At 38.5% G+C, this 288,358-nt stretch overlaps 4 protein-coding genes across 7 annotated transcripts in view; 2 read left to right on the top strand and 2 right to left on the bottom strand.

Moving 5' to 3' along the window:
* itga4 (integrin alpha 4) overlaps window positions 1-4,931 on the bottom strand; it is a 19,538-nt gene extending 14,607 nt beyond the window's left edge. The window contains exons 1-7 of one of the 2 annotated variants that reach the window (XM_056754510.1): window positions 4,633-4,931; window positions 4,352-4,464; window positions 3,398-3,495; window positions 2,799-2,928; window positions 2,630-2,697; window positions 2,423-2,552; window positions 849-934 (exon numbers count right to left, since the gene is read on the bottom strand). In XM_056754510.1, the coding sequence (XP_056610488.1) occupies window positions 849-934; window positions 2,423-2,552; window positions 2,630-2,697; window positions 2,799-2,928; window positions 3,398-3,495; window positions 4,352-4,464; window positions 4,633-4,817 (810 nt within the window). In that variant the 5' untranslated portion in view covers window positions 4,818-4,931. The remainder of the gene's footprint in view (window positions 1-848; window positions 935-2,422; window positions 2,553-2,629; window positions 2,698-2,798; window positions 2,929-3,397; window positions 3,496-4,351; window positions 4,465-4,632) is intronic. The other variant, XM_056754511.1, reaches the window with a different exon arrangement.
* A 57,389-nt stretch (window positions 4,932-62,320) lies between these two features.
* On the bottom strand, window positions 62,321-98,475 carry ube2e3 (ubiquitin-conjugating enzyme E2E 3 (UBC4/5 homolog, yeast)). Its single transcript, XM_056755238.1, has 5 exons — window positions 97,886-98,475; window positions 96,611-96,817; window positions 95,513-95,563; window positions 67,436-67,568; window positions 62,321-63,768 (listed from the first exon to the last, which is right to left on the bottom strand). The coding sequence occupies exons 2-5, from the start codon at window positions 96,808-96,810 to the stop codon at window positions 63,607-63,609; spliced, it is 546 nt and encodes a 181-aa protein (XP_056611216.1). The 5' UTR covers window positions 96,811-96,817; window positions 97,886-98,475; the 3' UTR covers window positions 62,321-63,606.
* A 42,699-nt stretch (window positions 98,476-141,174) lies between these two features.
* Window positions 141,175-165,909, top strand: cwc22 (CWC22 spliceosome associated protein homolog). Its single transcript, XM_056755141.1, has 21 exons — window positions 141,175-141,296; window positions 143,308-143,407; window positions 145,480-145,682; window positions 145,885-145,937; window positions 146,019-146,120; window positions 146,213-146,473; window positions 147,290-147,418; window positions 147,502-147,670; window positions 147,746-147,799; window positions 147,918-148,053; window positions 148,137-148,343; window positions 150,068-150,130; window positions 150,714-150,812; window positions 153,930-154,014; window positions 157,036-157,096; window positions 162,578-162,655; window positions 163,035-163,187; window positions 163,396-163,523; window positions 163,618-163,719; window positions 163,974-164,158; window positions 164,949-165,909. Exons 1-21 carry the CDS (start codon window positions 141,234-141,236, stop codon window positions 165,611-165,613), a joined length of 3,096 nt encoding a protein of 1,031 aa, XP_056611119.1. The 5' UTR covers window positions 141,175-141,233; the 3' UTR covers window positions 165,614-165,909.
* A 2,448-nt stretch (window positions 165,910-168,357) lies between these two features.
* On the top strand, window positions 168,358-287,995 carry znf385b (zinc finger protein 385B). Of its 3 annotated transcripts, XM_056754399.1 has the most exons (10): window positions 168,358-168,594; window positions 168,681-169,683; window positions 194,982-195,296; window positions 258,392-258,534; window positions 268,003-268,113; window positions 277,995-278,178; window positions 283,696-284,007; window positions 284,838-285,022; window positions 286,263-286,364; window positions 286,877-287,995. In XM_056754399.1, exons 3-10 carry the CDS (start codon window positions 194,984-194,986, stop codon window positions 287,087-287,089), a joined length of 1,563 nt encoding a protein of 520 aa, XP_056610377.1. In that variant the 5' UTR covers window positions 168,358-168,594; window positions 168,681-169,683; window positions 194,982-194,983; the 3' UTR covers window positions 287,090-287,995. The 3 variants fall into 3 exon arrangements, with proteins under 3 accessions (XP_056610377.1, XP_056610376.1, XP_056610375.1); XM_056754398.1 differs by having other exon boundaries at window positions 168,358-169,683; XM_056754397.1 differs by lacking the exons at window positions 168,358-168,594; window positions 168,681-169,683 and adding an exon at window positions 194,773-194,907.
* The last annotated feature ends 363 nt before the right edge of the window (window positions 287,996-288,358 follow it).

The raw sequence follows: 288,358 nt of genomic DNA, 5'->3' as shown, positions 1-288,358 counted from the left end.
AGAAAATAGAGGAATGGGAAATGTTAACAACATGGTATAACAATGGTCTGTCTACAGTGGTGAACGTTACATATCAAGAGAGGCTTATCCCAAGTATGAACTGCGGCTCACTGATAACTCTTCCAAACCGGTCCCTGTTTCTTTGGTAAAATCATCAGACATGAGCGTTTCTTTTCACTACGCTTAAACACAGCAAGCTCACCACATCTGCAGATATAAACCTGTTTCCTCTTTCCGCACAGATGGAAGAAAATTTCAGTTTAACTGATTTACCGTTCACAACTGCTTCAAAGAGCAAACGTTACAAGGATCTCGTTCCTTATCCCATCTGCTACTAACATCATTTTACTCACATCGGTATATAAACTACTGGTCTGATATCCCGGTAAAATTTTAAATAATGCTAAAGAATGTAACATAAGTATAAAGATGCATTAGTTAACAAAAACGGACAATAAACAATATATTTTGATTTGTTAATGGTAGTTAATACAATACAATTGCTTATGTTAATTCATTTAGCATTGTGGAAACAGACACATCTTTGATTTTAAATGTATTAGAAAATGTTGCAATAAAAATGAATGTTCATGTTTACAAATAGTTACCTATTGTAACCTCACTGAGTTACCAAAATCAATAACATTCGACATTATAACTAGTTCAAGTCATTATACAGAAAACATCCTAAAATGAAAGTTTAAACAAATAGCCTGTCATACACTTTTGGTGTGTTCCTATGTAAAACAAAACAGCAACATGGTGTTCCAACATAACTCATAAGTTAAGTGTGTTTCATTACGGCTTATTTATCGTTTAGGTGGGGAGATGAAGGTGTTAACCCTTACTTTACCAGTCTGTTCATGCTGAGGAGCTCCCCCAACTATCTCAGTGCTCTGGGGATGTAGAAAGTGTCCAGCAGCAACAGCATAACCTGATGGAGAGAAAACCACATGAGATGATAAAACATCAAAACTCCTCTACTTATGATATTAGTATTCTCACACTTTTGACCAATAAATGTATTTTCCATAACCCTTATTTTTGTAACAGGACACAATCTTTTTTTGCAACTTTCCATGTGTATTTAAGATTGCATTATTTTTTACGAAGTTCTCAGGCCTGGGAATCAATTTTTCCATCCATCCATTTTCTACCACTTATCCGAACTACCTCGGGGTCACGGGGAGCCTGCGCCTATCTCAGGAGTCATCGGGCATCAAGGCAGGATACACCCTGGATGGAGTGCCAACCCATCACAGGGCACACACACTCACTCATTCACTCACGCACTCACACCCTACGGACAATTTTTCCAGAGATGCCAATCAACCTACCATGCATGTCTTTGGACCAGGGGAGGAAACCGGAGTACCCGGAGGAAATCCCCGAGGCACGGGGAGAACATGCAAACTCCACACACACAAGTCGGAAGCGGGAATCGAACCCCCAACCCTGGAGGTGTGAGGCGAACGTGCTAACCACTAAGCCACCGTGCCCCCCGGAATCAATTTTTAATATTTTCACATTTTTCCTGGTTTCACTTGACTTTGGGAACCATGTATAAAACTGTTTAAAGCTGAGCCAGAGAAAATCACATGAAACGATAATGTAAATAATGTGTCATTATTATGTGTACACTACGCACATTGTGTACATTTGCTGCTGTGTGGTTATATGTAAATGATGTGTCATTCGTTACACTATGGTTAAACACTTTTAACTGTGTAAATGTACAGTAAAATTGCAAAGTTTTGTCATTCTTTGTTGCTTGCAATCTACAATTCTGTCTCTTTTCTGTCATACTGCCATTTTGGTCGGAACTGTTTTTACCTACTGTTGAGCTTGTGTATATGGTTGAGTGACGATACAGGGATTTGATTTGATTAATAACAAAGATCTATATTTTAAAAACAAAAGTTAATCTTGGTGACATTACAAAAATATTTTAGATCTAGCAGTAGACAGGCTGCTTAAAAACCGCAGTCTTAAAGTCTGTTATTTTAAGCAATGACTTTGATGTTTGTTCGATGTGCAACAGCGTGACCTGTCAGTCTGCTTCCTGTTCAGAATTTTCACAATAGAAAATATTAACAACATAAAGTCTACTTCCTGCTGTAAGTCTTAGGGCGATTCACATTTCGCCGCCTAAAATCGCACAGAGAACATGGTACGCGCAGGGGAACTCTTAAAAGTGCGCAAAAGACGCTAAATGTGAATTGCCCCTTAAAGAGCAAGGATTTTCATTGAACTATTTGTTTTTTTCAGAATATATGATTTGAAACATCAAAAAGATCAAAATTTCTGTTAAATTTCAAACACATCAACACTGTAAAACATGACATTGGGCGACTATGACTATTTAAATTGCCTTCATAGACAAGTTTCACAGAGTTAAGAATACTCATTTTGGTATGCTCACCTAAATAACTGCCATAAAGAACCTCACTGTCCTCATCCACATAAGCTGCCGAACTGTGGCTCGTGGTGTTATAAACAAGCACGGATCCGGTCCAGTATGAGGTTCCGGGAGCGCCCATGATCATCAGGTCCTACAAACACAACGTCTCATTAAAACCAACTGGAATCAGGCAATGGGAATTCTGGAAATGAGGAAAGCTGTCAATACCTCTGTGAATTGGTTCGCTATCCCAGCTTGGCATGACCCGTAACCGTCACCAAACTTCCTTTGATGATCTACAAAGACAAAAAAAGGTCAAAATATCTTTCAAATGATGCTCTGTGAAACTCCCTAGTAGTTTGCTTAAAGTCATACTGATAGTATTAGAAACCTGTACCTTTATAGCAGGGGATAATATGACTGGTCTGTTTCAAATCTGGGCTGAGTCTAAAGCAAACGCCATGTGGAAGCTTGTTCTGGCCATCCTTTTTAGAATAGTAGACGTTCTTCCACCGATGACCACAGGCCTAAAATCAGCACAGAGTCGAATAAACATTTGCATAAGAACTCAACATATTTCAATAGGGTCTTATCAAAAACTATCATATGTCGTTCATTTTAAAGACTCAATTTTTTGCAATGCCATTAAAAACTTCTGATTTGCAGCATTTCACTGCACAAATTTTGGTTTGGTCTGAGTTGACTGCCAGGTCAAATGGAGTTTGGACATGACGTCGAGACGGGATTACAAAACAATCTGTGCTGAAATGTGTCACAATTATTTAAGATATTTATCCAAATCATGTGTCGAACTAATGTTTCTAACAAAAGATCACAGAGCACCTGATTCAGATACGTTGAGTTATTCAGATGTTTAGGAATAATTATTGCTTCATCATGACTACATTCCTAAACACCAAAGGTGAGGTTGAGAATTTATTGTGAGCAGTCAAACAGTACGAACAACTTTTTCGAGTGAAAAACTGAAACGCATACCAAAACATAGCCTTTCGAGGGTTGCCTGGACAGACTCACACCCAGCCACTGGTTATCATTTTCCGCCAAACAATGTTTCCCGCACTCCCCCACACCTCCTGAAATCAATCAATAACATGTTACCATGGCAAGACGAATATAGTCAATGTGCTTTTTTATGAATGTGTTAATTATGGAGATGCAAATGTTTCTTCTTCTTTATCAAATTCACATCTGTGACTTTCACTATCCATGCTTTAACAGAAAGAGGCACGTGTGGTGAAATTTTGAAACACATTACGGCTACAAATATCATACACAAAGTCTCAATGATACTGTATTATAAATTGAAGCAAACTTCTCTCCAAGTCTCCCAAACACGCACATCAGTAGCAAAAACCCAGAGGGACTATGCTGATGTTTAGAGGTTTCGTTCAATACTAATAGCAAAACTTTCCTTAGCATACAAGAGTAATAACAAAATCACCACACACAATTCTGAACTGTTCACCCCAGGAGTTGGTGAGAAATATATATTTGTATTTATCCCTTGTGATTCAGATTTTTTATGCTATATCCTAAAGCTTGACCTACAAAGAAGACTAATTCCTTGTTTAGGGCGGGGATAATGATCATCCTCTTCCCTAACAAGAGGAAACCCTCCACAGTCTGACTGACCCCTACAGGGAATTCATTTACAGTGAGGGCTGTAAAAAGCACACACAAGCTTATTCAGAATAACAGCTCATTCATAAGTGTGAACTCTTGATGTGTGGTGAAACGAAACAGCCGAGAAACTTTCCATTTACTTTTTCATTTTAAAGAAGTGGGCAAAACTCTTATCATAAACGTTATCATTTTAAGTTATGTAAAATATTTAACACCAAAGCTGTGATATAAAAGACAACAGATAAAGAAACACTTGTTTTACATACCATATACAGAATGACTCACAAAAAAGAAGAGCAGACCTACCAACAGGCAGCTGCTCACATTGTGAACTCCTCATGTTGCATTTGTAGACAGCTCCGGGACTTTTGATATTAGGATAAAAGCTGGAGTTTGCCAAAGGCGCTCCTGCTATCAGCCTTCACAATAAACATGCCGTTAAATACAGTCTTGGGGAAACAGACAATATGATCTATTCAAACAGTGACTCGGATAGCTCACGTTCTCCTGGATGTTTCAAGAAACATGAAGTGTTGCTCACTTACCCATGGCATGTCAAAACTTTCAAGCGTGTTTAATGCACCTACCATGTGTTCTCAGCATGCTGGTGAAGCAGAACAGAGTATCCGAAAAAAGATCCACTAGTTCCATTGAAAATTAAAGGATGCTCCACATCCAGATTGTAACAGTCGCACAGAATCAACAGGTACCACGAAAAAATCCCAGCTGTGTATCTCCATTTCAAATCTCTTTTCACATGTAAGAAAGCCATAGCACCACACACACACACACACACACACACACACAAATACTGAAGAATCCAAAACAAAAGTGCAAATAGTTCCGATGAAGTTTTCGCAACGTCTCAGGAAGTTCTCATTGTAGTTTGTGCTTGAGATGTGCGCTCGCCTGTTGCGCTCTCCGCATCTCATCTACTCCGCCTCGTGACGTCACCGCGCGCTCAGTGGAGGCGAGCCTTTGAACCGGGAGAGGGACTCACTGCGCGGGTGTGGCGGACGGAGGACGCGCCGCAGGGGCGTGACCGTGCTGGGAGTGCCGGACAGCGCGCACTTTTGACGGGCTTTACGGTCTACACTGAAAACTACGAGGAAACTACTGCATCAACTGTTTATGGTCTGAGAAACCACAAAGCCAGATTTAATTACCGCATGTTTCCCTTTGGAAATGAACTGGACGAACGCTACAGCCGCCATTACTGTGTTAACTAAACTACGTAACGTAACGCTTTATGACTTTTGCCAATTATTTTGAGAATATTACGTAACTTTGCTACTTCGAAATACACGAAAAGTTATTTTTGGAGGTTCCTCCAAACTTTTCAGGTTCCAAATCTGTATACATTTCTTTGTTTTGATGAACATAGAGAAAGATATTTCGTAGAATGCTTGTAACCAAACAGTTCTTTGCCACCATTGACTACCGTAGTAGGAAAAAAGGCTTAATACAATGTTTTTGTGCTTGAACACAAAATAAGATATTTTGAAGAATGTAGGAAAGCTGGGGCACTTTTGAAAACCGTTGTCATTTCTCCTACAACGATAGTCAATGGTGGCCAAGAATTGTTTGGTTACAAGCGTTCTTCCAAATATCTGTGTTCAGCCATACAAAGTAATTTATAGAAATTTGGAACAACTTGAGGGTGAGTTAATGATGACAAGAGTTTACAATTTTGGGCAAACTGTCCCTTTGGGAGGAGATGTTTTATTGTGTTGATCTCAGAACGGGAAAATGCATCATTAATACTCAGGATAGGCCAACTGGATATTGTCTTTCTACTAGATCTTGTATCCCAACCCTGCACTCAGAATAAACTATTTATTTTGGTTTTACTCATATTAAACATACAGCATGCTGTCATCATGCAGTATTAGCCAATGCACTAAAATTAAGTTTTTGTTCTTGAAGAGTAATAGAGTATATATTTCATACATACAGAAAGTGAGTAGGCAAGTACACACGCTAACTGGAGTTCCTTTTCAGCGGTTATTTATTCATTATTTATTATGTAATGATTATGTTACAGTATAATTTCTTATTTATTTCATTTATTAATTCGCTGTGTATTTTCTTCACGGTTCTGCACAATTCTAACAAGATAGTCAACCACCCGGGTGCTCATTTTAACACACTACGATATGGGACATACTAATTCTATGCTCAAACAGTTTAGGATAAAGAGTACACAAATTAGGATGCAGAGAATATTTCTGTAAATACCAAACAATGAGCAAGTTCATTTCAACACAGCATGTGGCGTAACAATAAAACAAGTTTTTCTTCGCGACTTATGTGGTTGACTCCGGACAAAATTCTTACATTTGGTAATAAATTAAACTTAATAGGTTAAGGAAGTAATTATGGAGGAATGTTAAAGTAACGGTTTGTACAGACAATTTAATATTGTCTAACAGTCACAGTAACATGCAGTGTACACAAACTAATTGGTGGCTACCAAAATATCTGTGGTTAGTGTGAAAAAATAGACTGGTGAAAGACAATACAAAATTGATTTTTTATAAATCTGTCGGTCTCATGACAAACCCCTTTAAAAGCATTTCACTTTTACGATAGCCTTATGACCGTGACTAAACAGATTGTTATTCATACACAGACACTGCCTTATTAAATGTGTGACTGTCTCAGACACTATTCCCCTCTGAGTGATAATACAGAGAGCACATGTGCTGTGGATCGGGAGCACAGCGTGAGCTCTGGGATGTCATCATGTCTCTCACAGTCTCTGTACACACATTTGTGTCTCACTTGCTCGCCCTGAGACTCACAGTTTGTCTGCGTTTTCTTTCAACGCGTGTCAATGGTTGCAGTGACCCTCTTCTTCCTCTACTGCGATAAATCCACAGAGACCCTTTAGTAAGTGTGAAAGAGAGTCTTGTCTTTCACTCACTGCCTGTGTTTTTTCTACATTGATGAATGGCTGAATCACTTTCCAAAAGTGTTGAAAGTGTTTTTTTAAATGGAAAAACAAATAGAAATTGTCCCCATTATCCAACAGATATAACCTAGACACCATCAGATTGTTTATGTCGTCACTTTGAAGTGCTTTTCTGCCTGCATTGGGGACGAGAGCATAAGCCTGTTATGCAAGAACGATATCTTGCTTCAGTTAATCTTTAATGTTAAATAACTTCATAGGTGGATAGAACTAGAGCTGATGTTCAAGTCATTTTTTTCTCTCATGTGACACTGAGAAAATGCTGTCAATTTCTTCATCTCTCCTATTATCACTATACACTCTGTGAAACACTTAAAAACGCAGAAGTAAAATGGGTTACGAAAGAAATTTCGCCGTGAGTTCTCAATGTTATAATTTTGTTGTCAGGCAACTGTCAAATATTGAAACTGTTTGGGGAAAGAATCACAGTTTTTTCCAGGGAGGTGCCCCTCACGTTCTCACCCTGGTTGAAGTAGTTTGTGAAATCTGTTTTTGCATAAACATACAATCCTTACAGTGCATTAGGACATAAGGGTGACTGTCTGCAAACTTCTGGGAGGTCCTGCAAAAAATAGAAAGGGAAAAAATTACATTTTTGGAGAGGCAGAACCTGTTAAATTCACTAACATGTGCAAATGCAGAGAGCAGAGAAAAGGGCAAAGGTCAAAGGGGGAATGGGATGACTTAAGTCTTCATGGGTATTTTGCATGGTCAGAGGAACAGAGCTGTTGTTTGCACAAGACACCACGTGCAAACATGGTTAACACATGCACACATGCATGCAGTATACATACTGTATATGTATGTATATGCTTCTGACGTTGAACTACAAACATACTGTAAACCAACTTTCATATTTATGTTTCACTGAACATGACATTTTTGTACTGGCTGTAAGTGGAAAAAAAAGTGTTTACATATCCAGCTTAATATGCAGATACATCAACAACTACTCAAAATTTCCAAATCTTGGTTCCATTTGGGCCTGCTCATAAATCATGTTTTATAACATGCAACTAGTGAATAGTTTACGCTATACATAAAAAAAAGCATTGTCAGGAACTACTATATAGAGTCGTCCCTCTCATTCCCAAAACAGCCCAGCAAGTCATGACCAGGAGGATGTCCCACCAAGCACTGCCCATATATGGACAGCTGAATGCTATTTTTGCTTATTCAAACTATTCAATATATAGAAAAAACGAAACAGGTGACGTGTAAATAAAGCATAAAATTATTATTTTAAATCTGCTTATTAGGGCAGTGCAGAGAGCAGAGTTCACTTTAAATGTGACCCAAAATCTTAAATACACACAAAGGGAGTATTTAAGCTAAAAAGAGAATGAATCTGTGTTAAGGATTAGATCAAGCAAATCAGTACAGATAAAGAGACATAATGCAAAAGAGTTTTCTCTCTGTGCTCTGAGCTGTTGTTGCTTCTGGGAGTACAAGCATTGCTTAATGAATTGCCTTTAACATCAAAACTCGCTTATCTGAAACATGTTATGACTCGGGTTTAGTCTCTGGAGCTGTGATAGCAAAAGGAGTGTTTGTAATCAGCAGGTCCACACAGTCTCGGCCCCCACAGACATCCGCAGATTGCTGCAGAACTGCTAGGCTGGATGCTCTTTGCATTATGTGTTCAGTTATTTAGACAAAAACGAATAAGATGCTGTGCTATAGTGAGAATACAGTCATGGTTATAAGGCGGAGTTGGGGATTACTTAGGCTACGCCGACTGCACCTTCTGACTGAGGTTCAATCTGAACTGATCACTGACATTTAAAATTGGGTTTAGTTCACCCAAAAATAAAATTCTGTCATCATTTACTCACACTCATGTCATTTTAAACCTGTATGACTTTCTTCCACAGAACAAAGAAGATATTTTGAAGAATGTTCATAGCTGGCACCCATTCGCTTGCATTGGTTTTGTCTCCATACAACAGAAGTGAATTGGTGCTGGCACTGTTTAGTTACCAACTTTCTCCAAATATCTGTTCTGCATAAGGGGCGATTCGAAATTTCGCGTCTTAAACCACGCGAAAAACTCGAGCCATCCCGCTTTCTCATTTTTTGCCTAAGCGCCTGGGAGTTTGCTCTCTCCTGGCATCTTTCGTTGCTAAGCAACCATGGGCCACGCTAGCCGTTGAGACAAGGAGGTATAAACAAAGGACATATGGTTATATGCACTGAAAATACCTTGCAATTACTCTGCTACTAGATTTATTTAAGCTGTGATCATCTGCGTGTCCATCTTCACTGAGTTTGACTATATTGGTTGGCATGCTGCATTCGGAAAAGTCCATCTCGATGGTGTCGAAATGAGAGCCCTGCAGCGCATGCATGACGTGTCCAGAAAGAAAGTTTTGTACAGGTTTGAAATCATGATTTTTCGGTGAGAACTATCACTTAACGCATATATTTATTTAAAGTGACTCACAAAAAGAGAGCACATTAACGTTTGATCACTGAGCCAAAAATTAATGGTTTACAAAGTTATGTTTACAGTGTGCATTAAAGTTAAAGCTAAGACAAACATCATGGAACATATTTGAAAAGTTTATTTGCCAAAACATTCTGCATCAGAATTAAATGTGTTTTAAAAGAAATATTCTAATAATACTAACAGCTACCAATAAGTATTCCTACTTCAAGCTATATTTAACACATATTAGCCATATTTACATCAATTTTACAGAAGTCTATACATTTCCTTTCAAAATAAGTGAAGACATCAGATGTTCTGCAGGAGATATGTTCTTGACAGACTTTCCTATCAGCAGAAATGCAAATGGAATTCACTTCTCACTCATCCAGAGCAAAGAATGTGGCCTCACAGTGGCATAGAAACCTTCTCTCCATCCCCCAGATACTGATCTAAGAACTGGTCTGAAGATCGCCAACTTTATCACCTCCCAGCTACAGTCAGCTAAACTAAAACTAAAATATTTTTTTGCATGAAGAAAACCGTACATGTTTAAAAGGTTTTGCATAAACATAAAAATATGATTTAAATTTGTTTTGGTACACTCCTTACTATCATAAAGAAAACACAGATGTGTTCCTGATACTGTTAAATCAAATATTAAATCCAACTTTAAATTCAACATGTTTGTTTTTTATAACTTCGAATTATAAACAGTATTTAACCTCAATATTATAAGTAAGAAATTATGAGTAAAATGGAAAAGCCTAGGAAACAAAAATCACAAATCTCTCTTCAAGAAAGCAGTGAGATTAAATGGAGATCAAATTGAGACTTCTGACTAAATCTCCTGCTCTGATTTTTCTCCTGACAAAAACGATCCTGCGTCTCTTTTTTAAGACACCAGTCAAAGATTTCCATAACCAAATAAACCACCTAATTCTATCCACATATAGCTCTATACTCTCACTGCAGCTCGACGATTGCTTCATCTGCATTTCATTTGGGAACAAACACCGGAGGCCAATTTGATACTTAAATGAGACATAACTGAGAACTCCATAAAGTCTCCTGAGCTTTGAAAGAGCAACCTCTGAGCAATAAAATGTTCCTTTGGGAACTCCGGTTATGTTCTCACCGTCTGGGAGGTTCGTGGAGCTCAGGGGAGATATGATAAGAAACGGCTTTAGTGACAGTACCCAGAGTTATCACCAAAGATGAACCCCAGCTGTGGCGGAGGCATGCTATGTCCCAGAGGGCTTCAAATCTCTAAATCTTTCTTCCTCAACCCTGTGTTTGTGGAAGTGATTTAACAGACAAAGAACAACACTGTCCTAAAAGAGCCACCATTGCCCCCAAACACAGTAGTTCTCAAATGGACCCAGATTTAACAGTGGGTGATGTGCCAGGTTACACAGAACAAACATTTTATAGTAAGTGAAGACCAAACAGTACCAAAAATCATTGAATTTTTTGAACATACATGAAACGTATACCTACTTAACTTGACATCATTTTTATGCGAAAAAAGTTTGCAAATTCATGTGAGCTTTGATGATTCCAGCATTTAGCAATCCTGAAAATGCCAGTTACAGTGTAATCAAACAGAGCTTTTGAATTTCAATGAAAATAAAATCGGATGTTTGAAACCACAGCAACTCTAAAGCCCATGGGCAAACAAACGGTCACTTAATTGTCCGCAGGCGCTTATAGAGCCATGCTAATTAAATCCATCAGCAAATGAGCACAGCCGTGGAGAATGAGAACCACAGCCATGGGAATAAGTACTATTTATATTGCATGACGTTACGATGCCGGGGAGTCACGCAGATCTCTCACGTGGGGTCATAATTAGTCATCAGTTTTGGGGAAGATACTTTGCATCGCAAAACATGTGTTTTACATTAGTTGTGCTACAGATGTTTAAGAAGTAGTTAGTTGCACTACAAACTGCTAACCAAAAGAAAGTACAGTGGAGCCATTTAAGGTCGCATTACTTTTTTATTGTATTACAGATTTCATACACACGATACAATTTAAAAACATTTACAGCAAAAAACATTCGAAAAAAAAATGTGATACTTGACAAAAAGGTTGTATTTGTTAACATTACTAAATGCATTAACTTACAAGAACTCACAATGAGCAATATTGTTTCCCAGCATTAGTTAATCTTTGTAAATGTTTGTTCATGTCAACTTAATTATGTTACTTCATGGTGCATAAAATAATGTTAACAGTTACGCTGTACTCTAAAAAATGTATTAGTAAATGGTGAAATTAATGGGGTCATATGGCGCAAACATGTGTATTTCTGTGTCTTTTGGTGTGATATAAGTTGCCCATGTATGTCTTAGACACGTAATATTGCAAAAATAAAAGTGTTGGAACAAAAGATGCATTCTGATCACGAATGCTCATCCAGAATTGCCTGAAACGCCTCGTGTAACCACACTCCCACAAATCTACGTCAGTTCGTGACTAAGACCGCCCAAATGTATACGCAAGTAAGGTGGGCGTGCCTGTCAGTACAATTGCTTTGGATCCTGAAGTTCCAAATATGGTAAAAGCCGTTACATTTCCATCACATGCTTGCTGTATTCGACCAATCACTATGCACTGGTTAACTGGCCAATCATAGCACACCTCGTTTTTCAGAGTGATGAGCTTTGTAACAAATCTGCACGTTTCAGAGTGGCTGGCCAAAGACGAGAAACAAACATGCACGGAATGTGGAAAATACAGCGTTTTTGAACCTTAAATTGTGTATACAAATTGCATAACATCAAAAACAAAAGATACTGTTTTGCAGGCTACACTTAAAATTGTCTCGTTACTAAAAACTAAATTATTAGAAGAGACGGTGGTGGAAGAGTGGTTCACCGATTGCAATATACCCATCTGAACGCGTGCAGCAGGCTGCTTCATCATCCGCCCTACATCACAATCCTCTCATATCACCTCTAGACTGCAGAGACATTTGGCATGCGTTTCGGGCCCCGTTCCTGACATCTTCATCAGGGGGCCAAGCTGAAACTCCAAGCCGCCTCTCGTTTCAGCACAGGGTGTCGTTGCCGGGAGGCTCCTCGCCCTTTCAGGAAGGTTACCACGCCCCGTGTAAGCCCCGCCGAGGAGAGGGAGGCAGTTGCGGTGCTCGAGGTGTAGCCAGCCAGACAAGCTCAGCTGTGGCAGAACGTTGGCACCAACCACCACCATATACCTGCACCATCCTGTGAATCTAATTGGCATTCAGTGGCTTGATAAATGAATTGGTATAATGGGACAATATACTTGACATATGTGGGACTCTCTTGAGAAATAGAATTCATCTTTTGCACTTCACACGTTGACATGCTGCAGATACCGACACAGGCTCTTCAGAACAGCTGCGGCCCTCACACTAAAATCCCCACCACCCATCACCTCGGCAGCCAATAAGATTGCCGCCAGGTTTACGGCCCAATGCTTCCCACCATGGGGGATGAGATTAGACATGAGAGAAACCAGCGCTGCACACAGCCGCTTTACCTCTTACTTTTTCCTCTCTCTCGACCCACAGCTGCTGTGAGGCAACCCTGGAAAATCCAACGCGGTTGAGGCATCAGGCGAGCTGCTTTCTAACACACTCCTCTTCTTCTCAGCCTATATGCCGAGAGCAAACACACAAACAGCATCAAGCTCATTTGTCTCAGGGGCAGTGAATAACAATGAGCTTCGGATCAACACATTTGCATATCCGATGAATACAAACCGGTCACATCTGCGAGCGGGACGCATCAAGGCTCTCTCGCAGGTCGTCATGGTGATGAATAGCAGACGTGATATTACAATAAATGAGGCAGTTTGCGCTCTTTATTTTCCCCCTTCCGTTTTTATTTAGCTATTTATTTGTTTATTTTCCTGGAAATCAAACCTTCCAATTAATTAAAACCAGCCCAAACAGTGTGAACGCATCATAAACAGAGCTACTAAGGGGCAAGGACATTCTTCTCATTCAGCGGACCACCGGGAATAATCTTGTTTTAATGCTCCTCGGAGTATGCCTACTCCAAACAGTCACGCAGCGAACTCAAAACTCGACCTCTGATCGTGGGGTCAAAGTTCACAGCAGGTATTTGGTGGGTATTTCTTCTATGAGAACTATGGGCACTTTTGGCCTTGCAGACTTGCGCAAATCTAAGTCCCTTGAAACACTTTTTAAATTTAAGAGACTAAGATCAGAGAAATAAGATAAAGAGGTTCTGCATTTGTTTCACCTTGAATTTTTTTCTTTTATTAACATTAGTAACGCTTCGGTCCCATGACCTTCATCAGGTTTTTGATGAAGGTCATTGATCTGAATTGAAATGAGCAACAAAATTATTTAGAACTAAAAAAATTACTCTGTTATCTTGCTATGGCTTGCTTTATAATCTCTTTCTTACAAAAACAAAACATTTAATCTGTTAATCTTTTTTTAACCTCTAGGACAGAGTTGTCTGCAATTGAAGAATCACGGGGCTGATATGTCATCATGCTATCAGTTCAGTAAAAACAGTCTTCACAAAATCTCCAAGCACACATGCAGAAATACAGTATAAAAATGTGTGTGTGTGTCTGTGAAAATCAGATTCTAATTACTGTATAAAAACAACATATGGTATCTTCATTGTCCATTTCATTCTTCAGTGTGCACCATCAACTCATATATTTCTTGCTCAATCATCTTCAGTGGTGGGTGGGGCTTTCATGAGATGCCTGACAATTTTATTTACTGTGACCAGCACCGCACTTCATTAATTCAACATCATCTCCTACATGTTTACCCACTCGCACCCTATTTAAGTAAAATACATTCAAATTTAAATCTGTGGCCTAGTGGTTACAAGTTAAGCTTCATGGTAAGTATATATGGCACAATTTTCATTTTATTTCATTTAATTCAATTGTATTTTTATTCGCTTATTATTAAACTTTGCATTACTGAAAAGCAGCTTTAGAGAAAGAAAAATGGCTTTACAGTAAACCTGCAAACATTTGAAAACAAAATTCAGTGTTACAGTTACTCACTGAGTAGAAATGTGAAGTTTGCTTTTGTCAAAGCACATTTTCAGCTGTTTTAAATAAACAGTTCTATCATCATTTGTTCACCCTCATGCATTTCAAAACCTGAAGAAGACTCTTCCTTCTGTTGAACACAAATTAAGATATTTTGTGAAATGTGTCAGACAGTCTATTTCCATACAGTGGAAGTCAATGGGGGCCAGTGTTGTTTGGTTGGTTACCAAACTTTTTCTTAACATCCTCTTTTGTGTTCAGCAAAACGAAGGTTAGTCATACAGGTTTGGAATGGCATACGGGAGAGAAAATGATGATAGAATTTTCATTTCTGGATGAATTATCCTTTTCATAATATTCTTTGAGATGGGACTTCTTGATACGTTGAAAAGAGAATGTTTTGAATTAAAGTCTCACAGCTCAAATAGGTGTAATTTATGCCTGTGGTGATTAACAGATTGAAAAGTGTTAACGCACGCACGCACGCAGAACATCTCAGACAACATACACTCTCTAACATCCTTTATACAGTCCCTCTCTCCCATGTCCCCCCTCCACCACCATAACCTCCCCTCAAATATCCACCGTAAACCCCTCTGGCCACTGCAACAACGTCAGTTAATGAATCAGAAAAGAAGCTGGTTACCAGATGTCCCAGCATATTAACACGCACAATGTCTCCAGCGCAGAATGTAATGGCATTCATGATTTGGAGAGAAGAAAAAGACAAAGCAAGAAATCAAAACCTAGAGAGAATAAGGGCCAATGAATGAACAAAGTCTAAAAAAATTATTGCTACAACACACCTTTGTACAAAAATGAGGCCAGTGACGTACCCTCTTTCCTGGTCCTCATTAATTTACACTGTACCTCTCAACATATTACAGACTGTGAAACTATTTGAGTCTAGTAAGACCAGAGATGTTCTTTTGTGTTTAGAGGAATCAAAGTTCAAAGTCAAGAAGAACTAACCGGGGGGTACAAATGAAAGAAACTGCAAGAAAGTAATTGTGTTTGTGGTTGATGACTGTGTTTCCTCATTACAAGCTAAAAGACATGATATTACTCAATAGCATTGTGTCACTAAAATCCAGCTTCAAGTTTGCTGACATGATGTTACTCAATACTGTTCCATCACTAAGAAACTCAGGAATCCACTGTCGCCATTGGTCTAGTAGGTACAGATGTTATCAGAAATAAACTTACAGTAGACAATGTTCTCTTAACAGTTTACCTTAAGCTCTTGACTAAATAAACAGGACCGGAAACATGACCTTCCTTTGTTTTGCAGTGAATGGATTCAAGCACGCACTGAAATCGACAAGGAGTTTCTGAGTCTGTATACAAAGTCAAGGATGTGAGGGGAACACTAATTAGTGATATATCAATGACCTACTTGTGTCTCGTCTAAATAACCGGCAGTCAGCATGATCTAAATGCCGTTTAAACCCCCAAAAACTGTATTACCCAAAGATTCAAGCTTCTTTCCTGACCACCCCAGACCACAGCACTAGATATGATATTTCTAGCTTCCACACTTCTCTGAAAATCATCTAGACGGATGTGACGTTCGTATGACAGACTAAACATATAATTTTCTTGAAAGTTCATCCATCACGATCCCCCAGTAAAAAGAAACGAAAACAGCAATCATATGTGTTGTCATAATTCCGATATAACGCCACGCTGCAGGTTAATGAAAGTGCGCCGAGTTAATCTCCTAAAAGACTGTAATATGAATTCTGAAAGATTAAAGTCAAGTAAAAGCAAATTTAATCCCTCAACGTCTGTACAAAAGCAGAGGATTGTGGAATATCAAAATTCAATTTTAGAAATGATTCTTTGGGTAATTGTGTCAACAGCGGACAAAGCGCACAACATGATATTACAATCCAGACTCAACTGAAGTCAAAAGCTTTAGAACATATTTAATGTGGACTCATACTACATGCTGTGATTCAACAGCCATCACATTAATGTTGTGTGAATTGTACTTGATGAATTCATAAAGAGTTCTGTAATTTTACATTTCCATAACGGTATACCGGAAAACAGTCCTTCCTCTTTTTTGAAAGGTCATGTCATGGCCATTTGTCCTAATGCAGGACACTGACCTTGCAAAAAGTACAAACTGATGAATAGAAGTAACTTCTGCTATACAAGTAAAAATGTAGAATTTCTTGCATTGCAACATACAAATTTGAATGTTTAACGTTCAACCACAACAACAATATCTAAAAATAAATTACAGGCAGTAAATAATTCAGAATTATTAGATTTAAACCCCATAGACAGAATCATATAATCTTCCAGTTAGTTTTATATAATGCAGCATCAAATATGAATCAATTCAAGTTATGATAGAATCTGAAAAACAATAAAATTGAAAATTAAACAAGGCATCGTTGCAAACCTGAGCACAGTTTGAGACATAGTTGAGATCTCAAGTTTGAATCTCTAGGGGTGATGCATGTAATGGGTTTCTTTCTCGTGATCATCAATGCCCAAACAGCGTCTTTAAAGTGACCAACAAATGCACACTTCACTAATGGCCTTTTGGAAGGGCACTTGTGAGGGGATTCAGTGGCTCACCATCATTCCCCCAATGCTTTTCAAGGGCACAAAAACACCATTTCAACTCACCCTGGGACTAACCATTTCAAAGCCTGTTCAGTTGACTAAAAGCGGAAGAAAATCTTATGAGAGCGATTGCATGACCACGAACTGAGGATATCACCAAAGACTCCTAAAGGACCATCTATGTTGTTTGCCTATTATAATTAGCCATTATAACTTTCCCCATGACAACCAGCCGTTTTCATTACAATGTCAGGTACCCTACAGGGACCGTTAGGAATTTTCCTTAAAACATGATCGGATTGAGCACAATCAATTTGATATACAGTCATATCTAAGCATGCCAAAGTATTGCGCACTCAAGACCATAAATAAATATATCTCTCATGTTCCACTAATAAATCCAGCTTTCATTATATCTCTCATCTGCTTATTATTTCATGCAGTTCAGAAGGATTTTACACAATGGCCTGAGCCTGTCTTTTATAATTTATTTCTTGACAGCGCAGCACAAATTCGCCAACGCATTATTCATTTGAGTGTTCATTAATTATGCAAATGAGTTGCAATTAACTAATCTCTCCATAAGACGCCATTTGCATGTTAATGAACTGCACGGTTGTGACATTATTTAATTGGGTAGATAGATACATTGAATGCACAGTGTGAGTTTCCAACTGATATTGCTGTCAGAGAGCTCAAACAAGTTAAAATTAATAACTAAAACGTCAAATTTGATTGGGAAAACCCAAACGTTTATCTGCATCTTTGTGATCTTGGTGACCCTAAGCGAGACATTACTGTAGAAGAAGTGAACATGTTTATGTTTAGTGGACTAGGTAGGGTAAACCTTTGCCATCCATCCCTGGGTAGTGTCGGTCTGGGAGGAAGCTCATCCCACCAAATCTCTCTAGGTGGGTTGGAACATTAATCTTTATGAATGTTCTGGGTTAAATTCAGCTCTGTAAAAGATTTTTGTGACACAACTTTATTTTGTCTAACTAAAATAACCATAAGGAAAAAGTCAAAGGTATTTATATCATTATTAAAGTACCACACTGGTAATGGAAGTATTCTGGAGGGATTTATAGAAAGGACTGTTTTTTGATACATTAATTATTCAGAAAAATTATGGTCATAAGGTGTATTTCCAGTGTGAGCGCCTAGTCTTGACAATAATCTTTGCTTTTTTGTAAGAATGAAAGCGTCAACATTATTATCGATAAATTTAACTTGAACCTAAAATATTTCCTTTACAATCAAGTCTATTTTATTATATCCTTTTATGGGATTATCTAGAGATAAAAAGTCACACTTGCCCTAAAGAGAAACTGGAGTAGCAGACTAGCAGCAGATTACACATGGCAAGAGCCAGCCATCAATGTATCTGAATGAAGGGAGATATCTCTACTGTACTATCAGAGGTCTTTTAAAGAACATCTGGGTTTGGGGTGTCTGTGTGGATTTCAGCTATGCTACTATCTCTTCACCCTGAGCGGAGACGTTGGAGTCGCTCCCTTATTATCTTCAAAGACCTCCGCCCACTAACGGACATTTCCGTTAATCTTCTATGCAACCATCCATGAGGGAAAGCTTCCCCTTGTCCTGACCCATGCCTTATCCCCATACCTAGTGTTCCTGTCAGTTGGGAAGTGATGCGTTTCCAGAGGAAAATACGGAGACATCATAGATCTCCGGTGTGGGGGGGCATTTAGGTAAAAATAATAAGGAAAGAAGCCTCAAAAATTACACAGCCGCTTTTAAAGGTCTAGAGTGGGGTTTATAGCGGCCACTAGCTGTGAGTTTGAGAATTGCAACCGATCTCTCAGTCCAAACACGACGGTGGCCACCACAGTACAAAAAGATGTCATCGGCTGAGACTGTGTTTCTTGTCATGTTGACGCAGGAAAGAGATAACGTTAGAAAGACTTGATGATGTCTTATTCATGACATAAAATAAATGGTCTGTGGATTTTAAGTATAAAAAGATGGACACAAGTCAGGCAGGGGCTAGGACCAGCGTTAATATTATAAAGAATTTCACGCAGAGAATATTTCTGTCAATAGGTCCTCCTAAAAACCCCACATTGCTCCTTCAAATGTTTGTCAAAGGTTATACACTTTGCTGTTATGCAAGGCTTAACAACCAAAATTCCAACCCCTTAATGGAAGAATAAGGTTATATTTGTTTGTTGAACTGCATCATTGAACTTCTAATGCCCCTGACAAATATCCATTTCAGCTTCCTTTAGGCATACACGATTAACTGCATACATCCTCACATATAGAAAGCAAAAAACCTTTTCACCTTTTCAAACGTTTTGCAGGCAGCTAAAGCGTTCGGAACGACTTGGCTCGCCAAATGAACCCTCACCTCACTGGGGGTTTGGAAAACCTGGCTGAAATCTCTCTCTCCGCTCGGGGTCTGCGCGGTGACGTGTGGATGCATAATTATCAGCAGCATGAGAGCGAAGTGGTATTAATTATTACGATTAAAACATTAGCCATGCAGCTCATGCGTTCATTGAGATGAAATGGGCCTGCGTCCCCCTGACCTACAAACCTCCGCGCACAGGCACCAGAAGGAAGATGCGTAATTGTGTTTCCAGTTCTCCTTAAGACGCTGGCATAATTAGTGTGCTTCTCGCCCGAAAGAATAGAGGTGATTTGGAAAGTGTCCAAATTGCGAGGCTTAATGAAAATGCGCCGTCGGTGAAGGGTAGTCTGTCAAAGGAAGCAAACTTCTCTAGGGCTAATGCGTTCGTGTGACTTGGCCGTGTTTAAATGCGATCTAGCGGTCCCGTGAGACGTGGGAGACAGGGTGGTTTTTCAGGGGGAGGGGTGCGGGATTTGGGGATAAACTAAACAGATTTTGAGCCAGAAGGGTTCCGCAGTTAAAGTTTAATGAAACCGTACACACAATGAGGGACTAGAAAGTGCACAGATCTAAGTAAATGCCTCTTTACACCCCCTAAACAAAACCCAAATGCTCTTTTAGAACAAACGCCTTTTCATCTCCCCTGATGTCCCCCTTGATCAAATAGCCTCAGTAAAAATTTTTAGTTTCTTGAGGAAATCTTCTTGAGAGATCACTGTAGTGGACAACAGCAACAAATATGTTCAATAAAAGGTTGCATTCACTATAGACAATTTCAAAGCAACAACTTAAACAAACGGTAACTGTTGTAAGAAAATTAATGTTGTTATTTAGCTTAATTGTAAATGCTTGGAATGTTCGGCGGTCACAGGGCTTATCCAATCAAAACTTAGAAGCACAACCATCTGATTTATTTGACAACCAATCAGTATAAACAAGCGACCAAAGTCCCTTCAATGAAAGTCATCGCACTTGGCAGATACATCTGCAACACTTCGGAGCAGCTATTTCAGTCATACAACTGTCTACTTGATCATGGGAAGACTGATTACCTTACAATCACTTGCTAAGGTAAGTGACAAGCAAATGTGCGACAAAATATTAAATGTGACATTTACTACACCATGATAATTGTTTTTAGGCCTCAAATTGTGCAAAAAGGTTGGCAGGTAGGCCTACTTCACAATGCAGAGTAAAGTATCATCAGCCTTTAGCACTTGATGATTGGTCCTTTTTACTGGGAGGCGGGAATTCTGACACTGCACTTTCCTTTCATAGTAATGGAAACTGCAGCATCCTGTCAATTTATATCTTTTTACCAAACAGTGTTTCTCATCGGTTTCAATTTTTCCTTTAAATATTTGCATTAACATAATAAATAATGAACAAACAGCATTCATCTCATAGTGTCCTTATTTAAATGGACAATTGGCAAGGATTTTATTAGCAGAAACATTGTGTGAACGTAATCCTGTGTTGGCTGAAAATGAAGTAATCTGCTTTTGAAAATAACTGAATTAATGACCACAGAAATAAAAACGTGTCCTGAGCGCAGATGCGGCCAATGAAAGAATTTCAGTTAAATGCTAAAAAATGTACATAATTTATCTGCCAGTCCAAAAGGGCCCGGAGAACAGTTTGAAACAGAGCAGTGTCTTTGAAACACCAGAGAGCCGACGCTCGTACACATACAAGTGCACACGCGGTGACGAGTCTCACTTAAGGAGCCATGCGCTAATGAAGACGCTCTAAACATAACCCGCAACCCTCCAGCGCCGACACCTACCAATTAACACTCCCCAGTATGAAGCCTTCCATTACCCATAAACTGAACAGGCAAAACATTGCCGTGGCTCCCCTGTAATGGAAAATAATTGAAGAGTTAAGTGGGTCTTATTACTGATCCACAAGGCTCTGCGGCCTAACACACACTAGCTTATATCGGAGTTCATTGCCGAAAATGTCTTTGAAGATCATTTAATTGGCCCCCGACTGATGGTTATTCATTAGCTGGCTATTCGGAGGTCGAAATTCTACTTTGTTTCGAAAAATAACACAGAACTTAAGTAACGATTTGCTAGTTCGTTTTAAAACAAAAGACAATGCATCTGCCAAACAGGCCACTGACTGTCCAAAGCTGACGTGTTGTACATATGGAAACCAGTATTTTCACAAGTAGGTGTTATGACCAATATGAAATGATCTGGAGAAGCTCTATTTTGACACCAAACATAAGCACGCAAAGTCCAGCAAAAAGCTAAGGGTGATATAGACCATTGAAAGGCAAATTCATAAGCAGTCAGGTGGGGGTTTAAGAAAGCTATCTACCAATTCCCAAAATACATGCTTGTATACATACGGTACAGTATACGCTACTGTGGATCATCATTTTTTGTGTGTGAATACCACAGTTAAAACATGATCTGGTTGTTTCCCATACAGGGATTACCTTAAATCTGGATTTATTTAAATTAGGAAATTTAAGTGGCATGCAAAAACAGATCACTTGTGTCCATATTTAAGACAAAACAATGTCACAGATGTATTTTTAAGATATGTCAGTGCAAGTTGGTTTATGTTTAGACGGCTTTAACATTTACTTTAGTCTAGGACTTGTCTTAAACCCTGTATGGGAAACTACCCATAATACTACTATTTGTGTTCGGCTTTATGTGGCACTCTGTGTAGACCAATCAAAGAGCAAAGTGCTACGTACACTTTTAAATAACTTTTTCAGTATTAAATGTCATACACAGATCTGTCTGCACAGTGCGGAATGAAGTCAAACACACCTTAGGCCTGTATCACAAACCGAGGTGAACAAACACAGTTGCAGAGTAAGTTTTGAGTTAACAAAACCAGATAAATCTAACATGGTTTAGATCAGGTTCAGCTGAGCACATCGCTTGGTATCAACGTTCTCTGTCAAATCAGGTTTGATTTTATATGAATATAGTTATATTAATTTAAATGCTATATTTAATATGAATTGATAAATATGAATTGTCAACTCATATAATTATATTGAATTATTATATGAATATATAATAATATGATATATTATATTGAAAATTATATGAATGTGTTTCGAATTATAATCAATAATTGTAAATATACAATAAAAATAAACACTTAGCAGCAAAAGCTTTTCCTTTAATATCCTTGATTTTGCACGAGAGACATGGGGAGTGGCTTCATCTCATCAGATATACGCCACTTTTCTCATAGCTGATTGGTCCAGTTTTGGTTTGCGATCTCTTACCCCGAATAAAACCAGGGGCAGGTTGCTTAAACTGCTTAGACTAGTCTTAGAAGTTATTCACCTAATTTTTTCCTTCAAGACCGGTCGTAACTTCTTTAAATCACACAAAAAGGTAGATTGGGCTAACTTAAATATGAAAAGTAAGACTAATTAGTCCTAACTAACTGCTAGTCAGTGAGACTACGTTTATGCATCTGGGCCCATCTCTGGGAGCAGGTTAGCCGTGTAGCCTAAGTTACCATGGCGACGAAACCTGCTCAAAACCAATAGATATTCTTGAGAATGCGTTAAAACCGGGTACAAAACTAAACAGACTTTGTGATACAGGCCACTTGTGTGCTTGGCAAACCAAGTAACGTTATGTGCATACAATCAATAGTTCATATGTAGCGGTTAAATATAGCTTAATGTTTTATATGATTTTAGAGAACAGCTGTAATAAATAAACCAATTGTTTATTTTTTTTAATTGTTAACAGGTGCTGTGTTGTTGTTTCCCCACCAAAATGATGTCACTTCCTAGAGGAAGGATATCGGAGAGGCTGGCTTAGTTAAAAATATTACAAAAATGCCAGGCGCACCATGAAACTTTAAGTATAAAACAAAACGAACAAATCAATATCAATATTAAATCTATATTCAAGCAATGTTCCTATTATAATGACGGAACACTCATTACTTTTATTATATAACTTAATTTTCGTTATAGAAGTCATAGGATATAATATTGTTAAAGATAAAACTAAACCATAAAATGCTAAATCTATAATATTACATAAACGTTTGATAATACTACATACTAAACAAATGCATTATAGTAAACATCATACATTATAATAAAAGTGAGCCTAGGAACCAAACATGTGCAGTTTTTGGGGGGAATTAGCAATTAATAAATCAATTTGACAGGTCTTAATTTTCTGTCGCTTCAATTTTTTTTTTTATTAATTGTCGACGCTGATTTACATCTGTGTTTGGGAGGGTGCTCTTACCCTGACTCGGCCCTGTACGTTACTCCAGCAACGGATGGGTGCTGCGGATTCACGCGATTCCCGCTCTCCTCATCAAGCCCTCTGTCATGGCCCCTGTCGGGATTTAAACGGATAGAGAGAGGTTGATGCTGTCATGAGCACTGTTGATGGGCTGTCAGATTCATAACACAATACCTCCTACAATACCACACGCTGTCAAACACGACACATATTTCACACCTGCTGAGGATAATCCACAGCCACAGCCTTTCGGCAGGGATCAGCATTTGCAGTGTTTAGGGTTCTTATCAATCTTTGACAGTGCTGTTGTCTTGCTAATACTATTTTCATTTGTTTTTAGCACAAGTAAAGTGGCTGTTAGGCATGTTTACTCCAGCCAAAGAAACCTGTTTTTACCGCAGCGCATCATTTGTGCACGCTATCCCACAATCCACCGCGAGTCAGCGACGACGCTTGGCTTCTGTAGAAAACGCTTGCCCACTTTCGCTCAAAACGCGTACATTTCAACGTAAATGAAACTCCACGATGTCGATTTGGATTGTGGGAATGTTTTTTCTTAATGGAAACGTTTCGCTCATAATTATTCATAAAACGGTTCTGAAACACTTGTGTCAATGACGTCTCAATGGGAAATGATTGAAAATGCTTGCTTACCTTCACCTGTAGAAATAAATGCTTAAGCTTATATTGGCTATAGCAACCTTCTGCAAAATTCTCTTCATTTCTTGATTTATATCATCCTGTCAGAATTCACTGATCTCATTTCCGTTTTATGAGGCCTCTTAGACTGTTTCTCAATGCCCGCATAGTCTGGCTGTGTCCTCACCACTGCTAAGCTAAATAAAGTGGCTGAAGGTTGCTTTTTAGTATAACTAAAGGCATTTTTGGCCACGCATGGCGAGACACGCGACACTGTGGGTCTATCGAGCTGAGGGTGAACGAGACCTCTAGGGATGAATAGATCTGGAACACGCTTTAGAAAAAGCGCCTCTGTTTCTCTGGCCCGGTCCTGTCTGAGGGGGATTTGAGAGAACAATGACAGCCTTGAGTAGGCTTCCTCTCATTCTCTGCTTCTCTTTGCTGAAGCTGGCTGAGGGAAAAGCTGGCCTGACAAGCGAGCAGGTTCAGGGCGAGACCTACATTTGGCAGAAGTGAATTAGGCTCTGTGTTTGTGAATCTTTTGAGCCTGTGGCTGTTTATTTGAGGTAGAGGTTTGTTTTTCTAGTCCAAGTCCTAAATTTGGTGACCCATGATGTATAATATGCATTCAGTATTACATAAAATGTTTGAAAAAGTTTTTTGGGTTTGAAAATTATGAAAGCCAGAGCAAAAGGTGGATAGATTTGTGGATGGAGTGGATCTAGCATGGAAGTTCTCAGTGATTTAGGAAAAAAACAGACAGGAACGTTATGTTGAATGATCTATAAGCGCGTTTGTATTCTTCTTTAGAAACAAATTTCCCTTTGAAAATAAAAGTTTTGCATAAAGATCAACCGCTTACAAGATCGCCTGTAATGAGTCTTTTATAATACATGACCATTTCCATGTAAACAGACAAATTCATATATTATAGATTCATTTCTTGTGAGTTTTAGAGCGGATGGCAAACAAGAGTGCTGTTTATTCTGTTCCCTTTGGGACATGTGTGCTTTACTTTTCCTGCAACATACAAAAGTAACATCATGTTAAACTTCCACACAAACTGGTTGTGAGTTTACAGTATGTCACAGTCCAGTAAAACTCTTCTGATGTAATGAAAGACTCTGAAACGGGGTGGTCCACACGCCTGGTAATGAATTGGGTCATGTGACGGACGCAGCCAAATCTAACATGGAGATAATTACAGACTCACACACTCCATTACAAGACACACATCAAAGGATGAAGCACTTTGAGAGCTTGTTCTTATGAGGCTTACCCCCACCCCCTTTTAAACATTTCTCAAATCTTAAATGCCAATGGCTCAACAATTATCCAAATTATCTAAAATAGTCAAGCGTGTTCTGCACGCCTTAAAGGACCCAGTCATTATTGCTGAAAGTTGGCGGCGGGGCCGTGCCAGAAATAAATAAATGAATGAATAAGTAAATAAATGATTAATTTATTCAGGGGTTTCTCATCCCCATTCTTAGCTTAGTGTGTGTTTTTACCTTGATTTGTAAGAGTAATGTAAGATATCAAGTATTGATAGCATTAAAAATGTAAATAGTTACATATGTTCAAATGTTACATTCTTTGTGAGTATACTTGCTCCATCTGGGTGATATTAAAAGACAGTTTAGATGTATCCCTCGCTGCCATATCCAACAATCATCTTGTTAAGTCATGACGTAAGGAAAACTGTTTGCGAATCCAAACCTCCACTCGTTTAAAGAGAGGGAATTGTTTAAACAGCCATGAGCACGTTTTATTCATATCACAATTGGACGCATGTAACTTTTATAATCTCATGGTGTACACTATAGTCTCAGACAATCCCCAAGATCAATATTTTAATACAAATTAAAATATTGGAGAAATCACTGTAAAAAAATACTGTAGTTTTGCAGCTAGTTGCCAGTAACTTACTGTAGATTTATATTGATCAAATTTATTTGCAACAAATCGTTCAAAGATAAATGAACATAATGAAAGTTTTTATCTTAAAAAACATAAAATGACAGCCTCATGCAAAGCATTCTGGGAACCAGAAATCCTCATCAACCATTTTCATTTTTTTTCTATTTTTGGTTCCCAGGATGTTATATTATAGTTTTATTTCTGTAAAGATAAAGTCTTGTTATTGTTTAATGTTAATTTATCTTTTAACAAACTGTTGCTAGTAAATTACATACATGTAAATCTACAGTAAATTACTGGCAAACTGCTGCCAGTAATACTGTAATTTCTACAGATTTATTGATCATTAGAAATGATGTCACGGTTCTCTGTTTTTTTAAGGTGACTTCACATTAGAATTACTGTCATTGACTGACTGCACAGCGAGGTTGCGAGAAACGTGCTTTCAGGTGTGGACACAGCCTCATTTATCAAAAAATGATGTACAAACTTTGTCCAGGAAGGACTTTTATTTAATGTCAAATTATTTATAAATTATTTCCAGATAAGAGTAATAGACGAAGTGTTTGTGCGGTTGACACATTTTCCATGTAGAACAGTTTTCTCATTAATCTTAATAATTAATTATTTTTTTTCAGCAGTTTATGATTTAAGTCAAATATTTTTGGATAACATTATTTTTGTCCTGTGTAGTGTAAATGATATACTGTCGAAGCCAAAGATTTTTTTTTATATTTTGTTTAAGTTGCTATAATATAAGGAACATTTGAATATATACTGTATATTTTATATTTTATGTAGAATGGATACTTGATATTTGCTTATTAGAACTAGATATTATATAGGATGAGTATATTTTTAATATACTGTATATAAATTTTTGTGTGTGTTATTTCTTATATAATATCTCTTTCTAATAAATAAATAATCAACTACTCTAAAACCCCAAAAACATTCCAGAGGGTACAAGTAAAAAATGGTTAATGTGTTTCAGTTTTGAGGAGTCTAAATGAAACCTATAAACATAGCTTTAATATCTTAGTCCACCAGATGCAATGGAAACATTGTTTCATGGGTGTGGTGTGCCTGATTCTGCAGCTCAATAAGAAACAGACTCTCTCTCTCTCTCTCTCTCTTCCAGCTTGTTACATCTGATCAGTTGGCCTGCAATAGCCACACATTTTCTTTCTAAAGCGTTTCCCTTGACACCAGGCCTTGGCACTGTCATAACAATCTTTAACATAAGAACAACCGCAAAACTATGATACACCGTCAGCACATTTAGCAGCATCGCATGGGAGGAACTGATGGCTGTGAGGTCATCTGCAATAACCGGGTCTGCTGGATGTTGGCAGTGCTTGTTTTAACCATCAAAGATCAAGACCAGGGGGTTTAGGAAGGAAGAATACCAGATGTGGGTCATAAAGCTGTGATTATAGATCTGATCGCTTGGAACCCCACGGGCTCGACAAAGGGGAAGGGTCAGGAGAGAGACGAGTCCTGCAGAGCGACTACAAGAGGGTACTGACAGTTTAGAGGACAAACTCAAAGACAAACAGGAAGTTGGAGAGATGCACAGAGAGTGGCCATCTTTTTAGCTCTCAGACGTGGGCACAAAGCCACAGGGGCCAAAGACTCTAAATTAGAATCAGAGCTGATCTTGAAAGCTCTTTGATTTTGGGGTTAAGGGTGAAGTCACAAGGGTGACACGCAGACTTTCGTTGGGTGGATTCGGTTTGATAAATTGGGTTTGGGTTAGATAATTTAGATTAGTTGGAGTTTTCTGATTTTAGAAGTGATCTCGGGATGGTGTGTAGAAGTGTGAACACAGTGTACAACACATTTCTATTTGTGACCTTTGAAAACAGGCGAGAATTCAAAATGTCATTGTAAGAAAGCGAGCATGAATTCATTTCACTTTGATTTTAATCTTTGATTCCTAAACCGGTTAATATTTGAGATATCACGGTTATATTATCCAAGAATGTTCTTTATATAGGACGATTTTATTAAGTAAATCTGAAAGACAGGGTTTTCACACATATTAATACACATTTTAGAATAATAGTAAACATTGGAAGAGATAATTTGCAAAAACATCATGTTTTTGAATTATCTTATCATGTTTTTATTGCTTTATTGTGTTAGTTAGCAGTATTTTTTAGTTGTTATTACTTAATCAAAACAACCCGACTGCAGTTTGATTGATATTTATTGAAATTCACAATCCAAAACAGATTGTTTATTGTTGACTATGTTCAAACGTAACAATGGGAATTATGTTGTAGATATGAAAATACAAAATAAATTAACACCATTACAGTTAAGTATCGCCTCACACCTCCAAGGGTTGGGGGTTCAATTCCCGCTTCCGACTTGTGTGTGTGGAGTTTGCATGTTCTCCCCGTGCCTCGGGGGTTTCCTCCGGGTACTCCGGTTTCCTCCCCTGGTCCAAAGACATGCATGGTAGGTTGATTGGCATCTCTGGAAAAAATTGTCCGTAGGGTGTGAGTGCGTGAGTGAATGAGTGAGTGTGTGTGCCCTGCGATGGGTTGGCACTCCATCCAGGGTGTATCCTGCCTTGATGCCCGATGACTCCTGAGATAGGCGCAGGCTCCCCGTGACCCGAGGTAGTTCGGATAAGCGGTAGAAAATGGAATGGAATGGAACAGTTAAGTATCTTCAGTAAATATGCAGTCACCCTTTGCCTAGAACTTTTCCTGGCATTTTTAACAGCCAACATTTAGAGTTAAAGGAGTTCCCGTCTGTTCTGGTCTGTTATGGGCTTTATTCTTTATAGTTTAATAGCTTATATTTCAAAATAATTCTGTTTAACTTCCAATTTTTGTTAAAAAATTGTAACAAAATAAGTTCACATGTTTGAACAGTTTCGCTAGGTCAAGAGAAACATTTCACTCAAGTGACACTAAACTTTTGATAAGTGTATATGATGGAAAAATACTGTACGTGGCTTAAATGCACTAGGAGTTGCTTGGAATATAAATATTAGCCAAATACACATTAGATGGTGTAATTGTGAGTCATAACTGTTGAAGCACAAAAAGGAAACGTTCCACAAAGGCCTATAAATCAATGTTTTAGGTTAGTCATCAAACTATCTAATGCATGTACTTTAACAGACAAGGAGCCAGACAGATTTGTATAATTTACAGTGTTGTTTCAATAGCTATCAGACTCCTAATGTGGGATTCCTATCATTTTTAAGGAGTGTAGATTTAAAGCATCAAGCGAAAAAGCAATTTTAACATTTTTGTGATAAAGAATCCTACTCCCACTTCTCTATACGTCTGTTCTTCTATTTGTTGAGGTTATGAGAAATTAGATATGGTATGCCCGAGTAATCAGAAATAATGTAAACTAAATTGCATTTACATTAGATGGAGACCATCTGCCGGTTTAAGTGTTTGTAATTGGAGGTCAATACAGGTAATTTGGAAAAGAAATTGAGCTGTACATCTTCTCCTGGAATCCTGGATGGTCACAAAGTCTCGCTCTGATTTTTTGTTTTTATGAGAAATGAAAATGTTTGGCCTTTATTTCCCAGAATGCCTTGTATGCCTATGATGAACATGCTTTATGGTCAAACAAATGATGCAAAAATCTCAATGTAAACTCCTCAAACACACACTTCCGTACATAACTGTGTGTTTTCCTGTCCCGGTGTCACAAAAGAAACAATTTCCTTCATTCAAACTTTGCTTAATTCCCCTGTGTTATTCTATCTCCCAGGGTCTTTCCTGTAGTTTTATCTCTTAACATGGTCTCACGGGTCTCTTCCTGCTGTCCTGGTCCCTGTCCTGTCTCACACATGGCATAGACATCCGAACATCTGACACAGTGTCTGATGTCACGCTTTTATTCGGCAGGCCAGATATTTCACAAGTTTTTGTTCCCAAAAATCTTCACAGAAGTACATTTAAGCCAAAGACCCAAAATTCATGACCATATGTTGGAGGTATTTGATATTCAGTTTGTCTCTATCACACTGCTGCTTGACAGATGTGGACCAAACTACTGTGCAGTTTGAGGGGGTTCTCCGTGCATCGCCGAGTCATTGGAATTCAGTATACATTAAGAGGCATAATGAGATAACTTCAGGAACTGCATGGATGACTCTGCCCATCGGCGAGCTGGAGAGTTCTTTCGTCTCAAGGTTGTGAGCTGAGTAACAAAGATCCTGTAGCAGATCAAGAGGGTGTGTTTGTCTGCAACGTGCGGAAATTTGCTTTGTTCAAATGGAGATGTCATTTCTGACATGGTTGAGAGCAAGCAGTAAAGCAAGTGAGGGAGGTGACCGGCTATCTAATGCATAAACACAAAACCACAAAAATGTACATTTTAGAATATAGAATTATTAATGTAAACAACAAAAGCTCTAAAAACTTGATCATGGAGGACTTTATTAAAATGTTAGTTTCATATAAATCTCTGAACCCAGTTTGATGTATTGTTAAAGGGACAGTTGCCCCAAAAATGAAAATAATTGTTTCTTGTATTCTTTTATTTACCGTCATGTTGTTTAAAACCTGTAAGTGTCTTTCTTTTCTAGAACACAAATGAAGATATTATGAGAAATGTCTCTGTGGATTTGTGTCCAGAGAAGGGAAGTCACCAGGCGGCCAAAGTTGTTTGGTTACCAACATTATTCAAAATATCTTTATCATATTTGGAATGACATAAGGGTGGGCAAAAAATGAAAGAAAATACTCGATTAAATGCTTAGGAAAGAAGTCTTGTATAAACAAATGAGATTTTTAAGAGATCTCATTGTCCGCCTTGTCTTACATTAAAAATGTATACATCTTTCATTGAATTCCTCCAGGGTGGGTATTTCAGTCATTTAGATTAAAACTTTGAATCATCACCTTTAACAGTTTTTTGCTAACAGTCAGTTATTTGCAAACAGCGTTGATGTAAAGACGTGAGGAAAAAATCGCTGTTTAACATCATTAGGCTGTCGGACTGTTTCCACCAGGCTATGTTTCGGAAGCTGCTTTGCCTTTCTAATGAGAGAAAAATGCCCTACAGATTCTCAATGTGTGATCTATTAAACGTCATTAACCCCGATGTATTAAAAATGGAGGTTGTAGATGTTTCTACATTATGGATGTGGTATTCTTTAATCAAACTATCGTATAAGAAGTGGCCTTGTGATGAAGTTTGATCAGTTTTCCCTCTGTGTTTTCAGAAGCTGCGTGTAGAAAAGCAGCTGTGTTGAGGATGATCATGACTGGCAGCGGTGCCTCAGTCCTGTGTACCCAGAATCCTCAGTCCTACAACATCTGTTCCAGCCACAGGCAAAGAGAAGGAGACGGGACCGAAGAATCAAGGAGGGGCTGTTTCCACTCCTGGACGGAGAGAAAGAGAGAGAGAGAAAAAAAATTACTTCAATAGTGTGTTTGTGTGGTTTTATTGATAAAAAAAGAGTGTTTGTATTGTAAATGTATCTTGTGTGATACCACTTGTGAAGTGTTTCCTTCATGGGTTTGGGGATGATGTAATTGTCCATGTTTGCTAGTGAATTTTCAGTTTCATTGCATACACCCTTTGACATCATCAACTGAATATATGGAAACCACTTTTCCCACATTTAAAAGTTGAGAGTTACTTTTTCTGTTACCCACCCAAGTATTGATTAGTGAGTTTAACATTTCCTCTCCCCCTGTGGTCTTCAACCCAATCAGAACAGACCTGTGAGCCATTTTTGGACCGTTCGACAACCCCTGTAATCCACAGCCCTTTTATTGCTCTAGACTAACCTAAGCAAAATAAATAAACAACAGTAATTAATAAATAGACAGACGCGCCTATGCTGTCTATTTTTGCAGAAGATGTGAAAAATTATAAACACAACACATCCTGTGACTCTTGGTTACAACAGAATGGACTCAACCCTGGACTTTCTCAGAGAGTCTGAAATGAGATCTTGATGAAGTCATAGGGAGGGATCTTGCATGACATCAGCGTAAAGGCTTGATTCCTCTTTTTAAGCACACCATAATAGCTCCTTAATATATTTACCCACTTCTTGCCCTAACATATTTTCCCAGCTTACCAGTGGTCTCAAAACACTTCGGCTGTTTATTTTGTCCACCCACGTTGTGACCAAGTTAAACGGATCTCATTTGAAACAGTATTTGTTGATACAGCTGGATGGATGTTTGGATGTGTGCTTCAAACGCTCTGTGATACACCGTCATGAGTATCTTGCTATTTACTCTCCTTGTCAGACATGCTAGGGGTATTTGCGCCTAAAATTGTAAATTTTAGTCTGTTTCACGAATTACACTGTTCATTTTTACCCTTGGTTAGTAATTTATACAGGTTACCTTTTAACACCGTATACTCTGAGTTAACGTTCTTATTTGCATATTTACGAGGTCAATAACAGAGACTGACAGCTCGTGACAGGTGCTCAACTTGTTTTAATAACCATCTGTCCGTATGTGCGTAAGTCTGTTCTGGCTGTTTTATGTCATTTAAATCATATAAAAAATACAGTGTCTCTTTCGCTCATTTTGATCGTTTCTCTATCTCTCTCAGATGCTCAAAACTAAACACACAATGAAAAAGTTTCTGGGACTGTACAAATGCATGAAAAGTAAAGGACACATTTAGGCTTTTACTTTTTAAGTTTTTTATAGAAAAAAAATGTAATGACTTAATATTTGTGGTGAATTCTAATATAGAAATGTTTGAGAGTTACTCAGATTTACTTACATTTACTCGATTTAAACAGTATGTCTTAGCTTTGAAATTCCCTAAATCTTTTGTGTAAAGTGTGCTAGTGCATAATCAGTTACTCAGTGCATCAAATGTATTGGCTTTAATGATACCGACGGGCAAAAAAGTGTTATTAAATGTGCATATATCTTTTAACTGTGCGTAGTGTTTAATGCTGGTCATGTCCTTTATATCACCAAAAATACGCTTCAAATTGAGTCTTGGCTTGAGAATGGATTGCATTCAGTATTGAGTCATCAAAACTGGTGGCAGACAGAAATGGGTTTGGCGAGGTTTGAAGTTGGAAATATGCAGACACATATCTGATTTAACACACTCGTTTCTGTCCTCCACGCTTTAGTGAAGAATTAGGATATGCCCATGAATGTTGGACTGAGCGTGGGCAGTGCTCGGGCTTAAAGTCGGCCTAGTGCCAACTCATAAAAATGATTTAAAGCCATTATATCTGGTCTGTTGTCATCTCTGCAAACAATCTCACCACCATTACAAAAGATCTGAAAACCTCATACATCACAGCCTATCCATATTTTTTATATAAACAGAAGCTTTAATTGTATTCCAAAATATCTCTTCCTGTTCCGTTCCCATGCTTTTTATTTCACAACAATAGCATTAGACAGTAGATACTCCCACCAGTTATAAAAACTCTTTCTATTCTGAATGCTGTCTTATTTACCCTAAATATTCTCCAAGATGAAGTTGTATTTGGACAAAATTGAATTATATCTGGATCATCTCCAATGTGCTTCTAATGCGATGCTGCTTTATAATGTGGCAGTTTTATTTTGATTAACTGAAACCGGATCAGATTAGCTCAGAGGTAGACAGGCGTACTGTATATTTTCTCTCCCCCAGCGTTTACTGTCGCTCTCGATCATGGTGTGATTGACAGCCTATGCTCTCTCTTTAAACAGAGCTATAACAGGTGCTTATTGACACTGACACACATCTGTGTTTCAAGCGTTAATGTCATAGAATGGCTCCTGGGCCTCGTGCTATTGACTCTTTTGAGATGAATTTGTGTGGAAAGGACTGAAAAACTGTCTTGGATATTCATATTCAAATTCACATTCATGAATGGACGGATGGATGGGTGGATGTGTGGATGAATGAAGGCATTTATATACCGCATTATTGTGTATTGCTGTAAAACCAAAGCGCTTCTTTGGGTACATGGCCATAGGCATATATTTTCATACACCTCTGACCCTAATAGAATTGATAGTATATATTTGTATTGTATGTAATTCTGGATCTTTAAAATTAATCATGTATAAAATAATGTATAAATAAAAGAATACACTTCATATATATAGATATATAGATATATAATTACGGATCCTTTAAAAATAATATTGTTTAAAATAATTTATAAATGAAATAATACATTTAAAATACGTTTATATAAATAAAAAGTAATATAAAAATAAACTGCTGTGACACAAGATGTAAAAAAATGTAAACAATTCATACAATTTTCTTTCAACAGAATTTTTTTATTTATTTTTAAAATAAAAATATTTTAAGCATTAAAACAAAACTTACAAAAAATATTTGATCATTTCTAGTTAAGATTTTTAAATAAAAAGGGTTAACAGTCATAATCAAAGTCAGTGTTTCATATTTCTCTTGCGTTGAGTTTAACAACAAGGCCTCACATGCTAGTGAGTTTTTAAATAAATGTAATATTTTAAGTTACTACTTGTATGTTCAGTGTCAACATCATGATTTGATTAACCCAAAGTTTTCAAAGGTTTAATAAACATTTGACTTGACCCTAGATGGTTTTACACAACATAGATGTTTGGCTCATAACCTATCTACAAAATCATATGTTTCATGCATCTAACCTTAAATGAAGAGGCAGACATTGGAGATCTTTATGGGCGGTGTGCATTTGTGTGTGTTCGCGGGAGATGTGGTGCAGCTGTTCGCTGGCTGGCGCTGGAGGATCTGAGTTCTGGCCTCTGGAAAAGGGAAGTAGAGCATTAAAGTTGATGTGACATGCTCGCCTCTCTCAGGCAGGGTAGCTTCAGCGGGGGCTACCAGGTGGGAACAGGGCTGCTGACTTCATGAGAGCCGCTGTCTTCTGATGCCATCTCAACCAGCTGCAGTTGTGCTGAACGGTGCCAGCACCATAACCTCTGCTGCGGCACAATACACACACGTCAACCGAGCGTGAACACAAACACACATCAATGACTCTTTTAACACAATGGCAAATGAGTGAACCCCCCCTGCATTCCAAATACATGTGTGAAATCTATTGGAAGCACTGTATACTTCATAGTTCTGACTCTTGTTGTAAAATGTGCAAATTGTAATTATAAAGAATGGGTCAGTGTGTCTGAACGTTTGACGCAAATCACAAGAACTATTGCATTGCATCCGGCAAAGAGGTTCTTGAGAATCTGTTGAAATGTCTCAGTTTATATCTATTTCACACAACTCCCCCACCAATCACAATTCATTTCATATCAGCTTCACTGTGTAGAAAGCATGGAGCATTTGTGATAAGCTTTATGAAAGGGTGTGTTTTTTGCACATATATCAGTTTCCATGTGGTTACGGACAACTACTTTCTCTTCTTCTTTTCTAACTCTTCTTCCCCTCTTCTATATGCACTCGTGCTATGAAAATGTACTAGACCTCCTTATAAGGTGGGATTTTGAGTGAAAGACTATTTTATCCCTATAGCAAAGATAACAGTAAACAGACCCAGTAGTGGAAGCTAGACAACAAAAATCCTTAAATTAAATCTCTGAAAGTAATCAAGATGTGACATGTTCCACCCATTTTAAATGGAGCTCTGGTTGTAAACTGGGTGGTCATTTTTTTAGTCCTCTGCGTGGTACAGGTCACAATGTTGAATTTCCGTGAAATGAGTCTAGTACAAATTTCACAGCAATGGCGATTCGTGGAGGCTCTCGATAGTTCTCGGAAGTTAGTAACGCATGGAGCTTCGGTTGAACAGAGCGATTGTGACTAACTTTTAACCCATTTAAAGAAATAAGTTATTTAATTAATAACAAATGAAAGAAATAAAGCATTTAAAGAGAAAACATAACTTCCTGGAACTACCTGAAGGTTCCATGAACATTTTGAACTTTTGTTGTCTCTCTCTCTCTCTCTCTCTCTCTCTCGCTCTCTCTCTCTCTCTCTCTCTCTCTCTTTCTCTCTCTCTCTCTCTCTCTCGCTAGCCCACTTTATTTGGGAGTCTGACTGAAGAGCAGTGATAGATGGTATTGAAGGGAATTGAGGGGAATTGAAATCACAGGAGGTGTTTATGCATTACAAGGCTATTTATACTAGCAACTTGGCACATTTTTATACAATGTGTGACCAAAAGCTGAATTTTACAACAGATTTAAATCTAATTTATTCATCTGTTTTTTGATAGATGATGAAACACGACTAAGAAAAAGAAGTTTGCTAGTATACTTGTACTATTTAGTGCTAGTATTCTTGTCCTTGTACTATACTATACTTAAGTGAAAAAAGCGTGGTGCGCACCAGAGGTCGCTTGACATTCACATTAGCAATTTTTCATGCGAACCATGACCCGTACCGAACTAAACTACGAGCGCTCTTCCACCATCACGACGAATTGTTCTCGTTACTTAATCGTTCCACTCCGGGCCACCTGGTACGTAAATGGTTTCATTTTCCACCGCAAGGGCTGATAAATCTTTACAATATAAACACACCAGCGTCACGCGCTTGGTATGCAAGAGACTGCTATATAACGTCTATGGACCCATTCTATTAGCATGACAACCGTGCCAAAAATTCTGAGCCGCACTGCACTGCAACTTATCCAGACCATGCTTAGAAGAACGGCTAGAAGCGCTCTTTTTTAGACTCAAACAATGCTTTTTTACAAGATTATTAACAGCACACGTTTTTGTCTTTGACTTTTTTGTAAGGGATTGGATGGTTAGCATGTTTGTTAGGAAGTCAAAACAGTAATTTGGAGCGAGAGCCAGTGATGAAGACTTCAGGCTCAGTGTGTTATGTGTTTATGATGCACAGTGTGCAAATATAATATTTGCTATATATGAATATAATATTTTCTGCAACAAGCTAAAATATATCAAGAGGCTATGGAGCTAACTGTAGTTGTGTGGATGGAGTGTGAGCTTAATATTTTTACACCTACAGACTAGCAAACACCCACATGCTTGCACACTACACATGCATGTGTGCGCACGACTTTTCAAAAGTCCAGCAGAGGTGCGAAAATAAAATTATACAAAGAGATGACAAGAACAGTGTTCTAGTTTTGTCTTGAATCACATTTTATTTTTACACGTTTATTTCTGAGCACTTGCCTTGTGTGCTTTATTTAAACGAAAGTTAAATGCCCAAACACTTTTGGAAGTTTAGATTTTTACTGGCAAGCTCCGAAGAAGACATTAGAGTCCAGTTTGGTCCACATGTCTCATAGATAATTAATATTTAAGTGACAGCAAATGCAAAGAACAACTCAAAACCCACTCAAAAATAGCAGAAGATCTGAAATGTGGCACACAAGTCATATGGTATCATACAAATACTTGTAAGGACTTTTTTGGAACTTGGAGCTGTAAACCTCTATCTACTTTCCTTCTATGGAAGTCAGCGAATCAGGCATTCTGCTTAACATCCCATTTTGTGTTTCACAGAAGAAACGAAATGGGGTTGAAACGACATGACAAAGTAAACAAAAAGTATATTTTCTTTAAATGCACGACATTCCAATAAGGGACACTGACCGCAACCCCAAAAGAGCGATGCTTCTGCACATATCACTTTGTTTATTTTGAAGCCGAGTAGTAATTCACTCCCTAGTTCCGTTTGACACTGAGTTATAAATGCCCTTCTTGTGAAATGACAGCAATATCATCAACAAATGAGGGGTCCTCGGGCGAGCCACTGAGACATGGCAGCACAGTGCACACCCAGGTCGGCCCCAGCTGTTCTCAGGAGGAGCCGTAGGAGGAAAAAAGAGCAGGAGACAAGGAAAGGAGGAGGGGAGGATGAGGGAAGAACATATGGAACGTGCTGCTGACTGCTGTGTCCCTCGGAAAACCTGCGAGCCATCACTGTTCTGACAGCTGGAGGTTATTAGCCTGAGGGGGCCGGTGCTACTCGCAAACACACACTATCGGAAGACGCAAGGGGCAGATAAATGGATGATAAGTGAAGGAGGACACATATTTGTTCAGTCCACAAACAAATGATGGTATTGGATGATATATTGAATAATCATAATGATTGTTTTGCTGATTTAAAATGAAGTATCTTCATGAATAACATAATGACTAATGTGCTGTTAACTGTGTCCCTCAATGAAAACCTGCTCCAGAGCGCTCTGGACCTCAGGCTGGGGGAAAGGTTCATCTTCCAACAGGACAATGACCCTAAGCACACACCCAAGATAACAAGGAGAGATTGCAGTACAAATGTGAATTTCCCTAAATGGCCACGCCAGAGAACAGACTCGAACCCGATTGAACACCTCAGGAGAAATCTGAGAATGTCTGTGCACCGACGCTCCCCATCCCACCTGACGGACCTTGAGAGGTCCTGCAAAGAAGAAAATAGGTGTGAGAAGTTTGAAGCATCATACTCAAAAAGACTTGCAATTGGTGCCAAATGTGCTTCAACAAAGTATTGAGCAAAGGCTGTGAATACTTGTGTACATGTGCTTTTGCGTTTTTTATTTTTAATAAGTTTGCAAAGTTTTAAACATTTTTTCATGTTGGTATTATGGGGTATTTTTTGTAGAATTAAGGAAAATAATGAATTTAATCCATGTTGGAACAGGGCTGTAACCTAACAAAATGTGGAAAAAGTGAAGCGTTGTGAATACTTTCCAGATGCACTGTAGATAGATGGATTTTATTTCAGTTTTGGAACATAATTTACTACCATAGCAGAAAAAATATTGTATATTTTTGTTCTGTTAAACAAGATATTATGAAGAACTCGGGAAAGCAAACTGTTCGGGGGCACCTTTGACTACCATTGTAATGTTTCTTAGTCACTGAGGCCCCAGAACTGAAATTTGCTAACATTCTTCCAAATACCTTCATTTTTATTCATCGGAACGAAGTAATTTATACAGGTTTGCAATGACTTGAGGGTGAGTAAATGACTTTGAACTTTGCCTTGAAATATATTTGCCCGTATTTGCAGCCATTTTAACATTTTAATTCAGTTTAAAATAAAGCGACTCTGTGTCCTTTAAGCTTATTCAGTACCAATCATCAAATGCAGTAATACTTTAAAATGAAATGTTAGCACATGGCTAAATCGAGCCACAAGCTCATTGAGTTCACCTTTGCAGACTCAAAAACCTTACACATGCAAAGGATTCATACAGACGTAACAGGATATCATGCATGTTATGTCTCAAAGAAGGGACTTTTCCCTCCAAATTACTACTACTCCATGATGCACGATACGATTGTAGTAGAGTAGGCGGGGCGAGACCGTGGTTCGAGTCCGGTGAGTAATTGTGAATTAGCGCCAGCTGTGCGCACACCGGGCTCGAATCACGTAGGAGATGGGAGCATAAAAGGAACGAGCGACCGGACCGTCGAAGAGAGAGGACCGGGCCCGAACTTATGTTATGTTTGTATTTATATTATGTTTTGTTCGCCGGCGGTCGTCCGTGAGGGGCCGCCGGCTGTTGTATTACTTTATTAAATGTTTTAATGTCTGCCGGTTCCCGCCTCCTTCCTTCCCTTTTATTGAGATTTGTTACAGTGGTGCCGAAACCCGGGAGGAAGGAGAGACATGCTGTCGGAGAGTCCTCGCCGCCGAGTGGCCTCGCGGTGCCGGAGAGTTCGGGCAGCGCGGACGAAGGGCGTCCGCCAGTGGCTGCCCGAAGCGGTGGCTCTGGGGAAACGGAAGTGCACGGTGCGGCCACCGTCAAAACTTCGGTGGAACGGCGACCTTTGCTGCCGCGCCCCTGGGTCGAGGTGGGGTGGCTTTCGTCCAAGTGGGAGCGGGGGGGTTGCCGCCGTCCGCCAGAGGCCGGAGCCTGTGTCCGTCCCCCGAGGGGGAGGAGCAGGGGGCGGAAGTGCCGGCTGAGCCACCGCCTGCCAGAGGCCGGAGCCTGCGTCCGTCCGCCCAAGGGGGAGGAACAGGGGACGGGGAACCCGCCCCGACTCCCGGATAAAGGAGGAGCCACCGCCGGCCGCCAGGGGGCGGACGGTCGAGCCGTCCACCGAAGCCCCAGGGCCACCGCAAGGCACCGCGAAGGAGAGTACTCCGGCTGGTTGAGGAACGAGCGGCAGCATGTCGGGGAACCGGATTTTTTTTTTTCCTCTCTCCCCTCTCTCTTTCCGGTCGCTCCGAGGGCTCCCGTCTCCGTTGTCTCGTCTCGTCGCTGCATACCCCCCACCCCACCCCCCCCGAGGGAGGGGGAGGGAGCTTGCACAGTCGCGGGGGTACCCCCCGGCCTGTGAGGGGTGATGGGGGTATGTAGTAGAGTAGGCGGGGCGAGACCGTGGTTCGAGTCCGGTGAGTAATTGTGAATTAGCGCCAGCTGTGCGCACACCGGGCTCGAATCACGTAGGAGATGGGAGCATAAAAGGAACGAGCGACCGGACCGTCGAAGAGAGAGGACCGGGCCCGAACTTATGTTATGTTTGTATTTATATTATGTTTTGTTCGCCGGCGGTCGTCCGTGAGGGGCCGCCGGCTGTTGTATTACTTTATTAAATGTTTTAATGTCTGCCGGTTCCCGCCTCCTTCCTTCCCTTTTATTGAGATGTGTTACAACGATCAAACAGATCTGGGTCTGCTCCCTGTTTAGTGGCCTGTAGTGAATAGCCCTATAGCTTTAAAAGAGAGGAAACGCAAACCATGTCCATCTCCTCCCTCAGTGCCCATCGAGGTCACACAGCCGGGCTCAAGACAGCAGGGATCAGATCTCAAATGAAGCTGCTGCATGAACATCAACATTTGGTCTTAAAAACAACCAGAATCACTTCGTTTGACTTATTAAGCTGTTTTGCAGTTTTCATTCTGCTTCTCAGACATTTCTCCTGAGACATAAAAGAGCCATACATCTCACACATTTCTCCACAGTTTCAGAAGAGACTTCTCTCTCAAGTTATTATCTCCTATAATAAGCCGTTTAAAGAAAAAACATCTGATACGCAATTGAAACACAGAACTCCATCAAATCTCCTCCGCGCATGACTATTTCTCCTCTGGGTTTACAGTAACTCTGACATTATAGCGTATACAATGATGTGTGTCAACGGCTTTGGGGGTCCCAGTCTGATTCATTTTAAGAACTTCTTTGAGCAGCTTTAATGAGGTAGCAGACACTATAATTTCATGTCGTGATGACAGCAAGGCTTGGAGGCAAGCTTATCTCCATAGTGAAGTTGTTCCTTCTGAGCCCACGATGGCGTTCCAGAACCGAAACGGGGCATAATCTGACTCGGCGGGGAGCCTCAGCGGGATTGATTCACTTAACATTTACTTCCATTCAAATGAGGCCCATAGTCCCGCTCAGCAAGATGATGGCAAGAGTGCCACTAAAAGTGACTTTCCTTCTGTATATATAGAAAGTGTGCACAGTGTAATCTCGCAGGTGCAGAAAGCAGGATGAAAAGAGCCATAGTGACTTTGCTCTGACGCGCCCTGCGAATAAGGTCATCGGGTCTGACCCCCTCGTTCCTCGCTCAGCCTAGAATAATAATGGTAAAAAATAAAAAATGCAGCCAAAAGCAGCAGCCGTGACAATGACACTTTATTATCCTGTCTATTTGTTATACAAATGTTCCGCGGGGACGTAACAAAACAATGCTAACAGCGTTTCCCATTGTCAGCGACGCTAAAGTAAGAGTAATCTAAATGAAATACCCCTGTGTGGTTGAGAAGCAAGGACTCATTTATCACCGGGATCAAAAGGCAGGACGGTTGGCGCTGTCAGGGGCGCGCCGCCGTACTGCCTGCTCAGTAATGACGGCAATAATGTGTTTATTTTGTGAAGAGACCACGTGAGGGCAGAAGTTTATTAATGTGCGCTCAGGTGAGAGATAGTTGAGTAAGTGAAATACTAAAAGTAGCGCGGTCAGCCTGACGTGGAAATAAAAGAGAGCGTTTTTAAACAGTTGCGCGAGGAGCGGCGCGGTGCGTAATTCATCAAATGAGAAGATGAGTGGGCGGAAGAACAAGAGGAAGCCGTCGGGGTTCGGGCTGGAGGGGGGTTTGCACTGTTTGTGAGCGTGTGCTTGAGGAGAGGGTCTGTTTGAGTGTGTGCGCGCGCTCACGGTGGAGTTGAACTCTATGCGTAATTGGTCCGGCGAATACGCGCAGCTGGGGAACCTCTTCTGAAAACAATGCGCGTGTAAGTCATACTCACTGGTACAGCTGCTACAGCAGGACACACCAGCCGTTCCCAGAGACAATGCTAAATCTGAACACATATTATAGGAAGTGCACTTTTCTGTTCCTTTCTTGCTGCTTTTACATAAAAACGTCCACCCACAGTCTAATTTGAGACTCGTGATGTTTTGAATACACAACTAAATGGTTTTCCCACATCTCTTCCTAATGCTACTAAAACAGAACGAAAAGTACAGACATAGCTCGAAGAAAGCAAAGCCACTTTAATGTTTTGATGGGTTATCCGCCAAGCTCGAGCTTAAATGAGAAATGGACAAGAGGTTTTGTGGTTTCACACATTGATGCGCCTATTTGTTTTGTTTGCATGGAAATAATCCTTGCAGTGTTGCTAAAGTATTTATTTACCCAGCCAAACATGCCTTTAAGATGCAAAACACCTGCTGACGGATAGACTTGACCTTTAGATGCTCCTCCTGTTTAGCCGAGAATGTCAGGCATGCACTTTCAAACACGTTTCTAGAAATATGGTACGCTTTGAGTAAAAATCCTTTATCTTTACCTTTAATCCATTTTTCTCTAAGAATTTGCTATTTAAATGTGTAATATTTATCTTCAGGCAACACTAGGGTGACCACCCGTCCCGCGTAGCGCGTGCGCGCACAGCGTTTGAAGCCCAATTCATGCGTCCCGCAAATTGAGACCGTGTCACGCATAATCAATTCTTGCTCAAAAAAAAGTTGGTCGCTCTATATCCTCGAGCCCCAGACAACCAAACGAACATTACTTGACAGTTCAGCACGCTACTGTTGCCACACCCACACCTCTGTTGAACTGCTGACTAGGTTGTTCCGTTGTTGTCATGACAGCGCGCGCACTGAGTCAGGGGCGATTCTAGGTTTTCAATATTAGGGGGGCTCAGCCTCCAATGAGGATATATATAGAGAGAGAAAGCCACACTCTAATCACCACATATTGTATACGTTACTAAAATAAATCATTAAGAAAGAATATGCAGAAAAGCATAAAACAAGTTATTGTTATTCAAATGAATATCACATTAATCGGTCAATCTGCAACATTTATATTTCAAAGTGACAACAACAGTCACAAATCCATAAAATAAATGTCACAATCAACTGCTGAATCATTATTCAGTAAAAATAACTTAATATGTTTCCCTGCGACATAGAGCTTCTGTACACTTTTATTTCCTCTGAACTCAGAACAATGAATAACACTGCCGCACCGGGCTGATCTACAGTAACTCTTATCTGCCCGTCCTCTTTCTGGAGCTGTCAAAACTACCGTCACATCTCTATAGCACATCATCATTAATGACACTTTCTGTGCGCTACAATATCATCTTTATCGTGGAGGTATGCCGTCATTGGTGTTTAGTGATTTCATTTGGCTTGAGGTAAAGTTAACAAATAGTTAACAAGGGGTAAACGCACATAAAACTTTTAAACAGTGAATGGGAAAGGGTCTTGTATCGCTTCCACATCATATTAAGATGCATTTATAACAGAGAATGGCAAAAATGCAGACGTCATGTTAATGAACACACCTTGTAAAGTTACTCTGCTAATGACGTTAACTCCAATGTGCTACTGTGTGAACTGAAGAATGCGCTAAATAACGCAGCCTAACGCCGTTTTCATAATAAGAGTTTTAAAGGGGAATATAAAGCGATCTTGAATTCTTGTACAGATTACATTACACACAATATTTTAGGGGGGCTGAGCTAGAACTTTAGGGGGGCTTTAGCTCCCCTAAAAAGGGCCTAGCAACGCCACTGGTCTGAGCCATTAATTAAAAAGAGAAGGTGTGGGTACAAGAAAGACTGGGGAAATTAAATAGCTAAAGTAAATCGTAAGTGGAAGTGCATTTGTCAATTCATTGAATGTTCAAAATATTGTGAATCTTTATTTAAAAAAAAATATACATTGGCTGGCCTATTCATGAGCCTACATCAGCAATTACACATGTTTAGGGGAATAGGGCATTATTAATATACCATGTAAGGTGGTATGTGCTAGAAATGGGTAAACCACTATCTGTGAGTCTGTCCGGGGGTTTGGGGCACCGCCGCGCCAGGCAGTGTCCCACATTGTCCCTCAAAAACATACCCCTTGTCCCCCCTTGGGCTTATTAGCAGGTGGTCACCCTAGGCAACACACACACACTGTACTTATAAAACATATACCTTGCTATATATTGGAAAAAGCTTTGGCAAATGCATAAATGTAAACATTTACACTGTTATATAACATGTTTTCACGATAAAAACAGGTATTTTAAAAAAAATCATACATTTGAGGAGTTTAAGATCTTCCTATCCAATTTAATCGACCAATTGAAATGACCATAAATGTTATGTTTAGCTTGGGTCAACTGGTAAATGACAACATCTTGGGTTCAGTTTCCAGAAAATGCATGTATTGGGAAAAAGAATGCACTTTCTTTGGTTTAAAATATAGTTCATGTATAAATGTAATCCTGTTACCACATGATTTTTCCAGAATATCATTTTGACCATTCTAGCACAATGCAAACACATATTTGGTACATTTGACGATTTGAATTGCTGTTTTGTAGATACCTGAAAACATCCATGTAAGAGTGAACATAAGCAAGCTTACATTACTCAGAAGAGATTATCAGAGAAACATGACTCAGGGCAGATTTTGTTCCCAAAGGCACAAGACGTTCCTCCTCCTGCTGTGAATGTGGATGGGAATTAATCTGTGAGGATGAAAATGTGGATGTCCATGAATTGCAGATGCGCACATACACACTGCTTCTTATACAACAACAGAAAAACCAAATAACAAACATGAAGTGTGCATGGTTTGTTTGAATAATTCTTTGATTGTTTTCATTTCTAAATTTCTGTAATCTATTAACTCGTTTGAATGTTTTCTCATTATTGGGAGCATTTGTAGACATTTATGTAATGGTCACAGAAAGAGGGACCCTCACTTCCTGCCAATTTCCACCCACTTCCAGCTGAATGTTCTCACCCAACTCTCGCATGTAACATTCCTCAATGCTTTTCCTTCCCAGTTTCTGAAGAAGACGAAAGTCTACAGCTTTGGAAATTAGAAGTACTTTTAGAAAAATGTAGTTTGCACATTTCCATAAAATAAACAAAAATAATTATTTACAGAAAATAGTAGTTTGTTTATATAACACTATTCTCATTTTTCCTGTTAGCATAAATCAGTTTGTACTTTTAGAAGGAATAAAGAATGCTTTTAATAAAAGTCTCTGAGGGGTGTAACCCCGAATCCAATGAGTCGGTTTTCCCTTCTGTTCCACTATTTTGTGTAAAATGCCTGTGGAAACAGGCCACTGGAGCATTATTTATGTGACTGATGAAATATTCAATACCTCAGAGGCGGCAGTCTGTACAAACAGACTGAAATCAAATAATGTCTATATTTCTCAAGGAAAACAACACCAAATCCATTGTAATGTTGCTGACTGAAAGAAATCAATAGAAACTGTAAGCATGTCATCTTTGTTACACCTGCACAGTGAAAATGGTTCCTCTCAGCTGAATATGAATAAACAGACAACAATTTAAAATGGGACACAATGTAAACCAGGATTGGACAGATTATGAATAAAAAAAGAATTGGCGTTTGAATTGAATTGCATTTTATACTCTGGATTTTGCATTAGAATTGGAAAATGTAATATTGCACTTATTATTATATATTTTAAACATAGAAATAACATTAAACATAATTGAGCATAATTGATACTAGTAATGAAATGTATTTTTCTACTTACTATTTAAAATTAATATTACAAATACAAATTCAATTTAAATAAGAATTAAATGACACTTAATTCTAAATTTATGTGATGCAAGCCAACAGACCATTCATATTGCCAAGACACAGAACCATATCAGACCGAGAGAGAATATAGGGAGGGAACATGGAGAGAGAATTTTTTACATTAAGGCTATCTAAAAACAAATGTAGTTTCCATAGGGAGTGACCACATGTTTAAGTGAGAGTGGAAGGATATGGGCTGTGGACCATGAGGGTCAGCAAGCTTTCATGAACCTTGTCTCCTTGGTACTTCCTGTTTGGTGTGTTGCCATCGGTGGAGGAATGCAGGGCCGGAGAAAGGGCTTGATACATTCATCTCTGCAATAGGAGCATAAACATGGGACAACACAAAATTACAAAAGACACATTATGAAGTTTTCATTTATTTATAAATGACTATCAAGATTTCACTATAACTCTGCAGAGAACTGTGGCAGAGGTCTGAAACGATCAACATTGTTGCAACATTTCCAATAACTTTTGTCCTATTTTCTTGTATGGTTAAGTTCAGTATGATTGTAGTCTCGCATAGCCAGACTAAAGCCATTTAAAAGGAAACCATTAGGCAATGGCTAACGCCCTGGCATCAGCGAATGCAGGAAAGGAGACCGTATGTCTGTTTTTTGAATGGATGTCAATGGGTTTTGTTAGCCGTTGCGGGTTCTGCAATAAGAAGTATTACAGACCCTCGCATCTCTACAATAAGAGAATCTGGCCAGACCATCATACTGAAAGTCTGGAAGCTTTCGCCGCTTTCTTCGCCCAAGAGGTCATATGACTGACAGGTAAAGCAACCAATCACGTTTCGTGCTATACGTCATGTTTAGAGGAGTGGAAATGTCCCCACAGTATCACAACGGTCTACATTCACAAACGTGTCAAAAGCTAACAGCAGCAAGAGTGATTATTGAGTTTATGCCATGGATCTCGCATACTTTTAAGAATTAAGCGTCAATCGTGCTGAAATCTTATTGCAACTGTTGTAAACACGACAGCCTACTTCTTAGATCAGACGGCTTTGTGTTGTTTCCAGGCGGACCGTTTAAGAATGCGACACAGACGTTTCTCGGAAATCCTGTTAAATTCAACCAATTAGATGACGACCTCGAAAGTGCTGAAGTGTTTCCAGAAAAGTGTGCATTAGACGTTAGCCAATAAAATGAACATCACAGGGTAACTGACCATCATCACCATCATTACATAATGTATAAAAGTGTTTGGTATAGTGGTAAAAACCACTGTAAACGGCGTAGGAATCTGTGCAGTAAAACAAGAAAGAAGAACATTTAAATCTTGAGGTTTTAAATGTTCTGTGTGAAAAACACTTACATGTTTTGTGTCAGAAATGGGAACAATGAAAATCAGACGAATGGAAGCAATCAAAGAAGTTTGTGGAGATTCTGTCCCCTGCTGTGCCTGAATGTGAATCTACAGAGCATATCTGCAGGGCTTTTCAAAGTCTCTCAGTAGTCACTCGAAAGACCCTCTTTCCAACTCTGACAGCCTCTATAACACAAACATAATTATTTTCATTCACTAGAACAGGAAATAAACTTTACAAAATGGGAAAAACAATGCAAAACTGCGAACACAATTAAATTTTGTTTCACTTAGTTTATAAAGTAATAACGTTATAAACTATAATCTTTTTCTAGCTTCTTAATGTGCTTACGAATTTTTCGAAATTAAACTATTGAAATTTTAATACGTGAACTTGGACAACAAAACCAGTCTTAAGTAACACGGGAAAGTTTTAAGTAATCGCCAAAAAGACATTGTAGGGGTAAAAATTACAGATTTTTCTTTTTTTCCAAAAAACATTAGGATATTAGGTAAAGATCATGTTCCATGAAGATACTTTATAAATTTCGCACCATAAATGTAGAAAAACTTTATTTTTGCGAGTGGATGGCGCCTCAGAACAACAACTTCAGAGGTGATTTTCTCAATTTTTTGCACCCTCAGATTCCAGCTTTGTAAACAGTTGTTGTTCCGCCAGATATGACAAACCATGTATCCATAGAAAGCTTATTTCTTCAGCTTTCAGATGATGTAAAATCTCAATTTCTTAAAATTTACCATTAAGACTGGTTCAGTGTCAGATATAGGCTATAACATGGGTTATGGTTGGGTCAAAAAGAGTCAGAAAATGTTAATTGACGCAACCGTTGAGTTGTTTCAAGCCAAAGAAGCCCTTTTTCACCCATGGCTTTAAAATCAAGCATAATCAAACATTTCCTTTTTGTTTAGTCCATTGCAAACACTTAACTCAAACATTTTGCAGGTAAACATAAAATGAAATATGTAAAGAAAAAAAGTAGTTTTATGAAGTCAAATCAGACAGGTATGTTCAGATGACAGATGTTACATGTGTGAATTTAAATGATTTCTAAGACAGGTATCAATGTGCAGCATGACTGATATGAGGGGGGAGCGGATCCAGGACGAGTGGTACGGTGACAGATTCATGACAACATGTCTAGCCCCACAACTTCCACCCACCCACGCTCAAAAAGGTGCCAAGGTTTGCACCTCATCTCATCTCTCCTTGTTTTTTCATTCAGAGCGCTTTGGCACTTCTTCGCCGCAGACTCGGATTGAGGATCGCTCGCTGTTCTCGTCACTTTATTCTCACAGGAAGGTGTCATGGTTCCCACTGTCGCTTTAACAGACTTCGCTATTAGACGTGAGTGTGATCGGGGCGAGATCCAGTCAGAGGTGGTAATTAATGTACCAGTGCAAGTTATTTATACCGTAATGTGCGGAGCCGTTTCATCCGCCATTTACAGGACTCAACGGGCTCCAGACGAGGTTTCGAAAGGGAGAAACTGTGGAAATGGATTTCGTTTGCGGAGAGCGGTTTCTTGTTAATTTCACGCAGAATGTATTACTTTATCTTACTTAGTCATACGTTAGCTTTGAAAACAGCGAGATTTATTTTACTCAGTTTCTTTCTCACAAAGAGAAGTTTGGGTTTTACATTAGCATTGCGTTAACAGCGCAATCTCACGGCGGAAAACGTTAGTACTTTACGATGTGGTCAATTTTGGCTCATTTATGAATTCGTACAATACTCACACTAATAATTGTAAAATGTATAGCTTGAATGCACTGTGTGTCACTTTGTTAAAATAAATATATATATATGTGTAATAGTTTAATCACCACAGGCTGTTTGACGCCACATAAATATCCAAAAGTGAAATAGATTTTAAAGTCTATTTCATCTTATATACTTATTTCCCCACAAAATTTGGTTATGTTGGGGACAAAAGAAAAAAAAGTGCTTTTAATCCCAAAATTGGTGTAGTTACACCATCTGCCAGCAGGAGCGTCAGTATTGCTTTTTTCTAGTAACCGTACGTTTTGTACGATTTGCTACGTACGATGAACTACGAATAAGTCGCCTCGTAAAATAGTTCTGATTGATAGATCAGATTGGCTGTGCAAAGATCGGGCTTTTGATTCCGGGACACACAAATACTTGTAAAATGTATAGCTTGAAGGCACTGTATGTCACTGTGTTAAAATAAAAAATAAAAAATAAAATATATATATATATATATATATGTAATAGTTTTGACCACATGAAAAACAAGCAGGAAAATAACATCACCACCGGCTGTTTGACGCAACATAAATATCAAAAAGTGAAAGCGATTTTGAAGTCTATTTCACATTATATACTTATTTACCCCCCAAATTTGGTTTTGTTTAAAATTGTGGACAAAAGAGGAAAAAGAGCTTTCAATCCCAAAATTGGTGTAGTTACAGGATCTGCCAGCAGGGGCAGAGTGGTTTATGCTAACCAGGCAAACCCTAGTCTCATACTGAAGGGCTGGAATTTATAGCTGCTTTCTTTGGAAGGGCCCGCCTAATAGGCCATATGACTGACAGGTAAAGCAACCAATCATGTTTCATTTTGTGCTGCGTCATGTTTAGAGGCTTGGAAATGTCCCAGCAGTAACAGACCGATGTACCTTCACGAACGTGTCAAAAGTTAACAGAAACAACAATGATAATACATTTATGCCATGAATTTCGAAAACTTTTAAGAATTTGGCATTTAGTCGGTAGAATTCTTATAGCAACCGTTGTAAACACGACAGCTTACTTCTTAGATCAGAAGGATTTGTTGTTTCCAGAAATCCTGTGATATTCAACCAATCAGATGACGACTTCGACCGTGCTGAAGTGTTTCCAGAAAAGTGCGGCATATGCATCAGACGTTAGCCAACAGTTCGTGGGCGTGACGTCGAAAGCTGAGACTAGCCAAACCCTAAAACCAAAACGAACAGACAGTTCAGACCCTTTACAGGCATCACTATTGAAGCGCATCCAAACTAAACAGGGTAAAAGCTTTATGTGGGAGAAGTCTGTTGGAATGTGAACGCATAAACTCTTGCGTGTGTGCATCGTACCGCATTTGCTTCTGTTGAGTGTCTACCTGACATATCTCTCTTGCTTTGAGGCTGGACGTTACACATTTCCCTGTCACAGTAAATTACAGTGTTCAGAAAAAACCTTGGAGGAGTTTTACAAGGCCCTGCCCTTTTAAGCATGTCAAGATTAAAGCCGTGGCATATTAACCTAAGACTAACCTTTGATAGTCCACATTAATAATCCACAGACGTAATGATGTCAGCATCAAAGAGGACAACGGTGGAACAGTTGTTTATAAACTGAAATGTAGGTGGTGAGATATATTTAAAACCCTGAAATATCAGATAGGGTAATATGTGAACACAAAAGTTCAGGCAGGTTTGTGATAAAAAATAATTACATACAATAATTACAATATATTAAACTGCTCTGTACGATGTAAGACAGGGACTCAGAGGTTTCTTTCATAGCTCTTAAGTCTCAGTTGTGTTGTAGTTAAGTATCCCTAAAATTGCTTAGGAGAAATAAAAACAGAAACAACTGAGAAGATTGTTAAAATACCCAAAGTGTTTGGAGGTGTAAAAGTAATGTGGATTTTGGTCAATTTGATTAGAAATATGAGTTCATATTCTGATCTCCGATAACATTGACTAGATTGCAGACTTTACAAATCTCAGCGTAGTTTGTGACATGGTTGAGATCTCTTCTGTATCTCTTTTTTTTAACTCAAGAGAATCATCTGAGACGCAGACATTTCCATTTGCTCTCAATTTAATCTCATGTCTAGGAGAAGTAAAGAGATTATAGAAATCTCATCTGTGATTATAATTTCTTAAAGTAAAAATGTCCTTGTCATTTTATATTTCTGTGTACTTATATTTCTGTATGTTTTATCTGGTTTTAAATTACAGTTATAAAAAACAGTTCAGAATGAAAATGAATGGACTTTTATTTCGGCATATGGATTACACACTGTGTGTGTGTGAAAATCACTTCTAGGGGGCAAACGTTGCCCACAAAATGAACAAAGTTAATTTCTGAGACTGCTTAGGAATGTTTTTACTGTCTGTGCATTAATTCAATTACACCCTAATGTTCTCTGGGAATACCATCTTTTCATTGTAATGCTGTTGTTTACTAAACAGGCTGTTTTTCTTTATCTCCCCTGTGATTTGCATTAGCTGTAAGGCTCGTACCCTCTTCTGCCAGCCTGCCACCGATGGCATTTATTGCAAGTGTAGCCAGAGGACCCGCGTGCCGCATATAAAGATCCATAATCTACAGAAGTAATGTGAGGTTGGAACTCCAGGCTCCAGACTTCTGCCCTGCTGGATTCAATCGGCTGCTGAGATGGAAAGTGAAAAGTCTCTGCTAGACATCAGACTCTATTTTCTCTGATAGTTTTAATGTGTTCTCTTTGAAAATGAGCTTCCTTTTAATTGCTGCTGAATAGTGTGGGGTTAGGAGAAATCAATCTAGTCTGCAGAAGGGGTAAAAATATGATGGATTCGCCGCGTCTGCTGCGTTTCCTCCGAGCTGCGAGGTCTTCTCTGATGAGTCTCGTTTTTCTTGATGAATCGCTCTCAATGAATCATACGAGTTGATCTCGGGAAATACATGGTGTGAGGGGTGACAGGAAGATTCAAAACACTTTATCATCAATTCACAGACAACAACGCACACATTTTTAATGGATGAAATAGGAAAGAGACTTTGAGCTGAGTGAATTGTGCCTCGAAGGAGAAGTTCAGCCAAAAAGTCAAACTCATGTCATTCCTGCAAACACGAATGGGGACTGGATCTTTCAAGCTTCAACGGGGTTTAAAGTGACAGTTCACCCAAACATTTCCTCACCCTCCTGTCATTTCAAACCTGTATGGCTTTCTTTATTCTGCAGAACACAAAAGAAGATATTTTGAAGACCACTGTTAACCAAACAACGGCGGACACAAAAACAATGCAACTCAATGGGTTCCAGTCGACGACATTCTTCAAAATATCTTCTTTTGTGTTCTGCAGACTAATGAAAGTCATACATGTTTAAAATGACAAGAGTGGGAGTAAATAATGACAGCATTTTCATTTTTGGCAGAACAAACCCCTTAAAAATCTGCTCAGAAATGAACTGAAGACAGCATCTGGAAAGCCGGTATTGCTGATCCTGAGGTAATCCATGAAAACCTGTTCTCTCTAATTGGCAAGATAGTCCGTTTCCCTCAACGCTGAGCTGCGGCTTGCGGGTTTATTTATCTTCTCGTGATTATTTTTATAATCCCGTCCTATTCTGGGACAAGTGGCTCATCCTGAGTACGGCGTAAGTAACCTGGAAGCAGACCGTACTAATTTAAAACACAAACCCGAGGCGGTTGAAGACTGTGAAACGATCTCGAGGTGCAGTCAATGCTCCCTTTGAACTTTTAAGAGGTGAGGTCATGTAAAGGTCAGAGCACCTTTTCTGTTTATGCCACGTGGGTCTGCATCATACATGTGTAGCATCGGACGTATTTCAGTTGAAGCTGACACAACCTTTCCATGGAAAATGGGACAGTGGTGTCATTGCAAGTTTATGATGAGAACCATCTGTTTTACTCGGTTTGGTGAGGTTTCGGTGGTTTTGTGTGCTAATGGCGCTGATTTATTTGGCACTTAAAGAGGTTGGGGAAACCCCTTTTCAGAAGAACAAAAGCAGGCAGGACACAGCCGAATGGACACGGTTCTGTCCATATATGGACATGCAGACAATTCCTCTTCCTGTTGACCTGTGTCTGGATTTGAATCAAACAGGAACACACTAAAATTGAAGTCATTGTTCACCGACAAGCATCCTCTTTGCATCAAAACTTAAGGCCTCTGAACCGGCAACATTTTCCTTTTAAGTAGCTGTGTAAATATGAAATGAAAATTTGGTGAAAGGAATCAGAGTGAGCTATCACAGTCAACACCAAAGTCCCCCTGCGTGACACACGGCAACATTTTCCACTTTATATGATAAAAAGTAAACTGGCTTGGAAACTCACATCATATATCACACAAATAGAAAAGAGAGAGAATGAATGAGTGAGAGAAAGTGTTGTTGTCTTGTTTGAATGTTAATTAGGGGCTAAAATAATTAGGAGGAGACTGTCTGCCGACTGTCTTCCTCACCATCCGCAATCTGTGTGTTTGAAGTCCAGATGAGCCATGTTGCAAGCTCTCACAAAGATCCATTGTTTCAGACGCCACAGATAAATCTGCCCTGACTAATTTGAAACATATTCTTTAAGCAAGATATTCAGTTTATTCTTTGAGCTCACCAATGCAATTTGACATCCCTCGGTATCAGAAATATTTATAGGGTTGCTGTAGATTATTTGTCATGAGAAGACATTCATATATTGACAGATTGACTTTTTTCTTCGATATTTCTCAGAGCTTGAAGGCTTTAGTACGACCGATGAGTAAGTGGAGAAGTGAGAGGGGAAGGGTGGTAACTCGAAAATATGCTCTCTCTCACAATTTCACAATAAATACACCCTTACATATATCTAGCAAGGAGAGCATTTTTTTTAAGTCTAACCAAAAAACTGTAATGTTCCGACAGCTGCAGGAAAGTGTAAAGTAACATCACGTTTTTATATTATTTTACACCCGACAGGATAATTTGCAGTCTATTTCTGTGATTTACATTTTTTTGCATTTCAAAAACACGTGAAAATTATGTCAAAAACAATATATTTTTATAAGAATTAAATGTATGCTTTTTTAAATGAATAAAAATAAATAAATGGGCAAATGTTTTAAAAACTGCATAAAAATTGAGTTCAAGAGATTCTAAAAAAGTCATGACCTGATAAATAGAAATAACTCAAAATAAACAAACTATATGTCTAGATGCATTACGCTTATAAAAATGCATGTGGAAATGTGCTTAATTTTCTGCTTTTGGGTTAAAATGTGACCTGAATGTGTTCCTTAAAGCTTTTGTGAGATTCACCCATTCGCTGGATTAAAAAACAAACAGATTTATCTGATTCATCCACCAATACACAACAGTCAGGGCCTTCAATGCTAAAACCGTAGAATCTTCATCCTGCCAGGAGGCTGAAGGTGTCAGACCAATAGCTGCCGTGATGATTTTTTTCTGGTTGGCATCTCTCCCGCAGATGGAGAAGAGGGGATTGCAAGCACTTCTTAAATTTGACAGGTTAAGAGTGAAGTAATCCCAGCAGCAGATGTGTTGGGCGGAAGCATCTAGTGTTGGTGTGCGACTGCTAAAACTGCCATTACAATAACCTCCCTGAGGACCTACTTAGTAAGCTATCCGAACATCATCATGAAGACAAAGACTCACCAAATTATGGACCAGAAGCCTCTCGGGTGTGGAGTGTGCGCCATCTGTTGGCTGGGACAGATTTGTGCTCAAAGATCGCCCTTTTAGCCAGGAGTAAGATCCGAACCAAGACCCTTCTAGAACCAACCACTGGATGGGAATGTTTATGAGATCAAGACAATATCATGCATTTGTGTTGTATTATAAATAGCTGTAGTATAAATAGGGGTCTGTGATTAGGTTTCCATAAAATCCAATAGGAAAAGAAATACTTTAAAATAAAGCCAATTCAATTAAAAACAGACTAACTCTAAGCCAAAATGTCATTACCTTTAATTTATGGAGCCCATTTTATTTGAAAGATGCCATGAACAGATCAAATCTAAGAATATTTTCATCAATTTGGTGACACCAGTTTTAGAAGCGCACGCTCACTATATAATCTGCCGTCTCAGTACACACGGCTCATCTAAATATTATGATTCTGGAACATACTGGTTGGAGTGGGAGAGTTTCACACCTCTGGTGTCTAAAATGAGAACACTTATTAATGGAAGAATGTGGTGAGACCTAATTGGGGTCTATTGGGATCTTGTGGCTATGTTTCATCTGAAATGGCTTGAAATGTTTGTAGCCTGAATAAAAATAGAGTGAATGTAACTGATGGAACACAAAAGTTATATTTATTGTGGTAAGAAAGCATTTCATAAAAGAAAGTAATAAACTGTGTTTTACGAACGCGTGGTGTCAATTTGTTACAATTACACAAATTATAAAACAAAATCCTTCATGAAACAGCAACAAGGTCAAACTTTTGGTCAATAGAAAATGAAATAAATGAATAACCTGTGTAACTTTAAATCAAATACAACCCTTCTAAAACAACAGAAATGGTTCCAGTATTTAAAGGAATGGCTGCACCTTCAAAATGAAAATTCGATCCTCGTTCAAAATGAACGATTTTTTCATTTCAAAAAGTAAAAACAAGATATTTTGAAATATGTTGGTTACCAACCAAAAACCGACGTCACAGGCCCTTGAAAAACAAGAGAGGGCTGGAAAGTGGCAGTTGACCGCCCCCTGTCAGAGAGCTTCTATTGTCAGCCGCGATGAGGGCATTTACCAGCACCCATGCTAATCCACGGCTCACTTCATCTCAATTAAGTCTTTGTGTGTTCCACTTGTAGCAGCTCTAAAACAGCGGAGAAGAGGCCTGAGACACCCCCTATCCCTGCGGCTCGTGAACACAGACAGAACTACACGTACTTAAATTCACTCCACCCCTTCTTTTGTCTCACAGACATTGAGTAACATGGACAAGGAGGGGTTAATAGCCTGAACACGGTTTATGAGAATTTAATGATGAGAATTGAATGATGTCTTAAGAAAAAGGTTAAAGAATGTCAAGCTTTTAATTAAGTTGCCACTTTAAAGATTTAAAAGCTGTTGAATGTGAAATACATCCCTGTTGAGAAACAAAACAAGTTCTAATAGTTTCCATACAATACCAATAAGAACCATCGGCTGTTTACCATTAAAACCATTTTAAAATGTTTTTAACCTTATTCCAGTAGGATTAAATGTTTTATTTGTTCATATCCAGATAACAACCTACCAATAGAACTCAACACATTTACAGCACACTGTAAAAATGAAATCTGTGTCGTAGTAGATGAAATTCATGAAATTAATTGAGCAAACTTTACTTAATTCAATTGTGTTCCTTTTATTTTAACCAAAATTTAAATTAAAACGATATAAAAAGTCTGGAATTGTAAATGAACAAATTATTGAGTGAATTAAACTTAATTTTATCATGTTCAACTCACTTAAACTTGTATAAAGGATCTTTACGATTTTAAAGAGATTCTGTTTGTTGTTTTGAGTTTTGTGGTCGTTCAGAAGACTGGTGCTTGTGTTCAGGTTATGGGAGAGCTCATGATGTGTTTTATCACTCAGTGAACAATAACGCTGCTAATGCCAGTACTGAGACAACTCTCCGACTACTTGTAAATCTTATATGTTGTTTACGATAAAAAATGTTAAAGTGAAGTTATAAAAGATAAAGAAGTTAACTCCAATGCTCAAATAAGTATTTCTTCTTGATTTTTTGGGGTAATCATGTGACATGAAATGATTTAGGTAAATTTGCTTGATTTTTTTATGAAATATTGCGTAAAAAATATACGCTTTAAAGTAATTAATACGATTTTGTGTATATTGTTACCATAATTTTTTAAGTAAATATCTGGCAGACCCACAATGACACCATTCTTTAGAACCGATACAATTCCCTTTTAACCATCAAATGCATTCGAATTTCTTTACTGGTTTCTATTTTGAGGCAGAAATAGTGTAGATTGAACACAGCAATGCAACTTATTTGTTCTGTACAGCCCTTCTGGAACTTTACTTGATAAAGCTTTAAAATGCATCCGAGCCACTAGCAGAAAATAGATCTAGAGTCCACCCAGACAACAACTGACAAAAAGGCACTTAGAAAAATCCTTATCCGTTCGCTTTTAAAATCACATCAGGGCAAATACAACTTTGCCAAAACAAATTATACACATTGTAAAATAATAAAAAGTGAAATCTACAGGGTAGAAGCAAGGTTAGAGTGAGATTTGTTTTTAGTGTTTGGATGGATCAACATAAATCATGTCTGTCATAAGGGGGAAGAGGAGAATCCCCTATCATTATTCACTGAACATAAAAGGGGTGATTCATATGCCATTCACATTCTGCCACCTGTGTGTCATTTTCACAAGATGTGTGATTAGATCAATGAAATAAACATACATAAAATGTAAAGACAAAAAGAAGATACAAGCCATGAATGAAAAAAATCATCATTACTACAAAATTGTATTTAGAAGCTACCATATGTCAGAGGAAGGAACGTTATGCTTTGTCTCCCTCATGTGGCCATATGCCCTGAATGGATAGATCTGTCCTGACGGAACTCTTAGAACCCTCTCTCGAACAAGAGTGTCTGTTAGGATTATATTTTTCCTGAAAAAAAATCCTTTAGAACCTGAACAGATACATGAAAAATAAGAACACAGCTATTTCATTATTGTCACGTACCACATTTTAGACAACATATGGAGATATGGCGATTTTGTAGTACCTGAGGAAATTTTAACCGAACTAAAACTTTAAACTAGTGTTTCTAAACCAGGAGCCTCAGCAATCGTCAAATGGGGTGCTTAACATGACTTTAAATTATATAAAATAAAAAGACAACTCAAATCAATGTATATATGGTTAGGTTATATTTAAGGCCAAGCTCTAGAACATTGAATGGGGATAATTTAGGGGGGGCTTATATATTGTAGGGGGCTTTAAAGTGAAAAATGCGAGATCAACTGCTTAAACCATTGAGGCCATTTAGTGTTTCTGTAAAATATTTTTGCTGCCTTAAAGGGCCGCAAATCCAGGTGTTTTCTTCAATGTTAAAATAGTCAGTGGGATCCTCAGAATGTTTCAGCTCAAAATACACCACGTATCTTTCATTAACTACGTTCAACATTCCCATTTGTGGCTGCAATGGAAAGCGCCGTTTTTGTGTGTGTTTTTTTAAATGCAAATGTCCTCCTTCTCCCCTCCCCGTATGCAAAATATGACGTAGAGCACTTACACATGTGCTTTGGATGACATCAAGACAAGCAATATGTCGGAAAGCGCAATTACGTCTGTAACGATCGATCCAACGAAAACCATATACTAACTGTAATAAAAATCACCTTAATGCCTTGTTCATAAATCCGAATGACATGTAGAAGACAAAAACATAGATAAAACAACATATGGACATAGGCAAAAACATGCATTTAGAGTACTTGTATATGACAAACAGGTATGTAAAGATCAGCAACCAGGTTTCTATGCGATCTAAGTATTGTCGCACTTAAACATACGAGACAACACTGAACTCCCAGAGAAAAAATAAAAATAAAGATGCTTAAAAGCGTCTTCACAGTGATGCCATAGAAGAACCATTCAGTCAAAGGTTAATTACTTTTTTATAATCTGAAGACATCACCGCAGGAGAGTTTAACTCAGCAGTAGTCACTACACTAGATATTATTTTACCCTATGGAGGAGGGATGGATTACTGACGGGCCAATGGGGCTAGTGCCTAGGGACCCGTGACTACCATGAGCCAGCAGAGCCTCTGGGCTTCAAGGTTGCGCCATCCAGTTTGGCACACAGAACCCAACATCAATGATGTTTATCTATATTTATTATATGAATTTATATATGAAATGATCAACAAATCATGTCAACACATCTTTTTTATGTTACTTCACCTTATTAAATGAAATTGATCATATTCCATCCATCCATCCATCCATCCATTTTCTACCGCTTATCCGAACTACCTCGGGTCACGGGGAGCCTGCGCCTATCTCAGGAGTCATCGGGCATCAAGGCTGATCATATTCCAATTTAACTTATTTATTAAAAAACAGCAAATTTAAATTCCATTTTGCTGGATGATTTGATGTTTACAGACATTTGTCACAGGAGCATTTTATGGTGTAAAATCATGTTTTATGTGATGTATTAAATGTGTATATTTGACATTTAATTAAAGACGTGTGTTTCATATGCCTTCATTTTGTCCATTTTAGATTTTTCGCTGTGTAGCTAATATTAGACTTCTATAAACCCTGTACAGATTATTTTTAGGGTAGCGCAGGCATTCGTCTCAGAGCGAGAACAGTTTTAATATTCATTATCATCTTAACTTTCAATTTCTACCACAGCTGAGGGAAAGAACGGAAAAAATGTGTGAGGGGCGCCCTTGGAGGTAACTGGCCACGGGCCTTTGAAGTCATAATCCGTCCCTGCTATGGACATGGTTCATTTAAAAGGAGATTAAATCCGTCGAACCTGTGAGTGATGTTGCACAAGTATCCCAGAAAACCTTTCAGTATTCAGATAAATAAAATACTAAGTCTTGAAAATGGTAAAAGACTTGGTGTCGTTACCGTTTGCTTTTCAGTTACAACCACAACTGATCATTAAATGTAAAAAATTGACATGAAAAATGTATCCATGTTAATATGGTACGCTGCACCAAACAGATTTTTTTCAGTGTACCACCAACACACAGCTTGAAATACTGCATCTTACAATGTAATGCTCACTTTAAATTGATTCATTCCACTCAAAATAAACATTCTCGAAATTATAACTCCTATGCAAGGAAAAATAACAGTTAAACTAGTACTCCATTCTGAATGTAGCCTTTGAGATCCCTATGGGAGGCTTTACAAAAACAGAATGCACAGAGATCATAACAGAAATGAGCAATTGACAACTAACACAAGAATCAATCCCTACATGATGCTGCATCGATCACCATCATCCTCACATTTAAGTGCACTTAACACGGAGGCCACCAGAGGGCTGCAAACATTCAAGTTGTGTCAGACAGCCGTATACATTCCACTGGCCTCCAGGGTGTAAATCTGACACTATCAACACAGGTCAGAATTAATCTCACTTCACTCGCAGTAAACGGAAAAGCTACACCAGGCCTCGTGGCAAATTCTCGATTGGGGAGCGACACCCAAAAAATCCAGACTCATTCCCTCACATTGTGAAAACAGAGCCAACATGAATGTGAAATGTACACAGGAGACCGAGTGACCCTTGACGCAGGCCAAAAATGACATAACCGCTCTAATTAATGTCATAGCCACATGTTTGTGAAGTTAGCAAGTCCACAAGTCAGTGCTGTGACCCGATATGACACTAAAGGAACATGAGGTATTCTTTAAACGCAAGCTTTTGATCGACAGCTGTCCCTGTCAGTCATTCAGAAGCTGAAATGAAGAGGTCAGGGCTTGGCTGGATTTTTGGCTTTGTTTTATTGCCGTGTCGTCATTGGCGGCCATTCAAAAGTCGCTGTGCATTCTGACAGAATTGTATAAATTGCACTTTTCCGACAAACATATCAATTGCAAATATTCTATTACATGTCTTTGGTGCATGTTATGCCACAGCCCATTTAAGGTTTAGTTCCCACGAAAATGAAATGCATTATTTATTTACCCTCATGTCATTCTAAATCTGTATGACTGAATTTCTTCTGCTGAACACAAATTAAGTTATTTTGAAGAACGTTGGTAACCAAACAACACTTGTCCCCATTGACATGTTTCAAAATATCTTCTTTTGTGTTTAACATAACAATGTTATACAGGTTTTGAACGGGAAGTAAATGATGACAAAATTTATGATTAATAAATGATGAGGGAGAACTAGCCCTTTTAGTTTATCTATGACGCCTTTAACCAATCAGCATTGCCAGAAAGACATTTTCCTGGGGCTCAAGAGATATCTGTCACATGACAAATGTTTCCAGAACGGTTTGCCCGTAAGCAAAGAATGCTGAATCCATTTGTATCTGCCACATACCACAGCCGAGAAACCAGAAGCAGAAATTAACCAGACTCAAGACAAGAATGACACTAAGGCCCGGTTTCACAGATAAGGCTATAGGCGAGTGCCAGACTAAAATTAATGTGTGACCTCTTTTAACGGACTAAAACTTGCCCAGAAATATCTTCAAATATATCAGTGCAATTGTTTTGTCTCGAGTTGCACACCAGTCATGAATTTTATAAAAAAGATATAAATATCTTAAGTCAACTTAGACGTAGTCCTGGCTAAACTGTGTCTGTAAAACGGGGCCTAAAAGTGCCAGTGACACAAACATTTGGGGATATCCACCAAAGAGCCAACTATTCCTCTATTTAGACCTAATATGAATATAGGTATCTGACAAATTATAATATGCCTATAAAGCCATTTAAATGGCTAAAAATCTATGTTAACCATATTGACTGTTTAAAGTTTAGGCTTCCATGGATCAAAAGACATTTTTGTCTTTTTATGTTGGTTTTTGTTTCACTCTCATGTGGGCCACACACTATCACATTTTCGGTTTCATGCTGACTTTAAACCCTGTGTGGTGTTCGTATCTGAGGAACCTTTTTCCAGATTTACTTACAAAACTATTTTTTTTCATTTTAATTATTTAAAATAAACATAAAAGATTATTATAACAATTCGGATTATTATAAAGATGTTAGATTGCTGGTTTAAGTAACAAAAAGCTGGTTTGTTACAAAAAGCATTTATGTTTTTATAAATGTGGTTTAATGGAGATGAATATTAGTTAAATGTGATGCTATATGTAATATTTATGATGCTTGTAAATTAGAAAAAAATCAAACATCTGTAAGGTATAATTTTACATAAATTGTTATGTCTGTATTGGAAAAAATGAATAATGTGTTGGGCCCAACGAAAAAAACACCACAAGGGTAAATGTTTACAGACCTCTTCACATCTTACAGACCCCCTTGTTGAAAACAGCACACACACACCTTACCCCGGGGAACAGTTTTTTTTTTATTGTGTTTGAGGGGATGTTACAGTGATGGCTCATTTCAGCTGAGCTACAAAACGTTCAATGAGATCTCTTCAATACAAACTGACAAAGGTATAACAGATTCACAACAGCATGTACCACAGAACTGGAAATGAGTGTGGGTCTCATATAAATGACATCATTTCTAATAATCTACAGCTCTTTTTTCTTTTTTTTAGTCTTTTTTTCGCTTTTTTTTCGTCGACTTCATACAGATAATGAATTAGGCTAAAATGCACCATAATATTTGGTTGACTTTAGGAACATTTTCCTTATTACATCACAAAATACATTTTTATATCCCAAAGAAGCAAGACTTGCAAGAAGGCTTTTTAAACAGAACTAAATCTACAGCTACAAAATTCTACTCCGGCAGCCTTTACCGCGCTCGGTTCTGTCTGCGCTCCCAGTCCGTATTGGGTAAAAACACGGGGTAGAATCAGTATGACATATACACAGAAGTCCGTATTGTAAAGGCTATAAAGATTTGTTGCACGTTGTAAAGTTGCCTCTCCTGGATCTTTACACTCCTGCGGGTGATGGGGGTGCGGGAGGGGGGTCGCGGTGAGGGAGGAGTGGAGGAGGAGGGGAGGGGGGACACAAAGGGAAACCGGGGTGGAGGTGGGGTGGCTCGAGGTGCCGCCGGTCTCCGTCTATGTGGCGTATCTCTTGGTCCACTGTCGAGCTATCCTGTCATGTTCTGCTCTGTTGGTCAGGTACTGAGTAGCTATGCTCCCCACCAGAGGATCCGCTGAGATACGGAGAAGAGAAATGAATAAAAAGAAGAAAGTGAGACGTTTTTATACCCAAGAGTCACAGAGAACAGTATTCAGAGAGACATCGGACAGGGCAGAGAAAGCAGAAAGAAACGAGATAGCTTTCATAGAAAATAAAAGAGCTAACATTCAGTTTTGGTGATGCGGCTGACAGGACCTCATAGATGTTTTTGAAACAAACATCATGAGGACACCTTTTGTCTAAAAAGGCCTATTTATACTTGACTTGTGATAAAAACCCTTGACCGTAAAAAGCACAAAAATGAAGATGAATGTAATGAATCTGTAACGTGAACAAATGAAGCTATCAATTTTAATTAGCACTTTCAAAATTAAACTAAATTAAGAAATGTGATCAATCATTTCCAGATCCGGTCTGTATTATTTAAAATCATTTATGATGAAGTGGGACGTGTTCCTGGAAAAACATATTTTGCCATTACTAGAACATCAATTCAATCCATAACTTCCCTATGAAGTACTCACCGGATTACAGTCCGTCAACAGGGAACAGATGGAGAGCAGGACCTTCGAGATGGTCAGAGCCGGGCTCCAGTTATCCTTCAGGATGTCCAGACAAATCACACCCTGACTATTGATGTTGCAGTGATAGATCCTCGTACGGAACGTGACCTGTGCGGAAGATAACCAAAGAGATTGGCAAAACTCGATGATGTTGGATCACCTGTGCAGAACCTTAGTTTAATGCTATGGATGTGTCTTAACAGGCTTTCATTATATAGGGGGCTTTGGAGAGCTGGATAGCAGCTTTCAGTCTTATTAACAGAGAGGAATCCTGAAAGCTATCGATCCGATGAGACGAGAGAGCTACGAAAGCATAACCCGACCTCGCTTTCCAACTGTGTGTCTGTAGCCGGGGTATTGATGACTTATGGCCTTGGCTTAAAGAGCCAGCAAAAGACCACGGTATTGTGGGAGGAACGAGTCTCCCGGGTAAAGGTCAAGAAAGGGCAGTGACGGATCATGAGCGTTGGCATATACAGACTGCCCTTCTTGTGTTTGTTGACGTTGTTGTCTCACGCTGCCCCTGCAGCAGCTAGTGAGACGGCAGTCACATGACACAGTATAAACCAAATGACCAAAATAACCCTGCCCGCCTGCCTGGTACAATGCTGCTATTGTATGAACACGGTGGTCTTAGAGTTAGACTCAACACAGGCAGTATGCCACGGGTGGTCTGCGTGAGGCCTGGTGACCGACACTGAGAGACACAACAACAGAGATATAAATTCATGTCCCAATGGGAAGACAAAAAGCAGGACAAATAAAAGAGAGAGAGACAAGTTCTGCTTTAAGACTACAAAGCTGCCTATACACAGCAGTTTTTAAGAAGTTATACGGTAGATGAGATCAAATACAAAATCTGTCCCAAACAATCGAAAGCCACAAGATTGCACAAGAAGCGTTTAAAAATCGAAAAGAAGGACGGAAGTTAGGAAAGAAAGAAAAATAATGAAGGAAACAAAGAAAGAAAGTAAGAAAGAAAAAGAAAGAAAGATGATAGACAGACATAAATAAATAAATAAAAAATAAGAAAGAAAGATGATATATAGACATAAATAATGTAATGAAAAGAAAGACAAACAGAGAGAGAAAGAAAGAAAGAAAGTTTGACACAGCGTGAGAAAAGAAAAACAGACATAATGAAAGAAAGACAGTTAAAATAAGACAACGTAAAGTAACAAAGACAATGAAAGAAAATTGGAATGAAAATGGAAGAAAGACAATAGAAACAGAAAGAATAAAAAGAAAGAAAAACAGAGTGAATGAATGGCTGAAATACAATGAGAAAACCAAAACAGACAGAAAGATTTACAGACATAAACAATTTAAAATGAAAGAAAAAAGACAACTAAATAAATATAGAACGATAGAAAAGAAAGAAGAGAAGGGTAAATGATAAAGAAAGAACAAAATAAAAAAAGAAATGGAAAGAGACCAGACCCAAAATAAAAGACATCACAGAGTGATGAAACCCAACTGTTCTGTGATGAGAGCGGTGCATTTGAGCTTCTTACAGCATCACTTAATCAATACTCTTTATTTCTGGATACAGTTGTAGGATGAGACGCCTCTGTCTCTCTCTGTCCCTAACACACACACCAAACCTCACAGCTCGAGTGAAAGAGAGCGGGCAACACCACAAAGCATCATCTCAAACAAACGTAGGCAACATCGGCCCCAAAGTCGGCCCTCGTTTCATCTTGTGACAAAAGAATGAGGGGGCACTGGACCGCCGACTCTGCCTGGGATCCAGCGCAGAAGATGAATCCCGTTTATAATTACTGGATTAGAGCTTCACAGTGGCTTGATGTGAACAAAAAGCCTTTCCAGCTAGTGAACTTTATATAGACTTCTTGTTTACAGATGAGGGCCAGACTAGAGGCAGAGGAAACAGATTCTGATGGTAATTACTGAGAGACGTGAGTCTGACTCTTTCACCTTTACAGTCAGAGCCACAGTAAAACCTGGTTCTCTAATCCACACAGCTGCTTGTCACCATCTCACTAATTGCTTCATGTTGGTAATATCTGGAGAAAGAACACCTGAGAGTATGTTTAGCCACCCAGCTTATAAAAAAACCTGTTCAGCATCACATTACCCTTGAGGTTTTTTCAAATAGAGGTCAAAATCTGTTCTGAACTATTTATTACAAAAGTGTCCTTGTTAGACTTAATAAGTCTTAATTAAAGGTCAATAACCTTTTGTAGAAATCACCTTGGCCGGCCATAAATTAACAATAGCAAATCACACACAAAAACCATTATTAAACAAAATGTCACCTACTTTACAGTTTCATACTTCAATGAAAATTACTATGTCATTGTAATGAACTGTCTAGTTAACCTATGGTTTTGGCTACAGTAACCATAGCTTCCATTTTCCGTTGGAAACAATTGAAAAAACACAGCGTATGCTGGCAGATGCGCGAGGCGCTGCGTACGCAAAAGACGTGCGCGAATGTTGGAACTCTCCGTCTAGCACGTGTTTACATAGAGAAACGATGGGAAAGTAGCGCTGCAGGATGATAAATCACGGTGTCTTTATGAATGGCCGGGCCTGTCACTGTAGCCCACAGCACGCACATACTTTGTGCATTTATTACGAGTTCTGTATAGTAACGAAAACATGTCGCACCACAACAACATGTGCACTCACGCTCCCAAATATATTTCGTACAAGTTAAATATATGGAGCACTAAAATGGTCGCAATTTTAAGCCCAGCACTACATCATGCCAATTTCGTGAGGATATTGTGCCACGAGATTTCGTCACACCCCTAACGATTACTACCCTTTTACTATAGTAAAACCATGGTTAATTTTGCAACTTTACGACCAAGACTGGTTGGCTAAAAGTCACACAAAGTTACAAAATGACATTGTACTGAGAAAGTTTAAAATAATGTGTTTTCAACACTTCAATTTCACCACTTGCTTTTATATTTTGTATTTATCTAATGCAGTGACATTACAACATGTGGCTTAAGTGTCCTCTAGTGCCGCGCAATTTTGAAGAAAATTTGATCATTTACTAAATAATGTGATATGCAATGCAATACTGCAATTCTTAAGGTAATTTTTAACTATTTTCACACCTGAAAAACTCTACAGACCACTTCGCAAGATGTAAACACTTGTACAGCAGCACTTACAGTTTCATTTTTTAAATCGTACATATATAATCAAATCTTCAAAGATTTCGGATTGTTCTGTTCAAATGTTTTCAGTGTTAAAAACTGACACAGGAAGTTCTATAGGAACCATATTAGTTTGCTCATATGTACCTAGCAGAAGAAAGCGTCACTTCTGTTTTCTTTATCATCTGCATGGTCCGAAAACTTTGACTACGCTGAAGAATTTTAATATTGTAATCCATTACGATATGCACACTTGATTATTAATATTTCAAATTCTCTTGCAGCTCTACTATAAATAACTCATAATGTGGAATGAACCATTCTGATATGCAGATTTCAGAAGCATTTCAAAAATGTGTTAGACACAAAGTGAATATAACTACTCCTGATATGAACATCAAATGACTCATATAGGCGTTCAGGTCCTGCAGCAGATGCAATAACACAGATGCAGCCCACTCAGCTCATCTCTGAATTATTCACCCTGTTCCGCACAGCGTTTCCATTCTGACTGACTTTAGTTTCAACCCTGCTGTGATACACTTGTGTGGACATTTTGAGTGACCTGAAAGATTGTGTTTGATTAAAGATGAAAAACACAGAAAGCTAAAAATGAAGACGGATGAGGTGTTTTTTACCTTTGGTGGCTTGAAGGGGTAATCAGAAGAGAAGGTGATGTCCAGAAAGAACACGCCCCCTTCATAGACTGAGCCTGGAGGCCCCAAGATAGTAGATCTCCATTCATAGATGTTGTCACCCTTGGGTCCCGCACTGAAAAGACACAAACATGGCAACGTGAGTGTGAACGAGTCAAATTTGGCTACTTTGATAACCTCAAAAATCCGTTGTTTTGTTTATGGTCAAATCATAGGTAGATGGAAACACAGACCTGTAAATATGCCAGGCTGTACATATGGCAAGGACAGCTCATCTTTGACAGCATAGATAACACAAAACATGCTCCTACACAGTCTTGTTTGTCTAGTGTTGCAAACAAATATACCCAAGAGTCTTCAAGAACCCATAAAACCATAAACATATTAAAAAAGCAAGCACTCAATGTTTTGCAAGATGAAGTTAATATTTAAAGTAAACCCTACTGCGCAATGATTTTTTAATGCTGAACGGCAACAGAATGACTTTATTTCACAGGAATCACACCCGAGGGACACAACTTATCAGGATCTCAAAAGTTGTTCATTCTGGTTGATTCTGGTTTCAGAACAAAACAGGTTGTTAAAAGAGGTATAGTATTTCCCACACTTACAGTATAACATTATTAAACAGTATGCAGAGGCTTCATATGCAACACACACAAATATTTTTAAAACACTTTTAGTGAGGGTACCAAATCTTGTACAAAACATGTCAATCCACATACTTCACAAGCTGTTCTATTTGTATTTTCTTTTTTAATAAAACTGCAATTAGTAATATTTTAAGTACATACAAATGGCGTTCAGAGCCATTTCCTTACATTCATTTGATTCACAAAGGTGAGATTATAAAGATTCATAAATTAAATTGTCAGATCTGATACGAGCCGTAAAGAAGCGAGGACATAAAGATACCTGAAATTGTGTTTCAAACAGAGATGGGGATTTCACACCAAAAAATGACTTGAGTATAGAGCTGAAACGATTAGTCGACATTGTCAACCTGCATGCTGGAGCAGGAGAGAGGTGACTGTTCTCCATCTAGAGCTAACTAACAAACTTAGCGCTAAATCTTTTTATGAGAGAATGCAATAATAATAGCAATGATTATAACAACAATAATCACATAATTACAGTTATGAAATTATTTGTTTTTGTAAAAGTAAAAAGCTTTGATCGAGCTTAAAAGTCAAGCCTGTTTTGATTATTATAACACTATTAGGTATTACATGAGAGGAACATGATTATAAGCGAGGGACGTTAAGTGATTATATCTTGACTTTATTTTTAAAATATTTTCTTCTTTTACTTTCTCTTTTTCATTAACTCTTTCACCGACATTGATAATTTATCTCGTCATTTAAAAAAAAAAAACGGTTCCCCGCTAAACGAGATATTACGGCAATCAGTGTTTGTACTGTTGTACAGCAGGTGCCGCTGTTACACACCTTTGGGAAAAGTAAAGAATCCCAGAACCTAGAACGTATATTTCTTATCGGTTTTTAATGATTGTTCTGAGTGGAATCTGGGCGGAATCTTTGACAAAAAAAACGAATTATCTCAAAATTATCTTTTAAGCAAAGTCATGAATTTTTTAAGAAACCTACCCAGATCTAAGGAGTGATAAAAAAAGAACAAATCAAGTTTGAAGAGTACGGTTTCCTTTATTTAAAAGCAGAGACTCGGTTCTTTCATTGGTCATATTGTTGGTCCATATATTCTGTACAGAAAATGTACTGTGAGCCATTAAAGTTTGGTTAAAAACCTCTGCCGTAGGCTGCCAGTGGCAACTTTTTTTTAAAAAGACTGACGGGGAAAGAGTTAAACTGAACTGTTGTCATAGAAAAGCTGCTTAATGCTTCTGTCAAGAGATTTGTTTGCATTTAAAAAAAAATTGGTCTGTAATATACCTGATTTATTTATTTATTTTTATTTAAAAGTTTGTAGAGAATATTTGTGTGATTCGAGTTGGACAGAATCAGCAAACTTAAAGAGAGTAACCAGTTGGTTCAAGTTCATTAAAACAAATTTCAAAAGCTGAATTGATTTTATTCATTATGTAAATTATCTATAACTCAATGTTTTAACTAGTTGCAAAAGCTGAATAATCATTAAAAACGTACTGATTAGTCATTGAAATGACAGGCGATTAATCGGTCTCATAATCATTAGATTAATCGACTATCAAAATAATCGTTTGTTGCAGCCCTTCTTGAGTAAAATAAAGAAAGTCGATTTTTATTGTACTTAAAGGGACAGTTTGCCAAAAAATGAAAATTCTGTTATCATTTACTATCATTTTCAAACCTGTATGACTTTTTAAGAATATTGGTAATCGAACAATGGTTGAACCCATTCACTTTGATTGTATAAACACAGACCAATGCAAGTCAATTGGTACCACCGTTGTTCGGTTACCAACATTATTCAAAATATATTTAGGAAATCAAGTGCAGTAAACAATTGTATATTATGCTTTATGATGTAGTGAAGTAAATTTCTGTACAAGTAAAAAACACTCTTTGGTGGATGGGAGGACCCAGTCAACACACAAACTGATGAGTTCACTTAACATGTTCGATAAATGCACAAATCTAGATGTAAAACTTTCCTGTGTGATTTCACTCATTTCTAGTATTAACCATTACATTTAAAACATAAAAATGAGCACAAATGTACAGTCATTAGATGCTAGATTAATTGTATGCGATTACTGTATCCACAATTTTAAATAGATCTCACAGAAACATCAAACCAACACCAAAGTAGGACAGCAAAGTTTATTCTTTGTGCCAAGCAGTAATAGAGTCAGAGGGAGCAACTACACAGCCGTGACTAATGGAAGACAACAAAGCAACCTTTTAGAAAAATAAAGTCAGAGTAATTCAGTGCCCAGCTTCTAATAGAGGAAACAGGTGAGGGTTCCAGACACTGGCGTAAGCAAACACTCAGTTATCTCCAACATCTATTTTTCAATTAGCATGTGATGAAACGTTCATCTTTGCCAGCAAGTCACCAGCCTACACACTGGATATCATGCTTCTCAGTGAGAGTGGACGGCTGTCAAACTCAATTCACCATAAAGCTGAGGGCCAAGAATAGCCAGAGAATAAAGTTAACAGGAGCGGATGGCGTGAAGAGCGTCGGAACAATTAACTGTCGCCATGTAGCTTTTTTAATTCTTTCAGGTGGATAAATCATCTAGGGCTGTTGGACACTCGCACCGCAGAGAGGATGAAAAACACTTTGAATACATCAGAGAGCAATAAATGGCAGATTTAGCGAGAGCAGCCGTTTCATAGATCATTTAACAGCTCAACAACATGCAGGGCTGGTCATCGCTTATCGCTGCAAAATCAACACATGACATTAAAGATGTCAAGGGAATCCTGTAACTGTATCTTAAAGGGGAAAAATGAGGGAGAAATTGAAAAAAATATTTTAACACCTCAGAACATCGATCTGACAAGCCTTCAGTGGGGGGTTAGGAAAGCACCAAGAGCGACGCGTAACGCATTGACCCAGCCCTGTGAGGACTTCACAGGATTACCACAGAGCTGCAAATTTCAAACATAAGGTGACATGTGGAGTCATAGCAGTCACAGTGTTGGTGAAACTACTTTGAAACTGTGGCTACAAGTTATCCACAGCTTCATTTCATGTTAGCTGATATTATAAGAGATAATACTATTACAAATGTACCAAAACAAACGAAAGTAACTACAGCAAACAATTTTACCAAATCCCAGCGTCTGATAACTCGCATCACAAAAAATGTACAAAATTAAACTGAAGATCACATAAGTTCAAGAAGCGGAAGCGGTTTAAAGAGCAATCTGCAACTTTTTTGTTAAATGAACAAAAATCTGTTCTTGAGCAAGTAAAAAAGTAATTGAATCTTTCGCCTTACCCCCATTTGCAACAGTAAGCATTTTATTATCTTTAACTTTGATTTTGCAGGAAATGTCAGTGTAACGTCATTTGACTTCAACCTACTCAAACATAAACCTATGTTTAATGTTGTGTTTAGAACAAACGTGAATGGCGCGTCAAGCGCGAGTGATTTACATGTTAAGTCAATGCAAAGACGCGATAGACCTACTTGCGGAGCGAATTGCGCGAATGAGGCGGCGCGAATTGCACGAATTAGAAAAGGCTGAACTTTGGCGAAAATTCGCGCCGCGTTAACCAATCAGGAGCTTGCTCTAGCAGTCAGGTGATTATGATGTTGTGAGCGGAGGCAGAAATCTTTGCTGTATATGGATACCTGGAGCTGTACCATACATCTTTTATCGAAACAGAAATAAAAAGGATATTGCTTAGAAGAAAGTGAGTGAGGAGGTCGGACAATCTGGCAAGTTGTCAAAAACTATCTTTATACAATTTGAGCAATATTAATATACGAGACTGGAGCCGCCTGGCAGAAACCCCTCCCATGACACGAATTCGCATCTGCAATGAAGTGAATTAGACGTGCGAATGAAGCGAGTAAACTCAAAATGTTCAAGCATCCAACTACGCGCGAATAGCGTGATTCATTCGCGTTTGGTCTGAACACAACATAAATGTATGTTAAAAAAATGTACGTTTTTTGTAGGTAAAAACATTTACGTACAAATGTGAAGACCTGCATTTTTAGGTTTCAAACAGAGATGGCAGTAAAGACGCAAATGTTAGATTGCAGCTTTGAGGGATGACAGAAATATATAAAAAAAATGGTGTCATATGGCGGAAATACATGTTTTTCTGTGTCTTTGGTGAGTTATAAGTTCCCATGCATGTATTAGACACATAAAATTGCAAAAATGTCCAAAAAAAAAAAAGAATTATATCTAAAAGCAAATGCAAACCCAGACCTGCCTAAAAGGCCTCGTGTAACCACACCCCCACGCATGTATGTCACTTTGTGGTATGATTTGACTAAGACCGCTCAAATGTATACGCAAGAAAGGTGAGAGGTCTTGTAAATCTTATTGTACCGTCACCGGCGCAGCCTGATGTTCTGAATATGGTAAGATGCATTACATTTCCGTGCAGTATTCGACCAATCAATACGCACTAGTGACCTGGCCAATCATAGCACACCTCGCTTTTCAGACGATGAGCTTTGTAAAATATCAGCGCATTTCAGAGAGGCGGAGCAAAGAGGAGCATACAAACATGCACAGTATGTGGAAAATACCACGCTTTTAAACCTTAAATCGTGTATAGACATTGTATTACATCTAAAACAAACAATAATATTCATTTTAGCCAAGCCAATGACCCCTTTAAACAGATGAATTTACACTCGATGAAACGGTCTATGTATCACTTTGCAAAATGTAAATGTTAAATGTCAATTTTTTATCTTATATATACAATACAATCTTAAAGATATTGGTAAAAACATTTGGTTGAAAATATTCTGTTGGTTGTATTGTGTTTTGTATTGTGTTCAAACGTTTGTGAACTGTTAAAAAAAAAATTGAAATTATTTATTACTGAAGTAGTTATTTTGAACCAGCGTTGTTTATGTTTTCCAAAGAGGTGTATGCATCCAAGAAAATTTGAATCATAACTTGCTGAACCACAAAAATAAACTATAAAAGCAAAATATTAGAGACTGCATTTATGCATCCCAAGTTGTCAAACAAAGTCATAAGCATAAAGCTTCACACATGGTCAAGTGCTTTGACAGACTGCTGTGCCGTTTAGTCACGTCACCACACAAATGCACAAGCATCATTACTTTCAGCTCCTTACAATATAACACTGGCTCACAACAGACAGTAAACCTTCAATCCTCTTCTGTTGATGTAATGTTTAACGGTGAAGATCTGTTGCAATTACGTTGATGTTGAAGTGGCACTCGTACCAGATTTAGCAAACTCTTAACAAAACATAACCGTGCCAAATGATTGAATAAAGCCGATGTTAATGGCCATACAAGCCCTCTAGACTCTAATGAATTCTTGGCAAACAAGTGGACAGTTGTGTTAGTTGAATCCAGACCGTCAAACGCTTCTCGGAGACACAGTTTTCCTTCTAACGTTTCCAAAACATACAAGAAATTCACACAAGCGGCAGGGAGGCGAGATAAACGGATTAGACCTACGCAGATATAATGCGGCATTAAATGAATTCTCAGACTCTACATTTACAGGTGTTCACCCATACCGATTCCATCTGCACATTGAGTGAATGTAAAGCAGGCACCTGAAGGAAAGTCTTAGGAAAGCCACCATAACCACATTTATAGTGCAATTACAACAAATACCATGTGCTTGTATTATATAACCCGGAAAGGATGTTGGCAGTGAATTTCATGCAGTAATCCTGCTGAAAAACCGGGGCGACCTCAATAATCCAGAGGCCCCTAGTGTAGGCCGTTCTAGCATCGCTGTGAGCAGCTCTGAGTCCGGGTATTGTGTAATCCTGAGTTCCCTCGAGGCGTGCACACACCATAATCACCTCAAATGTGTTTGCACTTCGCCCACTTCCTGTAACACACACATTTCTCCCTGCAGAGACTGCTTTAATGACCAAGCAATAACGTGTTATCCCTTATAGTTTAAGAGCAAACTCCCATTTCAAAAAAAGCTTCCATTTAGATTCTTACGCACACTTTTAAAAGAAGTGAGAGTTTAGGATATTAAGCTACCGCTGGGGCTGGAGATTCAGGGTCGTCTATCTATATATATCTGAAAAGCTTAGGAAGAAAGAAAATATAATTATGTTAATCTGAGCACAAACACATAACACCTATCCATCTCCATCTGTCATTACAGATAACTGAAAAACATTAAGGGGGCAGAAGGGGGTCTTATCTTAAGTCCTTCCTCCACATGCAAAAAGAAACTACAAGCACCGCCAGAGCTCAAGGATTCCACTAACCCCTTTGGAAATAGGAATATTAAGTATGTATGAATTGTGAGGTGTCCGTGAGTGCTTATGGTAATTATCCAGGGATGTACGTTAACTTTTTTTGTACATAGCACCAGTGCTACAGAAGTTTAAAGTTTTGTAGCACTTGCCAAATAGTTGTAGCACAAGAATACGTCTGTTATGATCTTTAAAAAAACATAAATAGACAGGAAAAGGTAAAAAGGACATTAAATTAAATTAGGGCCATATCATTTTTTTTTTACCGAATTTGTTTTTTAGTTCTGTATTTTCAATGCTTTACTATAAAGAAGTAAATATATTTGTCCATAAAAAATTGTAAAATTGGTTTATAAATGTACTACAAGTTAATTTTTTTATCATTATTATTCATGTCCTCGTATGGTAAGATAGAGACAAATCAACGAGTGTCACGCTTGTAACATGTTAAAGTGTGCAGGTCATTCACTCAAAGACACGCAGAACAAACAGTTGACATATTTAAATAGTAGAATTCAGCTTTCGTGATTCCTTGCATGTTTTCCCACATCCCACAGATCATAGAGTTCTAGATCAATGGACTCGATTCAGCCGGAAAACAAGTTTTAACTGCAAAAGCGAAATAAAAAAAACGGTGTGCCATTATTTAACCTTACACACGAACAAGCATAACGACAAACGCACTTCACACAAACAAGCGGCTCTGTATAATGCACCTGCCAATCTGCATGTGTGCTAAACTATTACATTTATTCGTTGCACAGACCGATTTTTCCGTAGCATGCGGGACAATATATATGTATATATAGCCCTGTATCTATCTGTGCATATTATTAGACTTTATGGTACATAAAGTCAGACATGAATAAATCGCAAACAAATGCAAAAATGATAAAACAATATTTATGTTACTTATGTAATGCATTAAATGTTGACATAAATTTAGAGACCTGTACAAATTTTCATTTATTAGCATTTCTAGATGTATCGTGGACATTTGAGTCAAGTCCAGTGTCTGTTGAATTGCAACCAAATCAAACCTTAGGAGTGACAGAACATCATCCAACAGCAATGTGAAAGACTTGACAGCATAACAAGACACAGGAAAACTGTGATAAAAAGGATATCACATAAAAAACCTTTCTGATCTTATCCTCAATAAATGTACAAATACTACTGTTGTATTGCTTAAAAATTAATATGAACTTGAGCATCTTTTCTGTTTCTCCAGTTTTCATTTTCTGCAAATAGAAATATTATGTTTATTTGAAATTTGGGAGAAATATTGTTAGTAGTTCACGGAATAATTGTTTTTTACCTAAACCTAAACCTTTCAGAAAATCCGATTTTTATGGGTCTCTTAATTTTTTCGCGCAGCTACATATCACAAAATGTGAAGTTGTCAGTAATTCAACATTTGCTGTTTTTGCATGGCTTAGGCTTATGCTTGTGACAGTCTGGTAAAAGTGGCTCTTAAAAAAAAAAAAAAAAAAAAAGAGATATTGGCAATCGACCAAACACATTGTTAAAATAGCAGCAGTTTTAAAGCCACAATAGACACTAACAAGAGCACCTTTAAAATTAAGTGTATTTGCCAAACAGAAACCTTGACCACAGAGCTGTGACACAAAACGTGAAGGGTTAACATCTTTATTAATGAGGACAGAAAAAAATATAAAAGACATGCAAGAATAAACCATTGCAAACATGGTTGCAAATGTTGGGCTTATACTCACATTCCTCACATGAGCATGTGACTAACCAATAAACCTCAGCTCCAAAAAAATCGTCATTGTCATACATTCTCCCACATGACAAGATCTATTACTACAATTTGCAAACAACCGTTAAAATACATGCTTAATACTTCACAATAGGGCAGCGGGTGATATGTCAATAATTAAAACATAATATTAAAACCATACCGCCTGGCTTCATGTGCTGTAATAGATCGCCTGCCTCTCAACATTAAATATCCCATTGAACACACACAGATGTCACACAGTATTCAGGCGGTACGCAGAGTCAATGACCTGACACTGATTTCAAAATTGGCCACAATTAATGCGGTAACCTCTGGGGCTGGGCTTTAGACTTTCTCTTTGAGCTATCAAGCCTCTTTTGCTCTGCTCCTGCTGGCATACACAACTATAATCAACTGCCTGCCACTATCCAGCTCTGTTATTTGTCTGACAATTGGAATAAAGTCGTGGTCAGCCCTATAATTATGATGACATTATATGAATAACTATAATCTCAGCTCTTAGAATGTCAAATTCAGGGCAATTTATTACCATACAAAGAGAGCAGAAAAGGAAATCAAATCTCATGGCGTCACATTAGTAGGGTAAAAGAAAATAAGTTGAAAAAATGAGAGAATAAAAGAGGAAATGCAACCATTTAATAGTCTTGATATAGTTTTCTTTCCTAAATTGACATATAGAAACAGAAAGCTGGGGTACGTTATATAAAAGGGCTCGTTAAAGGGATAGTTTACAAAGAGGGTTGGGCCGATAAAAGATGCCATCGTCCCTCGCCGATGGCCAACAGATATGACTATGTTGAGCCGGCATCGTTATTCAACCTTATTCAAAAAAATTAATCTTCTCATAATTTTCTTATCCTTAGGCCATCTCAGATGTGTCTAACTTCCTATATTATATATTCCTATATAAACACACAAAGTTATTTTTTTTAAATCAAAGTTACTTTATATAGGCCAACATATACAGTATATAATCCCAGAAAATGTTAAACTCCAAAAGCACATATATCCATCACAAAAATAACCCAAATAATGCTTAGATTAATCCAAATATTAACATTTCAAATTGATTTAGTGAAACTAAAACCAGATGCAGCACAACCGAGGGCTAATTCTAAATATGGCAACAAATCAATAACTTCCGTTGCTTCGTGTCGAAATAATGCACAAGACACGCAGGATTGTGCCACCATATTGTAATCTAACACTACTTTACAAACTAATTTAACATTATTTAACCTAATTTAACACTTAATAAGCCTGAAATCGTTTTCCCACTCGTTTTGTTAACTCAAAAGTGTAAAGGGATAGTTCAACCAAAAATAACAATTGTTTGATTATTCACCCACCCTCATGTAACTCCAAACCTTTATGACTTTCTTCTACAGAACATTAAAGAAGATATTTTGAAGAAAGTTGGTAAGCAAACGACATTGGACCCCATTGACTTCCATAGTATGGACACAAAACCGCTGAGACATTTATCAAAATATCTTCTATTGTGTTCCACATAAAACTTTTGAGGGTGAATAACTGATGACAGAATTTTCGTTTTTAAGTGAACTATCCCTTTGATGAAGGATGTGTGTGCTTTTATATGAAAAAATCGGGAGAACAACATTTACTAGAAACTCATTTCTAGTAACATTAAACGAACATCATTCTAATAGTCCATGAAACAAGAGCAGCATTAAAAATGTAAGACTGGAGACATCCGTACACACAGCTCCATAACGCACCATAATAACTCATTAGAAACGCTCTCCAACAGCAAACTGACAAATATGAAAAAAACAACTCAAAGATAAATGACAGAGGATATCAGAAAGATGCAAAGAGATGTAAAAGCATTGCACGCACTCTTTCATCAAATAAAACCCTCTACGCACAATGTTAGATGACCCCGGTCCATTCATCAAGCAGTACGCACAAGGTCTCGCTCTTTCAACACCAAAACGCTGATTTGAAGCAGGTTTCTCAAAGCCCTTTATTGAAATGCAGCACTGTACTCGCTAAACCGTTCAGGAAGAATTAATGAGATTCCTTCAGCGTTTCCCTACGACAGAATTCGCAACGATACTTGCCGTGTAATGAAATCATTGCAACGCTTTTCATGCACTACTGCAATCCTTCATTCAGATATTCGCTCATCATCGGCAAACATTATTTACCGGTAGACACATTGTTTTATATCAGAGAACCAATGAATAAAATGAATGCGGGGGAAAGAGCATAATGAACATAAATGGAATGAAATAAATCAATACCGACGGATAAAGCTTTAGAGAGAGTGATCTAAGAGCAAGAGAAATTAAAGTCGACCTTCTCTCAGGCTCGATGCAAATGATAATCAATAATGGTATTTACAGTCGAAAATGAATTCATGGTTACAAAACTGTACCTTTTTTCAGCTTGCAGTTAAAAAAATAAGTACACCTCATTTATCGTCACTTGAACTGTCGATATGTTTAAACAAAGAGTGATTTACGGTATCTGACAAGTAAACCACAAATCTGATGAGGAAATCTTTCACATGACATTTCAGTGGCTGATACATTACCGCGTTAATATCTTCAAAAAATTTCATCTAGCAGTCACCAAATCACAAATATTCACTCGACCCGATCCCAAATAAAGCAAAAGGAGAATGCATGGATGGCAATACAAGCCATCGGGTCGATTGACTTCAGCCGTCTGAGCAACATTGATACCGGACCCCTGAAAGATCGCTGCCTCTCTCAGCTCAGCATGAAAAGCCAGTAGGGCAAAAAATAAGCCCCGGGTCAATATGGTCTGTGTGTATAAATAAACCTGTGCTGAGACATCAGCAGAGCTAGCGTCAGCCGGCTGCATCTGCCTGTGATGATGATGAGGATGTAGAGCAGATTGATGAAGACTGACAGCTTGAAACCGCAGCATGCCGACCAGCTCGCCCTCTGCTTTACAGACAGACAGGAAGTGAGAGCTGCGCACACTCTGCTCGCCAGACAGAAAACTGAGATTATAGTTAAAGATAGTTCACTTTAGCCAAACAATCAAGCTTTCAAACATGAAAGACACAACAGAAATCAGACATAAGAATAAGTGTCAGACGTAAATTTAACAGGAGATAATATCTGCCCTTGACATATTTTTCAACAGAATCCACATATCAATTTTCATCATCACATTTCTCTATCCAGATTTCTGACAGCTACAGGTCAATAAAAAGTCTTCAGAGACAATAAATCCATAACTAGATAAAGAATACAGTATTGTGAAATATAACATTTCTGTCACTCTCATTGTCATTTTTTTTTAAAACCCTTATAAATCTCACACTGGTTAAGGTGAATTTCTTGAAGTCGAAATGTTCTGCCGGTTAGGAACCTGTGGTGAAGTCGTTCTGTGTGAGCAGAACCCTGACAGTGACGCATTACACAGAACGTGAGCTTGCTTTGCGTTGCCGATGTGAGATCTGGCTGCGCATGATGATGGGCTTCAGAGGCGCTGGAGAATAACAGTGTTTTGAAAAGCGAGGATGATAGCAGACTCAACAGACAGTTGAAAAGCATCTCGCTACATATTTATGTATTTATGTAAGGCTTGAAAGGGCATGAAACTAGTCCACCGCTAAGATCTCTGCCTAATACAATGTAGAGTAACAGTGCATTAAAATCATTGCAATCATTTTGTATTTTCAAACAGAACAATGACGTTAAATTATGATCTTGAGTTTGTAATTTTTTTTGGCCTTTTGCATCTTATATAGATAGGACAGTGGAGAGTGAGACAGGAAAAAATCTGATGAGATAGAGGGAAGCAGAAGCCGGGCAAGGACCACGAGCCGGGAACTCGGGTCGCCGGAAGGGCTGCCGCACAACATGTCGGCGCACAGTCCACTGGACCACTTTGCGCCGACGAGTTTGTAATTTTTTTAAGTGCAGTTATTATGTTTCTGCTGATGGATATAAGCACCATTAATATTAGGGAAGTAACATAATACATTCAGCTCACGGTGTGATGTGATACACGATTACAATTAAATCATCCTTTAAACAAAATGTTGAAATTGTAGATTAATTTCCAAAACATTAAACAATTTCAATTCCATTTGCCATTTTGTAAAATAAGTTATAACATTCAAGGTTTATAGAAACCAAGAGTAACTGAAAAATGCTCAACTTTGGGCAGAACGCAGCGGGCGTTTTCAGCCGAGCTCCTGGCGTTTTCAACCGTGTAAAACTGCCTCGGTGGATACAGCCCCTAATACTGCGTTCACACCAAATGGGAGTGAAGTGATTTGCGCCAGTATATTACATACAAAGTCAATGCAAAGATGCAAATAGATCAGAACTCGTATCGAGCGAGGTGAATGATGCGAATCGTGCAGCGAAAATGTGCAAAAAGAGCTAATGGCCACCTACTGTTTGACGCGTTCGGACCCTCCTTCGCGTGTTTTTCACGTAATAAAGAGCGAGGAACCCAATGCTTCACATTTGGTGGGAACACAGCATGAGAGAGAACTTCTTTAAGTAAACTTAACACATTATATATACTAACGCAGGTCACATGTCAGCAGCTCAACCAATAATATTAAACAAAAGATGTTGTCAAGCAATCGCACCAAAGCTCGATATTTTTCACAATCTATTTCTCTCTTTTTGAAATGAGCTTATTCAACACTGTTATGAATCTGATTTCTTAAAAATCACCAGAGTTTTCTCTGCCATTTAATGTGCACCAAACCCATTTATTAATCCTTTCAGTAAACATTTTCAGCACACATCTTCACCCTCTCCATTTTCATTTTGAGCCATTTTCATTAATGAATGACTGAAGAGGTTTCTGGTTTCTGCCACAATAACTGTGAAATGCAATGCAATTATCGTTGCTTTACAAAACACAGACAACTGCACAATGGTATTTTCGAGCGTTGGTCTGGTCTAGTTGTCAGCGGATATGGGTTTTCTACATTTACATGGCCAATGCTGATTTTGATAAATCAATGTGGTCGGTATAAGAAATATAATTATAGAAAATGAGAAATACACACAATTTAATTTGTATAATGTTTATGGAATTTTGCCTTAATTGTACAACATTTAATGAGGTAACACTTCAATATTGACAATTAGTGCAGCTTTTTTGTTAAACTGTTTTACTGCTTCATTAATCCAACAGAAGATTTTTGATAACGTGTACAATCAATAAAAAAAAACATGTAATTCCTTAATATTAAAATACAGTTAGCGTACAAAAATGTAGTTATTTGATAATAATTTGATTAAAGCATTTAGTTATTTTAGGTCAAAGTAAAAGAAAAAGAAAACTTGACTTATAAAGATTTATGTCTGTTTTGTCTCTGTGAAAACAAAACAAAACCACGACAAAAAGCACAGCCAATATATTTGCTTAGTTAGTGGAATGTATCTAAGCATCAAAACAGAACAGATTAAAACGTACACTCCAGTGCACACATTGAGTTATCATGTACAGTTAAATGCGGTGGATATTAAATAAAACAATATAGGAATGTAAACATATTATTACTAAACATAGGGTGTAATTGTCTCGGTCTCGTTTACCTCACGCACGACATAACAAACCACACAGCTCTCATGGTGGGATTAGAGTGACAGGTTCCTGAGTGCGGTGTAAGTTACCAAAATATCATGATAATAAATAATAAAATAAAATGTTTTACGTTTGTTTTAATTATATTTGTGTCCCCAGTTGTAGTAACCGCTGGGCTGTGGATATGTCACCTAACAGAACTGTTTGAATAAGACGTTTTTGCATGACGGAGTGTTAACTCTTACACACAACTGAATGTCACGTTAAAAAGAGAATGATGATTTGTTATTGTAGGTCTGTGGGGAGCCACATGGGGTCGAGTGCAGCCATCTTCCTAAATAACAAAATGCTAATGCACTTAGTGACCAAACCGGAGAATCTATCGGCCAAACGGAAAGAATTATCTGTAAAATCTTAATTTGGCAATATATTGGTCGACCACTAGTCTGGTCTTGGATAAAATCTGCAATAAACACACACCGAGACCCCTGAGCCAGAGGAACTTAACAAGGTGTGACTTGTTTGATGATGCACTTGTTACAGGAAGTGGGTTCTACTCCTTGCAATATCAACAGCTTTCAGGTGCAAACCACATACAGTCCCTACATGCAGCCACACAACTGAAAAATGTAGTCATTTCTGCAACCTTTGAGTTAACTAGACAGGTGTTAAAAATAATGCAACGTAGAGTTAATCTTATGATTTAAGAGAACTTGTAATACTTGATTTTGATCTATCCACTGTGGGATGTAAAAAATAGCCACACAAGTATATTTACCGGAGAAAAAAAACAGCGAAGCAATACCCCATGTGAAACATTTCTACAGTCATAACACACAGGCCATCTCACAAAAGGCAAAATTTTTACTTTCATGTCATTCATAACCTGCATTTGTGTCTATAGCATAAGGATGCAACTAATGATTATTTTGATAATCGATTAATTTGATGATTCTTCTTCCGATTAATCGGATAAAACGTTTAATTAGATCTTTTGATTATAATAACTAAATCAGAGATGGGAAAAGAATACATAACCATGAATATTGTGGACGTCTCCATAATTAACACACCAAGGCTGATGAGTTGATTCAGGTGTGTCATATTAATGGAGCCAACAAAAGTCTCTCTCAAACGTGGGAGGGAGGGGACGGTTGGCCAAGGAGATCCTTTTTTTGTAGCAAGTAAAGTGATTTATTTGTCATTCAAATGAAGTGAAGTACAGTAAAAAGTATTAAAAGTACAGTAAAAAGTATCACCTCTGCAATAAAAAAAAACCAAATCAGGGTTTTTAGTCGATTATGTACTTTGTCACAAATTGGGTTTTACTAATATAATCTTTAATTTTGTCTTCTGATTGAAGAGATGCATGCAAAACACGTCTATTTTAAACCCTGCGAATCTTGTGCCACACGGAGAGACGCATGCACGGAGAGACATGTTTGTCTTTAAAGCTGCACACCTCGCACTGCACAGAGAAAACTGCACATGGAGAAAACAGCGCACCTTGGGCTGCACTGAGAGACACGTCTGACTTTAAAACTGCGCAGCTCATAGCGTACAGAGAGACGCGTCTAAAACAGTCATTTTAAAAGGGAAGACGATACCCTTGATTTATAACTGCGCAGCTCAGGAGTGACGACACAGACCGAATAACCGCTGATGAAATACGTTGACATCTTGTTTCATTATCAATTCATTGTTGCAGCCCTACTATAGAATAGAGGTCAAAGTTGGCTAATGTTGTTTGGTTACAAACTTTCTTCAGAGCAAACATCCAGCTTCGCCCTTTTGCACACATCAAGCCCACCGCCAACCTAACATCACCCATCATGAAACCTAGACAAGCCATCTTCTATCCTCAGAGAGAAAACCACAGAACAGAGGGATAGAATTACAGTCACGCTCCAGGCTCTGTCGGCTGAGACTTGTTGCCATGGGATCTGTCGCGATTTTTAATAGCGGATTACGAGATCTCTGAAGCCCAATTAGGATCTGCTGAATTAACTTTGAGGTAAAATGGCACTGGTGGAGCGGTGATTATTAAAGAAGCCTTTCTAATGTTGAAGAAAGATTGAATTAAGCTCGTCTAGCTACAGGAAACATCAGCTTAAAGCTTGTCAAGGATGAGAGATCCGGGGAAGCACAGTTGGTGTTTTACTGTGAGGGAGAGAGGAAGTCTTGCATAGCCAGACATTTGAAAGTCTGGTCCACATCAAGCTTATTTTTGCCAAGAACTTCCTTCTTGAACAGCAAAAGACTTAAAGTGCAACAATGCAATAAGAGCCAGTTGATTGTAAACGTCTGAATGCGTTGTTATTTTGTCTACTAGGAAACAGTTACATCGCTTCCGAAGAGCAAACCAAATAGAAACGAAACAAATCTTTGAAAGAAATAAATAAAATGCACAGTACATTTAAAACCACACAGCATTAACTGTGTTTACAGTATTATTATTGTCCTTTATATTGCCATCTTTGTTTGAAACCTGTAAAATTCTTTACATGTTCGTAACCGAATAATGGCAGTACCCATCGAGCGTACAAAAGAACGCCGGTGTTCAGTTGCCAACTTTTTTTAAATATCTCCTTTTGTGTTCAGGTTTAAAATGACAAGAGTAAGAATTAAAATGTATAAAAAGAATATCAAAATTGTACCAGACACCTCAACTTATAAATCATTATTCTAAACTTACTGTTGCAAACTTGCTCAATGGCTGATTTTTGTTCATTCGTAACAAAAAAAGTTATGGGTTGGAACCTAAAGGTTTCATGTGTCATCATTGTTTTCGGGGGATATATTGACAGAAATGCAATATAATATGCATAACTGAATCTTCAGAGGTGCATAAAGACCATACATAATGAAGCGTTATGATTTATTACCCATTTCTATCTACATACACTGCATGTCCCCTTACATGTTGCTTCAACAGTAGCCCTTATCAGACAAACCAAAGAAGCTGAAAACATGACGACATATTAGTTCAGTCTTAGCCACCATATAGTGCTTCAAAAGTGGAGGATGGAGTGAGCCGTTGGTTGCACTTTCTCAACATCAACGCTAGATGGCGCTAAATTTCATATACTGGACCTTGGAAGTCTATGTGAGCTTCTGGACTGGGGTCTTTTTGTAAATTCAGTTATTGTTGTGTACCGTTTACTACATGTAAACATCTGTCATGTGAAACAGCTAATGCTATTTTTTCTATTCATCTTTTCTAAATTATCAACGTACAGGCCATTTGGCTTAACAAAATCACATGGGTCTGAAAACCGTGTATTGGGTAAATGATTGAACTACCCCTTGAAAAGCTGTTCCAAAAAATGAATGTTTTTCAATAATTCAAAAATATAAAAAAATAAATACACAATCAAACCAATACAGTGTGAACCTATCAAACAGGCTCAGCGCATGCTAAAAAAAGCTTGATGACAACAAAACACACCACAGAATTGCAAATTCAGAAAGGTGTCTCGCAACAAGTGGCGTTTTGGAGGACATCTCTTTGACAGGCCACTTTGAGCTGAAGAAAGGAACCTTTGTGGAGTTCAAAGGGGAGAATTGCGATAATGCTTAATCAATTTGAGCTGACATGTTTTGAAGGCGCTCTTCCTTTTGTGTGTGTGTTGGAAAGAGTCGGCACATTGCCTAAGGGCCCTGCTCGCTTTTGTTCCTACCGTGCAGAGCAGAGAATCTTTCTCTATGCGACCCGTGGCTCTCTTTTGTCCTAAATACGCACACACTTAGCCTGCTAGTCTGTGTGCCACTCAGCCAGGTGACCAGATCCCTAGCGAGAAGATAAAACATTTGCTTATTTGATGATGGTTCATTCCTAAAGCTTAGGTAACAGTCCTGACCCGATATTCAAATCTAATGTAAATATTATAAATAGCTTCTCCATTCACTTCATCATTTTGTAAAGCTAGTTTTGACTAATGTATCTTGCAAATCAACCTTAAAAGGGACAATTCACCAAAAGTAAAAAGCCTGTCATCATTTACTCACATTTTTTTTCTTACTCGTATGAATTAGTTTCTTTCACAGAACACAAAAACAACCTATATTTGTTGGGGGGGTTTCTACGATGCAGAAAATACAATGAAGACTGAAGCTTTTAAGCCGTAAAGAGGATGCAGATTAAAGTAAAGGAAGCAATAAAGTGCAATGAAAGGGCTGAGTGAAGTCTCCGAGTTGTTGTGGCTGTATAGAAATATCTGTTAGGAATTCAGCACATATTTTCCGTCTTTAACCAAGGAAGAGTTGGGAGACCGGTTGCAGCTGTCTGAAATCGCTCCTTGTAATCCTGACAGCGCTTTATATCACACGACAGCATTAGAAACACAAACAAGAAACACATCAGGGTTTAAACCTGAGCTCCACAGGCAGATGAAAGGCGTTTAATTGGAAACAGAACCAAAGTTGAAGTGAATGTTCCGTGCAAGTTACGGTAATACATCATATCTGTTTGTCTTATTCCTTGTCTTATCGATCATCATCAGTGTTGGGGAAATACCTCGCGTTGAAAATAAATCTGAAGGTACTACAGATACAAATCTAAAGAAGCTTAAGTTGAGGGAACAGTTCATCCAAAAAAAATCTGTCATGATTTATTCACCCTCATGTTGCTTAAAACCTGTATGTGACACTTTGTTCTGAGGAACACAAACAAAGATATTTTGAGAAAGTGGTTTTGTCCGTACAATAGAAGTTAGTTGGATTAAATTTTATTTGGTTACCAACATTCTTCAAAATACCTTCTTTTGTGTTCTAAAGAAGAAAGAAAGTCATACAGGTTTGGAATGACATGAGATGGGTAGTGATGTAAGAATTTTCTTAATGTGCAATTCATCTGTGCTCATTATTCCTAACAGAAGTCTTCCAAAGCTTTTGTCCTGCTACACTTGCAATGTCTCTTGTTCTTATAAACCTACACTATTAAAAAAAAAGCCGAAAACCATCACGGAATTGAGAATAAAGCGTCATTTCTAAGCCAAGGAAAACGACCGTACAGCTCTCGAGAACAATGACATCACCAAGATTTATTGAGCGTTTTAGGTCTATGCTCGAGATAATTGTGAAATCAGTCGAGGAGTTAATTTCATGTCACCACACTGCAAATAACCCAACAGCCAGCAGCAGACGTCGTAATATGCGGCCCCGGAGTGCCTGAGCATCATGGGGGCTATAGTCCTGGAATAATTACGTTAGGCCTCGATGGGAATATGGGGGAGGGGTAAACAATACATGAGGACCCTCTTGGACACCCCCAGTCACAAGATGAGAATGAAGCAAAGGTAGCAGAGCGAGGAAAGGTTTATAGGGTTATTATCCAATAAACATCTTTAACAAGCCTGAACAGAGGTATGGTAATTTTTTTAAAAGGCTGATACACACAAACGTTTTTACACAGAGTGTAAACTCTATGTGACAAAATGGGTGTTCCTGTATCTCCGTTGATAAAGCATTGTGGGAAGCAAGCGTAGTGACGAAAAATATAAATGCATCGTCGCACAAAACACTGAATTTAAACATTAAAATTACAGCAAAGCATACACAAACATGGGTGCAGACGATGTAATGCTGGGATAGTTTCTGTATGTGTGTGTGTGTGTGCTGAGCTTCTGGTTATCACAGTCACAGTGTGAGGTGCAACGGGGTGGTTATCTAAAGACCAGGCCACACGGTCGAGCCATGACATGACTCCTCTGTCTTATCAGCGGCGGGTGATGGAGCAATAGCCCTCAGCTGCGTGGGGGTGGGATCGTGCACCGTTAATAGGCAGAGCGGTCACAATCCCCAGGAGAAATCTATGACATGTAAACACACACGGTTTGGATATCTCGTGCTACAATAGGGTTACATTTGCGTTCACGGATTTTAGTGCCATAAACATACACAAATTTATAAGGCTGTTCAATGTGATGCCATCACATTTGAAGCGGTTGTACAATAACAGATATACAAACCTTTATCAGCTTATCACTTTAATGCCTACTCTACAAAGCTGTAAATGAGGTAAATAGTTTTGCTGTTAAGCAGCAATTTTTCCGCTCCACAAATATCTTGGAAAACCTAAGGGGAGCAAACCCGTTAGGAAAATTTACCATGGTTTTAATACAGACAAAGAGAAACATGATTTTTACACGCTCTATAGATCAGTTTGCTCATTTAGGGCTACCAGCGATTCCAAAACAATGCAGTCCGCCCAGGTATATTAATGGCTGCCCAAATATATTTGGCGTCACATTTTGTCATTTTTTATCCATCCGGATAATGACTGAATATGTGATCCTGGATGACAAACTAGTCTTACGGGTCAATTTTTCGAAATGGAGATTTTGCATCATCCGAAAGCTGAATAATTAAGCTTTCTATTGATGTATGGGTTGTTAGGATATGAAAATATCTGGCAGTGATACTGCCGGTTAAAACTCTGGAATCTGAGGGTGCATAAAATCAAAATATTGAGAAAATCCCATTTGAAGTTGTTCATCAGAGGCACTGTAGCAGGCCATCCATTAACAAAAATAAGGTTTTGATACATTTACAATAGGAATCTCACAAAATAGCTAAATGGAAGTTGATCCCACCTTAATATCCAAATGATTTTGGGCATAAAATAAAAATCTATCATTTCGACCCATACAATGTATTTTTTGGCTTTTACTTGAAAGGTGCCTGTGCTACTTAAGACTGGTTTTGTGATACAGGGTCACATATGTGATCGATTAACTGGTGGATAAACTCTTCTCTCTTTCCTGACTTGTTTCGTGTGAGTGGCACTTGCCCGCGTGTGCGTCCTCTTCTGTGTTCGCATGCACTCTCTTCCGATGAGCTCCATGTGTGTACGAGCCCTCGGCCTCACGTCCGCGAGTGTAGTTAGCTGTGTGTAGTGTATTAAATGTCACTTGCACATAAAATCAAAGAAGCGTTCATAATACAGCAACACATTGTGGAGAAAGGGCAACAGCATATTGTCGCTATATAATGAAGATGTGCTCTATTGTGGTTTTATCCGATGATGTTGTGTTTATAAATCAGGATTTTAGGAGCTGTTAAAGTGACTGCTGGTGGCATTCAGTTGTAAAATACAGTTTAATCAGACAAGATCCGAGAGAAGAAAAACTGATATCAAGTGCTAACACAATGCAATCTTTTTTCTAAATTTTCTAAAGCAATCAGATGACTCGCTGATGCTTCGACCTTGGCGCCTGATATTTTGTTTCCAGTTTTACTTTGTGAAAATTAAATGCGCTACCAAAAAACGTGGCTTTCAAGCATTCCGATAAGTGATGATCATAGTAAGGATGGAATGTCAAAAAGACAGCTTCGAGAAAAAGAGCAGTCTATGTACCAACGCTGCTCTGCAGAAACAAACAGCCCATGACAGTCCGCTTTCCTCAGGCAGCCCTTCAGACACAAGGGCATGTGATATCGCCGACTTCCATTAGATTTTTTAAGACTCCTGCTTCTGTGAGACACAATAGGCGAGATGTACCTCAGCTCTGGTCAAGGAAGCGACTGACCTCCACTTTCACCCTCAGATTAAATGACGTTTACAACCCAAATGAATTTATGCCATAAATTCTGCCTACATAGTGCGTTTGCAGAACAGGCTCAGAAGCGTGCTATCAAAAATAAAACGAAAGAACCCTGTATATCGATTATATAATCATCTTCTCCACCCGTTTTCCACATTTGTCTGTTTTACGTGTCAGATGTCTTGTGGTGTGAGGCTGTCTGCTGGACGTTTAGTGACACGACTAATAAAAAAAAACACGGTGATCTGACAGCTGGACCAGGGCCAGTTCATGATAAACACTGTCAAAAGCCGATAATAAATGTGAGCTGAGAGGGAGGGAGAGAGAAAGGAGGCAAAAAATGAGGCGTCGCTGAAGGGCTACCTTTCAATTTAGACAAAGAGATGCTGAGCACGGAATACATTTATAGGATTTTTAGTGTACAAACTGCCTATGGAGAGCCTGACCCATACGTAATAGCAGCGAGAGCACCATCAGCACAGACTAAAATAGACGGCGGGCCGTAATTGGCTACGTGATTGCTTTCCGTGATTCATGAGTATGCATCAGATCTCAATTACACAATCACAAGCCAGGAATCCTCTTTAAATATTTACTCTGAGTGCCTCAGCAGCACGCGGGCTCTGGACCTGCGTCGTGCGCAGTTTCCTTTCATTGTCCTCGCGTCTTTATTTAGCCTTAATGAAGGGGTGTTACCGCAGAGGTCTGCTGTAATGACAACAATGAGGAGAGAGTGTTACGTAGCAGAGGCTTAAAAGGTACTGAACTCCATATGTAATGGGCCTTTTTATTTGTGTAAATATCATAATGGTTTAAGAGATTTTCTTAAGGAATTGTTCACCCAATTGTTATTTTTTCGGTGAAACACAAAGGAGGAATTTGACAGTACTGGTTGATATTTTCTCATACTATAATGGCAACTGTTGAAATTAGGAAAGCATTATAAATTATCGGGCATATGGGTGTCAGCCGATAAAAGGTCATTTTTAATGTTATCGATATCGGTCGGTAATAAAATTTAAGCCGATATATAATAGCCGATAAATTATGGATCATTTTCTCTGGTTGAACATCTTTAGCTGCACGCTGTGGCTGCTCACAGTTAAATCCAGTACAGTATTGTGTTTCTGTCATCATCATTCACTTACTGCTATTTGCAAAACATTGTAGTACAGTATGTAGATATTCATGAATGTGTAAATTATAGGAACAAAAGGATATTGTTTGAAGCCTATTGCTGTCTGAATGCTATCTGTCTTGAGACCTGTTAGACTTGTCGCTACTGAGAACACTTTTCTGAGTTGCACTGGAAGAACATCTGTAATTTGTTTATTAAAAACATTACACCAGAAAAGTGTAAAAGTTAAAGAATCATTAACTAGTGAAGTAGGTGTAGTACATGATTCTTGGGGGGAGAACTTATGGTTACCTTGTTTTCACATTCCACTTTTTGCCTTTTATTTCAGCCTCAGAAAATTTTATATATTTATTTAGATACTGTAGATCGGCCAATATGTCAGTTAGCGGCTTGCAATGTTGAAAATGATCAGTTAAAGTTATCGGACAAAATTTACATATTGTGCATCCTTAGTTGAAATCTAAAATTCGTTATGAAAATTAACAATGGTTTTATTATAGTAAAAGTGTATTATAGATGTTTTTTCCACATTGATAACAATTCATATAACCATGGATTTACTAAAAGACTATGTCCACTTATACGGTTAATTTTAGGTATCATGGTTTAACTACAGTGATCATTGTTTTGGGGCTTCATTAAAATAAGGGACAAAGAAAGATGGAAATCCAACTGTCTTGAGCACAATATGTAGGCCATCTGAATATGCATGTACATGAAAAAGAGGCTATCCAAATACTGAAGGGGGTGATTTACTAATAAATTTATATTATTTGCACAAACTGTCTGTATTGTTGAGCGTCTGATTCACAACACGCCCACAGATTTACCCATACGTCATTCAACACCTTTCCTGTACATGACTTTCTTCTGTGGAAAACAAAAGATATTTGGTGAAATGATTCAGAGGTTTTTGTGTCCATAGAATGGAAAATCAATGGGGCCCAATGCTTTTGACTACCAACGTTCTTCAAAATATCTTCTTTTGCGTTCTGCATGGAGAAAAATCATACAGGTTTGGAATAACATGAGTGAGTAAACAATGAAATATTTTTTCAAACACACTGGCTTAGTATAAACAGCGAAAAAACTGTGGGGCAGCTAGCAGACAAATGTAAAAAAGACAATGGCTTCTGTTCTACTCCGCTGTCTGATTTTCAGCCGAGGCCTGAAATTTGATCTTATTGTTTCAATATCCGGTGGAGCGAGATAAAAAGACAGAGTATAAAATCTAAGCAGTGGCCAGAATGAATAATCAATGAAGAATACAAAGCAAACAACACTTCCAGGTTAATAGATGAATTTATCTAAAGCGGACGGATGGATTCACACGGCGGATCGTTGCGCATGGTTGCGTCAGAGCACTGCTAAACACCTTCATTCAGGGCCGCTGACACGTTCAACAAGCTCGACACCGTGTCATTGTGGAGGGGTCACGGAAACGCAACACCTAAAACAAGACTACAACAACAGCAGCAAGACGGGGGCCATGAAAACAGATTTTTTTTAATAAGTTAGAGCGTTAGAGTAGAGTAGTTCACCTTCAAAATGAAAATTCTGTCATCATTTACTCACGCTCTTGTCATTTTAAACCTGTATGACTTTCTTTCTTCCACAGAACACAAAAGAAGATATTTTGAAGAATGTTGTTAACAGCCCCGCATTCAAATGCATTGGTTGCAATAGAAGTGAATGTGGAGTTGTGCTGTTCCGTCACCAACATTTTTCAAAATATCTTCTTTTGTGTTCTGCGGAAGAAAGAAAGTCACACACAAAAATGAAAATTATGTCATCATTTATTTACCCTCCAGACATTCAAAACCTGTAAATGCCTCTTTCTTCTGTGGAAGACAAAATAAGGTTTTTTGAAAACCGTTGCCCCCCATTGGCATTAGTTTTGTGTCCATCCAATAGAAGTCAATGGGGACCAGACATTTTGGTAGATATCTGGGAAATCTCAGTGAATCAGTTCTTTAGAACTGTTTGGATAAATAAATAGAATTTCAGGAATTTGTGCCATCATTACATAAAAACCCCTTATCAAAATTTATATAAGATAAAAGAAGGTTTAATGGATATTTCGCATAAAAATTAAAGCGCTGCCATCCTTTATTCAACCTCATGTTATTTTCTTTCCTCTGTGAAACATGGTGTTGTGTCCAAACAATGGAAGTCAATGTTATCAGCATTCATCAAAATATTTGTGTTCTGAAGAGAAAAAGTAATTCAGGTATGCAAAGAATTTGCTACTGGTACATTATTTATTTTGTTCATTTGACAAAAACCCATCGAAACCATAATTGCTTCAATTATTTTTAACTACATTTTGACTCCAGGAATCAGCAGCTAAACAGACATAACACACAGAGACTCGTGTCAATGCCTCTCACCTCCTAAAACACATGCTGTTTATTAAGAGACTTGGTGTAATTATTTACAACATGTTACGTTTTCCCAAACGTAAGAGTTTAAACAGCGAACAGCGGCTGAACGAACACAGTGGTCATTGTTTATCTCATCAAATTTCTCTAATCTACCCACAACCAGCTACGCTGAAACGACAGCGTGGAATCATTTTGCTTTCTTCCTGCCTATCGCTTCCACTTTCTGCCTGTTCAGAACGGACGCGAGGCTTCAACTGGTACTCATCATTCATCTTTAGAGGCAATCTAAATTTTACTGTTTATTTTTATGAAGACATGCAAATTCGTGCGGAGAGAAGCCGGCCTTTTGCTCCACGGCATGAATTTTAATAGATTGCTTAAAAACGCAGAGCACACTCCATGTTGCTGTTAAATATCTGCTCCTTGAGAAGAATCTAGTTGTAAATCACAGTGACTTTGTAAGTGGCCGGACAGAAAATTCAGAGAAAACGCAGTGTTGGGCGGCACCTGAGAGTTAAAGTACTTTAAATGTTTCCCCGGATAAATTAACCAGCATATCCATTTTCCTCCTTAGTCCTGCTGGAACATGTCGTTTCAAACACGTTAGCATAACTGCGCCTGCCTAAACAGTTATTACAACAGCAGCGTGAATCCGGCGACAAATGCGTGAGGTTTACACACCACTGCTGCATCAATCTCTGAGGAAGAAAAGCCAAACGAAACACTAGCGCTGTTTATGAATAAAAAAATAAATCTCATTATTTACTCCCCCCTATGTCACGTTTTTCGTCTTATCATAAAATAGTTTTTTACGCTACATTTTTCAGAGGAATTAAAGATTATGTCTCAAGCTAATTTATATGAGATCAGAATACTTCTAGTCAGATAGACTAAATCTTCCTATTTCATACTTGGAATGGCATGAGGGTAAGCATGAGGGTAAGAGGGCCTATTCCTTCAAATCCCAGAAGTACCATAACGAAGAAATCCAAATCCATAGGACCACAGTGATATGCATTGTCCCCACAGATCCAACGCACTACCAGCAAATCAGTTTAATATGTCAGTCTCCAGGTATACCGTGCTCAAGGGAAATGCTCTTGTAGAAAAAAACCGTTCAGGGAACGTTATGGGATAAACATCTCAGCCTGCTGAACTGTGTGGTTGCACACAACACGCCATAAAAGCCACGAAATCCCTGCATTGTCAATTACCATTATCAGCATCTTTGATTCGCGGCTTGAAGCCGCTGAATTGATCTCACGGCTGGCAGAGCGCACACCATTCTGCGGTCTCTCCATTCAACCTGCCATTTTCATTTCTAATCATGTGCACTTAAACATCTTGCACAACTTCAAAAATCCCTCTGGGTTGCAATGATCTTGTAAAGGGCCAGTGTGTGTGCGAATGTACTGTCACTTGGGCATGAGCTGTCAGCTGAGCTGGGATCAGCTGTTTGAGGTCTTTATGAATTGACATGGATCAAATGAATACGATGTATTCAATGCCTGTTTTCGGACATTGGACTTGCATTCGGCGTTATCTGATATTGGGTAACTGAGACACTTTGAGTTCACAAAAAACAACAAGATCAAAGCATTTGTTTGCATGACGGGTAGAAGATTTTTTGGAGGGTTTAGATTCCTCTCGCATCCTCCATTTCAAGAAACATTATGTGCAACCTCAGAAAAAATGATACAGATAAAAGCAATCTCAGCTCTTGGACCTGTGTTCAGGTCACATTTCCTCCAAAAATCTAAAAGAAAGAAAATTAATTTTGAATAGAGGAAATGTGGACAATTTTAGGACCATTGTGATTTTTACATTTTTTCATATTTAAAAATGATTTATTTTTGGCCTTTTGCCATTATTGGTTTAGTAGGAGAGAGAGGACAGGAAGCGAAGTGGGTAAGAGAGGGGGTGGGATCGGGAAAGGGCCACGAATTGGGACTCAAACTCACCCGGAGCGCAATAGCGACATATGTTGGAGCACTTACCACAAGGCTATTGGCTCCAACGCAATATCTTTTTAATATTTTTTTATTGTTGTAATTCCAATTATTCTTGATACTTGTTGTAAATACGTTTACGTTTTTACCGTATTACCATGTTTCAAATTAACATACATTAAACCAGTACAGTGAAACTTATGCATAAATATAAAAACAGAATTTTTACACAAAATATAATTTGTTTTTAATTAAGGAGTGAAATGCAAACGAAACATGTTATTGACAAGCTTTGTAACCCAAATGACATCTAAATAAAACAGAATAGAATCCACAAATAAGAATGAATCTGAGCCCTGTCAATACCACTTAAAGCAAAAAACAAACACTTCAAGACCGTTACAAACACCTCCAACAAGACCAATCTATCAATTCAAAGGACTTGTAAAATACCCAGAAACAATCAAACAACTGCAGTTCTTTACAAAACACACACACATAAGAGCTACAGAGGGAATTTTAAAAGCTCCCTCATCTTGTTCTGGCATCTCTAGGTCAGCTCATTAAAACAGATGGGGGTTCAGCAGTAAGTTCAGCATGAGGATGAGAAATCAAAGCCATATGCTTAGGAGCAGCATCTGCCGTATTATTAAAAACACAACAGCGCCCAGACCACAGGAACATCAATAACAATAATGCCCCTGGAGAAAAAACACTATCCTTCCTAACTCTTTGAAGGCGTCCAATGCAAGTCCATCAGTATAAATTGTCGAGTGTGTAACACTCCAACAGTTGGTGCTTAAATCTTTGCAAAAGCAATCCGTTTTCAAATACGAGATGTGAACATCACGGCACATACCTGCAGTTGGGCGGCGGATCCAGAGTGATTTCTGCAAGCTCTTTCTGGATTCTGGTCGAGATAAGCGAGGAGAGGAAGAGAGAGACGGGGAGAAAAAAAGAGAGAGATTGAGAAAGCTGTGAGAATTGCGAGCAGCCAGGGAATTACACTGCCCTCTACCTCAGCTGCGTTTACTGCACGGCTGGCTCTGCCTTCAGCACAGCTAACATGGCTGCTTCCTCTTTGTTCTCCGAGGCATAACCCGAATCCCATAACAGGAAAACTTTAGCGTGCCTGTTTCTGCCCCTCTCCATCGCACTCCGCTGATCTCCACCTCAGCTCAATTCCCGCTCCCCTCAGCTCCCAACCTGGCCCTCATCTACTAGTTTAGTCACTTTAAGCACAAACGATTTTCTTTTAAAGCTTCTATGCAAATGAGGTGGAGGGAGGGGGTGTGCTTGGGCATATTTGACAAGAGCTTTAAAGAAGAGCTCGGGTGCTGTTACAAATGCATTATCAACAGCGTGTAAGGGAGCCGGGGCAGGATTTTTGACATTTTCTATGAATAAATGTTTTTTGATCTGTCAATTCCACACACATTTAGAGTCTGTGCAGTTGCGATCGGCACCGCTGACGTGGACTAAATAGTTGGAGTTCAATTTTTTAGCGCCAAATCTATCACAATGCTTTTATGTTCAATTGTTAACCTACAATCGAACCTGGTTAAAATAGGAACCGTAATACAGACAGATGAGATCTCATTTTCACTTCTCTTGTTCCTCATAATAACTTCACACAGAAGTTCTGAAGTACTTTAATCCCTAAACAAATCTCAGCTGAACTTTTGCTAAATCAAGACGTTGCTTCGTTGAAATGCAAATTGTTAATGAATCTTTGAGTTCACTGATCTAGGTTTAGTGTTTTTATATAAACCGCACGTGTCAAAACTGTCAACTGGCATATAACGAAAAATAAACCAACCCCCAATGCACTAAAGCATTATATCTTAAATGATATAAGTTTCTTAAAACACATTTTTCTCTGCCGCATTAATGCCAAATGGCACTTATTTTATCTTTGAAGCAAACCTTGCACAAAAGGTCTCCTTATCATATTTACCTCTTTGCACTGGAGGATAATTTGGCTGTTGTTTTGCTGGAGAGTTTGGTGGATTTCTTCTGCTGTTGTGGAGGCGTGGGTTGTTTTCTCTCTTCTTGTTCTTCTGGTTCTGGCACCGGAGGGTCTCTCTGATCTGCATCAGAACTACCACTGCTGGTGCTGGGGCTTTCATCATCTGACCGTTGCCTTTCACTGGACATTTTCCACCTTTGTGAAGGACGACAACAACAAGTTCTGAATCACTGGGATCACGGGACCGCAAGCATGCATAAAGTCTCCGCGGGTTTACGCAAATCGCACGTTTGCTCGGTGGTAACCCTATAACCTCAACTCTTAAACCCTTAAGTTCGTGTACACAAGCAGAACCGAGTCATATTGGATGCGCGTGCCAAGAGGGAAAGCAAACAAGATGACATATCGTGTCTGCAAAAGGAAACTTCACTAGACTATCTCTGCCTACAACCAATCCTCTCGAGAATCAAAACGAATCATATGGACTCGAGAAAACCCCCGCGAATGAAGACGATCGCGATCCGATCCAATTACATCAAAACTGTTGTCATTCTGAAGGGCAAACGTCCACGTTTTTACACGACAAGGCTTACGGCGCACACACACACATAAATAAACACTTCAACTTAATCCATTAGCGGACTGAGTCGATAGTATTTGTAAATAGCGCGAACTGCAACATTGTTGCAAGAATTATGACGTTTCCCGCGGATACATTGTAGCAGTTTTGCGCTTGACGATACGAGCTACCGCGTCCATCGCACGTTCACAAAACCCTCCTCCGCGAAAACATCTTGAGTTTTTCCTTCTCAGCTGCCGAATAGGTGCAGTGACTGTCTCCAGTCGACCTTAGGAGAATCAACGACAAAAACGCACGAGGAGATTTCACGAACTGCAAAGGAAAGCAATAATCGCACCTATTCGCAGCGAGGGGGGCTCGCCAGCGAGGCTAAATAAAACATTTCATATCCACCCCCCTCCTTCACTTTGGGCGAAGAAGGCGATATCACGACCCTGCTTGCGAGGAAAGACCGAGTCGTTCAGCGCGCACGGGTTCCGATCGGATCTTTTCAAATCCTTTGTAAGAGCCGAGAGGTTTGTTATGGTAGGAGACACTCCAGTATCAGCATGGTGTACCAACTGATGCGTGAAGTCAGTTTCGACCTCCCTTCTCTTCAACGACAGACTAAAAAAACACCGCGAAAAGACGACGTTACCCCGCATAACCCGGACTCTACGAGACCCTTAGAGGTTCTTCTTTACCTTAGACGCGGTCCTGTCCTGATCTGGGGTGGTTCGGAGTGTTAAAAATCCAGTTGAAATGGAGCCGGGAAGACGACGGTCTCCGGCCGAGCTGTGAACATTGGAGAGTAGGAAGGAGAGGAGGCGCTGCACTTTTGGTCGGAACCGACAGGTGGCGCTGTACTTCGAGTACGCGGAGGAACTCGAACCTCAGGATTGAAGGCATGTGTGTTTTATGCTTTCCATCGCGTTGGATTTTTGAAGGCAACATTTGAAATTCATTCGAGTTGGAAGAATTGACTTGGAGAATATGGGGGTGGATTACAATGGTAGGTATATACCAGCGAGGAGGACAAAAACGAGTGACAATCGAGTTTCCTTTTGAGCACGAGCGTTTGAAAAGGTGTTTGGAGATGTTGTTTGCGAGGACTCTGTGGTGAAAGATCAGCTCTTGGAAACTTTGTGTGTGGGTGAGAAGTTTGCCTGGAATTCCAGTGCAGGTGGGAGTCCCTGTACAGCAATGGATGACTTCTGTTGTCATAGGTCTATAATGTTATATAGCGTCGGCTATACTGTCTCACTGTACAATTTAGGCTGTATGAAATTTATATATTCAGTGGTCCTCTATAGTATAATGCAAGACTTCCCTGTTGTCAGAATTGTTATAGTCTATTGCGTTGCCTATACTGACACGCTGTATGGCACTTACTGTATATAGTAAGGGTTCTATATTTCTCTATAGTAGATACTGCATGTCATCTCTGTTGTCAGGACTGCACTGTTATATAGTGTTAGCTTTACTGATTGAATTTATTTTATACATTTCTTTGCAGTATGTGCTGTATGACATGTATATACCATATAGTGTATATCCATAAATCTATAGCATATATGTCATGTCTATCGTCATTGGTTACTTTAGTATTATGTATTTTAATAGTAAATGCTGTATGACTTTATCTGGACAGTATTGTATACTTTTCTGTAGAACCACATCCTGTTTGGTGTCTTTGTAGTGAATAGATTTAGTATCTATTGCTTGAGTAAAAAACATTCAGCTTTGTATTGTCATACTGTACAGCTTCTCAATAGAATAGTGTAGTAAAGTTGGAGGCCTTTACAGGCAGAACAGTTACTGCATATTCGATTGAAGACAAGTTCAAGTGTTTTTGAAATGTAGACGAGTTCAAGTTTTTGAAATCTCATTATTCATTCATTCTGCACAGCTGTATTTCAGATACTCTACTGTGGGCAATGGGTCTGTGTTTCTGTTATGAATGATCTGTCATGTTAAGAAACAATGAAACACTAACTTATTTCTCTAACTGGATTGTTAGTCATTCGTTTACCCCGCACAGCGTTTAAAAATAGCTGTGGGTTTGCAGGCTTATTTCTGTCTCGTATTGCCACTCAGGTGTAAATGCACCATTTAGTCTTGTGGTTTTCATCACATTATCATAATGTTGGTATTATTTGCATTTTGCTGAGAACTCAAAAGTTGTTAGATACTAAATTATAAGCATTTCTTATATGAGTAGTAGATTTTACTTAAAATTAATGTGTGTGTAAAGTTCATTTATACTTCGTAATGATGACATTCATTTTTTAATCAGCAATAATGAGAATATACATGAACATGCTAATTGGGCATTGACAGATATGTGTTTTTCACTAGACGAGACTGACGCATGTAGACAGCAGGGTGGCTGCTATAATGCTGATATATGATGCAGTTTAAAATCGGCAAATGAGACGTACACAGAATTGCTGAAATGAATGTTTATCTTACATATTTACTTGTTCAGTCTTATGTTGGATTATTTGTGAATGCATACAAGAGTAGGATTGGATACGAAAACAATCTTAGAATGAGTTGGCTGGCTGATGCATTGGTCTATTACTAACCTGAAAACTATTTGAACACATAATCCACACAAATAGTGTATGATCTTGATTACAAGTTTGATCAAGTTCATGAAATTGAAGAGCATATTAAAAGCAGAATGAATAAAGGGATATTTCATCAATTCTGTCATCATTTATTCACCTCGTGAATGACTTATCCTCAGTGGAACACTTAAGTAGATATTTTGAGAAATGTGTCAGTGGAAGTCAATGGGGGCCAATGCTGTTTGGTTACCAACATTTAATAGAATATCTTTTTTTGTGTTTTTCCGTAAAAAAGAGTCATACGGGTTTGGGTTGAATAAATAATTAAATAATTCTCATTGTTGGGTGACCTATCCCTTTAATTTAACAACCCCCTAAAAATCATTCTGATACCAGTTGGTTAAAAGCCACTGCAAAAATTGCTAAAAAAAATTATTTTTGCAAAAAAAAATGAGTTCTGAGAAAACGTCAAGCATCACTTGTTTGCAGATGTTTTTGTACTTTGCTATCCGGTTCAGTAATATTCATACCTTTTTTAAGTGTAGCTTCAGTGTCCACCATTTGGGGCTACTATACACCCCCCATTGAGCCCATGTCTGTGAGAGCTGTCAAACTCTATTGTTCTTTGTCACTGAACTGAGATGTTAATCCTCTGGTCATTCTGTCATGCGTACGTCTCGTAGCAACTCGGTTTCACTTTCACCTGCTTTGAAATGTTAGATTAAAGAGCGCGTTTAAAGTAAATGTTCCACGCTCCAGCAAACAACGGCACTGTGTTTAATAGCAACTCTGTTTTCTCCTTTGCGACAGGCCCGTCACTCTGCACATTCCGAGTGCTAATCTCCAGGTGAGATGGGAGCAGGCCAGGTTTAGGAGGTTGTATTAGTTTTTTCGGCGTGCGGGTGTCTCGCGCCGTGCACTTATTGTGTGTGACAGCGCATTGACAGCAGGGGAACAAAAGGAAAACAGAACAGCGTGGGTTTGCGCTTAGCACTAGATGTCAAAAAAATGACATACGGGAGCTCAGGTGAAATACAAAGCCATGATAGGAATCAAATGTTGGGGAAGAGATAAAAAGCTTTAGCTGGGTTGTGAGGACAGGAATGTTGATCTTGAGAAACAACAGATTAGATTTTATTTTGAAGAAAAATGATAACCTTAGGCATCTGGATTTTGTTTAACTGAGGCATGCGGTTGTCTTTAAAGTTAACATAACATGTGAAGCGTTGTTTTTCAAATCGGTTGTATTTCAGAGTGAAACAGTATATTGAATGAGATATCATATAGGGTGTGACTCGATTTGACTCTGTGAAACATGAATGGGTGTTAAATGCTATAAGAATCAAACCAGAATTTTTTTTATATTTATAATATTTATTTATCTGTAAAAATTTAATGGAGCAATGTTTTTCAATGTGCATTTAGCTCCAATTTATCTACATGCACCAGTGAATCAGGCACATACCAAAAACATGGATTAAGAAGGAAAAGTTGACCCTATTTATTTAATGTTGACTTGAAATACATAGTAAGTTTTTGAGTATTTAAAGCACAAGGTGGTCAATGTATTTCTGAATATGTTTACGTCTGCTCAAGAACGTCTTTGGTATGAAATTTACTGAATGAGACGAGCACTGGGACTGACTCCGAACACTGGAGCTTTTATGGATGATGCGCTTGCCAAGACAAATTTGCTTTAAATGTATTTTTTTGGTCGAAAGTAACAATGAAAGATGTGGTATTTTGGAAACTGAAAATCCGCAAGGAGTTTGTGGTTGACCTACAACTGATCATATATCTTTAAATGGCCAGAAAGGAAATTAAGCTTTCGTGTCTCCGAGCTGTTTAAACACACTCTGGCAAGAAAAGAAGAGCCGGTACTAAAAATAACAACTGAAGTTTATTTTACCCAAAGCATCCATAATACAACACCGCCACCTCAAAAATCCACATTTTGTGTCTTAAAGGATAAATGAGAATAATTTTTGGTATTGCTTAAACCCAAAGTGATTTTGCACTTGAATATTAATGAGCTCATAATTTGGCTGTCAGCATACAGAGGCAGAAATGAACATTAATATTTAAAATCACAGCTGGCTGCTCCTACTGATTCATGACAGCACTTTATAAGAGCAGTCTTTTGAGCCGAAGCAGCGCATTTAAAGAGAGAGTTCAACCAGAAAGAGGAATTCTATCATTTTACTAAAGTATACCCCAGACTTTTAAAGTCTTTACACCAAAAAGTAAATGGGAACTAGGGGCTGTCAATCTTTAAAAAGTACATTAAGCACTATTGAATCTTGTATAAGAAACTGTCAGAGAAACTCTTATATACAGTGGTGTAAAAAAGTATTTGTTTTTTTAGGGATGCACAATAAATTATCAGCCATGTTGGCTTGGGCCGATAAATGGACATGTTTAAGGTTTTGGGTATCGGCCGATAATAAAATTTTGTCCGATGTATCATAGCCAATAAATCATAAATCAATTCCTCTGGTGCCCTGCGATGGGTTGGCACTCCATCCAGGGTGTATCCTGCCTTGATGCCCGATGACTCCTGAGATAGGCGCAGGCTCCCCGTGACCCGAGGTAGTTCGGATAAAGCGGTAGAAAATGGAATGGAATGGAATTCCTCTGGTAAAACTTCTTCAGCTGCACGCTGCTCACAGTTAAAATACAGTACAGTACAGTAATATTTCTGTCGTGATCGTTCACCTACTGCTATTGGTAAAACATTGTTGATGTAGATACAGTATGTAGATACAATATTTATAAATGTGTAAATTATAGGAACAAAAGCATATTGTTTGAATCCGACTGCTTTCTGAATGCTTTCTGTCTTGAGACCTGTTAGACTTATTATGGCTATTAAGATTTTTTTCTGGGATGCTCGGGAAGAACATCTATAATAAGTGTTGAATAAAAAATACACCAGAAAAGTTGGATGGTTAAATAATTTTGATCTAGTGTAAAGTAGGCTTGGTACATGATGTTCAGGGGAACAAAGAGAGCTAACTGTTACCTTGTTTTCTGCTGTGAATGTTTTTCATATAAAAGCAGTCCACTTTTTGCCCTTTGTTTTCAGTCTTAGGAAATGTTAACTAGAGACTGTATATCAACCAGTATATCAATTATGGCTGCCAATATACAAGAATCGTCGGTTATCGTTAACTGCCAAAATTTACAAATCGGTGCATCCCTAATTTTTTTGCATATTTGTCATGCTCAGATGATCCAGATCATCAAACAATTTATAAAGTAAATACAAAATGCAGTTTTTAAATGATAGTTTTATTTATTAAGGGGAAAAACAATCCAAAAATGCCTGACCCTATGTGAAAAGTAATTGCTCAACCTTTGTATCATAAATCCACAGAATATTTGCTCAATAGTTTTGGGGATTTTTATGACAAGCCTTTTCTTCTGTGAAAAACAACAAAAAAAGAAAAATAGAGTAAATACAGAAATGTCTATTCAATGTCAACGGATGCCAGCGCTGTTCAGTTGCCAAGCTTCTTCTTTTTTGTGTTCAGCAGAAGAAAGAAAGTTATGCAGGTTTTGAATGATATGAGGGTGAGTGAATAATGAACACATTTTTTGGGTGAACTCTTCCTTGATGGTTCACCCAAAAATAGAATTTTTGTCAAAATTTACTGAAAGTTATTATGCTTGAAAGTGGTTAGGGACTAGGGGCTGTCAAAGACAGAAATTTGTTTGATTGTCGATGATTCAGTATTTACAGCTGTGGTCACTATTCGCTTTCATTTTTAAAAAGAGCTGCTTGAGTGTTAACACCGGCTATAAACAACTCCTTTTGTGCTCCAGGGAAGGAAGTAAGAAAAGTCGTACGGTTGAGTAAATGATGACAGTTTTCTTTCTGGGTAAGCTATTCCTTTCAAAGCCAGTTACTTCACCTTTAAAGTGATAGTTCAGCCAAACATTTACTCACCCTCTTGTCATTTCAAACCTGTATGACTTTCTTTCTTCCCCAGAACAGAAAAGAAGATATTTTGAAGAGCGTTGTTAACCGGCATCCATTCACTTGCATTGGTTTTGTCTATATTTTATAGAAGTGAATGGATCCCACCTCTATTCGGCCACTAACGTTCTTCCAAATATCTCCTTTATGTTCTGCTGAAGAAAGAAAGTCATACAGGTTTGAAATGACAAGAGGTGAGTAGATGAAGACAGAATTTCCTTTTTGGGTGAACTATGCCTTTAAGTTTAATCCATTGTAATAAAGGTACACCTTGGCCTGTTGTGGCTCTGATGGGTACAACATTCTTGCAAAACAGGCTTAACATCTGTGTGTACCAATAAAATGCTAAGCAGAAAGTGCTGTTTCCTATTTTTCATGCAATGAAAGTAAATGAAGACCACAGGTGTTTCTGCTCTCCATCTTCTTTCACTGTTTAAAAAACAGCATTTTAGATTTTATCCATTTAAATTCATGCATTTGGTGGCTGCTTTTATTCAAAGTCACTTCCATATTATTCTAAATACAGTACATTGTTTGTTTGTGTAGGTGTTTTTTTATCTGCAGGTTTCCTAAGAATCCAACTCATGATCTTGGCATTGATAGCGTCATTCTCTACCACCCATAGAACCACAGGAAAGAATGTTATCTGGATGCTGTATGACATGTGGGAATTTTCATTTTGTTTTGAACTGTCGCTTTAAGTGTCTCAGTCGTCTTTCGATGCCACTGACTGTGCTGTATATACACTGCTCCCCTAAACAAGATCAATAATGCTATTTTTTTTATTTCTACAATCATACATTGATAACTAGTCATTAATACATGGTCTTGTGGTTGTTGTTTGTACAAACTGTGCCTGACTCGTGAGCATGTGTGTGTTTGTTTGCTTTGTGCAAATTTGCCTGGAAGTATGCCAGAAGCATGCAGTAGAGATAAGGCCTCATTGATTGATGGGGTTCCAGTGAATGGTGCCCTGTAAGCAGTGGAAACACTCTCTGTTTTCTGGAGAAAAATCACACACAGCCTCTGTTGTGTATTGTTGTTTCTTTTCTTTTATTTAGCGGTCAATAAAACAGAACTAGGGGTGGGTTTGTCGACACAATTACTTGACTTGATCTGTGTACATTTGTGCTAGATGGATGTGCTCGCCCGTTGCGTTGAGTCTTGCATTTGTTTCAGCATCTCTCAGCATGAGCGTCTTTCACGACAGCTTGTCAAGTTAAAAATACACCTGCGTTCGCTTCCCTGAAGGCTGACATTGAACGAAATTATCATTAAAAGAGACATTTGTGTACATTTTATTGTCATCATTGCAAATGTAATTCACAAAACATTGGCGGAAAATGTAACCAAGCAATGCAATCCGAATGCAGTAGGCAGTTGAGTGTATATTCTATAAACTCAAGCAAATCACACACTCGCACAAAAATGTGTATAGCTGTTTTATTTCATCAGAGAGCGCAGTGACTGAGCATGCAGTAAATTTACAAAGGTGAGGAAATCACCGTGCCCGAAAGACGAGAATAGAATCGGTTGAAGGCGCTAAATCCAGCGTCGCACACTTGAGAAGTCGCAAATCTGCTATATAAAACTCTCAGGGTAGAAAACCTACACTGTCAGTCATTGTACGTATTTAAAGATCGGAAGAAGTGCTTTACAGTGATGGAGTGAAATCCTGATGCGAAGGCTTCAGCTCATGAGTGTTTTATAGTCTGTTATGTGATGCTTTAGCATGCCGCTAGATTCAAATCACCCCTCCACCCCCCTCCCTCATTCTACTCTATATTCTGTGTCTCCACAAGGCCCATTGTCCTCCGACAGCACAATTGCTATGCTTCCACTGGCTGTGTGTTCAAATGGAAATAGTCTGAATTAATAATGCTACTTATATATAAAGTCTGCTTAAGCAACTGTGAATACAAAACATTGCGTTGCACTGAGCAGTACAGTGCGCTATTTTGTTTTGGATTACAAGGCGTAAAATTGCTACAAGCTGACAGTTATTACTGAAATAGGTGTCTTGGGAAATCTCACCTGTCTCAAGGACAACCCCTTGGCTTTGTGAACCATGACAAAATAAGTCAGGGGAGCGGCCCACTGGCCGATCAGAATTTGTTTTTTTACCAGTGACTCATTTGGCTGTTTTTTGGAGAGATGGGTGTTTGGAGGTATAAAGAGTTAAATGGAAACCCCAAAAATGAAACTTCTTACATATTTTACTCACCTCGTGTCAATCCAAACCTGTATTACTTCTTCTGCGAAACACAAAAGAAGATATTCTGAAGAACGTTGGTAACAACCAAACAGCATTGACCCCCATTGACTTCCACTGTATGGACACAAAACCACTCAGAAATTTCTCAACATATCATCTTTTTTGTTTTCCACACAAGAAAGGTTTTGAGTGACATGAGGCTTAAAAAAACGATGACAGCATTTTTATTTTTAGGTGAACTATCCCTCTAAAATCTGTTCTACCTGTTGCATTAGAATGAAGTATAGCTGAGTCACATACATTTCCGTTTACCTTAAAGTTTGACAAAATTTTTATGCCACTTTCATTCAAGGTATGCATATATCACTGTGTTTTCTGAGAATCTTATCAGTCTACACGAGCTTGCGAAAGCATTTATATTTACGTACTATACTTGCGTGGACTATGTTTAGGCCTAAGCAACTGAAGTCATTGTTCCGTTCTAAACCATTTATTTTAAACCTTCACCACATATACTCTCTCTGTCTGGCTTTAGCTGTGGTTTAGAAACCACTCAGCCGAAGGTGTGCAGCCGAGGTTTGCGGTGACCGTGGGAAGCCTGAGCCGGTTATTTTCGTTGGAAAGCGCAGGCATTTTGAGAGCTGTCCCTCAGGCCGCAGACAGACTCGGCAAGCAGACTCCAGCTCCTCTCCGTATGGAAGAGCAGCTGTATTATTCAGCTCCCGCGAAGTGAAGTGCAGCCCCTCGGCCCCCTCCTCTCCGAATGCTCACTGGCAGAGTTTGTTTTTAATCACTGCAATCTGTGGCCACTTCTTCCCTAGCTCCCCTGATGGGTAATAGAATGTAATGGTGGGCTGATTTTAGGCCTGGCGTGGCTACCAGTATTTCTGCCATTTAGCTCGCTCAGCCGTTCAGGTTTCTACTTTAACTGCTTGTTGCCTTTGTGCTGATACTCTGCCAATTTTTCTATTTCCTTTCGCAAAGATCAGCCTGACGTTTTAGGCTGGTTTATGCTAGTTAGTCAAGCAGCATGGTGTTCCAGGTGCAGCTGTTTGACCTTACCGGTTAAGCTGATATGTTTGTTTTCTTTCTTTATATAGCACATTTAAAAACAACCATAGGCTGACCAAAGTGCTGTACATTTCAGAAAAACATATCTGGATAACATACTTGTAATTAAAGCAGGGGTCACACAGGGTTTCTGCCAATCTCATATTGTTCTTGAGTACCTACAGAGGAGTGTCTCATACTTCGTATCTTCGAAGAGTATTTTGTTTGATCACATTTATAAAAGATAGATAAAGCTTTACGATTGTTTCCAAAAACATACGGCGCATGCAGGGGGGAGGGGTAGGCTGAACGAAAGCACATAAGCACCCATTGTCAACAAAACACACACATCAGTTTCACTCACGGCATGCGGTTCATTTCCTGCATCTTTTAGAGCTTGGACGGCTCCATATATCAGTTTCAAATGATCTCCAAATCAAGCATTATATCCACAGTTTATATAACATTCATCACCCAAATGCAGTGAACAAACAAACACCTGAACTTTGCGAACGTATGCTCTCTCTCCTGCTTACATGTGAAAGTGACATCTGCGCATGCGCATGCTCCTTCTCCTGCTCTCCTTGCTGCCTTGTGGCCGTGCTGCGTGCTTTTCCGGGAGAATTGACCAATAAGGGACTAGGAAAAGTTGTTACGAAACAGTTTTATATGTTCGAAAAAAACTTTCCAAAACCTGTACGATCGATGGGGGAGTGTATCGGGAACAGAAATACTACGTAACTCGTTTTTTGACACATTGACCATGTAAAGCAGGAGAAGACAGCACATTTAACATTGTAAAGAAGTCAGAATGCATGAAACACCATTGCAGAGCCGCTTTAAGAAAAGAGATTGAAAGACATAAAAAAATGTGACTTTCAAGTTACAATTTGATCAAGTAAATTCGATTGGATCAAGAATTTAAAATCAGACAAAGAGGATGCCGGAAGGTTGTTACATAAAGTTGGGCCGGCAACCACAAACTCTCGCCCGGTCACCCAGATGCTTAAGTCTAGACGATGGATATTTTAAAGGAGTTGTGAGTTGTGAGGATGCAACAACTAAGAGAGATAAACAGGAGCGAGATTATGTAACGATTTATACACCAAAATAAGTATTTTAAAATCCACTTTGAGCTTACCGGGAACCCACTCAGATGATAGCAAAACAGGGGAAATGTGCTGGAATTTCACATACCCGTCAGTTGCCTGGCGGCTGCATTCTGCACCAACTAGACGCTCCAAAGAAGACCAATTTATTCCATAATAAAGAGAATTGCAGTAGTCTAACGGAGAAGAGACAAAAGCATGGTTACATTTCGATGACCAATATTCAAACACAACTAAAACTGGGGAGCGTATGTGCTTAATATCTAGCCTATATTTCATTTTTAAATCTCTTTATATCTGCTTTTTGTCTACTTGATGGTTATCATGACTATTTACATTTATGATAAACATTTAAATAAAATTATTCAGCAGGATCTTTAACTCAGACTTACTAGTTGACAACAAGTGATTTATCAATAAACCTAATGTGTTTGTTGTAGTTGTTGAGCCACCTGTTCATGCAAACCAAACATGTCTTAAACTGTTGACTAATACAACGTTCTGCACCGTTGATCTCCGCTTCTCCTGCAGATCTATATGATTTTCTGCAGTGTGTGATCATTGCATGCTTGTGGACCTGAAGGTCAGTGTGCCAGGGGTGGAGAAACCCCCGGAGGAGCTCGATTTCCTGCGAGTGGCCGACGCCATTCGTCTTCTCATTGTTTTCTCTGCCTGTGCTTTTTTCGGATGTTGCGTTGCGGAGGCCTTTGTGTGATTTCACAGTCATTTGAACAACGTTGTCTGCGAGAGGAAGATTATGACAGATTACTGCTCAGAAGACCGGCTCACCGCAGAGATAGAAGGCACTTAGATCACAGATTTGCGCGGAAGCTTTTCTGGAGCAACCTGAGGGACGTTTCAAAACAAATGCTGTTTCTCTCGAGGCGAGCGTATTTACAATCAATGCAGACTTTTCGCTTTTATATTTCGCAGTGATTTCTTGGTGCCTGAGCGGTGTTGTTTGAGCGAGATCGGGTGCGAGCCGTGTGTGCGGTGGGTTTGAGAGCTCTCTTTGTTGTCTTAGGAGTGTCTAGAGACATTATTTCCAGTTTCTGCTGCTGGGGCCCGGGGCTAAAGGGGGGATTACAGGGTATACAAAGCCAGCTGATTTTTTTGTGTTTCATCACCACAGCCTTTTTTTAATCCTTTTTGTCTTCCTTTGTGCTGTTGATACATTCTGTAGTCTACACACTCAATTAACATGGATATCGTGCTTTCAGTGTTGGTATTGATGGCTGACTGTGCAGGACTGGCCCGTGGATGTGCTGGAAATGGCCTTGCCATATGAATACTCTTTCAGCTTTTCATCAGCATGATGAGAAAAAAGTCTCTTGATGTAAAGCTGTAACAGTAACGTGGATGGCACATTCCAGATGATTCTGAAGAACTCAATCCGAAATCGGAGAGTTCTCAATTGTGTTTCGTTCATCAACTTTCATCAACAGTTCTTAAACTGTAAAGGAGAGATATATACAAATAAAGAGAATGGAGATGTAAAATGAATGATGAGACATATTTGAGTTCCTATTGAGATCTTTCATAATATGAACGTTTGAGTTCAGACTTTGCAAATCTCAGACGCAGACTTTTCTGTGTAATTTACCTTAGATAAAACATGTTAATGTCTACAGTATTAAGGATGACAATTAATAAAGAAATTTTCATTTAAAATATTTTTAATTTCCTATTATATACAGTTTATATTTTAATTGCAAAATACAGCCACTGAAAAGAATATTTTCAGTTTATCTAATTTTATTTCAATAGGTTTGTGTTTAGGTAAATTGAAATGGTTTGTTTCATTTTTTGAAATACCAACAATATTTATCTCAAATTTCAAATACAAGTATTTATTTTAGTTGTTTGTATTTATTTACAGAAAATGAAAGCTAGACAACCAATTCAAAATAACAAAACATGATCCGTTTTATTCATACCTCGGATAGTAATCCAACACTGTTTTTTGTATTTAGGAAAATTTCTGTATGCGATTACCCCGTTTTTTATCACAGCTTTCATGTGTCTTTTTATGCTGTCGGTCTTTCACATTGCTGTTGGATGACTTTGTCACTCCTAAGGTTTGATTTTGTTGAAGTTTTTTGTGGCTGTATTATCTGTATTTATACGCACGTACTGTATATTCAGTGACTTTTATATGATCAGAACAATATATGAATGCATCTCTGTGCTGAGAATCCAGAGGCAGACAGGTTGAGAAACACACTTGTGTCGTGTCACACCTGTTACTTTAATAAAAGACCCGTGTAATGTACCGTCCTGCAGCTCTGTGGAAACAGATCAAACTGCAGTGCCTGTGATTTGGTTGGAGGTTAAATGAAGCTCCCTGTGGTCAGTTGTGATAGACGGCAGTTGTGGGGTGCTTTCGATGGGAGCTGGAAGATCATTTCTGTTTGCCGTGCCTCACCGGAGGGATTCCACATCAACGTGGGTGGCGGGAAATAGCTTTGAGCTAGTTTTGTGGTGGCAGATATTAGGATTACAATTATGAGATGTTTGTGTAATGTGAAACGTGAAACTGATTTCTGTTTTTCAAACGTTGAAGGTGTCAATCCTACTTATTATATCTTATTATATCTTCAGATATCTGAAAGGGACAGTTCACCCTAAAATAAAACAAAATCTGTCTTCGTTTATTTAATTACATGTTGTTTAAAACCTTTATGTGACTTTTTTCGGTGAAACACAAAAGAAGATATTTTGAGAAATGTCTCAGTGGTTTGTGTGCAATTGGTGTCAATGTTCGTTAGCGTTCTCAAAAGAAAGTAAGTCATACAGGTCTGGAATGACATGAGGGTGAGAAAATAATGAAAGAATTATTATTTTTGGTTGAACTATCGCTCAAATCATTGAAGTATCTATTGACTGAATCTTCAAACGTCAGCTCTCTTTCATTGAGGCGCATCTCTGTATGCTGATCACTATGAAGGGGGCATTCAGATCAGATGGGCTCATTGCCATTGGTTGTGTAAGCATGTATTACCACCGGATGTTTATGGAACCATGTGCTCAGACACTATATCATGCATCTGTGCGTCAGTCTGCATGCATGAAATATGCATGATCGCACAATTTGCATGCTCAGCCTGTAGAACGCATGTTTTGTAAGATACGAGTATTTCTCTTTGTATTCATTCATTCGCTGTGTGTTTCAGTCAGACTGCGGCTGACCTTGGGACCTCATGAATACCTGATTGATAGCCTTTCACATCACTCATGCATTGTATGCATGCAAGATGATGCATTTTTCTCTGCTGAATGTTGTAACATAGTTTACAGGTGCCTTACCAACAGACCTAATGCCATCAGATCTGAGAGATGCATTTTCTCAATCTGAAATTTTGTGTTTTATACAAACAGTTTTAAAGCGGCAATCTTTAACTTTTGCCATCGTTGTTTAAGACGTAAAATTGCAAGTTACTTACATTACTTTACATGAGTTGTAAGTAACAACTTTCAAATCGTACCCAACAACTCAATTTATAATTCCTTATTATAAATGTACCATTCTGGATTGAGGAAAGGTAAGGAGACAGTTTTGAATAATGTTTTTTCATATACTTGCTTAAAAACAAATGTTTGCAACCAAAACCATTATAGAATGGAGCTTTAAAACAAGTAAAAATGTAAACATAAAAATATAAAGATATGTGAAGAATTAAGTTTGTTTTTCTAACTCAATTGACAAATATTTTGATAAATTATATTATTTTCAGTGACAATTAAATAAAACAACTTCTTAATTTATTGTGGCATATTGCAAGGTAAAGTGAGTTAGGACGCCTTATGTTCACAGATTATTGATCTTTCAACATTTTGTAAGATCATCAGGACCGCCACATTCAGACAGATGAATGATCGTCTCACTAAAACCTTTCTTACGACGGCTTTATCGACATCTGTGAGAGATGACCCGTGCGTCTGCCCCATATCAGTGTACTGCGATTCATTTAAAATAAATTTAGACTCTGGCCAAGATTTTTTTCCGGGACTTTAAAGACCATAGAAACTGTGAAGTGTGTCAACGGCACAAACCAACAATGAATTAATTTCCCTCTGAAAAGCGCCTGTCATTATCGGCCCATCCACCAGGTCCTGCTCCCATCATGCCTGGGGCAATCCATCAGCTTGTTCAAGCCACGGGAGGAGAGGTTAAACAGGCATTTCCGATGAGCTGACTACTCCATCGGCCCTCAAGTTAATGGGCATTCACAGGACACGAGTCAATGTCACTCAGCGTCAACACACTCAGATATGGCACTCAGGGGCTAATTGATTAACATCCAGCGAGTTATTAAAAAGATATTTTCCCTGCTGTGACGCTGTGGCTTTAAGCAGATGGACCGCACTGCGTTCAAAGCAATGTTTGATTGTTTTATTGTAGTGTTGTCAGACCACAGGCCAGTATTGGCCAGTAACTCACTTCAAGTGTACGTGCTAGTAAATCAATTTTTAGAAGCGTTTTTATTACGGTCTAAACAAATAGCATCACTTTAATTTTAATAGGCAATTTTTTATCAAGTTATATCAATTATGGTGGGGTTGTTGTGGGGATGCTTGGCATGTACGGATATGGACATTTCAACACGATCCCAATGGAATTTGGAACTATTTTACAAGCGGGCAAATTGTAAATGAGTTTGTATGATCTTATTTGTACGTTGTAGTTTCGATTGCTAAATATGCCAGTGATTTTAGGTTTAGGGGTGGGGTTAGGGGAGGGGCTTCAGTATTGTTTTTTCTAAGAATCATACGTTTTTGTACGAATCACATCGTATGAATTCATACAAATTAGCCATCACTAGAATAGTTTTGCATTTCAGTGAGATCAGGTTGGCCTGTTTAGCACTCACTATGTGATCATAAAGTCCATTTCAATACTATAGCCAATTATTTGTATAGTTCACTAAATCTAATGAAAAATTGACACATGACAAATACTTGATTAATAGTGCTATGATTTTTTTTTTTCGTTTGCAATAATACCACATATTTTATACATTTCATATGTATGATTTACTTAGACTTAAAGCTGGCTCTCAATGGAGAGGCTCAGAAATGACGTATTTTTGTAGGCTAACCCTTGAGTTAGCGTCGCGCTGGTTCCCTCGACCGAGAGCCTATGCATTTTTTCATAGACTTTTGAAAGATCACAAAAAATAAGATCTGTGATTATCAAATCCTCATGATATTTACACGTTTTGTCTATATAGATAATCTTTACAGAACATTTGCTATTTTTGAAGCCTAAATTTAATTGAAAAGCTAACACAATGTTATAAACAGACTACACTATAGTTTTAGATATATAGATATCAACGTCACCACCACCAAGCCTCCGACAACTTTCTCAAACATTATTAAAAATGTTTTCCCTGGTAAGTAATAATTTGAGACATTTGTGCCCAATTTCCATTATTTGTGAGATTTATAACCGCGATGACGTCTAACGTCCCCGGCAAAGGAATTAGTCGCTTTTAGCAACCTGTTAGCAACTGCCATTTTAAAGACACAGTAAAGTCATGCGCGGTTAATAACTGGTGTGTTTTATGTCAAAGATTAAAATGTAAAAATATTTAGAGGTTTTGTTTGCTACAGATCTTATTTCAGGGGATTTACCAAAAACCCATTGAAAAAACACGTATACTTTGGGGCGATGGAACCAGAAGTCTAAAATGCTAACTCGCTTACAAAAATACGTCATCTCGGAGCCATTCCATAAAGCTGTCAATAAGCTGACAGTTTATCCTTGTGACATTTTATACACCATCAGATCTGAACGTTCCTTTTAAAGATGAGCATGCATATTCATTCAGGATAGAGTTGTCGACACAGCATGTAGTCTACCTGGAACTCTTAAAACATGAGCGGGTGCCCCGGGGCACCTTTGAAATTTAGATTTCAACATGGAATGACAGTGGGAAAAGCACCTGGAAGGAGTCATTTGAAATCAGCAGAAAAGAAACAGCAACAGGGGGTCACAGAAGTGATGTCAGTGTCCCTTTCTCGTGTGTAGGATTGAACGGCTGAACCTAAATGCACTCTAAAAATACACACGGCAGAAAAATGACAGCGCTGGTACTTCTCAGATTGCACTTCAGGAAAGATCCTGCACCTTGCGGTGGGCTGTCATTCTATATCTCCTCTCTAAGGGTGATTTAAGGATATTATGCTTGAAACGTGTAGTAATAGTAGTTAAATATGGACTGGGAAACAGCAGGGATCTGCCGATAAGATATTATAGTGAGTCACAATCCAATGATACAGATATTTTTAAAGTGTCATGTCTTTGATATTTGTGGTAGTCGAAATCGAGGTTAAAAAAATATGTTGTTTGTTTACCATCTCCTTTGAATATCTATAAACAAATATAAGTGTTTTTATAGTGAAATGACTCAAGGCTTTGATTTGACAGATTTAAACACAAGCAGAACAACGTGAGAAAAACTAGAATTGGTTTCAGAGACAGTTTTAATCAACACCTTCTATTACAGTAAGGCAGACCCAGTGGGCTGCAGTGATCTGACAGCGCTTCTGGTGAAAACGCTTAAGACTGCCAGTCTCGCAATACGAATGTTCCTGTGTGTCTCTGTACCTCCATTAGTCATAATGAGGTTCAGCCATTGCCACTAATGACAGCCTGTTCAAAAGCATCGTACAGCACACCGGGCATTTGAGAGGCAGGACTGCGGGGGCTCCATGTGCTTTCTAATTGATGGATTTCTCTGATTTTGTACATTTATTCAGTGCTGATTTCCTCTTTTGTAGATTTTTGCAAAAACCTGCATTATTTAATCTACTATTGATTTGTCGCACAGCAGGAAATCACACTAATAATATTACGAATATGTGATGGCAGTGTTATCACAATATCTGTTTTAATTTATAGGACTGTTCAAAAGGCTTAGACATGTTAGTTATTTTACCCAAAACGTAGTTATATGTCTTTTGCTGTTTCCATTTCCCAACGCAAATTTTGCACAAATTATCCAGAGAGATTTTTGTGAGCACAAGTAGTCTAAAAACAGCTGGTGCTCTTGTCTCACCATCATCGAGTCTGTCTATTATTGCATGAAGAAAGAGAAAAAACTCCAAAAGGACTGTTGCAAAGATGCTTGAAGAAACCTACCTGAAAAACTAAATGCAAGTGTATCTAGGACAAACGCGGCTATAAACGCGAAGGGTTGCAACACCAAATATTGATTTTATTAAGTTAATAGAAGTTAATTGACAAATCAAATCGATTTATGACATAATTTTTGCAAACATCCAAGGATTTTTCAAGGTGCCTAAAACTTTTCACAGTACTGCAGCTTTGCAGGTAGGTTCCTCTGTATACTGTATATAAATTAAAGCTCCAATGTGTCATTTTTTTGGAGGATCTACAGAAATGCAATATAATATAAATAACTATGTCTTCAGAGGTGTAGAAAGACCTTACATAATGAAGTGTGATGTCTTTATTACCTTAGAATGAGATATTTCTATCTACATACACCGCAGGTCCACTTGCATGGAAATGGCCATATTTCTACAGTTGCCCTAAACAGATAAACTTCTATACAGAGCATGTTTCGTAAATACGTTATCTCCTTCGGCGAAGCAGCGAAAAAGTGACGACACCAAAGTCCTCTGTCAGCCACAGTAGTGCTTCGAAATGGAGGGGTGGAGTGAGCCGTTGGTTGCAATTCAAAACCTCACCACTAGATGCTGCTAAATTTCATACAGTGGACTTTTAATGATATCACTCAGATTCATCTTTAACTTTGTATGTTTTGTTTTTTCTTTTTAGTTCAGAAAATACAATCTGTATAAAAGTATATAACGACAGCTTAAATTATTAACCTATCCTGAGATAATCATGATAATATAATGTGTGTTAACACAATTTCGATACTAGTGGTTTTTTTATATCAAGGTTATTGGCGGTATATTGAGAGACCTCTCATAGTACGGTATGTGTTTGTGCATGCTGTATGTTTTTAGCGATACACATGTTCGCTGGGACTCAAACCCATGACCTTAGCACTCCTAAAACAATCCTCTACTTATAGGTGTGTCTGTGTGTCTACAGATCTCTTTTAATACTTGTATTTATGGTGTATCTCTCTCCCTCTCTCTGCCTGCTTGTCCTCCTCTGATGTGCTGTAATAATGATGTAAGACTTTTCTCTCAAGCCGAATTCTACCCAGCTGTTCCGAATGACTGCATTACAACTAATACATTTCTCTCTCTTCCTCTCGCACACCAGGCTCAATAGCTCTATTAGTGATCATGAACGAATAAGTCAGACTGGAACAAATGTAACATTGTCAATATTAGATTGCGTGAACAACCCCCCACAGCCGTCGCCATCGATAGCAAACAAACAAACGTCCTGCTCGACTGGATAGAGACGTTTCCTTTACAGTCAATGCATTATTCATTACTGCTGCTATTTATCATTGATACAGTTGCAGTGTGCTCTACAGGCAGAGTTTTGTGTGAGAGAAATTTTTAGATTTTCACTGCTTGGCATGAAGAGGTTTAATAAATGTCAAAGAATTTCAACGTATGTTTACACTGTGGATGTAGCGCTAAGTGACAGCTAGTTTTGGCTCACTTCAGATTTGTAGGGACCTAGACACGGCTAAAACATCTTTAGAGTTTATTGCCCCCGACTCTGAGGAAAATGTTTAGAGTTTTGTTTTGCTCAGTTGATTTAGCTGTGTAAAGGCCATTGGTTTGATTCCCAGGGAACACACATAGTGAATAAAATGAGAAATAAATGCTTCTGCAGCCTTTGATTCCGCTCACTTAGCTACTTTTTGGCCCATCAGTAAGGATGGCTGTTTACGGGACAGTTCACCCCCCAAAAAAATTCTTTCATTATTTACTCACCCTCGAGTTGTTCCAAATCTTTAAACATTTATTTGTTCTGATGAACACAGAGGGAGATATTTGGAAGAATGCTAGTAAGCAAACAGTTCTTGGCCACCATTGATTACCGGTAGGAAACATAACAATGTTAATCAAAAGTGTCCCAGAACCGTTTGCTTTCATACATTCTTCAAAATATCTTCTTTTGTGTTCAACAGAACAAAGAAATTGATCGTGCAGTTTTTCCTACAATGCGGTCCATGAACTCAAAAAAAAAAAAAAAACCCACTGAAAAAAAGAACCCCCCCACTGGCCCAATGACGGAGTCCAAGTGGCATGGCGAAGGCATGCGTGCGATCTGTCTTTCCAGAGCTCTGGGTTGTTACAGTTAACGTTATTTTAACATTGCGTAATTTATCTGACTCCAAAAGATAAAAAGGACAACTTTGTTGAATGTTATTATTTGTATTTGATTATTATGCATGATAATAATCATGCAATTTTGGTCAATGTTTGATTCTTCTGCCTTATTCTAAATTACACTCCTTAATACGATTCTCAGTGTCACTTAGAGTCTCGCGCCGGCCGTTACACTCGGATCTCACGGTCACAAACTCGTAAATCTTGGTAACTGCCAGAGGTTCTGTGACTAGTAATACTCAGAAAGCATTATTTTATCTAGTCCCCTTAAACTATAAAAACTTAATTAAAGTAATGATTATTTCCAACCATAGGTCATGACCACTCCATAGAGATAAATAGACTAATCTTACTTCCTCTGATGGTAGCTTTGTATAATCATGCCATAGTTTCCTATGTACACTTATTTAGAATACTATTCCAATAACCAGAGGTTTGAGACTTACCTTATTTAGATTGGTCAGACAACATATGTGCTGTTCTTAACGGAAACATTAGCCCCTACGGTCTATGTACACTTAAACTGATGCCAAGTAGTTAGCCGGAGCTCTAAAATCTCAGCTGGAGCGCCCCAATGCTCCTCCTAATACAGATTTTAGTCCGTCACTAACCTGAACGTAGATTTTCGGTAAGGATATAACGTGATCTACTAAAGTTCATAAACTGAGAATATTGCAGAACAAATTGAAACATGACAATGTATTAGTCAGGTGAATGTTTCTTGCCAATTACAATTCAGAGAATTCAAAAACAAAACATCAAATCCCCAAAGATAAGTCTACGAGTCAGTAAGAAGAAGACAGAAGAGAAAGGTGCGATCGGAAAAAAAACAGTGCTGTGTGTCTAATGGCACACACAGGGGGTTTCATCATAGTAAGAATTCCCCCGAACATTTTGCCAGCTTCCCTTAAATATTCAGACCAAAATACACTTTCCTCCTCACAACAAAAATTTACATTGTAAAGGACTCTTTCCTGGATCTGATCAGGCCAAAAATGGGAGTTCAGTGGATGATGTATTGGATGAAGTTCTGTGTTTCTCGGGATGTGGTGCCCTTTTGGTGAGGACATCTTGGCACCAGCCTTCCTCTAATGTTATGTCACCTTATTAATGTTCATGAATCAAGCTGATAAGGTTAATGATACACCCCTTGGTTTTCATGTCTCAGTTCCACTACTAAAGCATGGACATCTTTCAGTTTGTTCTACGATATCTTTTTCTATATTTATTTTAATTAATTTATATTTCTATATATTCTTTTTAGGATAATATTTTATTTTATTTTGGTTGGCTTAGTGTGACTGTTGAGTTGATAACAAGCTTGTCTCATGTGGGATGTCAGGACCTTTTAGCTTTTGCGGTGTGTGCCTGTGGTCATGTGGGCAGAATAATGTGTGTTTGGCACGTGGGTATTAAAAATTGAATCTGCCTTGTGAAGAGATGGATTATCGCATGGATTTTCTCAGAGGAGGAAAAGCAGATGTCCTCACATTGTTGAGAATTGAGATAGCATCCAAACACATATTATTCTGCTTGTGAAAGACTCATGGACGTGTCTTGTATTGTGAAAGATAAATTATGAATCTTTCAACATGCCATATCTCAACTCAACCTGTAACCTGTCTAACCAGATTGTAAAAATGCCTTAATGGGTCAATGGCATCTGTGGATGCCGTTATGTCCATCATGGCTTACCTTCTTTATGCTATTTCTCTGTTCTCTGTTTCTCGCCTGTTCTCTTATCTGGCGGAGTCTTTTCGACCTGATGACTTTAAAGGAAAAGTTCGCCCAAAAATGAAATTTCTGTCATCATTTACTCACCCTCAAGTTGTTCCAAATCTGTATACATTTCTTTGTTCTCAAATGATTGTAACCCAACAGTTCTTAGCCATCATTGACTACCCTAGTATGAATGGAACACAGGCGGGCATTAGGACGAGGAGAATCTCTGTCCAGTCTCTGAAGGATCGGGGTGTGAAGAATAGAATCTGTTATGGGACGATACCAGGTCATGCGTCAAAGCAAAACATATCAATCAAGGAGTCAATAGGTCAGGAATGTTATAGCCAGTATTGGGGATTAAGAAAAAAATAGTTCCACTGCTAATTTAAGAACATATTTCAGAGGCGTGCCAGTATCTTTAGGGTTTATAAGATTACCATTATAATTTCTCGTACTGTGGTAGTCAATGGTGGCCAAGGATTGTTTGCTTACAAGCATTCTTCCAAATATGGTAATCAAAAGTGCCCCAGAACTATTTGGGTTCTACATTCTTCAAAATATCTTTTGTGTTCAACAGAACAAAAATAATTTACATTTGACATTTTAGCCTGGTTAATGTAAAACCAAGTCGGTACATCTGTTCATGTCTTATAAACCCTAAAGATACTGGCACGCCCATGAAATATGTAGTTAAATTAGCAGTGGAACTATATTTTTTCTTAATCCCCAATACTGGCTATAACATTCCCTGAGCCATTGACTCCTTGATTGATGTGTTTTGCGGTGCAGCATGACCCGGTATCGACCCATAACAGATTCTGTTCTTCACAGCCCAACCCTTCAGAGACTGGACAGAGATTCTCCTCGTCCTAATGCCCGCCTGTGTTCCATTCATGCAAGGTGTTTCCCTCATTGGCCTTTAGGAGGAATCCATCAGGAAACAAGGCACATTGTGTGGCGGCCCCTTGTGGCTGGTGTAATTTGAACAGACAGTGGTGTGAATGAGAGGCGTTCTGCTGGAGCCTGTTTCATTTGGCCATGATGAATAGCTCTCTGTGCCACGGGAGAGCGGTCGTCACACTGAGGATCAGGCCCGGCCGGGCAGAGGGCTTTTCGTGCCGTTTCAGGTTATTAATCGTTGGGTCGCTTCCCTGCGAGGTCTTGCCAGAGATGGAGGACTTGACACGACCAGAGGTGCCATGCTGAAGGAGGGTATTACAGTCTGGGACCTGGGCCTTCTCATTCAGCCGAGAACAAAAGGCTTTCTTGTGATAGAGTGGCAGGGCTTTTTTCCGTCTCGCTCTTCCTCCTCAGGCCTCCTCAGCCCATCACTCTGGATGTGTCCTTGTTAGTGAACACACTTATTAGGGTTTCCTGACCACTAAGTTGTTTTTTTACTTTTACATTAATATGATTAACTTCTTGTAGTTAGAGACCAGAATCTGCCTTCAAAGTGTTTGTTTATGTATCATTTTGGATGTTGAAATGGTTTCAGTTTAGCCGCCTTATCTGACACGCATCATGCTTACCAAACTGGAATTGAATTTATCCACCTGGCTCACTGTAATCTGATTGGCTGATTCCAAAGATTTAAAGTTATAGCTTAGACTATTTAAAACACATGGTTTTGAGGATGAAAGTGAGTGTCCTCAAATCTTTGCAAGATATTTCAAGAGTATCTTACATAAACTAGATATCCCAAACTGGAATTGTACAATTTTTGTTAGTTGAATAATCTGTATTTATTTATTTTGTACAGATTACAGACAGACAATGTTTTTGTATTATATGATAGAAGCCATGGTTTTGTTTGCGCTGGCTATGCAGACATTGCATGTCACCTTTTAAAATCTATTTTAACCAAAAGTTAATGTTGTGTCATAATTCCGTAATTTTTTCATCTTTTTTTCAGACAATTTGTGAAGAAAATTTAAATTGCATAGGGAAATTTACATGAAAATTTAGATACTGTATATCGGCCAATATATCGGTTATCGGATTCCAACGTTAAAAGAATGATCATTATCGGCAAAAATGTACATATCGGTGCATCCCTGGTTTAAAGCAATGTAACAACGCGTAATGTATGACATCATTTTGGGTGAATTAACCCTTTTGAAAAGGGAATAGACGTCCAGGATGAATGTAGCTCTTCTTCCCACGTCTTTGATTCTCTCCCCCGTCGACACGTTGGATTAACAGAGCAGCTGGTGAAGCCGTTGTGCTCGCCGAGCTGAGGCCTGCAGCGGTCGTGAGCACGCAGCCGAGCAGAGAGGTTTTCCACTGAAGAATGTGGGTCATGTTTAAGTCGACTCGTTCGTTGAACCTCCTCTTTCCATAAAGTCTTTATGCGATCCATCTGTAGCTGTCAGAGCAAGCCCGAGCATTCTGTTTAGTCTCTGCACGCTACCAATTACTCAGTGCGCTCCCTCGGGGAAGCACCATTAGACCTGGCTCTGAGATTTTACACAAAGCCAATTTGTCTCGATGTTTTAAAGTCCCGAATATCACAGCTACACGCCGTCTCTGCTCTGTGTGAGAGACGAATCTGAGGGAAGTGGATCTTATCGGCTCGCTTCTTATTTCTCTCAGTGATAGGAGCGAGATTCTCTTGAGGGCCTGTGTAAGCAGAGAGCTGCGCGTGGGGGGTGTGCGGCACTGCAGGTTTTTGCATGGCATGCACATTCATTTCTCCTCTCAGCTTTAGACGGAGTGTAAGTTCATGTGTTTATTTAGGGACTCCTGCAGCAGTCACATTTGTAGAAGGTTCCACAATTGAAGCCTTGTGCATGTTTTAGGTTACGATCCTGTGAGAAGTGACAACTGAGGACAGGAGGTGGAGTTCATGTCGTGTCTTTGGAGGCAGCTTGATGTAGATAAATGAAGGTAGAATATGAGGGGTCTTTGGAGCCTGGCCTGTATCCCTGCTAGACAGTTGTGTCACGGTTGTCCAGTTTTTAGTTTCAAAGGGTATGCTCATAGACTGTTTATGAAATGATTGCACACAAAAGACATTGTGATATTCTTCCTTCGAATTTCTGGAAGTCTGGGTAAATCAGTTCACCAGGATACAAAGTTTCAAGGTAGATGCAATGAGCAGTTCCAGGGGATAAAAAGTCAATGACATCAAAATAATGTGTGCTATTCTTTGTATTATAGAAATAATATACAGCTCTGGAATAAATAGAGACCACTCCACATTTGTCTAATCAGTATTTCTACATACATAGTGGCCATTTCATTGTGAAGAATGTGTCCAAGGAAAGCACATTTCAGGAGTCACCCAAAAGTGGCTTATTATTAGGGCTGTCAAACGATTAATCGCGATTAATCGCATCCAGAATAAAAGTTTGTGTTTACATATTATATGTCTGTGTCGCATCCAGAATAAAAGTTTCTGTTTACATATTATATATCTGTGTACTGTGCATAAATATTTTATTAATAAAGACAAAACATACACATACTTGTCTATATATTTAGGAAATTTTAAAAGTATGATTTATATTTACCAGTAATTGAAATTGTAAATACAAGTTTATTAATTGTTATATTTTTCTTAAATATATGCATGTATGTGTATGTGTTCATAAATACAAAATGTATATGCACAGAACACCGGCATATATTATGTTAACATAAACTTTTATTCCTGATGTGATTAATCACGATTAATCGTGTTTTTTTTTACTTGTTTTCTTTGCAATATTTGAAGTCTGAAAACAGTGCATCTTTTTGTTATTTTTTATTTGCTATAAACAAGAGCAAATAAAAAACTATATTTATAGATGTTGCCTAAAAACATAACTGTATAAAAATTACGTTCAGAAAAACTGACAATAGTTTTGATGCATACTCTTAATTGTTCCCAGAGCTGTGTATTAAAAATAAGAAACGTAGATTTATTCCATTATTCCACGTTTAATACCGTATCATGTCACGTTAAAGCGGGAGCACTCTGTTCTCATTATGGAGATGATTAATATGAACCTTATTATTATATATACATTACTTTACCTTTCACATTACAAGCATGTGCAAAGAACAATAAGGTCCTAAGCTGTGAGGGTTATTTAAAGAGAGGTGTTAAATCACGGCTGTAACTTCATTTGTCACGCTGCAAATTGAAATGATTAATTCGTCATGCTGGAAATAGAAGGTCAGGTCATATTCATGCATACAGAAAGATTCCATACTGTGCAATTTACATACAATTTACTGCGGGAATCGTATGGTAGACTTTACATTAGGCTTAATTCTCAGGGCTATTGACCTCCCTTAAACGTCATTTAAGCGATGTTTGACACTACAGTAATGTACGAGGCTATGGTTCTTTCGCTCTCATTTTGTTTTTTTCCTTTCCTTTCCATCTTTGGAAGGAGAGCTCTTAGAGGAAGTGAGCCTGTTCCTAACAAGACAGCTCTGAGAAACTGGGAAAAAGTGGGCGGTCAACAGCTGGAAGCCAGATGTCACGGCGACTGAGCCCAGCTGGAACATCTGTCCCCTGCATTAGAGCATCTCTGTGAGGGGATGGCTCCGTGTCGGTATCACGCTCATCCTCCTTCAGGGAGGAGAAAAGCTCTTCTATATCACTCAGGAGAAGAATGAGAGCCTGGAGTCTAAGGCCTCTTTATTTTGACCTCTCTAGCTGAAAAGACCAACAAAGCTTGAATTCTGGCCCTCAAATGGGTGTGCTGGTTTTCTTAACTAAACGTCTTAAGTCATCCAACTTGTTGTTGTTTCCACCGGGCTGTGGGCTGTGATAATGTGGGGCGTGTAGAGGAAGTACATTTCTGTTGAATTGTGTGAAGATTTCACAGAGCAGCTTTAGAGATTTGCGGTTGGTTCATAGATTATTTTGTTTGAAGAGACACTTTAAGAGTATTTGTGTTCACTTCAGGGGGCTTTTTACTTCTATGGCTGATCTGTTTTGAAAAATTGTTGTGTGTTGCCTTTTTATATAGAGAGAGAGAAAGGGAAACTATGGGAATGTGAACAGGAGACAATGTAATGGGTTCTTTCAAACATATATATGCCATAGGGAGCCGCAGAGATGACGTATTTTTGTATGCAAACCCCTAAAGCGAGTTAGCATTGAGCATTGGTTCCATCGCCCAAAAGTTAAGGGTTTTTGTATGGGTTAGTGGTAAAGAGAACCTCTAAATATTTTCATGTTTTATTCAATGACATAAAACACACCAGTTATACCCTCTCGTTATTTTTAAAGCCTTATTGCGTCTGAAAAACTGAGGTTGCTAACAAGTTGCTTAAAGCTACTACTTTCTTTGGGGGGGACGTTAAACGTAGATGAGGATTCATTCAGGGAATTATACTTACCAGGGAACCCGTTTTTAATAAAGTTTGAAAGTGTGGTCGGGGGCTTGGTGGTGGTGACGTCGATATCGAGCGACCATAGTGTAGTCTGTTTATAGCCTCATGTTAGCTTTTTACTTCTGCCAATTGTATTTAGGCAAAATCCATTAAATGAATCCAGTGCTCATACCGTTCAGAGGTCCATTACTTGAACTGAGTGGCCTCTCTTGAATATGAGGCCTTCTTTAATCCATTGCACCCGCCGTTTAGCTTCTTGATGCCATAAAGGATTTAAACTAATGTTACACATCACAGAGGTTGATAGATTGGTCTGTAAGGCCCCCGGTCAAGTCAAATATGACCCTGGCTCATTTAGACTGACTCCAATTATAAGTGGAGTGAATTATTTCTGTAATACTTTGCCTAATGAAATGTGATTCATGCGGTTGTTTTAAGACAGTGATGGAGAATAGATCGGTTGCTCGTGCACCTAAATGACTGTTTATAACATGGGCCGTGACCTCGTCTCGTGTACAGAAATGTGTTTGGAATTGCTGTAGGTTTTTGCTTTATTCCGTCATAAAATATGAATGTCCCTCCTCTCCTGTGATGCACTGAGCTCTCAGCTTCACGAACACATGCAACCTTGCAGTCAGACACAGCTCGGCAGGGTAATGTGTGTCATCTCATAATCTCTGCAAAGTGGACAGATCTTACCAATGCATTCAAGTAAGCAACTGAGCATGTTTATGTGCTGTTTCTGTTAGCGTATAGGCAGATCGCTGTGTTTGTGTTCATCGCAACAGATGTTTGATGTGTAATACAGCATCATTACGGCGAGCTTTCAGAAAGCAATAGAAACACACGCAACATCATTTGAGACACTGCAATAGATCTCAACCCCTTCTGGAAAAGGGCTTTGGGAAATAAGCGTATGCTTGACAAGTCTGCTGCATGCTTTTCAGAGGGGAATGAGTGTGTGCGGTTGTCTGTATGTGTGTGTGTTTTAGACAAACCAGCTCACTTTGAGAAGCACACTCCAAGGAGGCAAATGTTGATTACATGATAGGATTTGAAATCCACCAGATGATAAAAATTAAATGTTGACAACCCCGCCTCCAAAGACTACAGAAGTACTGCACACTTTACTGTTAAATGCAGCGGCAGCTGGTGCTTCTTAAAGGGATAGTTCACTTAAAAATGAACATTTATTGCTCCTTTGTGTTTTATGACTTAATTTTCATCCATGCAATACAAAAATAATATAGCATATTAAAAACCAAAGTCCCCATTTACATTTAATATTATGGAAATAAAAGCAATAGCATTATTACATTTCTCCACTTGGATAATGACAATCTTGCTGGTCAAAACCTGTTCACACAAGAATGATAATTAGAAAGGATACTATAATAAAAACTATTTCGTCTACTCCAACGGATGATAATGATATATCCTAGTGAATCTTGATTAACTGATTCCAAAATAAATGTTTGTTGTACAATATAAAGTATATAAAAAATATTGAAATAAATATATATATATTTATATTCAAATCTCATTTACATAATGTAAATATATAAATATGTAATGTATTTATATATAAGTAGACATTTCACACACACATATATGTTATAAACACAAACAAAAATGTATTTAACAGCATTACTTTATTCTATATACAGCTTCACATTTTTCATATTTAAGTTTAAATATAAATACTGTATATAATAGTCATTTTTCTTTAATATATCTGTATGTCTGTGTATTTATAAATACGTATGTATATATACAAACCCCACACATATATTCTTAAACGATTTTTTTAATCAATTAATCGATTTGACCGTGTGATGGCCCATGTGTTGTGTCGCTACTCTGTTTGTTACGCCCCATTTCTCAAAAAGGACGTAACAAAAACGGGGACACACAAGAAGGTGCAAGTAATGTACAGAATTTATTAACAATAGTTTATTCTAAGCTTTTGTTTTCGCTTTCAGTTTCAGTACATGTTACATTCATGCATTTGGCAGACGCTTTTATCCAAAGCCACTTACATTTGTTTTTTAAAGCCCGTTAAATTTGATTGTTTTTTGATTGGCTGTAAATATTTTATTTTTTATCAGCTATTAAAATGATCTAAAATTGATATTGTTTCTCTATATCTGTACTGTTATACTGTAGTTTAAGGTGTGGATGCTGCTATTCTCTTAGAATGATTTTTAAACCTTTATTTTTGGTTATCATCATCGTCCTTGTGCCTTTAGAATAACATGATGGTGAGATGAGATGACATGACATGACATAATTTTTGGGTGATATAACCCTTAAAAAGCGGAATAACTATAATCTTATCTGTCATTGTTTATGGCCAACAAGATCTTCTTTAAAGATTTCGACTTCTGTCGGCTTCTCTGTCGAACAGGTTTTGGCCCTGGAGAATGTGCTGTAGCTCAAACGCTACAGAGCTCCTCTGGGGACACAGAGGCAGAATCCTGATGGGTTTCACAACCACTTATGTCCTTGAGGGCTCATTATTTGAGGAAAATTAATGATGATCTTTACAGTCACGGGGAGTAAGCGGCTGCTCTGTACACCCATCGACCGCCTACAGTCCATTTACTGACTGTCTGATGTGTACATGTTTATCTCCGCTTCCTACACTTAAACATTCTTTAATCTGCTTTAATGTGCAAAGATTAATCTTGAGAAACATGGATACGTGGATGAAGCAAGATCCATTTTCATTTGATGTTTAATGTCTTTCTTAATCCTGCAGCAAACTTTAAAGAATTGTTCATTGTGTATCCAAGATCAATAATCTGTACCTAATTTTTTGACCATTTTTTCCCACGATACCCTTAATGTTTCTCTAATGAACAACTGAGATGCCAATAAACTAAACTAAATGTCTACAATGTTATATGCACATTTTTATTTTATGTTCTTCTGTCAAACAAACCAAAACACCACTTTCTGTCACTAAATGTCTGGATGTTTACATTCGTTTTTTAACAGTGGAAACAAGTACAGGCGATCTTCTGATATGTAGTCACGTTACTTCAGTAATGTCAGTTTCATGAAGGAATGCTGGTCTAAAATCTCATCTCTATAAAAGTTCCCCTAAGGCCAAACTGAATCTTGCATTTCCCTTTTTACGGCCAGCGTTCTAACCACAGTCGACTTGCATGATGAATTGACATGAAATAAATATGGAAGCTTTTAAACTGCTGTGTTTTTTGAAAGGCTGTAAGATTTTAAGATCACATTACACAACGTGAAACGGAGCCCAGCTCTTTACACAGCCCGCACATAATAGTGGATTCATTATGGTGATTGTGGCACCAGGGGAGATAATGAAGAACATGACACAGGTTTATCGCTTGACAAGATGATAAAAGCAGGTGCGTAATGAGATCCTGAATGAATCCGGCCCTCTCCGTCAACCGAGATGCATGTTTAAACTGAGTTTTTCTTCAATTTGGCGCAGTGGGTTTACAGAAATGAAATTTCTTTACAACACACATTGCAAATGCAGAAAGCTGAAGCCACGGCATTCATGTTTCGTGGTGGAAATGATTTCTTTTTATCTAAATAAAAGCTATTTGAAAATAGTACAAAGAAATTAAGACATGATAGAACATGGTTTCATATGGCTTTTATACAATTAAAGATGATGTGTGCAATGATCTATTGACATAAATTCAAAATAATATATCAGTACAGTCTCACAGGAATTTGTGACATTGTCAAAAACTGTAATCTATTAATTTGTGTTTACTGACACGAATTTCCCATTTTTTTCGTGTCACCCAGCATTACATTAAATCTAATGTATTTAAATACGCGGGTCCCCTTGCATGGAATTCCCCATGTTGTTTCTACAGTAGCCCAAAGCGGACAAACTGGTAGTTAAAGAAGTTCTACATACTTTAGGTAGTGGCTAAGCAACACCTTTCCTCCCTCCAAACCCTGTAAAATCACACCTGCAAAGTCATATTTTGCTAAAAAGCGAGTTTCACAAGGTGGCAAAGCAACGTTGAATAGCTCCCCTAACCCCGCCCCTAAACCTAACATCACAGGGCCAAAGTCAAATCATAACAAAACATACAAATGAGATCGTAGGAAATAGGAATTCACACAAAAGGGCACCTTGTAAAATAGGTATGAATTTCCATCAGCTTGCGTTGATATTTACATTTAAAAGATACCTTGTATTAAAATACAATAGACAGAAAGTTGTGCTGACAAACCTGAAAAAAGGGGGGAATTCGTGTCAATGAACACAAATTAATATATTACAATTCGTGTCACAAGTCACCTAGATACTGTGTTGAGTGCTTCGAAATGGAGGAGTGAAGTTAACATTTGCTTGAATTTTGCAACCTCACCACTAGAATGTGCTAAATTTTACACACCGGACCTTTAAAATGTAAAAATCTATCCTAATGGAATAAAAGTGTTGTGTCACAGCTAAGATGATTGCCTTAAAAAGTTCTGATGGCAGATTTCAAATTGCCTACTTTCAGGGATCTGAGAAAACATCCTTAAAGTCCTTGTGAACCGGAAGTTGCAAGCGTTTTTACTTCCGTGACGCATTTCCAAGTGAAATGGAATCTCTAATGATAAAAATAGTGGGCGTGGCTTGCATCATTTTAAAATGGAACTGGCTGCAGACTGACGCTTGAAGGGGAGGAGTTAAAGGATCCTCCTCCCAAGCCGTCTAACATGTCATTTAATACTGTTACTCATTACTGGACGGAGGTGCATTTTCAAATTTCAACTAAAGATGATGAGGACACAAATTTTAGAAAGAGAATGACCCACATTGGTAAACTTTTTACAATAAACACTGCAATAATTCATTAAGAAATAGGCTTTGTATTATTAAAGATACATTTTAAGATACATTTTTGAATGATATTGGATAGCCTTTTCTAGGTATAAAAGAACCAGTGGCTTCGTTAAAAACACAGAGAAAATCAACTGAAAGTATACTGCCACATCATTACTGCTAAAAGACCATCATAAAATATAATCACTTACTCTTGTGTCATTTACCAGCTGTTCAATTATGCATCTCTGGCTTTCTGATTAAACCTGACAGATTTAGAGCGAGTCTCTTTTTCCTGGCTGTGTAAAGCAAAGTGCGGTCGCGACCCTAAGATACAATACAAAGTGATGCGCCTCATGTAGCCGTGCGTGCCCTTCGGTGAAATGAAAACGTGGTCTTTAGTAGCTCCTATTCAATAGACCAATCATTTTGTTTGTTCATTTCACAAGCTGTTGCTTTCATTGAACTGCAGGCAGGCAGGTGAGCCATTAGAAAGGCTTGTCGCAGTCGTAAGTGCCTCACTGCATCTCCTCCGTGTTAGAAGAAGAGGGTAATCCTGAAGATCCATTCTGTCAGCTCTGACTTGCGGGACCGGAGAGATTTCCCACCGAGACCGGGCAGCATGAAATATTTATAAGGAGGAAGTGGACTGGGTGGCAAACACTAAAGTGAGAATTCATTTTGCAGGGCTGAAAACTAGATCTCGCTGAGGGCAGCTGGCACACATCGCTGCGTGTCTGCCTGTTCTGAAATCAGAGGCCTCAATTAGGTCCTCTTGAAATATAAATAAGACCCCGATTAGCGAGGAAAGAAAGAGCTCAGGTCAAAAGTCAGTCATATTGGTTTCCCTGGTATAAACTCTGTCTTTGCAAGAATTTGCAGCTAGTACATTTACAGCAGGGTTTGCAAAGGGATTTGCAGGGAACATTCTGGCTTTAGTCCAAAATTTTAAAGCACTGTAGTGTAGATCCACTTTTGAGGTAAAGGACGTTCACTAAGTTATACAAAGCGTGCAAGTCAAAGATATATGGTTTTCCTTTCTGTTCAATTTAAAGGGACGGTTCACCCCAAAATAAAAATGCTGTCATTATTTATTTATCCTCATGTAATTCCAAACCTCTGTGACTTTCTTTCTTCTGCAGAACACAAAAGAAGATATTTTGAAACAACATTGTCCCCCATTGACTTTCATTGTGTAGACACGAAATCCCTCAGACATTTCTCAAAATATATTCTTTTGTGTTCAACAAAAAAAGAAAGGTTTTGAATGACATGAGGATGAATAAATTATGACAGATTTTTTTATTTTGGGGTGAACTGTCCTTTTAAGTAACTATTTCAATGAAAGGCATGGATGAAGTCTTTGTTTATTTGAAAAGCTAGTAGCATGGCAATAGCAACATCATAGACAGCAAAATAACTACCAATAAAATAAGTTGCTTTGGATAAAAGTTTGAAACAGCCGAGTTTGTTTCCCATCGTGTCGCCAATGCCGGTTCGGTCTGCTCAAAAAATACTGAAAGCCTCAGTGGGACAAAAGTGATTTTACGAAAGTACTTTTTACACCCAGTAATGTATTTGGCTGGTTAAACAATGGGTGCATTATACGGCGTGCCCCTGGAAAGGGGAAAGTGTGCTGGCTGTTGCATGGCTCCAGTGTTTGGTGTGGGACACGGGCACAATTGCTGCCTGCATCTGTCCAGGATACTGTGTAAAACGTTTTTCAAAATCAATTGAAAAACACAGTTGAAGAATTAATTCTCACATTTATATTCATGCTGAACAAAGTGTCACTCACCGCATCATATGGAACAATGAAATGCATTTGCACATAAAAAAGAAGAGAGAGTATTCTGTGAAATGTGGATATTAATAGCAGTTAGTTTATTATTGTTAAAGGTCTGAATGCAACAGCATGATTGATCAACTATCTAGCTGAAAGGTGTGTTAAATTCCCCTTTATTCTCTGTTTAGCGTGAAGAGACATGCCGTGCAAACATGCGAGCCAGAAGCTTTTTCCGCACCACCCATTTCTACCGCACACACACAAACATGCAGTGATTCTTGGCATTCAGAAGTCGTCCTGCTCTCCTGCGGCGTTCAGCGGTGAAAGCAGTGCTCAGGAGCTGTGTTAACAGTCCTGCGCTGCTTCTGTTCCTCCATCTATCAATGCTTAACCTTTTCTTTGTAAAAAAACTCTACAGTTTAGTTTGTAGGTTTTTGTTGGGTATGAGTGATCAAATGTGACATGTATTCTTTTTGCATTATTTTATAGCATTCATAGTACTTTACAGTATGCTTTTATATGTTCATTTCAAAGCAAACATGAACTTTAATTGCTAAATTACAGATGAAGAGCTCAACCAACAAGTTGCTGTTACCATGGAAACAGGATGGGCACCCTGGATGCAATTGAGTAAGTCTCTTTAAAGGTGCAGTTTGTAACAATTTTTGCAGTAAAATATCCAAAAACCACTAGGCTAGTGTTATTTATTTTGTTCAGCTGACTACGTACAGTATCTCAAATGTTTCCAACTACTTGTAAATTCAGAGAAAATTGTCATTCTAAACAGTGACACGGGGCTGTGCAGTCACCTGTCAATGGCGTCATATCCACTTTCCCCTTTGTTACTGCCTTTGCTGACGTAGGAACCACATGACAACAGTGTCGTGGACAAATGCGGAAGCAGTGTGTAGCGTCCAGCAAGGCACTAGCTTGTTTTGTGCTGTCCCTTATTTATGGACCACAATTATACGCAACATTTATAAAAGGTATAAACATCGCTAACATGATTTCTTGTTCCTGTCTGATTCATGGCCATCAGCAGTGGAGTTGAAGACAACAGATCCCATCATTCCACGCTCCTTCAAAGGGGTCATCGAGCTTCGCCATTGTTATTGTTTTGATCGTGCACCCTCTAGTGGCGTTTTTTATAAACTGTAGCTTTAACTCTAAAACAACATCTTTTTCAAACATCTTAAAATAGTTTGAACTAGTTGTTCACTCCTTCAAATTAAAGTAAAGTCTCATTCCTACCTTTTATTTTTAAATATTTTTGTACTGTTGTGATTAACCTTAGATTGGTTGGTTTGCTTCAAGACAAAGAGCTGTGTATTGAAGAATAATTTCACATTTTCTCTATGGAGAAGGGAGTGGGGAAACAAGGTGGGCGGTCAGTGATGTGCTCTTTTCACGCTGTGTAACAAAAAAATATGTCAGGTCAGGTTGTGATTATATTGTCTGCTTTTCTCTACCGTTTCTTTTTTAATTTATTTAAGAAATTCAATGAATCTACCTATAATCTATCTATATCCACCTATATCTATCTATCTATCTATCTATCTACCTACGTCCTACCTATCATCTATCTATCTATCTATCTATCTATCTATCTATCTATCTATCTATCTATCTATCTATCTATCTATCTACCTACGTCCTACCTATCATCTATCTATCTATCTATCTAATCTATTTGTCTTTCTTTCTGCCATCCTTATCTCCCTCTATCAGCTGTTTATAGAGTGTAGTTAGGATCATAAACAGAAAACGTTATTTTTTTCATAACTGGGCTCCTTGTATGATTATTCCCGTTGAGAGTTTCAGCTCCTGCCCGGGACACTGACCGTCAGTAGCAGCATTCAGCAGCTGTACTGAAGTCTGATGTTTGAAACGGGGTGTCAAACTCTATTAAAGGCTCAGGCGTCTTTCCTCAGGGAGCTGGATGAATGTGAGCACAGACAGGCTACAGTTACACATGAACAATGTTGATTCAAGTGTTGCATGTCATTGTGTCTTCGTGGGTTGGACACATTCTTTAAAATGCTGCGATTTTTGTGAACTTTTTCGTTTTTGTTTTCCAAAGATATTTTCAATAGTCTTACAGTAACTCTATTGTATAGAAGAAAATTTTATCATTTGATTTGAATAATAGGCAGGATCTCACAAATTCTGATGTTTATGACAGATGATGACGAAAGTCCACATAAAAAACCTGACATGCCCTTTGCAGCCCATCCTCAGCTCTTTTACTGTTTTGCTTTTAGTTCCTCGAGCGTAATCATTTATCAGTCTGTTTTCGTCATAAGTAGATTTAACATTATGTTCCAAGTCATTAACGCTATTATTCAAAAGTAATGAAATCTATACCCAGATCACTGCAATGCTTCTGAATGTACCGACATGAAATAAACCCCCTGTCAGATCCGCTCAGAGGCCGGAACCTAACGCAGATGCGCTGTCTGTCATATTAATTATGCTGATGGATAGTAATGCACTTTGAGGGTGGTTGGTGTTCCGTTTAAGACTGAGATCTCCCCCTCAATTACTCTGTGGTTATTTATGAAGATGATATTGATGATGATGCTTAGAGAGTAGATGACTCCGCTGAAATTACCTCTGTCATGGATAATTACTGGCCGGACACTTTTACAGATTGTTGCATACCACTTGTTACAAGAACAGCCGAGTGCACACAACAAGAGAGACGCTTGTTGCTCTTTCATGCTTTATGGATGCAACTCAAGAAAACCCTGATGCACATTAATGCCTCAATTGTTTCTCCTAAACATCAATGAGAATAATATATATTTTTGCTTTTGTAAAGCTGATCCGTAATCTTCAGCACTGCTTTTTCTGATGGAACCCACATCAACATCCTCTGTCCATCAGTGCTTCTGCCTGAGGGTCCATGATGGCCTTTTAGTCATGGATGCCAAACGGGTTCTTTCCATTTAACCCCGTAACTCAGCGTTACACAAGCCCGGACAGAAACCATTGAACTCCAAGCATTGTTGAATGCCAGAGGCAGGAGATCAGGGGCTCTTGCTGTTAATCTGAAAATAAAGCTTACTCCAGGGCCAAATAATGATAACATGCTATTATTGCCCATCTCATAGGATTATGCCTATTTATTCAGGCGACCCAAGTTGGAGTGAAGCGTTTGTGCTACTCAGACATTTCTGGTGTCTGTGGATGAAAAATTCATTTTGTAATGTGTTTTGAAACCTGAACCTGTGACTGCAGTTGAATTTTATATGCATGCACTTTTTGTGAGGTGCTCTTCTTTATAAAGATGTGTCTCCTTTGTAAAATCCAGGCATTGTAATAGTTTTGCATGGGCAATAAAAAAAATATTTTCTAAAAATCTGTTTAATTTTTGTATTTAACATCGTCTTTGTTTCGCTTTTTTGTTTCATTATCATTTTGAAAATGCAATTACTTGGTATTTCACAACCCCCACAAATATGTGACCCTGGATCGCAAAACCAGTCTTAAGTAGCACGCGATCATTTTTGGTAAAGACAAAAATACATTGTATTTATTTTCTTTCATGCCAAAAATCAGGAAGATATTAAGTTAAGATCATTTTCCATCAAGATATTTTGTAAATTTCCTACTTCTATTAAAGGTCCGGTCCGTAATTTTCAAAGGATGTATTGACAGAAAGGTAATACAATTTACATTACTACAAGCATTATGATTTTATTATCTTAGAATGAGCTTTTTCTATCTACATACACAACTGGTCCCCTTACATGTAATTCTCCATGTTGTTTCTAAAGTAGCCCTAAATGGACAAACTGCTCTACAGAGCCAGTTTCGTAAATACGTTATCTCCTTCTGCAAAGAAGCTAAAACATGACAACATCTTAGTTCTGAGTAAGCAACCGTTGTGCTTTGAAAATGGAGGGGTTGGAGTTAGCCGTTGGTTGCAGTTCTCCACCTCACCGCTAGATGCCACTAAATACACTGGACCTTTAAGAGTATGTAATCATTCAAAACTTAGGTCTCTCACTTCTGCACATATGGATCAACAATTTTAATGACATCATTTAGCACTTCTGCTTGTCATCAGGCTATTAGGTAAACTAAATGTTATTGGTTGTTTCTAAAGAGGGAGGAGACATTTGACTAGTTTCAGTGGAAATGACATCACTGTATCAAACTAACCTGCACATTTCAGGGCCCTAGACTGTCTTTAAATGACTTAATACGGTTTAAATACGTGAACATTTGACTCATTTTTTTCTCTGTGACATACATCTGAATTATGCATCAACAGATTGATGCCGATGAATTTAACACCATCTTAAGTGTAATGTACTGTAGGTAGCCATTACAGCTTTCATTAGAGCTTTCATCCAACCTGCTCTCAACGATCACAGCCACGCCTGAAGAGACTTGAAAAGACATTTATATCTGCCTGAACTGCCTCTGAACACAATCAGACGAGAGAAATCTCATGGCTTTAACAGTAAAGATAATGCTCCCTCCAGAAAAGCCATTGCAGGATGACACCACAAATTGTGTTAAATCATGTTTAATGAAAAGGTACCACCGCAAGGCAGTCAAGTTAGATTACATAATTACAGGCAACTAGGGCATCGGCAACGCACAACACACACCCCACGAGACAAACACCTCGAGCGATGAAAGGCCCAGAAAAACAAACAATGATTTATCATCGTTTCCCAATATTGTGTTTCATCTTTCTCCTTCGGAGATGCTCAACATGAAATCATAATTGACCGTATTTACTTTTTTAATAATAGTCTGTGCTTTTATGAGGCATGATTTATGTGCACAAATGTTGGTATGCTGAATCTAGAATCGAAATATAATGACTTGCTCTCTTTTGAACATTTTCAATTGAAACTGCTTTACTACGACTCAAGACACTATGGTGTCATTTTGATCATGGTGAGAACATTTAAATCTTGAGTTTTATATTCATTTTATGGACAAGAGGCGTCTGCCTAACATCCCTTGTTGTGCTTCAGGGTAATTGATCAAATAATAATAAAAAATAGTTAAACTGTGAATTGTTCCCTTTCATTTCATTGACAAGCGCTGCAGATTACCAACACATTTTCACACATCTAATCGGGAGTCTGTTCTGGTTTCACCTCATTCGCCTTTACTGCATCACGTACTCCTTTCATTCTGAAAAAAAGCAAGCCGGTAACCCACAGAGTGGAGGTGGAAGCATTGGTATTCAGTTCAGATATCAGCCGCACCCCCACTGGTACGTTCGCCGACTATTCATTTTATACAAACACAAGCTTGCAGGGGTTACAAAAATGGTCGGATCTCATGGTTCTCAAACACAATGTTGTCAAATGAAAATGGCAGACTGACATTAGATGTCTGCATCCGAGCATCGTACATCCCGATGTCTTTCAGATGACGTGCTGTTTAATGGAGTGTTGAACATTTTTACAGGTCAACCAAAGTGATGCTATCTGCATCTCTGGTGCTGTGATCCCATCAACAACTAACAACTTACATTGTAGTGACACCGCACAGGTGATTCCTTCGGACAATCTGAACTGACAAGCTGTTATTTAACTTTCCTAAGTCTTCTTTGATTCCACATTCAAACATATAAACATCTCTGATAATCTGCATTCTGTACAATATTGTGTCTCATAACATCACGGCAGGACTGTGATAATGGCTTGAACCTGTGTCGACTAAAACCTATTAGTTACACGTAATGGAACATAAAGCAGATAAGAGGGGGGAATTGTTTATTTGTATCCTCTCTGGACAAGATGAAAATGTCAGACCGCTTTTTATTTGATTTAAATTTGTGATATTGCATTTAGGATAAGCTGAACGTTTCTATTTTTAATTTCCATCTCATATCTATTTTTGCAGTAGCGTGAAAACGTTTCTGCAAACATCCTGTGGATATTTGTGCTGGGTCAAATTCTGTGACTTCTATTGTGTGTGTGCCGTACAATAAAGTGTGAAGTCACTGGTGGATATGAAGCATAAAGTCTGTTAAGGATGTAATGTAAAAAGATTTATATATGATTTAAAGAAAGCTGCAGAAAAAAGTAATCAGCATTTCTAGATGTAGGCTACTGTGGCTGTTCCAGTCTGTTGAATTTCAACAAAATCAAACTTGAGGAGTAACATGAAGTCATCCAACAGAAATGTGAAAGACTGTATGACAGGACTAAAAAAATATTTTGAGCTTTTCCTAAATACATGAACAAATATTACTGTTGTATTGGTCAAAAGTAAACATGAACTTGTTTTCTTTGCAGCATTTGAGATCTGAAATAATAAAGAGCATAATTTCAGTTATTATGAACCGTTTTGATTTTCTTTTTTATTTGAAAGTGGGGATACATATTGTTAGTAGTTCGAAGAATTAAACAAAAAGGATAATATAATACTAAATTTGAAGAAAATTCGAATTCTTTCAGGCTGTATGTAATTAAAAGTATTTTAGATGCAAAAACATATTAAATGCTTTACAAAAAATACTTTTTTAAGATGTTTACTTATTCTCTTTTTGTGTGTTTCTATTGATTTCCAATAATATGCCCTTAATTCTACCGATCAATTAAGAAATTGTTGACAGACATGAGAACACAGAGATATGATCTTACAGTCATCAAGTGATAAGAGGCTTTGTGGAGAGTGGGGTATGATGACACACTTTTTACTTATGCGGTCCTCAAGATGAAAGACAATGAGGCATTAGTGCAATAATATTATTTAATATAATTTCAGGATGTTTATATCAATCAAAATTATAAGAACATGTCTATGGTTTTATTATGGCTTCTTATATAGAAGCGCTCCTGTGGCTCGGTATGCCCCATGATAGGGGTGAGTTGATCCTTTTTCAGAGGATAAGTTGACCATGGAGATATACTGAGCATGCAACTGAATTTGAATAAAGAAAAATAAGATTTACCTTCTACAAAAGTAATTAAATCATTTTTTCCCCTTACAAATGCTACTAATTATTTTTTAAAGCTAACTTAAACAAAAATTAAGCAAATTAATCTTTACATTTCAGTATCTTTAATTTGTAATATCTTTCAGTTTGCATTTCTGAAATAACTTGTCTTTTTATAATAAATGAATGACGAAATGTCTATTTTTGTACAATCTTGGCATTATATAGTGCATTTTAATGCCAAACATGTTAGAAATTGAAGTTAACTTAAGTGTTGACACTGACTCAATTTAACCCACAGCATTTCACCCATAGCGGCCCCTTTGGAAAAAAAACTAGCTTGATTAAAAATTCAGGCTACTATTTAGCCAAATTATTTGCATGGTTTTATATGTTGGTAAATCACCAACATGCATCATCAATATTTTTAGATCTGGATACATTTGCTTTGATGTACCAGCCATGACAGCTGATATGCAAAAAATGTACTTTGACGAGCCAAAAAACAGCTTTTAAAGTCAATATATGCTGTCCGTTTCTTCCATGTGCTTCACATTTTCACATTCTGGCAGAAATAACAGGTGATTCCAAAATGTGTGGTCAAATGACAACAAAAGTGACCAGTCGCTGAGATACAGTGGTTGCTGTCCCACTGGCTCATCTTACCCCATATGAAAAACAGAGACAGTCTAAATCCATTGGACCTCTGGCAACACCTTTAAGATGCCCAGAACCTCAATATAAACCTGGTTGGGAAATAGTTAAGGGAATAACAGAATTAGCCCTATGAAGCCACGCTGACATTTTTAACAGTTAAGTAAGTCACATTAAATTAGTTGTGAACTTCTGTATTAATGCAGAATTGATATGCCACCCACATGAGTGCTCTTTCTCTCAACATAGCCTCAAACCTTTTTGTTTGACTTTTAAAATGTCACCCACAATTTTTTGTAATTATTTTAATGTGTAGTAATTATATTAATGCGTTTGATTGACACGTATGACCTGCAGTCAAAAAGGTTTTATGGTCCACTAGATGGCAGTGTTGTCTTTTGTACAGGTCCATGCTATTCATTTCTGTCAATAGAAAAATAAAATTCCAGTTTGAATTTAGCTTGAACTATATGTAATTTTGCCATACTTTGTTTATAGTACAGAGTTTATCCTAAGCATAAGTAAAGCCTTTAAGATGATTACATTGGATTTTAAAGTCTGAGACCATTGTAAAATGCTTTCATTTTATACATTCCATTTATTTGGCTTTTTACAATTTTTAAAATGTGACAAACACCCACAAAAAGATCCTTAATAACGTGTAACTTGTACCCAACTTGCATAATTAATTGTACCTGTGATACTGTTGTACCCGTGGAAGCCTACTAAGGGAAGTAGGCTATGGGCTAACTTAGTAACTTAAGTCCATTTATATACTCCCCCATAATAATTCAAATGTAACAGCTTTTAGGTAAAGCTGTGAATGCAGTAAAACTTCATTTATTAATTTATTAACAACGTCATTTATTTAGTACAGAGGTAGGAGTTTGACTTCCAGGGAACAGCACCGTCTCACACTTCACTATAAATGTCTGGGCACCTAGTAGTGAAGATGCAAGTCGCCTGCAGCTTGATGGATATATTTTATGTCCCTTGACATTCACGCTTTTGCAGACTAACTGCTTTGAGTCAGATTTGGAGATAACAACAACAGCAGGGAGGCGGCACAGGTCACTTCACAATGGACTTGTCATTTGAGTTCAAGAAAATGCCACATAAGCCCTTAAACCAACAGAAGATTAAACCTCTCACCGGGGTGGAAAAAACACTGCATTAACCTTTTCTACATAAATGCTGAACAAGTCAGCGGTGCTTTATATTCTTTAAGTTGCTGAATTGCATATGAAATATACTGTATATGCTACAACAGTGATACTGTATATGCATATATGCATTAACCAATAATATGCAAACAGATGTGGATGTTTTTATCACAAACTGTTAATAATTCATGTGTTACATGAGCACACAACATTCCCCTTAAGAAAAAAATCATGGTTGAGATTTCTTTACTAGTCTGAATTAATCATTCTTTAAAGATACTTAATAACAAATATTCAGCATTTTACTCTTGAAAACGATGTCACAATAACACTCAAACATTTCCCATCAAATTTATCCCAATCTGATGACCTTGATAATTCATTATAGATTAATTTTAGAGTACTCCAAATTTACTTTAACACTGTTCTCATTTGTATATTTCTATTAAGCAATCTTGTTGTTAAATGTTGACACTAAAAACACTTCTGAGACATCCCTCAGATCTTGTGAGCTATTAAAGAGCAATAACATCTGAGCAAATTGTCTCTGGGTCATCTGGTGTATCAACATGATGCATCATTAAGTATGCAGAATCAAAGCCTGTATAGAAATCTTTACACTTAATGCCTAAGGAGCTATGAATAGCATCCAAAACCATAAGGATTTTGGTTTTAGTGATTAATAAAACCAGCGATAGGCCTATTATACAGACTAAACTAACTGTAGGATTTATTTAGTTAGATCAAGCCTGAGGGAAATATGAGCTGTTTTTAATGGTCTGTAACTAAATTACAGCTTCTGTTCACTGGGTATTAATACAGCACCCACTCAAGGGACTTTATCATCATGAACTAATATTATGAAAGAGAGAAAGGAAATGAACCAGGTCAATGATGTAAGAGTGAGAAAGCTTCATATGACAGATTTTTGATATTCTGTATTTGACCACTTTGAGAACAACGCAACATTATAGTACTGTAAATCATTAGCAATTAATGAGTTATATTTTCTCAGGTCATTTTGTTTTGATGGTGAATTTATGACTTTAATCAGTGACATTGTCAGATCATTATGAAGTCTTTGGATAAATACTTTTAAGTAGACTTTATTTTCCTTCTTCAAGTCAAAAGTGCTCCCACCTGAAGTACTGCCTTCTACTATTGTGACAATTAATAGCCTAACTTACATTATTTGGATTTCTTCATTAATGTTTCAATTAAACGCCCACTTCCACGGACAAAACATTAAATTCGCCTTAAGACATTTATGTAATGTGAAATAATGTTATTATGACATCTGTTTCCCGGCACACATTTGTTATTACTTTTAACCAAGGCGTGATTTCTCACATAATGTTCCGTGTGGCAGTTGTGTGAAACGCGTTTTTGTTTTGTTACTCGCGTGTATCCGTAGCATCACTTCCGGAACACGACGGGAAAGATGGCGACCGAGTCAAACGAGTCCGAAACGGATATTAATATCAGTCCTGCGTCTGAAGAAGAGGTACAAACATTATTATTTTTAGCTGGTTTATCTGCAGTCATTTTTTTTAACAGAACGGTGGTCTTAAGCCGGTTACTTGTCTGTTTCGAGGGGTTTTAGCGGGTTGGGCCCGTACACATGGAGAAGATGGCGCGACATACGCGTTTTTAAAATCAGTTGTGTGTAATACAGACAAAAGCACCGCAAGGAAACAATAATACACGTTTATATTCACTCATTTGCAAGCCCACTGGTGTAATTCAAGAGTGGATTGTGTCTAACAACAAAATAAAGTTCCAAAGAGAAATTATTTGAGAAACCGTGACAGGAACAATAACAACATCATAGTCTTTTAAAAGCAAACAGTAAGTTTGACATGTTTTCTGTATTTTAATAGGAAATGTTTCTATAGGAATTTTATTTAGTCGGATTACTCTATACATTACTTTATATAATGTGTATGTTCAAAGTTAGATCACTTAATGACGTGGATTAATTTACGTTAACCGTAAAGACCAGACTTCTGTAAAGGCTCCAAGAACACATTATATTATACTCGTAACATAATTGCATTACCTGTGTCAATGATAGTTTTTAATTATATTTTGTATACATATCTGATGATTCTATGAAAGCTAAAGAAACGTTTTATTGTCAATAAAAACAGCTCATTTTGGTTGCTGTGCGTTTGATAAAAAACTCTATTAAAATGACTATTAAAATGTAAATATAAGGATCATTTTAGTGCTTTTATAACTCTGGATGATGAGGCTTAATTATCTTCAAGTGTTTACTACTGAGTGCGGTAAAGAGTGAGTATGACGTCACGTCTGAAACACACTTGGAAAATACATTTAATTTGTAAACTTAACGTCATATGTTGGTGCAACTACATGCGTTATGCCATTTATGCAGGGCAGTATGTTAAATGATAAAAAGATTGAACGTGAGTAGAAGCATTTTTACAAGAACTTTTGAAAGCATAACTTTATAAATACATTTTTATAGGGTTTTTTACAAAGCATAGGACGTTTCAAATCAGTTTTGCAAAATAGAAATCCTCCAGTAGACAAGACACATGTGAAGCTGTATGTTATGATCCTTCTTTCAGCTATTTGCTTCCTAGCACATGAAGGACACACATATCTGTCCTTGGTTGTGTGTTGTGTTGTATTTATGTTATCCTACCACAATGCAACACTATCACCTGGCTCAGCAAGAATCACAAGTTTGTTTTTCGTCTCATGTTAGATGCTGATATTGCTCTCTGTGTTTTACTCTTGGTGTCTGAATGATTTATTTTTTGAGCACTCAGCACAGTAGTACTATAAAACCCTGAAATACCACTAAACCCTACCTAGAAAATCATGTTGAAAAGACCTCAGCTTTCCATAAGCTTGCAAAAATGACTCAAGTCATCCGTTGTGTACGTCTTCAGATTTGGCTCGGAGGGGACAGATAATCTGTTGGTCTCAACATCTTGTGATTTGTATGCGGAGGAAGACAATCTCATAACTATTCTCCAAGTGTCCTCGCCTTCCCATCTTAACCCTCATTGGTTTACAAGCGTTACAGGAACAGCACTGAGAGTCTCGCATTACCACCACGGCAGAAAACGCACGTCTGCATCCGGCCCGTCCCGCTGAAACAGCAAATTGAATTTTGATTGAAACGGAGGTGCAGGCAGCTGTGAGTGGCATGTCCACTGAAATGTGATTGAGAAAGTGACGCTTCACTGCTGTTGTAAGAAATATATGCAATTACCGCAGTACTAGATGCAGATTTACTCATGGGTATTCTGCTTTTGCTTTTTTATTCTCATATATATATATATATATATATATATATATATACACACACACACACACAGCCGCCGCTGCATTTGTTCTTTATTTAGAAATCCATTTCTCAGGCATTGGCCTTCTTTTCTAGCACACTGACTGACGTCACAGCGCACACATATCCACTGAGACTTACTGTACTTTTACAGAACTAGAATGTTCTTACTCGGTGTCCTTGCTCTGTTTCCTAGTCTGCCGGCCCAGGAGTAAAGGATCTGCGACGGAGGACAGCCTGCACAAGTTCATCTGAGGATGGAGACAGTGATGGTGATGACCGCAAGAGGACTGCTGGTGAGCGGTTGTGAAGATTTCAGTTCAGTCTGTACATTGCCACCTTCGAAGAGCTTTAAACAAATGTGGCAAACATATTATTCATGAGATATGGCTTTTAAAATCTGCATTTACATTATGGCCATCATGTCGTGTTCCCCTGTTTTAAAATGATACTTTAAAATGTTTGAGGATGCCACACTTAGTTTTTCATTCAATTTTTTATTATTCTGAGGAAATTGACATTCTGCTAGTCACAATCCTTGTGATTACTACGGTTCAAAATAATCTGATGTTTAGCTCCAGTAAAACAAACTGGAAATAATTCTGATAACAGAAACTGATGCTTCAGCCCTTTGCCACGTAAACCTAGCTTCCTTACAGCTGATACCTACTTCTTACATTTTCTTAGTCAGCACAAGGAGGAATAATGTGACCGCAATGTTCCACTATAGATGCACCTGTCGCAGATTCACACAGCCGGAAAACAAGCTTTAATTGGAAAAATAAATAGTGTTGCGCCATTAGTTAACCTCACACAAGAATAAGCAGAATGACAAACGCACTTCGCACAAACAAGCGGCTTTTTCTAATGCATCTGCCAAACTATCGCATGCATGCTTCACTAGAGGTGGACGGAATGGCCAAAAATCTATCTCAGGGAATGAGTAATTGTATTTCACGGTAACAATATATTCGGGGATCTCATCGCATGTTTCAACGCAAGTTCCAACTTGGCTCACCTGAAGTTAAACTTTATTAAAACTATTAACAGCTTCCCAAAGCAATCTGACTTCTGAAATACGTGGTGAGAATGAGCATTTTTATATGCTCGCGAAGATCCCTGCACGAGCACTGCGGGTGAAAGCGGACCATAAAACTACAGACTGAAAGAAGGTCAAAAGAATATTTGATGCGTTCATTTGTTATGGGTGGATTAATTCACTTAGAATATCAGAATAACGGCCAACTTTCAGTGTGCCGAGTTCTACTTATTTACATTCCGCGGAATACACAGAATAGAAAAATCTCTTACGGTTGACATTTTATTCCGCGGTAACGAAATATTCCTTCATTCCTCCCATTCCTATGCTACACTATCAAATTTGCTTGTAATGCGAGGCTGATGTTGAAATTGTTCCTGATGTTCTGCTATATTAGTGCTAATATTTGGCTCAGGTGTCTCTTGAATCGTGTAGAACTACAGTGAGTCTATGCATCTCAGGTGTGTGTATCTATGGCATCGGTTCAGCAATGCAGACACACCATTTCTACCTGTTTATCTGATCTATTGCTCCCTGATCTCTGAAGCTCACAAACAACAGTCTCACTTCAGTAACCTTCATAGTCTGTTTTATCGTCCGGTAAATGCTATCAATAATCTTTTCTGCTGAGCTGTTGCAAATCAGATATCTGCCTGCGAGTCCTGACTCCTGCACAGAGATTTTTGTCCACATAGACGAGGCTATTTCTTCTGATTCGCCCTGCAAAACCCAAGGACACAATTCACCTAATAGCATAGTAATGTGTCAAGTGGTCGATCTGTGTATCGTTGTGGTTAAATTTGGCACATTGACATTTAGCACAAAATTAAGCACAATTATACACTAGTGTGCTTTCCAGTCCAACATAATATTGACATAAAGTGGAACATTGGTTCTTAATGCCCCTCTGAGGTGATTTCGGCAGTTTTTTGATGAACATTTTCCAAACTTTTTTTCTCACAAGCATGTAATACAAATGACTTGAAAGAAATAGTTCACCCAGACGTTTTTGAAACTCCAAAACTAATTCATATGACTAAGGAGGTTAATGAATGTCTTCCAAGGCCAAACAATATGTTTCTGAATAAAAGTTTTTTGTGAAGACACTGTGACTCGACATAATTTTGCTGAGAGTCATAGGTGACACGAAATTTGACTGAGCTTGCCGCATCCAATTTCTCTATGCAGTAAAAACCCTGCTCTTCTCCAAAGAAGTTCAATAGTTTAGGTTCTCTCTCTCTTGTTCCTGTCGTTCATTATTTCATGACTAGTTTTTTTAATAATGTCAGCTTTGTGCAAATCCTGTGTTCTTCATGTTCTGTTTTCTAGAGGGCCAGCACGAGGGTCGTCCAGGATCGGCCCAACGTGAGGGATCTGGTTCTAGAGAGGGGAGTCCAAAAGCTGGCAGCCCCCCAGCGAGGGCATCCTCCAGGACCAGCCACAGGCAAGGGTCCAGCAACTCGGACAGTAGTGAAGATGACAGCGATGATGGTGTAATTCACAGGATAAAGAGCAGTGTCATACATATCAAGGTGAGCTGCATAACTCTTTTTCATGTGTAGATATTCGTCAGTTCAAATCATATGCTGTCCAGTTCAGCAAACAGTGGTGTGAATGTCGTGCACTATGCATGCTTGCACTTGGGGAAATAGTCCAATTTAAAGGTTTATTCTTCTGTGTGTACAAATTTATTTCTGCGTCTGTGCATTGCTAACATAATTGTGTCTGTTCCAGCGTGCATCTGATGATGAGAGCAAAAACAGACAAAGAAGCTCCTCACCTGACAAGTAAGTCTTTCATGAGTCTTCACAAAATTATTCCAGAGTTCTAAAGCATCTTTAAAACTTTACAAATGGTCTCCATTGAAGGGATAAAACTCAGAGGTCAAGATCTCGCTCCAGATCTCGCTCTAGATCCCGCTCCAGATCCAGATCCCGCACCCCTGCAGATCGCTATGGAAGAGGTCGTAGGTAAGAGATACATGCACTTGACAGATTTGATGTAAAAAAAATGGCACATACAGGTCTGATATATCTTCGTTCTCCTGTAATTGTTGTATCAGGTCCAGGGAGCGTGAGCGAGACAGAGATCGCTACGGAGGCCGAGATCGTTATGAACGGCGCTCCAGCAGAGAGAGGGATTGGGAACACAGGAGGAGGGAAAGGTCGACTTCACCAGCCAAGAGTGATAACCCTCCCACAGAGGAGCCTCCGGTGAAGAAGAGGAAGGAGAATCTGGACCCCATCCTTACCCGCACCGGTGGGGCCTACATCCCACCGGCCAAACTGCGCATGATGCAGGCTCAGATCACTGACAAGAGCAGGTTGGTTTCACAGTTAAAGAAGAGAGTCATACTGAGAGGGTGGTGACCCTAAACGAACATTTCTCATGAAGTCATGCTGATAGATTTGTGCACTTTTAATGCCCTTTTTTACAATTGAAAGACTTTTGTCTTTCCCGAAAAGAAGAAACCTTTTAATGGTCAGTGACCTTGAGTGAAGATGCACAACTCATTTAAAGCAGATTTTTACAGATTTGGTTATGTTTTGCACAAAATGCTTCTCTAAAGTGTGTATGTTTACTTTAGGTCACTATACCAGAGTGTTAATTTGACAATTTGCATCCTAGATTACAGTACTAAAAGATGAAGTGATGTAATGACGACTGATCGGCGTGTGACAGTGGTGATCCTTCTTCAACTTTATTGATTTTGAAGCCCTGCTGGACGTCGTGATAAGAATAGATTGTGATTTATATGTGGCGGGAAATGCATTCATATGGATTCAGTAGAGAATCGATTCAATTCCTCATGCCGGGGAATGGAGGTCAAAAGCCAGGAAATATAGAGGTGTCCCTCAGGGACGGGAGAGATATCTATAGCATGAGAAGTGCAGTCGTGTTGTGCGCGTGAGGCCAGACACTGCATGATAGGATATAGAGAGACAATACATCAGAGATTACTCTCAGGAGCAACTAAGGACAGGGAATTAGGTGGGGAAAATAACAGCTCTCCAGCTCGCCATCAGCATTTTTCAGGCTGAAGGAACACGCAGCTTTGAACTTTAAAATGGTACATGGGAGGTAAAAAGAAGTCCAAATTCAACATCATACAATGCAATTTTTTTTTTTAAATCTACAGTTTACAGTATCAAAGAATGAGCTGGGAAGCCCTGAAGAAGTCCATCAATGGTTTGATCAACAAAGTCAACGTTTCCAACATCGGCCACATCATTCAAGAGCTTCTGCAGGAGAACATAGTGAGGGCCAGGTAAAGACGCCCAGCAGTAGTGCTGTACTCACATCTTTTTATGTCTTGTCTCAACAATGATGGTTGTGGTTGTGTCCTCTCAGGGGTCTTCTGGCCAGATCTACGCTTCAGGCCCAAGCCGCCTCTCCCATCTTCACCCATGTGTACGCTGCTGTGGTGGCTATCATTAACTCCAAGTTTCCTCAGATTGGGGAACTCATCCTCAAGAGGCTCATTCTTAGTTTCCGGAAAGGTTACAGAAGGAACGATAAAGTAAGACTGGGACATTGTGTTCTAGTGGTGTTTCTTCTCTAGTCATTTTCTGATGTTTTTTTTTTTTTTTTTCAGCAACAATGTCTCACAGCGTCCAAGTTTGTAGGTCACCTCATCAACCAGAATGTGGTATGTTCTTCTGTTTAAACTGTGACTTGCACATTTTATCAGCACTTTTGGTTGAACACTATAAAAGATTCGAGATGTTTGGCTGATGTGATGTTTTTTTATTCACTTTGGCCCAAAGGCTCATGAAGTCCTGTGTCTGGAGATGTTGACCCTGCTGTTGGAAAGACCAACTGATGACAGCGTAGAGGTGGCCATTAGCTTTCTAAAAGATTGTGGTCTTAAACTGACCGAGGTCTCCCCCCGTGGCATCAATGGTATATTCCTAACTATCATTCCTGGAGTTCTGTGATTGATGTTGCAGTAGTACTTTTAATGACGACTGCTCTTTTTTTTATAGCCATCTTTGAGCGTCTGAGGAACGTCTTGCATGAGTCGGAAATCGACAAGCGTGTGCAGTACATGATCGAGGTCATGTTTGCCATCAGAAAGGATGGGTTTAAGGACCACCCCATCATTCCAGACGGGCTCGACCTGGTGGAGGAAGAGGACCAGTTCACACACATGCTCCCTCTGGAAGACGAGTACAACCAAGAAGACATCTTGAGTAAGATCAGCCACACGTATTTAGGAAGTTTAATGCACTTGAAATGGCAGAATTTTTGGGCGGAGGTTCCATTTAAAGGCAGAGTTTGTAAGAATTTTGCAGTAAAATATCCAAAAACCACCAGGCCAATGTTATTTATGATTTTCAACCGAGTACTTACAATATCTCAAATGTTTCCAACTGCTTTTAAATCCTGAGAAAATCTCCATTCTATACAGTTGACCGGGGCTGTTCAGTCGCCTGTCAATGGCGTCATATCCGCGTTTCCCTGGTCTGTCTAGCATGATTGCAAATGATGTGTGTACGTTCAAAATTACTTTTACTATGATTGATTGAACACTTAAAACTGCACACCATCGAATTGTACAATTACTGCAACAGCAATGACTAACAATTTAGTTTTAAACCTTACATTACTCCGGTCTAATTTATTATAATGAAATAAAATTATTCCATCAAACGCAACATTTATAAACTTTATTACTTTACCTCTTCCGCTAACATAATTTCTCGTTCCCGTCTAATTGATGTATCAGCGGTACCATCAGCGGTGGAGTTGAAGACAAAATATCTCATCATTCCACGCTTCTACACAGCGTCATCAAGCTACACGATTGTTGTTTTGAACAGCAGGGGACGCTGTTTTTACTGAAAAAAGTGGATGTGCAGATATTTCTTTAAAAAATACACAAAGGGAAAGCAAAAAGTCTTAGTTTGTTTATATTAAAGAGAAATATGTATTATTAATTTTTTATTTAATTTGGAGTTTGTTTTAGATTTGCTATTTTGTTTTATTTTTGACATAAAATATATTGTTATTTTACAAAGAATTGTGCTCCATTTGAAAAATAATAATAGAGGACTTGTTCATTTCTAATTTGTCTCGACTAATTTTGTCAAAAAAACGTATCGTAATCGTATCACATTTTTAGCAGAGTGAATCGTTACATCCCTAATAATGAAGCATAGTGCTGCACGATTAATCGTATTTTAATCTCGATAACTAATGTTGCCTCCCACGATTAATTTGTCAAAATTGTTGCAATATAGATTGGCAAATGGCAAGCACAAAACATCATCGTCATAAGGTCAGAAAGTGGATGAGTTTTTAGGAAAGTACAGTAAATATGCTGAAGTGAATGGACGGACATAATCATGATTATTAATCACGATTATCATTTTACCCATTTCGAGCACAAAGTTTGGTAGGTGTTGAAAATGGCTCTTGTTTTCATCATTCCTGCCGAGGTGCTGAGCGAGCGAGATTGTCTACCTTGCACACCTGACCTGCCAGCCCTTGATTTCACATGTTCAGGAGCTAATTACCCTGATACCAGCATAATGGATGACATCTTTTTGTCTAAAGCCACCCAAGAGAAAGCCATAACTCCTCTCAAAGCGGAGACTGCAATCCCAACTCTGTTTGTGTGTAATTGAGACTTCAAGTCTGAGTATTCAGCCTCTGTCTATAATCTTTATGTCATTTATGGATAAACATCTTTTTTGAGGCTCATGAGATGTGCTAATTGAAAATTCATACAAGCGTGCCTTTAGGGAGCATGAGCAGACATTAAGCTCATTTATGCATTAGGACGAATGCACAGCAAGTTCTTCTTTAGGGGTAATTGCCTCTGAATACATCTCGTTGGCATTGACTTAATTGCTGCAGAAATTGTTATTGCAAACGAACGGTCGGCTTTACATCAACAATGTTCTTTTTGCAGATGTTTTCAAATTGGATCCCAACTTTCTGGAGAACGAAGAGAAGTACAAGACAATTAAACGGGGTGAGTTAATGAATCGTTTGCTGTATGTGTTCCCAGTTCTCATCATCGCCATCTAATAATGATATACATCTCTGCTAGCGCATTTGTATTTTAATTATATGCTAATTGTACACGGACTGAAGATGGCCGTATCGAGCTTAAATTGTGGCCCTTAAATGTGAAAATTGCAGAAGCTTGTTTTTAGATAGGAGATGATTACACAACTTACGGTTTGAGAAGCAAATCTAATGGAATTATTCAGCACCGGATAAAATGACTGAATAGAGAGGTGACCTAATGTACCAATGGGAGACCTCGGCAATGAGAAGTGTGTTGATGCGTTGCGGTTGTCACTTTTTCCTAAACTCAAATTTTAATGAACTATAAGTAGTGTGAAATTTGAATTAATATGGACTTTTGGGCCGCAGAGGTTTGCCGCTGTAATGAAATTCGCTCGTTTATGAGTCTACATATGGGTCAGATTTCTAGGCAACGGACATAATCAATATAAAATGTAAAGCTTAAAAGTTTTGTAAGTTTCAAAGCCAAATGCATGCAAGTAAATGTGATCAAAAAACTGATTTGTGATATTTTCGTGCCTCAGAAATCCTCGACGAGGGAAGCAGCGACTCTGGCGATGAGGCCGATGGCAGTGGTGATGAAGATGATGATGAGGAAGATGAAGAGGCGGCGGCTGGTGAAGGTATTTATGCATTCAGCGTACTTGACAATTAGAGACAAATGGAAAACATCATACAAAGTTATCACATAAATGAGCAATGTGATGTTATCTTCTACCTGATGAACCTCGTTCTTGCGTGTGAGGTGCTTTTTGAGTGTGTTTTGCAACGATTTGCATTAGTTCTCCTAGATAATCCTGCTCATGTGGTCCCCCGGGTCCCCAAGCTGCGAAGATATGGCATAAAACACAACGAGGATCAGTAGACCACCTGTTCCAGACTGTTCTGTGTTCCAGTTGTTTAAGGGATCATATCTTATGCCTATTTAGCATTTTATTATTTTGGGTCCACTCAGGTTTTTTGCGCAAAAATCAGTCGTTTAGTTTTTCTCTGCAGAGGTGTGCAGGTGCTTGATGCTGTTGTTCGTACTTAACAAGCGTCTTGTTATCGTTGCTGTGATGGTTACACAAGGGGTGGATAGAATTTACTTGAAATGCATGTTGTGTTAAATATGGATGCTGTTAAGGTGGTTAAATATGTCTCCCCAAGATCCTTGTTGCATTTTATACTGTCAATCTGATATGATTTCTAAATGCAAGCGTTCATCAATTTCAGCATTGCGTGTCTGAAAGTGTTTTCATGCACATACATGTTTTGGGCATTATGTGGCTTTTTCCCCATCATCTATTTTTACTGTGAATCTGTATTATATTTGTGAAATAATAAGACTCGGTTATGGGTTAAACTGTTGCTGTCGGTTCCAGTATTGTTAAAGAGTACATAACTAGAGATTTTTAAGGTCCTACTTTGGTTTATGGAGTGTCCAACAACAATTTTATGTACACAGAAGGTGTAAAAACACGATTATTTTGTAAGAATAGGTAGCTATTCTTACCTTACTTCTTGACTGACTCTCAAATGATTAGTTCGCCAATTCATCCATCTAATCCTCTCCCTTCCGCTAGCCTAGTCTGATGTGATTGGTCAAATGGTCTAGTCTGAGGCTCATGATCTACAGTGTTTGGGGGAGAAGAGTGAAGTCTTCTTCGGCAGTCCTAGCAAAACGTAGGCGGGGACTATATGTAGTGACATAAATCGGCGGCGATTCGCGAATTGGACGACTCGTTTGTGTGAATCAGAGTCGACTCCCTTTTTCCCAAGCCAATGACTTTTTATTCATTCACCTTCGGATTTACAACCTGGCAGAATGCTTACTTTCAAACACGGCAACATTACACACTGCATGAAATGTCATTTTTATGATCTCATGATCTCAAAAGCAGTCTGTTTTTTCATGAATAATGTTGTATCACTTTTAACTAAATTATTGTGAAAGCATGAAGTGTTAAAAACTAGTCAATTTATATTACAGTATGGTTACATTTATTGTTAGTGTTTTTTTTTAGAACAGAGGATGTTTAATTAGCACCATATAGATAAAGCCTCTAGCACATTGTCAGACACTGCTGTTGGTAGATTTTACATTTCCTAGAATTTCAGTTGGTTGTAATGTGACAATTCAAGTGACTACGAGCCGCACGCCTTGTGTCTAGATAATCCTGCTCATGTGGTCCCCCGGGTCCCCAAGCTGCGAAGATATGGCATAAAACACAACGAGGATCAGTAGACCACCTGTTCCAGACTGTTCTGTGTTCCAGTTGTTTAAGGGATCATATCTTATGCCTATTTAGCATTTTATTATTTTGGGTCCACTCAGGTTTTTTGCGCAAAAATCAGTCGTTTAGTTTTTCTCTGCAGAGGTGTGCAGGTGCTTGATGCTGTTGTTCGTACTTAACAAGCGTCTTGTTATCGTTGCTGTGATGGTTACACAAGGGGTGGATAGAATTTACTTGAAATGCATGTTGTGTTAAATGTGGATGCTGTTAAGGTGGTTAAATATGTCTCCCCAAGATCCTTGTTGCATTTTATACTGTCAATCTGATATGATTTCTAAATGCAAGCGTTCATCAATTTTAGCATTGCGTGTCTGAAAGTGTTTTCATGCACATACATGTTTTGGGCATTATGTGGCTTTTTCCCCATCATCTATTTTTACTGTGAATCTGTATTATATTTGTGAAATAATAAGACTCGGTTATGGGTTAAACTGTTGCTGTCGGTTCCAGTATTGTTAAAGAGTACATAACTAGAGATTTTTAAGGTCCTACTTTGGTTTATGGAGTGTCCAACAACAATTTTATGTACACAGAAGGTGTAAAAACACGATTATTTTGTAAGAATAGGTAGCTATTCTTACCTTACTTCTTGACTGACTCTCAAATGATTAGTTCGCCAATTCATCCATCTAATCCTCTCCCTTCCGCTAGCCTAGTCTGATGTGATTGGTCAAATGGTCTAGTCTGAGGCTCATGATCTACAGTGTTTGGGGGAGAAGAGTGAAGTCTTCTTCGGCAGTCCTAGCAAAACGTAGGCGGGGACTATATGTAGTGACATAAATCGGCGGCGATTCGCGAATTGGACGACTCGTTTGTGTGAATCAGAGTCGACTCCCTTTTTCCCAAGCCAATGACTTTTTATTCATTCACCTTCGGATTTACAACCTGGCAGAATGCTTACTTTCAAACACGGCAACATTACACACTGCATGAAATGTCATTTTTATGATCTCATGATCTCAAAAGCAGTCTGTTTTTTCATGAATAATGTTGTATCACTTTTAACTAAATTATTGTGAAAGCATGAAGTGTTAAAAACTAGTCAATTTATATTACAGTATGGTTACATTTATTGTTAGTGTTTTTTTTTAGAACAGAGGATGTTTAATTAGCACCATATAGATAAAGCCTCTAGCACATTGTCAGACACTGCTGTTGGTAGATTTTACATTTCCTAGAATTTCAGTTGGTTGTAATGTGACAATTCAAGTGACTACGAGCCGCACGCCTTGTGTCTTTGTGGCAGTTTTGTCCCGTTCCCGCGACCAGACGAGGCTTAGCTCTGTAAATTGCCTCTGCTGATGAACTACCTTCACCAGCGTCCCGTGAAGTGTAAAAATAACTCAACCAAGAACAAGTGTTATTGACCTCTGGAGGGAGACATATCATGTGACAAGAAAACGCCTGTGATTGTGGTTGGCTTGCTGGCCCATTTATTGTAAAGTTTTTCTTCTCTTCATTTAGACCAAGAGAAAGTTACCATTTTCGACAAGACTGAGGTGAACCTGGTCGCCTTCCGCCGAACAGTTTACCTCGCCATCCAGTCAAGGTGAGTGTGTGTCATGTGATTCTAGGATGATGTCGTCTCTGTGCTTCCATCAGCAGAATGGAAAGTGTTCTAAAAGTCGCCAGAAATAGTCTGTAAAGGTTCATTTTGGCCAGAATTAAAAAACATCTAGTTTGAAATCACATGATCATGGATGAGACCCCTCAAGGCTTTGTGGTTTGTTTAACTCTTACAACAAGCTCCTTTTAAGTTATTTATTTTGGTTGGAGACCAAAACCCCGGAAGCCTCCCTGGGGTTGCTGTGTGGACAGATTGGATTCTATCGTATTAGATGTTTTTCATTTAATTTCGACACCAAGGAGTAGCAGGCGTGTGATGCCGTCATGGATCAGAAACTGCTGTTAGAAGACGTAAATGAAATATTCTTTGACGTGGAAAATATTTTGAAAACACCAAACAACAGTTCAGTCAAACAATGAGTTAAGATTTTGATATCCTTAATGTTAGGATGTTTATGATAGCGACATGGAAATGTACAGCATAGTAAGAACGTCCCAGCAGGTCTCATCAGGAGAGAGTTGTGTTTACCGTTCTGCCCTCGCAGGCAGCCTCAGAGTGCTTTATTTGCGCTTCTGTTCCACCTCCATTGACCTGAAGCTTTTAAAAGGCTTCCTTCACAAAGAACAGTAGAGAGTGCAAAACCTTTCATCGCCTCGGGGCTCCTGAGCACTTGCATACTGAAGATGAAAACCTGGCTGTTACTGTATCGAGAGTTTGGTGTAGAATGGTAAAAAGTGAGCTTTGCATGCACGCCAACCTTATTTAACCAGTTTCCGTGCCCGGCGAGTGATCATAGCTGCACCGTAATGCGACAAGCGGCGTGCGATCAGTTCATTCAGATTTTCAGCCTTTATAACAAGCCTTTCAATTTCCAACAAGCTGGGATTCGACTGGTTTAATGTCTTTAAACTTGCCTTCTGGAGGCTGGATTTATCTTTTAAAACGGACTCGGTTAGGGGTTGCTCAGTCTGCTCAACTGTCTCCGAGTACAGAAAGAGGAAAGCATAGAGAGCGAAGCAGCACAAAGGTTCTTGCTTTTAACTAACTGCCTTTAAGGCCAGATGCTGATTTACACCACAGATCACTTGGCCTGAGGCGTGGTGTGTGGTCAGGAGAAAAAGATATGCCTGTCTGTTGAAACTGTTGGCACAAGACCCAATAATTCCCATTAAGATTTTTGTGTTGTTTGTGGTGTTTATGTAGACAGAGGACAGAAAATGATGGGAAAAGATCAATGATCTGATAAAGTGACACAAGTCAAATTCAAGTGTGAGCACAAAGACTCACAAAAGTAGTAATATAGCATTTTTTTTCAGTCTTACATATTGTTAGATTTTAGTAGATTTTTTAAAGCTTCAGTCTATTAAGAATTACAGAACGTTGTCATTAAAATTGTTTATCCATATTTTCAGAAGTTGGAGACGTAAGTTTCAAATGCTGAAATACTCTTAAAGGTGTCCAGTGTGTGAAATTTAGCAGCTTTGTAGTGATGAGGTAGAGAATTGCAACCAATGGCTCAATCTACCACTCGCTTTTGAAGTGGAGAGGTTGTGTTTGTCAGCAGTTTGTGAAACTAACCAATAGATGCAGAATGCTTGCAGAAATTTTAGAAAGACATGTGAACCACATGACCTCGACAATAGTTTACTGTCCTGCCATACTACGTTTTTGTTTTTAGGATGCGATGGTTGCATGCAACCAACACAATAAAATGTGTATACAATTGTACATAAAGTTTTCTATTTATTGGTTTTGTGTTATTTCATGGCAACTATGCTGAAATACATCATGTTTCCTATGGCGTTGTCGATTCAGTAAGACCACAAAAAATACTGTGTACAAACTTTGTTTGAAAGCCATTTTAAATCTTAAAGATCGCATATCATCTCATATTAATCTTAAGTGCCTACGTCATATCTTTGAAGAGTTTTTAATTGATTAAATTTATAGAAGAGAAATACAGCTGTATGAATATTTCCAGAAAAACACAGAGGATGGGATGGAACTACATCACGAGCAAGCAACACATCATCACATCTTTCCTTTGTGTTTTGTACATTATGCACGTATCACCGATTGCCAACAAAACACAGACGTATGACTCAGTTTGACTTGCATGCAGTTCATGTCCGGCATCTTTCAGCACTGGGACCGCGCCATTTACAAGTTTCAAACAATCTCCAAATCCAGAGTTACATCCACTGTTTATATAACATTCATCACTGAAATGCCATGAACAAACAGACACACCTAAACTTCATTATCGCAAGAGTACCGTGCTGCAGAACTGCCCATCAAGACGCGGCACATATAATCTTGATGGTAAGCGGTTCTCGCTCGTCAGTTGGCCCGTGGGCGGGCTTTTTCTTCTGCCTGGCTGTGCTATTACCGGGAGATTGGCCAATAAAAGGAATAGGATCTATTTGACGACAGAGGGATCCAGAATTATAAAAAAAAACTTCTGAAACAAGTTGGAGTGCCAGGGGGAGTGTATCAAGTACAGAAATACTTTGTCATACGTCCAACTCATTTTTTGACAAGTTGACCATGTTAAGCATGAGAAGCCATATTCAACAGTGTAAAGAAGTCAGAATGCTTGATATAGCATGATACCTATTCTTTAATCTTAAAAATAAAGCAATGAAAAACTTAATCCACTATCCCGGGACAGGCAGCAGGATCAACCTGTTTAAGATAAAAACTTTCTCTCTTTAGACAAACATTCATTTGAAGTTTCGTTTCTTCTCTGGGTTATTATTCTGAACAAGAGGTTAACCTGCAACTGATGTTGTCCTTTAATGCTGTGATGGGTGTTCTACTCAATTTTAATGCATTCTACTATTTTACATGCATTACGTTTCATTTATTATGTGCTGCCCTTTGAAATGCATATGAAATATTCAAATGTATGGAATGGATATCATGTGTACTGTGTGCATTACTTCCCTTACATTCATCTTTTAATCATGTAAAACTTAACAATTTCTTTTTGTTTTTCCACAGCTTGGACTTCGAAGAATGCGCCCACAAGTTAATAAAAATGGATTTCCCCGAGAGCCAAACGGTATGTAAATAAACATCATTGTTTCTGAAACCCTGCCGGTCTGTCTTGGTTTCCGTGTCTTTGCGCACAGCTGTTTATCAAAAGCTTTTAACTTCATCTAAATATTTGTTTTCGGATTCAGAGGTAATTTGTGCTATTGTGGTCACTTGGGAAGCATTTGTCATCTTAATATCGTTGTTTTGCAGTTTCACAGAGTAGAAAAGTGGCTGTTTTGGCTAATGACAACTGGGTGTTCCATCCTGTTTTAACTGATCAAATGCCTTTCTCCTGAAATGGCCTGCTTGTGATCATCACCCCGCTGTTTCACATGTCAAGCTGCGATTTAGTGCCGTGGCAGCTTTTCTCACTTTGATTGTGAGAAAATTCTGTATTTCTCGCCATCTGAACTGTACGTCGCCAAACTGCAAATGCATTTGCTTTGGAATAGTGCTAGAAATTGACAAAATTTTTGAAACTCAGTTTTAATCATCATACATTTTTGTATGATTTACATCATATGCTGTTTGACCAGCCTTGTTTATCACCTTTCAATCTTTGAATCTGTTTGTTTGACAGAATTAAAAGAGATTAGATTCCCAGAATGAGATTTCTGCCTATTCCTCAAATGCACGGAGTTGGATCATACAATCTGCTGATAAGCGTGTATGTTGTCCCCGGGGCTTTTATTTACATTTACATTTAGGCATTTGGCAGACGCTTTCATCCAAAGCGACTTACATTGCTTTATCCTATACATTTTACATAGGTATTTGCAATCCCCTGGGATCGAACCCACAACCTTGCGTTGTTAACGCAATGCTCTTACCACTGAGCTACAGGAATGCTTTAACGTCAACAAAATACAGCGTATCAAAGAAGAACCAGCCCTAAATAGAAAGACTCTTTCCCGCACCTCTGCTTCTTTAGGTCATTTGAGAAAAGAGTCAGTGAGGTGAATCAGATGAAAGATTTGATCTTGCTGGCCGGAGGGAGGTTGTGTAACAGGGTAGCATCTTACAAATGTCTTCATTACATTCCTCTGGTCCTGTGCACGAGCGCAGGAGGTGGACGGAAGGGGATTTGCTTCTTCTCGTCCCCTACAAACATACAAACATACATCATGTCTTCAAACCAACGATAAGAGCCTTTAATGCATGCAGTGATATTTTTCATTGCATCCGATAATGATTGATCTGTAGGATATAAGCAAGAAAATCAGGCCATAAATGGATGAATCAATGATGACCTCATTGCAAGGAAGTGCTCATGTTTGCCAGTTTGACAGCAGTGAGCTGCACTCAGATCTGCCAGATACTGGCTCATATCCAGACCTACCACAGCCCTCTGCGTCATCTCATACACACACCTGAGACTACACGGGAACAGCGCCTCATCTCCCAAACCACACCAGAACTACTCCGGTTTCCTTAACATCACTGTTTAATAAATAAGTTATTATTGGAACTTGATATTTGAAACTTGTAATCTGGAATTTGGGTTGACCAATTAGAGTGCTTTTTATGGGCGTCTACATTGCATTTCTGTCTAACATAACAGATTTGATGTAGGCTTGATTTCATGTCAGCCTCGTTTCTTTTGTGTGATTGATGGACTATGTCATTAAGTTGAAATGAGATTACAGTATGCAGTGTTTTTGTTGCGTCCTTGAAACCTACTGTGTTTACCCTCTCGAGCATTCACACCAGAATTAACTGTCCTTGAGCGGTCTTTAGCAAGTGCTGTTTCTATTTGGCTGGGATCCCATATGGAAACCTGGAAGAATTTGAAAACTGTTTTCTAGGCTGGGAAGTGTCATGGAAAATTATAAAGCCTTTTTTCTAGCTGTGCTCTGCTTTATAATATTAGTTTGGCTTGGTGTTATTTATGTGTATGGTAAAATTTTAAACGGGACCCTGATTTAAAAGCATTTAATGGATTCACAGATGGATCTTAATGGTTTGTTAGATTGAGTCTTTCTATTTACTACAAATGACTGGGATTTCTTGGAAGTATATTTGTCAGAAAGTGTGAGAGCCTTGTAGACGGAAACTAGACAACTGTCATATCAGCTGTAGTTCCAGGCCAAATGTTTGCGATGACATTTTCTGTCATTAGCGCTCCGTTGATGGAAAATCCCACCAGAGGATGTCATTAGCTTGACTTGGACATAGATAACTATAAAAAGATCTGAAAAAGCTTAAAATCCTGAGCGGCTTTTGTGGTGGAGTTTGTTTACATTCTTCGAGAAGGTGGGAAAAAGAAAAAGATGCTTACAACATGCTTCAAAGTTTTCTATATGCATGCCAGAACGTTTGTCAGAGAATATATTTAATACGAAGCGAGTAACAATGAGGGTATAGGAAACTGGAGAATACTGTGTTCAGTGGGTTGTACTGTTGTTTACAAAACATATGAAAAAAAACTGTATACCTTTCCAAGAATTTTCCATTTTACACAAAAGAAGAGAAAATACAAAAAGAAATAACCCTCAAAGCTTTGTTTTCTTAAAAATGATGTTTGCTGTGACTAAGCCCCGATGACTTAGTGTTACTCAATTTTTATAGAGTTTCTAGCAATCGTTTTATTCTCTCCTTAGGTTTATTTCTTTTTACACATTCTTAAAAGTGTAGGCCAAAGCATTCCGTGTGAAATCATTGACTGTTAAACTTGCTCTGTTGATATTTATATTACATTGTAAATGTATCCCTGGTCACATCCAACAAAAAATGTGACACTTCTTTTCCAGCCGTTTGGTTCAAGGCGTGCCAGTCCACCAGCGTTTTCCCTTTAAGAGATGATTGTAAAATCATTTTTGGGGTCCTGTTGAGAATTAGTGAGTATGATGGTGATGGACGTGTAAAAGCCGCTGTCTGGCAGCAGAGCTGATGGTGCGATTATTGGTCTTGTGAGCAAAAAACCCATTATAAATGCAGGATGAATCATGGAACTTCACAGATGGGCTGTTTGTTATTCACATATTCGCATTTCTGTCTCCACCAGCCCCGACCACATGGAATACAAACGTATGGATTGAACGCATCAGGCTGAATCACGCTTTGACTGTGTTTATTCTGAGACAGGGCGATGCATTAATCGAACCATGATTCATTTAGCAAAAAACATTTGTTGCTGTGATTTTTTTTTTTTTTTTCTGTATTCTGAATGTGTAGAAATGCAGAGAGGGTAGGTCTGGTTTCATATAGGATGACCGCAAACTATTGTACAAATTTAAGTCTTTTGATTAAGTCTTTTGTTTTCAGTCTTAGCAACATATGGGAATTTTATATATACAGCCACGGAAAAATCAAGAATTTACTATTTGTAGGTGTGATTTTTTCTTTTTTTCTTTTGGTGAACAATATTTCTCCCAAATTGTAAATCAAAATATTGTTTATATTTGTAATCAAATGCAGCCAATGGAAAAACAGGTCAAAATAGCAGAAGAGATTCTCTGTATTTTTCAGACCTCAAATACCGCAAAGAAAATAAGTTCATATTCAGTTTTAAGCAAATACAGTAATATTTGTACATGTATTTAGGAAAACGTAAAAACATTTTTTCTGTGTGATAAGCTGGATTTTTATTACAGTGTTAATGTGTCTTGTGAGTCATGCTTCTTATATGTCTTTCACATAGCTGTTGGATGACTTTATCTCTCCTGAGGTTTGATTTTGTTACAATTCAACCACAATTCACCCAGAAATGCTAATCTGAAGCGGAAACTTGGAATAGTCTTTTTTAATATTTTTGTGTTTACCTTCTCTTCATAATTCTAGTGTTGTTTGTCTGGTTGTTCGGTTTCTGATGTTTTCTGATTTATTTTATCTTCTTGTTTTGTAGTTGTTAAGCTGCTTTGTGTCTGACCAAGTTTATTCTATGTCTGACATGTTTAAGTGACTCAGTCAGGTCTGTCTGTTTGCGATCTTCAGCTCTTTATTGCTTCATACTTGAGCAACAATCAGAGTTCGCTTTGTTCAGGTTTTTTGATTGCAGATGATTTTTTGCTCTCAATATTGAAGTGTTATTGTGTTGTGGATACACTGCAGTAAGTGGTTATTGATCGTCTGGCTGTGATTTTTATCTTTTTATATTCGGCTTGATTTTAAGGCATTGCCCGTTTTACTCCGCAGTAAATGAAATGGACTGGCATTGTCAAAGTTTCATTTAAATGATTAAATCTCTTTTAATGCGTCTTGTTCTTCCTGTTCCCCTCTAAACCTCATGTCGTTTTGTCATCTTTCTGCATCAATCTTTGCAGAGCAGATGGTCAGTCATCTGTGAGAACAGTCTCGCTGTGCACGATAACAGATTTCATATCACGGACGTGATTCAGTAATGGTTTATTTTGAGGAGGATCAATCACAGCTTCACCTGAGATCTTGACTTTTCGAGCTCAAATAAGCTGCCGGTGTAGAAAACAAAGAGTTAAATGACTGCCTGGAACATGTTATCTCTCTGTAATGGTTTTTGAGATGGAGGGAATTTATGGTTCATGAATGTGAAAAGTGTGAAATGAGGTATCAGAGTCATGTCATTGCTATGGAGTGTTTTGAAAGTTTTGTCACCATCTACCAGCTTTCCCAGCTTCTGTCTTCAGCCGATTCTGTCTTCAGCACATTTCTAGATGAGTGCCAGACTGCCATCCCAGTTGAATTTGTAAATTGTCTTTCTCCTCTGTGATGATATGAGGTTATGAAATCAATAGGCTGATGGAGTAATAAAGGGCTGAAGATACAGTGTCATCCATCACGCTTTAGATCTAGATGTATCCATGCAGTTAGAACAGAGACGGGAGTCGGAAATGTTTGGGATGTTAACTGCGTTGTCATCTGGAGATAAGGTGAGCCACAGGTGCAAAGGAGGAAGGGCTGAATGGTGTTTTTAAGCACGTTATTCCCTCATGTTAGGGGTTGTGTGCAGGTCTGTGTGACGCTGGGGGATTCCAGCCCTTTGGCCTAAAGGGATTTACCTGGCATAACTTCATCAAAATCTTTTTCAACATCCACCGTGATTTCTAGCGCTTGTGTGCTGATAGATTGAGGCAATTGTGGATGAAGTTCATGAGTCAATGATGTACACTTTTCAGTTTCGCAAAGATTTCTGTTCAAACCGTTATGAAATATTGCAATGGATCTGAATAGGGAGTTGATGCATGAGGGTGGTGTGACAGGACACCTTTCAGAACGCTTTACCATTAAGAATGACACATGTGCCTCGCCGCCTGCAGGCACCTGCTAGAAAAGAGTCAAAAATGGTCACATCACGCCCTAATACCATCTCAAGAGTGTTTATGTCCCTCATCCGCTTGTTTAAGATATGCAAGCTTTACCAAAACTGTGTTTTAATGGAGCATTGAGCGAATTGTAAAGTAAAGAGGTGCCGAGAACAGTTTATTATGTCAAATGTGCTGTGATCATCTTCACATCTTTTCTTTATGTTCAGCGCTCCATCCCCTGATGTTCGGTTTATAAGATTTCTTCCTGTTTGTCTGTTCCTCTACAGAAAGAGCTGTGCAACATGATCCTGGACTGTTGTGCCCAGCAAAGAACATACGAGAAGTTTTTCGGCCTTCTCGCTGGGGTAAGTCAGTTCACGATCTGTTTATTTCATCTATAAATCAGTGCTCTTGAAGGATAGAGATTGCATTTTAGTCCACAGCGCAAAAAGGCCTGACTTTGGTTTATGGATCTTTTATTTAGAACTTGTATGTTTAACTTATTAGTAAAAATGATCTCTAACAGAAAAATGTATGCTTATTACGTTTAAAACTGCAGCTGTTTTTTTATTTGGAGTTTCCAGATTATTACAAAGACTTTTCATAAACTGCTTTCACAAGCCAGTAGTTCCAACGTGATGTAATTGCAGCATTGTTCTCTGTTTAGATTTCCGATTATTTCAAGTGGTAAACATGTCTTCGGCAATGTTAGCATGTGTTTTCACCAACTGTGTTTTTCTGCAGAGGTTTTGCATGCTGAAAAAAGATTACATGGAGAGCTTTGAGGCCATCTGTCAGGAGCAGTACGAAACCATCCACCGTCTTGAAACCAACAAACTGCGCAATGTCGCTCGACTGTTCGCTCATCTGCTCTACACAGACTCCATTCCATGGAGTGTGCGTATCTCTCCTCGATTCCTTCACATCAGCATTTAAACATAATGCCATAATGTTTCGTTCAAGCTGTAATTATGTTTCAGAAAGCACCTCATTAATATGTCCTGACACTTTATTGGTTTACCGATGCTTATATTCGATAAGTTAATGTATGTGGGGTTAGACTGAGATGGCTTGGCCTTGTGTGTAATGGTTTGTCTTTTCACAGGTTCTTGAATGTGTTAAAATGAGTGAAGACTCAACCACATCTTCCAGTCGAATCTTTGTGAAGATTTTGTTCCAGGAGCTTTGTGCTTATTTGGGTTTGCCTAAACTGAACGAGAGACTTAAGGACATGTAAGTGCCGAGCGGGACTTCATCTGAGGAAATGGCAGTTAAAAGTTTATTACCGAACACTCAAATGGACCGTTTAATTTGTTTTCTTTCTCAGGACGTTGCAGCCTTTCTTTGAGGGTCTGTTCCCACGTGACAATCCGAGGAACACGAGATTCGCCATTAATTTCTTCACATCTATTGGTCTCGGAGGTCTCACGTAAGTTTCTGTGGAATTTTAAACTTTGTTTCCAGAGCTCAGTTGGTTGCGCAAAGGTCATGAGTTTTATTCCCATAACACATGCATGCTAATAAAAATGGACACCTAGAATATACTGTAAGTCAATTTGGATGAAACCGTCCCCCGAATAAATGTAAAGCCTTGCTGAGATTACAGAAGTCTTGTTGTTGTGTCACGATGAGGAGTCGAAAGCCGTCTGATGCTCATGATGTTTTTCTTTTGTTGTTCCTCAGGGATGAGCTGAGAGAACATCTGAAGAATGCTCCTAAGATCATCATGACCCAGACACAGGACGTGGAGTCATCGGATTCTTCCTCTTCTTCATCATCGTCTTCAGAATCCTCCTCATCCTCGGACTCTTCTTCTGAAAGTGACAGCAGCGATTCGTCCAGTGACTCCTCCAGCAGCAGCTCTTCAGGTATCAGACAGTCTCAGATAGATTTAGAAAAGGTGTGATAATGGTCATATTTGTAGACTTGTAGCCTTTGTGGAGGGTTTTCAAACTTCTCATGAACCTGCTCTCTTTGATACACTGTGTCCTCTTTTAGGATCTGAAAATATGTCCATTTTTCTCCATTATGATTTGCTCATAATTGGGTTGTTCTGGATAACCAGAGGATGATGAACTTAATGGATGATAGGTTATAAATACTTCCCCCCTCCCGGTCTGTATGGAAATAAACACTTCTGGTTTGGGCGTTGTGATTATAATTAGATTTGAGAACAGACAGATTGTGACAGGAGTCTGTGAGCTTCAGCCATTCAAGTGCAGTCATTTGTTTCATGAGGCTGTTAATGAAGTTACATTTTTAGAAGATATGTGATGTCAGGCCTTTATCATCTCATCTGCGACCGTTTAATTGATGGCCATTGTCATTATAGGATTTCAAGAATGATAGTCACTTGCTGTTCCAACAAACACGTACCCTGCGCTCATGCAAGCTCGGCCAAATATTTAATGCAGTAGAGTTTGCTCAACATGGCTTATTTTTTTTGAAGCAGGTCAGAGGTGGTGATTTAGGATCAAGACAACAGCGTAACGTATATCACTGTGTCATACAAAAATGTTATTGAAAATAGTTTCGGGAGGTATTTGCAAACCTGTGTTGAATCATGAGCGGCATCCAATTATTTCCTTCTTTATTCAAACAACCTTTTAAGAGGTTTTTTTCAAAATGCTTAAAAAATATTTTTATATTCCTCCACAGACTCTGACTCGAGACGCAAGAAGGTCTCAGGCAAGAAGAAGAAGAAGAAAAACAACAAGAAAAACAACAAGAAAAAGGATAAGAGCTCCAGCAAGGCAACTAACCAGCGTTCCCCTCTGGAGGAGCGACCCAGCAAGAGGCTCGAGAACAGGCGGCAAGACGAAAACGACGAAGAACGCCGCAGAGCCGAAAACCCCCAGAGAGATTCCCGCCGCAGGGGACGTGCAGAGTCGCCGCCTCCTACTCGACAACGAGGAGACGAGGAGCGTGCAAGAGGAGATAACGAGCGTGCAAGAGGACACGAGGAGCGTGCAAGAGGAGACGAGGAGCGTGCAAGAGGACACAAGGACCAGCAACATCACAGACACAGCCAGGATTGTGAAGACAAGCCACAGGATATGCGGAGGAACAAGGATAACGACAAAAGCGGTTCCCAAGCGGGCAGGGACAAAGACAGACGGAGAAGCAGGGAGAAGGAGCCTCTGCGGAGAAGTAGGGAAAGGTCAAAGTCGCAGGAGAGGAGCCGCAAGGAGATCGAATCCAGGGAGTCCTTCAGGAACGGCTCGGAGAGGGCGGACAAAGAGAACAGGCGTTCTCACAGATACAGCGAAACCAGGAGGAAAGGAGAGAAAGGCAGAGACGGATCACCTAGGAGCCACAGATAGCCGCTTTGAAGAAGATCAAATGAAAATCGTTGTAGTCGTGTTGTTGTACCAACGTTGAACCTTGCTTGTTCACTGTGACTCTCACCTGTGTGCTTCTGCATAGCCTTTACATTGCCATACAGCTTATTGAGCAAGAACGTTTATAGTAATGTGGACGGTCTCCGAGTTCCCAAATGGATTTTAGTGGTTAAAGTATCGGGGACGTTTTGTATTTTACATATCCTTTGCCCAATTGTATTTTTTGCTGTTGATACAAAATAATTGGAAAAACAAGATTAAAGATGACATTTGCCATACATTTGAAAGGTTGACTGTGCTTATTGAAGCTCACGGATGTGTTTTTGCTCTGTGGACATTGGCCTTAGCATCCAAACATGTTAAGCCACTACTAATGGTTGAATGTCATTGCATATCAATCAAAACAAGTGGATTGCACAAGCACACATGAAGCACACATTTTAATACAAAGTTGGAATTTTGGAAAACTGGGTTTGTCAGATGCAGAATTATTATAGTTTTCATTTTAGTTTATTAATATTTTAAATTAGCTTTTATGTAAATTTTAGTGTAATTTATAATTTATCTGTTTATTTTTTTATGTTGCTATATAATATTAATTCATTTCTAATTTAGTTTTATTTAACTTTGTATATTATAATTTAAGTGATTTAAACAATTTTCTATTTATTTTGAGGCAATATTTCAATTTTTCCTTTAATCAAGTTTTTCCCATAATTTTAAGGTCAATATTAGATTTGATTTCAATGAACAGAGACGTTTTCAAAGTTTCAATTTTAGTCAACTAAAATAACCTTGCGTTGGTCTAAAACTAAAAAGGTTTTTGCCCCAGTTAAAAAGAAGCAGGATTTGCATGAAACAACTCTATTGAGAATACAAATCCACATTTTTGTTGCTTACGGTGGCCATTTTCTAATATTTTGTGACATGTAAAGGAGTGATATTGCCTATTGGTGCCGTCTTTTGCACTCTAATCTTACGTTTCAATTATATTACATATTCTGTTATTTTTATTTCTTTAATCTTGATATATTGCCCACCCCTAATGTGATGACATTGATTCAGTTTTCATCATGGCTAAAGGATCACAATAATTGAGACAGCAAAAAAGCTTTTCCATCTATGTTGTGTTCGTGTTAAAGCTAAATGACGTCACACATTTTTTTATCATTACAGCACATGCGTTTCTGTCACGTCTCATCAGAGATGCACTGAAATTCCATTGCAGTTGTGTGCGAACCTGTTTTGCTTTTACTGATTTCTGCCGTGCTGCCTGATAGGATTTCACATCTGCGGTGACCTTGTGTGTATTTCAAGGGGTTATACTGAAACTGGACTGTTTAAGTCAAGCCCAATATAGAAACAGCCCTTTTCTTTGTAGTAGCTAGCTGTTAAGGGGATGCGGGACAAGCCCAGTGGGAGTGTAGAGCAGCCAATCATATGTGAATTAAAGGTCATCAATTGTGTGTTAGCAGTTTGTTCAAAGGAAGGATTTCAGGCTTGTGTATCTTAGTTCAACAGAAGGGTGAATCTAACAGAAACATTTTCAAGGTCACTTTTCACCTCAAATTCAACAAAACATGAGAAATTATAATTTCACATTAAATCGTGTTTCAATCTTTCTCATCATTTTTTACTCGACATAAGTTTGACTCAAATTCTCATCGTGCATACTAATGTCTTATAATATATTTTTTCCAATTATTATAATGGTGATTCTTATTAGGTTCTTTTTTTGTAAATTCAGGTTTACATTTATATTGGCATACAGTAGTATAGCAAATACTACTTTTAACAATTTTTTCCCACGTTACTGCAATGAAAAGGAATTATTTCCGTAATTTTAAAAGGATAGTTCACCCTTAAAATAATGATTCTTTTGCGGAACACAAAACACAACCTTTTGAAGAACAGCGTTGGCCCCAATTGATTTCCATTGTATGAACACAAACCACTGCGACATTTCTCAAAATATCTTCATGTGTGTTTCACTAAAGAACGAGTCGTATACAAGTTGAGACATGAGGATGGCAAAATGATGACAGATTGTATTTTAGGTTGAACTATGCCTTTAATGTGAATAATGGATAAGGTGGCGGCCCAAAAAATGGTCACAATCTAAAACAATCGTAAATAGTCAATGTATTTAACATTTTTGTGAATTGAAATGTAATTTCCTGTTTCTGTCTTTTAATTATAGGGTGAAATGTGACCCATTCTGGTTCTTGACAGCTATCATGGGATTCACCCAGTCAAATCCCTTCAAAGAGCAGAACAATCAGCATGAATACTCAAGTGGGTCAATGGTATTAATAACTAATGACCTCCTTCTTTCTGGTGCTTAACTGTCTTGTTTATCATCCGTGTCTGCTTAAGACAGACTGTTGACGGCATCAGATCCAAAAGTGCTTCATTGTCTCTGGAAGGCAGCTGTGACATGGGTGCTCTGGAGGGAGACGTTTGCCCATTTTATTATCAGTCAAGCAAGAGATAGACCTGTTATTTCGAACTCCTTTGACACCACCCTGTCAGAGTCACTTCTTGAAGAGCTTCTTCACTGCTGCTCGCACCACAAACAGCATGTCTGCAGGAATTTTGCACTTCAGTATCAAGAGTCAGTTTTGGACGCACGCCCCTTCCATTCACAGCCAACTGACAATTTGCTTGTCTGACTCGAGAATTACATTTTACTCCCCATATGTGGTCTTGGGCTTTCAGGGTATTTCAGGTTTCTTTTGTGGCTAGACTCTTAAACTCATCAATACAATATTGTAGTTATTAACAGTTTCTGGGCTAAAATAGAAAGTGAGATTTTTATTTTAAACAGGGACATTGAGAGACGTGGGAATAGCAGCTTACATCAGACTCCAAACACCTGACTCACTTCTGGGCCGCATGGGACAGACTTGACATCCATGTTTGATGCGTTTACATCGACTGTATCCATCTCCCTTCATGTCTGCGTATGTATGTTTTTTTTACATGACCGCTTAAGGGATTGATTTACATCCATTCTCATCTGCATCCCATCCCCTGTGCATTACTGTAGGATGCAGCGTGTATATTTTGTGGTCGTGCTGATGGATGTCGGTGTGAGAATGGGCAGTCAAGCGCCTGGAATGAACATATTGAATGGAAGCTCTGCCAGACGTCACCACAGGAATTGAATGATAGGGTGGAGTTCTGCATGGGTGGTTTCTCGAACCCTGTTTTTATATTTGAAAATAGACATTTTGTAGATTACCGTTAGCGTAGCGTGCAATTAGGGGTCCATGCCGCCTTGCAAGATGTCTCCTATGAAAGTTGGTGTTTTGGGGATTTTAGTGTAATGTTTGCCACAAAGAAGGATTTAAAACGTATAGAGACTTCCTTGAATAAAAGAACAATGACTTTTATGACATCATTCTCCACTTCAACTTCTCATCAAATTGCAGGCTCTGGTGTATGTCATTGGCTATTTACTGTATATAAAAGTGGGAGGAGCCACCCAATATGTCCTGCCCTATCCTTCACATATTAAGGCACTACATTTCAGTCCAGCTTGGTATAGATTTCTGCTGAAATAAACTACTTGTAAACAAACACTGTCCGTTTACAAAACGTTATTCCACCTCAGACGCCAAACAAACATGCAATATTAGCTTTACACAGATTTTTTACACAGCAAAGTCTTATAACCACGGCGAAATAACCAACCCTACACGAATACTATGGCGACGTTGCTGCTCATGAATATTAAGTAGATCGTGATGACGTCGCTCGGCCACTCGTCAACCGCTTGGCTGCTGAATATTAATGAAGCTCTCTTGCGTTCTCGGAATCTCTCCTATGGCACAACCGAGGATCTGAATATTAATGAGATAAAGTTGACGTTGCTTAGTAACCGCCCAATGAGGAGATAACGTATGAATATTGCTGACATGGCCGTCATCTTAGTAGGATTTGTAAACACTCCAGTCAGGACGAGGCGCATCGCCTCAAACACAGTCCGTATGTGCCGCGCAACCTGCCGGACAGTGAAGCCAAGTGTGTTGAACTTTACCGCTGTTCAGGTGAGTGACTTTCGGCGAATTTAAGAGAGTTTTGAATAAAAGCTCGCCCAAATGTGTTATCTTTTATGAGATTTAAAAAGAACTAACTCTGTTTGTAATGAGCTGACATACTGTATAAAGTGCACTTGAGTGGTATACTATGAATGCTGCGTTTTTACTGAGTTACATTTTAACGTTATGCAGTCTTCGTGTTAGTATAACAACGGAGATGATCTGTTTCACCTACAGGTTGGGAACGTTTGCATGAAAGTTAGTTTTCTTACATTTAGGAAAACCAAACATCATTTTCTTTGTCAAACGCCACAATTCATTTGTTCAGGAATCTGTGTTTGATTTTTCTATTCCGGTCTTTGATTTCGTGAGAGCTCGCGCGCGTTGCTCTCCAAGCGCATCTGCCTGCAGTGTCTTCGCAGACTCGAGATCGCGTGTGTGTGCACGAGCAGCTAAACTTTGTAAACACGAGTATGTCTTCACTATCATATTCAGAATCGGTGTAGTTAACTGTCATTTTCTTGTCTGTGCGGTTTATATCATAGGCGTCACAGGCGCAACTCTGGTGACGTGATAGCAGCTCTCTTGATATTGAGACACATTCAGGGCTTCTTCATATTCATGAAGGCTAATATGACTGAGTGTATGTTTGTATAAAATAAGATAAAATAACGGCGAGAACAGTGTTTGCACATCACCAATTGGAAGATTTGAGCACCATTCACAATTTGATAGCAATAAAATGATAGTCTAATAATTTGTTACTGTACATTTGTACTGTAGGCTATGTTCCTTCATGTGTCTTCGTATTCATGTCCTTTGTGTGATGTTTTTTGAGGAATACATGCAGTGTTGGGTGTAACTACTAAGTAATTAGTTACCGTAATTTAATAAAAGTAAGGGATTACTCTTACTCTTATTTTTTCTGTAATTTAATTGCAGTTATTTAAGATGTAATTGAACTCAATACTGTGTGTGTAATGCAATAGTGGAATCGACGTTAAAATTTAAAGTCTAACTTTAAAGTGCATGCATTAATGTATCTTTCTCACATTTGTTATACTTTAGTCAGTTAATAAGAGTAATTTGTTGTGTGTTATTTATTTAAATGAATTAAAAGAGCCGTTTCATGTCTATTCTTGAATCACTTAACTAATCAAGGTAGATATAGGATATAGATGTAATTTGTATAGTAATCTTATTACACTATTGAATATGTAATTAGTAACGAGTATCAGAGTAACTTACCCTACACTGCAGGTGAACAGAACTATAATGTTATCAAATTTGAATAGAAAATGCATAAACAGATGCATGCAGATATGCATTTTCTTTGTACAGAGGGTCTAAATGATTAACATTTAGATGTAAATATGTAAATCATTTCAACCCTCTTTACTAAGACTTGGGGTTGTAATACAAGAAATGTAAAAACTGAATCTTTTGATTGATTAAATTATGCTATTGCAATCACACCCTATCATGCCAATGTTATCCCCTTATGTAAAATATATTTGATATGTCTTCTTGATTTTCATTTGTAACTTTACCAGGTTTAATTAAGCGCCAAACCCAGTGTTACGGTCTATGTCGGATTTTGTTTGTCTAGTTCTCTCCGTGGTTTGGGGTTACGTGTTTATGATGGTTTTAATGTAATGTGATGTCTTTAAGTGTAATGTGAACATAAGGCAGAAGGTGTGGCTTCTCGGATATTATCCCTCAAGTGTGTTCTACCTGTACATAATGAACACAGCAATTATGTCATTTCCACATCAGGACTCATTTGCTTGGTAGGATTTGCGTCATGCCTCGAATAGCAAAACACTTTGTAGCCTTCGTGCATTCATCTTGGAAAAATGGGTCAGCTTAAAAGTTCCTTTCATAAACACGTGTTAGTCTGCTTTTGTTCTAGTTGTCCCTGAGATAAATGTACCCACAGTGACAATAAGAATGTGGTTGTAAGCATAAAGTGTATTGATGATGTTGCCAATTTTTCCCTGTTGACCTTGAAGATCCAGAACAGGTGATGGCACTTTGTAACATGTATAACCACAAATGGAAACCGATCACTCTCTGCTGTTTCTCACCTTTTATCTTCGTTTTTAGTATAACCATATATTTAAAAAAAATATAGAGAGCAAATACTCAATTCCACTTTGTGATTGTACTTCACCTCAAAATTGTAACCTGGAGCTTTCATGTATACACAGAGGTGTTATTTTCCCTGCTATCTCAGTCAGAAATATAAAAGACGATGATGCACACTTGCTTTCTCAATAAATATATATCTGCACTTGTGAAAAGTGGATCTCACCTGAAGAGTTTGAGATGAGATTCTTTCTGCCATTTCTGGTGTCGTTGTTACTCACGCACCTTCTCACCTCCACTAATGGTTTGTTGAAGGTTAATGAGAACATCTTGGCTATGTTATAGGTATCCTCAAAGGAGAGGTCCTAAGATTTCATGTTAAATCAACTGTTATGGTCATTCAAGGTCAACTAGGTCAATGTTTGATAAAGTCATAGATTTACATAAAGATGAAGTGTTTAATTAGGCATCACATCATAATATAGTTTGATCTAAGGGTTTGACTTTTAGAGGTTTGGCAATGGTGCTGTTCAAGGCATCCCTTTATTGGATGCATTTGATATGTTACCCTCGATCCACAATGATGGTTTAATCATAAATGGCAAAATCAAAGATTTACGAAAGATGTGTGAAATCTTGCAGACTTCTACACAACTATTTTAGTATTGGTGAGAACTGGCATATGAGTTTACCCATGAAATCCTATGTTTTTATATTTACCCAATATCGGGACCATGAAATACCATACTACATTGTTTACAGTAAACTGACCCACAGATAAACATACACTATTCTCAGTATTTCTTATTGCAGATGCATTTTTGTTTACTTAGATTCCGCTGTCTTTTGAAAGCCATATTATGCTTTGCTATCTTTTTAGTGCACTCCACAAAAGCCATGCTGTCATGCCGCAATAAGAGCTGGTTTTGTGGTATAGCAGCTGGGAGATGCCTGCATAGGTGACTGGTAATTAGTCCCATTCTGTCTGATGTGATTTATGGCGCTCACCATCATGCGTGAAAGAGATCCATGAGGCGAGGTACAGAAGTAATGTACAAGCATGCTCTTTTAGTTTTATGATGCTTTCATATTTTCAAGTCAAATCAAGTTAATAATGCACAGAGTTGAGACGCCATTAATGAGTTTGATCAGTCTTTAAGATTCATTTAGATCTTTATACTGTAATTCTGTGGCCTTGTTAAAACCATATTGTCACCAAACTATTGCTCCATTTTCACAGACTTAAGACCTGCTCCCAGACTTAAATGAATGTTCGAACTATCTAATTAGATGTACAGTATCTAAAATAAAATGCCCTGTCATATTTTAAATGTGTCAATGCAAATGTTTTGTCTTATGACACACACCAGTAATGTTTTTATCTAAGACATTTTATTAAAAGTGACTTAAATGTCCTAATTTAACTAAGGCAGTCCTGGCTTAAGCTAAGCCTTGTCTGTGAAACCGGGCCGTTATGTCTGGGTGGGCCTGGGCGGTATGAACTGAAATCTAATATCACAGCATATACTGTATTATAGTTCACAATATTTTTTATCTGTTGAAAACTATAAATAGATTAAAGGTCTAGTGTATGACATTTATAGCATCCAACGTCTCACTCAACCCCTCCCTTTCGAAGCACTTCGGTGGCTGACACAGAACTTAGATGTTGTCACGTTTTTGCTCTACGCCCTCTGTAGAGCAGTTTGTCCCTTTAGAGCTATTGTAGAAACAACATGGCCAGTTACATGCAAGTGGACCTGCAGTGTATTTAGATAAAAATAGCTCATTCTAAGGTATAAAAACACAATGCTTCTTTAAGTAAGCTCTTTCTACACCTCTGAAGACATAGTTATGTATATTATATTGCTTTTCTGTCAATAGATCCTCCAAAAATATTACACATTGGACCTTTTAATAACATAGATCCTAATTCAAATGATCAAGTAAATGAAATTCACTATTTCTAGATAGATAAAGAGGTTATCCAATTATTTAAAAGTAAATTATAAATACCATACTTTCCAGTCATGTATGTCTCAGTTGGTTTATGAGTCGTTTGTCATTATGGTTTAACACAACCAGTCTTTTTCCAACTAAATGATATTAAAACTCATTTGCTGTTAAGGTCAGAACTGCTGCAGAGTGACATACAGTTGTGACATGACGTCTAATGCGACCTGAATTAGCATGAATATTACTGCCAATACACACACGCACACGTATGTACACCTCCATCATTGTGTGTGTAGTTTCTTTGACCTTAGATTTATTTTTACTGACGGGAAAGCCCGGGAGGGGGCCGCTGCTTCTGGCTGGGTTTGGAATGGGGCAGAAATAAATTGCCTCCACATCTCCTGCGTCTCTGCGGAGTTTAAGGAATGATAACCGTAGCTGGGAAACTAGGATATGGGGAAGGTCAACTAGATCCAGTAATTAGCAGCGGGGATGAAGATTGAAGGTGGAAGAGAGGAAATATTGGTGAGGAAAAGGGGTAATGAATCAGACTCACTCTTAATGTGTTTTCTCGGACAAGACTGAGGTTGAGTTTTGGGACATAAAGAAGTCAAAGAAATGTAAAGCTTTATGGTATGGGGGTTTGAATAGAGCACTTAAACCTCAGTTTAGACAGAAATATTGTCTTCTTATAGATTTATTTTTAATGATGACAGGAACTGTAAGTCGATTTGCTCTAGTGTACCTTGTAGTTTAAAAAAAAATGTTCTCCTTATTTGATTCAAATCAGACATTTATCTCATGTCCGGTTGACTTGGTTCAAGGCTAAGAGTTCTTTATTGAAGCTTTTTTTAGATCCCTTTAGAGGAAATTAATAGAAAAAATCTTTCCAGAATCAAGGCTAGTAAAGCCACTGTTGCGCTCTATAAACCACATTATCTCTAATATTTCATTCGTTCTCCCTGCGGGCCCACCCTGCCGCCCATTCTCCCCCCGTGCGGATGTCCCCCTTGTCGCCAGGGCCTGCACGCTTGTTTCTTACGACAGCCAAAATGCTCCTTTGATTCACTTTATGTTGTTCTTGGTTTCCACAATCATGCAAATACTGCATGAGGTGCTTCGCCAAGCTCATGCTAATTTGGCCAGTTTCTGCTTGTTTAAGTGTCGGTTTGTCTCGTGCATTTTTTTTAAAGCTGTGAGAATTCGCACCAAGGGACGGATGTGATAGTTGCAGTGGGAGAGACTTAGGTGACATAACATTCCCTAATGAGAGAGCGTCTTATGCATTATGTAATACCTGAGTAAACACAGAGCACGTATGTAAATTGAAAAGCCCAGTGGCAGATTTGGCACGCTTCATTAAAATGGGTCATTCTGCACAGCAGATGCATAGTAAACCTTATCTGTCATATCCTTATCTATAAGCTGTCTGTCTGGATGCCAAAGTATTTATAAAAGTTTATACTAGTATTATATTTATAAAAGTGTTCCACACTCTTTATTACTCTTGGGAAAAGTTTGTTAATTATTTGTGCCCATGATTGTGTTTAATAGTGCTATATAAATAAAAGTGACATTGATTTTCGCATGAGTGAATATCTTCAATTTGCACAGAAGAGGAGATTGACTATTCGCATATTTGCATTGATTTGTATGTCATTTATTCGCACAGATCGCTTAATTCACGTTTGGTGTGAATCCCATCAGACATGTTTAAAGTTATTGAAAATGGAAGATAAATGCAAAATATTTGTGTTGTTGAGTTGTGGCTTACACCGTTCATTTCACTATAATATCCAGATCACTTTCTTGTCATTTCTGTTCTGTATAAAATAAGGTTCATATGTTAAATAAAAGGAGTCAGCTCTTTTAAAATGATGTCCCTCTACAGCACCCAATTAAAACCTCCAGCAACAGTCCTACATCATCACCAAAATAAGGTGAAGTTTTCTTACTGTGTCTTTAGAAAGTGGTCTTGATTTTTTTTAACCATAAGTGTATCAAGTCTGTAAAACTGTATAAACAGTAAATGTTAGCCGTGTGTGATCATTTTGTGAATTTCAATATCTAGGACAGGACAGTGAGAGCCGCGTACCCTTAGCCTTAGCCTGACACGCACCTCTCCAAAAATGATACAACGCGTCAACTTATCGCGGACCACAAGTGCTGTGATCGGTCTGTTTGAACCCCTCCCTCAGGTCAAAAAAGTCTGCGATAGCTTCATGTTTACTCAAACGCATTTCAGAATGAATTATCTAAGTCAATTATTTGTTCTTCTGTATTTAACATCTCAAGCTGCAACAAATGTAGAAGGTGTAAAAACACTATTATTTTGTTATAATAGGCAGTTATTCTTACCGTACTTCTTGACAGACTCTCAAGTGATTCATTCAGCGAATCATCTGTCTAATCCCCTCCATTCCGCTAGCCTAGTCTGATGTGATTGGTCAGATGGTCTAGTCTGCTGTGATTGGTCTAATGCGAATGAGGCTTACGTGCTTCATTGTTTGGGGGAGAAGAGTGAAGTTTTCGCAGGCAGTCCGACTCCTAGCTAAATATAGACGGGGACTATATGTAGTGACGTTCATCGACGGGTCTCAAATCGGACTCGTTTGCTTGATTCAGAGTCAACTTCCTTTTTTCCAAGCCAATAACTTTGTTATTCATTCACCTTCGGATTTACAACTTGGCAGAATGCTTGCTTTCAAACACGGCAACATTACACACTTCATGAAATGTCATTTTCATGATCTCATGTTATCTACTCTTTAAGTTGTATATTTGGTCGCACTCTGGATTCGAGAATAGTGTCCAGAACCTCCTTAATCCTGGATAATGAGAGACAACAGCTCGCTTTGATGAATCCCAATGTATGTCTCGAAGTCATCATTTATTCACCCTCTTGTCATTTTAAATCTGTATGACTTTCTTCCTGTTCCTTCCCCAAATCACTAAAGAAGCAATTTTTAAAGAAAGTAGGTAACCGAACAGCAGCGGCACCCATTTACTTCTATTGTATGGACACAAGACCAATGCAAGTAAATGAGGGTTAACAATATTCTTCAACATATAATTTTTGTTTTCTGTAAAAGAAAGTCGTAGAGGTTTGAAATGACTGCTGTCTGTAGTTAAAATTGAGAAGCAGACATTGCTTATCTTCCCAAACCATCAACCCACTTCTCTCAAGTTACATGATCTGACCTGATATTAGGTTGAACTGTTGTTCGTCTTGCGTTTTTTCTCATTGCTGCATCAGATTTAGATCGGACAAATTGAATTTCATACCATTATATCCAATTTGTATAGCCTCTACAGCAGTGGAGGTAAAGTGCTGAGTCTGCACCCACTAATTCAGTTCCTATAATCAGGTTGAGCCTAGCCATGGCCTCTTAAAGCTCTCGGTTCAATTTATGCGCTTCACGGCTTTCACTTATGTGAGTGGCTGCCGGCACGAGGCGTCTGTCTTTAGCCGGACTTCTAAGTTCCTTAGACTTTCCGTCAATCAGAGGTGGTTAGTGGCATAAACGTCCTGCCACCACAGAATTCCAGGTCTGAGTAATAGACCTTCGAGAGAAGCTAAACTACAGCAGCTGCCGTGACTGTAGTGGTTTATTTAGTAGTGGCCTCAGGTTATTTGTTACCCGCCAAAAGTCTCATAATAGCTTCCTATTTCTGTATCAGCATGTTCAATATTAATAGAAGACTTGAATGTATACAGGTAGCTCACAGTGTTTTTATGATGTCACGAATTTTACGATGTTCCTAATCCCAGAATGACATGCATGTAATTTAATCAGATAGGATCATGTGATGGACAGATTAGATCCGTTTCAAAACCTAGTGAGCTACCTTGCTGTGTGTGTGTAGCATCTACTAACCTTCTAAGGAATTACCTAACCATCACACACTATCATAAGTGACCTACAAAAATGCTTTAGATCACTTTTATGGTATTGAATTCATTTCACGTCTACAATTTCTTGGATTTCCTTTTTGATTATTTGATTTTGGCCAAAATTTATAACAGCTATTGTCGGAAGTATAATGATTTTAAAATGGTGCCTATGTAGGTTTTGGAACGCAGCCACTTGCGTCTTTTTTAGCAGAACTAAGAGCAGCCGTTGGATCGAAGGTTCGCACAGGTGGTACACGCAGAGATGAAGCAAATTGTTAGACAAATACATTGAACAAAATATCCGAAGAATGTTCACGTAAACAAAATGACATGACTGGCGTAACACAACGGGCAGTGGATTAAAACAGGATCTGGACTTTAATCAGAGACAGAGGAGTCATTTGTCAAATGTGATTTTGAGGATGGCAGCAGGTTATGGAATCAGATGAGCCGGGGACGGTTTGGCTCTGTGACAGATGGGAAACATTATGGCTCCTCTAATCCTTTCAACACTGACACCAGAGTGTGAGAGAGGTAACTCACACCCGTTGCATCTGATGCCAGCGGATAAACCAGAAGAGCTCATACACAATATCTCTCAAAGCTACTGAACGGGCAGAAATGCTGCATGGGTCAATGACTTGCTCTGTTTAAATAGAAACCATTGGAGGCAGCTTTAGACACTGGCTGCAGTGAGTTAATGCATCTTTACATAGAGAGGAAACACTTAATGTGATCTACTGTCTTAGCTTATGGCCTTACTCTGGGTTCGAGTGATTTTAGATTCAATCCTCCTCTTTGAGCACATTGGCTGTAAGAACTTGCCTTGGGTTTGTTATTTGATGCCTGATTGGAAACTCATGTTATATCACTTGATGAAAACATAAAAGTATTGTTTTTAAAAGATATATAAAATCTAATATAACCAAACCACGTCTTTTTTCCATTCCATTTTCTACCGCTTATCCGAACTACCTCGGGTCACGGGGAGCAAACCACGTCTTGTTGTTTTAAATCCATTTCTATAAATGCTTGTGTTGTGTACCCAAAAAATTATCTTGTATTAAATCCAACGTTGTACACATTTACAATTTACAGTCTACCAGCACCCCATATGTTTTGCTTGGTAAACAAACATATCTAGAATGAGCTACCTTATGTAATTGTGAATTGTTAATTAAAAATATTATACTTTTAAATGCATTTTAGTCAAATTGAAATCGTACAATTCAAAATTACTTTCACTTATTTTGACTTTGTGTTCAATGCCAAATAATATGCATTTATTGTTTTAAGGCAACACAACAGAAAGTTACAAAATTATATTTTATGTAATATCCAAAAAACTATATGAAATATTTAATTATATTATCTGATATAAAGTTTTTAATTATGATTGCATTCATATGAATTGCTACACTAGAAAATAAGGGATTCTTTCTGATCAGCAGAGTTATTATAGTTTTGATTTTAGTTTAATTTAGTTTTTTTGATATTTTATTTTTTGTGTTAATTGTAGTTAAAGTTTTAGCAATTTTGGTCTTGGTTTATTTTTTCAATTTTGCTGTATAAGATAAATTCATTTTTTGTTAATTTTTATTTTTGATTATTATTATAATTTTATTGGTTTAAACTTACTTCAGTTTATTTTTGAGGCAACTTTTAAATTTTACCTTGAGTTAAGTTTTTGCAATATTTGATTTGATTTTAATGAACAGGAACATTTTCAAAGTTTTACTTTTAGTAAACTAAAATAACCTTGCTGATCAGACATTACAAACAGACTATTGGGGTCCAACGGTGATCAGATTCTGCATGGGACTGAATTTTGCATGACACCACTTTATCTCCTTTTCTCTTTCTCACTGTCAGGTATCGCTATGCGTTAGCGGATGTACTGTAAGCAGCGTTTGGCTTCTTAATTTTTCATGAATCGTCACCATACAAGGAAAACCTTGGTAATTGAAACTAGTTCAGCTGTCCATTTGAGATTGAGATATGATATAATTTGGAAATCTCTGCTACTTGAAAGGGTGGAGTCTGTTAAATACAGATTCAGTTTCAGCCCTCTTTACTTGTTTGGTGGTTCAGGAAGTTTTAATTTTCATGTCATTAAATTCTCCAGAGGGATATGAGTACTGTGAGATATTTGATGAATGCAAAATAAGAATAACCAAAAGGCTAAATAAGAGAGTGATTTTTGAGTTTTATGTGCACTTGTTCTTTTTAAAGATTATCTGTTCAGCGAGGATGCAAGTCATTTAGATTAAGAATAATCTGATTGCATAGAGGTACAAATATAGCATAAACGGCCACACTAGTAGGGTAACAGCTGACCTCAGATCTCTCAGATGATTGGTCAGCAATGGATTACCAACTGGGAGATAATTATGCGGGTAAATCCCAAATCCCGAATACACGGCAGCTGTGGGTACAAACACAGCCTTTTTTCGTCCACTGTTATGATAATGAAATATTTCCAGCATTGCTTTACTTGTTTTTCCCTGGTTGCACCGTGCTATGATTGTAAATCGCTTGCGTCCTGTAATCCATTCAAATATGAACGATATTGCAGTATGCCTCATCCAATAATTGAATGCCCTATTCCTAACCCTTAATCAACAGTTTGAAATACATGCTTGGGGATTTAGCCGTGTATTATCTGTCGACCACATTTTCTGCATTAATTCGTTTTTCAATATGTCATATTTGAGGGTTGAATTCTGTATTATCTCTTGCAATCCTAGAAATGGTCCGAGCTCATTGCAATTGGCACTCATTTAGTGAGCATTATATGTAAACATATCTGTATCCCAAATATCTATCCAAAAAACATACTAGCATGAAGTTGAGCTGATAAAGTTGCTCTATCATCGTCCCCCAGCTCTTTATATTCCAGCAACTTAAGTACATCGATAAAATGTCAGTCCTGTCTTAAGACTCTTTTCAATACTTCATCTCTCATCTTGGATTACACCACATATATTTAGGCAGCCAGGTTCATTAGAATGTCCCACAGTGAGGTGAGTCTAACCTTCACTCTGGCCCTCTTTCTAAAAGATGCTGTGATCGCTGTCCTCCATCAGCACATACTCGTACCATCTATCGCTCTGTTTCCCACCCTTTTTAGTTGTTAAACCTGACCAAGCATACAGTATTTCCACCTCCTGTTGACGTGAGGATTTCTGTCTTATTGTGATACAGAGCATGTCTTTGTGTGAGCATTTGTGTGAGCAAGAACTTTCTTGTTTTCCAGTAAAAAATGGACATTCAACAAGATACATTTTTTGGAATAATTGTGGAGAATATATCATAAAGATGCAATCCATATCTTTTTTGTTAGATATTTAGCAGTAGTTCATATTATAGTGTTCAAAACGGTCCTTTTCTTACCCTTATTAAATAAGTTATGCTGTCAGGTCAGATTTTGGGGAAAATTGTACATAATTTAACTAACTTTTGCAAAGATAAGTACAGAAACTACCCTTATAAAGAATAGCTTTTATTAAACAAAACAAATATCATTCTAAATATTTTTTGTTGTGTTATATAATCTTTTAGTGTTTTCTCCAGTCATTTGTGACTCCTGGATGCTAGAAAAATGTGTTAACTTTATACATTTCCATGATTATTTTTTATTCCGTTACTCATCCAGTCCTTTAAAACACTATTTAAAATGTCCCTGATATTTCTAGGTTTCCTTTAATGTGCGGACCCTGCTATGTATGTGCTGTTACTTGTTTAATATGTCTGTGTATCATATGTTTATATGTGTGTTTTTGTGCCCTTCTTTCTCCCTCCCAATTACCCCAAACCCCCACGCTGCAGTGACAGGAAGTGCCACTAATGCGATGGCTGTTCCTTAGAGCCATCTTCTCGTAATGCTGAAGGGCACAAACAGAAATTTTGCCCCCAGTCTGCCTTGGTGCTGCTAGAGCTGACAGCCTGATACTGTCAGACGATAATCTGTCAGATCTTCTATTTATTTCTGCTTATAGAGTTTATGTGGCTTTTATTCATCAGTAACAGCATCACGTTCTTCTCCTGTCTAAGCCGGGGCGGTGAGCTGGGGGTAAATGAAATGACCCCGACCTGTGTCGGCAGCATCACTTTTATGCAAAGAGGGAACCCAAATAAACATCATTAATAGCTTCAGCTATAAACATATCAGTTTTTCTACTTTACGTTTCTATTGAAAATTTCGCAAGTGAAATATAGTTGAGTATTGCTGCCTTTTTTTGTTCATGTTTATTAGTTTTAAAGGTGTCTTTATATAATTCACTTCAAATTCAGTTTTTGCAGTAAGCATGGACCGAACTCATGCTGCATTGAAAGCATTATTCTGGTTTCATCAGTTTTCTTGAATTTAAAGCCAAATGTTGAACGCAGTTAGCAGACACTTAGCAGGGCCATTAGTTTGTCTCTATAGCAAGTAGCAAATCTGGGTCCACGGCTGTTTTAAACAAATGTGACCATTGATCACAAACCAGTCTTAAGTAGCACAGGATCATTTTTAGAAAAGCCAAAAACACATTATATGGGTCAAAATGATTGATTTTTCTTTTATGCCCAAAATCACTAGGATATTAAGTAAAGATCATGTTCCATGAATATATTCTATAAAATTCCTACCTTAATTTTCTCAATATTTCGATTTTTTTGCACCCTTAGATTCCAGAGTTTTAAACGGCTGTATCTCCGCACAGACATTTCCTATCCTAACAAACCAAACATCGAAAGAAAGCTTGTTTAATCAGCTTTCAGGTGATGTTAACATCTCAATTTTGGAAAATTGACCCAAAGGACTGGTTTTGTCGTCCAGGGTCACAATTTTTTTTTTCCACCGACTCATATTCTACTACATATTTTTGCATAAACATCATCCTTTTTTTCTAAATAGTGTTATTGTAATATTGTAATAGTAATATTATATAGTAATATTGAGGATTCGTAACCAGTCAACTGATGTTGGCGTGAAGGTGATGGTCAACCAATGTGACGGAACTCACATATATCATTACACATATTGGCAGACCGACTGCATGCTCGCGACTCTCCGTAATGGAACACTTCACATGCACGCATGGCCAACTGCTCGCTATGCGGCTGAAGTGCCCATGTTAATGCAGTTGGGAGTTAAGGGTGGAAATGTTTGTATGGCTGTGCTATGGTTTTGAGGGTCAGATGTGCGGTTGTTTTTGTTGCTCTGCCAGTGGAATCTGATTTCAAGGGATATTTTTCAAGTGCATCTTGGTCCCTTTTTAGATGGGTGATAAGCTTAGAGCCATAAACACAGATGCATTCTTGCATCTGAAACAACACAATACAGCACAATCAAGATTATAAGGGTGTTACTTATTTTTCATTGTAAAGACAAGTATTTAACATTTTTATATTTATTCAAATGATCCATATGGAATCACACAACTCTGGGCTAAACCCCAAATATCTGACTTTAGAATTACTACTGGTAGTGGGAAACATTTTTTTGGCCAGCGTGAGTTCAACATGTTCATTCAGAACTTTCTGTGTGAACTACATTCTCTGTTATAGACTGAAGCAATAAGTGCTGGAATTGAATTTGGTTTCGCGTGGGTTTGTGAATGCCGTTACTGTATGTGAAGAGCTGGCACACCATGAGGCCTGAAAATAAAGTTGGACATTTTTGGTCTGCTAGAGTAAATTAAAGTGCTTGAAATAGTTTGAAACTAAACTATTATAGTTTTTGCAGCCTAAAAGTAATTTAGATGTTTTGTCTGTAATATTTTGTGTCGATTTGATTTTCATGTAGTTTAAAAACACTCTTGGGTCTATTTCTTAAAGAACAAAATGGGCCAGGTTTTTACATGTACAATAATGAACTTACAGTGAACAATGAACACTTTCTTAAAGGGATAGTTCACAAAAAAATCTGTCATTATTTACTTTACTCAACCTCGAGTTGTTCCAAATCGGTATAAATGTCTTTGTTCTGATGAACACAGAGAAATATATTTTGAAGAATGTTTGTAACCAAACAGTTCATGGCCAGCTTCTTTTGTGTTCAACGGAACAAAGAAATGTATAAAGTCATTTTTCTTTTTTTGGTAACAAGTATTCTTCCAAATATCTTTCTCTGGAAAGAAATTTACACAGATTTTGAACAATTTAAGGGTGAGTAGATGATGATAGAATTTTCATATTTTGGTGAACTGTCCCTTTAAAGCACTGTACAAAATGTCATTTGAGGCCTAAAGTTGTTTACGTTGTTTTTTATTGGGAGTGTTGTTTTAGGCATATGAACTTTAACGTCCGCATGTGTAGAGTTTGCTCCAGAATTTTGTGAAGTTACTTGACTTCCATTTTGTGTCCTTGCGTAAGCATTTAACTGCCTTATTTTAAGAAAAGTTAAAATATTGGATCAGAATTTCAAGTTCGGTTAATAAATCATTGCCATGTATGTTCAAATCTTGTGGCTATGATTTAAAACAGTGTATGAACGTACATATCTGCGTTAAAGTATAATAGATGTCCAATGTGCATTACTGACCGTGCAACTGAGAACTTTTTTCAGATCTTTTCTGTGCTACTGCCATGCATGCTGTCACTAGAGGTTTAACTTCTTTACCTAAAACCTTTCGTAATGTAGCTCTTAAAACCAAAAATCAACACCATCAAATCTTTCCTGAATTCTCATGAATCTGCTTTGCAGTTTTCTCCTTAAACATCGTAAATGTGTTTTCTGCAGTCTGGTGGTGTTAAATCCAACCTTGACACTGTTGTAAGTTTAAGGCAAAACATCACACTTTCGCATTTACATTTCCATGCTGAGAAACACCCAGAAATGTCCTGCTTTTCTTAGACGTGCCAGATTAACCAGGAAAACGTCTTGCTCAAGTCTCAGTCTCCCTTCAGACAGTAAAGAATGTCCAGGACAAATACTGTACATATGTTTAGCAAAACCATTCCTCTCCCCGTGTTTACTCTCTCTCTCTGTTTGAATCACTAGAAAATGTTGTTGTTTCTCAATAAGCTAAAGCAGGAGAATTGTCGCACCCGAGACCTTCCAGAAACCCAATGCGTACATGCTTAGTCACAAAATGCAGTAAACACAATTTAACCAGCTTGTCTCTTGAGCTCCAGGATGTGGCTGAGATGTGTAATGCGTACTTTGGATCAAGTTGAAGTGAAATAATTTGACTTTTACAGCAAATTTGCAGCGAGAGGGTGAGATTACATGGAAACGGTGTGTGTCATGGTTTTTATAAGCACCGCATGAGTTGTATCAGTAAATTGGGGAGGCATGTTGTATGAAGGCCTCCTGTGTGTCTCACATTCTCAGGATTGGGAAACCAGGACTTGGACTAACTTGACTAACAGGACTAATAAAAGATTTTGTTTCACTGGAAACAAATTGACAATACACTTACTTTTCTTCTTCTCTTGATCTACTGCTCACACACCCTGTCTCTTAATCTCTCTCTCCATCACTCTATATTTTCTTCTTTCTGTGCTTTAACACTATGGTAAATTCTTCTCTCTTAGCTTGTCTCTGTGGATCTCTTGGGTGTAATGAGTGGTAAATACAGTCCTGTCTCATCATCGTTATTTATAGTCTGTCTGACAAAGTGTGTGTGTTGTGTGTCTGTCTGTGCTATTTTCTTTGGTAATATGTTGCAGGGCTGTAGTCAAGTCCACCTTTGTCGAGCCCAAGACAAGTCCAAGACCAAAGAGGTTCGAGTCCAAGTCAAGACCGAGTCCAAATGATTCCTCTTCAAAACTACATACTTTATTTGTAATGATCAAAAAGCGGATCAAATTTGGTCATTTAAATTACTGTAGGTACAGCAATTTCACCAAAGTCACATACAGCCGAAATGCAACACATTTTCTGTATTTTTATTGTAGTGTAAAAATCACTTCATGGGATGTCAATGGAAAATGTTCCCATTCTCAGCTTGTTGACTTGTCTGTGTAAACTGCATTAAATCAACATCACTGTTTCAACTGCAAATTTTGTTACAAAAATGTAGAAGATTCAAGTATTTGCTTTAGTTGGGTTCTTGATTCATGTGTTTTAACGTTAGGTTTTAATTGTCGGTTATATAGAGTGTGCCTAAATACACTTGTTGAGGCAAGGAAAACCAAGATCCATTGGGATCAGGTGATAATGTTTGTAGTCTTTGTGCAGTTAGCTGAATAATTGCTCATGAGTGCATTGTGTTATTCATTTAGGAGAATTGTATGATACTACAGTGAGAGATTAAAGCAGTGGTATGGTACCCTCACCTAAAGGATTATTAGGAACACCTGTTCAATTTCTCATTAATGCAATTATGGTGGTGGTGTAATGGTGTGGGGGATGTTTTCTTCGCACACTTTAGGCCCCTTAGTGCCAATTGGGCATTGTTTAAATGCCCGGGCCTACCTGAGCATTGTTTCTGACCATGTCCATCCCTTTATGACCACCATGTACCCATTTTCTGATGGCTACTTCCAGCAGGATAATGCACCATGTCACAAAGCTCGAATCATTTCAAATTGGTTTCTTGAACATGACAATGAGTTCACTGTACTAAAATGTCCCCCACAGTCACCAGATCTCAACCCAATAGAGCATCTTTGGGATGTGGTGGAACGGGAGCTTTGTGCATCCCACTAATCTCCATCAACTGCAAGATGCTATCCTATCAATATGGGCCAACGTTTCTAAAGAATGCTTTCAGCACCTTGTTGAATCAATGCCACGTAGAATTAAGGCAGTTCTGAAGGCGAAAGGGGGTCAAACACAGTAGTATAAATAAGCGAATAAGTACGACTAAGCTTTATTGATTTTCTTGCTCTGAAGAAAAAGTTGAACCATACTTTATCATAGAGTTTTTTTTTATTTTCTAATAGTTTCACAGAATCTAAAAAATGTTTCCAATGATGATGAAATAAGATAACTTGGTTAAATGCTCAGCAGAAACACAGCCTTTATGTAACAGTAGAGCAGGTGATACTGTTCTCTACTGTAAGCAGATTTCACTCTTGTATTTCCACATGCTTCAGCATTGTGAAAGACCCCCATCAACATGACTAATACCATTTAAGGCTGTGGGCAGTTTTCCTGCTTCACTTAACAGCGCTCTGCCCGTCTGTTCCGTCAGATTTTGAGGGCCAGTGAACATGCATTTGACAACACTGGACAGCCACACAAGGTCAAATTACTGCAAACATATGTCTGCTCAGCTTATATTGTTAACGGGTGAAATATTTCCTATACAATTCCCGGTAAATGAGCTGGAACAATGAAACCACTGGCCCAACACATACGATGTAGTCTTGATGTATATAATTACATGTAAGATTTGCCACAATATCAGATTTTTATAACACGATTACCATGGTCAAAATAATTTACAATAATGACATTATAACTACGTCTAATGAAATATTTTTTGAATACAATAAATGTAATGCTGTCAGTCAAATTCATCTTTAATTTTATTTTATTTTAAAACACGAGTGTAGGAAGACGGAGGGAATCTATAACCATTGTGGCTGTATATTTGGATCAATGACCCATAACGACCACTTTTCATCTGGTGTGACTAATCATCTTAATAATTGTATTAAAAGTAAAATAAATCAAATGTTTGAGGCTGAAATATAAATCTCTGATGCAGTAAGTTTAAGGGATTGTTTTTTTTAACATTTATGCAGTTTTATGCGATTTTCAGGAATAAGTTTGTTAATTTTATTCATTTAAGAAGACCAACATTAGTACATAAATATGAGATGATACATACCAACGCTCAAAGAAATGCAATAACTTTGTTTAAACACTTAAAAAACTAAAGGTATAATTTATTTGTATTTTTAAATTGGCACGTCGAAAATCTTTACACAACATACCTACAGACCGGTGTATTGTGACTCCGATAATTTACAGAATGATGTGTTTTTTTATGTAGGTAATCCTTTTGTTGAAGGCTTGCGTGGGGGATGCACATCCCAGATATCAGACTCACACCAGGGTTGCCAGATTCCCAAAATAATATAGAATTTTATCCTCTGTATTTGAGGGATTGGTGTAAATTGCTAGATAATGTCCACACGGCCTGGTCCAAGGCACACTAAGTACATCTGTGAACCGCTTAGCAATTGAGACTCTCCAGTCCTCACCTGACTCTTCTGTAAGCTCCCGACCCTCCATTAACAGACTGCTTCCTGTCCAGATGTTACACGTGTGTGCCAAGCCCTCCCTGCCTGTGATAGACACACATTGAATGGAAAAGTTCCACATTCGTTTTCTGCTAAGAGCTTCCAGAGAAAAGCATTAGTGTTGAATTAGGCTGCAGGAACACGTTTGTGGCCTTTCCATCTGTGAGGTTTTAGCTGTGAGTTTCGTTTTGGCCCGTACTGTAAAGTTTGAAATAGGCATGGTTGACCAGCCCAGACATATGCATCTCCACATCTTGTGAATGTATTGTAGTTTAATGCACAGGTATGTGGAACAATATAATATCTCATATATACAGGGTTGCTTAACCCTGGCCGATCCCCTCCTCAGAGTCTAGTGCTGTCAAAGAGACAGGTCTGATTTCTCCGGAGATCTCACCTGAGACGGTGAAATTTTTAGTCAGTGGGGACATTTCACAAACAGCTCACAGAGATATTGCTTTCATGGCTTTCAAGAAGAAATTGCAATAGCATTTTTAGTAAAGGATCTATCAGCCGGTGTTTATATCCAACTTTATTTTTTCCGTCCCATCTCTATTTTCTATCCTCTCTCTCGCATTCTCCATGGTCTCTGAATGAACAGACTTAGTTACTGTTGCTATTTTTATCCCACGCTCACCACTCTCGCATAGAGTATTCAGCGGCACCTGCCCACACTAAGGTCACCCATACAAACCCTTTGCCAAGTGCCAAAACCTATTATTTTTCAAACATGTGTTTTATACTTATCTCAGAGTAACTGTTGAACCACAAAAGTGCCTCTGTTTGTATACTCTACGTCAGGGGTCGGGAACCTTTTTTTAACTAAAGAGACATTTTTTCAGTTTTGGTTCATTTATTTTTGCAAAAGAGCCATTGCAAAAACTATAACATCTTTCAATATCTTCAATAGTAATAACGTGGTTTATGTCCACAGTCTCACTTATGGTCGCTGCGGGAATCAATTGTTCCTTGCCTTTGATAATAGAACATCTGCACAGACAAGGCAAACACCGTGAAACAAATGAAACAGTGCATACATCTGGGCCTTTAAAAATTATTTCCATGACTTATAAACAACTTACAGGTTTACATTAGGCCTCCATTCAATTAAACTTCATTATATCTAACATATTACAATTTTAAAAAGTTTACGTTTATAGTACTGATACTCACAAAATACTGTATATATGCCGGCTCGAGTGGTTACTATATAAACGTTGTTTGCCGTTGATAAGTGCTGTGACGTGGCTTGTGCATAGCACTGCATTCATGTATTGCACAGGACAACCTGAAATATTCATATATATTATGATGTTTTTAACGATCAAATGTTGTTGAAGGGTAAGATAACTGGCGAGCCACATGATTTTTGAAGAGAGCCACAGGTTCCCGACCACTGCTCTAAATAGTGTATATTTATATATATTCTCACATTTTTCTCCCAAACTGTTCCTCTCGCACTCTTTGCACACATCTATCACGTCTGCAACGAATGAGCACAGTGCAGCACGACACAACAAAAATAGATAGTTTCTTCATTATTTATGGAGCATCTTCTAAAGGATACTGCCGGCTCTAAATTCTAATTGAACGAGCTGTGTACTAAGCTTTTAAAATGCTTATAGTGACCTCACATTTTATAGTTATTCATTAAAGTCACATTGTTTAGTTATCTTTTTTTAAGAACTGACAAAATTGTGTCCATTATCTATAGCCATCAGCACTTACAAATCATTGCAGTCAGAAATTTCTATGCTGCTGCATTCTTAGTAAATACAGTACATACTGGGATTTTTACATTGCATTGCACAGACTCCTTTATCTATAGTTACTTATGTGCATTTCCATGAGATCAAACCCTTAATGTTTTCACATCAGTGTAAGATAACTGTTATATGAAGAATATCTTTATCTTTCCCTCTTTTTTGCATGCATCAAGTGTTTTCCCACATCACTGCTTTACTTTACCGGACTTAACCGATCAACTTCCTGTTGTCTGACCTCAAAATCTCAGCATTGATCGCACATGACATGCATGGGTGGCGGCACACAGCTCTGCTTTTTAAAGGCAGAGGAAGAGAGACAGCAGAGAGAGCAGCTCTCACCTTCAGCCTCAGGCATACATCTGACATGATCAAAGCTTGACACTTATCGTATCACACTTGTTTGAAGCAGCAACAAGTCGATCTTTAGGAGGTATATATGCATTGTGGGTAGAGAGACTAAAGTTATAAGCATGTGGATTAATTTAAAAGATGATTTGAATGCGCACAAAAATCAAAGCTCTGCAAGCATCACATTCATCTTTCACATTCTTTATGATGATAGAAATGTTCTCCCCATTTTAAACCTCTCCTTGTATAATATATTTAGCATTTTGCATTGCGTCATAGCATTTGCTCTCCTATTTGGCTGAATGAGTAAGTCAACAATGCTTTTTGATACACATCTGAGCGATTCCAACTTCAGCATTACCATGAAACAGTCAAAGGTTTTCAACATTGTAAAAGTCTATATTTCCCTGTATTTACAACTGTTTTGTAATGGATTTTTTTGCAGAAATTGCATTGCTACACGTAATGAATGTATTAGTACTAAAAGAACTTGTTACTGATAAGCATTTTTCAGAAAGACCTTCAATGATGCAGAAATGTTTCCCCTTGTTATATGCTTCGTAAATTAGAAAGGTCAATCTTATAATGTCTGTTGGTTTTATGATGATATCCTCAATCACATCGATAATGTTTTATAGCTTTTTTATAGCTTTATAGCTTGTTTTATAAGTTCCTGGGCTATGGCTTTGATCTGCGATCCGCTTCAACCGTACATTTGAAGCTTTCCTGTTACAGTATTTGTTTAGAAAAGGATCAAAATGGAAATTGAATACTTTGCTGTAGGTCACCTTGAATTACAATGCATAGTCATGTAGTGTAAAAATAAAGACTATTTATTGCTCTCAATCCTTCATGAAACATGGCAAGTATTTTTTAGAAACTGAATTATTCTGTTTTTAGTATAGTGTGGCTTAAATAAATGAGTGCTAACTTTTGTACATCCTTAAAATCTATTGATTTGTTAATTTCTGAGAACTATTTGTTGCCATGCAGGATTTCTGTAACATCTTTTATTGCAATAATATTAATAGTGGTTTTGGGAGTATTTTTTGTGTTTTTGGTAAATGTGCAAAACTTGTCACAAAGAATCTTGTGATTGAACCTTTTGCTTAAAATTGAATATCAGTGTTAGATTATCATTGACTATGTTCAGTCTGCAGAGATTTCAATGCAAACTCAAACATTGAGAACAAATTATCTGAGCTGTTATCCGTGTTAATTTTATAGCCAGAAATTTCCAGAGTTTTTTCTATTTTTATTTAAAGAAAATTGACAAATTCAAGAACTCCATCGTGTCTAAAAAACATTGAGCAATAAAACGGTTCCTATCCAGTGAGAATGAACGGGCATTGAACTTCTGCTTGTGTCAATGTATCTTAATGTACCCGAACAGAACGTTCTAACGTATTCTTCTTAATTTTTTTATATTATGACAGTTTTAATTGACTGGAGAAGTACTATCTAAGCTCAGTTAATTACATTTTTTTAACTTTTATATATTTAATATACACTCACCTAAAGGATTATTAGGAACACCTGTTCAATTTCTCATTAATGCAATTATGGTGGTGGTGTAATGGTGTGGGGGATGTTTTCTTGGCACACTTTAGGCCCCTTAGTGCCAATTGGGCATCGTTTAAATGCCACGGCCTACCTGAGCATTGTTTCTGACCATGTCCATCCCTTTATGACCACCATGTACCCATCCTCTGATGGCTACTTCCAGCAGGATAATACACAATGTCACAAAGCTTGAATCATTTCAAATTGGTTTCTTGAACATGACAATGAGTTCACTGTACTAAAATGGCCCCCACAGTCACCAGATCTCAACCCAATAGAGCATCTTTGGGATGTGGTGGAACGGGAGCTTTGGCATCCCACTAATCTCCATCAACTGCAAGATGCTATCCTATCAATACGGGCCAACGTTTCTAAAGAATTCTTTCAGCACCTTGTTGAATCAATGCCACGTAGAATTAAGGCAGTTCTGAAGGCGAAAGGGGGCCAAACACAGTATTAGTATGGTGTTTCTAATAATCCTTTATGTGAGTGTATATATGAATTATACTCTATATGAAACATTTATTTGAAATATAATTGATTCAGCGTTATAAAAAGTTTATAGGTAAACACTATATACTATTCCGAAAATCGCTAGGAAATCTATCCCAAACATATACCGAGAGGTACTTGAATATTGATGTGACCCATAAGTGTGTGTAAGATTGCACTGGGGGAAAGTGGAGGACCCTGGCAGCTTCATTACTTAACCAATAAACTAACAGATGTGTTTGTACTGCGAAGAACCACGAACCGACCAGCACAGTTGGTTAACTTCCTCCAAACCCCAAACCGCACAACATATCTGGAAACCTGCCCGCGTATACAGGTCACCAAAACCACTGCAGCGTTTCTCGCTGGCCTCATTTCCACTGCAAACTAGAGCAAAGCTTGAGCTTAAGTAATAGCAGCGGGGTGAGAGAAATAGATTCACAACATTGAAAGGAAGTGATTAACATCAGGGATTTCCACTTACTGTTTTTCTTTTTCTGAATACAAGAGATTCCTGAGAAAGAGGTAAGGAGAATATACCCCAATGGTGGTGAAGTTGGTGGAAGTTTACTTGAAGGGATTAGAGTTTGCAGCTGCCCGCAGAGATTACTGAGATGCTGTCAGAGGATTACTAGACAGACTGGATAGACACATAGAGTCTGTGTATCCAGCCTTTACATTCACATACAGCCCTACTGGGTGAACAGAAGAACATGCACACATTAGATTTCATTACAAAGAAAAAGAAAAATAAGATGGTTTTTAGGGAAGATTTCATTGGTGTATTGTAAAAATATACATTATTATTTAAAGGACTAGTGTGTAGTTTTTTGCAGGATCTATTGATAGAAATGCAATAGAATATACGTAAAAATGTGTTCAGAGGTGTATAAAGACCTTACATAATTAAACATTATGTTTTTATTATCTTAGAATGAGCTGTTTCTATCTACATACACCGCAGGTCCACTTGCATGGAATTTGCCATGTAGTTTCTACAGTAGCCATAAATGGACAAACTGCTCTACAGAACGCATTTTGTAAATACGTTATCTCTGTAATCTCTATGATGACATCTTAATCCTCTGTAGGCCTCCGTAGTGCTTCGAAAGGGAGGGATGGAGTGAGCGCTTGGTGGCAATTCACAACCTTACCGCAAAAAATGACACACTGCACCTTTAATATGTATTATAATTATTTTTACTGTAATCTTTTTAATCGATTTTTTTATAGAATTACTAGAAACAGTAATGTATGCTGTAATGAAAATGATATAAGCATAATAATATAAATAAAATACTTTATTAAAATAATGAACCTAATCTTTATTTTATATATTTTATATTTTTCCTTTAAATGTATTGAAGATCAAATAAGTCTTTTCATTTATTGTTGGATAGAAATGTGACCTGGTTTTTGTAAGATTATTCCAAGCTCAGCAGGACTCTAACTCTCTCACAGACACATACATGCGTTTACAAGCACGGTGATGGACGTTACATCCACAACAAATAAGCAGCTGACTTAGTTGGCATCTTTACGCTCCTTTATCCTGTTTCTCATCCAGCCTGAGAAGCATCCAGCTATGGCATTAAGGCTGACTGACTAGATTTGCTGTTTTTTCAATTTTCAGATTAAAAGGATCATATAAGTCTCTGTTTCCCGGAGCGCACCATTGCTCTTTGTAGTTATCCATTATGTTGGACGGGAGTAGTAGCTCTTGAGAGGTCATGAGGGGTTGAGTCAGTCTGCACACAGCTTTGGGTAATTTATTCACTCTCACAGATCCCAGACACACAAAAGAGGTTGGAGTCTGCTGTCGCTGACAGAAATAAGACACTCGTTGATGCACTTGCCGTCCTGCGGTGGGGGACGTTTGCTGGGCTTACTGTATTGTTTTTTGGTGTTCAACTTCACCATTAGTTCAAGTGGTTGTTTTAAACCTGACATATTCTCACTGTATGATTTATTTCATAATGTGATTTTTTATGATTTTAAATCATTATTATAAGTCACTCTTTATGTTTGTCGCCAGGTTTTGAAAATATCTTACCGATAAAAAAGTACTTATCAACAGAGAACACAGTATTTAATTTAATCATTCAAAAAGTACTGTTTTTACATTTATTGAAAACAGCGAATTTGGATATCTGAAGTTTCAGAAGGACAGCGACAATATACAGTATATTGTATGTGTGTATATATAATATACATATACATACAATGTACAGTAAATATATAATCTTGATGTGTGTATATGTCCTATGGTGTGACAGCATTTTTTTTAAAACAAACTTATTATTCTATTTTATTTTATTATCTTATTAACTTTTATTTTTATAATATAAATTAACAATGAAGATTAATCTCTCTTATGCTTGTTTTAGGCAATCTTTTTGCTGTCAGACTATAGGATACAGTTACACGTTTATTTGTCAACTACCCATATAATACAATAACAATCTCATACATTGCCATGTTTGGATTAATTATTTGATTTTAGCAATTTTCTCTGTAGCTCTTTTTAGTTGGTATGAAACTACACATGATGTTAGTTTACTTTATTAAAAAAAATATTTCCTGAACTACTTTCTTAATAATAATTTTGTTAACAATAATCTTGCTCCACGCTGATGCCATCCTAGTCGCGTTGTGTAAGAGACATGGGCTCAAGGCATGCGAGTCGGGTCTCAACAGATGGGCACAGGAGGTCAGTCCGCAGCTCTGTGCCCGCTTCACAAGTGGGGACGCTTGGCTTTAGCGTGTAGGGGGGAGGAGTCAGAGGACAGAACATTCAGCCACCCGTGCAGACCACACAAGTGTCCAGACGTCCATGCTCGGACACGTCTTGTATCCAGCCTGTACCTCTGCGGTTTTAGGATGTAAACTCTCCCCACCTGTTTTTGAAAACTCTGTGTGGGGTGATGCTGAATCTAGAACGTGAGTCACCAGACTGCCATCTGGATTGGGATTAAACACTTTCCTCTTTCCTAACCCTGTTTGCTCTCATGCAGGTATGAAGACCCCCCTGAGCACCACCCAGCTGGTCGCAAACGGACATCTGTGCTTCCTACCGAACTGCGTGGAGGTTAAAGAACCCAGTAATGCCAGCAGAGATATGCAGCTGCAACAAGAGAGGAAGAAACTGCTCTACTCCCTGTGCGAAGTCTGCAACATCCAACTCCACTCGGCAGCCCAGGCCCAGGTCCACTATAACGGCAAGTCTCACCTCAAGAGGGTTAAACAGCTAAATAATGGAGAGATGCCCAAGGCGAGCGTCAGCACGGTTCCCCCTACTCTCCACTCTCTCACCAGCAACGGCAGTCAAGGTAAGACCTTTTGGTGCTCTGTAACCCCATCGGCATAAGAGAAAATCCCCATGTTGCAACTCTGCTTTGAAATTCGTAAACAGCTCTGACAGTAATGCACCCTGAGTTAGCGTTTGACTCAGCGGCCTGGAGTGTCATTCCTTGTGGCATTTTTTTGAGAAAGTAATGTATAGAAAGTCTGGGTGTGAGAGGGGACATGAGGTCAGGACACGACCCCGGTCAGACTTGAACCTGGGTCGCAAAATCAAACAACTCTCACATGGCAGGAGCTTGTGTACAGTCCACTGCATGAGTTGCTTTTATTTGTTTTATTCTCTTATGGTAAGTAGGCACTTATAATAGGGATGTACAATAAATGATCAGCCATATCGGTATCGGCTGATAAATGGTAATTTTTAATGTTATTGGCGGATAATAGAATTGTGGCCTTTATATTATAGCCGATAAATCACAAATCATTTCCTCTGGTTAAACTTCTTCAGCTGCACGCTGCTCACAGATACAATACATTACAATACTATCTTTCTGTCGTGATCATTCACTTGCTGCTAATAGCAAAACATTGTTGATGTAAATACAGAATTTACGAATGTGTAAATTATAGAAACAAAATCATATTGTTTGAAAAATATATCAGAAAAGTTTGAAGGTTAAAGAATCATTAAGTAGTGTATAGTAGACGTGGTACATGATTTTCAGGGGGAAAAAGAAAACGAATAGTTACCTTGTTTTCTGCAGTAAATGTTGTCTAATAAAAGCCGTTGTCCACTTTTTGCCTTATGTTTCAGTCTTATGGAATTTTATATTAATATTAAGATACTGTATATCGGCCAATATATTGGTTATAAGCTTCCAATGTTAACGAATTAGCGGTTATCTTTATCGGTTTATCCCTAGTATAGAAAAGTAGTTTGGGCAAAAGTAGCCAAAAAGTTTTTTGAAGACAACAATGGTGACACATGGGTGACAGTTGATGTGTCACTTTATGGAGGGCTCAAACCCAGAAAAGTTTGGATTCCGGGCCTGAGCTTTAGTCAGCGGTGGATTTACCCATTAGGCAAAGGTAGGCAATCAATTTAGGCCACGAGCTACAGTGGGCTCCCGAAAGACAGGGGTGGACTAAACCAAATAGCCATGTCAACAGCCACGAAGAGCCCCAAAGAATCAACAAAATAGTGGGGATCTCCCTGTTACACTTTAACATTATTACATCTGTACGAATGTACCCCCTCCTTATAGATTAGAATGGACCATTCCATTAGCACTGTATATGCGGTAGACAAGTTCAACAATAGCTAGCAGAGTAAGTAGAGCTGCCAACAGCGAGATGTGGTACATTAGCGGCAGAACAAACTTAAAGTTGCAAGGAAATAAAATAACAATAAAACGAAGCTACACCAGCAGAGAAGAAAAAAGATGATTCACAAAAGATTGTTGTCCACACAAACTCCACAGCTGGTCCTACAGCAGCAGCCCCTCTCTCTCTACCCCCAGATGCAGCACTCTTGTTTGACTTTGTAGTTAACTACAAAAAACATATAGGGAGAGATGGCAAATTTAGAATATAAAAATAATCATAATCCCAGATGTAATTTTTTTCCATGTTCTTCATTTGGGAATTCATCATTTCATTTTTTTGTTTAATTAGTGAGCATCTGTGTATATCAAGCTTAGTTTTCCCCTGTCACTTGGTGTAAAAAGTGTTGTGCTTTGAGGAGGAAGAAAAGTAAAGGTTGCAGGAGAGGAAAATGGCGCATAGTTGGAGTCCCCCATACATGGAATTGCCTAGGGCCTCCAAATCACTAAATCTTCCCCTGGACTAGTCACCACACCACATTTCCACCACTGCTGTAAATAAACTATTTAGTGTTTAAATCTAACCATTACTAAGTGCTGTCTATCTTAAATTAGATTAGGTTAGTTGACAAATAAACCGTACCACGTGCAACCGTACTAAATCCTATGAGGTGACAGCTAAAATGTCATTTTATATTATTTATCTAGAGATTTATATTTATTGTTAGTATTTTTTCAAATGTTTTGCTTTCACACTACAGGACACTTGTGCGGTTCATTTGTCAACGTCCCATAATGTTATAGAAGCACAGTAAATACATATTTAAAGAAGACAATTATTTTTAATAATTTGCCGGTACCTGTGTTACATGAACTTACTTTGCAGTCTTTTTTAATATCTGGAGCATTTTTCATTTCTGACCCCGGTGAGAGCAGAACCATGTGTCCTCATTATAACTGTCCGGGTGTCCCTGATGAATGATGTCCATTCTCGATGAACTGTGCTAGATTCTCAGAGGGACCTTCAAGAATAGTGTCTGTTCAACAGGCCCATGGCGATGCTGGCATGTGTAAGCGGTGCGATTGGCAGCACCTACACTTGAGTGAAAATTTATAAGTGAGTTCACAGTCTGGCTGGTGGGCGGAATAAAGCTGGTGACACCGTCGAGAGAAAAAGATGAAAAATACCTGCAATAGTAAGATCCAGATGGATGCCAGATTACCTCCATATTTAAACAAATAAGGTGTTGTTGTGAGGGTTGCCAGGGAAACGTTTGGGTTGCTTTGATGAAAGATGGGCAGAGGATGGACTGGTGCTGGACTGGCACTGCGACTCAAAGTGCCAGCGAAGTGTCAAACCAGCCGTGGCCAAACCTTCATTAGATTGATGGAAAGTTTCATGCAGGCTACAGACATTAAACAGGTTCACTGTGCTAAAATTCATGGGAAAACTGTGTGTTTTATTTCTTGTTTGACGACAGAAGCAAAATGGAAATGTTTATTCGGGTCGAGAAGCTTATTGCGCAATTAGAAGGTCATAATGATTTGTGCATGTTGGTAAAATAATCTTAAAGCTTTCCAGTTTGAAAAACCCCAGATATGTTTTTCCCATTATGTTGTAACTTCACACTTTTATACAGTATGTAAGGGATGTGAATAAGTGCATGAGAACTCTTGGCCACACAAAAGCCCAATGAAAATAAATTTGCTTGTGAAAACGTCTTGGTTACGTATGTAACCTCAGTTCCCTGATGGAGGGAACGAGACGTTGTGTCGAGAACGACAGATGGGGTTCGCCCTTGAGAACCAATCAACTCTGACTACTATAGAAAAGGCCAATGAAATTTGGCGAATGAAATTTGCATGCCGGGCTCCGCCCCCGGATATCCGGTATAAAAGGAAGCCGGCGTGCAGCATTCATTTACCTCTTGTTCTGAAGAGCCTGAGATCCTCTCACGACTGCAGCAGAATACGATACGTGTTTGTGGCATAAGGGACACAACGTCTCGTTCCCTCCATCAGGGAACTGAGGTTACATACGTAACCAAGACGTTCCCTTTCTGTCGGTCTCTCGACGTTGTGTCGAGAACGACAGATGGGGTTATCTATGGAAAACGCCACAAACGCTGTATCGCGTCACAATCTCAGCGAAGCGACGGTAACAAGCCTGGGCGTGTCAGCTCGACGCTTTCGTGAAACTTGTAACCTACCAGTGTGGTGGTCGGGGGGTTCCAGAGCTTTCTGGGAGAAAGATGGGTACAGCCCTGACCGGTAACCTTTCACGGACGGGGCCTTAGCTCTCTACAGGCGAGAGGCCGTCCGGCTCGGGTTTACACCGGGAAAAGCGCAACTCTTAATCAGAGAAGCGCTGCAGAGGCCACCTCCTACCTGTGGGGAGGAATATGGTGGAGATATGATATGGTCTCGTCCTTGGAGGAGAACGCATGGAACGGGCGGACTGGGTAGTGCCGCGAGGTGGAGGTCCACCTGGGGAAGCTCATGGGTTACCATGTGTGGGAACCATTGTCATGAGGGTATAACAGACGGAACAGCCCACGGAGGGGGTGTTACTGCGTCCGATAGCACAGGTCCGGTTAGAACTATCTGTGATAGGTCATAAGGTTTCCCGGCCTAAGGGGGAAGGCTGCTCTGCCCAGCCAACCCCCAGGAGGTGCTTGCTTAGTGATGGATGGAGTGCCTGTTCTTAACCAGTGTCTGGGTAAGAAGGAAGGTTGGTGAGGTACCAATTTTCTTAGCCATGTGTTTGGGTAAGAAGAAAAGGGTAAATAGCACACTGACCCAACCTCTTGGAGGGTGGGAAGGTGCTTTCGCAGGCATACGCCCCCCCGGATGCCAGTCCTACATGTCGCCACGCAGGACGTGGGCTGACACCGGGTTTACGCGAAGGTTGTTAACCCTTGCGAAGGTGTTTGGGCGTAGCCCAACCCGTAGCTCTACAGATGTCTGCTAGAGAGGTGCTTCTGCCAGTGCCCAGGAGGTGGCTAAACTCCGGTGGAGTGAGCCCTCACTGCCAATGGGCATGGGAGATTCTGAGATCGAAATGCCGTCGTAACGGCATTCACGACCCAGTGCGCCAGACTCTGCTTGGAGACAGCCTTCCCCTTCTGCTGTCCTCCAACACAAACAAGGAGCTGGTCAGAGCTACTGAAGCTCTGCGTGCGGTCCAGGACACAACACGGATGGGGTTGGGTCTTCCTCCCCAGTGGGGAGCGCCTGCAAGTCCACCACTTGGTCCCCAAAGGGAGAAGTGGGAACTTTGGGCACGTATCCGGGCCTGGGTCTCAAGATAACGTGAGAGTTACCAGGGCCGAATTTAAGGCAATCCGGGGACACAGAGAATGCTTGGAGGTCCCCTACCCTCTTGACGGAAGCGAGCACCAACAGGAGGGCCGTCTTACTCAGGTGAGGAAGATCGGAACCTCTGAGGGGCTCTCAAGAGGGTATGGAGCGGAGATGAGGCGGATTCCGCCCTCTCGCGCCCATTAGGAACCTGGTGACCAGGTCGAGTTGCCCTAGAAACTTTCCATCAACTGAGTCGTGATGAGTAGCGATAGCGACTACATACACTTTCAGTTTGGAGGGGAGATCTTAGTCTCCAGTCTCGTGAGAAGGGGAACACAATCCTGATCAAGCACCTCAGTGGGTCTTTTCTCGTGAGAGAGAGAGACACCAGGACGAGAAGAGGCGCCGTCTAGAGGCGTGTGACCGCCTAGTAGATGGGGCCCTAGCCTGGGTGATGGTCTCAGCCATAGAGGGGGAGTAGCCATCTCAGGATTTTCTCGTCCCGTCTAGAGACCAGACATGGGTGTTCCAGAGGTCTGATCTGGGATGCCAGAACGTGTCCTTCCCCTGAGAGAGCAGGTCCTCTGTCAGGGGAATGGTTCAGGGGGAGTCGCTGTTCAGAGCATCAACTCTGAAGCCAAGTGCGGTTAGACCAGTGTGGTGTAACCAATACACTTGGTGCTCCTCTTCCCTGACCTTGCACAGTGTTTGTGCAAGGAGGCTCCTGGGGGGGGAAGGTGTGCTTCCGCCCGTCCCGTGGTCAGCTGTGCGCCAGGGCATCCGTGCCGAGGGGGTCTCGGTCAGGGAGTACCAAAGCAGACAATGGGTGGTGTCATGGGAGGCAAAGAGGTCTATCTGTGCCTGTCCGAACAACACCCAAAATGAGCTGGACCGGGGGTGGAGTCGCCACTCTCCGCAAGGCGTATACTGACGAGAGAGCGTGTCGGCTGTCTGGTTCAGTCTGCCTGGGATGTGTGTGGCCCGCAGGGAGCGGATCACCTGCTAACTCCACAGGAGGAGGCGTCGGGCAAGTTGTGTTAGTTACCGTGAGCGTACACCACTCTAGGCAATTGCACAGCGCAGACGGGGGCCCGTCCAGCGCCCCGCGTCTGCGTGCCCGTTGCACACTGCACCCCACCCCTGCAGCGAGGCGTCCGTCGTCACCACGACGTGCCTCGTAACCTGCCCGAGGGGAATCCCCGCCCAGAGGAAGGTCATGGAAGACCAAGGGGTTAGGGTGCGTCGGCAGCAGGGCGTCATCACCGTGCGCCTGCTGCCGGTGTGCCACGCTGTCCTCGGAACTTGACTCTGTGGCCAGTGTTGAAGCGGTCTCATGTGCATCAGCCCGAGGGGTCTTACCCCCGCGGAGGATGCCATGTGTCCCAGGAGCCTCCAGTTCCAACACTGACTGGGCACGTGCTGCGGACAGCTGTGCCGTCATGGTGACAGAGTTTGGTTCCATACCGAGAAAGAGGATGCTCTGCACTGGGGAGAGTTTGCTCTTTTCTCGGTTGACCTGAAATCCCAATCGATCTAGATGCCGGAGCACCAGGTCCCTCTGTGTACAGAACAGATCTCACGAGTGTTTGCCAGTCGTCGAGATAGTTCAGGGACAGACCGAAAGGGAGGACTCTGTACTGATATGCCCACCCCTCGAACTCGAACCATGGGAACGGGGCAGTGTCGAGGGGATCGAGACATTAGAGTAAGCGTCCTTCAGGTCGATTGCCACAAACCAATCCTGACACCTGATAGATGTCAGGATGCGCCTCTGCGTGAGCATCTGAACGGCAACTCGTGAAGGTGCTTGTTCAGGGTACGCAGACCTATGGCAACCCGCCGTCTTTCTAGGAAATGATGAAGTGCAGGTTGTGACCCACTGAACGTCTTGATTTTGGACGAACTCGATGCCTGTTTTGCCAGAAGTCTCTGGGAAACTGGATCGAGTAACCAAGACGGACCACCCGCATTAGCCAGCGAGACAGTGTGGGCAGCTCTTGAGCTCCCAGGGACTGTACAGGGTGACCAAGGGGGCAGTCTGCTTCATCATTTCCACGGGGGGTGGTTCGTCGGCTGGCGGAGCTAACCATCTGTCGCGGGGGGTCCCCGGAGGGAAGGATGGCTCCGCCTTTTTACCTGCCTGGCGGGACAATGGCACGCACTGTCGGTTTGAGAGTGGTGACAACTGTCGTATGTGTACGACCTCACGCCTCGCCAGGGCGTGAGGTCGGTTCGCCGAGCACAGTCCAGTGGAGTGTGGGATCGGCTGCAAGTACACCCGGGGAGACCGAAAAACTCTGTGAGTAAGTGGGCGCCAGGCCCTGAAAAGGGCCCGGCTTTGGTGACGAGGCAGGAGTCGTCACGTGCCGACCGATCAGAGCCGTGGCTGTGATGGTTCGGGCCCGATGTTGTTCTCCCTGGAGTCTTCCCGTCAGTGTCCCTTCTCGTGAGAAGTTTGCTGACGGGGTGGAGGTTTCCCCCTCGACCTCTACTTCCGGGGTGCCGCCTGTGGGGGCACAAGAACCGGAATCGATGTCGAAGGGGTCCTGGGTTGCAGGGAAGCAGACGTCACGCGGGATCTCGGAGGCCTTCCGGCGGCCGAGTCGCGGTGAGAAAAATGTGGTTAATTGCCACTGTCTGCTTCACCGTCAAAAACTGCTGAGCGCAGTCCTCGACGGTCTTTACCAACAACCCACCCTGCGAGATGAGTGTATCAAGAAAGCGGACTTCCTTGGTATCACAGTTCTGCACAAGGTATAGCCGGGGGTGTCTCTCCTGGACCACTACCGTGGACATCGTCCGACCCAGGGCCCGTGCCGCCGCCTTAGTCACCCGTAGAGCGCTGTCAGCGGCGGCACGGAGATCCTGCATTATACCCAGGTCGGTCTTACCCTCGTGGGGCTCTCTCAACGCCTTGGCCTGGCGGACCTGCAGGATGGCCATGGCGAAGAGAGAGGAGGCAGCCTTGTCCGCGGCATCGCAAGCCCTCGACACCAGTGATGCCGAAGTCTTACGTGCTTTGGACCGTAGGCGTGGCCGATTCCCCCCAGGTGGTAGCCGTCCGCGGCACAGGTGCACCGCGGGCGGACGTTCCACTCGGGGGATCTCGACGCAGTCCTTGGCTGCCCCACCATCGAGGGAAGTAAGGGAGGTGGAGCTGGTTTTCACTGGAGCGGTCCGAGAGTGGAGCGCTCCAAGTTTTACACAGCTCCTCATGCACCTCCGGAACCCCGGGTTAGCATGAATGACATTTCTGCTTCCTCCTAACTCGACCGCTGGGGGTGGAGCTCGGATTCGTCAGAGTCGGATGTCAGTCTCCCTCCGATGCTGCGAGCGACATCTCATCTACGTCACACATCGTTCCCGATGTGTGTGCGTGAGAATCCGGACGGTATGCCACCGCCGTTTGGGGAACGTTCAGAAGAGCGTATCGGGGTGCGATCGGCCCGTGAGCACTTAGCTGGCGGGTTTACGTTCGCAGAGTTCCCCATATCACTAACGCTGCTAACGTGGGTGGTCATCGGGGCCGTAGCCACAGATGTCACCGCTCGGGTAGCAGACGAAATGGTGGCTGGTTCCCGTAGGAAGACAGCCACCCGTGACCGCAACTTCTGAATGACAATCTGCCCGCAGTGCGCGCAGATGTGTCAACGAACGCTGCTTCAGTGTGCTGGACGCCCACACACCTAATGCAGCGATCGTGTCAGTCCCCTGCCGCACCCAAGAGAACAGCGGGACATGTCGTTCTCGATGTGTGTGCGTGAGAATCCGGACGGTATGCCACCGCCGGTTGGGGAACGTTCAGAAAAGCGAATCGGGGTGCGATCGGCCCGTGAGCACTTAGCTGGCGGGTTTACGTTCGCAGAGTTCCCCATATCACTAACGCTGCTAACATGGGTGGTCATCAGGGCCGTAGCCACAGATGTCACAGCCCTGGTAGCAAACGAAATGGTGGCTGGTTCCCGTAGGAAGACAGCCACCCGTGACCGCAACTTCTGAATGACAATCTACCCGCAGTGCGGGCAGATGTGTCAACGAACGCTGCTTCAGTGTGCTGGACGCCCACACACCTAATGCAGCGATCGTATCCATTCCTTTCCGCACCAAAGAGAACAGCCGCGCTGGAGAATGCTCAGTCAGTCCTGAAAAGGACTTTTAGATAAATCTCACACCCTCGGAACTGCCGAGACGCCCAGGGGAAGGTCGCTGCAGGTAGGGACGATCCGCTGCTACACGTCGTAGATCCGGCAGTAGAAGAAGACGAAGAATTCATTGAATTCGTTCAGTTCGTAGTCATGAGCGAAGGCTCTGAAGAACAAAAGGTAAATGAATGCTGCACGCCGGCTTCCTTTTATACCGGATATCCGGGGGCGGAGCCCGGCATGCAAATTTCATTCGCCAAATTTCATTGGCCTTTTCTATAGTAGTCAGAGTTGATTGGTTCTCAAGGGCGAACCCCATCTGTCGTTCTCGACACAACGTCGAGAGACCGACAGAAAGGGAACTACATTTAATACTGAAGGAAACCCCTTAAAATATAATTCTCTGTGTGTACAGAATTCAGTAGTCAATCCTCAAAGTGGTCGATGGGGTGATATCAATAGTAACATTTTGACATCTTTCAGTTGTCAACAACAGTTTTAACCTGTTAAGCACTTTTAAACAACATATTATGATTCATATGGGTTTTATTTTTGCTCCTGTAAATAACCACATTTTGTGCATTTACAGAACAATCACTAACGCATTTAGAAGAGGCGTGACAACAGTATTTAGCCACAGTGTGAATGTGACTTCTCCTCATGAGAGGAGATTGGAATTTATAATGTAAATGTGATTTTCAGTGAATAATTTATGCCTGTTTGTAATCGTGTTTTTTTCACTTGCACATATGTTTGGTTGGTGTGATTTTAAATTGGCACGTAAGTGTGACTGGATGTAAGTAATAAACTGTATATGTGGAGAAGTGTAGAGGTGGTGTGTACTATATTAAGTACAGTACCAGCTTAGTTCCTGTAGCTAAACATACATAATGAAAAATAAATGTATGCATTATTTCGGATTAAAGCATCTGTCAAATATAAAAATGTAACAATATAAACTTTCTTCTATGTTCAAATGAAAAAAGTTCTGCATAATGTGAATGCTGTAATCTTTGAGCGTCTTTGTTACTTAATGCAGTGTAATTTACACTAGATGTCAATGTGATTATTTTATCTATAGGTGTGTGGAAAGAGGTGGTTTTTCAGGATCTTGAAATGGTCTAAACAATTATTTTCATGCAGAAACCCCCAAATCAGCATTGATCCTGCATTTTTGGACAATTGGCATGTATTGATATGCTTGTTTATCAATGTGACACATCCTTCCTAATATCACGTTATATAATACATATTTGTGACCTCTGGTCTTAAGTAGTACGGGAACATTTTAGTAAAAGACAAAAATACAAGTCAAAATTATCGCTTTTTCTTTTATGACAAAAATTAATAGGATATTGAGTAAAGATCATGTTCCATGAAGATATTTTGTAAATTTCCTATCTTAAATATATAAAAACATTATTTTTGTGAGTGGATGGCCTACTACAGATCCCCTGATTACGAAGGTGATTTTCTCAATATTTAGATTTCTTTGCAGTCTCAGATTCCTGAGTTTTAAACGGTTGCATCTCAGTCAGATATTAAATGTAAATATTTTTCTTTTATATCTGTTAGTACAGCTGATGTGCATCTTTCGGCAAATTTGCAATAATACCATGTATGCCTCTTTCATAAAATAATACCATGTGTTTTATATTGTTTCTGTTGTACACTGTTTCTCGTGTCTCTGCTGTATGCTGTATAACATCGAAGGCCTTATGAGATGTAATTTTGTTGATGCGAATCGATTGTGACTGAGCCCCTTGTGAGTGGGTGAATGTGAATCTTTTAGCATGCTGTCCTGTATATTGTGTAGTCTGAGCCGGACATATGTAATTACAGCAGGAGGATGTGTTTACTTTACTGAGCTTTACCACGCGGTGTCTTCTTGACTGACGGCAGTTCAGCTCTGATGGAAACAGAGCCGCTCGCTTCTCACATATCCGCGTTGCTGACTTTCATGGATTATTAAAAGCGCTTTTGCAAACGTGGCACTTCGTGTTTCACTATTTTCTGGACCGCTCGGTACTCTGTACACGTTTATTTGCACCTGCGTGTGAGCGAGTGTGTTTGTAGTAGAAACAGCGGCCACAAGATGGCAGCGTTAGCATCTTTAAATATACATAGAGGTCCTCCTGTCAAAAAAACGCAACAGAAAGTCATAGAAATGTGGTTCCAGGTAAATATGATATTATTTATGACGCTATTTTTGTATTAATGGCTTATAATCGGGTGAATCATGCTGAAGACTGGAGGAGCATGTTAGAGCACTTGCTGTGGTGCGCGTTTGAGGTCGTCTTGTATAATTTTCTGCCTTTGTTTATGTCTTGAATATCAATGTCAAAAAACATGACTAATAAAATGACTAATGTTATTATAATAGAAAGTGACTAATATGTAAACTAGACAGATTTACATTTTTGTCCCTTGTGTCATCCCACACCAGTCTAATTCTGTTCTGTCTGAAGTAGGCTACATCAGATTTATCAAACACAAACAAGACCTTTGTTGGATGTATTGTTGACATCTTATAATATTTTATTTTATTAATAACTTATATTCAATTATGTCAAATATTGGGTTATATGGAAGGAACTATCAGATTGTTTTCTACTTGATGGTTTACACTGAAATGACATTTGAAAAATACAGAGACATATTCAATTCATTTTCACTAATACTGTACGTTACGCCTATACGAAATTCTGATTGGTCAATGCAGTGCCCCAGTTGTGCAAAAATAGACAACATATCAGATATGATGCAACATATTTCTGCTTTTCTTCATATCTGTGTATATTGATTTCCTTATTGCCTGAAAGTGGTTTGGATCAAAATTGAAAATGTCATATTCAGTCTGATTTATACTGTTCACACCATCATCCAAGAAACCGAAATGGTTGACATGACTGATTTGAGTCACGTTAAGATATGGCCTGAATGTAGCCTGTTGAGCAAACAAATGTTTTCATGAGTCACGAATGTCTTAAATCATGATACTCTAGTTAAGAATCTTTGTGAATACTCACCTGGGAAACACTGGCTTATTTATGGTTTATTGAATACTTCATACAATTCGTGCGGTGAAATGGGGACCTGCACGGTGATGTAGGCTCAGTCGATGGCACATGACGTATAAGAGGTACGAGCCTTTCCAGAATGAAACATTAATGGTCTCCATTGAAAGATTTATACTATTAGGACCAGAAGGGTGTGTTGCAGCTATATCTAACACACAGTGTCCTGACTGCGGCCCTCCTCTAAGTCTGGGAAAATGGAATCCAGCTATGAGATTACGTAATTTATTTTAGCTGTGATGCATTTAAATCTTGCTTTCCGATGCGTACCCAGTGTGATCAGAAATCATCTTCACAAAATGTCACCCTGGACCACAAAACCAGTCATAAGTAGCACAGGAATATTTGTGGCAATAGCCAACAATACATTGTATGGGTTAAAATGATGCCAAAATCTAAATATAATCTTAAGTAAAGATCATGTTCCATGAAGATATTTTGTAAATTTCCTACCGTAAATAAATCAAAACTTTATTTTTGTGAGTGGATGCAGCAAAATTGCTAACAAGGAGGGCCAGAAACATGACGGCAAACTTCACCCGCTGCTGCTCGCTCTTTAGGAATAACACACTCAAGTTTGGTATCTATGTAAAGCTCAGAACTTCAGCATTCGGGTTCATCTACTCTTCACAACAGCGTTACAGCCGTAAGCAAATAGAGAGCGTTAAAACTAGTGGTGGGCATAGATTAATTTTTTTAATCTAGATTAATCTAGATTAATCTTGGAATTAATCTAGATTAATCTAGATTAAAATGGCTCATTTGAATTCTGCCGAAGGCATTCAGAATATGTGTGCTACCCAAATAATGACTAAAAGTAAGTCTTTGAGAACGGGTTTCTCAAGCCAGGTGGCGCATTAGACCAGGGGCTCATCTCCTGTTTCCAAAATGCATCACAAACTGCTTGAGAAAGCTGTTCTACTATGATAATTGGTGATGAAAATTAAATTATGTTCAGTAAGATGAACTTGTGTTTACTTCCGCATTAGCTAAGGGATGCTTTCGTTGGTGGTACTTGACTGGAAGAGCTCCTACAGTACACTTACATTTAGTCATTTAGCAGACGCTTTTATCCAGAGCGACTTACAAAGAGTGAGGGAGCAACAAGCGATATGTCATACAGGAGCCATAATACATTAGATCTCAATACAAAGTTACTGGTTTCAACTAAAGCTAGACCACTACCTGTTGAGAGAAAGTGTTTTTTTAAACCAATTCCGCATTGCACAAGGTGCCAACAACCTTAGTCTTGTCGATGTTTCTATTGGGAAGCTTCTTAAAAATGAATATTCCCTGAAGCAAACCCGGCGGCTTCATAGCTGCATCCATGTTAGCACGTCACGTTTGATGCGGTAATTTCACAGTAACGTTATGTTGTGTTCAGACCAAACGCGAATGGCGCGTCAAGCGCGAGTGATTTATATGTTAATGCAAAGAGCCAATAGACCTACTTGCTGCGCGAATCGCGCGAATGAAGCCCTGCTTATGAGATGATGAGGCGGCTTCTGCTTCCGCGAATCACGCGAGTTGAAAAATCTCGTTCTCGCCCCGTACAGTGCAGTTAAGCTGGTATACATCCGCGCTAAAATATCAAGGTGAAAGTCATCATAGCTTGCGTAGTATAGACCCAGCTCCCAACCCAACTTTGAGAATAGATTAACGGCGACATTTTTTTTTTCGCGCGATAAAAGTCTCACTGCGCCGTTAACGGCCCACCACTAGTTAAAACACACCTGTTTCTTCTTAGCAACGGCCTGCCACAGCGCATCTGATTAGCAACCTTAAAGGATATTTAAAGTCTGAATATTTCGATTTTTTTGCACCCTCAGATTCCAGAGTTTAAATAGGTGTATCTCGGTCAAATGTTGTCCTATCCTAATAAACCATACATCAATGGCACACTATGCTATTAAGCCCCAACTACAGCTTAGTCATATATCTAGAGATTGTGAGCGTCTAGTGCTTAGTGCTGGCAACATCAGGGTCATGAGTTCAATTACCAGAGAATGCCCAGACCTAATAAATGTGCACTGTGAGAGTTCAAGTGAGCACAGGGTATATGACCTTTTATCTGTGAAGTGCACTTATGGAGTTTTGGATAAACAAAGTGCAACAGCATCACCTTTTAAATGGGGGCGAAATCCATCCCTGACTACTTCTGAATGCAGTTGCAGATCTTATTATTAGTTGGTGTCCTAATATTCTCCCAGTTGTTTTTGCTGTGATGAAAGTTAGACATTAAAGATTAATGCATGTATGTTTGTGAAGTATAATGCTCAATTGCAGCGGTTGAGTCTTAAAGTCATTATACTATGTCTGTAATGGGGTTGTGCATGTAAATGCATGATAATGTAAGCACATCCTCCAGCAATTAAACCTGAAAACTGAAAATGCATCCTTTTGCATTTTTCACTTCCAATCTGAGCGAGAAAAATTATGCAAATGTCCGGTACAATTTTCCACCTGAGTGCAACACTGCACGGACGATTTGCTATTCAAACACCATCAAACATTTTCTGTCAAACAGACGCAGGGTAAGAGAACTCACCCAACAGGCGTTCGATGAGTCTCGGACGGTCAGCGGATACCTCCCAGCAGATGGCCTGTCCTTCCCGCTGGCCTTTTTTCTATGTGGGTCTGTGTTTTTGAACACGCTTGTACCCCCGCCCAGCTCCTTTTGATTAACCTTCAAAATATATCCCGGAGAGAAATTGTTTATGTCACACACACGCATATGGAGTGAGGTCAGTAAGAGAGTTATTCGTGGGTGTCTGGGGGTTCAGTATGTGAGTGCAGCTTGAATGTCTTACTTTCTGTTTGTTTGCATTAAGCAGGCTCCTTATCTTCATTTGCTTCCATGACTCGGAGCTTTGTGTTGTTAAATAAGAGGGATTAGTTCTGTGCTGCTTTTCTTAAAACATATCTTACTTTGTTCTTGGATTTGAGATTGAGTAATAGCTTTACTCGTTAGAAAAATGGGCCTGCATGTTTGGACGTAAACAAGATATTTGTATTATTATTTTTTCTTTTGTTCTATTCGCCGTTCTTCTGATGTTTGTGCTGCCAAATCATACTTGGCAGAAATATGTTACAATGTGTACATCATTTTAACAATTGTGGGTATGATTTTCTACTGAAATTTGTACGTTGGTGCCAGAGTTTTGTCAGAAAGAAAGATGGTTCACAGGGTGAAAAACAAACCTGTCCACATTTGGAACAACTGGAAAAATGTACTTTTTTGTCACACTGCACAGTTCATTTGCAAAGGTTGTGTATTACTATAAATTGAATTTGTTATATATAATACAATATAATACAATTATTATTTTGACGAAGGTTGCATGTCTGTAAGCAGAGTTTTTAATAGCAGTCAGTTCGCTTGCCTTGTAAATCAACTCTGAATTCCTCTCCTCATTTCTCCATTGATTCTGTTTATCCGCTCATTCATCAGAACAGTCTGACAGTGACAATATATCATTTATATGAAAGCATACTGTGTAACATACATCACCATCTGCTATTTCATACCACGAGCAAGCACTAACAGAGACGGCACACGAGAGAAAAGACGTCACATTATTCACGAGTCAAGTGAATCATTGCATCTCATAGGGTGTCACTGAAGTGGATAGACGAGCACAGACGACATAAGAGAGGCAGTGGAACACAGACGCTCCAGAGGTGTAACTATTGCTTTAAGATGAATGACTTTAGCCTATGCATTTCACTTGATGAATGTATGGATCTTTATCTCTTGCTTCAAGGGTTTGGTCTACATTGTAGAGCATGGCACTTGGTTGTTAAGCGGCTTGTCAATCATCATTCAGTCCCCTATCGTCAGATGTCCCATATAGCCTTTGGTGACAGCTGCCTTTGTACATTTACATTCATGCATTTGGCACATGCTTTTATCCATTATATTGCATTCAAAATGTTATTTTTTATCAGCACGTGTCCCTTGGGATTCATCATCATTACTCATGACTAAACATTATTACAGAGTCGAAGTCCAATTAAAAAAATGACAAATGACGTAAAATACATGAAAACTATAAGAAGTCACATAAGAAGTCAATGTATTAAAAAAATTCAGTGATACCAATGCCTCCACAGCCTGGACTGATATGGTGTAGAGCTTGCACTTATGTTAGTTAGGCCCTCAATAATTTCATTTTTTGACTCATTAAGCCGACAGATACATTTATACATAAGATTTCATAAAACAGCCTGAAATGTATTTACCTGTCGTCCCACAAACATTTCACTTGCACAATGCCACCTAGATCTCCGCACCAAGAATCTCATTGTATCACTATAGGCTACTTGGAGCCTTTGCAAGCTTGCAGCACTATACTTTGACCATAAGTGAGCAATATATAATAATGTGCAATATGCTTCAAACAATAATATTTTCACTTCATCTGAACTGATGTTAAACTGTATATCATTTGATGCTGCCCCTCTACATCCTCATCATCTGTCAAATGCTCAGTAATAAAATGCCCAAGATATTTTACTTTCACACCCACCATTAGATTCTTATCAGACAATGAGAAAACTAGGAAATTTAAACTCTTTTCCTCCTTAGTTCATAATTGTACTCTTGTTAGCATAATATATAATATCATGTTCAAAGTAATAAACAGAACATATGTTCAAGAGCTGCTGAAGACGAGCACTACTGGGACTGAACACAACAAGATCATCTGCATACATGATGTGAATAACTTAAATATTCCCTATGATAAAACCCGTTTTGCAGGCTATCAAATATTCAAATCCACAAGTAAGCAGCAGACAGCAAGATGGCTTACTAGATCTAGGACTAGACCTTGTCATTCAAGTCATTCAATACATTACGGATCATGTTTAAAGCTTTATTCTAGCTGTGTTTTGAGACATGTGGCTTAAGTAAAGCTTGTTTAGCCGTTCACATACATCACATTCAACCAGCGGTCTTCACTGTTCTGTAATTAACAAACGCGCACCAACAGGTGATGCCTGGCCCTTTGGAAACGATGACTAGATGTAACCGTGATAGCTCTGTGTGATAGTACTGGTGGCTCGTGTAGTCCAACCGGGGCTGAAATATTGAGTTACACGCTGTTTTAGTATGTCATTTGGCAGCTGCTAGAAGCTTCCTGAACTGAGGGTTGACAGGGCTTGTCCAATGACATCTACCCACACAGTTATCTACGCCGGCGTGGTCGTTTACTCACAAGTGTCAGGTTGTGCAATCCACTTCTCTGTTCGTTTTGTCACCTCTGCTGGTGCCCCCCGTCCATCTGATCTTTCTCTCTCCACGTCCTGGGCCTTTTCGGATCGCCAGTCATTTAGATTTGTGACAAACCCCTTCGGAGGAACGCGGGCATGGTGAATGCGCCATTTGGTTTAGTGTTGTCATCAGCTATGGCCTGTGACAGCTGCTTTAGATACTTTGACACGTGAGTCTGGGTGAATGATGTGATCCTGATGTTAGTTATTTTATTTTAAAATGCAATGTAATGAAAGACAATGAAATGCACATTTTCTGGGATGTAGATTTGTTTTATTACAGCAAAGTTACAGCAAAGAGTGAGTGAAGGGACAGCTTTCCTGTGGCTCAGTGGTTAGAGCATGGCACTAGCAATGCTAAGGTCATTGGTTCGATCCCAAGGTGTTGCATATAGTCAGAAACAAATGTATAATACAATTCAATGTAAGTAGCTATGGATAAAATCGTCTGCCAAATGCGTAGATGTAAGATGAAAATGAATATTTAAACCGTTCTTTCTCTGCGTCAAACGCTAAAAATATTCTGTACAGGGTTTATAGAAGTCTAATATTAGCTCACAGCAAGAAATTAAAAATGGTCCATTTAATGCATCACATAAATAAAAAAATATTTCTCACCATAAAATGCCCCTGTGACATCTGCCCCTGTCAAATCATCAAGCAAAAGATTCAGAAAATGCAATTTAGATGTGCTGTAATCTATTATTTTTCTTTTTTAATAACTTAAATTGAATTTAATCAGTTCAAGTAACATAAAGACAGACGTTGCCGTGGTTTGTTGATCATTTCATTTTTACAGGGTATCCACAGAAGCCTTGTATAGGCTATGGGAAAGATTTGTTTTCATTTGTTGTTGGGTTGTCTGTACCAAACTGGACCTTGAAGCCCTGGGCCCCCTCGCGCTAATGGGAGTCAAGGGCCCCTGGGCACTGGGTCAGTAATCCATCCCTGATCAAAATGTACAGTATATGAATTGAATGAGTTTAACATTTAAAATGTGAAACTGCCTCACCAAGCTTAGAATAGACATAATGTAATTGTCATTTGGTGTGGATGCCAGTGTGGTTAACTTTATAGTTATCTTTCTTAGTGTGAACGGGCCTTTAGAAATTGAGCAAATACTCTTTTAAAATATTTTTATATCACTTGCCATTGTAGTTTCATTACAATAAAAAATCTGTATGGCTCATGTTGAAAAAATACACAATAATGCACTTAAATGTACTGCAAGTGCTCTATTTTCATGCACTAAGTTTGTACTAAATATACAGAAAATGGTTTTTAGTACTTCTTAATATAAACTTTGGGACTGTTTTTGTTAAAGCATTTCAAATACATTCTACATATTAATGACAGCAACATGAACACAGACTTTTTTAAAGATTCTCTCTTTTTGAATAATTTCTCATATTTGTCATTGACCCATGCCTATTCATTTCTCATTCACTGCGTTGAAAAAGGACAAGTCAATTAGTGACATCCATACAGCCTTCCTTATTTGTAAAATGAGAGCAGGAGAATGATGTGCTTTATCATCTAGATATGCATTATGATGTGAAATATGCGGTCTGCACTTAACAATGAGCACCAGTGACCCGAGGTAATTATCCGTCTGACACGATTCTTCTCTTCCTCTCTCTCCCTCCCTCCTTCTCAAATAAATGTGTGTATGGATGTGTGTGTGCACTGGCTGTGCCAGGGACTCTGGGATTTCCACTCAGAGGAGAAATGAAGCAGCGTCTGGGGAGCTTTGGAGGTGAATTGATCTTAAAGAGTCTTGTCACACAGATAATAAGAAACGAGGCTGAGGCATCGTAGCGCTGAGAACCACAGGATCTGTTTATCGTAACGCTTTCGTTTTTTTGTTAACAACATTAAATCAGGCTGCCGTCGTTTGAATACATTACTGACTGTAGGTGAAAATGTGGACTAGCTTTAACAACAGAGGTGAGCCTTGCACATGTTGTTTTCCTGTGTTTGTTTTGTCACCTGCAAAGTTACAAACAGTGTTTTTTGTAATAAACAATAGGTTTATGTTTACGTATAATATACGCTGACCCAAAGCTCTATTTTAACCTGTATTTTGTATTTTATTTATCCGCGACAGTACCAATTCGACAGAAAAATCTCAAATGAGATCTTGAACATTTCAGTTGTTTCTTCCAAAAAGCTAAGAGAAACATGTATCTCCTATGCAAAATACATTTTCACATGTGGTTCCTTTAGATTGTGTTAAAAATAACTGCTTCGTTCTGTGCTTAGAATTGCCAGGAGACCAAAGAACGTTCTGCCATGTGTGTATCTTGACAATTTTATTATAGTAAATTGTTTTACTACAGGCAGGCTTATCTTGCATTTTAATTTATTTGACAGAGTTGTTTGTATGTAGTCGCATTCATCCGTATGTCATCTCTTGCCTGCAGGTCATTGCTAGGTCAGTGTAAGGGGGTGTCTGTGTCTGTCTGTGTCCGCGAGGCTTAGCTAACACACTTTTTTGTGTGTGTTTGAGGCAATGAAGTGTGACATGCAGGAGAATGCTGGGATCAGTTGAAAGAGAGAGGATTCAGCGTGTTACGTTCAATATGAGAAAAAATTAAGGATTTGAGGCAGATTAACGTATGACTCCCTGCATGCAGATGTGAAGGAAATAATCAGCAGATATCAGCTGCTTTAAACGTCTATTTAAAGTGTTTGTCAATCGATCCCATGGGTTAGGTTTTGCCTAGTTAAGTAAGGGTCAGTAGGTGTGTTTTCGGAGCCAGAATGCTTCTTTCGCAATTAAAGTCCATGCAAAGGAAGTCATGCGTTCTGCATTTTCACTTACCGTATGCATTTGGCAAACACTTTTATCCAAAGTGAATAAAAGTGCATAGACTCCAGCTCTCCTGTGACCCTGCTGGGTATAAGCTAGTTTGGAAAATAGATGGACGGACTAACGTTCATTCAAAGTATGTTTTTTGCGTGTTTTTTCTTTCCTGTAGCTCAGTGGTAAGAGCATTGCGTTAACAACGCAAGGTTGTGGGTTCAATCCCAGGGGATTGCACATACCTATGTAAAATGTATTGAGTCGCTTTGGATAAAAGCGTCTGCCAAATGCCTAAAATGTAAATATAAATGGAAATGTTTTGTGGAAATCGAACCCATGATCTTTACGCTGCTAAAGGAAATATTCTGATGCATTTAACATTAAATCTTATACATTTAAATCTCATATTGCATGACATTACAGTGCATGTTTTGACAATGACATACATTTTTGTCATAGACATAAAGCACTTCTGAATGGTTGTGTGGATGTGCCAGGCATCTAGTGCTGATGTGTGTAAATGTCTATAAGAATAGCTTTCCTCCATTCTTATAGACCTTCTGGGTGTCATCAAACAGATAACACAAAAAGAAATACCTTTTAGTGTCAGACGTTTGAACTTTAAATGTCTTTCCCGTTTCTGCCGTGTTCTATGAAGGCGTGAAATGGCATTGATGCGTGCTCTCTGCACCGTTTACAGGGTGTTTTAATATGATGGTCAGCGATACTTTATGCCTTTATATCGCTAGCCCGATGCGGTATCAGGGAGGCCAAGGTGTACGTGTGAGATAAAACTCCACAATGACACTCAGGAGAACAGTCGAACCGACCAACTGAGACACCAAGGGCAATGTTGCATTAATTCACTGGAAACCTTGGCAGCGCTGACCTGGGGAATGTTCAGATTCATTACCGCCATCTAATTCCTTGTAATGGCTTTCCGTGTTTTTTTTATGCCCAGCGTCTATGTTTTACAGTTGACTCATGGGAAGAGTTTGTTTCAAGAACATTGTATGGAGAATCCTTTAATGTCTTCATGTTTTGACATGCTATATTTATTTATTTTAAAACACTTGACAGCGGCTGAAATGATTCGCATTCTGACTAGTGGTTATGGCAAATTCAATTTTTCATGTTTTGTTGTAGAAATGGCAATATTTAGAAATAACAAAATTATCTCGGACTCCACAGCGTATTTACTTGTAAACGGATTTAATGTGTGTCTGTGTTTAACAACCTCCACAAGAGTGTTTGTGTGTGTAGCTGACCAGGCATATGAAGTTGAACTCGTCTGTCAGATCGATAAGAATTGCCTGTGAAGGAGCCATGTGTCAGCAGTGCTGTGATGAGTTAGCCGGCTTTTAGAGAGTGATTTTATTAGCTTCACTAATCAATTTCTCCCTTAAAACCACAGAGCCTACACAACACACATTTATTCTGTGATCGCCAGCGCACCAAGTTCTTTTTTATCACTTTCTCAATGACAATATTGTCATTATTTATTCACCCTTATGTTGTTCATCTCCACAAAAAGGTGACATCACAAAAGGATGAAGGCCTTCATGCAACTCGCATATACAATGACATGGTGACCACCATCACTGTCGGTCAGACATGACAAAAACGTCATGAATGTAGTCCATATGACATGTTTTCATGTTTTCAAAAGCTATGTTGTTGTTTGATGAACAGAATAAAATATTTATCTTTCGTCTGCAGGCTGTTATCTCCATTCTGAACGTTATTTGCATTTGGCTATGATTACATCATACCTGATGCCATTTTTGAATCTGAACTCAAATTAGCTCAAGGGAAGATTAGCAGTAAGTAGGCACTGGCGTTTCAGTCTGTTTCTCAAAAGGAATCCATTGAATATCTTCAGAAGATTAGCAATATAAAGTCGCAGAAAAAGAGACCATTTCAGTGACCATTTTTCTGATTTTAAAATTGACTATTTCTAGGAACAGTATGTGTTTAGGTAAAATTAAAAATTTTCTTTCATTCTGTGAACTACTAACCAAATTAGGAGCATTAGGTTCTTCTTTACCAAATTTCAAATCAAAATATTGTTTCGATTTGTAATTATTTGCAGAAAATGAACAGAAAAGATGCCCTGTATTTTTCAGACCTCAAATACTGCAAGGAAAACAGGTTCATATTCACTTTTAAGCAAAACAACAGTAATATTTGTACATGTACAGAAGTAAGGCAAGGGACAGTACAAATCATTTTTTTATATGATACCTTACATTTTTTTCACGGTTTTATGTGTCTTGTCATGGTGTCAATCTTTCACATTGCTGATGGACTAGTCATTCCTGAGGTTTGATTTTGTTGAAATTCTACACAGACATCTAGGAATGCTGACTTGGAATGATCTCTTTATTTTTTTCAGCGGCTGTAGTGCTTAAATAAATGATCTTTAATGATCTTTGTGGTGTATTTTTTTGCAGCGTGATAGTCGTATTCGCTATAACCTGTCTTTTGCGACAATAACTCTATTAATATCTCCTTCTATGTTTCACAGAAACAAATAACAGCATATGGCTTTGACGTGTGGGTGAGTAAAAAATGACATATCTGTTCCTGGGTGAAATAAATGCATAGAGTGTGATTCACCCATGACGTCTGGAGGCAATCACTCTTAGAACCTTTACAGGAATCGATTTTGAAAACACCTGTTTGCTCTGAGTCAACTCTTTCGGCTTTTGGTTTGTTAACATTCATAATATTCACAAAACACAGACCTGTGGAGGACTGTTTTTATAATTTAATAAAAATAGTTTAATATCGGGTGATACAGTATTGATATGACTTTGTGTGAAACAAATTGAAATATTTTACCTCCATGCCGGGCATTGCTTTCCATGACCTTTCAATGCACTCATTTATACAGTTTTTTTCTCCTGTAATTGCATCTTTTCATCATATCAGCAGTCATATACTGAAATGTCATAAAAATGCACATTGACCAGTGTATGTCAGTCTACAGCCATTAAAGCTGCTATAAGAAATTAAATATGCAGAAGTACCATAGAACCAGCTTCCATTTAATTCAATATCAGTGCCTTTGATTGCAAGTTTCGATTTTCATTCATTTTTCCCAGGGGCTTACGTAAACCTTTTCAGTTTCATTAAATTGGATTAGCCTCCTCAATTGAAGTCACTTTATTTCACATGCTTTCAATTTTAAAAGTTAGTGTGAGATATGGTTTCCCCAGCGAGATGAATTGATACAAGGTTTTTCTATTTTTGATATATTCACAATCCTGTGAGGCCCTTGTCAGTGTGTTTTTGTTTAATCCGTAATGTCTTTGGAGAACATTCCCGCTTTAATGTTATTACTTCTTCACCTTCTGGCAGCTGTGCAGCTTTTGAGATCTCAGTGTTGATATCCGTCAGATAAAGATGTTCCAGATCCGACAGTATATGAAACTCAGGGCCGACCCAAGCCTTTACAGGGCCCTTTTGGGGGGTCCCCCTGTGTCCCCAATGCAATCGACTATTGTCAATGTTTGATTATTTTCACGCACACTTTAAATCTAACACACACAATTCTATTAAAGTAGTTGTAGCTGTGTTTGGGATGTAGGAATGTCATAAAAAACCTTGCATTACAAGTGTATTGACCAATTTTATGTGAACTTTCACTTGAAATTATGATCAAAGACCATACAAAGGATGTGGTATTAATTATAAATTATAAAATGATATATAAATAATATATATATATAAAACTATTTGCAAAGATTTTATTTTAAAAATCGTTTTTATTTTAACCTCAACCTACAGTATAGACATCCTTTTAAAGCCACACTGTCCTTTTTAATTTAGTGTATTTACTTGATAACCATTGTATGATGTGCACACAATTATTCTTAACCTAATCCAAAATAAAAACGCTGAATTAACAGATAATCATAAATTACACAAATCACTTAAATTATAATTTTTTCATCTAAATCAGCATTTTTTTCGTTTGCATCAGTGAATTTAATAGTTATTTTATCAAATCAGTTTTTATGTGTTAAAATATACATGATATTGAAAACCATGTCAGTTATTGTAATTTACTATCTACTTAAAATCACATTAAAATTGACTGAGTAAGGCCTTGTCAAAGATTACAATCTCAGACAGGGTCACTTGTAAACTGATATCGTTTTTTTATTCATATATTAAAACTGAAGTGCATTTAAAAGTACACTCATCGGCTGTTTTACATCAGATGTTAAAACCTCTTTCCTTTAAAATTCTGAATTGAGAAGGGCTATAAAAATCTGCGTTTAGTCTCGAAGACTGACGTAAACGACCAAATGTGAAGATTTACTCGGAGTTCAATGAGCTGTGTCGGTGTGTATTAAAGCAAGCACTTTTAGTCACAGCGACGCTGGATTGTTGGTTTTGTGCTATTAAAACAAGACTCAACAAACTGACAGTATTGACTGACTTGACAATTTCTTCCACAGCAGGGAGCTCGGGACCAACATATTCTTTTCATTTTATCATGTGCATTACGGCCTTGTCTTCACCACAAATGTTTTCTCTTTATTCTTAAGAGTAGAATTATGGTAAGAAACAGCTGGTGACTCTTTCACATACACTTTGTCCTCGGTCAAAAGAGTCTAATGCAAGCCATTTCTGTGTCAGTTTGTTCTCTCCTAGATGGGCAAAATAGGAAATGATTGATATGAGAATCCCATTTGATTTCGATTTTTCAAAGCTTGGGTTAGCGTGGTGTGTAGCTTGTTTTCTTTGCAAAGAGTCTGGTGTGACTGCGGCTGTGAGGAATGACATCCTCGAAATTGTGTGAATGCTGGGTGTAGTGGATCTTGGGTGGTGCAAGTGTACTTCAAGCAGTCATTTAATAAACATTATCCACATTTACTCTGAAATCATACATTTTCGTATGCTGCTTCACATACACCCATCATCTTTCCGTGAGTTCTACTTTATTAATATTAGCATGCATGCGGGTGACTGTCATGAAATTTCAGTTTAACTTGCATCCTGCAGTGTCACATGCTATTATATCGTTCCGAACACATTTTTACAATTATTTTCACATTTTTATGCTCCCTTTTTTAATGAACTCGCGTTAATTGATAGACTGCATGAAATGTACTTTGAAAATTCATTTTTCACCCTGTAGGGGGGTGCAGTGGAGGTACATTGTAGTTAAAAATAGGAAAAAATGAAAAAGGTTTATGTTTCTTAAACTTTAGTTTCACTAAAAATAAGATTTATATGTGTTTGCTACATTTGTGAGAAGAAATAAACCTTTGCGATTTCTTTCATTAGGGCAAGAGGCAGAGATAAAACTTGGATGCAAACAAGGGATATTCATGTTCCTAGATTGGATGCATTCAATTTAAAAGGCTTAATTTCTGAAATAGATACACAGCTGATAATTTCTTGATTGTAGCGGTGGGGTAATAAAAGGTTTTACAGCTGCTTTGATTAATGGGCAGTTCAGCTGTCTTGGATTGACGGCCATTATCTTTTTATGATCACACAAAACTTACTATCCCCCTATATTTATAGATGCATTCATTGCCTCAGAAGCGAGGCTCCTACATAATTTCAGACTCTAAATGCGTTTGTGTTTCACACGGCATGCGTGTGACGTTTAAACAGTAGTGTAAATGAAATGTGATGTAGTAAATGGAGTCATTTCTAAATTACTACGACTGATTTCTTTGAAAAATGTACCCTAAGCTCATCCGATGGGTTCAATTCCCAGAAAACGCACACACTGAGACAATGTACAGGGCTCTAGACTGTGACCAAATGCGACCATTTTTTTATAATGTGCGAGGTAAAATTTGTGCCTTAAACAAACTTTTGCCTCACCAAAGATTTATTTGAACATTTAATGTGATTTATGAGTGGTGAATGAAGTGCTTGTGATTACATACTATTTGTAGGCGAAAATGAGTATTGTATAGTTTGTCCTTAACCTCAGCATGCAAAAAACAGTAGGTGAGAAATACCCGGATGGTCTAGTATTTCCATTGAGATTCACGAGTGTGGACATGACCATAAAACATGGTGGAAGCAGTATGTCCGAAATGTATTTATTCTACTCCCACTCATATGATATAGAATGTAATGATAGGTAGGTACTTATTCATATTCAGTTTGCAACCATTTGTTTCGTTTGCTCCCCTCTGTCTCCAAACTAAAGTGTGTGTTTGACTTAATTTGGTGTGCACAGAGTGCTCCATATGCTTTTAAAACGCTCTCACGGAACATTGATGTCAAACATTGATGTCATATTCCGTTCATTCTCTGCAGCACTTAACGAAGTCGAACACGTTGGTTTCTGAACCGTCTGTCTCCTTCACATTTTATTCAAAAGCAGGGTCGGATCAGAATCAATGTTTCTCTTGGCACCTTCTGAGAATATTTTTACCTAAATTACAGCTGATTGTAAATTTACTCAAAAACATGTAGCATTTTTTCCCTGACAAGTGTTCCACACATGCAGCTGACATAAAGGAAAAATCCTATCCAATGAAGTGTTTTCCGTGTTAACTTTTATTTTCTGCTATGTCCTTGCAGCTGTGAAAAACAAACAGCATGTCAATGTCCGATTCTCGACGAGATGACTCATTTGAACCGATTCATTTTGTTGAAAGAACTCGTATATCAAACACTGAACTCACAAGAATCACTGTCTAAACCCATCAAGTCAGTCACTCAAAACACCTCAGAACACAAGTGTGCTTAGACCATTTAACAAGAGTGGTTAGTAAGAATTTGTATTTAAAGCGACCCTAATACACGCAGTTTCTGCCAATCTCATATTAATCTTGAGTACATATAGAGTAGTAATTTATTTGAGTTTTGTGCTAGCTAATTTGATTTAATTGTATGTGGTAAAAATAAAGAAGGCAGTGGCAAAATTACAGCTTTTTGTAAAGAGGGCAATAAATGAGAATTGTGAATAGTGACAGTTTATCTTTGTGTCAGATCACTTCATAGCCAATATATAACTTGAATTTAAAACTAAATAATAACAACTGTATAAAATAACAAATACAACGTTTCTTGTCATTTATTTTGGATTTATTGGGCTCGCAAGTGTTAAAGCACAAATATGAAGTGGTTTATAGCCGACTGTTTTAAAAGACAGTGACAAATTAACAGAATGATTCATCAACTGAGGTCATAATGCAAGGTCTTTATCAGAATCAGAAAGAAACATTTGACAAAAAGGACAATATTAGACAAAAGGACAATAGACAGTATATTGTATGTATGTGCTTTATACAAATTATATTGTATTATATACAAGTTATGCAGGGGAATGTGGATAGCTGAATATTATATCAATTACTAATGTATATGATTACTATAAAAAAGGTGCGACCAAGACGAACTGAGAAAGCGGGAAAAATGATTCTAGAGCCCAGATATATTATCACCATGCTTTGGAAAAAACACTTCTGGTAATTGCATAAATGGATAGAAAGGGCCACATATATATCACAATGGTAATTTACTCAGAATAACACAGGGAGGAGCTTAACCCCAAAGTATAGACTGAAACTGCTTAAATCAATCCCAGGTTCAGTCCTGAATTTAAACGTTTAGGGTTGTCACAGTAACAAAGTTTCTAGAGTTGATAGTTCAGAAAGAATGATATTGTTCCTTTTTAAAATTAAATTATTTATTTGGTACCAAAAGTGCTGTAACTTTTGACATCCCTACGTATGGAAAATTCCTGCTTTGAATACTGCAGCTGGACCTTTTATCGGGTGCATGTCGAATTCATGGAGTCTGGTGGTTGGGAGAGAAGATAATGTGCATATGTAAAATGCAAAATTACTCCATTGTGACAATCTCAATTCAGATGAGAACATGCATACCCTGCTTCTCTTTGAATGGCCATCCAGAACGAGTTAAGAGCCATCTGAGCTGCAAGAGGAACTGGCTGTCAGACTGTGTCAACTTGAAGTTCCCTACGGTGCATTTGAAAGCAGCCTTAAGTTGCAGTTCACTGAACCAGAGACTGAAATTCTCCAGAAAATACAATTTTTGCATGTGTTTGCTGCATGATAGCCGATTTTGTGAATGTAGATTTATAAGCTTTGAGATGTTGTTTGGATGTAATATAGAGTTCATTATTGCCTTGCTCTTGGGTAAAAAGGGCTAAATGTCTTATTCGCTATCCAATCACAATGTACTTTTAAAAGACACTAAATGTGATAAAATGTTGCAAATGTGTATTAAAATGGAGTAACTATTATACTTTTTCACAGACGGTGCATGCAAATGCAGAACACTGTTGGTTATTTCGTGTTGCATCTGAATGCTTTGTTGAAGTTTTTGGTTGACTCGCTGGAATGCAAGTAAGGTGTGGAAGAAGTCATTGGATGCAAATTCCAATCAAAGTCTGCAAGTGTAAATCAATAGTTGTGGTTTTCCTTGGAGACTCATTTTAAGGGTTATCTGGAATTAATTTTCCTAAAACTATGTTATTCGGAGATGATGTCATGGTATAAACTCGCAGCTGGAGTCTCTGGAGTTCGGAGAATTGTACTTTTTGGCTCTGTACCACATTTCCAAGCCTCACATCTAACTTTATTTTAATCCTTCCAATAAGTGCTACATATGGATCGGGTTAGCTGAAAAATTGGGATATGTTGATAGAAAAAAATCACGAAAGATCACCAAATCAGCACCTGTTTTCCATCCCGTTCGGTTTGGTCTCTAGGTTTTCCCCTGTGGCTTGCTGGATTCGAGCGAGAGGTAATTGCCGAAATATTAGTGTAATGACATGAATAACATGGGAATATGCTTGTTCACTGCGATTTAATTCACTCTTAGTACAACATAAACATGGTTTCACCTTTTTTATATACCAGTCACACCAATATCAACTCTAATGCTGCGTTCACACCAAACGCAAACTAAGCAATTTGCGCGAGTAAATTACATACAAAATCAATGCAAAGATGCATCACTCTGTGTTCCCTTGTCTTTTGGACTTTTAGTTTGTAGTTTTAGTTGTTTGCTTTCCTGTTTCCTGTGTAGTCCTGTGTAGTTGTTAAATTCATTGGTTCTGTGTTAATCGTTTTCCCAGGTGTTTCCTGCTATCTCGTTTGTGTCAGTGTATTTAAGCCCTTGTGTTTCAGTTGTTGGTTGTCAGTCGTTGTTGCATGTTCATGCCTATGAGCTTCTTTTGTGGATTAACTAGTTTTTTTTTTTTTTTAAACGTAATTATATCTCAAACTGCATGAGGCCCAGCTTCTTGCCTGTTTCCTCTTTGGCGTTACACCGCGTCTTCTGTGCAAGTAATAAAATTCAACACGAGTGAGAAATTTAATGTCCAGATGCGGTTTTCGCGTTTGGTGTGAACACAGCATAAGATTCACTCAAAAATAATAAATCACCCTAAACTGAAAATACTGCCACCTTTTTATTCAAAATCTGTATGACTTCCTTTTCTTCTGAAGAAAACAAAAGGATGTTATGGAGAATATCCAGACAACCCACGTGACCATTCACTTTATATAGGTTTGTAGTAGCATCAGTGTGAAAAAATAGTGTCAGAATTTTCGTTTTGTGTGAACTTTGCCTTTAAAGAGGAATTGCATTGTTGAAGCTAAAATGGAAGCACAGGTTGCATATTTCCTCTATTATCAAAGCATCACACAGCCCCACACTGTCATTTCTTTTTCTCTTTATATATGAGACATGCTCCATATGTAAATTCTCTCACAGATAATTGCCTCTGAGCTTCCTCATGTTTTCTCTGACTGTGTGGTGTTAAGATACAATGTCTCTGCCATGTTTATTTCTACGCATGTAGGTGATGTATTTATGTTTTAGATTGTGGCGTTTAGGGAGATATACCACTTTTTGAGATGAAGTCGTCCAGAAAAAGTGTGTTTTGGGCCAAGTAATGTCTTCTCGCCATCCATCAATATTATATCCATTCATCACGTTCATGTGGTTTTATGTAGTTTTTAGTTGTCTATTTTTTAACATAGCAGTCTAGCGAATCCTGCAGTATTTTGCTGTTGTAAATATGTCAAGGAAACTTTTCTAGCCTGAAATGAAATAACTTATTTGTTACTTAAAGGGATAATTCACCCCATAATAAAAATCCTGTCATCATTTTGTCAACCACTCCTAGTTCAAAACCTATATGACTGTTGAACACCAATTAAGATATTTTGAGAAATGTCTCAGTGGTTTTGTGTACATACAGTGAACGTCAATGGTAAGTGCCTGATGTAAGTGATGAAAGTATTTTCATATCATAACTATGTCTTAAATATTTATGTTGTTATTATTGGAACAGTTTTATTTCATCACAAGTCTGTTCATTACAGGTTGTAGTTTAGCTGTTTTTGTGCTGTGGTCTTTAAAACTAAGAATCACGTGTAGTTTTATAAGAGGTCAGTGAAGTATTTGGTAGTTCTGGCCATTCATCGTACTTAGAACTTCTAAGAACTTCTTCTTGTCTTCATTAGCGGTCTAATTCATTCTGACGCTGTGCACATCTAATGCTGACTGTATTTCACGAAGTGTCCCTTTCAGCATGCGATTTAACTGTCTGACTTCAGGAAGAAACAGGACACAAATCAGGAAAGCAAAGAACATCAAGGACTCTATCTCCATAAAACTGTCCCATACTCCTGTGCTTATTATGTTTTAGGAACCTGGCGATGGTGGGCTGTTACAGGGTCACAGCAGGGGTTTTGAGAAACAGGGGGATGGGAGATGGAGGGAAAGAGGATTAGCATGAAGAATTTGCTTGGAGCTTCGGCAGGTGGAGACTCCAGATGGAAAACGATGGCTGGGCATGTATTTGCCACACTAATGAGATGCTTACGAAAAATCTTCTCAAGAGTTGCAACCAAATTTTCATAGACTGGCACTGTAGAAAAGGGCATTGTTGAAATACTCAGGTAGCCGACCTGGTAGCCGTCCCTGTATTTGAAAAAGACTTAAGGAACTCATGTCATGTATTCTTGATGAGCTTCCTCTGAATCATCCGAGTATAAATACTAGAGTAGAAATGCAGTCTGTGTGACATTTCTTAGTGGCAATTATACAACAAGTTAGCGCTCATAATTCATTTGTGTAAAATGAGTAAATTGCAGTCAGCTGAGTGACATTCAGTATGAGGATTTCTTAGAAGGCCTTTTTTGCACAACAGTTCTAATGGAGAGCATTTCATTTCATTTCAATTCATTCATTTTCTTTTTTTGATTTATCACTGTCAGAATGAAACCTCCAGACTACATTTCTCTTGATTTTTTTCATAAATCATTAATACTTTGAACTGGATTGCTCATTGTTATTGTCATTTACTTACCCTCGCTTTGTTCCAAATCTGTATACATTTTTTTTCTTTTGTTGTAAACAAAAGTAAAGCTTTGAAAAGTAAAGCTGTGAAAAGTAAAGTAAAACTTTACCCGAAAAAGTAAAGTTTTCGGGTGAACTGTCCCTTTAATGTTCAATGGCGTGGACCTATTTATCCCAGAAAAGATATTTACATAGATACCAGAGTATAAGTGTTTTAACCTGGAGTAAACTCTGTCCACAGGATTTACTCTATTGCGTGTGAACATTTCTCATTTGACAGTGAAAAGGCCGATTACATAAGTCTTAAAACACAACAGCCGAAAATGGCCTGTTAAATATTTAGGGTTCAGACAGAAGATGGAATCTTTTTTATTTTTTGCAAAAAGTTGTTTGTTCATTTAAAAGATAACATTTTAAAATTTAGTGCAAAGATCCATCATCAAAAACATCAAATCCTTTCCTAAGAATCAGATTAACATCTCACAGCCTTGACATCATCACCGATTACTTCTTTCATCGTTTTTATGTTCTCATGCCCCTGTCCTTACAGGCTGAGAGGCAAGACCGTGGATTGTATTACACGGCCGTCCCAGCCTGAAGAAATGACTGCAGGATTAAGCAGTTGTGTCACACCTGACACGAGTGATCATTCCAGTCACCGGGGGGGCGATGACAAACAACCCATACCCTATTGGTAATTCGATCAGTCCTTTCCTGGCATGAGAAGGGGCCCTCACAGCAAGATTGTTCCTCTTTGATGAGGTCGTGGTGCCTCGAAGTTCTTAAATAAAGACGTTTAAGGAGAAACAAAGAGACTTGAGACACTCAAAGCAGACTGTTAGCACACGTGGAAGGGCATAAGGAGACGATCGCAGAAGATAAAGATAGCCATAAAGGGGAGGGGTGATGGAAATTAAGAGGACCGGGTTTGAGACCAAACAGGCGGTTCACATTCCGATCTGTTTTGATGTGCAGAAGAATCCTGCGAGAGCCGGCGACATCACCGTGATCCCGGGATCGGGCTCTCATGTTGAGGTACGCAATTCACACTGGAGTTCATTAGTGCAATGTGTCTGACATCTTTCATTTGGATTCTCTTAAGTAGAAGGCAGCCAGTTTCATATTGTCTCGCAAGATTATTTGATATACAATCTGGTGGAGGCAGCCAGCCATGTTGAGTGAAATATGTGTGTCCCGGCTCCAGAGACTCCCAGCGTGCGATGTGTCCAAGAGAAAGCTTTTTTACTGAACAGTGACAGCAGGGAATAAATGGACAAATTGGGTAAATGTGGAGTTCCACAAGTCGACTCTTTGTAGCGGCGTCATCCTTATCTAATGCCCGGAGAGAAAACGATGAAATATTGTTTAATTCTAAACAGTGTGAAATGGGATGGCCTAAAGGGTTTTCCCTGTGAGCTCTAGATATGAGACATGCCAGATGCCACATTACCTTTGGTTTTACTACTTCGCTGACTTGAGTAATGTAATTTAAAGGGATAGTTCACCCAAAAATGGACATTCTTTCATCATTTACTCACCCTCTTGTCATTTCAAGACTTCATTTCATTTCTTTCTGCAGAAGATGTTTTGAAAAATGTTGGTAACCGAACAATGTTAAATTAATTTTTCATTTTTTGGGTGCGAAATCCCTTTAACCATTTCTTCTGCTGTTCCCTGATGAGATTTGCCTCAAACTTAATTCATGTTCCTTATTTTTTTGTTTAAAATTCCCAGGAGAAAGAATTAAGTCCTACCTTCAATTTAGCACTTTGACTAAGAATAGAAAAATTTGAAGTCATTGCATGCCAACCATGAATATCACCTATAAAAAAGAATTGAATGCATGTATGGTTCCTGTAGCACATGAAAACATTATTAATGTGCTAAATGACAAATTAGGAAGTTTGTGAACTAAGAATTTGGCTTGACAAACATAAAATATATCAGCATATGTGATCTGACAGCATCATTTTTGAAGGACTTTTTGTGCTCTTCCCAAACCCAAGACAAAAAGGGCATGCTGTTACTACATCACATATGCCATCTGCAGATACACCCCACCAATGCATAAATATCTGGAGAGAATTAAGCAATGTGTTTTCAATGAACCACTGCACTCCCACAGGAGTAATGTAATGCTCAGAGGTTTCTCTGTGTTATAGATATTTCTACTAAAATTGCTTCAGGAGAAATGAAAATAGAAACAAATTTCACTTGTCGGCATACAGTGAGAGTATAAAGTCAATATAGACAGCATACTGTAGATAAGCAGGAGATCTACATTTGTCCTCAATTTATTATCGTTGCTGTCTAGAGCAAACAATTCACATTTAAAATTGAACCATGGTTTTAAGAAAAAAACACACTTCCTTTTTGGGAATGAACTTGCACGCGCTAAAGACGCGCAGTGTGAATCACCCCTAACAGTTACAGTGGTTACAAACCTCTTTGTGACTTCTTGACCAAATAAGAGATAAAACACAAAATAACCAAACTTTAAAAAAAATATTTGATAAGGTGATAATACATATTTGGTTGGCGACGATGACTGTGCAGTGAAAACCTGCTACTATGCGTGACAGCCCTAATTCCAACCCAGTGTTGGTTCAAAAAGGACAAACCCAACTCTTGAGTTAAATTAACCAAGATAATGTTTATTCAACCCAACAATAAACCAATGGCTCAGATGGTCCATTTTTGACACAATGTGGGGTTATTTGAAGTAAACTCTGGTTAATTTGTGTGGGTTGTTAAAAGTAGCGTTGTTTATTTGCATGTAAGATTATGAACTGGCAAATAAGTGTTGTCACATAGGGTTTCTAGATTTTTTCTTGCTTGAATGTGTAACTGCAATCTACGTTTAAATTAATGCATTTGGCAGATGCTTTTATCCAAAGCGACTTACATTGCATTAAACTTTACATTTGTTTTCTAAGTATGTGCAATCCCTGGGATCGAACACATTACCTTGTCGTTGCTAGCGCATGCTCTGACCACTGAGCTACAGGAAAGCCATGATTAGTCTATCTTGCAGAACGTATCTTCCAACATAAGGCTGAAAAGCCTTGGTATACTGTGTACCTGATTTAACACTAATGTTCTTGTTGACTGTCCCCCACCCTCACGTTTCATCTCCGCCTTTTACAGCATTAATAAACTAGAGATCTCTAAAGCCAGCTGTCCTCGTCCAATTTATTAACCAAACTATTGCCACAGGCTCTCTCTGTTTATGTTTTTTACCCGTCTGTGCTTTAAATATCACCTTATAAAGGTCTGGCACCCACCAATCACCTTAATGATATCTTAATGAAACACAGGTGCACCGTGTGGCGCCCACTGCTGCATGTAGCCTTTGATTCTGTATGCACCGCAGCATTGTGGGTAAATATGCAGTACACCATGCATGCTGTTTAGGTTGAGCAGGGGTTTTTTGTTCAAAATGTGCCGTGTCTGGAACAACAATGTCCTGATTAGCTTTTAATGGTCAGATGTTTGGAGTCAACCATTAAAACATTAGTGGGGCTTGCTAAAGCAACGTTAGATTATGATCAGATATGAGGTCAAACAAACATGTAAACCGTTAATCCAGCACTTTTTGTGATACAGATATAAATGAAAATTTTTAAATATAAAATCAAATTTTTAAAGAAAATGTGTCATTACTTTTTTACACTGTCTGGCTATTTGTAATGCATGACTGCTCAGGGGACAACAGTTTATTAGAGAGGTTGCTCTGAAGGCAGAATCTGTTATGTTCAAGTAAATCTTAGACTTGTCTCCTTAAACTTTTGTCAATTTGAAGTATGAGAAACATTTTACAGTTCGAAGGTTAGAGGTATAAAATAAATTAAACTGATTCTGATCGTATTTTTAACTTGGTAGAATTTTTCCACATTAACATTGAAATCCGGTGTCTTGGCAAAACTGAGCACTATTTGAGACATTTTAATGATCTAATTTGAAATTCCAGAAGTGATTCATGTTTTTATCCCCAGGTGAAAAAAGTGCACTTAAATGCTCCATTTTCATGCACAAATTTTGTGTTATACCCTAAAAATTAAGGAGATCTAAGTGTACTTAACTGTACTATTTTAAGACACCATAGAAGTACTAAAAACTGTATTTTTAGTATATGAAGTACAAATGAATGTTTGACAACTGAGCACCTTAAGTATATTTGAAGTGTACTTAAATAACATGCACTGGAGAAACGTCTAAGAAGCTGGAATCATAAGATTCAAATGTCCTTCATTTAATAAAAATGTTGTTAAGGACATATAAAGAGAACTAAATTGCCTTTATTATGGGCGAGAAGATTCTAGAGAATCATTTATAGAGATTTTCTTTGTGTAACTGTTTTATTTTGTCTGGCTAGCTTTTTCTTCATCTCATTTCTAAGACCTACGTTCTGTTTTCTATATTTTGAAAGCATATTGATCCAACTTCTGCAAAATCCTGAAATGGATATTATAGAACAGATTATGGGCAAATGAAGCATAGACAATTCACTTCTAAAATCACACCAGCCGGTTCATATTCCAGCTCCCTCCACGCTCCCTGCTGTCCAGGAAAAACAACGTTATTTACAACTCTGGAAGCCTGACAGGGTCTATACAGAGGAAGCCATTATAAACCGTGATTCCTGACCGTTCACACGTTCTAGATTATCCTAGACAATGACGACAGACCGAACAAGTGATTAGTGAGGCAATTTTAAATGAATGTCTTTGGCCGGACCAAGGTGAAATGGAGGTCCCACTTATTACTTTTTGCAGTTTAAGGTACTTTGGGACCTGTGAAGTGCATTTGGAACAGGGCCTACATTTCCTCTTTCATTCTTTTTGATAGGGAAAGGGCGTTTAAGAAACCAGACAATGATCATTTTTGCAATGCCGTTTTACCGACACTAGAGGCGCAGCAGTGACACACTTCATCTCTAACACTGCACATCACTCAGAATTCAAGACTGCTTTGTATTGTCAATGGAAAGAATCCTCCATATATTTATAGTTCCCGCTTAGCTTTGCATGTTGCTGTAAACAGAGAAAGGTTAGAGTTGTATGGGGCACGTAATGGAGGCAGTTTGCTAAGTGATCAGCACTTGTAAGGCGTCTCTATCCAGTAGTGTAACCAGAGGAAGAGACAAAGTTTTAGCTGCTGAAATGTTGTAAACAGATGCCGCTGTCCATGCGCTGTAAATTATATCAGCACCTCTAGGGATCCTGGGTGCGATAACCCTCATAACCTCCAGGACTCCACAGTCACCCAACCACCACCGGAATATTTGTTGTGACAATCGGGACATCATGACCTGCGGAGAAGTGCGAAGCGTTGTTCTCAGAATCGTATTTCAATGGAAATGGAGACGAAAATGGCCTCTGTTATGACCAGTTTAGTCAGCTCATTGTGACCTCTTTGAAACCAAAGATGCTTACATAAAATAACACATCTGCACATGTCCGAATGTGGCGAGACTAAGATTTTCATTCAGGTCAAACGTGTAGTTTCAGAAATGGGTGGTGGAAACTTCTAACAGACGTTAACGTGAAAGTGGGTGTGTGAAATTTTGTCATTTCAGTCTCCACCCTTCCTCAGCTGCACATGTGATGTGTTTCTCCCCTTTCTAAGCCCTCGGATTTACATGCCTAGAGACGTTGTATTCTTGGATACTTGTAACACGATGAGACGACCATTCTGTCTCATTATCTTAAATGTTCAAGGATGAAACTTGACACCGGATGAAGGTCTTTGAGATCAGATGAAAGTCACTCACATAGGTTTTACCTTCACATTTGTGGCTCCACACCACCTGTGTCTTCATATACGAGTTCCTAGTAAGTCCTCCGCCACTTAGATGGAGCGCTTTCAACAGCCAGGACTTCATGAGGTCACTGAGTGCTCAATTATTGTCTTTGAGAGTTGTCGGCTTGAAGGATCTAATCTGATCTAAGGATCTAAACATGCATCTAATCTAAGATATTTGAGTTTGGTAAATGCAATGTGTGTGTTTATTATCCAAGAAGTGAAACGTCAGTACTGAGGACATCATAATGTACTTGTGTATGTTTGAATTTTTTTAAATAAAGTTGTATTTGTTAAAAAAGGGGCTTTTTGTATTTGTTTAAGCTGCTATTTTGGAGGATCTATTGAAAGAAAAGCAATATTATTCATAACTATGTCTTCAGAGGTGTACAAAGGCCTTACATAATGAAGTGTTATGTTTGTAGAATGAGTTATTTCTATCTACATAAACCTCGGGTCCCCTTACATGGAAATGTTGTTTGTACACTAGCCCTAAACGGACAAACTGCTCTATAGAGCGCATTTTGTAAATACATTATCTGCTTCTGCAAAGATGCGAAAATGCGACGACAACTTTGTATTGTGTCAGTCGCCATAGTGCTTCAAAGGAAGGGGTGGAGGTAGCCGTTGGTTGCAATTCACAATCTCATCGCTAGGTGCCGCTAAAATCTCCCCATTGCTCCTTTAACATTAGTAAATGCATTTGCTAACATGATCTAACAATGAGCAATATCATTTTTCAGCATTCTCTCATCTTGTTTAATTTAGTTAATGCCAATACAATTGTTAATGTTGGTTCAATGTGCATTTACTAATATCAATAGGCAATTTATGATTTGAATGTATCGGTAAATGCTGAAATTAACATAAACTAAGATTCATAGATGCTGCAGAAGTGTTGTTCATTGTCAGTTTAAGTTAGCTAATGCATTAACTTGTTAACAAACACAATGTTGTCGTAAAGTGTTATTTGAATATTTGACGTATTTCTGCGTTTGTTTGTTGTGTTGTCTTCAAAAGAAAGGTCTTTCATTGATTGGTGGACCCATTCAAAGTTTGCTTTCTTTTTTTACTTATGGATATTGAAATAATTGCATGCATGCATAATATGTCTAATCTACATATATTCCAGAATTCTGAGTTTTCACCATTTGGTAAACTTTTGAATCATCAGACCCCAAACCTCATTTTCATAATAGACATTCTCTTAAATTCATGATTATGATTTTTTTCCGAATAACTCTTTTGTGCTGTTACTCTGACGTCTGGTGTCGCTACATTGTTTGACTGGCCAGTCGGCTGTGCGCCGTTCACACAGTGAGCCTGGGGTTGCCCCTGATTTACGAGACCCAGATTCCTACGGGCTGAATCACAGCCAGGTGCAGGATTTTTAAAGCAGATCGTTCAAATCATAAGATCAGCTGCTTTGTTGATTTTACGCAGCCTCTCCTGCCACATCCACAGAGAGAGACCCAGATTTTTCCCTTTTCTCCATGGCTCAGAGGGACTGTGAGAGCAGCATCTGCCGACTCCGTCTCTGGGTAGACTCTCTCTCTCTCTCTCTCTCTCTCTCTCTCTCTGCTCAGCTGAGCGCAGCACGCGTTCACAGTGCATTCACTCTCTCTGTCAGAGCTGTGTAGTGCGGACTGCTTAAGTTCATCACTTTACTCGACTGGCACAGATACCCTGCACGCACTCGCCGCTCTCCAACCATGCTCTTAGGTGAGTACGGCTTACGCTCGAGATAGAAGCATTGTTTCATGTTTTTCCTTTAGACTGCATGCCGGCAGTCTGTACGTCTGTGAAAGCTTTACGTCTGACAGACACGTCTTTTAATTCCGAGATGTTTGGTTAAAATGTGTTTGACCGTTCCGTTGTCTTTGCCGTGTCTGTTAGAAGCTAGCTTTGAAATATGGCTGTGCCCTTGATTTATGTAAGAGATCTCGTCAACACATTGTTTTGTTTATGTAGGTTAAGTTTGTGCCATTGTAAACACAGCGTGTTATCTTCTCTGAGCTGATGTTAACTTCACCTGACATGCCAACTGTATTCTTTTAGGAAGAAAAGACACTTGGTTAGAGTATCACCAAACGCATTTATTAATAGTTCAGTTTTTCACTTATCCAGAATGTTTTTTTGCAAAAATATTAATTTTGTTTGATGACTAAGCATGGCTTTTTTAGCAGCTGACTGCAACATACGTTTCATTCCTGAGATTATCTACGTGTTTGTGCTTTCCTCCTCTCACGCTGAAAAAAGATTTTACGTAGATTCGGCTTTATGGCTTCCAAACAAAACACCCACCTCCAGCGGGTTAGAGATGTCAGCGAGCAGAGAGGCGTTCAGAAGGGGGTGCTGATCGCCCTCGTAGCGTGACATTGCGGCTTACGCTCTTATCCGCTGTCGTGTGGGTGTTCGGGCTCCTTTAAAAGCACATTTATCCGTATGCGTTGGAAAGCCTCTCTCTGTAACTGCTTGCTGGATGATGTAGTAATACAGTGTGATATTCCCAGAGCAGGGGACCAAAAATAATCAGGCATGTCTGTGGGGAGCAGGGCGTTGAAATTGCTGTTGATGGTTGCCGCGCGACTGTCTGCCAGTCTTATGAAGCCCCCTGTGGAGGAGACCTGGGGGGCACGAGGCCTTTGCCAGAACTTCAGCAACTTCGTTAAGCTCCATACTAATGGAAAGACTGAAAGAAATGTTCTGGGTGGAATACAGGCAGAAATGGGTTACAGTAAATGGCAGAACACAGGGTAAAGCGAGTCATGGTAAAATACAGAAAATGCCAAAAAGATTTCATTTTTGCGTTGGTCAAATGAGACAAATTAGTTTTCCTACTAATTTATATACAGCTTGTTTTGGACAGTCTGTTATGAATCGGTACCAGATATATCAGATGAATTGGAGTTACATAAAACTGGGATAGAAACTCATAATCATCAAACATGAGACTTTCACAGCTCATAAAAAAGCATTTTTTCAGTCAACTTACGGTTTGGTATTGAATTTTTTTTTACTGTTTATCTGTGTACACATGCATCATATGATCCTTTAACCATGGTTTTACAACAGTAACCATACTGTAACCCGTTCAAGCATATACTGTAGGTCACTACTGGGGAAAGCTAAAATAGATTTTAAAACTAAAAACGCATACTGTCAATCTGAAAATCTTGTGTGAATATTTTATATAAATATGTAAAAATTATTTTTTTTCATGCAAGAACGTGTTTTGTGTGAACGGATACACCTGCACTGGAGATGTGTTGCCTGCTGTAGTGACTGGGGCTGTGCTCACTGCAGAATTTGCAAAAGCAAGCTTTGAATTTAGATGGCACTCCGTCAATTTATTATTCATTTTCTAACTTTCGTGCTCCTGCACACAAAAGTGTTATTTATTGATCTGTATGTGGCTGGTTTCAGGTGATGCGGTATGTAAAATATTGTATTTGTGTTTGTAAAACAACACAACTATTGAAAAGAGATTTGCAGCAAAATACAATTGAGCCTTGTTATGTTTTAAGGTTATTTATTCTACAGGGATCATAAAATAAGTGGGATAACAGATCAGTGAAGCAAGCGACTTTCCTTTGTCCTTGTACATGCATAGTAGTTTTACCATATGTTTAAACATTAATGATAATTTGATTGCGGAAAGTAATGTGTCTCAATGAAGAGACATTTGCATAATCAGGTTTCTTAAATTGGTGTATATCCAATTAAATATTTAAGCGCTGGATTTGAGCAACTTCCCCCACATGGGTAGACGATAGAGGGAGAATTGAGATGATCTCTCTCTCTCTCTCTCTCTCTCTCTCTCTCTCTCTCTCTCTCTCTCTCGCTTCCTCTCCTCTCACAGTTTTAGCTTGCTCTAAGAGAAATTTGATTGTGTTGAATAAAAGTTTTATGAAGTGTTGCATGCTCTTCTCATGCTGTACTTGTGAGCTCATACAACGGACGTTAATTTTATTTATAATTTTTTATTTATTTAATTTTTTCAGCCTTAAATCGTGGAGTACCAGGGTGGAGTGTATTTATGAGATTTAACTGTTTTGAGATCTTCTTGCGGAGCAGAGAGCGCCTTCCTGAAAATGACGCTTCGCTCGCTCAATAGGCTCATCGTCGCTCACCAACCCCCTTGGTGATTTGTTTTTCGCTGCTGGATTACTGTCCCATGCACCCCGCATGAGCCTGACACAGGCTGCTATTGGCATCCTCCAATAAAAAATGCTTTTATAATGCATACAATTAATATGTATTTCTCGTAAGAGATGGGCCTAATCATTGTAGGGTCATTCTTGCTTTGAAATCAGTTATTATCTCAGGTGTTATTTTGCTATTCTGAAATAACACCTGAGAAAATAAACCTCGATCTCCAGAGGATGGAGCCTTTGAATTGTGACACAGCTACTTCTTTAAAGTTTAAGTTTCTAAAAGTAAATTGTAAAATGCTGTAAAGATTGGGGTTTGACGTTTGACATGATGTTCATGTTCATAAATGAACATGTTCATAAATGATTAAAAAATAATAAATATGCTCTTTGTTAGTAAATTTCATGTTTTGTGTTTTTGTTATAAATGTTCTATTGCACAACAATGGCAGCTATATGTTCATGGAAATAAAGTAAGAAAAATCAAATGTACTTTATGAGTTGTCGCCTTTTAGACACTCTAAAAAAGTGACAAAAAATGTTATAATGACAGAGAAATGCCAACTTAATTAACTAGCTTGTCCATCTACGCCTATTATCATTTATAGAAGCTGTAAATTGTAATACTGTAAAATACATATAAATACTGTAAAATACATGAATAGATAGTGGTAGAAATGTATTTATGCTAGGTACAGAACTATAAACTACGCAGAGATCAAATGCAATGTGGATAATTATTTTTATTACCTAAATGCATGGACAGGTATTTTTTACAGAGCTTAAATAAAGGTGCAATAAGCAATACGTGCTTTTCTGTATATATTTTTTAAATATAACCTTTATTTACGCTCAAGGGTTCAGAACTATTAGTATGCGAAGCTAATGAGCCCCTGAGGTCAATTTTTCACAACATTATCAAATCATTGTGGGAAATAAATTTGCAGGTACCAAATGTCTTGCGTTGCTATGGAAGACTGCTCCGTTCTGCATGACAATTACCCCGGCCACCATCCGTGGACCTGATCTCTTCTCTCTTATCTGTAATTACAGTCAAACTGCTCTTCGTGCTCGACTGCAAATAATTGTAATTGGAAACATTTGTTACAGCAAACAACTCTGTCAACTGAAACAATGATAAATCTCCAGGCCTCTCTCATCGACCTTAGGTTAATACGACCATCGTTTTGGTTTAATTGACACAAAAGTGTAACTCCTGCCCTGGAGGACCATACAGTACATGCTCTGACGTATAGTGAATATGTCAGCCGTGGCTTTGAACGATGCAATAATCCGCTTGACGGGGTTTGATTTGCATGCACTCATAGGCTTCTCACCTTACTGAATATTAATGACCATTATTGTTTGCTAAAGTAAATGCAGAGAGTACATTTAGGGAAGAGGAAAGTCTACCCACGCGTTAGTCGAGAGCGCAAACCTACCGGGGCCGACAGTGAATATGTTTTTTTCTAAAACTCCGTATTGGAACGTGTTTCAAACCTGCCCTGAGGTTTGGATCCGTGTGCCAGGTTGCCAATGCTCTGCGCCAGTTTTTAGCAGACATTGACTTTTATGACAAACAAGCCCGAAACGAGCTGACATAAGGTCGCTAGAGGGCCAGTCTCTCTGTCCGCTCAAGGGACGTCGTCACTGACGAGCCAAGCCTGGAAAACAAGCATTAGTGACGGAGTTTGGGTAGAGCGTGACAAGAGGTTCCCCGTTTCTCCAGGTCCGTAGTCTCCATGGAAACCACAGAGCTGAAACAACAAGTAGTGCCGCTGGTAAAATCACTTTATGAAAGTAATTTGCACAGCAAGAGCCGTGCGTTCAGATTGGAGAACGTTGATGGCTGCATATGCGAGCGCGCTCTTAAAACGCTCTAATAAATTCCCCTTTTCTGATCAATCTCGTGTGTTAAATACAAAAACAGCCCAATTGGATCCCGAATTATCTCACGGCGAGCCACATGAAAAGCACAAGCACGTGTCGTTACAATAGGCACATTAATTTCCTCCAGCAGACGCTTTAGTCGGAGCAAGAGTGCAATCGGGAGAATGTGCGCACCTCGGTTATATCACATACACTTTATAGGGGGGTTCTTAATGTACATCAGCTTACGATGGGGGTTCTGCATCGCTTTGCACAGTGAATTTGTTTGCACATTTGCTCAAGTGCTCCCTGCGGTGTGCTAAAGATCTGGTGAAAAACTGCTTTGATGATAGTATCGTTGTTGAGATGTTAGTGACTTTGCTATTCTTTGATTTGTAATCTCCCTCTTTTTTGGTTTTTTTTTACAGGGTAGTAATTATCTGTAATGCTTTCAAAAGCGAGCGTAGCTATTACTGATACTTAGCATTAGGATTTATTTATTTTGGTAGTATTAAAATGTGGCTCATAACTCGTAACGTTTGTACTAAGGGCCATGAATCGTCACTCACAGAAATCGTGTGGGCTATTGAAGAGTCAGCTATTACTTTTCTAGGCAATCTGTCAGATTTTTCCTAGCGTGATGCTGTATAAGTACTTGCCACCTTCGATTATGAACAAGAGCTCAATGCTTATGTATGTAAAAAACACAGATCCATACATAAGGCATAACAAACAGGCACCAAATGGGCAATTCCAGCGTTATGGACGTGTCATTTTGCGTTACGGACGTGACATAAAAATGCTCAGAGAATGAATTTGTTGCGATTATATTGAACCATCTGTTTATATTTTACTGAACCCTTTTTGATAGAGTCTTAACATAAAAAAGTCAGTCCATGAAAAAATATGATGTGATGTGACAAAAAAGGACGCGTTTTTTAGGAGACGATAAACTTTATAGGATTTCTGTCAAATAAAATGCACAATCCTGAAGCAATAATACCTAATGAATGGAGAAGGGATGCCTCTTTATAGAACATAAAATTGTTACTTTATATTCATTTTCATGTGTCCATTTATGAGGAATATGTAGCGTTATGGATGTGACAACCCTGAAAATGGCATTTACCTTACTATGAAAAATCATGCACCAAAAATCAAACAAAAGCTTTACAAATTTGAGGAGAGAACTCACATGGGTATATTTGAATACCCAAATTTTCAAATCTGTGCTGTTACCAAAAAACGCTGGAAAAATCGTAATTTCTTTGTGTCCAGGTTGAAATTTTCTCGAAATTGCCCACATAGTTTATAACATCATAGCAATGCGCTTAAAAGCAGTGTCATTGGAATAGACTAAACATTTCTGGTCTCAATCCAGTCCTTTGAGAAAGCCTGAGGAAACTGTTCATATCATTGACAAACTGCCAACACGTCACCAAGATTCTTTGCAGAAGTGTTTGTGACTAGCTGAATGAAGTTCTTTTCATCTCTATATAAATGTTTAAGCAGAAAGTTTCCTCCTTCTGGTTTTGAGGTATGACGTGTTGTTGTTTTTAGAAGTGCAGACTTTGGTGGTGGTGCTGGTGAAAGGTATTTCTTTCATGCTGTTTTTTTGCCAACACTCTGGAGCCGATACATCTCCCAACTACGTTTCTCTTCCCATAATCCCCGTAGAGTTGACACAGATTTAGCAGCCGTCCCTTTGCAGGCACATCTCTGGGCGGTGAGTTCACAGGTGTCCGGAAAACAGGTGATAGATCTCTCCGGCATTCCCCAGCACATTGTTTCTAGCCATTAACCTCCTGAGAACCTATAATCTTTCTGTCAACACAGGAGTTCATCTCAATGAATGATCTGTCCCTGGACACACATAAGTCTATTGCACTTTATTCTGTCAGTCGTAGAATTTGCATTCTCTAAACACCCAAATATAAGAGGCTCAGTTTTTTCACTTTGGTTCCTCCTCTTCCTTTCTTACGTTCTCTCTTTTCTTCCTACGTCTCATGCAGGTGGGTTGAGTCAACCCCAGTGAGTCACTCCAGGGTACATATTGAGAGTAAAATAAGAGTAAAAGATTCACAGCCCACAGAGAGATCCAAGGAGAGATAGTAACCTACTTAAGTCGGACTGATATATCTGCTCATTTTCACTTTTGGCTGACCTGGCTTCTTTTGCACTGAATTTTCATGTTTTTAGCTGCACTACGGGTCAAAAGTTTAGAGTCACTAAAGGTCTATACTTAAATGTTTAATATGAGTGTTGTATGCAAAAATATAGTTGTCAACATCAGCTTTTTTGAGAGTTTCATAACTTTTTTTACTTTTTGTTATTATAACCTAAATACATTTTACTGTTGAATTGCTTCAAAGGGAATATGATCTTGCTTTCTTTGCAGTATTTGAGGTCTAAAAAAATCAACAGCATTTCTGTTATTTTGACTTGTTTCTAGAGTATTCAGTTTCTGAAGATAAATGCAAAATAGAAACAATGGTTTTATTCGACATTTGGGTGAAATATTGTTAGTAGTTGACAGTATGAAACAAGAATAATCATTTTACCTACACACATACCAAAATAATAAATTCAGAAACACTGAAAATTATTTTGAAAAGGTCCCTTTATTTTGTACACCGCAAATTTACATAGTTGAGGAAATGCTTAAATGTTTCAGCTTGGTGTTGTGAGCAAAAATAAAATGTTATGCGTTACCTTTAAGAGTTTCATTGTTTTAATGTTTTTAAATTCTATGACTTTAAATAAATAATGAAGAAAAAAATTCAATAACAACCAAAAATAGATGGGAACTCCTTCAATTCAAAAAGCACCCCTGTGAGACCTCAATAAGCTGGTTGAGTTTGATATACTATTAATGCAAATTCTTTGCAAAAGGCACTTTACCACTTTAAAGATGCAAATATATATTTTTATGAAACTGTAATTCCCATTTAAGCATACAGTATTTTATTCCGTGGTTTCCAGTTTACAATGTTTCTTAAAGAAAAAAATGAATAAACAATGAGCAAGTGACCCTGAACTTTCAAACCAGTACTGTTATCTCCCCCTTTCAGGAGACCAAATGCTTTTAGTCTTGCACAAAAACACGTTTATAGACAAGAGAGGGTGTGAATTCACTAAGTTACAGCAACATAATTTCTTTCAGTCTGTGTTGCTTTGATTATACTATACCGTCCGTTTATGTGTTCCTCCATACACAGTTTTTGAGAGAAGTGAACTCACTTTAAAGTGAAGTACTCTCTTCAGTGCCCTAACAAAACCTGGAAAGATGGAAAGATGTGTCCTTGTGGTCATTCAGCACAATGACAAAAACATACGGGTATGTAAATGTAGAATGCTTGGCATATTGCGAGCGTGTGGTCTCATTGTTCATATTTAGTCCCTTAAAACACTTGAAAACAACTTCTAGCTATGTAAGCTCAATTTCATGTGGTAATAAATTCAAATATGCGTGGAAAGGCAACAGTTATGTGATGCATTACTGCACTTGAGTGTAAACCTAACTCTTAGTGGCAGATTTGTCTTAAAAGTGTGACAGTTGTAGTTTACTTGAAAGAGTAAACTGATATTAAAGCAGACATTTGATTTCACTGCATGTATAAGTAGGTGTTATAGAAAAGCTGACAATCCAAACTCAAGCTTGTGTAGCTACATGCATTTACTTTCTATCTGTTACTGTTTCAGTTTTATTGTATGCTGATTAGAAGCCAGTTTGCTTGACCCAAAGGGCCTTTTTAACCTCCTCATGCAAGAGTTGGACTTAAATTAATTCCCTGTGGCTACATGTGTTTCACATCATGTGATTAAAAGCACAAAAAAGCTCACAGACTGCAGCATTCATCTTCAAAGTGAAATTATGAAATTAAGTGAAACAAGATGGAGTCATAAGAGACAGTGTGTTGGGTGTTATGTGTGGGTGTCTTAATAAGAAAAGGATGTGCTGGTAATATAGGAGGAGCAGGGGTTCTGTATTTGGTGCTTGGCCGACGAGTCACGTTTGACAGTGACACCGTTTGATTGAACCTGTTTCCAGCATACTTGGTTTGTTCACAGTTTGAAACCCCTGTTGGCATTTGTTGGGTCAAAGTTATGAGAATTTAGCGTATGTTGGTGTTTTTTGATGTTTGTTGGATAAGTGGGAATGAGTAAGGTGTTTTTGTTTTCAGGTAGATATAGCTACAGTATATCAAGATGAGCAACATGGTTGTATTTAAGTTTTTTATTCATATTGGTTAAATGACATCATTGGATTTGTTTTATTTTACTTGAACAGTAAAACATGGCTGTTAACTTCCAGAAGTTGTATTGATGCTTTTTTTTAACATCGTCAACTTATCAAAAAACATGTTGAACGTATTTCTGTGCTTGATTCACTCCGCCTCGGTTCGTTCAAGTTTTGTAAAGTTTTTTCAAACATGGATTACCGTTTCGTAACAAGGGTTCTTAGTTTCTTATTGAATGCACGTCCATGCATCATCCAGCGAGTGAAAAAGCACGCCCGCGCGTCAACCAGCCAGTGTGAGAAAGAGCACGCCCAACTATGTCGCTTAACTCGGCTGACAGAGGTTTAGCTGTGTTTGTTTGCTCACTGCATTTTGATGATGAATGTTATATAAACAGTGGATATAACGCTGGGTTTAGAGATCGTTTGAAACTGAGAGATGGGGCGGTCCCAGCTCTAAAAGGTGGCGGACATGAATTGCATGTGGTAAGTCAAACTAAGTCATATGTCTGGGTTTTATTGGCAATCGCCGTGGACGTTCATAATGTTAACAACACAAACTTATAGTGAATCAATGGCATGATTTAGCGTGTACTTGTGCTGTAGTTCCGTCCCCCCTGCACGCCTCCAGGCGCTTGTCCAGGCGCAAATAATTGTAAAGCTTTATCTGTCTTTTATAAATGTGATCAAACTAAATACTCTTTGAAGATACGAAGTATGCAATACTACTCTATAGATACTCAATATTTATATATATAATAATACTCAAAATAAATATGAGATTGGCAGAAACTGCGTGTGTTACCTCATCTTTAAATATATTTGAATACAATTTTAATCGATTTTACACATGCAAAGCAGTATTTATTAAGCAAGTAACCCGAAATGCATTCTTCCTTTTAAGGTTAAAGAAGTAAAAACTTATAGGAATAATGTGTATAGAACATGTATTATTTGTATCTGTGTACTTTCTTTGATTTTAAATGAAAAACCTTTCTCATATCTTGCAGTCACATTAGCTTTATTATCTCTAGCTTTAATGAGTTTAACATACACATAGAAACTTCAATATTTTTTTTTATGATTTTAAACAGTTTAAGCACCATTACTTTCTGGAGGTATAAAACTATATTAAGTGGGATGAAAAATACTAGATTTATCACAATTAATAAATGAAACATGCTCCTTAAACTTTTGTTTAGAACTTAATCAATAGTATTGTGGGCTGTAGCACAAAGCATCATGCACAAAAACATTATATTTCCAAAGCTGTCTGCTATATTTTCAAGCAATATTAGGAAAACAACACATGAAGTTTTATTGTGACCTGTGGATGCTCCTGTAATCGCAAGCAGCACTTTGTATAACCTGGCAATTTCTAGCAATCTAATCATTTCTTGTAGCACAAGGACGTGCATTCAAGGTATGATTTCATTTACCCTGTTGTCAGGAGATTTTTATTAGAAGGTACGCAACTTTGTTTTCACAAATTGTGTTTAAAAGGCACAGGCAGATCCTATTCAGTCTCTCTGTCGTGCGCTGATACAGACCTGAAGCGCTGGCATGTAAATCTGCATTTATATTGAATTGAAGACATTATTAGATTTTCCTGAAATAGTGATGGCTGTGCATGCCATGTCAGCATGCAAAGGCTCAAGAAAAAGTGCGTTTGAGCAGCTGTGTGCCATTAAATAGTTTTATCCCACCATGGTCACTGTGCTGTCTAAAGCGACCGGCTCATTAGACGTGCTTCTGGCTGGGATGGACAGCCGATAGCAGCTTTTGTGTCATCTAGCCTGACAGATAATGTGCCAGAATCATGTCCCCTATTTACTTTTCAACACCATTCTCGATCCATGACGGACTTAATTAACTCATGTAAGCTAGCTAATAGTAAGTCTATTTCAGCACCGTCTCAATTTGCACAACAAGGACAAAGTCAATACCAGCTGTATTAAATCTAAAAGTACCTTTAAAAGTGAAAATTGATCCAATTTACTTGTTTTGCCTTCATGTTTCTTGTTTTACTATGTGGGGTTCATCTGTAAACGCCTTGTAAAATACAAATGATCAGGAAATCAGGCTGGCTATTCTTATATTTCAAAATCTTGGATTAAAATGCAATAAATTGCTCTTTCTCCCATTAAATCCTCCAATGTGTATATCCATATTTCATGTCAGAATATTAAAGCAAAATGAATCATTAAAAGCTTTTCTTTTGACCTAAAGTGTTTGTATATTTCAAAGCCATTGTGTAGCTGTTGGCACACTTGATCTTGCACATGCGGATAGTAGAGCTTTGAATCTAAATTACTGTATTTAACATGTTGGTATATAAGTTTTTGTTTACATTTGGTCAAATGAAATCATTAGATTTGTACTGTCATGGCTAGTCACTTTCAGAAGTTGCAGTTATGCTTTCTTTTCTCCAGAAAGAATGGGAAACATGTACGTTCTTATATTTCTTTGAAACGTTTTTAATACATTTTTAAAATGTCAATACTTACTAAATTTTTTATATTATAAAAGTACAACTTTAGCTTGAATTAAAGACTGTGTTTATGTAATATTTAGCTGTGTACATACAAAGTCTTTTTATATGATTTTAGAGCATTGATCCAAAATTAGCATTTTATAATTACCTTCACCAATTGTAATATATAGGACTCCCTTTGGATCAGTAAATTGCAACAACATTGCAGTAAATCGTGTATTTAAACAGCTTCTTCTTTAGGGCAATGCTCTACCGCATAATTCTGTTTTAATCATGCTGTGTTTTCAGACACTGTGTATTCAGTGCACTTGCTAGTTTGTAAGTGCACTCAGCTTTCCTGTAGCTCAGTGGTAAGAGCATTGCGTTAACAACGCAAGGTTGTGGGTTCGATTCCAGGGATTGCAAATACCTATGTAAAATGTATAGGATAATGCAATGTAAGTCGCTTTGGATAAAAGCGTCTGCCAAATGCCTAAATGTAAATGTAAATGTTGTAAACATGTAAAGTCAGTGTGTGGGTGCTTGATCGAGCCAGTGCTTTTTGTTTAAGCACCTCTGATGCTGTTTCTTAATGTTCAGTTGAGTTTCACACCCGCTTGTATTTAACTGTGATTAACATTCTCTTAGACTCTCATTTGCATGGTTTGACAGCTGAAATCAGTCGGTGACAGGTCCCTGGCTGTTGGACTGTAGCCCTGAATGTTCTGTAAAAGCGCCAGATCTTGTTAATGCTCCCTGTCTTTTGTTTGATGTACTGCAGTAGATTCATGAGATTGGAGCGGGTCAGGAGGTGTGTTGACAGTACACCAGCAGTTTTTCTAGCCTATTGGTGACATCGTTCATTCAACTCACTAGGTGCCCTAAATTCTCTATAAACTGTCTTGAAGTGTGCAGTTTTGTTTCATTTGTTCATGAATCTCCAGTCAAAACCTTCGGTAACACTTTCCTAGAAGCATGTATCTATAATGCATTATAAAAGTAGTTTTAAAGCATTGTAATGCACCTTTTAATGCATTTTAATGTTATTACAGAAAATACCCTTAGCAATTCATTGTTACAGTACACATTTGTAATTGGTTATAATTCTTTACAACTACATATAATGCATAACAACACACATTATGAAGAATTATAATGCATTTTTCCCTTTAATAGCTCTTTATAATGCATTATACATAAATGCTTCAAGGAAAGTGTAACCAAACTTTCTTTTTGGACTTATTGGAGCCAACAGAGGTTAGTGCATGCCAATCCTGAACACGATTTTTAACAATGTATATCTGTGATGTTTAAAATGAGCCGTGGGCTCAGCTCGTGAGTCGTTATGCTGGCCGAATCTAGTCACGCCGCCAGCTGATGCTAATATCACTGACCTACTGTCTTCTTTCTAATGAAGATCTTTGTGATGGAGGCAAGGTTATGTGCCATTAGGAGATACTTTCCATCCACAGTGACTTTCGGCCCACTAATTACGCAGACAATCCCGCCGGAGGAGCCTGAGGTTAAGTGCTTTTCTCCAAAGGCTCTGTAATGATTGAACAGGATTGTGTTCTTACTAACTCTCCATTCCCTGAGTCACCCAACTTGGGCCTGAACCTGCACACTTGATGTTGGCATGCCAGGTCTTTGACCCCCCGCTGCCTCTGCCACACGATGTTGGCGCTGGATTTTCATGCTTGAATTAAAATAATTTAATGTGTCAGTTTACATTTCTCTCCAGTGCTTGTGAAGCGGAGCAGGCAGTTATGTCCGTCACAGGAATAAGGAATAGGAGATATTAAAGAGCACAGTCATGCTCTCCTGGGTTAATTTTCTTAAACAGTTCTTCATAAATAGAGAAGCAGTGGAAATAAAGAGAATACCTGAAGGACACAAGTACCTCACGTGTTTTGACGCCATACCATAGCTTTGTGTAAGGAGCGGGTGAGTCATTATTTGCTGAAAAGCCGGCCCGCTGCTGTAGTTTCCAAATCTCATTTGGCTCTTGGCGCTTTGCATCACATGAAACATTAACCAATTTTATTTGATCAAACGTGGCACGACACATCGACAGCGGAAGTGTTTTTTAGGAAATAACAAATTCAGTCCATTCCTTGCACAAAGCTATTGTATGACCTTATATACAATATATATACAATTATATGACATACAACAATATTTCTGTAATCATTTAGCACACGCTTTAAAAGTCCAATGTGTAATTTTTTTGCAGGATCTAGTGACAGAAATGCAATATAATGTGCATTACTATGTCTTCAGAGGTGTATAAAGATCTTCCATAATGAAGCTTTCCTGTAGCTCAGTGGTAAGAGCATTGCATTAACATCGCAAGATTGTGGGTTTGATGCCAGGGGATGGCACATACCTAAGTATAAATGCATAGGTTACTGCAATGTTAAGTCGCTTTGGATAAAAGCGTCTGACAAATGCATAAATGTTAATGTAACGTTTCTTTACCTTAGAAAGAGCTATTATGAGCGCACTTTGTAAATACGTTAACTCTTTCGCTAAAGAAGCGAAAACCTGACGACATCGTAGTCCTGTGTCAGCCACTGTAGTGCTTGGAAATTGAGGGGTGGAGTGATCCATTTATTGCAATTTGTAACATCACCTCTATAAGGCGCTAAATTTCATACACTGGACCTTTAATATAAGTTGTATGGACTGCAATATTTTTTTTTCTTTAGTTGTCCATTCACTTTTATACTTCATGGGAAAGACCATTTTATCCATCTGCTCAATCATTTTCTTCCACAAGAGAGAAAGTCATGTGGGTTTGGGTGACACACGAGTGAGCTCTCACCCTAATGATGAGAAAGTTTTCGTTCTTGGCTGAACTATCCCTTGAAACGTCAAGATGTAAACCACTGTCGAGTTTAAAGTGCACCTGCTCGCTCTCAACAATGAAGAGCGTGGAGACGGTCTGCTGCTGGGCTGAATTATTTTCTCTCCTTCGAGAACTCCTTTATAAAAGCAGAACCAAATTCAGATATGTGGTTTCAGGCTGCGCTCTCAGAGAATAGATGCTGAAATGAATGTTCATCATTTGAGGCAAAGATGAATAAGCTCTTTTATACCGGGACTGATGTGTGCTTATTTAATCTCAATCATTTTCCTCTCTTGGCATAGAAAATCATCCCCAAACTGTCAGAAATGAATGTTTCAGAGCGCTCTGCTGTTGTTTAATTCTAAACTCTGCATTTTTTTCACTTTGCCGAGCAGCGGGTTTCTACACTTCCAATCGTAACGGCCAGAAAAAATATGAAGTCATAACCACAGTATCTGTTTTCCCCCGTACAAAAGCTCAAGAAACATTAGACTGGACTAATAACATACATTCAGTGGAAAAACCTTTTAAGGAATTAGTGATGAAATCACTCTGTGAAGGAAATTTAAACAGAAAAGTCACTCTTGGTTGGGTTTGGAAAGCAATCAACATTAAGGGGGACTTATTTTAGTACCAGACCTGTTGTGCTTCAGGCTAAAACCAAAAAAAGGTTTGCTGTTCTATCGATTTCAATTCTCAGTCACGGCCCGCATTGACTACAATATTTACAGAAGTGTAATGATGGTGTGGTTTTTCGACGCCGCTTGGTTAAGATTAGGTTTAAAATGACATCTGAGCCCGCGGGTCCAATATGATTTCTCTGCACCGCTCATTCTTTGCACCAGGTGGGCAAGAGACCTTCGGGGTGCAGCTGAGTGACCGCACCTCAAGCTGTCTCTCTCTATCTCTGTCTCTCAGCTTGGCTTTTTGCTTCCAGTAGAAGGATTTTAATGATTAAGTCCCACCTGCCACAGATGCACCTTTCCCCCCCTTGAGAAGCCCACCCGCACCTCAGCCCGCCTCATCTTTTCCATTCCCGGCTGGGAGAGACGGAGAAAAAACTAAGACTTGAGAAACAACCTGTTCTCAGAGATGCCACAGGTCCATTCCCACACATAGTTTGGTCACGCGGTCAGTTTGTCCGGTGCACTACTAATAAGGAAAACAAAGTTATTTAAACTTAGACTCGTAATTTCATCAACAGCAGTTCGGTTGCATTTTTTGTCCTAAGTGTGTGTTTGGCAGTTGTTCTGTATGCAGTGGAGTGCTGGGAGTCTTTTCAAGGACACGTTACCTGGGTTGAAAGCTCCAAAAAGCTGCTGCTTCAGGATGTCTTTTTATTCATCTGAGGATATTAATAAAGTATTTCTTACATTGTGTACTTTAGATTTGGTTCGCCAGGCTGTTTTTCTCTAGATATAAACGTCTTTCATTTTCTGTGAATCCTTACTTGCATTTCTTCCGGAATGCACATCTTACAGTAAAAAGTAAACATTATAAGCTTTTACATGTATACAGTGAATACCTTTCTCTGCATATTACATGTAAAATAGTGGCTTCACGGTACAGTGGTGGCCAACATTGATGTCCCAGGGGCATATTTGTATAGTGTCTGCTTTTAATGCTACCTCAGGTTAGATTAAATCATCAAAATATGAGTGTATGGACAAAACATTTAAGGTATTTATTGGACAAAATTATTTGTCAAAAAAGTAAATAGCAGAGAATATGGGTTACTTGAATAAAAAAATACTGAAAATAAAAAAACTAAAGAAACCCTCACAGACATTCTAATGGTTTCCATTAAGATATCATTATAAACCTTTAGCTTTTTTCTTCAAAACCATTACAAAATGCATTTACATTACATTTATGGCATTATTACATATATTCCACCAATAGAGTCCATCACATATCAGTAGACACCATTATAGTTCCAATAAATCAAATACAATTGCCATTATAACCTTAAAATCCATTAAAGTTGATATTGTGGTTTGGGCAGGGTTCTATTGTTTTTCAGCAGGGACTGTATATAAAATAGAAGCTCAAAGGAAACTGATTTTAAAATATATTTGAGTGCTACATTTTCCAAAGTTGGAGTTCACTTTTGGCCAGAACTATATATACATTTGGCTGATGCTTCTATGTTTGATCAGTTGAAACCATTGTGCTGCCATAGTATGCACGTAGTAAGACGAATTTACTGCAAAAAATCCCCTTGGTGAATTCTTAAGTGGTTAGTTCATCCAAAAATGAAAATGAATTTACTTACATTCATGTCATTCCAAACCTGTATGACTTTCTTTCTTCTGTGCAAGACAAGAGGAGAACATACTGATCATGAGAGATCATCATAATGTTTCTCATTTTCCATACAATGACTGAGACTCTCTGTCGCATTCTGTCCAACGTCTCATTTTATGAGTAAATGATGACGGGATTAAAATGTGGGTGAATTATCTCTGTAAATACTCAAAGAAGACATAAATCAGTCTAAAAGTCAACATTGATGTTGGTTTTCCTTCATTTTTATCTCGCAGAATACCACTTTGAGATAAAGTGTATGTTGACTAACCTTTGGGAAAAGTGCAGTCTCGGAGCGCTCCGTTTGATTTGGGATTGTCAAATACAATCAGATGGTGGGAGTCAGCGTTGCGAAAGGGTGAAGTTGAGCCAAGGGCCTCTCGCCAGTTCCCATTCCCGCTCCACGGAGGAGTCAAATCTCTCACTCCATCAAAGCTGCAAATGTCACGGTGTTCCGTCATCATCACACAGAGCCACTCAAAGCACTGATAAGCACCTGGACATGACTCTGTCATATTTAAAACAGGAAAAACGTTTCTTTTTGTTTTGAAACCAGATGTTAGGCAGAGTATCCAAATGTATTTTTTCTTCCATGAAATTAAAGTAGATGGCATGGTTTACTGCACAGGTCATATGATATTAGATATCCTATATAAAACTGCAAGTTTTTCAAGTCTTCTTGGGTTTTTTGCTCTTCAAAATCTCCTCGTCCTAACTCTAAATTATAAAGTTAGTCCAAACTTCATTGGTTCTGACATGCGACCAAGCATTATGTAACAAGTTGATATATTCACTGGGAAAATTAGAGAACTTTATCAATTTAAATTTCATTTTATTTCTCACAAAAAGCTTTTATTTTGCTTAAGAAGACTTGGACTGAATGGCTAAAGTCTGCTGGCCATTTCTACAAAGAGAGAACATCTGAGAGACAGGTGCAGCTGCCAGCTGCTGGTAATACGCTTTCTTTCTCTGTTCTCATATCGGACTTAAAGGCACGTGGCTTGGGTGATGAAACTGAGTTGAAAGTGAAACACGGGTCAAGGTTTATTTAAATAATTCGATTTCAGTCTCTCTGTGGCTTTTGTGTGAAATGGCGTGACTTTGAGGGCTTTGAGTGGCAATACACCATTTATGTCCTTATGTCCAGCTGCAGCAAGTCTTCGATGGATGGTTTGAGCTTTTTTTACAGAAAGAATCTTGAATGATAGTCATCTGCCCTGAATAACTGACTTTTGAACTCGGTATTGCAATTTTATGTCTGTACGCTTTTGTGTGTGGGTATGGTTGGCTTAGACCTGATGTGGCTATGTGACGTGTGATTTGACAGTGCTGTTTTGGTACTGCAGGCCTTTTTATAGGGATAGTTCAGCCAAAAATAAAAATCCTTTCATTGTTTCTTCACAGTCATGCCATTCCAATCCTGCATGACTTTCATTCATCTGCAGAACACAAAAGATGATATTTTAAAGAATGTTGGAAACTAAACAACATTGGGACCTATTGACATCCATTGTGTGGACACAAAACCATTTTGGCAATTGTATACTCCAGTTTATTGTTGCTTAGATTCACTTGTCCCAAAACATAAGTGTTGTTTTGTCATGGTTGTTTTTGTAAAGGTCCAGTGTAGGAAATTTAGCGGCATCTAGCTGTGAGGTTACGAATTACAATCAATGGCTCACTCCACCCCTCCCTTTACAACCACTACGGTGGCTGACACAGGAATAAGATGTCGTCAAGTTTCCACTTCTTTGCCGAAAGAGTTAACGTATTTACGAAACGCGCTCAGTAGAGCAGTTTGTCCGTTTAGGGCTAGTGTAGAAACAATATGGCAAATTCCATGCCAGGAGACCCATGCTGTATGTAGATAGAAATATCTCATTCTAAGGTAATAAAAGGTAACTCTTCATTATGTAAGGTCTTTATACAACTCTGAAGACATAGTTATGCATATTATATTGCATTTCTGTCAATAGATTCTCCAAATAATGACACATTGGAGCTTTAAGGCTAGACGGATTTCTACCAGACTCTTCTCAGAATCTCAGTATGAAAGAATAACCGAGGCTAATGGCTTGCTTTCCTTCAAGATGTCTTTCAGTAATTGTACACATTGTGGGGTGACATAGGCTAGTGGTTTAAGTGGCTTTCAACTACAGTAGTGCAGGCTTAAACCCTACCAAGACTGATCATTGAGCTGTTAGCATTGTTCCCTCGTGCCGGGCACTTACTTTAAGTTATTCTGGCGGGACTGGGCTGTAATTTGCTTTGGATAAAAGTGCATTCTAAATAACAAATTAGCTTTTAAGAATGTATCGTACATAACAATAAATAACAGGTTTCACGGGACACAACATAGTATTGGAAATGTTCTCTGAGCAAAATGAGGTAGAAACATTTATGGCTTTGTTAACAAGGCATCAGTCAGGAGACTAAGACTGCTTTTTTGTTGTTAAAAGCCCGCAGTTGTTTACCTGGCTGATGTAGTTCAGCTCGACGACGCATTATATAGTATGTTTTAATCTTTCATTTACTTTTTCCTAATGACATGCAGTCTTGCGAGTACCGCCAATTTTGTCAGCATTGTTAGAGGCCTTGCCTTGGAAACAGCAGCCCGGCATGATCATTACCCGCATCAACAACTGACTGTGTGTGTGTGCTTTTTTTATAATGCTTTGTGTACTGTAAGTGTGCAATGCTCCATTGCCTGTTGGTGACTGTTTTTATACAGCTGAAGAGGTTAGTAACTATGACGACAGACATTTACCCCATTTTATATTTCTAAAATGCCCATCTTACATACAAGGTCCAAAACACATAGCTCCAAAAAATGTAAATTACACGGAACTCCGCACCCGCTCACAACTCACCAACGTTTCCCAGGTAACAGTCATTACTTTCATAGGTTTCATTCTCCAGATGCTGAGGTGTTTTTAAGAGATGGTGCTTTTGAATTTATTTGAGCGACTCGTACACTCTGGAGTCTTATAGGATGGATGACAGCTCAGATGAGAAACAAATCGAATATCCCACTTCCTTTTTCAGTCTGTGATGTTCCAATACAAGCAAAATAAATGTTCGTTCTTTTAGCATTTAAATATGTGTTTGTCATTAACTAAAAAGGTAATTGTAATGTGGTGCACCCTTAAAATTAAAGGTTCCTTAAAGGTTCTTTGTTAATCCATATGGTCTGTAAAGAACATCCGCATGGGGCCTTTCTTTTGCACAAAAGGTTTTGGTAGTAAAAAGAGGAAACCTTTCTTGTACGACTGAAAAGTTCTTTATGTGAAATCAAATCTGGTCATATGCCATTGCTGCAAAGTTCCCTTTATATAGTGATGGTCATCCAAAAACGACATTTCTATCGTCATTTATTCACCCTCCTGTCATTTCAAACCTGTATGACTTTCTTTCTTCTGCAGAACACAAAAGAAGATATTGTGAAGAATGTTGTTAACCGGCACCCATTCACTTCTATTGGTTTTGTGTCCATACAATAGAAGTGAATGGGTGCTGAAGATGTTCGGTTATCAACTTCAAAATATCTTCTTTAGTGTTCTGTGAAAAAAGAAAGTTATACAGGTTGAATTGACAAGAGGGTGAGTGACAGAATTTTCTTTTTTGGGTTTCTTTATGTTTCTTGTTTCTTTGGTCAATCTACAGTGCATCTGTGTACCTGAGTATCACAACAGTACATTTTTGTTAGGGATGACAATCGTACCTCAAGATGATTTTGAAGGAAGTTTGCTAGGTTTAGTCCACTTAAAGCACGTTGAAGTTTTCACACATACTCCATGTGTGCTGTTCTGGCCGTAATAACTGTTCTGGCCAAACAGAGCTCTCTGGTGCCGAGTGCACATGTGAAGAACGGTAATTACAGCAGGCTCTTTCACACATACACACTTTTTCCTGTCATCAGTTTTAATGATCGGCCCTGACCACAGTCTTCAAACCCCCGGTAAGTCTGTCCTGAAACGAAGCATGGCTCTTTGTAATGCTCCTCTGGTATTGTTCCCTGCAATTTATCCTGACACTTGAGGTAGAGTATAACAGAGGTAAATTAAAAAAATAGAGAGAAATGAAAAAAGCTAGTTTTATGTAAGGCTTTGATTCTTCAGACACACTACATTGGAAAGCTAATAAGTCGAGTGTGGAATTTCAGTGTCACTAATATAAGGGAATTGCAGGAATAATGACTTCCATGAATCAAGACAAATGTTTTGGGTTGCTTTAGAAATAGACCTCTTCAGATGATGTAAACGGCGTTGGTTCAATGCTGGTGCAGAACACCCAGTTCTTTAACACTACATAAACGTTTGAACAAAATACAACCAGTAGAACATTTATAACCGATTTAAAATGTTAAACAAATATCCTTACGATTTATTATATATGTAAGAAAATACTTATAATAAATAAATAAAAATTAAAACAGGAAGTGATTCTGGACCACTGTTTTTTAATACATAGTTACTTTAGCTTCAAAGGGTTAAATAGATGCAATAAATAAAATATAAATTATATTAATATGATGACAGATACAATATAAACAATTCAGTATGCCAATATTTTAATGAAATTATTGCATTGGTTATATTTTAAATGCTGATAAAGCTATCAATATGTCAATGAGTGATTTTTATACTTTGATCCTAAATATTTTTAAGTATGCTTACAACATGCAAAAAAGAATTCATGAAAAGAATCCAAATCAGGCAGAAATTATCTTGTAAACACACTTGTTCATGTATTAAGGATTTAAAATGCCAACACCCTTGCAAGCACTGTAAAAAGACTGTAAAACTAATATTTTCCTGCTTTGAAGTAAAAAGAAACATGAAATGTTTTCCTTTGTGATTTAGCCGTTCGTGCATCAAAGGGTTAAAGAAATGAAGCATGTTTGAGAGTTAAAACCTATGTGGTGAGAAGAGTCATTACCAGAATACATCCCTACATCTGTGATGGTTTCATTAAACTCCAGAAATAAACAGTGTTTTGCCTCATATGCAGCATGAAAAAGCAGTTGTTTTATTGAAACTGAATGTTCTGCTTGGGCCACAGCGCTGCAAATCAAAGCTATGAATTTTGATGCCAGTCGAAGGGCCAAGTTCAGCTATTGCATGTGGTTCTCATTACATTCAGCAAATGGGAATAAAATAAGTCTGTTTCTGTGCTCAGATGTCCAGGTAAAAGGGGAGACATCTGTCCACAATGAAGTGTTTGCTTTTGTAATACAGTCCGCTTCAGTTATTCTGCAATCAGGAATGGCCCACAAAGTAAAAAATGAAAACGGGACAGGAGAGGAAAACTTTTAGCACTATCTTAAATACCATTTTCTAAAATTCTTATCCTAGAAGTTGTTTTCGAGCACACGTCGTATGAATTTAAAGAAACAACTGTTCCGTCTCGGTCATCAGAATTAGATCTAGTTTTATAAGAGTGAAAGCAGATTTATGTAACCAAATGATGTTGTCAAGACCGGCCCAACACAAGATACAAGCTGCTTTTCACTGCTGTCACAGTGTGAGCCAGACCAACTAAACTGCATTCTCAACATCAGGTCAAAAACATCACACACCCCGTTTGCAAGCTTCGATTGAAGGGCCATCAATTGTCCTCAGGGCCGGTCTGACCGTTGGGACATTCTGTCAAAGTCCAGAATTGCCGTCCCATACAACCAGGTGCGAACGTATTATAAACGTGAATGCACGCAACGCGAAGGCATTAGCGACTCGGACACGTATTCATGTAACACAATTCACACGTTACATACAACATCCCCCCCATCGACAGACAAAATTGGTGGAGGGCCAATGTTGTGGGCCGAATAATCCAGGGTGAATTTGCTTCCCAGTCCGCCCCTGGCTATCCTTAACTTGTCGGACAATAGGGAAAGATACATCTTGAGGCAAAAGTTATTGCTCATTTTCAACACTATACTCCTTTTCTAGTTGAATTCGTATTGACGTGCATTGAGTCTTTATTCTGTTTTTAAACAGACCAGCCCATAGGAGCCATTCTAAATCTCTGTGAGTGTTCTATATAGACAGCAATGACATTAAGAGCAAACGGAGACTCGTGCTGAAATCTATTGCTTTTAAAGTGATACATTTGAGAAAAAGACTCAAATCAGAGATTTCATTACGAACTCATCAGAATCTATCAAGACCAAATTATCTATCCACATGTTATTGCTTTTTTATATGTCAGTAATTATCTTTTTTTTTTTAGGAGAAATGTTAGATACAAAATTGAACTTACACATGAGAACTATTTTTTTGTCTTTTGAGCTAATAATGAGAGCAGCTCCGCATCAATTTTCATCTGGAAAATGAAATGGAAAAAATTAAATTTGCTTTATTTTTTCTCTATAGAGCATTAATGTAGCGCTCTAGCTTATGATTAAAACAGCTTTGTGGTACATTTTACCTCCTGGGTGGCTTGCATATCCCCTGCCATGCTAAAAGCATGTTTGCTTACGGTTGCCGTTGGATTTGTTAAACGGTGCGTTAAAAATATGAAACTAAATTAGCAGAAAAGAGCTCTTTGTTTTTTTACCTCACTGATGATATGCCCTTGTATTCTGCAGTGAACTGCAATTGTCCTTTTTTACTTTCTTCACATACATCATTAGATCTCTCCATGACACATTACATGAGATCCTTTTCTATTTTCTATTACACATCCAGTTGGATCTGTTATTGTGTCGTAGAAAGAGATAGTGTACAGATCGCACTGATCAAGTTAATCAATTCAACGTTAAGGAAGTAAAAAGTACTAGTTCAAGTTCAACTATGTTTGTGTGTCAATTAAAAGAGACTTTGATTGATTTTTTGGTTTATGTTTATGATTTCATCTTCATGCTTTTATTTAAAGCATCTTACACTATACTTAGAAAAAGGTCTACGCATAGGCTGTGTTGTCTTAAAGGGATAGTTCATTCCAAAAGAACTTTGTCATCATTTATTCACCCTCATGTTGTTCAAAACCCATATCTGACTGTTTCTTCTGAGGAGCGCAAAGGAAGATATTTTGGGAAATATCTCAGTGGTTTTGTGTCCACACAATGGAAGTCAATGGGGGACAATGTTTTTTGGTTAGCAATATTCTTCAAAATATCTTCTGTTGTGTTCTGCAGAACAGCTCAGAAAGGTTGGAAATGAAACGAGGGTGAGTAAATGGTGACAAATTGTCACAGTTAGTTTTGGTTAAGTTTGTTATTGGCATTGGATAGAAAAGTGTCCACTGGTCGCATCCTGAATACAAATGTATTGAAGCAGATGCAACACAGGTGCTGAATATTTGAAATCCTGCTCATTTAATGTACTGCTTTTTGCATGCTGGGTGACATATTTGGATGAAGCCAACCGCATTGCCCCAGTATCTCTCTCGTGCCAGTCTTTTCTCCCATTGCGGCTCTACAGCGCTGAGATGTTCTGCTTCATTTAGCCCATGATGAAGAATTCGCTTTTATTAATCTGGTCACTTTTCTGTGCACACCTGTTTAAATTCCTTGTCCATGCAGCCTCGCAGAAACATTATTTTTAACCTCATGTGGGGTCAGGGGAGATTTCTTTGAGAGATGTCTTTAATTTATTTCTAAAGATTGGTATTATGAACTTAACTTAGTTATACCAAGAAGATGAAATCTTATCGCTCTTTCCTAGCTCTGGAGAGTTCATGTTTATTTGAAAGGGATACTCTGTCATCATTTACTCACCCTCATGTCATTTCATACCTGTATTACTTTGTTCTGATGAATATAAAGAAAGATATTTGGAAAAATGTAAGCAGTTTTCATTACTGGCACATTAATTGTCCCAAATATCCTTCTTTGTGAAGAATAGAAATGTATACAGGTTTGAAACAATCTGAGGTTTAGTAAATGATGAGAGAATTTTCGTTTTTGGGTGAACTATCACCTTAGTCCATCAGCTTAGATATTGCTTATTTTATATATAAATCAATATTTTCAAATAATAGGTCAATTATCTGCAGTTGGGTAAATTTTAAGAAACAGTTCATTCAAACAATGGTCCCCATTAGACTTTCCATAGTGGGAATAAAACTTATTATGGTCAATTCAATGGAGACCAACTATTCCTTTCATTTAAATTGATTGAGTTCATATTAAAATCTTTTGATTGCAGACTTGACAGAAGTCTCTTTCTCTTCTCAGGAAGTTCCTGTCATAGCAACACGCTCCCTACATTGGTTCGGACTTCTTCTCTAATGATGCAGTCCACTCTGGATATGAAGTCTTTCATGACCTTCCCCATGGAGAGCTCCTCTCCGGTCGGCCTGTTCCCCAATTTCAATACGGTAAGCAAGCCCTCTTTCATCTCCCCTCTCTTGGCTCTCTTCCCTTTTAATGTTGGCCTCGTTCCTGTGTGGGTTGACACTGATGGAATTAAAAGTCTGCCGGTTCAGAAAGAAACAGATTGAGTGTGGAGAGCTAATGTTATGTTATACGGATATTGTTCATGATGGATTCTTTCACAAGCTGTTGTTGTCGTCGTGAAATGCTATAAAGTGGGCCAGTATCATTATGTGCTGGTGTTTAGAAGGTCATTATGGCTTCAGTTTAAAAAAAAAGTATGCGGCATTCAATTTTTTTTGGTCAAATTTTCTGCATGAGTGAAATACCAAGATGGTCTGTAAAATTTGCCCAGATGTGTATTATAAACAGATGTTCTTTTCTATATTTCTTTTATACATTTCTTTACTAATTCTTTATTAATGAAGCATGGTATGGGTCGTTTATGTTCATTAAATAGCGATGCTTTATATACTCCATACAGTATATATTTTTTCCTTTTACATTAAAAGTTGACAAATAAAGCATACATGTTTCCTATGGTGTGACAGCACATTTTTGAAAAAGAACTGTTAATATTACATTGTTTTATATTATTAATATTTATATTATCATGTAAAATAGCATAAAATTGATTCTTCATGGTTAGTTTTTTTACTAAATATTCGCTGACACACCATAGGATAAATTTGCAAATTAGTCTGTCAATATCATTGTGATCACTGTCAGAGTGATTATTTTTTCCATCTGATGAAAGATAAAACATTGACAGCCAATCAAAATCCATTTGAATTTAAAGGACTCATTTAGCATTAAGTTAAGAATAAAAATAGTATTGTAGTGTGGATAGTTATATCTTTTCTTCGTATGAATGGGACTTTACTGCTTTAGCATTTAATTTGACCTCCTATTTTCATTTGTGTTTAAGGTTGTTTTCTTGGTTTTGGTTTTCTTCCACAGCTGCTTTGATGCAATGCAAATTGTAAAAGTGCAAAAAAAATCAAATTGATCGGAATGAAGGAACCAGAAGAAATGTAAATTCAAGGAGAGCTGGATCCTTTTTAGTAGTTTCCTTTTTTTTAAGGAGAACATATGTGAGAGTCTTTTTTTTTTAAAGAGTCTGTCTTTTTATTCACGGCAGAAAACATACACTGTATTTCAATTTGGATAAAAAATGGATCACTTGCGAGTTTGTAAGTTTTTGACCTTATTCAGGCTTCTGGTTTTGCATTGCTTTACAGGGATTTTATGTTTTAGCCTTGATACAAAACCAAGCTCAATAAAAGATATTAAACCATATCAGTTCACAGTGCAGTATGGTTTTCATCATATTGGGCTCCCCAAGCATGCTTTACGTTCCATTCTGAACATAGGATGAACATTGTGTGTGTTTGTAGCAGTGTCGTCCCTTCAGACATTGATTCCAGCCACTGGTCCAGTCTCCAAGAATGAGAGGGAGCGAAATCGATTTGTGCTTTTATCTCCCCAAACCAGGCTGCTGAGCTGATGGCAATGAAGGGAGACACGGAGAAAGAGCTGATGTGATCTGAAATAGAAAGAAAGTCCGTCTGAATTTGTAGCTTGTTTAACTGCTTCTGCCTTTTTTGTTCTACCCAATATCTTTCTACTTCTTTCTTGTCGCCTTCTACTTCTCCACTTACTTTTTATTCTCTCTGCTGCACTGTCCTGTTGTGGCCCGAAAGGATAGTTTGAATGAAAACGAGCCAGGATTTGATAATCAGCATGAAGTCAACAGCTCATTCAAGAATCACTGACCGACATGCAAAATGATAATGTGATTTTCACGCATAATATTCATCAGTCGATTGGTAACCGCATGCTGTCTGTAGTCTCACCCCAGTTTGCGCCATAAATAAACAAATAACCGGCAGAAGCTGTCATAATTACTGCTCGACTGTTCCTGCAAATCAAGAGATTCTCCAGACTGCAATCATCTCACCGCAAAATAACCGTAATTATACCGTCTCCCCACAAGGCCATCAAATAAATGATTTTCTCCTAATGAAGCTAATCACAGTATTCTCTGTCGATCTTCCAGGGAACGGCATAATTAGAACTAGCCATGCACATGATTTGCAGTTGTTTTCGAGGTATCACTTGATCAGCTGTTGTTTGTTTGTTTGTCTCTGATTTATCTCACCTCTCTATTCTAAAATCTCCATAACAATCTCCATAAAAAAAAGTACATTTTTGGGACTGTACATCCAGTGTTCATAAGTGTCTTCTTACATTAACCCATTCATAACTGCTTGACGTCTTACGCCTTTTGCTTACGTAAAGACGTGGTCACACATGACCTTTCGCGCCTGTGACTTCCATTCATACGCATGCGAATGCGATGGACCGGAAACGCAAGCCCATCCGAAAATATTTCGCTGCTTAGCATAGTTCAAGTTTGGTGAACTCTGACCTGCGAATTTGCGTCATGTGATTGCTTGAGACCAATAGAAGATCAAAAATGTAAAAGATGGAGGAATCGCTCCTGCCCATTATAGCAGCACCGTCTGAACGAATTCTGCATGCTCAAAGTCTAATCTGACCACGGCATAACCTGTCATTTTGTTTCCAACAGTGATGTTGAGGCAAAAGTTACAGATTGCAGCTTGGAATTACAATGGTTTTGGTGTTAGGTCTTCCAAAATGAACGTACAGTATTTAACATTGTTTTGTGTGTCATAAAAACAAAGTTGCACGTATGTGTCCTGACATATGCCTCTCCTGGCAGTCCATCAGAGCCGACTGTTTGTGGAACATCATGAGCAGGTGTCCTTATGTATAATTAGTGCTTCCTCCAGTCTACACGCAGAGCGAGAAACCCGCAGGTCCCAAGCTGCTATTAGCACGAATCTACCAGATTCCTTAACAAGATATCACAAGTCACGGACAGAATGGTCATAATACCAACAAAATGTAACAAGACTTCTGCAATATTCTATTAGGACTGTTTATGATTTATTATTTATTAAAAATAAAGATGAACAATTAAAAGTTACTGAAAAGTAGTATTTTGTTATTTCTTTGTTTGTGAAGTAATTATTGGAAACAGACATACGTAACCTATGCCTCCCTATATCACCATCTCTGCCTTTCTTTGAAGTCTCTTGCAGAGTAATTTTCTCTATATATATAAAAAGTTTACCGTTGTGAATCACGGTAAGGTACTTTATATACTTGCTCAATAACAGTTTTTCTTCATTCTTAACCAAACAAAGACAGCTTACAGGAAATAAACAATGATAGCTGTAGCTGTTGTTTGCTGTAGAAAAACAACAATGTGACATTTTTCTTCATTTTTACCAATCGACTTCACACAGAAGTACCCGTACTTGTGACATTCAGTCAGGGTCACTCCGTGTACCGTCTATTCAGACTGATAATAATACAAATGATATATAACGGTAAGAGGAAATAGAACAATTTCTCTCATGGTAGTATATTGAATAAAGCTGTGTGGTTGAGGCAGCGTTGGATAAAGAGGAGTTAACCATCAGTAAGATTGTGATTTTGTGCTTGAGTGGGCCGTGGCGATGAGGAATGATCCCGGTGTGATTACAGCCAGCGCATAGTCACGGCTCGCTCCGTCTCTCTCTGTATGACTGAAATCAATGCGGCCAGAGTCACAACAGACTGAGACCAGTTTGTGCTCAGCCAGGTGATCTCAGCCATGAAGAGAAGCAGCACATAATCCATCTGCTCGGCTTTCTGTGCTTCAGAGACGCTCTGCAGCCCGGACAAGGTCACAGCTATCAGAAAGAACGAAAGAAAGAGAGAGAGAGAAATAAAGAGAGAAAAAGAAAGATAGATAGAAAGAAAGAAAGAAAGAAAGAAAGAAAAAAGAACGAAAGAAAAAAGAGAGAGAGAAAGAAAAAGATAGAAAGAAAAAAATAAAGAAAGAACGAACGAACAATGAAAGAAAGAAAGAAAAGGGAGAGAGAGAGAGAGAGAGAGAGAGAGAGAGAGAGAATGAGATAGAAATAAATAAATTAATTAATTAATTAAAACGAAAGAAAGAAAGAAAGAAAATAGAGGGAGAGAAAGAGATAGAAAGAAATAAAAAAGAAAGAAATGAAAACGAAAGAAAGAAAGAAAGAAAGAACGAACCAACGAACCAACGAAAGAAGCAAACGAATGAAAAAACGAACGAAAGAAAATAGAGAGAGCGAGAGCGAGAGAGAGAGAGAGAAAAAGAAAAAGAGAGAAAGAAAGAAAGAAAATAAGAAGGAATGAAAGAAAGAAAGAGAGAGAGAGAGAGAGAGAGAGACAGAGAGAGAGAAAGAAAGAAAGAGAGAGAAAGAAAGAAAGAGAGAGAGAGAGAGAGAGAGAGAGAGAAAGAGAGAGAGAGAGAGAGAGAGAGAGAGAGAGATAGAGAGAGAGAGAAAGAGAGAAAGAAAGAAAGAAAGAAGGAAAGAAAAAATAAAGAAAGAAAGAAAGAAAGAAAAAATAAAGAAAGAAGGAAAGAAAGATAGAAAGAAAGAAGAAAAGAGAAAAGAAAGAAAGAAAGAAAGAGAACCAGTACACACAGTGTTTGAGATGTTGTGTGATGTGTTCTCTGGGGTGTTTGTTGACATGTGGACTGCAGTGAGAATACTGAAGATATGACATGAGCACACTGAGATGAAGAACAGTTAACAGAGCTCCTCTCACATCTCTTCCTCATCGCTCCTCTTTCCTGATCCATATCATGTCAATAAGAAATTCACTTTCATCATAATCTGCCTTTGTGTCTTTTTGCCTTCATAACATTTCCATGATTGAGCTTGTGCATTGTTTCAGAATCATATTCTCAGTCATGCTTCTTGTTTGTTGTTGGTGGTGAGAGTTTGTTTATTTGATAGATTTTTTTATAATGAAGGAATAAAGGTGAATGGCACAAGCTGTAATTTAAATTCATTGGACGCGACTGAGGTCTCTTGCTCTCAGGATAATGTGATTAACAAGCCCTGACTGACAGGTAAAGTCACTCTCAGTGGCATACTAAAAATCTGAAGGGCAAACCATGAGACAGGACATTCCAAAAATGGAGATGTGCAGTATATGAATATTACATAAAAGAAATATACTTTTATTTTAGTTCAAGAAAACGTTTATTAATTTTTAACGTTAATTAAACGTTAATTATTCTTCACTTATATGTATAAAATTATACATTAATATTCGTATGTCTCATGAAAGTAGCAAAATAGTACACTTACAAGTATGCTATTAATACATAGTACATACTGTAGATATTAATACCTAAATAATCCATGTGATAGTAGATACTGTTTTAGTGTTGGAATAGTAGGTACTCTTGAGTGCATGGCAACATAGATTGCACAAACTGGGACAAACTAACTGGAAGCAGAAGTGGCCATTGTTGCCTAGAAAACATTGTAGCCAATAACTATCACACACATCAAAATACAGCTCTTCTTTCCATTCAGGTAATTATTTTGTATGTAATGTTTACTGCATACTTACATTTGATTATTTAGTGAGACATCAGTCATATAATTTATTAATGCAGTGGAGCGTACTAAAGTGGAACGTAGGGTATGTATTTACATGTAAGTTAATTATAAGCATACTTAGATTTTTAAGTATACTTTAAGTTGTATACTAATATGATGTACTAGAAGTATGCTTATAAGTGTACTTTTTCTAAACTATTTGAAACTTTTAAGTTTATAAAAGTATACTTTATTTGTGTAACAAAAATAACCTATGAGAACACAACAATAGTTACTGGCTACATTTTAGGTTTGTTATGTTTGCACTGTAACTTTACTACAAGTGAGCTTATAGATTTCTAGATCAATACTTTAAGCATATATTTAGTTTATAAAAGTGCAATCTTAGTAAACTACTAGTTTGGTATTTTTTATACTGCAAGAAAGTTTTCTTTGAGTGAGCTTAACAACATATACCTATAGTTTATTATTTAAAAAAAATGCACTAAATCTACTTAAATGTTCATATTTTTCTACTTAAATTATATCAATAAATTAAGCATATTTAAAGAACATTGCTATTATCATTGTGTACAAAGAAGTGAGATTTTACTTACTTGTTAACTTGAACATGAAATTGTTGAGTATGTGAAACTGTGAAAAAGTATATAACTGGAGACTCATTCAATAGATTAAACACAAATACAAGCCAAGTATACTGTAAACACCAAATTATACTGATATTTAATATAATAATAATAAACTATATCTTGATCAAAAGACTGTGTACAGCTAATGGCCAAATATGTATTTCTGTCATCAAATCTTGTAATTTTAAGTATATGTGCGAGAAGCACCTAAAAAGTGGACTGAAAGTTTGTTGTTTAAAAGAAGTATACTTATGGTATACTGGTTTTGTAAAGACTTAGCTTTGCAAGATCCCTATATCGTCTATACTCGTGGTCAGAAATTAGATTTTAATTACAGATTACTGCTGTATAGATTCACGCAGAGCAGATAGTGTGCTTAAGAGTTGACAGATCCTCTCTGTACAGTCCTGTTTTAGAATGGGGGGCATTTACTGTACCGTAGAGCTAGTGGCTAAACGACAGGGAATGCATTAGTGACCTGCAGAGGTCGTGAATGGATGGCTGCTCATCTTTTCTGACGTCCACTAATCGAATAGAAAGGGCTGTACTCTTATCTAAAGTCTGCCTCTTATAGTGCTTTTACACTCGAGATTTTGGTCCAGACCCATGTCCATTTGACGTCAGACATTAGTTTTTTTGCTGGGTGTGAAAGCAGTTTTTACAGCTCTAGAACTCCACCGGTGCGATACACAATGATAATGAATGTAAGCTGACCTTTTTGATTGAAGTGAGATGTTATTTGTGTCAGTGTTTTTACATTCATAGTGCATCTAAATTGAACAAGCACGAATCATTTCATAGACAATACTCAAAAATAAAGTATAATGTACAGTTATGATTATAAATACATTTGAAAACAGGCGGCTGTAAAATGAATTTTTGGTTAGTGTGGAATTAAAGGGATTGTTCACCCACAACTACAAATTCACCCTCATGTTGTTCAAAACCTGTATGTGACTCTTTATTTTGTGGAAAACACGAAAGAAGATATTTTGAGAATTGTTCAAAATATGGGACACTGGGACTGTTCCCCCAAAAATAACAATCCTCAAGTTTTTCCAACTATTTAAGAATTTCTTTATTTTAATGAACACACAGAAAAATATTTGGAAGAATGCTTGTAACCAAACAGTTCTTGGCCACCATTGATTACCACAGTAGGAAGAATTACAATGGTAGTCAAAAGTGAACTGTTTGCTTTTCATACTTATCATCTTTTGTGTTCAACTCAACTAGGACATTTGTGACCCTGGACAACAAAACTAGTCTTAAGTGTCAAATTTTTTGAAATTGAGATTTTTATATCGTCTCAAAGCGATATCTATTGAGCGTTCTATTGAGAAATGGTTTGTTAGGATCGAAAACTATCTGGCAGAACAACAACTGTTTACAAAGCTGGAATCTGAGGGTGCAAAAGAGCTAAATATTGAGAAAATCGCCTTTGAAATTGTTAATCTGAGGCACTGTAGCAGGCCATCCACTCACAAAAAGAAAGATTTTATACCATTATGGTAAGAAATGTATAAAAAATCTTCATGGAACATGATATTTACTTAATATCCTAATGATATTTGGCAAAAAGAAAAATCTATAATTTTTACAATGTTTTTTGGGCGATTCCTAAAAATGTTCCAGTGCTACTTAAGACTGGTTTTGTTGTCCACAGTCACATTTATAAAGCAATTTTTCCTAATATTGTGGTGAATGGTAGCCAAGAACTGTTTGGATTATCAGAACAAAGACATTCATACAGATTTTATTTGGGTGAACTATTCCTTTAACTCCACATAAAGAAACAAATGTGACATTACCTGCAATTTTATGTTTAAGACAGAGATGGTGCTTTTATAGATTGCCTCTTTAGTGTAAATTCAGGCTTTGGAGGTACAGTAATCCATCTGGCTTGGTGAAAAATCCTTTTAAATTCTTAATGGGCATAGCTGGTAGGAAATCTTATCAGGAGCAAACATGTTTCCCTGTCTAGTGATCACTCACTCCTGTTTACTAAAGCTCATCAGTTATTCAGAGCTAATCAGACTGAAATACAAGCATCTGTAAACAGCCTGTGTTTGTGTGTTTGTGTGTGTGTTAGGGTGAGAGCGAGTTGTCGTGAGAATAGACGACCTCCACCACATCGCCCCCAAAGCACAAGCCACAGCGAGTCTCTCTCTTTCTGTCTCTTTCTCTCCCTCTCTGTTGACCGCTCGTGAATTCTGAACTTCTATAGACACTCTCCATTTGCCTCTGGTAAAATATGGCAGAATAGTGTCAGACATTAAGTGACCGTTTTTTTACTTTTTCAACAAATGATCTTGCCTTTTGCTTGGTTTTTCTGTCAAGTGAGTTACGAATTGTTTTCCTGCGAAAAAGGGAACGGCTGTGAGCATGTGAAATGGTTGGATGACTTGGAGGCAAACCCAGAAGTCCGTTCTTCTGCCAGAGTTTCACGCTTGAGAAAAGCTCTACGTAATATTGCTGGATTCTGCACGAGGCAGATTTGAGAGGTTGTTCAGTTTTGTCCGTTTATTTTCTTGTCTTGTAAAAATTCTCTGATGAGTGGTTGTCGATGTCGAGGATGGAAGGTCTGTGCTGAGGTTAATACTGAAATAATATGCTTCAGTGTTTTCATTGCAGTTGTGAGTTTGTGCAATATGCAGCTATACAGTGTTTTGATTTTTGGGAGGCTCATGTGTTCAGTTTGGTTAGGGAAACATAGACTGTAATGTACAAATGTACTGTATTTAAATGTAAGTTATACGCTGAATTTACCTATATTACTGCTTTCACATTACCCCGCACATGATATCAAAAACCAGATTTTTCAGGCAAATACCTAAAATCTTTATTTAAACATTCAGAATCAGCCAAACAACAGTTTCACTGTGTACACTGTAAAGCATCTGTCTCAATTTTTTTATCACAACACATATGCTCACTGAGCTATTGTTAGACTGTGGTGTTAAAATTTATTTATGATGTCAATGTTTGTAAATCGCCATTGGTTTACTTAACTTCCTTTGATTTGAATGTGTTTATCTGAATTAAGAATAAATTGATGGTTTAAATCTAAATCCTGGAAAGAGCTTTCGTTTGCTGATTTCTCAGTTCGTCTTTACACGTTCATCTTTTCGGCTGACTAATCCCAGTATCTATTTCAATCAGGCGGAGCCCAGGAGACCAGCTAGACCATTGATTCTCACCATTAAACAGCTGTCCCGCCTACAGCTCCAAATGCTTATTACTCTCATTTCCCCCCAGCGTTCAGGGTCGCAGAGACCGGCGCTCTGTGTGTGTCCTATCTCACTAACTCTCTGGCTGTCTGTCTAACTCGCCCTGCTTTTCTAAAAGTGTCCCTCTGCTGTTTGTCTTCCAGATGGACCCCGTCCAGAAAGCGGTAATCAACCACACATTCGGAGTCTCCATCCCTCCCAAGAAAAAGCAAGTTATTTCGTGCAACATCTGTCAGCTCCGCTTTAATTCAGATGTGAGTAAAAAACAAGCATTTCTCAGTTGTGTGTTTACATGGGGTGGTGTGAATGTTTGGGGTGTGTGCGTCTTCCAGCGTTTTCTTTTTCTCTCAAAAGTATGAAGAAATGTGATCTTCGCCCAGTCCGGTTTGTGAAGGAGTAGCTTTTTAGTTCTGTGTTTCGTGTTACAAACTACAGCTGATTAAAATAAGCCCCGGTTTAGCCGTTTAGGGTGTGAGTGACAACACTCTTCATTACTCACACACACTGAGGTAACACGTGGTCACATTTGAGCAAAGTCCCTGCCAGTTATGCCCTCAGCCAGGTTTTAATGAAGTTTTTCAGTCATCACTGATGAGGAACACTCTGGCTCATTTGTATTGTTTCATGAAAGCAAGTGTTTAATTTTTTTTTTAGTCATTCGCTTGTTTCCCTTACATGTGTCAATTGCACTCGATTGTCTTTATTCAGTTCATGATTCAGTTTCCCTTTCAAATATAATTATCTGATATTGTTTGAAAAAAAGGTTTATTAATAACTTTTTGTATCGAGCATTGCTTTTTATAACAAGATACGCTTTTTTAAATAAAGTACTTTTTATGATGTTCAGTTTCATTAACGGCGATTGATCTGCACCAACTATTAAATGCATTTGTTTGTAGCTACTGAATAAAAACAGGAACATATTTCAAACGTCTTAGATCGATTTGTGCAATCTGAATAATATAGAAGAAAAAGGTCATGTTATAAGAAGACAAAACAAACAATCAACTTTATTTTAACGTTGTCGTCGCTGGTCCTCGCAGTGCAGTCGGATTTCTGAACAGGTGACTCATATGAATCAATTCTTTCCATTGAAATCGTTTGAAAGATTCACGATTCAGTATATTTAGTATATCTTCAGTATAGATTCAATTTACTTTACAAAGTTTACTTTTTGAGATTGAAATCAGGAAAATTATATAATTTACGTTTAGTATTGTTGTTTACTATAAAAGTAGGACTAATTTGACTCATTAATAGAAGAACGCGCAATATAATTATTAGCTAGAATCGTTCATTGGAATCAGAATCGTTCAACACAATCTCATAGGAATTTGTAACTACTTTTCGAGGTGGCTAATTCGTATGAATTTGTACGATCTTATTCGCTCGTCTTAGTGCGATTTGCTTTCGCAACAGTGACATTAGATTTAGAGGTGGGCTTAGGGGAGGGGCTAAAGTCGGACAAATTCAGATTCAAATTGTACAAATTTATATGAATTAGTTCGTAAAATACATTCCTTACTATTCCCATTCCAATTTACAATGGTCGGACAGTCACATTTAAATTGGCAACTCGAAGTTAAAATATAATTTCTTTAACCACATTATTGAAGATTAAGTAACTCCAAATACCAATGTCAAATAGCGGCGAAGAACACAAGACAATAGCGAATCTAAATATTAAAAAAAGCTATTTTGTGCATTAGATTTTCTTTTTCCAACACTCCACCCGATGCTTTTTATCCTTCCTTTTTTGTAATCAGTGTAAACCGATTTCACGTATAATTTGTCTAAAAACATTTCCATTATTTGTTTACTGGCTAAACTGTGGTAGCAATAAAATCCCAGTGGTTGTAGTTAACAGTACTGATGTGTTTATGAGTGAGAGCACAGGTGTGGGATTCTACACAGAGCCTCTCATCTGGCAGAGAGTTGAGATGTGCTGTTCTTCTCGATGGGAGAAGGGTAATTACTTACTGTACTGCCATGTTGTACCACTCTGTCTTGGCATTGATTAAGCTATTTAATTTAAGATGAATGCCACAAGGTGGCATTAAGCCCTGGGTGACGGAGGGCTCCCACAGCGAGCTGTAATTGAGAAAAGAGTTCTCTGGAAGTGGAAACCAGACGTCAGAGCACCATTGTGCATCTGTTTTCTCTCCTCAAAGTTTTTTTCACCTTTATCCTGACAAACAGGCAGGAATGCGAGACGGGGAACACCTCTGAGCAAACGCAGACGTGGTCACGTCTCGGCGGTGCGGCTGCCGGGCGTCCCAGCTTGTGTGTTGTTCCCTCCCGCTGTGCATAATTGGTTGATTGCCATCTACTTTGAAACGCTGGTTTTCTTAGAACTTGTTTCTGAATTGAAGCGACTGCTAGAGATTAACTTGTCTGGAAGCCCTGTTATCTTCTAACTTTCTCTGGATCCAAACAAGCGCAATAAAAGAGGAAAGTGAAATGACGTGATAATTGAAAACGGTTTCCTCTCGCAATTGCCCGTTTGAGCAACGCTTTTAAGACTAGACGGCGTATCTGAGGCTAACGCGGGGCAGAGGTGTCAGCGGATGTTCTGCCGACCGCAGAGGTCTTTGATGCTAATTCTGTGTGCACATGTTGTCACGTTCTGATCCGGGAAGATAGAGCTGTCTCTCTCGCTCTATCTGTTCCCTGGAGATGCTCATCTGCAGGCTCAGTCCAAAGCTCATCTTGGTTAAGTGAAAGTGATGCTCTGGTTGGCGTGTCAGAAGGAATCAGCCAGTGTCCCTGACTCTTTGTTTACCTTTATACTCTGCCGGGCTGAAGATACTGTGATTTATGTTCTTCTTTGGGAGAATAGCGATGTGAACTCTTATCCACAGGGAGTGTTGGGTAAGGGAATCTGGACTGCATGTAAATATGTCCAGTGAGGGATCTAAATTTAAATCTGTGAATTTAAATCTCTTGTTTAACACGGTTATTTGGCTCACTTGGTGAAACGATCTGTTAGCAATGCAGAGGCGAGATCCCAGGGATCACACTTACTGATCAAATAAAAAAAATAAGATTTTGCTAGAGAATTGTATTTAGTCAAGATGAATATTTTACTAGTTAATCTACATACAAAATATAGAAAACAATATTGGGACACCCCCTTCTACTAAACATGTTTATCTATTCCAGTAATTCCAATAAAATTGTTTTGTTTCATTCTTTATACTCACGGAAATGACTAAAGTAGTCAAGTGGGCATCCCAATATTTTTGTCCATATCGTGTATGTGTAGAGTAATGGATATAAAAAAACTATCCTTTGATAGTCCTTTGAAGTGGTCCACACATTGGACCAAGCTTCAAACTCGGTCTGTGTCTTTATTAAGGCTTAAACAAGTCTTCGTTCTACGGCTGTGAAAAAGAGTCCTGTGATGTAATTTAAGCCCATACTTCAGAGCACGCTATGAAACTATTGTGACATCCAATCCTGTTGCCAGAGGGGAAAACAATGTGAGACTAAAGGTCTGAATACATCCTCAGCCATTATCTTAATGAAGTTGAGGAAAACCGTATTTTCAGTCTGTGTTTCTGTTTCAATAATGAGAGCAAATGTGGTGATATATTCTCTCCGCCTGTACTATAAAATAACGCTGAAAAGCTTCATAAACCACAGAATAAAATTACTTTTGATGTACATTTTTAGATTTGGCCAAATTAGTGGTGTATATAACAAAAGTTGATGTGATTTCCAGCACATTGGTGTGTTTACAGTTTGTTAGACTATTTGGTTTACAGTAAGGTGCTATTTGTTAACAGTAGTAAATGCATTAGTTTACGTTAAACAATTATCTGTATTTACATGAACTGACATTAATAAATGCTCTATTAGTATTGTTCATTGTTAGTTCATTGAAGCTAATGCATTAACTAATTGTTAACAAATAGAATCTTATTATAAAGTGTTATCAACTATTTCAAAATTTTATCAATTCATGTTTATTAAATATTTGTTGTGTGAATATGGAAAAATATATATTTTTTGGATGCTTGCCTATGTAAAACTATACTAGAGTGTTTTGGGTGGTTGCCAGGGCGTTGCTAGTTTTTTTAATCTGTCAGACGTCATTGTTAGTGTGTGCGGGGGGGGGGGGGTTGTTTATGTTTGCCAAATTTAGGACTGTTCAACGATAAATCGCATCCAAAGTAGAAGTTTGTGTTTACATAATAAATGTCTCTGCACTGTGCATGTTCATTTTTTATTTATAAACACATATACATTCATGTATATATTTTAGAAAAATATAAAAATGAATAAATGTTTGTATATTTTAAATTGTGTTTAAATATTAATAACTACATGAAAATATTTCCTAAATATGTACATGTATGTGTTTTCAAATACAAAGTAAATATGCACAGTTCACTGACAAATATCATAAGGTAAACACAAACTTTTAATCCGGATGCGATTAATAGCGATTAATATGCTTTTTTTACAGATGCTAGGGGGCACATCTGGTTCGGCATCAGTTGTGTAAATCTTTTTCCGTCAGTATGTACGCAAGTGGTGTTTATTACCTTTCTACATTTTTGGTGTTTTCACAGCAGTGCTTTAAACTGTACAACTTTAAACACTTTTTGGAGAGAATCATTACGGGTTTATTATAGTGCTTTAGAATGCTTCTGCATTTCGTTGATTGGGTTACAATTGTTTAGTCTCTCTTTGCTATAGCACTTGTGTACATACAGTACGTTCGGAAATGTCTTTACACAACTACCAACTCTTCCACGTTCGGCATCTCGGAAACGTGAAAAAGGCCTATCGTTGAACAGCCAAGGTCGAATTCAAGAGTCTCACAGAGTCTCAATGATATGATCATCTACATATAACGCAACTTTGGGTCTTCTCTGCAAATCTATACGATTTTTTTGCCCGTTTTATCATCTCCAAGGTCAAAAGTGCAATCAAATTGCTTTTAGAAGTAAAACCACACCTTTTCTCAACAATACACATGATTTAAGGTTTTCATGATCGAATGGAGCGCAAAGTCACAATTCACATCGATGCTGTTAGTGACCCAGTCTTGCTCACCAATGCCACTGAAATTACAGTTTGCCTTATACCATATAGCCTACATTGATTTCAAGTGCTATCACACTTAGCATTTGAACACGTGTGAATGTCACCGGTGCTGTTGGACTAATAGACAAATGGACACAAATCCAAACTCATGACAGACGTTGCCCTTAATGTGCCAGATCAATGCCTGAAAGCCAAGCTTTAAATGGCATATATGTCCATTATGTTTTAAAACAGACCGCATCAGAGGAGGGTCTTTAACAACTCAAATCCAGAATGCAATTAACTGACCCCGATTGGCTCTCTAGTTCAACTTGAGTTCTTAAAACGCCTCGTGCAACTGACCTTACCACGAATGTGTTAAGCGTCACGTTTTATTTGCTTTCCACAAACTTTACACGCTCCCATTTTCTATAGAATGCAACTTGTTAATACGACAATTAGACTTTAGGCAAGGCTGAGAGGTCCATAAACCGCGTTTGGGTTGGTATCGTTTTTATTTCATATTTCGTCTCTAAATCTTGGCCCTCCGTTTAGCTGTTAAAATAAATTCTTGCAGATGTGGCCTAAATAAACTCGGTGATTGGGAAAACCCGTAGTTCAATTTTAGTTGGTCCGCTTTCCTCTGAGCTTTGCCAAATACACAAGAATGTTTATACCATGAGCCTTTTCTCCATCTGCTTTGTCTTTTGCCATTACTTTTGACTTGCATTATCTTTGTTTTTTTGCCTTTGTCGAGTGTTTGTTTTTCAAGGTGAAACCGCTACTGGTGTTTGCTTTGAAGACCGCATTAAAATGAGAATAATGCACTCTTAGGTTTCCCTTATCTCCTGTAAATGAGATGTTTTATCTCCATTTGCACACAGTGTAACGGAGAAGCCCGGGCCATTTCATTTGAAGTTACCTGATCTGAAGGTGCGTGTCCCGCTGTGATGTGACATTAGGTGAAGTGGCGGCGTCCCTCGGAGAGACACGCAGCCCTTTTGTGAGAACAAGCCAATATGGAAGATAACCAGCACATCTCATTAAAGCTTTATGCTCTCTTATACACATGCTGTGTCATTAATGCACGGGGGTAATAAAGAGCACTCCCCCGCAACACATGTCTCTATTGAGCTGTGGTGTCGTTGCTCGAATAACATTACTAGGTAGCATAAGGACAGCCTGATCTTCTGCTGGAGCTTGTAAAGGACTGTGCTGTTCAATGCCAAGGTCGTGGGTTCGATGCCCAGGGAAAAACGTACTGTACTAATGGAAAAAAATACACAGCTTGATTGTACTGTACAGTAAGTTAATGTAAATGAAATTATTGGCTGCATGAACAGATGTTTAAAACATAAGAAATGGAAAGTTTTCTTTATTGTGATCTGCAGCAGTTACTGTGAAGTTTATGAGTGAGGTTGGATTCAGGATCTTGGTCAATAAAGAATTTATTTGCAATATACTGGAAACTGAACGTTTTTGATATGGTTCAGTACAGAGTTATTATAGTTTTCTTCTAGTTTTATTAATATTTTGAATTTGCTTTTATTTTTATATTTTTCATTTTATTGCTGATTTTGTTTCTATTTTAGCTGTTTTGTAATGCGAGTTTTCTTTTTATTATTCAATTCAATTCAAGTTTATTTATTTATCGCTTTTCACAATGTGTATTGTTTCAAAGCAGCTTTACAGGGGCAAACAGGAAAAACAGAAAAGTTAAAACACAGCACAGCACATTTATTTGTTCATTTTTTTATATGCTAGAGACAGTTTCATCGGATGAACGTGCCTAGCCCAAAGTCAACCTCCACTGTTTAATTAATATTCATTTTAATTTACATGAATAATTGGTATAATTGTATTAAATTAAATTAAAACTACTCAACAGTTATTGGTTCTTTGCGGAGGTCTACCGGAAGTTCAGTTTGGGCCGCATATCATTGTTTATGTTGTTGCCGCTGAAACCATCTATACTTTTATTTTAGTTTTATATATTTTAAGTTAATCATTTCAATCCAATCTCTGGAAAAAATTGTCCGTAGGGTGTGAGTGTGTGAGTGAATGAGTGAGTGTGTGTGCCCTGCGATGGGTTGGCACTCCATCCAGGGTGTATCCTGCCTTGATGCCCGATGACTCCTGAGATAGGCGCAGGCTCCCCGTGACCCGAGGTAGTTCGGATAAGCGGTAGAAAATGGAATGGAATTTGAATCCAACAACTAAAACATAGTAATTGTCATCTAGTTTTAGTTTTTCAAATCATTTTAGATCAATAAATTTACATTATATTTACATAATTAATTTGGCAGCTGCTCTTATCCAAAGCGACTTACAAGTAGGAGAACATATACACATTTTGTCTACACACTTAATAGTACCATTAGTTTACAATCAATAGTTTAATTGATTTCAATTAAGACATGTTTTAATACTTTTTGTTTTAGTTATCTAAAAACATGGTTTGGTTATATTATAAAGACTCAATTTTCAAAAAGTAATAATTGAATCATCACAAGAAAATGTTAAAGAACCAGAAATGTTACATTCTTCAACAACTCGCACATCAATATTTAAGATGCCGGTCTTTTGCTTCTTTAGAAGTTGTTAAGTGAAGGATAAAAAGTGTTTGGAAGTTCAGATCAAGGCATTTTTTGCCAAACATCAATCTACAGTTCACATCTTCTGATGTCTTTTGCTTGGAGGAAGAGGAAATATATGAAAGGTGTTTTTGAAAACGGGTGCTGCAAGGTAGACGCGTAACATCACAATTTTGTTTGTAGTCTTAGATAATAGACTGGCTAATGGAAATGGGCAAACTCAAACTTTTAAAAGCTTGTTTTAAACATCAATTTGAGGCTTTTTTTGTGGTTGAAAATGTTTTTAATGGGTGAAATGAGGGGTCCGGAAAAATAGCTTGCTACTATGACTTCATGGAGCGAGGCGTTTCGAGAGCAGAGGTTAACAACAGTGGTTGGCACGAATACATTCTGCACTTGTGTTGCATAATTTACTTTGAATCATGCCAGTTTAAATTACATTTTATCCAAAGCGACTTAGAAATGAAGTATATTATGAGGTAGTTTATCAGTGAATCACCCCATAATGCTAGCATGCATATTTATTTAGATAAATAATGCTTTCAAACACTGTTAGTCTGTGTGTTACATCAGCTGTTTAATGTATTCATGATGAAATCGACTCTATAAAAGATTAACTATTAGTCACTGTGTCCTTTTATATAGCATCACGTCACAAGCTGTTACGGTGTGTTGGTGTGTATGTTTGGGACAGGTGTCTTGTGAACAGGACACACAGACAGATGTAGGGTAATGCACTAATGTTGCTGGCAATTCAGATCAGAAGATATCAGCAGATGTATTTGTCTTTTTGCCTATGTAAGCCTTTCTCATGTGCAAGGGTTGCATTATATGTATTTATTAATGTGCCTACCTGTCATGAATATGTTGTAATGTCTAACTACACCAGAATGTCAAATGCAGGCCTTGTTTATAATACACAAGCCGATGTTTGTAAAAACATTCTTGCAAAAAAAATTTGCTTTGGGATAATCTACGAAACATGAGGAGAATGAATTTCTCATGTTGTAAATTCTTACATTTCTAAGAATGAATGAATGCAACAATTTACGTAAGAATAAGACATTCTGCTTGTATTGACCCTCAGAGATTGAGCTAAAATATGCTTGATTATATGACTAAAACTGTGCACAGCGTGCCAATGATTTTTGATATATTGAAATTTATGTACATATTAAAATGGAGAGAAATTCTCTTTATAAATGTCAAGAGCACGTAATCCAGGTCACAGGAGCTGTTAACATTTCCACCAAGCAGAGAAGGTGCCGCGGGCCGTCACATCGCACATCAATGTCTTCAACAGTTTCAGTCGTGTGTCATTCTAACGCTCATGACTGTCACTTAAACAAGCAATCGATGGACGTTACGCTCCTTGTTTTCCCTCTCTCTCTCTCTCTCTCTCTCTTTTATCATGTTTCATATTTCTCCGGTTCAGTTCACCGTAATGCCAAGATGTTATGTTCGACTCCTCTTTAGTCACTGCATCTTTCTGAAAAGTGTTAGCTGCATGCTTTGTTACAGATCTTTTTTTCACAGTTTGTGTGTTTGTTTTGATCAATTGCAGTTGTATTAACTGTTGAAGTTAATATGTTTCTTTCAATAGCGGCACATCCAATACTGTTCTGGAAGCTATCGTTGAAACTATTAAAACGTCACATTGTCCGTTTATCCAATTGATTTTATTATAAAAAAAAGTGATAAATGCAAAAAAGTGATACAAAGTTTACAAGATTTTATCCGAACCTGACCAGTCGTCTCTCTGTCAGTGTGAACGTCCCTTACCTTCTTAGATTGTTTCAGATTTTGCATCATGTAAATTGTATACTCTTTAGACGTAATTCTTTTTAAGTCACCCTATTGAAGTGACATAAAATGTCTTTAACCGCAGCTCAGACACCTAGAAAACTCAATACCGTAGGCTCCGGTTTACCGTCTCTTTGAAAAATCTGCAAGAAAAACATCCTTGAGCTGTGTTGTCTGGGATCTCCCATCGCTGCCAGAAATCCCTTAAACTTGCAGTTAGTCAATGTGACAGAGTTGAAGCATTTGGAGAGAAAATCCATCTGCAGGTCCTTAGAGACTTTGTCACTTTGATGTCATAAAAATGAGAAACTGAGCTTATAATTCATTCCAGACAGATATTCAAAGGGATCCTAATCCTTCATAAGCTCTCTCGATCTCGCGTCTCTCTCTTTGAGTCATTAAGTCTCTTTCCCTTTAAATCTCCCTTTGAAATTACTATAACTTAAGATATGAGCAAACTCTCCATTAACAATCTCGCCAAGTGCAAAACCGTCGACGTCTGTTTAGCGTTATCTATTGAGAATCAATTCCCTCTAAACATCTCGTACTTTGTTCCCTCTCTCCGATCCCAGCATCACAATCTCGATGTTGAACAGTGCCTGCTATTGAAAGCGTGTTTGGGTTGTGTGTGACTGCCGTCCATGATGGTAGATGTAGTGTGAGAAATGAGCCTGATTGGATGGTTCATTTGTTCTCCTTTGTAGAGCCAAGCCGAGGCGCACTACAAAGGCAGTAAACATGCCAAGAAGCTCAAAGCGCAGGAGACCACCAAAAATAAGCAGAAAAGTGCTGCCGCCCAGGACTGCGGCGCTAAGACAGTCAGCATCTCTACCACCACCAATACCACCTCCTGCAGTTCTGTCACTGCCAGCTGCCCTGACCAACCAGGTTAATAGCTCCTTTTGTTCTTGCTCCACACCTTCTTTCTTCTCCTGTTCTCCACTCCTACCCTCTCCATCCTCTTCCCGACTGTGAGTGCTCATAAATGTCGTACTTGGTTCTGTGTTTGTTTGCTTTCATCTCTAACCCCGAACCATGCCAGTGTCTATATTCTGTCTGTGTGTGTGTTTGTGTACAAGTGATCTTTTTGTACAGTATGTGAAGAATGCATTGCAGAAGCATCCACATTCACAAAACTTGAGGCATGCATATGTTGCGAGGGTGTAACATACGTTAAGAACAGGGCTAATGTATTTTAATGGTCGTTCACCCAAAAATAAGGTTTATGTGAAATAATGAAATCATTCACTCAGTGTCATGCCATTCCAACTTTCTTTCTGCACGAAAGAAGATATTTTGAAGAACGTTGGTAACCAAACAACATTGGCCCCCATTGACTTTTATCGTATGGCACAAAACCACCGAAACATTTCTCGAAATATCTTCTTTCATGTTTTACTGAAGAAAAAGTCATATACAGGTTTTGAAAGACGCGATGATGACAGAAAATTATGACAGAAGTAATAAGGAGGGACAATGAGTGATGCTTTCATAAACACCAGAATAAAAACATATACATATTAAGTTGGTATTAAACAAGCGATTAGGGTAAGATGTGAAGGAAAGTCTGGCAAATGTTCCTGGCTCCGTGCCTCGTAAACCTGAAGTTTATTTTAACAAGGTCTCTGATCATTTCAGTCTGATCTTAACAGCTTGAGCGACACATTTCCGCACTGATTCTTTAATGAACCTGTAACAGTGAGATTCACCCTTTGCCAAGAGGCTGTTAGAGACTGAAACAGTGCAAACTATAGAGAGGTTAGCAGGATATATTTACAATTCTGAAGGTCAAAGAGAGGATGGAAAGTGTTCGTGAAAAACTAAATGACTGTTTTGGTGCAATCATTTTTTTGGTATACAGTTGTATACCCTTGTATACAGTTGACTGATGATATTGCTTTCCATTTAACATCTGTTGTGTTCTGGAGCTGTAAGCTGTCTCTTGATTTTTCAGGCACTTTAATGTGGTCACTCAATAGAGTTTTGGCTTGATACTTTCAACTCAATACAAATATGGAAGTACATACATTTATTTGTAATAAATAACTAGATTATTGGGTGTCATTTTTTATGTTTGAATCTCCCAATAGTGTCTTTTTGTAGTACACTAGAACTGTGGAGAACCATATTACCATATTACCACATTAACCATGATTTTATTATAGTAAAGTAGTCATTTTTATTAGCAGATTCGTTACCATTGCCATAACCATAAATTACAAACAGCATGTTATAACTGTAGTTATTGTAGTGAGACTATAGACTGTATAAAACATGGACGAAGTGTCCCCGTTGGTTTCTTAGGAGATGTTTTTAAGCTTAAAGTAGGCGGAGCCGGCCGTCGCCATCTTAGAAGCGCGTCACTCCGGGATAATCGAAAATGAGCAAAGAGGCAGAACGTGGTCAGAGCGGAGTCACCTGGTTGCTGAAACCACTTAATTTGCAGAATTTTAAGGCTTAATATAAGTTAAACAGGCAAGTAATATATATAAATTCACCCTCCTCACAGTTGTCATGAAGGGTAAAATTTGCTATATAAACCAAAATCCTTTTTTAAACATCTTTTTTTTCTGCTTTAAAGTTGCCCATTTTAACATGGGGCTCAATGTGATTCTGCAGACGATGAATTAAAGTTTAAGTCTTCCATGTTGGCTTCACGAGAGAGATCGGAAATTTGCCACTGAAGTAAGACCCTGGTAAATGTGTAGTACTATAGAAATAAAAAAAAAGATATACACTTTATATAGTTACTATTTAGGATACAAGATCTTTTTTTCAGTTTTTATTAGTTTTATTAATATATATTTTTATTTCAAATTAAAATTGGTTTTTTTATATGTTGTTTTCATGATAAATGTAGTTAAGTTTTTAGCAATTTTGTTATGTGCTGTTGTCATTTATTTATTTGTTTTATTTGTTATATTATATTGTTCTTTGTTTTGTTATATTTTGTATTATTTTATTATTATTATTGTCGCTCGCACTATTATTTGTATCATTATTTAAATATAGAGGGTTTGCACGTGACGTTACTTTCTCACGTGAACACGCCGAAACACTCTCCCTTGAGTGGCAAAGCATTCAGCAAAATGGCTGCTTACAATATCAGGAAACGCAATTCCGCGCAACATATTAGTGTCCAAAGACACCCGCTTCCTTCCTAAATCGGTAGGATCACCGTCGCGTCCAACTGCTTTAAAGTGCAGCAAATAATTGTGTGTTTTAGTCCCGGTTTCTTTATTGAAAGCAACCATTTAGCTGCTTGTTTTACCACTCAAGGGAATTTGTCCTGACATTCAAGGGGGCGTGTTCACCTGGGAAAGTGAAGTCAATGCATACCTCATTGCTATTTGTTTTTATTTATTTCCAAAAATGTTTTATTTAGATTATATAATATAGGCCTTAGGCCATTATCGAATTTGATTCAATGAACAAATTAAAAGTGTTGTTTTAGTTAACCACAATAATCCAGCTTTTGTTAAACATAAATTATTGTACTGAGGACAAAACCCCACTTTTAATCTCATGTGGTGTTCAAGTGTAATTTTGTGAGTATTTTTACACCCCTGAACATATGCTGAGGTTAGGACCTGTCCCGGTGAGAGGTGATCCGCCATATGCCAACCACAGCTCACTTTACCTGCAGCTCAGCTTGTTTGCTCAATCATTACCTGCATATTGAGTTCCTTTTACATTATCTTTCTGTTTTGTTTCTTTGCGTTTAAATGTTTAATTAAGGAAACACATGCTAAATTACAGCAGGTCTTGCGGTGTTAGCATGCTGAGATGTGTTGTATTTCTTCCCCTCTCTTTGATTCCACGGAATTAGATTTGTGTTACATTTCAAAGAACATAATCATCTGATCTTTGCTTCATGCTGTGACCCACTCAATTTCAGACCTTAGTGTCTGATTAAGAATCAAGCCTGAGATGTACCAAGACATGTGCCCTACGGGGGGCAAATCTAAGCAGCCGCCGCAAACTTGCCGAAGTCTTTTTCTCTAGCTGCAAATTCAGAGATTCGGGTGCGTCTCATTTATTAGCCAGTGGTGTTCCTCATTGGTATGCGGCGTATTTGTGAAAATCAGGCCACATGAATGTCAGCCTGATTCACAGATGGCTTATGGGTCCTTGCTGTCACGCTCGTGTATTATCGCAGAGTTGAGCCAGACTTAGAGTCGGGGTGGGTGGAGGGGGTGCGCTGCCGTCTCCTCGAAAGGTGGAAACGGAGAACGAAGTCAGATTTAGTTTACTTGGGAAAACTTCAAGCGCTAAATCATTAAAATTGCTAGCTCCGCCATTTTACGTAAGAGGCTGTTTTATGTGATGTTTTAGAACGCTCTGTGTTAGAATATTTTGGGACGGTAATTGCTCTTGGTTTTTTGTAAGATCTACGACTCGCACTGACAGGATATAGCAAGGTCGTTTTAACATTGCAGTGCTTGATATGAATCCAGACAAGTGCCAGTTGTTATCACGGCGGCTGTGTCCCAAAAACTTCTGAGCTCCATACATAAGCATCATTTAAAGGAATAGTTCACCTTCCATGTTAAAATGTTGTCATCACTTACACGTCCTCTTGTCATTTCAAACCTGCATGACTTTCTTTCTTCTGCAGAACACAAAAGAAGATATTTAGAAAAACGTTTGTAACCAAAAACCATAGGTCTCCATTGACTTGTTGGTTTTGTGTCTATACAACAAAAGGCAATGGGAACCAGCGGTTTTTGGTTGCCAATGTTCTTCAGAATGTCTTCTTTTGTGTATTGCAGAAGAAAAAAAATCACACTGGTGTAAAATGACAATGGAGTAAATGATGGCAGAAAGTTCATTTTGAAGTTGAACTATTCCTTTAAGGCCTTTACAAAAAGTAGGCAGAGAGATTATCTTGTATTCAGTTAATTATTTTTTTTACCCAAAATGAACATTTTCTTTATTTATTCACGTCATTTCAAACCTGTATGACTTTCTTACTTCTGCCGAACCCAAAAATAGATCTTTTTAAGAACATTGGTGACTAAACTACATTGACCCCATTGACTTCCATTGTACGGATACAAAACCACTGAGATCTCAAAATGTATTTTTTCTTTCTTTTTGGAAGAAATTTTGAAATGCTTGAGGTATTGTTTAGGGACCATTAACATCTAAAACTTGTGGAAATGCAGGACTTACCGCTTTCTCATCATCTCCGTTGCTCGCACTTGCGACTCCAGAAACACGGCCATTATGAAATGCGTGCATCATCCGCGCTCACGGCGCTCGCTTGTGCATCCAGTTTTCAAGCATAAAGACACTTAAACCACTGAACAAGTGACATCTTTCTCATAGAAATAAACTGTTTTTTTGTGTTTTGCACCGCAATAGTCAAGTGACCTTCCCAAATGACATTTTGGGAACCATTTACAGCTGCAGCCAATGGACGGCCAACTTTAAATGAAAAATATTCCCAACGATTTATTAAAGAAACAATTTATTAGATTATTGTTTCTGTCGTCTTTGTCCCCACCACTTTTCAAAACAAAGTTATGCCACTGGTTCCACAGAAGAAAGAAAGTCATAAACAGGTTTGAAAGACACGCGGGTGAATAAATGATGACAGATTTTTTTGTTTTGTTTGCGCAAAATATCACTTTTTTAGCATCATTGTGTGTTGAATTCTTCGCAGAAAAGGGTATCCCATGATGCATTGCAATGAGCTGAGTGGAATTTTAATTATAAACATGCTTTAAATAAATAGGTTTGTGTGAGGAGTGCTTTTTTTTCCCCTTTTCGGTCACTATGAGATTCTGTTAACATGTTACTTATGTAGACGGATGACGGCAAGACATATTACTCTGTTTCCTGCCAAATAGTTCACCGGCTACAATACAAGCTCAGTGACATACAGCACAAAATAGTGAAAATAAGCATAACACTGAAATGAAAAGAACATTTGACAAATAAACAGCAAAAGAGCAGAAGCCCAGAGCTTCAGGTTAGTCTCAGCTGATGTAATGTCACAGAATGGAAAAATATTAGTGTGTTCTGGCTCCTGAGGGACGAAAAAATCATAAGCAGAGTGTGACATTTATTTAATGCAGCATTCTCTGAGGGTCCTGTTGGAGAGGAGGTGGAGACTACAGACATGGAGCCACCCGCTGCATGTGACACAATGGCGTATGGGTGGTAGGAGTTTCAGGGTCAAGTCCAATCGCATCAGAACACGAAGGGTGTTAGAACGGAGCCCCGCCCCACCCGGCTCTTTTTCAACTTATCCGAAATAGAAACTGCAGCTCTTTCCTGCAATTCAAATGCAATGAAACAAAAAAGATCAGAAAAATGTCTGCAAAAGACATTTTGTCAAGGTCTCACCACTAACTCCGCAAACCTTTGTGTATGTATTTTCCTCTCTTTTGTTTCCAGAAAAAAGCTCTGATCCCCCGGCTATGCACAAAAGTCCCGTTTCACCGCAGGTCATCGTGCCCGCTCCAACCCCGCCTCCGGTGCCGTTTACGCCCAGCCCTTGCAAGGCGGCACCCCCGCACGCCAGCCCACCCAGTGAGCCCTCAGGGCACGCGGCAGCCCTTAAGAACACCCCAAAACCTGCAGCTCTGCCAACGGCTCAAACAGAGATCAGCGTAGAGTCTGAAGAAGAGAAAGCCAAGAAGCTGCTGTACTGTTCGCTGTGCAAAGTAGCTGTCAACTCTCTCTCACAGCTGGAGGCGCACAACACAGGTGTGCCAAACATCTGCCTCTGCATCACATCATCTCTTCAGAGCCTTTCACACCGTTTTATGATATTCATGAACATAAGGGTTTCATGAAGTGACCTCCGGGGCTTAGAATTGTGGGATGTCGTTACAGTTACAACATATATTAAAGCGTACACAGCGTTCATACGGTGTGAATAAAATTCAGTAGTGCCGCACTTGAGTATCTTTGTAGATCTAAAAATGTTTTTATTAAAGATGTCCAGGCTTGATTTTTTTTAATTTAGTGATTATCAAGACGACACAGTTGACATAGTCAAGAACGCATTGAATTTTCTTTGGAGTACATTCATAGTTTTCTATTATGTTTCTCCTGCTTTTACATCTCAAATATTTCAGCAGCTTTTAAGAAGTCAAATAATTCATCATGCGTGGCTGAAATAGTGATGGAACAACTTTGGTCGAAAGGTGCAGAAAAATCTCTCTGTAGTGCATTAAAGATTACTATCATCATTTTTTAACAAGTGATTCAGATTATCCAGAGCATCTGAGGTCATTTCTTTCAGATCTGTGAAATGGAGTTCCTCTATATTGTTATGTTTGTGGATTCTCCTATTCTCTTAAATTTAGAAGGATTTTTAAAACATTCTCTTTATAATTATCATTCTTGTTGTGAACAGACCTTTAGAATTTCTGATGTATGCTTTTGTTAAGTTATTTTACCTTAAGCTCCGAAGCAGAGATGGGAACCTTCAAGAATTAAATAAAATAAATGATTGAATGAAATGACTTCCATTTAAGATTGTTACTTAATCAACTATAAACTTTTTATCTCTGCTTTATCTGGTTCATCAGGTTCAAAGCACAAAACTATGTTGGAGGCAAGAAATGGAGCAGGTCCCATTAAGGCGTACCCCAGACCCGGGTCCAAACTCAAAGTTCAAGCCACACAACTCAATAAAGGCTCAGGCTTACAGAACAAAACCTTTCATTGTGAAATCTGTGATGTTCACGTCAACTCAGAAATTCAACTTAAACAGGTACAGTATCGACTCAATTCATTTTGACTTCATGACTCACGTGATGCAAATTATAAACTTTTAAAAGCGATGTACACTTGTACCATATCTCTTGACTTCCGATGCCATGTGTCCAATTAAACTACTCTAAACTTGGTATTTTGGCAAAAATTCATGTGACACATGCTTGAAAAAATTTGAGGTTGTGTGATGTTCCCACTTTTTAAAATACAATAAACAAAGCTATGCAAAAGGACACATGTCTCACAATAGTTTACATTGGGCTTCGTGGGCCTTTGGATTGTTTGTGCACTTACAAAATTGAACCAAAAGTTTCCAATTCAGCTTTGAATAGCATTGGTCTTATACAGTTCGTGCTAATATTATTAAATACCTCAAGGTTTGATATTATGGACACTTTTGCCTCATAACATTTTTAGGTAGCTTGTTGGGTTACCGCATGATGTCCGATGTAAACACCTTGATTTTTTTAAAGGGGTATTATGGCGCAGATACGTGTTTTTCTGTGTCTTTGGTGTGTTATAAGTTGCCCATGTATGTATTAGACACGTAAAATTCCAGTGTCGAAACAAAAGATGCATTCTATCTAAAAGCAAATGCTCACCCAGTCCTGCCTGAAACGCCTCGTGTAACCACACCCCACAAATTCACGTCGCTGGTGGTATGATTTGACTAAGACGATGAAATGTTTACGTAAGTAAGGTGGACCTGTCAGTTCAATTGCTTTGGAGCCTGATGTTCCAAATATTGTAAAAAGCGTTACATTTCCTTCACACGCTTCAACCAATCACTACACAGCGGTTAACTGGCCAACCATAGCACACCTAGCTTTGTTAAAAATCAGCAAATTACAGAGAGGCGGGGCATAGAGGAGATACAAACATACAAGGTATATGGAAAATACAGCGTTTTGAACCTTAAATCGTGTAGACACATTGCATTACATCTAAAACAAACAATAATTTTCGTTTTAGCCGTGTCATATGACTCCTTTAAGCACTTTCAGTTTGTGTCTTTGTTTTCATTTTCCACAATTATTATTGACACAAACCATACTGTGTGCATTGTTTATTAATGAAATCACCATAAATGCTAGCTAATGTGATTTTGTGATTTTCAATTCTGTAGTTTATGCCGTGATAAATAATAATGACGAGCAGTCGATCTATTCATATTTTTTTGGTGTTATATAAAGTGATACTTGTTTTACGACGTTAAATAATCGTGTTTAATTTCACAGCATATCTCCAGCAGGCGGCACAAGGACAGAGTGGCAGGCAAACCAACGAAACCCAAATTCAGCCCTTACAACAAGCAGCAGCGCAGCACCAACACGCTGGCAGTAATGCATTATTTATGCTCTTTATAATCAAGGCCTTTCATCAAGTGTTACTTGCATTTCAAGTATTAATGTGGCGAGGAGTTCATTCTTCACTCTGTAGTGGAGGCTGACAGTCGCCTCTTTTTATTCTAATGCATCACAGTGGCTCAATGCTTTTTTGGGATTTGATTTAGTTATACAGCGTGTCAGATGTGTTTTAAAACAATATAATATGCGCTGATCTGGAGCTAAGCCCCGCCCCCTTTATTACCGCTAATCTGTATATGACTTTCTTTCTTCCGTGGAACACGAAAAGTAGATATTTTGAGAAATTTCTATGTGGTTTTGTGTCCGTACAATGGAAGTCAATGGGGGCCAGTGTGGTTCGGTAACCAACGTTCTTCAAAATACTGTATGTCTTCTGCAGAAGAAAGAAAGTCTTAGAAGTTTAGTGAGAGTAGGTAAATTGTAAAAGATCTGGAAACTTTGTTTTCTCTCCCTCACCAGCTGTGTTCTCTCTGTCTCTCGTCCAGGCAAAACTAGCCTTGCAGAATGACTTGGTAAAGCCCATTTCACAAGCTTTCCTGTCCACACCGTTCTCAGCCACCACAGTCCCCTCCATCTCCCTCCACCCGCGTCCAGGCACCTCCATCTTTCAGACGGCAGCGTTTCCTCCCTCGTTTCTCCGGGCCGCACCGGGTCCCATCCGACGCACCGCAGGCTCCATCCTGTTCGCGCCTTACTGAGCCCCCAGGCACGGACGAGCCCGCCGGGTGGGAGGAGCTATGCGTCTCAAACTATGCCACGCTATGTGCTGTTCTTCTGGAAACAATGGTGTATTTATTGAAACGTTACCCTAAACTCTCCTCACCGTGGAAAACCCAGGAAGGATGTCGTCTCTGTGACGGCTATTGCATTTGAAACATTGAGTGTTGAACTGTTTCCTGAAAGACTTGAATTATCGTTGTCTTCCTTTACAACTGAACCAACATCTTTGGATAAGGCGTCGCCCAAAACGACACCAAACCTAACCATGTAGGGCAGTATGTGTTCAGTCACCGGATTGATGTTGTCAGGGACTCGTGCTGCAGTTTTGGCCTATGTGCTGTCTTGTATTGTGTTGTTGGTAAGCGCAGTCACCGGTGCTTCTAAGCTGTTCTTTCGTTTCCCTTTTTTGACTTTATCATCCTTTTATCTGACATCCCCCCATGTTTTATTTTTCTCATATAAGTAGATTCAGTCTGTTTTTTATGATAAAAATCTCTTTTCTTTAATAGGAAACCCGTGGGCCTTTCATCTTTCTGTGATTTCCTTATTTGCCATGAGACTGTAATACGTTGCAGCTCTCTGATGATGCAATAATGTATAGATCATTAAATATTGATATTCGTCATAGTGTATTTATTTACCTACCAGGTTGCAATACTAGTAGAGTTTTATGAGCTGGAAGAGGTACTCAGAGAATTAGGTACGTCATTTGGTACGTTATTTTTAGAGTCTAAAAAAAAAGAAAAATTTCCATTCACTGACAATTCTTTATTTGGCTGGGGAATTTCCTGCTCCATAGTATATATGTTTGTATGTATGAGAGTCTGTACATAAAGATACTACATTTTCAATAAAATAATATATTTCAATGATTTCGGACATGATTTCGGACATCCTGTGTTTTTTTAATTAGTCTTGAAAATTGCAATCGTCTAATTTGACTAGAACTATTTGATGTTTAGTGAAATATGTAATGGATTATGTATACTTAGCTAATCATTATTTTGGTTGTTGTTTTTTGGTTCAGCTACATTTGAAGTTTTATTAAATGCTGATAAAAGCACACCCATGATTGCAAATTACATTTAAGGCTTGGCACACCCAAAAAGGAAAATTCTGTCATCATTTACTCTTGTCATTTCAAACCTTCATGACTTAATTCATTCTGCAAAACACAAATGAGGAAATTTTGTAAAGCCCCAGCACCCCTTGACTTGCATTGTTCTTGTGATTGGTTACCAACAAAA

Source organism: Triplophysa dalaica, chromosome 8 (genome assembly GCF_015846415.1).
Source record: "Triplophysa dalaica isolate WHDGS20190420 chromosome 8, ASM1584641v1, whole genome shotgun sequence".
In the NCBI taxonomy this organism is placed as follows: Eukaryota; Metazoa; Chordata; class Actinopteri; order Cypriniformes; family Nemacheilidae; genus Triplophysa; species Triplophysa dalaica.
The sequence above is the reverse complement of the archived record's forward strand: the minus strand, read 5'-3'. Positions and strand labels throughout refer to the sequence as shown.

What these genes read in the sequence shown, in the direction of transcription:
- cwc22 (XM_056755141.1), top strand. Translation starts at nt 141,234, where the DNA reads ATGGCGACCGAGTCAAACGAGTCCGAAACGGATATTAATATCAGTCCT. An exon ending in CTCCCCCCGTGGCATCAATG is followed by an intron (nt 148,054 to 148,136) that starts GTATATTCCTAA and finishes TTTTTTTTATAG; the next exon opens with CCATCTTTGAGCGTCTGAGG. An exon ending in CAGACTCCATTCCATGGAGT is followed by an intron (nt 163,188 to 163,395) that starts GTGCGTATCTCT and finishes GTCTTTTCACAG; the next exon opens with GTTCTTGAATGTGTTAAAAT.
- ube2e3 (XM_056755238.1), bottom strand. Translation starts at nt 96,810, where the DNA reads ATGTCCAGTGAAAGGCAACGGTCAGATGATGAAAGCCCCAGCACCAGC. An exon ending in TTATCCTCCAGTGCAAAGAG is followed by an intron (nt 95,564 to 96,610) that starts GTAAATATGATA and finishes TATCTCGACCAG; the next exon opens with AATCCAGAAAGAGCTTGCAG. An exon ending in GATCCGCCGCCCAACTGCAG is followed by an intron (nt 67,569 to 95,512) that starts GTATGTGCCGTG and finishes GTGTCTTTTCAG; the next exon opens with TGCGGGACCCAAGGGTGACA.
- znf385b (XM_056754397.1), top strand. An exon ending in CACCAGCAACGGCAGTCAAG is followed by an intron (nt 195,297 to 258,391) that starts GTAAGACCTTTT and finishes TTCTCTTCTCAG; the next exon opens with GAAGTTCCTGTCATAGCAAC. An exon ending in TGTTCCCCAATTTCAATACG is followed by an intron (nt 258,535 to 268,002) that starts GTAAGCAAGCCC and finishes TTTGTCTTCCAG; the next exon opens with ATGGACCCCGTCCAGAAAGC.